This window comes from Syngnathoides biaculeatus, chromosome 22 (genome assembly GCF_019802595.1).
Source record: "Syngnathoides biaculeatus isolate LvHL_M chromosome 22, ASM1980259v1, whole genome shotgun sequence".
Taxonomy (NCBI): domain Eukaryota; kingdom Metazoa; phylum Chordata; class Actinopteri; order Syngnathiformes; family Syngnathidae; genus Syngnathoides; species Syngnathoides biaculeatus.
The window spans coordinates 8,092,995-8,377,453 of record NC_084661.1 but is presented as its reverse complement, the minus strand read 5'-3'; the positions used below and the strand labels follow the sequence as shown (position 1 = coordinate 8,377,453).

General features: G+C 41.5%; 16 protein-coding genes, 1 non-coding gene and 1 pseudogene across 37 annotated transcripts; 13 read left to right on the top strand and 5 right to left on the bottom strand.

Moving 5' to 3' along the window:
* The first annotated feature begins 9,394 nt into the window (after positions 1-9,394).
* Positions 9,395-12,686, top strand: gdf10b (growth differentiation factor 10b). Its single transcript, XM_061810701.1, has 3 exons — positions 9,395-9,641; positions 11,569-12,413; positions 12,495-12,686. The coding sequence occupies exons 1-3, from the start codon at positions 9,395-9,397 to the stop codon at positions 12,684-12,686; spliced, it is 1,284 nt and encodes a 427-aa protein (XP_061666685.1).
* Positions 12,687-15,622: 2,936 nt separating this feature from the next.
* On the top strand, positions 15,623-18,446 carry gdf2 (growth differentiation factor 2). The gene is made up of 2 exons (XM_061810803.1): positions 15,623-15,980; positions 17,548-18,446. Exons 1-2 carry the CDS (start codon positions 15,623-15,625, stop codon positions 18,444-18,446), a joined length of 1,257 nt encoding a protein of 418 aa, XP_061666787.1.
* Positions 18,447-21,030: 2,584 nt separating this feature from the next.
* rbp3 (retinol binding protein 3) lies at positions 21,031-24,062 on the top strand. Its single transcript, XM_061809384.1, has 4 exons — positions 21,031-22,224; positions 22,303-22,493; positions 23,343-23,485; positions 23,737-24,062. The coding sequence occupies exons 1-4, from the start codon at positions 21,031-21,033 to the stop codon at positions 24,060-24,062; spliced, it is 1,854 nt and encodes a 617-aa protein (XP_061665368.1).
* Positions 24,063-25,178: 1,116 nt separating this feature from the next.
* antxr1c (ANTXR cell adhesion molecule 1c) lies at positions 25,179-53,168 on the top strand. Its single transcript, XM_061810273.1, has 18 exons — positions 25,179-25,652; positions 35,945-36,016; positions 36,567-36,638; positions 36,957-37,038; positions 37,212-37,242; positions 37,438-37,511; positions 37,640-37,708; positions 38,525-38,605; positions 38,814-38,874; positions 39,621-39,719; positions 39,796-39,865; positions 42,202-42,280; positions 43,428-43,523; positions 43,698-43,736; positions 44,560-44,658; positions 44,750-44,914; positions 45,754-45,834; positions 50,967-53,168. The coding sequence occupies exons 1-18, from the start codon at positions 25,513-25,515 to the stop codon at positions 51,216-51,218; spliced, it is 1,662 nt and encodes a 553-aa protein (XP_061666257.1). The 5' UTR covers positions 25,179-25,512; the 3' UTR covers positions 51,219-53,168.
* Positions 53,169-61,030: 7,862 nt separating this feature from the next.
* On the bottom strand, positions 61,031-74,858 carry ubtd1b (ubiquitin domain containing 1b). The gene is made up of 5 exons (XM_061811059.1): positions 74,352-74,858; positions 74,043-74,223; positions 64,706-64,933; positions 64,466-64,623; positions 61,031-63,435 (listed from the first exon to the last, which is right to left on the bottom strand). The coding sequence occupies exons 2-5, from the start codon at positions 74,122-74,124 to the stop codon at positions 63,169-63,171; spliced, it is 735 nt and encodes a 244-aa protein (XP_061667043.1). The 5' UTR covers positions 74,125-74,223; positions 74,352-74,858; the 3' UTR covers positions 61,031-63,168.
* On the bottom strand, positions 64,180-64,252 carry trnat-agu (transfer RNA threonine (anticodon AGU)). Its single transcript has one exon. It is a non-coding gene; the product is annotated as a tRNA-Thr (tRNA).
* A 188-nt stretch (positions 74,859-75,046) lies between the features above and the next one.
* Positions 75,047-89,498, top strand: mms19 (MMS19 homolog, cytosolic iron-sulfur assembly component). Of its 2 annotated transcripts, none has more exons than XM_061811047.1 (31): positions 75,047-75,260; positions 75,664-75,712; positions 76,264-76,364; positions 77,386-77,471; positions 77,581-77,655; positions 79,020-79,089; positions 79,182-79,310; positions 79,411-79,472; positions 79,927-80,013; positions 80,090-80,164; positions 80,285-80,362; positions 80,497-80,635; positions 81,428-81,582; positions 81,660-81,738; positions 81,878-82,003; positions 82,076-82,157; positions 82,229-82,326; positions 83,534-83,686; positions 83,966-84,121; positions 84,218-84,317; positions 84,609-84,714; positions 84,841-84,912; positions 85,083-85,209; positions 85,273-85,379; positions 86,264-86,320; positions 86,671-86,857; positions 87,071-87,153; positions 87,264-87,428; positions 87,528-87,587; positions 88,397-88,497; positions 88,843-89,498. In XM_061811047.1, the coding sequence occupies exons 1-31, from the start codon at positions 75,173-75,175 to the stop codon at positions 88,871-88,873; spliced, it is 3,084 nt and encodes a 1,027-aa protein (XP_061667031.1). In that variant the 5' UTR covers positions 75,047-75,172; the 3' UTR covers positions 88,874-89,498. The 2 variants fall into 2 exon arrangements, with proteins under 2 accessions (XP_061667031.1, XP_061667030.1); XM_061811046.1 differs by having other exon boundaries at positions 84,838-84,912.
* A 133-nt stretch (positions 89,499-89,631) lies between these two features.
* zdhhc16b (zinc finger DHHC-type palmitoyltransferase 16b) lies at positions 89,632-97,253 on the bottom strand. 7 transcript variants are annotated; one of them, XM_061811052.1, is made up of 10 exons: positions 96,916-97,253; positions 96,195-96,226; positions 95,559-95,860; positions 94,709-94,903; positions 92,602-92,690; positions 92,221-92,491; positions 91,697-91,782; positions 91,490-91,613; positions 91,355-91,425; positions 89,632-90,919 (listed from the first exon to the last, which is right to left on the bottom strand). In XM_061811052.1, exons 1-10 carry the CDS (start codon positions 96,966-96,968, stop codon positions 90,817-90,819), a joined length of 1,326 nt encoding a protein of 441 aa, XP_061667036.1. In that variant the 5' UTR covers positions 96,969-97,253; the 3' UTR covers positions 89,632-90,816. The 7 variants fall into 7 exon arrangements, with proteins under 7 accessions (XP_061667036.1, XP_061667040.1, XP_061667041.1 ...); XM_061811056.1 differs by having other exon boundaries at positions 95,559-95,856; positions 96,916-97,251; XM_061811057.1 differs by lacking the exon at positions 96,195-96,226 and having other exon boundaries at positions 95,559-95,643.
* A 116-nt stretch (positions 97,254-97,369) lies between these two features.
* Positions 97,370-110,171, top strand: vps35l (VPS35 endosomal protein sorting factor like). Of its 3 annotated transcripts, none has more exons than XM_061811048.1 (30): positions 97,370-97,512; positions 98,738-98,837; positions 99,317-99,487; positions 99,801-99,917; positions 101,163-101,187; positions 101,412-101,497; positions 101,902-102,030; positions 102,133-102,217; positions 102,311-102,367; positions 102,579-102,675; positions 102,754-102,801; positions 102,907-103,000; positions 103,227-103,427; positions 103,698-103,744; positions 103,860-103,971; positions 104,461-104,577; positions 104,676-104,729; positions 104,799-104,879; positions 104,955-105,017; positions 105,676-105,761; positions 105,841-105,921; positions 106,021-106,084; positions 106,756-106,854; positions 107,567-107,644; positions 107,742-107,856; positions 107,937-108,076; positions 108,348-108,513; positions 108,866-108,984; positions 109,087-109,242; positions 109,630-110,171. In XM_061811048.1, the coding sequence occupies exons 1-30, from the start codon at positions 97,496-97,498 to the stop codon at positions 109,726-109,728; spliced, it is 2,904 nt and encodes a 967-aa protein (XP_061667032.1). In that variant the 5' UTR covers positions 97,370-97,495; the 3' UTR covers positions 109,729-110,171. The 3 variants fall into 3 exon arrangements, with proteins under 3 accessions (XP_061667032.1, XP_061667033.1, XP_061667034.1); XM_061811049.1 differs by having other exon boundaries at positions 97,390-97,512; positions 109,093-109,242; XM_061811050.1 differs by lacking the exon at positions 97,370-97,512 and adding an exon at positions 97,520-97,622 and having other exon boundaries at positions 105,676-105,762; positions 105,839-105,921.
* Positions 110,172-112,532: 2,361 nt separating this feature from the next.
* On the bottom strand, positions 112,533-119,848 carry get4 (guided entry of tail-anchored proteins factor 4). The gene is made up of 9 exons (XM_061811058.1): positions 119,569-119,848; positions 117,574-117,652; positions 115,629-115,710; positions 115,409-115,558; positions 115,144-115,282; positions 114,926-115,066; positions 114,767-114,842; positions 113,488-113,560; positions 112,533-113,407 (listed from the first exon to the last, which is right to left on the bottom strand). Exons 1-9 carry the CDS (start codon positions 119,706-119,708, stop codon positions 113,316-113,318), a joined length of 972 nt encoding a protein of 323 aa, XP_061667042.1. The 5' UTR covers positions 119,709-119,848; the 3' UTR covers positions 112,533-113,315.
* A 1,055-nt stretch (positions 119,849-120,903) lies between these two features.
* Positions 120,904-178,935, top strand: mrtfab (myocardin related transcription factor Ab). 5 transcript variants are annotated; one of them, XM_061810369.1, is made up of 22 exons: positions 120,904-121,183; positions 123,829-123,890; positions 126,116-126,281; positions 149,210-149,275; positions 152,140-152,195; positions 152,460-152,535; positions 153,338-153,496; positions 154,687-154,850; positions 154,950-155,075; positions 156,479-156,547; positions 156,623-156,807; positions 157,083-157,254; positions 158,043-158,423; positions 158,497-159,447; positions 160,046-160,246; positions 160,312-160,404; positions 161,642-161,800; positions 161,909-162,001; positions 162,850-162,910; positions 164,639-167,746; positions 168,148-168,285; positions 178,918-178,935. In XM_061810369.1, the coding sequence occupies exons 3-20, from the start codon at positions 126,134-126,136 to the stop codon at positions 165,190-165,192; spliced, it is 3,714 nt and encodes a 1,237-aa protein (XP_061666353.1). In that variant the 5' UTR covers positions 120,904-121,183; positions 123,829-123,890; positions 126,116-126,133; the 3' UTR covers positions 165,193-167,746; positions 168,148-168,285; positions 178,918-178,935. The 5 variants fall into 5 exon arrangements, with proteins under 5 accessions (XP_061666353.1, XP_061666355.1, XP_061666354.1 ...); XM_061810371.1 differs by lacking the exon at positions 178,918-178,935 and having other exon boundaries at positions 161,642-161,782; XM_061810370.1 differs by lacking the exon at positions 178,918-178,935 and having other exon boundaries at positions 161,642-161,782; positions 161,906-162,001.
* LOC133496110 (5S ribosomal RNA) lies at positions 133,002-133,120 on the top strand (annotated as a pseudogene).
* A 448-nt stretch (positions 178,936-179,383) lies between the features above and the next one.
* Positions 179,384-203,806, top strand: shisa8b (shisa family member 8b). Its single transcript, XM_061810373.1, has 5 exons — positions 179,384-179,465; positions 180,158-180,838; positions 189,976-190,100; positions 199,273-199,386; positions 202,002-203,806. The coding sequence occupies exons 2-5, from the start codon at positions 180,198-180,200 to the stop codon at positions 202,517-202,519; spliced, it is 1,398 nt and encodes a 465-aa protein (XP_061666357.1). The 5' UTR covers positions 179,384-179,465; positions 180,158-180,197; the 3' UTR covers positions 202,520-203,806.
* Positions 203,807-206,205: 2,399 nt separating this feature from the next.
* Positions 206,206-213,147, top strand: xrcc6 (X-ray repair complementing defective repair in Chinese hamster cells 6). Of its 4 annotated transcripts, none has more exons than XM_061810897.1 (13): positions 206,206-206,299; positions 206,617-206,698; positions 206,805-206,914; positions 206,995-207,136; positions 207,229-207,480; positions 208,679-208,865; positions 208,958-209,144; positions 210,747-210,915; positions 211,637-211,798; positions 211,887-212,016; positions 212,227-212,327; positions 212,399-212,515; positions 212,628-213,147. In XM_061810897.1, the coding sequence occupies exons 2-13, from the start codon at positions 206,626-206,628 to the stop codon at positions 212,822-212,824; spliced, it is 1,827 nt and encodes a 608-aa protein (XP_061666881.1). In that variant the 5' UTR covers positions 206,206-206,299; positions 206,617-206,625; the 3' UTR covers positions 212,825-213,147. The 4 variants fall into 4 exon arrangements, with proteins under 4 accessions (XP_061666881.1, XP_061666878.1, XP_061666879.1 ...); XM_061810894.1 differs by having other exon boundaries at positions 212,625-213,147; XM_061810895.1 differs by having other exon boundaries at positions 206,223-206,299; positions 206,530-206,698; positions 212,625-213,147.
* A 125-nt stretch (positions 213,148-213,272) lies between these two features.
* LOC133495871 (GTPase IMAP family member 4-like) lies at positions 213,273-218,801 on the top strand. The gene is made up of 8 exons (XM_061810899.1): positions 213,273-213,403; positions 213,534-213,601; positions 213,899-213,976; positions 216,138-216,188; positions 216,293-216,343; positions 216,429-216,479; positions 216,762-216,812; positions 217,718-218,801. The coding sequence occupies exons 2-8, from the start codon at positions 213,556-213,558 to the stop codon at positions 218,452-218,454; spliced, it is 1,065 nt and encodes a 354-aa protein (XP_061666883.1). The 5' UTR covers positions 213,273-213,403; positions 213,534-213,555; the 3' UTR covers positions 218,455-218,801.
* Positions 218,802-223,884: 5,083 nt separating this feature from the next.
* On the top strand, positions 223,885-231,556 carry josd1 (Josephin domain containing 1). 3 transcript variants are annotated; one of them, XM_061810789.1, is made up of 6 exons: positions 223,885-224,038; positions 224,163-224,228; positions 224,503-225,146; positions 225,220-225,348; positions 227,045-227,239; positions 228,113-231,556. In XM_061810789.1, exons 3-6 carry the CDS (start codon positions 224,815-224,817, stop codon positions 228,210-228,212), a joined length of 756 nt encoding a protein of 251 aa, XP_061666773.1. In that variant the 5' UTR covers positions 223,885-224,038; positions 224,163-224,228; positions 224,503-224,814; the 3' UTR covers positions 228,213-231,556. The 3 variants fall into 3 exon arrangements, with proteins under 3 accessions (XP_061666773.1, XP_061666775.1, XP_061666774.1); XM_061810791.1 differs by having other exon boundaries at positions 223,909-224,010; positions 224,089-224,228; XM_061810790.1 differs by lacking the exon at positions 223,885-224,038 and having other exon boundaries at positions 224,045-224,228.
* Positions 231,557-231,952: 396 nt separating this feature from the next.
* cbx7b (chromobox homolog 7b) lies at positions 231,953-242,488 on the top strand. 2 transcript variants are annotated; one of them, XM_061810293.1, is made up of 6 exons: positions 231,953-233,484; positions 235,759-235,802; positions 236,913-236,978; positions 237,186-237,252; positions 237,381-237,768; positions 238,987-242,488. In XM_061810293.1, exons 1-6 carry the CDS (start codon positions 233,416-233,418, stop codon positions 239,181-239,183), a joined length of 831 nt encoding a protein of 276 aa, XP_061666277.1. In that variant the 5' UTR covers positions 231,953-233,415; the 3' UTR covers positions 239,184-242,488. The 2 variants fall into 2 exon arrangements, with proteins under 2 accessions (XP_061666277.1, XP_061666276.1); XM_061810292.1 differs by having other exon boundaries at positions 231,957-233,484; positions 237,381-237,774; positions 238,987-242,486.
* A 253-nt stretch (positions 242,489-242,741) lies between these two features.
* Positions 242,742-279,338, bottom strand: ep300a (E1A binding protein p300 a). 2 transcript variants are annotated; one of them, XM_061810275.1, is made up of 31 exons: positions 278,775-279,338; positions 276,288-276,976; positions 268,070-268,249; positions 267,457-267,787; positions 267,108-267,227; positions 266,700-266,939; positions 266,463-266,568; positions 266,220-266,345; positions 263,845-263,962; positions 263,631-263,772; positions 262,273-262,347; positions 259,994-260,079; positions 259,537-259,686; positions 258,738-259,223; positions 257,818-258,226; positions 257,576-257,694; positions 256,453-256,516; positions 256,142-256,317; positions 254,738-254,826; positions 253,284-253,364; positions 251,528-251,584; positions 251,362-251,439; positions 251,211-251,278; positions 250,976-251,126; positions 250,727-250,873; positions 250,123-250,236; positions 249,824-249,989; positions 248,882-249,049; positions 248,641-248,802; positions 247,889-248,170; positions 242,742-247,652 (listed from the first exon to the last, which is right to left on the bottom strand). In XM_061810275.1, the coding sequence occupies exons 1-31, from the start codon at positions 278,866-278,868 to the stop codon at positions 244,587-244,589; spliced, it is 8,340 nt and encodes a 2,779-aa protein (XP_061666259.1). In that variant the 5' UTR covers positions 278,869-279,338; the 3' UTR covers positions 242,742-244,586. The 2 variants fall into 2 exon arrangements, with proteins under 2 accessions (XP_061666259.1, XP_061666260.1); XM_061810276.1 differs by having other exon boundaries at positions 267,114-267,227.
* Between the last annotated feature and the right edge of the window lie 5,121 nt (positions 279,339-284,459).

Here is a 284,459-nt window from a genome sequence, read left to right as displayed (position 1 = left end):
CAATCCATTCTCTTGGATAAAGAAAAAACTATAAGAAGTCTCTGGAAAACTTGTGGTGTGCAGAAATATGTGCTCGCGACCGGGGGTAAGGGGGAGAGGGGGCGCTGACAGACAAAGTATATCACCGCACGAAAACCACCTCGACAAGGTGATATGACGAGTGATTCAGGAGAGAGGGAGAAAGAATGTATACAAAGGTGAAGTCATAAAAGAATTGGAGGAGCCATTAAGGCAGTGAGTAATTGGAGAAAAGGAACACTGACTGAGGCATGATGGGAAAATAGAATAAAATTTTCTAACCTAACTTGATGGACTGCTGCAACAACAACAAGTGTGGTGAAGGCTGATTTTTATATTCATCTTTTAAAATTATTCAACATCAGTCGGCATCTATTCTTCAACTTCACTGTGGCATGACTATTCTTACTTTATTTAATGTGTGTTTATGCTGTATAAAGAAATAATAAAAAAATAATTGGTATAACACAATTCATACATGGGTAACTGCTCTACAGAGACAAATTAATTATTGAGTCAAGGAAAAACCGTTTGCGTAATGTTTTTCAATAAAATAATTTTTAAAAACAAGGGGGAAGAAAACGGGATGATGATGAATAATCAAAATGAGTACAAAAGAGCATTTAAAAACAAAAGGCAATACACTTTTAAGGTTAAATATGTCATAGTTTAGTAAATGAAAATAGCTTTTTAAAAAATCAGATGCAATTATCTACTCAGACTATGGTTTCCATTATTTAGATATTGTTCTTTGTGTTCTTAAAATATCTTTAAATTGAAATCATTTTACTTTTGACCTTCTGTGGTATGGAAAATCCACACTAAATATAATATAATATAATATAATATAATATAATATAATATAATCATCCATCCATTTTCTTCATCGCTTATCCTCACGAGGGTCGCAGGGAGAGCTGGAGCCTATCCCAGCAGTCAAGGGGCAGGAGGGGGGGTACACCCTGAACTGGTTGCCAGCCAATCGCAGGGCACATTGAGACAAACAGCTGGAGTCACAATCATACCTAGGGGCAATTTAGAGTGTCTAATTAATTTTTCAATTTTGCAATTTTGGGATATTGGAGCAAACCAGAGTGCCCAGAGAAAAGCCACATGCAAACTCCACACAGGCAGGGCCGGGATCGATCTTGGGTCCTCAGAACTGTGAGCCCAATGCTTTACCAGCTGATCCACCTTGTCACCTAATACGATATAATGCAATATTTAGTCATACAATACCACATTTTTTCAGATCTGGGATCCGTACAAGATTTCTCCTGGCACGCTGGGTTTGAAAAGCAAGCATGTTCAGGTTCATTAAAGACTCTAAATTGTCCATAAAGTGTGAATGTGAGTGAAATGTTGTGTTTGCCAACTCACCATAACTGCCCATGATGAGGACAAGCGGTACAGATGACCCGTTGCTGTATGTTGTATCATGTTATGCACTTACTGAAAGGCTTTTTCCTAACTTGCTGCACGAGGTTCATAACATTCCATTTTGGATGCTTGCAAGAGTGAATCAAGTAAGAGTGGAAAATCAACATGAGCATCTGGTCCTGCAAAACATTCCTGCTGGACTCACAATTCGTGCACCCCTCCTCAACAGCTTTTCAAATTTTTTCCAGCGGCTTGATATGTGAATAATTTCAGATTGTTGTCAATTTTTCAAATTGCCGACAAACATGGTCATAGTGGATGATTGTTCTCAGATTGGTGAGGATGAATGGCCGCGAGGGTTCGCTTTGGGAGAAAATTGCCGTCTCCAAAAACACTCAAGGAGAGCGATCGCCATTAACGGATGAAAGCTGCTCACATGGGAGGCTTTCAGACGCATCCGTCACACGGTCGCGGATTGACGGGCACTGCAGAGTGAGTGTGCGTGTGTGTCCGGTTGCGTGTGTGGCGTCTGGGCCCCAGCTTTGAAGAAAAATGAAAAAAAAATTATATGACTTTTGAGGATCCGTCACACTAAATCTGTTGTTGGGTAAGATAGTGAAGTCAGTTTTTCCAACAAAACATCCTCATGCTTCATTATTAATGTTAGTTTGTTTTTGTGTGTTTGTTTGTTTGTTTGTTGACGTCAACTTTGCACAAAACATCAGAACATTTCAGAGCAGAACTAATACTTCATTATCACCGTGGAAACTGCAATAGCACAAACACTCCCTCTGGCTTAATTTTTTTGTTTGGCCATTGGCAAGCATGAATGTTAGTTACATCGATACAACCGGACTGGTGTTGACCTCTAATGCCAACTTTTGGGTTGGCTAACAATTTATTTGGTAGTTGATTTAGCACTGCGGGACAATAAACTAGGCGTTGGCCAATTGTGTGGAACTGAATGTTGATTAATTGCACATTGAGGGAATTCATGCCAAATGGAGAACACTTCTTGTCTTTCACCAGCAGTGAAAAAATTGAGTCGCAGCCACACTAAGACACATTTACTTCAGCCAGTATTCCATCCATCCATTTTCTTAGCCGGTTATCCTCACAAGGGTCGCGGGAGTGGTGGAGCCTATCCCAGCTGTCAACGGGCAGTAGACAGGGTACACCCTGTACTGGTTGCCAGCCAATCGCAGGACACATAGAAACAAACAATAAATCGCACTCACAATCACACCTAGGGGCAATTTGGAGTGTCCAATTAATGTTGCATGTTTTTGGGATGTGGGTGGATCCCGGAGTGCCCGGAGAAAATCCACATAGGCACGGGAAGAACATGCAAGCTCCACACAGGCGGGTCCAGGACTGAACCCGGGACCTCAGAACTGTGAGGCCAACGCTTTCCAGCTGACGCACTGTGCAAGGAGTATTATTCTGCTAAATACTGATATTGAAATATTAGTTCACATGTCCACAGGAACTTTCTCCCATCTAAATAGTATTTTTTTTTATTCCTATCACAAGAAGGAACTATCACAATATTTGTTGGTTTGTTTTTACTTTAATGTTTGTTTGTTTGTTTGCTTGCTTGCTTGTTTAAGAGTATCATTGAAAATGGCTGAAACGCAAAACAAGAACTGGCCGTGACTTTAATTTGGCAACAGTGAACCACAATGTCCATTACTGCCACCTAAAGGATTGGAGTGGAACATTGTCAATCACTATTTACTGTAATTGATTTCATGGATAGGTTTCCGATTACCCATCATGCCTTGCAACAGATGTCATACTGTGTGTCTTGGAGTTCAGAGACTATAGGTGAATGGCAAAGCGTGAATTTTTTTCCATCGTTAATTTTTTCGTTTGGTGTAAAAGTTATGACATCGTTTAAAGCAAATACAAACGGAGTGGAAAAAACACGTTTGATGCTTTAAGCAGAGCCAGATACTTTGAGAAATTGAAGGACATGGGCGGGAAAGATCCATATGAATTTCAAGCAAGCGACTGGAGTGACGATGTAGAAGGCTTCCCTGACGTTACATATCAGATAGCGTTAATTCTCTAATGAATTCTGTGAGCGCATATACCCTTGATGAACTCATGGCTTACAAGTCTCTACAGGCCTACAATGACCTTGTAGTGTAGTGTAGTTGGTTTAAGATGTACGGCAACGGGTGATCGATAATCAGCGTGTAATGGCAGCTCGAGTAAGACATTCTCAGAGGTCTACCGATCCACCACTACGTCCCTGGATCATATCCCAAAAAGATGGCTGCGTTCACTCCGGTCAATGTACTTGTATGGCCGGTCTTGGAGAAATGTGTTCACACGTGGCTGCCCTTCTTTTTGCAGTCGAGGCTTCAGTAAAATTATGGGATAGCAAGACAGTTATAGAAGAGAGGTCTTACTGATTACGGTCCTTTGCAGTTACAAATGTAAGTCGATTTTTTTTTTTTTTATCTTTAAGTCTTTATAATAAAGAATTCTCTGTCATACCTTTGTGTAGAACACAATTTATTCATTCCTTGTTGCCTCAAGTATTTAATTGAAAACGTTACATGTCACGAAATTATCCGAGGAAACTTTATAGTGCCTCTTTTTTAGATCAGGAAGAAATGCTGCTCGGTGGTAGACGCTTAGTTTTACTTCGCTGGTTGACAACGACCTTTGGAATATCAAAATACTACCTCTTTGTTTCAACGCGGTTAGTACAGCGCCAAACTAGTTATGTGTGGCCCATTATTATTGGACGAAAGGGGCTTGCTTGCTTTGTTGACATAGATGCTAACTTGATTCAGACACTCAAACTGGCGGACAAGGGACTCCTGGGACCTGTGGTGACATCATCGGAAAACTATCCATTTTTTTTCAGCCTGTAATATTACTGTAACAATTTAATACATTCAAAAAAGGATGTGCAATTTTCTGTAGTCACTGGTTTCCTGCTCTATTTTTTTTCTGGCTGGATTTCCACTTCATATCGAAGTTATAATTCCATTTTAATGATGTTATCTGATATTATCACTCTTTCCATGTGCAATTCAAAGGGTTTTTTTTTTCTTTGTTACACACATCCAATATGATGTGGTTACACTAATGGACGATGTAGAAAAATCACAAGCGCAGCTGACTGAAATGCTTGTAAATACATCAACAAGTGTCAACACCAGGGAGTAAATTAGAATAATAAATAACACAAGAATATAATAAATGAATCTGAGGTTGCTGAACCACAACTATCCAAATTTGGATGAGGCTTGATTGCAACTTGGCAATATTCAGCTCCACTTTTTTTCTTTTTTCTGTTCATACTACCAAGACGCATATCCCAATTGTGCCACTTCAATCGTGCAAGTGAACAATAAATTCCACCTTGTTCTTGCTAGCTAGGAAGGAAAGAGCCATGGATATTTGGTATTACTTTTCGGCGTTGGGTGAGGTCTGCACCCCTGTGAGCTCTTGCATTGCACCTATTTTCCCTCAGTCTTACTCTCCTTTTTTACAACTGAATTTCATCAACTCTGTTTTTCCCACTAGGCCACTTGGTGCTTGTCTGGCTCTCGTTAGAACGGTTGAGGTTTTGTGTTGCGCGTAAATGTTTGTCAGATATTTGAGGAAAAGCCTCGGCTGCTTAAAGACCAGCAACTTATCCTGATGAGGCAACGGCCCAACGGTCTGGAGCGGGATGATAAAATGGAGCCGGTCCTGGCAATCCTGCAGCGGACAACAAGCTAGCTCACCAGCAACCGCACAAGTAAACCTGAAAACTGCTTTGAACACACCCAGCAGTGGTTACTTTTGAGGTTCTCCAGAAAAGATTCCAAATACTTTCAGCACAAGTGGTCTTTTCGACACTGGAGCCTTGTGTCTTATCTGTTGCCAAACCCTAAACGTACTCTTTTCATTTAATGTGATGCCCTATAAACCCTTAACTTATTACACACTGAACAAAATGAGACATTTTCTTGTCCAGAAAGAATTACATGGGTTATTAATTTGTCTGCAATACCTCATAAATACAATTTTGCATTACAGGCAGACCTGTACAAATCTCCAAAGAGACTTAATTTAATTAAAATGAAAATAAAATTGTTTTTTATCTATATGTGCCCTGCAATTGTCTGGCAATGTATAGATGGATGTTCCATCATGTTTATCAAAGTCCAAGCAACCAATTTCCTGTCGAAGTCATGACTTGACAGACATTTGACACCATACAAGCAGTAAACATTCTTGGTGATTTTTTTCAAACCGTAAACCTTAACTTTTGTCAGTGGAGGTGTGCCACTCTACTCCCGTGCGTGTCAGTAATGACATAACATAACAAATTGCTTGGCACCTCGCTACGACTTGAAGAGGAGAAACTGTGTCTAGCTGCCCATCCGTCCGATTTTTTTTTTCCACGGCTCATCCTAAAATCCTTCAAAAGGCGCCCTTGACCCAACCCCGGCTAGCTGCGCTGTCATCAATCAATATAACCGCGAGTGAGTGACCCATGTGGCGGTGTATGAGCATTTATCACCGATAATGTTAATGTGGAATTGCAGCGATTTGCTGTGGTATTTGTCATGCATGATTTATTTCACTGCGTGCGTGCATGTGCGTGTGTGTGTGTGTGTGTGTGTGTGTGTGTGTGGTGTGTGTGTGTGTGTGTGTGTGTGTGTGTGAGCTTGGAATACATCATTTGAAAGGATGTCGTGGCCCTTCCATATCCTACAGCATGAATGGTGATTCAGCCCCAGCCAACAGTATGAAAACAAATCAAAGGGGAAGAAAAGAAGGAGGAGGTGTCGGGGGGCCGTCAATGAAGGAGCAGGGCTCAGGCCAAAAGAAACACGGTGGGGCGGTGTATCCTCCTCACGGTTTGGGGTCCGATGAACATATTCAGCAAACGAGAGGCAATAATCTTCTATCTCAGCAGCAGAAGGTGGAGAGGTGAGTGATTATTGATGTCGTACAAGCTGAAAATGTGTCAATGAGTCTCAATGTGCAAATAAGGACATCAAGCAGTTCCAATTTCTTACTTGTATTACGGACTCATGTGACCGACGGTTGGGATTCTAAAACCTTCCCAATTCCGTGATCCTTTTTAAATCAGGGTTGGTGTACCTGCAGCCATGATGTCATGATGTTAAAACTACAGTAGATCAAAAACCTTGAAAAAAATTGTAAATGCAACGGAAAACATGAGTGTCGCCAGGAAACTGGTGAACCTCCGTTCTATGCTATGTTCTAATTGGCTTTTTTGCATTTAAGGCTATTGAATACTAAAACAAGAGGTAAATTATTTTTTTAATGCACCCCACAAATGCACATACGCTTGGAGGACTGAAAAGCCCCCTTGATAAAGAGAATGGATTCCCACTTCTGCTTTCGATGAAGCAGCAAAGTAAACGAAGCCTCTCCAATCAAAACAATTTTCCAAGATAGAATCAGCAATTTGTCTTTTCGAATGGCCAGCTGTTTAGCTTGAAGCACAGACGAAGAGGCCGGCCTTTATCCACATGGAGCTTACAGTACAGGCTAATTTTAAGTTTAAAAACACCTAATAATGACTATTTTTCTTCATTCCGAATCTTTCTACACCCTGCACTTTGTTTTGCAGCTATAGTGGGAACCAGACCGATGTGAGCGCAAGTCTGCCAGCGGGCCTCGCTGGTAATGAGGTGACTTTATGATGATTGACAATTTGTGCTCATTTGGTTGAATTTTCAATCCCGCAAATTATGAGACGTCCACAAAAACTCTGCTCTGACATATTCTTTACTTCCCATATAAGTGGAGCCGGCCAACCATAAACTGGGAGACTCTGTGAAGACGAATATACTCGCAGTGGTTTCAATTAGCTCCAATGTGGCAGCTAATCACTGCTGTAAAACCTTCTTTTTTCCGCTTTTTTTTTTCCAGTTTAAAGGCTGTAAGGAGATTCCTTGTGGAGCTGATGTAGTTCCTTAGGAAATGTTACAATACAGTACTTATTAGAAGGAAATATGAAAACATCGGTGGTTTATGTGCTTTGGGATTTGAAGCCAATGTAAGGCAAAGATTAATAAAAGCCCAAAGCCAGTCCTAAATAGAACTCTCCATCCATTTTCCATCAAATTAATCTCTTTGTTAAGGATACTGGTGAGCTGGACCCTCCCACTTAACACACATATAGACAACCATTCATTCCTAAAGACTATTTAGTTCTCAGTTTACGCAAAATCCCTGTTTTGGGGATGCAGAGTTGAAAAAAATCAACACGGGCCCAGAAAGTAAAACGTAAACGCCACAGATTGGCCCAACCCCAGATTCTGCCAATTTGGCAAAATGGTTTCTGCCTGCCTAAGGCTTTTAGTAAACACCTGGACTCTCTATCTTTAAAAACCAAAGACCAAGTCAAAAATCTTGGTGTTCTGATTGATTCCAACCTGACTTTCAACAATCATATCAAATCAATCAGAAGAATTGCCTTCCACCACCTGAAGAACATATCTAGAGTCAAGGCTTATGTCAAGCAGACCAGGAAAAGCTCATCCATGCTTTTATCTCAAGTAGACTTGACTACTGTAATGGTCTTCTGACTGGACTCCCCAAAAAGAGTATTAAACAGCTGCAGCTCATTCAGAATGCTGCAGCTCACGTTCTGACCAAAACAAAGCGGTCAGAGCATATAACTCCAATCCTAAAGTCCTTGCACTGGATTCCAGTCATCTTTAGAATAGATTTTAAAGTTCTGCTACCGGTCTATAAATCATTAAATGATTTAGGTCCTGAATACAAGAGAGAAATTGTTATGGAATACAAACCAAGTAAAGCTCTGAGATCGACTGACTCAGGTCAAATAGTGGAGCGCAGAATCCAAAGCAAACATGGTGAAGCAGTATTTAGCTATTATGCTGCACACAAATGGAATAAGTTGCCAATAGAGTTGAGGTCAGCCCCAAGTGTGAATGTTTTTAAATCCAGGTTGAAAACTCTTCTTTTTCCTCATACTTTTTAGAATATATCCACTTTTTGGTCATATTACTTGCACTGTATGCAATTGTAATTGTCTTTTTTCAAATATTTTGTTTGTCATATTTATTGTTCTTATCCTGTTTTAAATGTTTTATCTCTTTGTTTTCAAATGCCTTTAATAATGTAAAGCACATTGAGTTACCTCGTGCGTGAAATGCGCTATGTAAATACATTTGCTTTTCTTTGCTTTGCTGTGCTAATCGGGCATTCTGGCAAAGTGAAGGACTGTCCTTGAAGATGCACCTGGCGGAGTGACAATTTTGTGGCAGAAAGTCGGTCTAAACTCAGACCACATCTAAATCCTGCTGCACGTTAGACTGCTTGCCTAATGTGGTGGTTTGGTAATCAAAAATACATGCAATATTTCAAAGATATTAAAAGCGATGGCCAATTTTCAATTTTGGAACAGTTGGAGGAAGAAACAGGACCACACAGGAAGAATGATTCAATCTCAGAACCTCAGAACCGTGAGGCAGATGTACTTCCACAGTTCTATTAATAAAAAAAAAAAAAAGTATACATGATCTTGGCCTATGTGGATTTCCTTCACACTCCATTTCTAATGGAATTGCAAATTCTAATTTGGGTGCCTGCAATTTCCTACTTAATCTGCCTTTTTTTTTTTAATGCCCAATGACCACAAACCATCAGAAAATAACGACCCACCCTGGTGGAAAGGCCAGCTGTGTACATGGGCGTGGGCGTGATGTTCTATTTGCGTGGGCGCCCTTAAAGCCCACATCGCCCCACCGTGAGAGCAGAGTCCACTTGGGCTGTGCGCTACCACCTTCTGTCATCCGGCAGAAGTACTGCATGCATCCTTCCCCGCTTCCCTCCCACCGCGAGAGCAGCCGCACGCCGTGGACTGTCCAATGTGGATTATTACCTTTACCTGGATAAAAAAAGTGATTGGGAATAAAAATAATAATAAATATTTCCGCGTTGATTTCATTTTCTGTGGAATATTTCACCACAAGGAGCACCCATGGCCAAGTGGCTCATCAACGCGTTACGTTTGTTGGTGATTCTGAAGCCCGCTTGGAGTAAAACTGCGGCGGAGGATGCCAGTGAGGCGGCACGCCAGAGCACGCCGGAGCGGCGCGTCCTGACGGGTTCGAGCTCCGGCCGGGACGCGGTGACCAGCAGCATGATGAAAGTTTATGAGAACTACAGCAAAGACCCGCGCAGCCACAAGCAGGGAAACACAGTGAGGAGCTTCACCGCTGTCCCTAGTGAGTCGCACGCCTCTAATTGAAATATTGACATTAAGTACATTTTTATTGGTAATCCGTTATTACATAATTGTGAACATCACGTTTAAAGAAAGCTTGCATTGGCCACGGGATCATTGCAGAAAAGTTTCAACTGCATTTAGAGAGTCTGCACTTTCATACTTATATTAAAAATGTCACGGTTTATCATCATAGATAGATAGATAGATAGATAGATAGATAGATAGATAGATAGATAGATAGATAGATAGATAGATAGATAGATAGATAGATAGATAGATAGATAGATAGATAGATAGATAGATAGATAGATAGATAGATAGATAGATAGATAGATAGATAGATAGATAGATAGATAGATAAAAATGTTTAACTTAATAATCAGGAGTGAAAATAGCTAAAATATTAGATAGAAAAGTTAAAAGTATATTCATATATTCTAATAATCTAGATAAATGAAGTAAATCAAATAAATACAAACAAGTATACAGTACTTCATAATTGCGATATTATTTGGGAAACACGGAGCGATTGTGGTTAAAATATCTGCCTCACAGTCCTGAGTCTTGGGTTTGAGTTGCCCTTCTCACTGTGCTTGAACCCACGTCGTCTCTGACCTAAGATCAACTGGGATCCGCTCCAGCTCAACGGGGACCCTAATGAGGATAAGCGTCTTTTGAAAATGGATGAATGCATCTTGGGACCATCTATTAAATACACCTGTGAAAGTATGTGGTCCAGTTCCCAGGGATGTAGCACTGCACTGCATCAAACAGAAAGATTTAAAAAAAAAATGTTTTACTAACATTATTCTAAGAGATGGGGAGATATTGCAACTACAATAATGAACAAATACCTGTCGTTAAATTAACTCCCATTCATGATTATTTTCGTACATGCAGACAGACTTTGTATTATAGAGCTCATTAGACTATATCTTTTGGGCTTGCCAGTCTTGTTAGTTTTTTTAGTTATTGACTTTTCCAGTACCTGTAAAGGTCCAAAGTGTTAGACAAGACACAATTTTCACACCCAGACAAAGCCCATAAGGATTTCCACATGTTATCACAATATCATTGCATGGATCCAGTATTTGGAATTTGGGCTACGGTAGAAGTATTCACTTTAAAAGTACAGTGAGCAGTGATCTAAAAAAAAGATTTTTGTCCTCCATGTGACAGCCACTTCAATTTGCATCATATTTTCCATGATTTAGCTTAACCCCCCCCCCCCCCCCAAACGTACACAGTATTGATGGTAGAGATATATCAAATAGATGACACTATTACTGTCAATCAAACAACACATTGAAAAATTGTGCTGTAAAGAAGGGACGCATAATGACACTTGGCCATTTTGGAGTTTTCTTTACAATTTTGACAAGCTGGGGTGTGCCAACACCAATGCGATGGCGTGATTTTGAGCAACAACATCAGAAAACTCTTCACCAAACTTTGCTGACCCCTCTCAATAGCATCATAATACCCGCCTTGTGTTTCATGCCTCCCAGAGTTGCACTTGGGACATATGAAGAGTTTGTTTTCAAAACGAGACATAGGCATTTTTTTTCAGATTTACGAAACCCGCGCCAAAATTATCCAGCTCCGAATGGATAGTTTTGGCGCGAGTTTCGTAAATCTGAAAAAAATGCCTATGTCTCGTTTTGAAAACAAACTCTTCATATGGTTAGCCTTTTAAAATCATTTTTAACTTACTATCACAATTGCTATTAAAAAATGCTACCAAAGTGAATGATACAGCATTTCATTTGCCTCCCTCAAAAGTTATCAATCGGGTTGAGGTCCGTGGATGCTTGATTCGGGGTGTTTAATGCAGTGTAAAAATTCTGCACGAATGTGATGAGTGACAGAAAACATCGCATTAATTGTCATTTATGTTCATTTTTCTTACATTCCACCTTCCCCAGGAGTGTTGCATGGGAAAGAAATACTGCAGTTCAACTTCTCCTCCATCCAAGACTCAGAGGTCATCCTGTCTGCCTCCTTTAACTTCTTCCTCAAGCGTTCACACCAGCGGTCGTGGCGTTTCCGGAGACCTCGGCACCCATTCGCTGCCGTCCACCCTCAACTTCCTCCTTCCCTGCAGATCCGGTTCCACGCATTATCGCCAAACTCTTTCTCCACAACACTGCTGGGGAACATCACAGTAAGCTCCTTTAAAAAAAGTGCGTGGCAGTCGAGGGATGTTACAACGGTGATCAAGCAAGCCAGAGAAGGCCTCATCATCATGGTGGAGACCGACTGGGTTCTGAGGGCAAATCGGCATCATAGAAGTCTCTCTGCAGACAACATGCCTTTTATAATTCTCTATGCTGATGATCAAGCCATAAACGAGCCCAACAGCGTGGCTGCGACCCTGCAGAGGTACGGACCTTTCCCTACCGGGGAGGATGCGTCCACCTCATCTTCGAGGATCCGGAGAGAGCTCCAGCTCCAGATCCAAACGAACGACATCCCGGAGGTCCAGTTCAACACCCTCAAGAACCACGAACTGTGGCAGAGCACGTATTTTCCGGCCAAATCCAAAAGCAAACCTGGAAGGAAGCAGAACCAGGAGAGCAGGGAGGTGCTGAGCTTTGACGAGAGGACAATGAAGAAAGCCCGCAGGAGACAATGGAGTGAGCCCAGGATTTGCACCAGGCGGTACCTCAGGGTGGACTTTGCTGACATCGGATGGAGTGAATGGGTATTAGCACCCAAGTCATTCGACGCCTACTACTGTGCTGGATCCTGTGGATTCCCCATCCCTAAGGTGAGTGAGGGAAAATGTCCAAATGAATGTCCACTCCCATTTACAGTATTAAGCCCTTACAACCCTGCTGTATTTCTCAAGGTGGTGCGTCCTTCCAATCACGCCACCATCCAGAGCATCGTCCGGGCTGTGGGAATCGTGCCGGGTATTCCGGAACCGTGCTGCGTGCCAGAGAAGATGAACCCACTCAGCGTCCTCTTCTTGGACCCGGACAGGAATATGGTTCTCAAGGTTTATCCGGGAATGTCTGTGGATACTTGCGCCTGCCGGTAGGAGCCGACAAAGACCTTCAGAGAGGTGAAGGTTCAAGGAGCAGGCAGTAGTTGGCAAGGTGGGATTTCATTGGTTCTGGTTGAAAAGAAAGTCTGGCTTTTTCCTTGAATTTTTGGGTGATTTTTTTTTTTTGGGGGGGGGGTGTGATCCCTGGACATCTTTGGTCAATGTATGACATCAAAGACTGAAATAATTTAGACTCAATCCCATGGTAATCCATTATTATCACTTTAATCTAACTAATCTTAAACCCACAAAAAATGTGTACTCTGACAATTAATAGCTTCAAAAATGTTGGCAGGGAATGTTCGAAAGGGATGATGGTAACGTTGTCTATATATTATACATAATGCAGCATTTAATAGTTCTACGTTAGTGAACTGGAGGCGGCACAGTGGCACAGCTGTGGAGCTTTGGCCTGACAGTTCTGAGGACAGGGATTCAAATCCCAGCCCAGTCTGGAGTTTGCATGTTCTCCCCGGGCCTGCATGGGTTTTCTCCGGGCACTCCAGTTTCCTCGCATATCCCCAAAATATGCATTCATTGGAGACTCTAAATTGCCCCTAAGTGTGATTGTTGTCTGTCTCCATGTGCCCTGCGATTGGCTGGCAACCAGATCAGGGTGTCCCCCGCCTCTTGCCCGTTGAAAGCTGCCATTGACTCCAGCACTCCCGTGACCGACGTGAGGATAAGCAGCTCAAAAAATGATGGATAACTAAGCGGAGTGGAGCTTGTTTTTGTGACTCCGGTTCCATTTAGAAATTTGTGTACTGCTGCCACCTGCTGTTTATTTTTGGAACATTGCAGGTTTTGCCACTACAGCACTGTGTTGCGAATACAATGTACAGTTTTTAATATTGTGTACAGTTATTAGAATAAAATGCTCGTGTAACCTATCAAAATGCTTTTATTTTACATTCTTACAGACTGTAATATGAGATTTTAATAATTATACAGTACATGGCAGATGTTTGACAAGTAGTTTACAGCTAATTGACATGTAGCCAATTTGATTAGATTATAATTAATTGTGTATGTTGTTATATATATTTTGTGTGCGGGGGAGGGGAAGATTTATCTTCCAGTAATAAATTCGTGATAATAATGTTTTGTGATTACATTAAAGTAACTCAATTCAGTATTTCTACACACATAAAATGGCTCACCTCTATATTTTTCCTTTTGAGAATTATGGTGCATTAAATTCAGTTATTGCGAACAATAAGATTTTTGGCTGGATTTGATTTAACAGCTCCCAATGAGATTTTAATCCCATCATTTCATTTGCTAGTTTTGCATTTTCTGTCACACTTGACTTCTTTCGGGTCACGCGTGAGGGGTTTAGACATCACCATACAGTCTCGGGGCATTTATAGACAATCAACCATTCTCACTTACATTCGACCATAATTAGCACAATAAAAACATGGAATTTTGCTTGATCCCCAGCATGATTTCTTAACCAAATTCTATCTCCTATTGCCAATCAGAGGAGCAAAGTTCCAGTTCTTTCCGAGCTTGCATCTCCCCGCTGTGTTTGTTTCCCTCTTGCATGCCTCCATTATGTAGCGATTTGGTCATTAACTTCCATCACCTCATGACTCCACAGTGGGAACGTTTAAAAGCATGAATGGACCACACTGGAAGTGATTGGACAAAAACACTGCATGGATCCATGGCTGAAAGACAGGAATTTTAAGATAGGCCAGACTTTGGGCCAATGTCCCCAGACACATTGGCTTGGGTGCAAATCCCCCCAGGACCACCCTTGCCAGAACCTGCTGTCCCATCTTCCATCTTTATGACACACAGTTTGTGATGGAAACCACAAACACAAATTGTGTAAAATGTTCTCATGTCAATCAATCCTAGTGTCACACTTGGACCGATCATAAATAGTTGCAGAACAAGGACTTAGTCATTAAACAGAGGACTTTTGAAACATAACCTCCTCCCCCCCCCCAAAAAAAAAAAAACCCAGCAAAATACTTACGTACATTGACATTACAAAGTTACTTTTGAAATCTCAGCGAGGTCTTATTTTTATGGCATCAGATTTGTCATGGAAATTATTAGCATTTGATCACGTTATCCAATAATGTGTAACTGTTTTTTTATATGTAATTACATGTAATTACACATACCATCCTGTGGAATAGCCCATACACCTTATTAGCAAGAACATCTAAGCTTAGTAGAATAAGTTCATCCACACGACAGTAGTAACTACATGCAAGTATTTTATTGCATTGCATTACTGTGTGGCACGTCAAACTTGTAAGTCTTTGTTTTGTTTTTCGCTTGACAGTAAACATCAACTAGGAGTTTCATTAAAGAGATTGAAGAAATGTTTAATATCTGCCAAAATTTGCTTGTCATGAAATGATTTGCGTTGTCACTGCCACAAAACAGCACTCGCAGCTCAAATCCTTGCTCTCACGTCAAAGCAAAAAATACTACAGTACGCATCTCAACCCTCTCGTAAGATCGGTTAATCGTATCTCAAGGCAGCGCTCTCCTGTGCAGATTCAAAAATTGTGAAAACGGCGACTTGGTTGCTAATTATGGCTAACCAGGGTGCTAAAGAATGCACTTGATGTTTCTTTTAATAGACTTTTCATTGTTATTGTTTCCGCTGGCCTTGACACTCTGGCCTGTGCGTAAGTAACCTCGCCTGTTCCAGGACCTCCCTCATTATCACCGTCAAGTGTTTACAGTGTCTTCATTAGCGGCCAGCCCTCCAGTGATAACGAAGCTTAAAAGAAGCCATCAATGGTGGTGATAAGCATGGGCGCGCTACTATTTTGGTTGACACTAGTCCCCCTGTGTTTACTCTTGGGAGCATGGGAGTGGACATCAGTCTTATGCTCCTTTCACTGGAGATCTCCTTCGTCAAATCTTGCCGCCACAAAAGCTAGCGAGGATTTTGCTTGAAAATGTACAACTCCGGGAGGTTCTTGTTTCAGTTGTGTTTGAGTCTGGTGCTTTCCACGGGTTCCTACACCTGCAAGCCGCTGGGCAATGACATCCATGCCGACGATGACCTCCAGGGCTTTTACTCCCAGCGCTCCACAGAGGAGGATCTTCTGGAAGAGGAAGACATGGACTCCAGGATGGCCGATCTCCTCGGAACCATGAAAGAAGACTTCTTGAGGAAACTCAACCTCTCTGATGTACCTCAGGAGCATGGGAAAATTTGCCCTCCTCAGTTCATGATGGAGCTGTACAACAAGTACGCCTTGGATCGCATGGCCATCCCTCAGTCTGATGTCATACGCAGCTTCGGTGTCCAAGGTAAACTACAAAAGTTTGCAGATAAAATACAAATCAGTGTTCCTGTTGACCAAAGATTGAAGATCATTATAGACCACAAACACCCACTTGGGTTTGTGGTGTAAAGTGAGCAATTTGGGCACTAGAAGTGTAGCGATTGTTGCCACGTGTAATTAGCTTTCACATTTAAGTCGCAAGGCGTGTTCATCTTCCAGCTACTGACGGTATCCTGAATCCCAGATTAATGGGCAGCTTCCAGAGAAGGGCATAGGGCATTAAATTTGAATCAAACAAATAAACAAAAGTTAGAAGATGTGTGGAAAACAGCGGATATAAAAAAAAAAAAAAATCGACAGCAGCCTGTTTAAATGCCAGGTTTTCGTGATGGTGAAAAAAAATAATAATAATGTGACCTATAATGTGCAACAACACATATTTTAAATCACAGGAGAAATAAAAACACACATATGAAATAATGTGGTTGCACAAGTGTGCACACCCCCCAATAAATATATTTCGTGTGTTCAGAACTAACCGATTGAAAATAATGTTACATGGGAATCAGCATATAATTCCCACTAATTAAAGTGCTTCTTATTTACCTCCAAAAACTTGTTTTGGTAGGCGGGGTTTTTTCTTTATTTTTTCTAATTATTATTATTATTCGTCGTCGTCGTAGTCGTAGTATTTCAAGCACTGTGTAACTGTGCTGAAATTAACTAGTATTTCCAATCATTCAAAATTCCCTCAACCTTGTTGAAGGCCCAAGTTCCACCTGAAGAAAACCAGCCCCTGTCCATGATGCTGTTCTGCAGGCATGATGGTCTTTTGTTGATGACCCAAAGGGAACTTTTGGAATATTGGCCAAAAGTTCAATCTTGCTTTCATTGGCTCACAACACATTTTCCTAGATGTGTTTGGGAGATTTTGATGATTATGGTTCCCAATGCTTTTTAGGCCAAAACACCCAGCTGCTGATCTCCAGTCCTGGTCCAGATAAAATGGACAGCTGCAAAAGGAATCCCGCTCATGAAAAAGAAACCCTGAGCTAAAAAAAAAAAAGAAAAAAAATCTAGTAACAGGATTGGTATAATTTGAAATACAGTTTCAATTAATTTCATAGCAACTTATCATCATATTGAAATGTAGGGAATCCTATCCTAAATTATGACTATTTATCATTGAACAATTGTAGTTATTTTGTATTAAATTCAATTATTTTCTATAAATCTCATTATTTTTTATTTAAATGTTATTTTGAATACAAAATGTACAATATTAACTGATATTATGAACATACTGTATTTTGGAGCAGTTAAGAAGAGAAATGATAATATACTCTTTTGATCATTAAAACGTAGCACCTTGCACAATTTGTTGTTTAAAAATGTCCATGAATTTCTTCAAGGATTATAATTGTTTTACTGAACCACTGGGAAGACAATGTACACTTGACATTCTGATTGGGGAACCCCTGGACTGTTAAAAAGATTCAATATCACGTATTGTCATGAGTGCGTAAATGCACACACCGAGCGGCCTCATATTTAGTACGATACTTCTGATTATTTCCATGTGGTTCTTCCAGATATCACACATTCTGTGAAAAACGGCCCCAAGGCGAGACACAGGCTGCTGTTCAACATCAGCATACCCAGTCATGAAAAGGTCATCACAGCTGAATTACACCTCTTCTTCCTCGCGGATGGGAGGTCAAAGGTGCCCTTGCACACTTCCACGACCTCTGTGAACGTCTACGAAGCAGATTACAACGGTTTGAAATCCACGCCGCAACTTGTAGCTTGCAAACAGTTGAGTGGTTCTCAGAGCATGTGGGCGACGTTGGATGTCACCGCATCTGTGCAGAGCCGAGTTGGGTCAGGTCACGGAATAACTGGATTTGATGTTGCGGTGGCCGCGGACGACTGCGGCAATGAAGGCGGCAGTTTGAGCTTGAGCCGTTCCGTGGGAGATAACGCCTCGGCGGCTTTGATCGTCTTCTCGGATGACCTAGGCAGCAGGAGGCAGGAGGCCAGGAAAGAACTCAAAGAGATGATACTCCATGAAAAAGAAACGGGCTTCACCTCGGAGGCCGACTGGAACACCGAGGATCAGCTGACCAACCAGATCCCCGGCGCTCACTATCGTCGGAAGAGGAGAAAAGCCGAGCGGGAATACTGCAGGCGGACGTCTCTGAAGGTCAACTTCAGGGACATTGGCTGGGACAGCTGGATTGTGGCACCTCCGGAATACGACGCCTTCGAATGTCGCGGCTTGTGTTACCACCCGCTGACGGACGAATCCACCCCGTCCAAGCACGCCCTCATCCAGACGCTGATGAACATCCGGAACCCCAAGAAGGCCAACATGGCGTGCTGCGTCCCCATCAAACTGGACCCCATCACCGTCATGTATCAGGAGAACGGACTTCTCACAATTAGATACTTGTATGAGGAGATGAAGGTGGCGGAATGTGGATGCAGGTAGTCAGGAAGAACACAAATACAGCTATTTTATGAATACATGTAAATGTGTACATTTGTAATTTCAATACAACAGTTTCCTACAACAGAATATGTACAGTAGTGAATCAAGCATTTATGACCTGGCTTAACATTGGTTACTGTACATACTCCTGTTTCTCTCACCTTAGGGATGAAATTATACATTTTTAAAAATATTTTATGATTAAAGTGTGATGTAATGCATGAATAAATAATTGTGTAACATAATCATTTAAAAAATTATTTTAACACTCTTTAGTTCTTACACCAAAAATAATCTTTCAGACTGATTTATAATTGAGAGGTTTTATTGTCTAAATTATCATTATTCTGAAGCTGTCCGTGCATTAAATAAATTGTAACATTGCAAAATGATGTATTAAGGTATCTCAATGTTGTCTATTTAAAAAAAAAAACTGATGGCACTATCTATTTCTACTGTTTTCCTCTGTTCTCACAATTTTGCTGTTAATTTCACCTAAAAATGACAATAGATGATCACATTTGAATAATATATTGTATGTGCCGTATAAGCTAGTAGCGTCATTCCCTGGAGACTTAATCAAAGGTACTGCAAATGAGAAACCTCTCCACAGAAAGTGTGAAAAGTGGTCCAAAACGTCAATGAGTGGGAATTAGGCCCAAATCACTCTACTATGTGAACCACTAAACCACTGGATGCAGTAGACTGTACATAGGTAGGCTGGAATACTACAGCTCTGTTATATGTAGGTACACAGTACTCAGTTAACATACAAAATTATGACGATTAACGTTTGTGTCGTTTGTAGGAAAATGGATTATCACTCTCATTTCACAATTGCTTTGACTGATTGGCGCCAAGATCAGAAAAAAATCAGGTACATAAAATGAAAAGTCTAGATAAAGTATACAGTACAGTGTGCTGATGTCAACATATGAACCACTGTAGAGGCCAAACTGAAAGCGTACTGATCAACTCTTGTTCATTAAGTCAGTTCAATCTCTCGGGAGGCTAAAAAGCTAAGTAGATTAACAACTGTGCCCGGCTGGCATTCTGTTCCGACTGAGACGTTAATAAACTTAAAAATATTATCCCAGCTCCAAGAGTAGCCTTGCCAGCCAGCCGTAAATATGTGTGCATACTGATCCCTGAATATTTTAGCGGGCAGGGCTAGTTAGAGCAAATGCGCAAAATTAATGTTTACATTTTGGGCTCCTCTGGTTTGTTTATTTTGTTATATGGTGGGTACGGTATGTACGAGCGTGATCCAATAGAGGCAATGTTAAGTGCTGTTCATGGGGGGCTTAGCACCACAGGAGTGTCACCCCCTGGAAGATATAGTGTCGCCGGGGGACGGATGTGTGAGGTTAGTCGGGGGGGTTCAGATCAAGCCTGGGTATCATCTCAGTCATCGTACACTAATCATTTAGGGGGGCATACAGACATTTTAAAATGGGCATAGCGATGGTACTGGAGCAAGTTAACATTGTTCTCGTTTTCACCCTGAAGGGACGTGTGATAAAAAGCAGTTATGCCACATGTCGACAGACACTCAGCGAGGAAGTGACCCAGACGTGACCCGCACTTAACTGGACCAAACTATGCCACCGCCGTGAGTTTTCGTAATGTGGTTGTATGTAACTATGATCAGGCTTTGGAGCATATTTGGGTGCTTAAAAGTGTGCGTTGGTGGGAATTGTTGTTCATTTACCCGCAGGAACATTGCCATCATCTCTTGGTTACTGTTTTTAAAATAACCTTGGAACAAAAAATGTTTTTGTTTTTTTTTTTTTTTTAGCCTGAACAACTTGGTGAAATAAATATCATTAGTTGGGGGAAAATTGGAGCAACTCAACCCTTGATGAATTGAGAAGTTGAAATTGAAAAATGGAGCAATTAAAATAAATGAATATCAATATGTACTGTACAGTACTTGCATGTGCTTGTCTATAAATGTAAGCATTATATTACTTTGACCAAGTTTGGATGTATGGATCATGTGGATTGCTTGTATTTTTCCATACTAAACAATTTTTGATGTTTAAGGAAGTAAAATGTCTTCTATTGTGTTCTGCTGTACTTTAGACCAGCAGAGGGGGACACAGCACCAAGAAAACCAAGCGTGGCTCCTCATCCAAGTCTTGCTTTTATATGTACAGTATTGGGGTACTGAAGAAATAAAGATTCGGATAACCTTCCATTATTTGTGATAAAGGCCATTGCTCAAATGTTCAGGATCTACTCTGATATTTTGTCCACAGACCTATGAGCTACTATTTTTTATTTTTGTCATTTACCAAGCTCAACTCATGTGGCTCTACGAACTTAGTTTAAATTAATCTAGTTTAAATTTACACGCAGTATGTTTAGAAACGCTTCCCGGTTGCTACACCTACTTGGCGAGGTTGTTATTGCCTTACAAAAGGTATAATACGATTAGCGGTTTATTGGGGGCTAAATCCTCTTATGAGTGTGCTAACAGAAATCGTGGAGCCATAACAGAGGCATTTGACAAAGAACCAGTCGACAGCCACGGGTCCCTTCACCGGCTCCACTCATCTTTGGTCTGGCAAAGCTGGCGAAAATGGCAAAGACGCTAGTCGTTGCAGCGACTCTTCTAGTTTTAGGAAATGTTGCATTCATCCATGGCGCGTTTCCTCCCAGCCTCATCGTTGACATGGTACAGATCGTCTTAGACAATTACTGTTCTCCAGAGAAGCTGGGAGGGCTGAAGGAGGCCATCGCAGCAGCCAGCGGCAATACAGAAATCCTCAACATTCCAGATGGTGAGTCTCTGTCTCGAGTCCTCAGCGCTGGCCTCCAGACCACAATCAGTGACCCACGCTTGAAGATCTCCTACGACCCAAACTTCGTCCCTGTGGTTGCCCCACAGATGCCTGCCCTCCCCCCTGAGCAACTTGTCGCAATGCTCCAGAACGCAATCAAGCTGGACATATTGGAAGGCAACATCGGGTACATGAGGATCGATCACATCCTTGGGGAGGCGACTGCGGACAAGATCGGCTCGATGCTGGTAGACTTAGTCTGGAAAAAAGTCCTGCCTACTTCAAGTCTAATCTTTGATTTGCGCCACACAAGTAGCGGGGACATCACGGGACTCTCCTATATCGTCTCGTACTTCACTTCAGCGGACTCTGTGATTCACATCGACAGTGTTTATGACCGTCCCTCGAACACCACCACAAAGTTGATGTCCTTGCCCACACTGCTGGGAGAGAGATACAGCACAACCAAACCTCTCATCATCCTCACAAGCAAGAACACCAAGGGCGTAGCTGAAGATGTGGCCTACTGTCTCCAGAACCTGAAGAGGGCCACCATTGTTGGGGAGAAAACCGCTGGGGGCTCTGTCAAAATAGGTCAATTTAAAGTTGGCGACACAGATTTCTACATAACGTTGCCCATCGCAAAGTCCATCAACCCCATCACTGGTTCAACCTGGGAGCAAACAGGTGTCACCCCTGATGTTAAAGTCAACGCAGAGGACGCCCTCGTCATGGCCATCAAGATAGTTCAACTCCGCGTCCAAGTTCCTGCCATTATTGAGGGATCAGCAGCCCTGATCGCTGACAACTACGCCTTTGCGGAGACTGGCGTTGATGTCGCAGCAAAGCTGAAAGAACTCCTAAAGAAGGGAGACTACAACATGATTGTCTCGAAGAGCGCCCTTGAAGAGAAACTTTCCGCAGACCTGAAGACCCTGTCTGGAGACAAGAGCCTGAAGACTACCAGTAACACCCCAGTCCCGCCACCTATTGTAAGGCCACAGAGCGCTTACTAATTATTGTGGTCATTGTCTATCATCTCTGAATGTCTGGTTTATCTGTCTCCTCAGAACTATACTCCAGAGATGTACGTTGATCTCATCAAAGTCTCCTTCCACACGGACATTTTCGAGAACAACATCGGCTACCTGCGTTTTGACATGTTCGGCGACTTCGAGGAGGTCAAGGCTATTGCCCAGATTATTGTGGAGCACGTGTGGAGCAAAGTTGTCGACACTGATGCAATGATTGTTGACCTCAGGTAAGCAGTTTTCAAGGAACACCAGGTGTCTGTTAAAAATGTCTGTTTAGTGATAAAAATGGTCAACTAAAATGGCTAGGTGTGAATGTAGGAATGCTCAAAAAGTACACATGGTGTAGGATCATATATTGGTAGTGTAGTGGTTTGCTTTTGTCCAGTTGGTAGGGAATAGATGAGTTACATAATTGCACTGTGGCAGCCAATTCTGTGGGTAGTCCATTTTCATGAGAAATTATTTGCAAAGTCCACTGATTGTGTACTGGTTCGCTCAGCCAACTTCGGAAGGGAAATCTGCCCATTTTTCGTACTTGGTTGCGAGTTCCTTCCTCCAAAACATCTTTTGGTGTTTCTCTTCTTCTTTATAAAGGGACTGGAACTTGGAACCTATTTGGGCCCCACGTAGCTTATTGAGCAGTCAGCTTCAGTAAATATGCACCAAAACATTTGAAATGCTTCTAATGAACATGCTCAACAAGATAATAATGTTGCACATGTGCATCAGCTCAGTTGTTTTGTGTGGCCGCTTGATTCCGCGGAGGAAACAAGTACCCGAATCAAGTGGTTTTGCTACCAAAACTGAGCAGATGTATGAAAACTGCAACGTACAAATACTCTGGAAGTATTTGGTTTATGACTCCAAGTTGAAAATCCGCCATTGAAAGACTGTTGGCCAAGCTTTAATCACCTAGCTTGATGCATGTTTAATGTAGAGAGAGCAATTAAAGCCTTCATCATCACTCGCTTCAAACCACTTTAAATGAAAATTATTATGTGACCAATTTTTTTCAGCTGCCTTTTTCTGAATCCTAGTTTGTTTATTTTTTTTCTGACCTGTAACTGTGTTTGCAGGAACAACGTGGGGGGGCCTACAACTGCAATCGCAGGTTTCTGTTCGTACTTCTTTGACGCCGATCAGCAGATTGTTCTGGACAAACTGACAGACAGACAGTCTGGCACCTCCACGGTACTCCAGACACTGCCTGAACTCACAGGTAATTGGATAACGCATTGGATCATTGCCTTTTGATACTGGTCTGTGATCCAGTACCACTAACCTAAATTCTTGACTAATGTGTAAGGTTTTACCGAGATCCCTGACATAATGTGCTCCGGGGGTCAAACCATCTAACCCAATGACCCAATGATAGTATTTAGTCGTAGTAATAATTTACTTAAGCACAGTAACGAAGCATATGTATGTCATTACTTCCCACTGCTGCTCAATACCTCTTGTCTGATTCAGGTCCGAGGTACGGGTCCAAAAAGAGCCTGATCATCCTGACCAGTGGAGCAACAGCCGGGGCAGCAGAGGAGTTTGTCTTCATCATGAAGAGGCTGGGCCGCGCGATGATCGTGGGGGAGACCACATTGGGCGGATCCCACCCACCCAAGACCTTCCAAGTCGGTGACAGCGACGTCTTCCTCAGCATCCCCACAGTGCACTCTGACACTAAGTTGGCGCCATCCTGGGAAGGAAGCGGGGTTGCACCTCACATACCGGTCGCCGCCGCCGCTGCCCTCGAGACGGCCAAAGGCATTTTCAACAAGCACTTGGCCAGTCAGAAGTGAATCGCTACACAATAAAGGTCCAATTTGTTTTGACAAAATTGTTGGATTGTTCGAAGAGAAATTTTACTTTAGTACGAAAATACAAATTAATTTCACCTCTTCATCTGTTGTGACATAGTTCAACTTTTTAAAGCAGCATTTGGTGCCGGTTTTTATTTCATTGTGGATGTTATATGAAGTAACTGTCAAAAACAATAATTCACTGAGGCTGACGTTGTTCACGGTATTTATTGGATACTTTAAATTGGGAAAGGTTTACCGACTTGTGTCAAAAAAATCATCTTTTCATCTTCATTCTATGTTCATTCTGCTGTTAACTTTGTGTCATAAAAACCTACTTGTGCCAGTGTGACAGTGGCAAGAGCATATTAAAAAAATAAATAAATACAAAATGGAAAAAAAACATGCTTGGTGGTTATCTTCTAAAGTACAAATGCTTCGTTTTTAACCTTCGGATGGCTCGTATTCATAAATCAGATGCAGTGGTCTTTTGATTCATTCAAGGCTAACATCTGTCCATGTCATCAGTCACGCCATAAAAATCTTACAGAATATTTTATTGCACATATTGTACACTTGTACGGAGGATACACAGTAAGAAGTCCACACACCCTACACACTTTCCCACGTGTTTGTATAAAAGTATAAAAGAGTGACCACACTGCTGCAGTTTTTCTTTAGTCTTTCAGTCAGTTTTTTTTTTATTTTACTTCCCTCCCTGAAATATATTTTTTTAATATATTGAGTCATACTGGAAACAGTTTTAAAGTAACTTGCCCCAAATTGCCCCACCGCTTTTAACCTCCCAATAAAACGAGTCCATCGCATGCGTGAAATTTGTGTTTAGTCTTTTGACCGCTTGTACAGTAAATCCTGTACATTGCTTAGACAAATCAACCAGACCCGATTCATGATAATGGAACTTGACATATAAGAATAGAGATGGGGTGGGTGTACAGTGCAAGGGTCACCCCTTTGGAGATCGGAGGTCCTCGGCATCCTCAGCCTAACCCTCTCTGCTCCTTTTCCCAGCTTGAGGTGGGAGGAGCAAAATTGGATGTTGACCCATTTTTCTCTCCTCTCTCTCATTCTCTCTCTCCTCCTCAAAATGAAATATGAAACCCGGTCCATTTGAGTCCAACTTGTCCCACGGGCTCCCAGATCTTCCAGTGCCAACAATGCTCCGTTTCACCTCCTTTTTTGCCCCACTTTCAGCATGTTTTGAATCTCTGACAGGAAACTTTTTTCCACATTTTTTAATCGTTTTCGCAAAGACGCAGAGTCCACTTTTTCTTTGTGTCTTCCTTGCATCCGTTTCATTTTAAAGCTGACTAGTGGGATGTGAGAACACTTTGTGTATCAGTGTGTGTTTTTCCAAAACCGTTCAGGAACTACTTTTTTCCCCCCCTCCTCAAACAAAGAAGAAATTGTACCAAGATTATTGTGGAGCATGTCTCTTGCTCTGGTTTTGTTTGGATTATTTTTTCTCACTTTTTCATCTGCCAGAGCAGAACCGGACCTGCAGGATGAAGAGGAGGAGGAAGAGAGTTCTTGTCAAGGCGCTTTTGACCTCTATTTTGTGCTTGATAAGTAAGTTTTGGTCCTTTTGGCGAATAGGTGACTACAATTGGTGCTTGGTGCTTTTACTGCTAAATGTATGCCAGTAATTGGATTTGTAAAAGCTCAAGATGGCTGTGCAATGAGTTTTAATGTGCATCTCTCCGTTCGCGTGCACGGGGTGATGCAGCAGAGGAGGCGGACTTGTGGTTTGCTGAATCAGCAGAAAGAGGAGCGACTGTTTGGATGATACAGTCATGTTCTCTGTTACCCGATTTAAAATCTAAACACTCACCATTTTGAACAAAGATGTATGGAGAAGGGTCTCTCCTTTTTGACATATTGGCCTATCCATCGTTTTTCCCTTTTTTTCTCGTTTGAAATGAAATTGTTCAGCCATCACTCTGTCATTAGTGCACTCAGTTCTCCCACACTGGAAAAAATGCTGTGGTTTAGCAACATCTAGTCCCTGGACTTCAGCAGTTCTGAGCAGACTGCCAGTGTAGATAATTTAATGGTGAAAAAAATGCATTTTTCCATTTGGGGGATTTCACAACTCATAAAAGGTACTCATAAAGGCATTGTAAATTTTAGTACAGTACGGAAAGAACAATCATTGGGAAGTCCATCACAAAGGCGCTCCCTCACTTTTAAATTTACATGAAAAGAAAATATTGAATGGAAGCTTAAAATATCAATTTAACCATGACTAGACATCACCATTGTAATCCATCTATCTAGTAAGGAATTGGTTAATTATTCATCACTCCTCCTCTCTTTCTAGCAATCTATCATCGAAATATTCCTACATCACTCAATTTCTTCTTCCAGCTACTGTAGCTATCCATCTGTCATCAATCCATCAGTCTATCTAAGCATTGGTTCTTCTATTTATCTTCTCATCCATTGACCTACTCATTGCTCTGTCCAACAATTTAAATAAATATCCATGCAGTTTACTTTGGCTATTAAAAAAAAAAGTCTATAGACTCCAGTTCATATTGGAATATATCACATTCTCCTGCAGGAAGAGTTTGTTTTGATCCAAAGAAAACAACGTTTAACTTTTTGGCCATCATCCCAAAAGGCATCTGTCAATTATTATCTCCCAAAACAAAAAACAGCATACCTAAAGTGAAGCATTTGGTGGCAGCATCAAGCTCAGACGCTGTTTTCCTTCAAATGAGACTATGACATCATACAACAAGGAGATAATTATTAGCAGTTAAAAATAGCAGTCACTTTTAGCACAAAATCTTCAGACATCTGTTTGAAAGCAAACCCAAATGTCAGGAAAAGCCTAATAGTAGAAGCAAACGTCAATTGGGGTTGATCAGAGCCACCTGGGATGGTGGCAGATGTGGACTGACTCTCATTCAGCAGGAATTTGAATGTGCTCAGTTCAGTCTGAACACAGTCGTAGCCCAGTTATAAGAGGGTGTGCAGAATTATACAATCAAATTATTCCAGTTAGTAAATGTTACTTCCCATCTCAAACCACCTGATTGGTCACAGTTATGTCGGAAGAACCTTTGAAATGATTGCTCTTGAGCTCATTTTTACATTGAAAAATAGTATTTGACTAAGGGTGTGTAGACTTTTTATATTCCCTCCAGTGACAGCTTACATCCATCCAACAGTAGTGACGTCTATCTGTCTAGCTAGCAAGCTATCTAGGGTGTGTATCTCTCTCTCTCTCTCTCTCTCTCTCTCTCTGTTCATTCATCCATCTATTTGTCCATGTTTCCACTTATCTGTCAATTTATACACATCCATTCATCCATCATATACCCAGCAACCATCGAAGAGGTGACAGGTATCAATCTATCAACTCTGCGCATCTTTCAGTCCATCAACATATCCATCCTTCCATCTAAGTACCATTTATCACCCATTGATCTGCCAACCAAGTTCAAGTGTCAATCCTTTCTCGCCACAATAACCAATCCATCCATCTACAGAATTATGGAGACATGTCGGCATGAAAGCTTATGCATGAAAAAACTGGTGTTAACTGGAAGAGAAAACATATATAGGACAGTGAACCTTCAAAGATTTGTTTTTGTGACACACTGTCTCAAGGCAACGGGCGAACGGCTTTATCAGGAATATACAATCTTCTAACCACACGGGCTGATGTTTGGCATTCTGCGACCACAAGCATTCGCAGCACAACTCAAATTAAAAGCTAAAACATGGGACTGCTGACCAGATGTGGAGGCCATTGTTGACTCGCTTTGTTGCCTAAAACACAGACATGCTCAGAATAATGCCAATGTAGGCCGCGGCTATTGTTTGCATTCGTGCCAGCTTGAGATAGGCACATACAGACGGCTGGTGGACTTCAAACATGAGCAAGGACTCTCGTAATTTTGCTTAAATTGCGCTCGGCCATATCTGTCTGGCCTGTGCTGGTTTTTCACAAACACAGCAAGAACCCTGGTTAATCCATATGTATCGAGCATGAAGAGCAGTCGTATTTTTCGCAAGTTCCAAACATGCTGTGGAATTTATTCAGACATTCTGCCATTACGGCCGCACAGTGAACTAGTGGTTTCTATGTCTGTGTCGCAGTTTTGCGATTTAGCGTTTGAACCTCGGCTCTGGCCTTTTGAAGTCCAAATACATCAACATGTTTGAACATGAATTTTGCTGTTACAGTCCACTTGCTTAGGGGCCAAGTGGGGGAGTAACCCACTACATTCGGGAGCTTTGGAGAAAAAAAAGTTTACTGTGCGGTGGATCTTGGCACACACTCCAGGACCGCGATGAAATAATATCATCCAATACTTTTGATTGTTCCTGTAGTTGTTTTTATATAAATGTTACCTTCAATGTACGTTTTCGACTTACTTGGCAGTAGTATGAGTTTTGTGGAGGGGTGTACCCTGGATCTAGGATTTAGATAGGAAGGTGTAATGCAATGTAATGCAATGTAATGCAAGATCATGCATATATTTGTATTCTTTTCTCACTGAGTTCATATCCATTTTTGAAACTTTGCCGCCAGTTTGCTAGCTTTTTGTGCAACATCCAAACTGATCATTATGTTGCATTCTGTGTTCAATGATGACATCTTGAAAGAATGGTGGTCGAATATGAGATGTTTAGGGCTGCTCGGATATGGTCTGTCTGTGTCATGTCTTTAATGTGTAGGTGGAGAAGAGGTTGAATGGCGAAATAATGAGTAGAGACTCCTCTGAGGCGCCTCACGACATCAACTCCAAAGGCATTTATTGGCAAATGGGCAATGTGCTCTCACGCCATGGTGGGAAGATGTCACTGCTCTTTTGGACAAATGAGCAGTTAAACACAGAAGAAAGCATGCTTTATTTTGGATGGGTGATGTTTTGGTTTCTGTGTAGAAAATCTGTTTTAAAGAGGGCGACAGCTTTCCTGAATCCTAAAGTGAGCTGCTGAACTAGTAATGAAAATTACTTGCGTATAGAATGTGGAAGCATACAGCAAGCTCTACTGTACATTTATTGGTGAAACCAAACATGTCAATGCGGCTATTTTGGGGCTAAAATAATGACTAATTTTAATACACAATACCAATTAATCGCATGACTTGGGAAAGCATATTTGCATTTGTTTGGAGTTCCAAATTAGTGTCTCACATTGAGCTGGAAGCCTACTTATGTATTGCTCACCCTCTTAGTCAACTGACCAATTAGCAAGCAAGAACATTTGATCCAGAGGAAATGTTGTTCCTTGTGGTGTTTTCCTTTTTTTTTTTTTACAACCTTTTAAAATCCAGACATACAGTGCCCCCACCCCACCAACCCCAAAACAACCCCACCCCGATAAGAGGTATTTGTTATTATTATTTTTGTTTTCTTACTCACTGCACTACACTACTCGACTAGCATAACGCGGCAGCTCGGTGAAGAAGTGCTGCCTTCCTAATTGAAAATGCAATTGATTCTGGTCATTTTTTGTGTGGTTTCGTAGGCTTGTGAAGATTAAGCCATTAATTGCGGTGTCACCTATGTCTTGTTACACTGGTGTAACAAATGCAAGTAACAACATTGCATTTAGTGTAGTTTTGTTTGGACCTAAATGCTAATGTGATCATGCTAAAAAAAAAATACCACTGGACGAAACTCACAATACTTTACAGTTATAATTGAGTATGGGATACATAAACATTGTTTGGGTGTGTTGTCATTCTTGTTGGCATTAGTACTGTAATACAAAATGCCAAGCATCATTGATTATATTGATGAAGAGGTCATGTCTATTTTGGATATTTATTCTCATGTCTATTGGTATTTTTATTCTTAAGATCACATGTCAAAGGGGTTTTTGGAATGAAACGTCTCTCTACCTCCACCTTTTCATCCAAATATTACCTTTGAGTTGCATCTAAATGTGCATTAGCTCAGCGGTGCTGCAGTAAAGAGTCATGGTGCAGCACTAACTGTGAAAGTAGGTTAGTGGTTTTAAACAAACAAGTCTTTGTGCCCAGTCAGATGAATTGGAGCGCCATCTTTGGCTGCAGGCTGGGGTGGTCTGGATAGGCCCAGCTGGAATGGCAGACAGCCGTCTTGGTCGCTGTAGGGATTTTTGAAATTTTATTTTTCCTTCTTCCACACTTTGAAGCGTGAGAATGAAGCCGAAAGCCACAAAGCCTCCAGACCATCAGGACTTTTTTTCCCACATGCTGTCATCCAAGCTCGTCCCCTCTGGTCTGACATCAACTAAACGGAGATTTTGCTCTGCCCGAATCATTAATTTTACCTCACAGAATATTAGACAAAAATATATCACTATTTAGGCTGATAAACTGCATTTGGAAAACTGTGTGTAACAAACACAAATTAATCCATGAAGTCAACTGCCAATGTTTCTCATTAAATATAAAAGGAATTGTGTCCAAATGCTCATGCTCACTCTTGGTGATCATTATTTCAATAAATGGATGCAGGTGTTTGTATAAATATTACTCTCATCCATGATAAAGTTAGCTATTTTTTTACTGCACAAACTATTACAAAGTATATTTTCCATGAACTATTCCCTGTAAATTGTATTAACGACAATAAGCTGCAAGCATTTCCTGGAAATTCCAGACTCCAGCGCAATATCAGGATAAATATTGATTCATACTAGAGTATTTAGAGAGAATGTCACATCCTCTCTTTATACCGCTCCTTTTTCAAGTTTATTAGCTGACAATGTGGAAATACCGCCACAGTCTTCACTATCTTGTTTTTGTTTTCTCTCGTATTTGTGTTTCTCTTGCCTCCCCCAGGTCTGTAAGAGCAACTGACTCATTTTGTTTTGCACATGGAGACGCTGCCGTTTTACCGACTCAGCAGAATAAAGTTAGAAATGGCGGCACATCCTCCCCGTGCGTCACTCGCGCGGTACTTCCGAGATGTTTTGGCTCTTTTGCCAGACGTGTTGAACAAAGGAAGTTAAACACACTCACTCACACAACTTGGCCCTGAAATAGAAGCATTCGGTAAATCATTGCTTCACTTTATCTGGCAGGAAAAGGAGCCAGTAGAGTTTTCACATTACCTCACTCCCATTCTGCGTGTAATCCCACGGACAAAGTCCTTCACATAGCAAACCTTGCTGCCGCATCTTGTGCGAAAACGCTTTATAATATCTTTTCCGACAGACTGTTCTCAGCTGGTGCTATGACTGTCGGTGACCATGAAGTTTAGTTGCTTAGCGACGAAGCCATAATATATACCCACTTGTCCACAAAAGAATAATACGCCGTGACCAAGATGCGGGGGAGGGGGGGAGTCCTGCAAGACATCAAGTCAGCTCCACATATAATCCATATTTGAACATCTTGGAAAAAAAAAATTTAATGTGAGACTGCTCACATAATGAAGAACTAGAGAGGACAGCACACCACACATACAAATATCTTCAGTGACAATCATGAGTACCACGGGAATCCAGAGTCCTGGTAAATACAAAGAAGAACAAAGAGTTGTAGTACAAGAAGAAATAGAAGAAGATAGAGGAACTGTTAGCTTATCTGTTAGCTACATTCTGGCAAATTCTTCTGCTTGTTATTTTTATAGAAGCGATTGTCATTGGAGACACGTAAACACAACCAATTTCTTCTCTTGTGTCTATCAAGCTTCAGATCGATTCCTGATTTGAGGTTGTTCCATTTTAGATCACAATCATGGAGTCTTTGACTAAGACTTCCTCAGTTGTAACCACAAGAAGAATTTGAGGTCATAAATATTGAACAGATTCAACTTAAATTTGAATGTCTTACTGGGGTAAAAAAAAAAATGAAAAAACAAAAAAACACAAGCAAGACCACAGAATAATTGGTCAGGATAATCTTTCGGAAATATCCAATGATCGCACCTTTGTTAAATTCAATACTTATAACTGGCTAGATTATCAGTATGTGTGTAACCGACTTTAGAGTAAGGTTATGTTACCAATGAGATAAACTGCCATTAGGCTAAAATCCCTGTCAATCCCCCAAAAGTCATACTGGTTTAATTAAAAACGTAATTAGAGGCTTGGGCTAGCTCAATGAAGTCTGCAAATGGACCTTTCCGACCTGTCAGTCACTCGTACAATAATGGCCAATCAGTTAGCCGCATTGTATTGACCCCTGGCTTGACACGCCCCTGCCGCCACGTTGTCCCACAAGCAATACTGGCAGTCAGTAGCATACGCTTTGAAAAATTAACGTTATGAACAAAATGGTCCTCAGATGCGCTTGGGGAACGCGCAATTCTGATGAAAGATATCTGGCTAGGTTACAAGGGGCCCAGTTGATTCATTTTCCAAAGCCTAAAACACAGTTGAGGAAGTGTCTACGAGGGATTAAGGCTCGCGCGTACAATTTAGTGTGGACAAAAACAAACACAAGGCTGTATGTTCGAAGGTAGGTGAGGGAGAAATTACTTCTCTGAGTTTGATTTCATGATTATCAGTGCTTTATAAATTGGAGGACAACAACTTTCACTTTGTTAGCGTATAACTGACCTGCTGAATGAAGTGTGTCATGTTTCATGCCGAAGAGTCGAGCTAGGGATACGTAAATGCGTGATGTCATGCAAGAGAAATTTCTATTTACCTATTTGTATTTTGTATTTGTCTTTAAGACATAGCACAGGATCCCATTGCGAGCCAAGTCAAATGAATACAGCCACTCACTTATAAAGACTACAATGATATTACTCGTGATCTTTCCAAGTAAAAAGTACTCACCCAGCTTTACATGTGCAGTACGATTCCACTATTTTATCCTATTGGATTTCAATATGAAGTTTGTGAGGCGTCAAACTATTTTGCATCGATCACCAACGTTTCGCTGTAACTCTGACATTGCGTCCTGCTCCGTCCAAAATATGAATTCCGTGTACATATCCTTGGGTGACATAGTTGAAGACCTCTCTGTAGAACCCTCTTGAACAAGTCTGACACATTTGGCAAAAAAACATACCGCCATGTTACCGGGAATACGCGATAGAGAATCCACTTTAAACCTATTCTCTTCAGTCGCCATTTTGGAAGATTGTGGGAGATGGCAACTGTTAAGAAACAGGTTTTGGGCTCAACTCCAAATGCTGAAAAAGAAATTGATGGGGGGAGAGCACTCCAGATAAAATAATACCCAAACACAGAACGGACCACTTCCTTTTCCTTGCGGTGTTTGAACAGGTGAATGAAACTGCAAGCTAGATCTCGGTCCCATGACGGAAGCCACATCACACATTCGGAGTGATCCAACTAAAACAAGAATTATTGGGAAATAAACCGCATGTTAAATAAATAGATGACACTTTAATATGGCTACTTGCCGCAGAAAATAGGCGTTGTTTAATCCTTCTCGAGAGCAGTAATGGAAGAATCTGCTCAATAATATATGCGGTTCCTTCAGGTCAGAATTGATGTCGCTGGTTGCACATTGGCTTGCGCGCAGAGCATTTAAACATTGTTTATCTTGAAGGTCTTGTCCTCTTTCTTAGCTCTGTCAGCATTACGAGAAAGCCTTGATATGAGGGAGGCGGGGATTCACCAGAACAAGAAAGAAGAAAATGCTGAGGTAGACAACTTGGCCACCATTTTTTTGCACGCAAACCAGACACCCGAGTTCGTGGAGTGCATGTTTTTGTGGAAGACCTCTTGGTGTGAAGAGGAGATATTTGCAGCATGTGTGGTCTGCACGGGGAATTCTAAGACCGAGAGTCATGGAGGGAGAGTCATTGCTGTAGTCGGCCATTGTTCTCCTCATTGGGGATGCGAGCCTACTCCTCTGACTTTCCGCAGCTCATCATCTACTTGGCATGGCAAAATCTTCTCTATATAGCACGCAAATGAGCTGCCAAAAACAATCAATCAAAGACTCCCCAAACACTGACCTCAGCGAATGTACAGTTTTTGATGGTTCTACATCACAGAGGTGAGTGGGTAGCGCTGTTGGCCCACACCACGACTTTCTTTGAGTTTGAATGTTGTCCCGGTGCTTGTGTGGGTTTTCTCTTGGAAATTTCACTTCACAGTCCAAGGAGCTTTGTTGTAAGTGGAAAAATAATAACGTACCCGTAGGTGTGAAATTTTTCCCATTAAATACACACACTCCAGTGATAGTAAGCTACTTGTGTAACCAAAGTGGTCCTGGGTGACACGAGCATGGTTGCTGTTCAGTGCCGATACCCACTCCAACATCCACCAAACATACAACCATATTTATTTATATAGGGTTGTGGGTTAAGTGTCTTGCTCAGGGCCACACCAACAACATGCGCTCAGCGTTACAAGCCCCCAACCCTCTGGTTACAGTGGAGATACTTAACCTCTGGCTCTGTCACTATCAGGAAAGACTTTTTAATTAAAAATATCGAACGTGTGTGACATTGCAGATTTTCAGCCTTAACTGTTTTCCAAAAAGAATGGAGAGTTAAAAATAAAAAGAATCTTAACACGCCCAAGCCGCGCATCATTTTGTTAGGATTATCTTCCAATTCTCAGGCCTTTGATGAAAACGTGGACTTGGACTCAAATTCAGCCCAAATATCAGAATATTTGCACCTATCTTAAATGATGGCTGGAAACACAAATGACCACTGTGAGAAACAGCGTTGCCCTTCCGCTTCTGAACACATGTTGCCGTGTTCTCATCTAATATTGTTACATCAGTCACTCAGCACCTACAAAAACATTCAGTCTCCCTTGAACTTGATTCTGAGTCGGCGTCATATTCCGAACGAGGCTGTAGATTTACCGCAGTGGGTTAGCTCATTTCCCATGTGTCATCTCTCTCAATCTCTCTCCCTCCCTCTCTGTCTCTCAATTTAATTACTAACCTAATGACTGCTCACATTGTGCCGGAAGCCTACTTATGTATTGCTCACCCTCTTAGTAAAATGACCAATTAGCAAGCAAGAACATTTGATCCAGAGGAAATGTTGCTCCTTATGGTGTTTTTTTTTTTTTTTTTTTTTTTTACAACCTTTTAAAATCCAGACATGCAGTGGCCCCCCCACCTCCACCCCCAGGGAGAGACCAGAGCCTCTGGGCACAATTTCAGTCATAATTAGTCAGAACACATGCTCGTGAGTTAAGTTAGTAAGTTTCTGTGTTTTGTTTTTTCTGCAAAAGTTTCCAAATTTGAGTTCCATTCTCTGTTGGATATATTTCATATTATATTGGCCTATACATTTTTTACATTGGGCAAAAGAAAATGACAATCTAGTGTCCTACTTGCCAAAAAGTTATGCACTCCAGGTGGTGCAATTTTTTGCATCCATCCGTTTTTTTTACCGCTTATCCTCACGGGGTTCACGAGGAGTGTTGGAGCCTATCCCAGCTGTCAAAGGGCAGGAGGCAGGGTACACCCTGAACTGATGTTTTTGGGATGTGGGAGGAAACCGGAGTATCCGGAGAAAACCCACGCAGGCATGGGGAGAACATGCAAACTCCACACACGTGGGTCCGGGATTGAACCCGGGACCTCAGAATTGTGAGGCCAATGCTTTACCAGCTGCTCCACCCTGCCGCGTGGTGCAATTTTTTTAACATTAAATTTGAAAAGGATAAACTGGTTAAGTAGTGTGAGTAGTAGTATTTTAGTGTTTAAATGTTGCATTTTTTTTTAGATAACCATACATCCTGGAATTAAGCAAACACATTAGCAATGATGACATTGAAAACTTCACAGTATAATACAAGTACACAATACACTAATGAAGGAACCCTACCTGCGTTGTTGTCTTGTTAGTGTGTAGTCGAAGATATATATTTTTTTTATATACTCCTTGAACACAAAATGAAAAAAAAGGTTTTCAGTCATGCATTTGTTTTTTTTTTTTGTTTGTTTTTTTTAGGTCTGGCAGTGTGCAGAATCACTGGGGTGAAATCTACTACTTTGTCGAAAATTTAGCTGAGAAATTCAAAAGGTAAGCTGAGCTATCAACATAACAAATTACTGCGGTATTTTGAGGCCAGTAGGCATGTTAAGTGTGAACTTCCCAGAGTTTCAAATTCAAGTGGACAGTATGAGGTCGTAAAAACGTATTTTACGATTGTGGACACTGAAAATGTCTTTCCTCCTCTGGGGTGGGTTTCCTGGAGCCCCACAAAGAAGTTCTCCAAAGAGAAGCACGCACACATAGGAGAGCAATAAAATTAAATGTATCACGAGTGCCACTACATCCCGGCATATGTTCAAAAACTTAGCAGGCTAACGTTTCAATCAGTTGAGCACTAAAGTTAGTATTACTGACCATAGGGTCAATGAAAAATGTAATATCAATAATATCAATGTAAAATCATCCTTGCCAGTTTACATCCTTCACTAGAACTGGTTCTGTGATTCAAATTTTGTCCCCAGCTTTGTTTGTTGATGTCCCCCCCCCACCCCGCCCCCACAAAAAAAAAATATTAATCCTTTACTGACCAATGAAAAAATTCAAGTCTTCAGTGATATTTTTTTCTATTTTCTACCAGTCCCATGCTTAGGATGTCCTTCATAACATTCTCCTCAAGAGCATCCACCATCCTGAAACTCACCGAGAAAAGGTACGTGAAAAAATATTTTCATTTAATACGATTAGTTAGAAGTGGCTGAAGAGGCTAAAACTCAAAAACGGATGACGCTGCAACGCAGCGTGCTCTCACGCAATCGGAAGCAATCGTCAGCAAACTTAATTCAAAGCATGGCGCCAAAGTGAAAGCAGATGTTCTCCAGAACTGACACACTGCGGAAAATGACGGCACGCGGCTGTCGAGCTCGTACTGTGTCAAACTGCTTAGTTTCTTATAGACTAGAAAAAAAAAAGAAGACACTAATGCAAAACAAACTTCGTATAAACATATGTTGATGTTATCTTTTTGCAGAGCGGACATTCAAAAGGGGTTAAATGCGCTTAAAAGAGAGACTCCAGGTGGAGACACGTTTATGCACCTTGGACTGCAGAGGGTAGGCAATTAAATCATTGTTCTGTATCAATAGAAAAGATGCTTAAAAAAAGAATGAGAAAAAAATTGACTAATGCAGTATCTCTAGTCTCTAGTCTAACAGATCATCACAATGTTGAACTTCCTTTATCTGATGATCTGGTTGATTCTAATCAACCTGTCTTCTTATTTAAGGCAAATGAGCAGATATACCAGGAGAACTTTGGTAAGGAACTACTGACTTATCATTACAGGATCTAACACAAAAAAAATGTACCAGTACACACAATAAGCAGTCCATAGGCCTGCACACTGATTTTAGGATTATTCAAAGTATAGTATTCATTTTTACACTATTTATTTACGTCAGACAGATTTTTGGGGGTAAAGCACCACTTTTCTTTTTCCTTTTTTTTTGCAGGCAAAGCTAGTGTGATTATAGCACTGACAGACGGAGAACTCCAGGAACAACAACTTGTCTTCGCACAGCAAGAGGTAGCGACCACACCATTAAAGTGCCACAACATTCACACGTCGGACATTTCGGGAAGCCAGGAAACGCCTATTATTTGATTGCATGTTTTTTGGGGCTTAATTTGCATTCCCCCTGGTTTTTACAACAGGCCGAGCGCGCCAGATCTCTTGGAGCCATTGTGTATTGTGTTGGCGTCAAAGACTTCAATGAGACTCAGGTATCTGTTGACAACTGGAAATAAAAATGACTCTAACTACTGTTTTGGTGTCAATGTTTTTTTTTTAATAGTAATGTTATTGTTTTCTATGTATCCCTTAAAGGGACTTGCAATGAGAATGTTACTCATTACAATGAGGAACTTTCTCGTTACAATGAGAATTTTTTTCCCCATGTCCCTTTAGGGGCTCTGTAGGTATTTAATGTCTCTTTGTTTAATTGTTATAGATGGGAATGTGTGTGAAGGTTATTTGTCAATATGTGTCCTACACTTGACTGGCAGTCAGTCCAGCGTGTACTTCGGTATTCGCACAAAGTCAGCTGGGATAGGATCTAGCTCACCCATGACCCTAATAAGGATTAGCAGCAAAGAAAATGGATTGATAGATTTTGTTGTTACAATCCGCTTGCATTGGGGCCAAGTGGGACAGTGACCCGCCACATTATGGAGATTGGAAGACAAAAAGCTTGCTGTGTGGTGGAACTTGCCACTCACTTTGTCATGTCGGTCACCTCCAGAAGCGGGAATCATTTGGATATTTCATTACAGCAGGGTGGTTCTAAGTAAATACATGTTTAATGAATCTTTATAATGTAAGAGTCCTGAAGTAAATGAACTGTAGCTGTATATTTGGAAAATTTACTATTGTGGTTTCACAGCTACTGGAATGTAGTGTTCCGCTGGGGTTCAGGAATCTGGAATTACAAAATTCAACACAGAGTGTCTATTAAGTACTTCCAAAATAAATAATTGTCTTTTTTTCCTTCTTCTTTGTTTTTCCAATTGATGTCTCTCCTTACGGATTTGCACGTATAGCTGGCGACCATCGCAGACACCATCGAACATGTGTTTCCCGTTTTGGGAGGCTTCCACGCCCTCCGGGGTGTTATCGATTCGGTAAATAGTCTTTATTGTAACATGAAAGCAAACAAATGTGCCCTGTAACATTTCCATTGTGCTACTGCAGCCTTACAAATATGAGGCCCTTTGATATGAATTATGTGATCTTGAAGTATTAACTAAATACTGTGTGATCCAAATTGGAACATGGAATGTCAATGATATCCAATGTGAAAATGTTTTTGTTCTTCTTCTTCCAATACAGATAATAAAGAAGTCTTGCATTGAGATCTTGGCAGCTGAGCCCTCTAGTGTGTGTGCTGGAGGTGGGATCAACACACATAGACACGCATAGATAATGCCGTTACTGTATGTGAATGTTGTAACATAGAAGATGAGATTATTTTGGATCATTCCAAGATAAAACAAGAGGTCACTCAGTTTCATGATATTAAAATGCACTGATGGATATGAGATGCTCGGTATGGCATGCTGAGAGAACTGTTGAACTAATTCATTTGTCTACTTAGATAATGCAAGTATATCGGAATGCACTCATAAATAGTATGCATGCTCCGAGGAGATGCTATTATGACTATATTATTATTGACTTATATTTCATATAAGTAGAAGACACAAAGTCACTATTATGACTACGTCTGAACGCTCACATGGAGTACTTGAGCAAAAAGCCAGAGCACTGGGGTCCACTCCTGGACCGAGCCAGGTCCGGAGCAAGTATCAAGAACAGAAAAGCACTAGTCCGGACACTGTGGTTAGCTAAAAAGGGATCCAAAAAGAACCCCCCGACCCAGCCCGTTAGTTTGAAATGCCCGCAAAGCCTGCACAAAACTCAACAACCAGAATAACTGCACTGCCAGTTTGAAACGTTTTTAAATTTTGTTTTCCATTAATTGAATAATCCACTTAACTGTGATTACACTTCTCTCCCAATTTTGGTTATACCACCCTTACACTAAGAACTTCCCTGACATGAACATAGCAGTATTAAAACTTACTTATTGCCTTGGTATACAAGTCTCATGTGTCCAAATTGTTGCCATGTAACCAGAGACTTTCCAAGTCGTGGTGCGGGGCAACGGCTTCCTTCATGCCAGGAACATCAACCAGGTGCTGTGCAGCTTTAAAATCAATGACACTATCACAATCAGTAAGTAGACTGTTAATCATCTGCAATAAACCTAAAATACCCGTTAAAATGAAAATGCGCTTGATTTATCTTGTAGATGTGAAGCCTGCGGGGGTGGAAAACACCTTCTTGCTGTGTCCAGCTCCTGTCATTGATGAAGTTGGGAAGTAAGTGGCTTTATTTCAAAAGGAGACTAATTTGGGATTTTTCTTTTTTCATAGTTCTCAGGTGTCTTAACATATCTGCAGCAGGCATATGTCAAAATACCCCAAGTTTCTCGAGATAGCCATATTTTTATCCCATATTTCTTGCCACGGTGAAATTGACTGATTTTAGGGGCAGATCGGTCTCATGCATTGCATCAACCCTCATCCCTTCACACATAATGTTAAGGAAATGGCAAGCTCGCCTTACGTTAGAATGCTAACCAGGAGGAGCCCAGAGAGTTTAGCCGGCTCCTCTTTCGCCTCGCTTTGCGGTGAGCGTTCGTGGCGGCCAGGCTGCTTGATTCGGCAAAGCCCAGACTGTCCAAAACAAGCGAGCAATACAATGAAAGCATTTTTGTGGCGGAATGACACATTGCCAAACACCAAATACTGTAATTGACAGGTGGGCAAACACTCCAGAGACCCAACTATGTGGATACAATGATTGCCGTTTTCCATAATGCCTACTTTAAACTCTTTCACATTAAAAAAAAAAAAAAAAAATAGGTGCTAAATGTGATCAACGTGCGTCACAATTTTTCTCCCGATTGTGGAAAAAACAGCATCACATGCAATGTATGCACATTTTATATTGTTTGCCTGACCATTTCCAGAGGGGGGCCTGGAAATAAAAATGCACGCAAAACACAAGTTAATCAGTCAGTATTATCATTTATAGACATCTAACAATTGAACCATTGCCAACTTTGATCAGAAGAAAGAAAAAAGGCTCAAATCCGATCTAATTGTTAGCATGTTTGTAAAGGTCTCACATGGCAATATACAGTAGTTGTGTTTGGTAAAGGCATACAGCTACAGTTATTGTCCAAAATCCTAAACCAAATTCATGGATGATGTCAGCGATATTAAAGTGCCAACAGCATTGAGGAGACATTTCACATAAACATCACATCGCATGAAATAAAGTTTTCATGATTGATGCAGTGGCAGAAAGTCATAAAATTAAGTGTGTTCCTGTCTTGAACTCAAAGGAGAAAAAATCCCGCTACAACTCCTCTGTAACTTTCCATGGCTTCATGCATCACCACTTCACCATCACCCTCCCCGTCTTCCTTCTTTTCTGCCTCTTGACTTTTGCTGCCATTGTGGCATCACAGCCCACAGCCTTTATGTCCTTTTTTTCCACATTTGTCGTATGTCCTTAAAAAGCGGCTTGTCATCCCATCAGCTCTTCTGGTCTTGCTAGCCACGTAACGGTTAGTGGGGGTCGGTCAAACTGGAGGCCATGTGTTGTGTTTGTACACGTCTTGCTTCACAGTATGGTGCAAAACCCGCAGCGAGGGCACTTTTGCAACATTTCGGCACACGTGGCCATTAAAAATACTTTTGCATGTTGGAATGTCAGTCACAAAAACCAGAGGCTCGTTTACTTCAGAGAAATCCGTAATCTTGTCTCTTCGTGCAGTGTTTTAGGTCATTTAAATATATCCTGATGGAACTATTTGGAGATGTATTATGTTTCCATAAATATACATTTAAAAGATGTGAGATAGGAGGATCTTATATTACACTTCAATTTTTAAGTGTTTCATAAGTTTCCGTAGTGTATACAAAATGATATCTTTTTGTCATGTATGGTTATCCACCATGAACCAGAAGTGCCATAGAAACATCAAACTACTATTTGTCTTTAGATTGACATACTGCACTTTCATTTCATCACAGACGTTATGTTGCTGATTACAATCAGTACATATGATGTGAATAACCAAACCACATCTGGAAAAATTCAATCTCCCCATATACGGTATATTTTCTATCAAGTATAACAATTTTCATGTTCAGGTATTGTACTTTAATGACAGAGTCAACAATGCGCACGTGTTTTTGTTCATGAACGGCACCCACTAACCACTTCCTTATCTCCCCCCTTTCTCAAAGCCAGACATTTTTTGTGTTTCAAATTGTTAGAGCAGGTTTATCATTCCATCTGGCAGACCTCTTTCACATTCACCTGGTATTGTCAGTACATAACAAGTGGGAACTTGGGGTGGGAGTGGCCAAAAGCATGACTTTCATCCCTATGTTTTTAGGAACTCACCACAAACAGGTCTTGTCTTTTTCTGACTTGACTTTGTTTGTGTTTTGCTGTGAATTGCTGGAGGCTAGGTTGATTTAACAATACATCAACATCATCAGATGTTACAATGACATCATATTGGTAGCAAGTTAGTTGTCACCATTCGATTATGCTTCAAACCACAAAAAAAAAAGTGCTTAAGTTGACCCATGATGTCCCACCCCTAAATTAAGTTGTCATCGTTGTTTTGTCTCAGGGTGATTTATCTTCAAGTGAGCATGAACGACGGTCTGTCTTTCATCAGCAGTAATGTGCACATCACCACCACAGAATGTGTAAGTGGCAGCTTCTTTTTGACATTAATTTGTCTTAAGAGGGGTTTTAAAACCCTTTTATAGCATACAGTTTCCAGTCAGATTTGTGCCCTCTTCAACTGTAGCTACGTGTCCACCAAGTGTTTTGGTCGGCTCCCTGCATTTGTGCATTACTTTAACTAGCCGTCTCAAAATCTTTTCAAAGGTACATAATATGTACCTCTTTTAAATATGAGAATAACATCATTGGCACAGCAACCATAAATCATCTACTTCAGGGGAAAACAATATCGGTGGAACAACAGGTTGTGAAATTTCCAAATTCTGTTGTGCGAAAGCAGTGGAGTCATATTGCATCATCGTGTCATGCATGTGGAAACTAATCAACAATTTTCATGGAACTCGCAAACATACGATTTGACTTCTAGAAAACTGTTAATCGGTCCCTGACAATTTCTGCTTCTCTATGACGGCCTTAAAACTGATTTCTGATAAATAGCCCGTGTCTTTGCCCGCAAGATCCACAGGTTTTAGTCGACCCACATCTGATCCTCATCTGTGCTCTGTAATGGTAACCATAAACGGCCCGTGGACGTGTGGCTCAAAGTTACCGATGGATTTGCTCTGGGATCACCCTGTCTATATTGAGGGGGGAAAAAAAAGAATCACAAGACACTGACAATGGAAGCCTAAAGGCAGCCTTTCCGTAACTGAAACATCTTTAAAATTGTTTGTTGACTCAAGCTGTGATTAGACCTCCTTCACTATTCTCCCCCCATAACTTCACTATTAGTTGAACTGCCCCTTGCGCAATTGTAACTCTTGATTTTGTAGCGCTATGGTGCAAGATTTTTTTTTCCCAGATTCAAGTCAAGCGGCTACGTCTGGATGCCATCTCGGTTCAACATTTCCCATAAACAAAGCACATGCAACACCGTTCTTTAAGGATAGAGTAAAGATAATGCGAAGTTTCTGGCCATTTCCTACCAGGTTCTTGGTTAGTCCCTCACAAAACTCAAATAATTTAATCCCAACTCCTTCTAAAATTGTAGATTAGATCTAACTGCAAGTACTCTGATTTTTTTTTTTTTTTTTTTGCTTTCTTCCGCTGACCCTTTTTTTGCATGTTTTTTTTTTTCACGGAATGCCAAATATTTGTCTCCCGCAGTTTGACGGCACCATTCTTCTCATCACCTTGCTGGTGTTGTTTCTCTTACTGGCCCTGCTGCTCATGTGGTGGTTCTGGCCTCTCTGCTGCACTGTGGTAAGAATATGAAAGAGAAACATTTGTCTAAAACCTACAGGAACATAAGAGCTCTCCAAAACCCTTTGGGAGCTCGAAGGGAGGCAGTGTTGTGATTAATGCGGTTGTGAAAAGCATAACAAATTTTGTTTTTCCCTCTCTTATGAACATGTTATATTTGTGCTGCTCTTCCAGGTGATCAAAGAGCCTCCTCCTCCACCACCTCCTGAGCCAGTAAGTTGGAAAAACACCACTCAATTGCAAACAGCCCCGGGAACAAAACTCAAACACAGTGGGCTCACCCCTTAGAATAGGGAGAAGTCATATATGTATAGTATCTCCCAAAAGTGTATGCACTCACAGGCTACAAAAAAAAACAATGAGACCCAGTATGATTAAGATTAGTAAAATCGCACTAACTAAAAGATATACCAACTCCAAGGCAAACCCAACAACAAAGGTGGGGAGGAAACATGTGCTTTCCTATCTGGTTCTTTATTATCAAGCTTTTATTTCCTGGTACATTGATGATAAAGTAAAATGCATCAAGTAGACAGAAAGTACCCTGTTGATTCTTGCCAAAGTGACTGAAATGGCAATAACTAAAAAATGCATTAGTAGATATTTACTGGCTTCATCCTGCTCCCATGTACAATCATTGTATATCCATCCATTCATTCATTTTCTTAGCCGCTTATCATCACAAGGGTCACGGGGAGTGTTGGAGCCAATCCCAGCTGTCAACAGGCAAGAGGTGCGGTACACCCTGTACTGGTTACCAGCCAATCGCAGGGCTCATGGAGACAAACAGCCACACTCACAATCACACCTAGGGGCAATTTAGACTGTCCAATTTATGTTGCATGTTTTTGGGATGTGGGCTGTGGGATGAAACCGGATCATGAAATGGGTCATACTTGACAACTAAGGTGTACTTAGTGAAGTCTCGGGGGACACATTCCAGTTTGAGTAGCAATCAGCAATCAGGAAAAAGCCTTTTTTTTTTCCTGAAGTCTTAAAATGAGAAGCAAGTAAGGTTACCTTTTGGCTATTGTAGGAGTCAGATGATGAGGATGGTTTGCCAAAGAAGAAGTGGCCCACTGTGGATGCCTCATATTATGGAGGAAGAGGAATTGGAGGGATCAAGAGGATGGAGGTAATATACTGCATATTGTATCTTACTGACTCGTGATAAATAAAGCAGTAAGTCAAACATTAAATGCTGTAAATGCACACGTGTCTTCAAGGTGCGTTGGGGTGGAAAGGGCTCCACCGAGGAGGGGGCAAAGCTGGAGAAGCCGAAAAATGCAGTGGTGAAAATGCCGGAACAGGAATACGAACCCTTTGAGCCGAAACCCAAGAAATCTCCCAAGAAGCCGCCTCAGAACCGAAAGTGGTACACACCCATCCGGGTAAAGAACGCCTTCAGAATCCACAACTGTGCTTTTATTCATACAGTATCATCCATGCCGTATAATTGGATATTCTCATTGGAAGAAAATAGAAAAGGGATACAGTGTAGTCAGAAATAATGTAATAATTTAATTAAAACAAATTAATAACAGCTTACAAATCCATCATGTTCCAAATCTATCATGTTCCAGCGTGTTCACTGCATTTTTTTGTCTTTGCCGGCGAGTTTCAACTTACCAAGTGTGGCTAAAATACCTCGACTGGCCCAATCTCTTCCACTCACATGATTCAAGTTGGGACGTTTCCTAAAACGTGGGGGAAGACATGGGCCTCCTTTGACATATCTGAAGAAATTTACAAATATACAACCACTCCAAACACTGTAGCATTATTAGACCTGGCGTCAGTAGTATTTGTGTTTTTAACATGTGAAAAAAAATCTGTTTCAACACTGGCCATTCATAAGGGATGCCGTGCCTTGTTATCTGTACACATTTCCAGTGGAACTGTACAGTCTACTGTATATATTACTACTACGTGACTTTTGCACTGCTGCAATTTATGGTGAGTTTACACTACTCACAGTCAGCGGTCGGAAAAAGGCCAGTCACCTTGCATGCTGACTGGACTCGCTTTATATAAGAAAAGAACATTTCCCACAACACTTACATATAAATACAGTGTCAAGATGTATCCCGATAGCATAAATCGGAATGTTATTCAGTTCGTTGCAGCAACCAGTTGCAGGGTGGAAGCAAAGGTGCTAAATATTTTAACAGTGCCTTGAACAATTTGATGATGCTTGTTGCTAACTGTTCATCTTTTCTGTCTTATTTAGGGTAAACTGGATGCTATCTGGGCGCTGTTCCGTCGCGGGTATGACCAAGTCTCTTTGATGAGGCCCCAACCTGGAGATCATGTACGTGGCCAATGGAACGATTGTGCTTGATTCTCCCTCCATTTTTTTTTTTTTTTTTTTTTTTTTAGCTCTTAAAGTGACTTAAAGTCGTTGTGTAGTGGGACTAAAACAAATGTGGTGTACGGAGCTTAATTTCCAAAAGTTAGTAAAACTACTCTCCACATGTCAACGCGAAAGTCCCAATGTCAACCCTCAAAAACATTTTCCATGACATTTGAATGACTTACATCACAGTTTGTGTTTAGAAGAAAGGTCCAAATACGGGGAAAAAAATAATTATTTGAACACCCTGCTATATTGCAAGTTTTGCCACTTAGAAATCATGGAGGGGTCTGAAATTTTCATCGTAGGTGCATGTCCACTGTGGGAGGGATAATCTAAAAAGAAAAATCCAGAAATCACAATGTATGATTTTTTTTAAAGATTTATTCGTGTGATACAGCTGCAAATAAGTATTTTGAACATCTGTCTATCAGCTAGAATTTTGATCCTCAAAGACCTGTTAGTTCAACTTTAAAGGTCCACCTCCACTCGATGGATTATCCTGAATCAGATGCACCTGTGGTGAGGTCGTTGGCTGCATAAAGACACCTGTCCACCCCAAACAATCAGTAAGAAAGAAACTTGTAACATGGCCAAGACAAAAGAGCTGTCCAAAGACACCAGAGAGAAAATTGTACAACTCCAGACGGCTGGAAAGGGCTACGGAGAAATTGCCAAGCAGCTCGGTGAAAAAAGGTCCACTTTTGGAGCAATCATTACAAAATGGAAGAAGCTACACATGAGGGTCAATCACAATCTGAGTGGAGCCACATGCAAGATATCACCTTGTGGGGTCTCAATTATCCTTAGAAAGGTGAGGAACAGCCCAGGACTACACAACAGGACTTTGTCAATGACCTAAAAAGAGCTGGGACCACCATTTCAAAGGTGACTATTGGTAATACACTAAGACGTCATGGGTTGATATCATAGATGGCATGGAAGGTTCCCCTGCTTAAACCAACACATGTCAATGCCGTCTTAAGTTTGCCAATGACCATTTGGATGATACAGAGGAGTCATGGGAGAAAGTTTTGTGGTCAGATGAGACCAAAATGGAACTTTTTGGTCATAATTCCACTAACCGTGTTTGGAGGAAGATGAATGATGAGTTCCATCCCAAGAACATTATCCCTACTGTGAAGCATGGGGGTGGTAGCATGATGCTTCAGAGTGTTTTTCTGCACATGAGACAGGACAACTGCACTGTATTAAGGAGAGGATGGCCGCGGCCATGTATTGTGAGATTTTGGGGAACAATCTCTTTCTCTCAATCAGAGCATTGAAGACGGGTCGTGGCTGGGTCTTTCAACATGACAATGATCCGAAGCACACAGCCAGGAACACCAAGGAGTGGCTCCGTAAGAAGCGTATCAAGGTTCTGGCGTGGCCTAGCCAGTCTCCAGACTTAAACCCAATAGAAAATCTTTGGAGTGAGCTGAAACTCCGTGTTTCTCAGCGACAGCCTAGAAATATGTCTGATCTAGAGAAGATCTGTGTGGAGGAGTGGGCCAAAATTCCTCCTGCAGTGTCTAAACCTGGTGAACAATTACAGGAAACGTTTGACCTCTGTAATTGCAAATAAAGGCTACTTTTCACAGGTGTTCAAATACTTATTTGCAGGTGTATCACACATAAACAAAGCATACATTGTGATTTCTGGATTTTTATTTTTAGATTCTCTCTCTCACAGTGGACATACACTTACGATGAAAATTTTAGAGCACTCCATGATTTCTAAGTGGGAGAACTTGCAATATAGCAGGGTGTTCAAATAGTTATTTTCTTCACTGTAATGTTATTTACAGCATTAACGGAACAGCTATTGACTCGGTAAGACAAGCATTCCGTGGCAACATTAGTACCCGCTTGTGCACTCCTAATTATTTGAAGAATGCCAGCTCTCGGACTATTATTTGCAAAGCACGTTCCCCCAACTACCGTTCAGGTAACATCTTCTAATCGATGGATTACTTTTAAAAAATGCTTGTTTCCACTCTCCTTGAAATAGAGCATTCCGGTGCCTGGAAATGAGCTCGCCTGGTCATATTTCTGAGGCTTCACTGCAGACCGCATATGACTTTAGTGGAAAAAAAAAAGGCATGATTTCTTCTTAAAGGCAAAGATTGCATCATGCCCAGCCAATGCCAGTCACCCAGTAAAGACGCAACGATGACGGAAATCAAATCTTTTTTTAAGCCTGCCAGGTTGCAAGATGATGGCGACTTTGAGTCGCTGAGGGTAAAAAGAGCTGTACATGTTCGCCATGCCAAGAAAGCACAGTTAAACGAGGAATTCCTGTTAAAAGAATTATTGGAACAATTTCTGCAAAGGGAGGCATGATTTTAACTGATCCCTGGACCATGGCCTTATGGCTGGGAGGGACAGATTAAGTTTATACCAGAGTAGATAAAAGTAAATGATACCATAAAATAGCACTGAAAAGCCTGTGGGATGAAAAGAAAATAAAAAAGTTAATCATATTTGACTATAAAGTTGAATTATAAAGTCGGAAACACTTTCATGTGAACAATTGTGAACGTTTACACATTTAACTTTGTCAATGTTGAAGAAAGACTTACACAGAACACTTATTACATTTTTCTTCACTCGGGGAAGAGCTTATCTTATTTCTAATACAAAGACCCGGGGCTTTGAAAATAAAACATGTGGTTTCTCTGTGAATAGCTTCTATCGAGATACAAGGATGACACCGCGCCAGCACTTTTACAGGCACTGAAACCAATTTCTGGTGCATAATGTGAAGCAGGTGCTGAAATTAAAGGAGTTGAGGAGCGAGAGACATAAGCCAGCAAGGAGTGAACAAGACGGGCAGAGGAAGGGAGACAGGATGAGTAACTGGTCGTTTTTGAGGCTGCTGACAAATTGGGATTTTTAAACATTAAATAAAATGGGTTTTGGAGGAATGTTTTTCTTTTTTTGCCCCCTTCACACACCAAGGTGTGTGGTCGAAACTGAAATAGACTCTAGCAAGGAACAGATCAGAATCACAGTGTCTGTTGCTCAGTCAGAACTAGTTGCTGAGCACATAAAACAAGGATTTGTGATCAGATATAGAGAACAGGTTTAACATTTATGATAGTTGACCCTGAGTAGATCAGAGAACAAAAATCACTCTTAACACCCCACACACCCCAGAGGATAATGTTTTGGAGACATCTGATAATCAGACCTTTGCTAAGTTCAGTCAGAAGGAGGAGATGCTCAAATGCAGCGTGATTATCAGTGGGGGTGTACCCCACTTTAATGTGTAAAGGAATCAAGCTGGCATTATCGAGAAAAACTCTCAATTAAGTGGAGACCCCTACAAAAACAGGCTATGATGAAAAAAAATCACCTGTGAGCTTCCATTTTTGTAGCAACAGTTCCGCTTGAGTCTGACTATTCCCTGCTACAGAAAATGAGATACACAAAGAACTCTGACCTCTGAAATGAACTCGAAAAGAAACTGTATGCCACTCTCAGGTCAAAAATCTGTCTTGCAACTTTTTCCCTTTTCACTTGAACTTTTCAATAAAAAGTCATACGAATTACAACTCCAGTATAACAGGCCACTTTAGGGGTGAATTAGGTCTAATGTGCTATGCTCAATGTCCGGAACGTGTAACTTAATTGGTATAGCTACACGTTGGACTGGTTAAGTTACATGAAGGTCTTGAGGATGAAGCACACGCACCGCTCTCTCCACTCTTCCCCGCAACAAACTCATTCACCTCTACTCCAAACCACATCAAGTAAGTTGACGTCAGAGCGTTCACGGTGTCGAGCTGCACACACCAAAAGACAACTACACACAGACAACCACGGTCAAACATTACTTTGCCGTGAGGTCCTGTGCACATTTAAGACTCCCCTGAGAGCATTTACCTCTCTAAAGAGTAAATGAGCTAATGCCAATAACACAACTGGCAGCACTGTCTCCATTCATTGACTGACCATATGGCTCACACACACACACTGACACACACATGGACCACATCATCTTATGAATATGGTGAGACTCCAGAGAGAAGGGGTGCAATTTATATTAAATGGTCAAAATAATCACACACAAAAGAAATATAAACTCAAACTACAGTGTGCCACATATCTTCACAATTGCTCATTTCTTTCATTTTAAACAAATAAATGGTGCCTCCAAGTTTGGGTGAAAATGAAAACAGCTGAAGGGAAATCTAAAGTCACCGCGTGGGCGAGAAAGCCAGCTGAAAAAAGTCAACACAGAGCTGGAAGTTCAAGACAGATAGATGACTCGTGACCAGATAAGAAATAAATGCTAAACATAAATGTAACGTATTATTGGGAATAAACATAGACACATCGTAAACAAAAGCCCCAGACCTCAACATGTGGGAACATTGAACCTGTTTAAAAGAATTAAAGAATACAAAACACATGCCTACAAACAATAAAAACAATACAAATTAAACAACCTCTTTAACCTCAGTCAGAGTATGTCATGACTTATGTCAAAAACGAAACTTGCACAGAAAAAAAGGTCTCGTAAGATTTAGTTTGTTGACAACTTGGTTGAAATGTTTGGCATTTTTACGATACCAAAGTATGTTGTTTGCAGGTTTGATATTCGGCATTCATCACGTAAACTTTTGCATGATTGATTTCTCAAACTACAACAGCAGGATGTTTTCGGAACGAGGCCAGCGAATCTGTTAATATACAAAACCTTGACTAATGTCATTAAAACCCTCGATGAGTGATTTCAAGATTTATAGCTCATTGGCCAACATGTCCCCATAAGATGACAAAAATGTAAACAATTGTGTGAATCACATTCGCGTAAAGTTTGCTACCAAAAATAGTGCAGATACATGAGCAACAAAGCACATCAACTAAGATCTCATATTAAAGCCATTTTTGCTAGATTTTCAGGTCTGTACCTCAATTTCCGACACGCCCTCATGTGATCATGAAAATTACAATAAACGTGTTTTTGTTTGAAAATCAATCGCATTTCGGATCAAAGTTCACCAGGAACAAACAGAAAAATGTATTTGCTTATGTCGAGTAGTTTGTGTTTTCTTAAAGAAAGCATCTTTGTTCAACTTCAGGGTCGGTGCATCAACTTCACAAGAGTGAAAGAGGGTTCGCAACCGGCCAGGTCGGCACCACGCACCCCAATCCACACGCCTTCACAGCCGCCACCCAACAACCGCCACATCCCAGAGTCCCCCACCGCCACAGGCCCTCCATCCAGAGCACCGCCCGTGGTCCAGCTACCACCAGGACCCCCGCCGTCCCGAATGCCCCCCGGGCTTCCCTGCCCACCGCCGTCGCGTCCACCGCCCAGCCTGCGACAATAAATGATCCAGATAACATCCCCCACACCTTCCCTTGGCCCCATCAGTCTCATGGACCCACTTTGACTTCACTGACTGACCACTCTGTTGACCAGCTTCATCAGTCTGAAGTCAGTCCTCCAACCTCGGATTCTTCTGCTATTCACCAGCGTGCTCAATTATTGATACTTTTCGTATCTTTGTATGGGAAAGACAGTCAAGAATTTTTCACAAATTACGCTGAATGTTTTGCATACGATTTGATGTTTGCCAAACACTTTATTTAACTTGACGTTCTATCTCATACAAAGTGAACGGGGTGACGCAGAGACGTTGCAGGACAGCAAAATCTTTTGGGACCAAAGTCAACAAAAGCAATAAATACGATTTAGTGGATGTTTTTTCTTTTTTAAATCAACTACTGAGTTTTGCCTTTGCCATCAAGAATAAACGTGAATAGCGTTTAGAATCAGTCCCCCCCCCCAGATCGATTGGGTTGAGTTCCAGAGATGATTAGCAAAATGTTGGTGCTATTTTTTGTCAGCATGTTATATTTGTGTTCGGCGACAATGCTAAACCAGCAATTTATCAATTCAGGAAAAGTCCTTTTAAAACCAATGCATTTTTGTAATATGCGATGACAGGGAACTGTACAGAAGGATTTCTTTTTTTAAAAGGTGTTTTTACATTATATTTTCACATGTTTTTGTTGTTGTTCTCTTTGAGGCTTTGGATTTTGTCCCAATACCATAGGGTTTGATTTACAAGACAGCAATATGTAATTTTTTTTGGCTACTTTTGTTACGTTATTTTATATCTGCGCACATACACTGCTGGAACATAGTATGCCGTTTTTGTAAGCATATATGGAATTGAAAACTCATCACTTCAAGCTGCCATAAATCAGGTTAACGGCTCTCCTCATTTTTTTTTTTTCTGACTCAGTCCTGGATTCTCTACTTTTGTATTATGTTTTGTCTACAGTTTTTTTTTGTTTTGTTTTATCAACGGTCACATTGCAACTGCGGGGCAGTTCACAGAGCATCTTAATTTATTTCCCGACAGAAATAGAGGAGAGCACAGTACTTGAATAATCGACAAGGTGTCCAACCACCGACATGAACAGTCTACAACCAGCTTGCCAGTCCGACGAAGCCCACCAGTTTTTTACTAATCACCTCTGCATGTTCAAACAGATCCTTATCATATTTGAATCAGGTAAAAAGTGCACTCACAGGCCACGACATTTGTCCTTATTTGATTCAACGTATTGGATCTCATTATGATGTTGTACCTAATGGAGTGTCCCGTGAGTGTATTATGGAAATATTTTGGCATCAAGGTATTTAAGAGGGGTTGAAAAAATAAAAGGTGGTATTCCTTTGTAATGCAGTGCCATATGGATTTTTATTTTCTTCATTGTTATTTGTTTTTGTCTTTTTTTATGTACTTCATTTAGTTATGCCATGTAACAGTGGTGCTGAAAAATATGAAATTAGAAATCAATCGTCGCTTTAAATGTCTTGGCTGAAGCACGTTATGCCTTTTTCATTGCTATTTTCCCCACCCAAAATTACAAGTATTTTTGATCAAAATGCCTTATTAAAGAACGTTTATCACTTTACTAATTACCAAAAAAATCCTTCATGGACTATATTAAAAAACTCTTGTCTTGTGTGTAATCATTGTTATCTTGAAGGTGATTTAGAATGCACTTGATGAATTTGTAAATGTAAAAAAAAATAAATAGATACATTTACATTTGTAGCCATCTCCCTTAGTTGATGGGATTCAAACTCTGAGTGCCTGAGGAGAACAATTCCAGTGCTTCCATAACATTCCTTAGAGACCTGTTATGCTAATCAGTGTTTTTTACATGTGCAGTATAAAAAAAGCAGTACTGAAGCAAATATGAAAGCCTTATATGATTTCTTTACTGGTTTGATCTTTTGAATTTGTATCAATAAAGGTTGACTTCCAAGCTTCTATGGGACCATTTCTATTTCAAACAACCACTTTTTGATTCCAGCCCAGCAGGTTTTCGATGAATAACGGTTCTATTGCTAGTAAACCCAAATACTGACCCACACACAAGCGCGTCTACTGTAGTGCTGCTACATACTTCGACCACTTTGCATGTTCTCCCCACACTTACATCGGTTTTGAACAAGGTAAATAGATGTATGGCATGAGTAATGTACTGTGACATAATCAATCAATCATTGATGATAAATTTGTGCTTTTACCTTGGAGTTCCTATGGTGTTCTCCTGCGGCAGGAATAACAAATGTGTTTAATATGGGTTTCAGTTTTATCAATATTCACCACTGGCAGATCCAACTAAATACTTTCTGTGGAGTCGGTGTTTTTCCCCTCCACACGCTGAGGAAAGTGGGTTGAAGGATGTTTAAAGGCATGGACTCGATCCAAAACATGAGGATGGAGAAACTGAAGAGGGATAATTTGCTCTTTGTCTCTAATTTCATTGATGACATGTTTACGGCTGCTTGGTTTTCCTTCTCCTGCTTTTTTTTCCTCATCCTTTCTTTCTTCGTGACCCAGACAAATGAAGAACTTGGGAATGCGCTGATGTTTCATCTCGGTCTCACGTTACCCCCAGACTGAAACTCACTGACCTGACACAAAAACATCATCCAGAGAAGTCGCCGCGATGCATCATTGTTGCCTGGATTTTCCCGGTAACCATGGCGACTGCAGTTAAAGCCAAAACATTTGCTGACTGTTTACCACTTTGGACTGCTGCAAGGGAGAAATCAGCACAATTTCAACGGATATCCCTTTTTAACTTTAACTTATATCCTTGACACCAAGATGGCACCAAAATTAGTTGTCGCTTCAGCTTGGGCACATAAACAGCAAATACTGTATTAGTATTTTTGGGGAGGGGTTTGGCAAACAACAAAGAATACGTTACATAACAAAATCTTCAAATGGGCGAATTTGCGAATGCCAAACTACGAGCTCAGCTTAATTTGATGGGGTTCAACTACAAAAGTAAACATTTTCGTTAAATACAGGATGTCTCCTAGTGTCAGTCATTGGTCCGACAATCTTTCAGAAAGAATCTTCTCAGCTTTGATCTGCAGTGAGCTACGTGGAATCACAGTCGTGTGATGCAAACGTGGCACACACACACACACACACCTCCTCCCTCACCCTGCTTTCCTGCCAAGGCAACCAGACAGGCCCCGAGGGCAACATGTGTGGCAAAGAATCTGCTCCCCACCCCTGCAGTCACCCTTTCCCTCCCCTCACATCTGTAACAGAGCCACCCCCCTCTTCTACCAGTGGTGACGTGTGTGTGATAGCTTCTAACTAGTCCTGACACCAGCTCATGACTTGACACCAAGACCGATGACATCATTATGACGGGGAAGCACATCTGGCACACATTCGAGAGGTTCTGGGTCCGAACCTTGGCTCTCCAGAGTTTTGTGCTGTGGGTTTTGTGGCAAACGGCCAATTCATCATCGTTTGGTGTGAAAGTGAATACGAGTGGTCGTTCTTCTATATATTCTTCGGGTTAACTGGCAACCATTGCACAGAGATAGGCGCCACCTCACTCACAGAGCTTATTAAGGATAAGTGCTGAAAAAAAAGGATGGCTGGAAATGTGTGCAGAGGTCCTTCAAGTGTCTTAATTGGAATAACGTATGCCGCATGCTGTGCTGCCAAACACAACACAATAACTCTCCAGGTTGCTTTTAATTTGAGCCAGACTGTGCACAATAAACAAGACGGAGAAGACCATTACTACCACGAAAAACGCTTACCAGGAAGAGGGATAAACAAATCACACACACGCACCCTAACTTGGACTCATTTTGTAGGAAACTATGGAAATAAAATGTCTTGCTTTCAAGAAAGAGAGGACGCTGGCATAGAAAGATGGACAAAACAATACATGATTGGGGGAGTGAAATTGTATACTTTCCTCTGGGGAAACCTGTTAAAAAAAAAAACTCACAGCATGCTCAAGTGTCGGGGCACTGTGGTTGTGAGTCACTGATGTAGACAAAGTTCGAGATGATAGCACCAAAACTGATCATGTGTACTATAGGAATCAAATTGGTATAGATTTTCTTTCCCCTTCCCTAACAAAACTCATTTGAGTGATTTGTGCACAAGCAGCAGGACTTCAGGAAGCGATTTCTGTCTTTCCATTTTAGCGGTTGTGCTAAGACGTCACTGCGCTGCTTTCCCTCCCCAAAAAAATGTGATGAATGTGAATTCCCCGTCTGTCCGCAGTGAGCGTCTGATGCCGCGAGAAGCCAAACCATCCTGAACTGCGTGACATGAGCGTGCGAGAGGCTGTGACACAAATTGTCATTTTCCTCTGCCGTGCCCTGTCGTGTGGTTTGGGCACAGCCTTATGTAGGCCACTTTTATGAAGATGCATGTGTTTTTCAATCAAGAATGTGCACTAAGTGGCTCTCTTCTGTCACAAACAGATGATTTAAATGGAGTGTTGTGAAGATAATATAAGCAGCTAATGCTGTCTGGCTGACTGATTTAAAAAAAAAAAAAAAAAAAAAAATCAACCACAATATTAAATTAAGAGCAATACTGAGTTTAGTTTACAGGTTTAACAAGCTTGCAGAGAAACTCCCACAAAGTACGGACAAAAGGAAAAATTATTAAAGAACAAATACATTCAAGTTTTGTCACTATTTACTGGTGTATTCTTCAACTGGGGTCTCATTTTGATTGAGAGATGACTGACTTTCTGTCAAAATAAATACCTTACTCCACTTTCACTGATGAGAACTGTATTAAAAATTATGTAGTTTCCATTGATGCTGTCAAAGAGGAAATGATTGAACAATATGTTTTAAGTATGGTATAGTAGTAATAGGGATTTATAACTGCACTGCGTCATACTGTGATGTGGTGATTATACTGATGTAATTGTATTTTTTTTATCACATTTGTGACATCGACATCAATGAAAAAAATTATTACTACTTTCAAAATAAATCAGTTACAGTATGCACAGCTCTGGAATAAAAAAATAACTTCAATAAATTTTTCCAACTTTAATCCCATTGTGTAATATTTATTTTTCCTTATAGCGTGAGTACAGCACTCTTTTGTATGAGGGTAAATTTAGTTTTAAATGGTTTCTTATCATCTCATCATCATACTTGGCACCTGGCGTTGGACCATCCAAAAGCAAAGACATACATCCATCCATTTTCTTTGCTGTTTATCCTCATGAGGGTCGTGTGGAGGGCTAGAGCCAATCCCAGCTGTCTACGGGGAGGAGGCGGGGTACACCCTGAACTGGTTGCCAGCCAATCGCAGGGCACATTGAGACAAACAGCCGCATTCACTATCACATCTGGGGGCAATTTAGAGTGTCCAATTAATGTTGCATGTTTTTTTGGGATGTGGAAGGAAACCGCAGTGCCTGGAGAAAACCCACGCAGGCACGGGGAGAACATGCAAATTCCACACAAGTGGGGCCAGGATCGAACCCGGGTCCTCAGAACTGTAAGGCCAACGCTTTACTAGCTTTTCCACCATGCCGCCAAACCAAAGACATCTAATGTTCAAGTCAACATTTTAACATTTGTACACAAACACACATCTACTCTATGGCAATGTAGCCAATCAGGAAGCTCAGTGGCACCCCTGTTCTAATCAGTAGCTGGCCTCGGAGCTTTTCCTGTTGCAGAATTCAGTTTAAGAGAATCTTCTGGAGGCCTCGCGGGCATTAGGGAATCATATGAGCTTTGTCTAAAACTCACTTTCCCATAGTTGAGGGGGAAAAGCAAAACAGTGGGGCTTCAAGGTTAAAGAAACGAGGAGGAAGAGGACCCGAAAATTGTAGGCTCGAATTAAATAGTCCCTTGAGACTCTTTCGCTGTGGTTTTCTGGAAAGCAGCTCAATTCATATAACTGGCCTTTAAAAAAACCCGAGCTCTATGCAGACATTCAAAATAAATAGCAAAATAGTAGCACAGAATTATAAAGAAGTGTAAAAAAGTCGTAAAATTACAATAAAAAAGTTGCAGTGTTTCAAGACGAAACTCAATGTTATGACAACAAAGTCATACTTTTGAATCTGGGGGGAGGGGGACCTAAGTCTATCCATTTTCTAAGCCACTTATCCTTACAAGGTTTGCGGGAGTGCTGGAGCCAATCGCCCCTGTCATCGGGTAGGAGGCGGGGTACATCCTGAATTGGATGCCAGCCAATCGCAGGCCACATGGAGGCAGACAACAGTCGCACTCACAATCACACCTAGGGGCAATTTAGAGTCTCCAATTAATGAAAGTTTTTGGGATGTGGGAGGAAACCAGAGTGTCTGGAGAAAAATCACATAGGCATGTGAACAACATGCAAACTCCACACAGGCGGGGCTAGGATTTGAACCCCGGTCCACAGAACTGAACACCTAACATTATCAACTGACCAAATCTGTAACAAAATTTAAAAAAATATAAATGTTTCTGCACAACTTTTTTGCTCTTAATTTACAATAAATCAATTATCAAATTATTTGATAAACGAAAATATTTACCAGAAGAAAAAACAATTATCGCAATTTCCGGCCTAAAGCCCAAGACTTTTTTTAAACGCTTTCAAACCTGTGGTTTATGCGGCTAATTTGTGCATTTTTTCTAACGGCCGCAAGGGAAAAAAATCGAGCGGAAAAGGTAAGAGTGAGAGCGAATATATGTGCCGAGGAAGTGACTTTTACCTGTCCGGCCCTGTTAGCGCTGCGCTAGCGTGTTACTTCCATGTTTAAGTGATTTTTACCAGTATGTTTTTTTAGCTTTTCAGCATTAGCATTAGCACGGCGACGTTAGCGTGGCGGTGTTAGCATTGAACTCTCTGTGTCCCGTCTTTGTAAATATCTTCTGTTTCAATGTCAGTTTCAATGTGAGCACTTGCGGCTTTTACACGGCTGCGGCCTATGTGTGTACCAAATGGTATTTCCTTGACAAATGTACTGCGTGAAGCTTATGACCAGGTGCGCTCTGTAGGCCGGGAATTACAGTACAATGTTTTTCATAAATGCTCAGTGGGGCAGATTAAAGAGACAGAGTGGGGCATACTGTGCCCACCCTTATGGTCATGAAATTGAAAGAACGTTATGTGATGTCCTGCCTTCTCTGCCCTTGTTCTAACTTCCATTGGCTGTGGTCCTAGTGGGCCCCGTGACGTATCCTGTCAGGCTACAGCAGGTGACCGGGTCCACGGTGAGGGTTACAGTAAAAGCTCTGCAGGTGACTCAGAGACACACACACACACACACACACACACACACACACACACACACACACACACACACAGACTAGCATTAGTTGAGTGTTATGTAAGTGGGTAAGAGTGCGGTCAGGGTAGCAGACGGAGGATTAAGTCGCCATAACTAGGCGTAGACATTACAAACGGTGCAGCTTTTGAGAGGATTTGACTGCTCTGTATTCTCGTTAGTCTTCTGCTATTATTGGTAGGACTCTTTGCATAACAAATCTGATGTATTAATAAACACAGTGAGCACACATTGTTTAATAAAGGTCCATGGTGTCTTATGGAGGAGTTCCATTATTCATTCATTAACTAACATCAGGTTAGAGATGGGAAGTAAATGGGAAAACATGGATAGTTCTCTTTTGGATTGCAAGCCAGTATGAGAGGTTAAAAAAAAAAAAAAAAAAATTAAAAAAAAAACCATTTGCCACTATTCACGTGTCTTGTTTACCTTTGGAAAACTGTTGATTGTGATGGAAAAGAGAAGCAATTAAAGCTTCAGGACATTCTTATGTAAGAGAAAGTGAAAAGGCATGCTAATTTTTTAGTGAAAAATTCACGTTAAAATGAATGAAGTAGTAATTCTGTCGACTGGCCACTCCATGGTAGGGGAGGGCTTCATGCCAGAACGTGTACACCCCAACCTACTGACGGCACAACACTAGTTTTTAGTCCGGCCCAAGAAAAAAAAAACATGCGGAAAGTTTAAAAAAAAAAAAAAAAAAAAAAAAAGTCTTTAGCTATATGTCAACAATTCAGTAATATAGTTTCACATTTTCAGCACTTAGATTCACATGTTTAAGTTACTCTATTTAAAAACACACAAAACCTCACAATAAGTTTACTTGAACTTTAAATAACCCATCAATGTAACCACAGAAGATTTAACTGTAGTTTGATGGTGAAGCAGTATGGGTATACAGTATTTATTAATTTTGGTGAACTGGACTGGACTTCTGTAAAGTAATGTCATTTCAACAGAGGTTTTGTCTGTGCCATCCATATGGACAAAGAGATTTAGCAAAAATAAACCAAACCCTTCCATTCCCTGTGAATAGCATGACTTTCTCCAAACCTCATAAATAGCATTAGCTATGGCAGGATAGGGTCACGCTCAAGGCTGTCGCTGTGGAAGGAGTGTAGAATGGGCTGAGACTTGCAGTGACCACAAACGAAGTTTCCAGTGAAATTCCACTGTCAATAGGGGCTTTTTCCCCGGGTTTGCATGTACCACAATCCTCCACAGACCCTCTACTGACCGACTCGGTTTGCCGAGAAGCAGAGGAAGTTAGTAGTGCACTGCTTCAAAAGGAGACGACAGTACAATCTGGCCTCAGTTCTTCGGCAGGAGGGCATTTGAGAATTATTGTACAAGTGAGCAGCGTCATCTTGTGGCAAAATTGAACACTCGCAATTTGTTGAGTCTTGCATTTCCGGGGCAAGGGGCTCCTCACTTTACGACATTTCGGGTTTAAGAACGGCGCACAGTGAACAAAGTAAGGGAAGGCTACCTCTGTAACAGATTTACTGTTTTTCATTTTTTTATATTTATGGGATGGTTTTTTTTTTTTTTAATTCATTTACGGAGCCCCTAAAGGGACATTAAAAAAAAAAAATAGTTTCTCATCGTAATGAGAAAGTTTCTCACTGTCATTGTAATGAGTAACTGGGTCATGAGTCACAATGAGTAACTTACTCATTAGTAAGTTACTCATTGTAACTCATGAGTAAGTTACTAATTGTAAAGACAAAACATCACAATAAGTTACTCATTGTAAGTTACGCATTACAATGCATAAGTTACTCATTACAATGACAAAGTTACTCATTACAAGGAGAATTTTTTTTTCCAATGTCATTTTAGGGGCTCCGCATTCATTGCTCATGTTTGGTTATTTGTGGATTTTTCCTTCACCATTAGAATATTTTACTTTAACTTAAATGCTTATGATGGAATTATATTTCAAACATGACAATATGTAAAACAGTTTGTCTTAATATTTCCAAATTCTATCTTTATACCATGTTGTACAGATAGATGGATACTTTATTAATTCTGAGGGAATTAAATCTCAGTAATTAAAGTAATTCATTTTTTTTAAATAACTATACTTTACAGATGATGTATTTGTGTTGACTTTTTTCCAAATCAAAATGTCAAAATAAGTTTGGAAATGAAAAGGTAATTAAAATCCAGAATTTAATGAAGGGCAGAGAAAGGGCTGTACTTATAAAAAAAAAAAAAAAAAACATCTCAATGGTCAACTCTAATGGCAATGTCACTATATTATGGTGATATGGACGAAGTGAGCGGTGTTTATACATTGAATTAGAAACTTTCTTGAAATATTCTGACATATTCTGTCATTATAATCCCAATCCTTGAGTATTCATTTCAACATTTTCATAAATAAATCACAAATTTGCCTCAGGATTACGAAAACAAATTTGACGGACATCCACCCTGATTTACTTCAATGATACCCTGACTTGTGACTAAAAACAGAACTAAACAACATGATTAAGTGGGAGGAAAGGATGACAGAGGCTTTCTGTAATAATTAAAATATTTAATATTGTAAAAAAAAAAAAGAGCTCCCAGGTGAGAGTTCTGATCTTGGTATGCAAGGTGTCAAAGGTGAACAAACAGTTGACACAGGTGGATGCTGATTCACACATAGAAGTGTTGTTTGTGCCTGCGCCTGTTCTGATGTAGAACTCTCGTACACACACAGCTGGTGCTCTGTCAAGTCCACGGTCACCGAGGCATATGTCTATGGTTTATTGCACATAGAGAAAATATGTATTTAAGTGTGCATAACACAAATAAGAAACCTACCCACGGCAAAAAGCACAGGCTAAAAAGTTGCAAAGCTGAATACGAAAGGAAGTGAAGTCTTGCTACAGTGAGGTGTGGTTAAAATTCATTTCCATGATTGTACTATTTAAAAAAAATAACATGTAAGTGGTGGATTTATAAATGAGGCATTGCAATCCAACAACAGCAACCAGCGGCTCATTGTGTAAAAGGCAAGTCATGAGACAAAAGATGAGTCACTGCATTGCACTGACTGATTTAAGTTCAAGTGTAGTTGTACTTTTGCTACAGGGCTTTTTTTTTCCAGCTTGAAAAAAATTACCTGATGGCTATTTAATAGCTATAAAGTTTTTCACTGCATTTATTTTCTTGGCTCCGGCAAACAGGAAGGTTTGCCACGGAGACAAAACAAACTCGAAATGTGCAGTGGTACAGTATGTAAGGAACCATACTGTTAGCAGTAAAGGGAAAGCACTGTGCAATCAAAAAATTTTTTTTTCCTAGAGTTGCTACTCTTGTGTAGTCCTGGTCTTTTGAACAGCTCTTTTGCCAGTTGAGGACGAGTTGAGAGTCCCATAGAAAACGAGAGGACCGTTGGCCCACTCTAGGGATGAGCATAAAGAGACTGAGTGGAGCTGAGTAGTTGCGTGTTGAAGCCACATAGTAAAAATGGAGTACATAACAAAATGGCAGCTGTGGTTGGTTGACAGACATCTACTACAAACTCTCCTAGAATCCCTATTTACTGAGACTAGCTGGCAACCAGACTAGGTCAAGTCAACAGGGCTTAGGCGCTTCCTCACCCGTGAGCCCATTTGGGTTTGGGTAGTAAAGAATAAGGATGGAGTCCCAATTTAAGACTTTAATAAAAATATTTTTAAAGGTCATATATAAGACCTCTCCACTAAATATAAACATTTTGAGTGTGCAATATGGGTTCAATATTATATCCTAACACTACAGGATTTACAATATTTTTGGATTAATTAAACTAATTACAAAAGAATCTTATCCAATCCCGTTTGGAAAAAAAAAAGATGATTTATGTTCCCTGTTGGTTACAGGGACTACGTCAAAAGCCAATCCCTAGTTATCCCATCCCTTCAGTCCAAAGATTCCCACTAATAAAAAAAAAAAAAGAAAAAAAGGCGGTGTCCTTGTCAAGGACAAGCAATAAAAACTGTTTGAACTGGGTCACAAGGACAACTGGTTATGAGACTGATATTCTTTGGGTGGGGAGAAAAACATTTCAAAGAAAAGAAAGGCCTTGGTAGCATCAATAGCAGACGTATCCTAGTTGGATAGGAATTCTTAATTTCCTGAAGAAGCTACTGCGGTTCCTGAAAATCTGAAATCATGTGAGGGTGATAATATTCCTGCACACGCACACACACACACACACACACCACACACACACACACACACACACACATCCATGCACACATAAAAAAAAAAAAGAAAAGACAGTTTAGCTTGGATTGAGCTCAGTTTTTAACAGGGCTAGCCTAGCGATTAATTTATCCATGTGGACATGAGCCCTTTTTGTTTTGTCTTGTCGAAGGCACACAAACCCCTACGAGTTTCTTAAAATGTGCAAAACGCTCCATTAACATAATTTCCACTATATAAGAGAATATTAGATTACCATCCTGCTTTCGGTCTTCCCCAGAGAAAGAAGCAGGATCGCAGTGTCTTTAAAAAGTTCAGTGATGCCCACGCAAACACCTCCTCACCTTCTCCCCATTGGGACCGGGCAAGCATTTGTTGAAATAAAATGGCAAAGGCAGAGAGGCTTTGCATACGTAGTGGTGCCTTCATCCATTTTGAAGAATAAAATGCTCTATTCTGCTTTAGGTCCTTTGGCTTTAACCTCAGCTATTCGGATACAGGGGTGGTGGTGATTGTGGTTGTGGGTGACACCTTGGGGAGAGCCTGAGGGTTGATAATAACTTGAATGACAAAGTCCTTCTGGATCTTGGTGTCCTGCAGTCGCGTCTTATCTGTGAGGAGTTTTCCCGAGAAGAACCAGCGCTGATGAGCGGCCTCAATGTCTTCCTGGGCGTGCAGCTGCTTCTTCAGCTGACCAATAGTGTCCATCATGCTGGCACTTAGGCGTAGGTCCTTTCCTGTGGACAGGCGCACCTGTGGCAGACGGAGATTTTTAAGAATTATACTAGGACAAAGGTACTGTAATTTATTGTGTATAATGCACACGCACTCCCAAAGTTGACCTCAAAATTCTGGAAAACACTTCTATCCATGTCTAACACGTTTTTCCAATGCATTATTTTGTTTCTACCCATACGCAAAACAAAATATTAAATGTATTTTGTTTGTTTTTTTTGTGTGTTTTTAGGTTAGAATTGGCAGCACAGTGGTCAAACAGGTTAGTGTTGGCCTCAGTTCTGAGGATCCAGGTTTAAATCCCCACCCAGCCTGTGTGGAATTTGCATGTTAAGCCTGTGGACGTGTGGCTTTTCTCCAGGAATTCCAGTTTCCCCCTGCATCCCTAAAAACATGCATTAATTGGAGACTCTGAATTGGCCATCAGTGTGATTGTGACTTGTTTGTCTCTATGTGCCCTGCGATTGGCTAGCAACCAGTTCAGGGTGTAGCCCGCCTCCGTTGATAGCTGGGATATGCTCCAGGACTCCCATGACCTTCAAGGATAAGCAGCTCAGAAAATGGATGGATGGATAGTTCAGAATTATCCAGAAGTTAAGCACTTCATTCAAACACCTAATTTTTCTTTTAATTTGTGTGTTTCCTTCGGCTTGTCCCTTTCGGGGTCCCCACAGCGTGTCATCTCAGATGAACGCATATATATGTTTGGCGCAATTTTTACGCCGGATGCCCTTCCTGACGCAACCCTTCTCAGGGAGTGGGAGGCCCCAGTGGGAAACGAACCCACAACCCCTGGTTTACTAAACCAGTGCTCTAACCACTGAGCTACGGGGCCTTTTAATTTAATTGCTCTTATTTTGAAATTCACAGAACTACTTATGTATCAGCTGTCATGCTGAATGAATGCTATAGTCTCGCACAATAAGAATAGAAAATGCTTTGGGGTGTGGCACTTTTGGGGCAGGCGACTACATGCAGAACTTGCTGGATGTAATAAAAGAATGGAAGAATTAAATGCAAGTCTCATTATGACATTTGGTTTATGTACCTTCATCTGAAATTCCTTCTTTGGCGCCACAGGAGGTTGGGGGCTGTCGCTGTGGTCGTCGTCGCTGCGCTCTGAAATTAGATTGACAGGTGGAGCGAGGCAGTAGACGGGCAGCTGGTAGCGATTCCCCAGTTCGTCGTAACACTCTGTCAGTGTACCTGGAAAGTTGTTAACAGAGTTTGCAAAACGGGATCGACTGGTTCTTTTCCAAGAATTTTGCATTCTGTGCTCTGCACTCACCGTGCGGTAGGGTGATGCTAGCTCCGTCTACGATGGCTTGGGCCAGCTCGTGGTCATTACACTCCAGAGCCACTGCTGCAGCTTTCAGGGCATCCCAGATCTCCTTCCGGCCATCAAATGCGGGCGCCGTGTCCCAAAACTCGTCACGCTTGCTCCGCAGCTGGCCCTCAGTCATCGGATAGTCGCTCTTCCACTTGGGTCGATCTTTCTTCAGTGGTTCATTACGACCTGTCAACAACAGAATGACCAAAACAAAAATTACTCAAGTCCTGGGAACTGAAGGCCTTCCATCCATCCACTTTCTGTACCAATTTTTTGATGGTCGTACTGGATCTTATCTCAGCTCTTTTGGGGAAAGAGCTGGGGTACATCCTGAATTGATCGCCAACCAATTTACAGGGCACTCACATTCACACCTATGGGTAATTTACAGTATACAATCAAACCTACCACGCATGTTTTTGGGATGTGGGAGGAAACGGGAGGGACCAAAGAAAACCCACCAGACGTCCCACTGTATTAGATATCGGTAAGGACAAGCAAGTCAATTTACAAACAGTGAACAACGTCCTAAATCAGTATTCGCCGACACGGTGCCCGCAGGCGCACGGTTCCCCACGAGGACCAATTAAGGATTCCACGAGGCATGCTCTAAAAATAGCACAGGTCACAAATTGTTATTATTTTTGCATTAAATTTGTAATCTGACTTGCCTACAAAATGAAAATTTTAAAATGTTGTATAATCTATAAAATATTTTATGTATTATGAACTCTGACTCTGAAGTTTACCACAAACATGTCATGTAGCCCTTCATACGATTGGCGCTCACGAAGTAGCCATCAGCCTCAAAAAGGTTGGTGACCCCGGTCCTAAATCAAGTGATGTAAGTGTTCACTACCTCACATGATGTCTCTAAATCCACAGTGGTGTTTATTTTGTCAACTCTGACAAAAATAACAGTCAGCAGAAGAAAAGAACATCCAGCAAAACTCAAACAAGGATAACATTGGTTTGCAATATGCATGAAGCACGTGTAACTTATCTATGGAACTTTACTTGTGTTTCCCCCTTATTAAATATTAACATAAAGCACTTACCTAATAAGGGCAAAGACTGCTGGACACATGAACATTTTTAGTACAACAGTTTGGCTTCCCTTATTTAAAATAAATGTGTAGCATCCACATTAACCTGTATCATCAAATTCAGGGCAGCCAAAATCACCCATAAAGTTTCTTTTCTTTTCTAGGTTCCTAGTCACTGATATGGGGAACAATAGAAGATGAAGGGTGGAAAAAAAAAAGGCAACTCCAAGAGTTCATTTATCATGCAGGTGGCGCAGGAAGGAGGACATGGTGTTTTATTTAGATATACATACACACACAAAATTGCAATTAAACATATGACAATTAAAAACAAAAAGTTTCTTACAGAACGACAAGTTAAATACAATGCCAGTGTCCTTAACTAATGTATTGTACTTGATAGAAAAAAAGAAAAAAAAATCCAATGTCATTCAGCAATTCTTTGGCATATTACTGGTTGTACTACTAGTACCACACTTTGTGAGTCACTGCTCTTGTCGAATACCTACATTTCTACAAGTGTGCCAAAATTTCAGGGAAAAATATGCCAACAAGCCACCATTGTCTAGCTTGTGAGAACTCACAAATGAGAATTCCGTTCAGTGAACATCTAAAGCACAATCTCCCTGTCAGACTGTCAAACTAAAGGCCAGAGGGCCAGAGCTGGCCTGCCTTGCCTTTTATATGGCCTACTAAAACACATTGTGTGTGCCTACTTCATGTGCACTATACCAGTAAATTGAAGGTACTGTGGTGGAAGTAGTACAGTGACACAAGTGATACACACATCTCTGTCGTGCTGCTCAGCACAATACTGTACATCTATGCCTACAATAGTACGTTGAATTAAAAAAAAAGACCTAAAACGTGAGTTGGATTAACATCTTTTTCAATTTTGCCACACGGTGAAGACATTATCTAATTTCTACATTATGAGCAATTAAAATATTACATCTTCTGAGAGCAATTGTTTGACCGTTGAACCAATTATTTCAATGTGTATTATTTCCCATGAACTGGTTTCAAAACAAATTTGCATCCCCTTGAATGAATGTCTCGCGGTATAGAATGTGAATATATTGGATGTGTGCATATATGAAGAAAGATATGGACTACTCGTCTTTATCTTATCATTGTCACACTTCAGGCTTCTGTGACGACAGATTAAAATTAAAAAAAAAAAAAAAAAAAAAAGCTAAGTCTACAGCCCTGAACACACTTGCTACTAAAGACAGTTTTTCTTCTCCCTTTTAACAGACTTACAATAAGGTGCTGATGTGGGATGTGGTACTAATGTCAACCTACAGATTTACTGCCTTCCAGAGTAGTATCAGAAGTGTAACAGCAGAGGAACGCCAATCATTGGTAAGAGGAGTCTCAAGTTTAACACCTGAAACTCACTGCCTAAACCCTCTTGCATTTGAAAGCATTTGTCATTGTCGCGCTGATGTCGCCATGCATCTCATCACGCAGAGTCACCATGACTGTGTCATCGTACACCTCAGACATGGCAATGTCGCGGCTCCTGACTTCTGTGTGAAAGACACGGGCAAATAAAGCACAGCTCTACTTTGAAGTCTCTACTGTGGCAACTTAACAGAAAGCTGTTTTGATTTTTCACAAGCAGACGCCAACTGCTATGATTCATCCATTTTCTATAGCCAATTGTTTACATTAGGGTTGCGTTTGAGCCAGTGGCTTGCAGCTGACTTTATGTAAGGTCCTGGGTACACCCTGGACTTGTCGCCAGGCAAACACAAGGCAGTAATCACCATGATAAAGGTCTTATTTAAAAAAAAAAACGGGGTCCAATGATACGTCCTTTCCTGACTAGACTGCACACATCATTAGAAAGCTCAGATAAAAGCTCGCAATTGGACAGAGGAAGCTGGTTTGAAACTATGACAATGGAATGAAAAAACTAAAAATTGTTAAAAAACTAATAAAAAAAACAAACAGAGCCATGTGAGTGAAATCATTGGATATCCCAGTAGGTCAACATAGAGGGAAGCGACATGTTTAGACTTGTTCTTTCCGAAGGGGAGAGGGGGCCAAAGGGCTGGGGGGATAGAAACGGTTGCTCCAAGGCAGGCTTGGCTTGAGGTCACAGCATCAGAAAAACAACCAACCATTCACGTGATGACAACATTGTGATGTCAAGGAGAAACAATTTTCTCTAGACAAAGCTTGGAGATTTTACTTTCCAAAACAGACGAGCAAGAGTGCATATGACAGCTTCTTGGTGTTCCTCACTAATATCACGGACTTGTGGATCAATATACAGCCGTTCTCACAAGTGGCAGAATTTGTGATTTCTTGTCTTATTTTTCAAATACCAATAGGAATGATAACACAAACTTTTCTTTCACTCATGGTTAGTGCTTAGGTGAAGCCATTTATTATCAAGCAATCGTGTTTACTCTAAATCATAATGACAGAAACTGCACAAATGACCCTGATCAAAAGGTTTACACACCCTTGAGATTTTGGCCTGATAACAAGGACACAAGTTGACACAAATGGGTCTGAATGATTACTAGCGGTAACCATCTACACCTCGGATCTGTATGTCTGTTGTTCAGTGAGTTTCTGGCCTCCTGACAGACACTACCACTGATATCTCTGGATTCTGAGTCACGGGGAATACAAAAGAATTGTTAAAAGACCTTCAGAAAAAGGTAATTCAACTGTATAAAATAGGAAAGGCATATGAGATACGAGGAACTGAAAATGCTAATCAGTCCTGTTTAAACTAATTAAGAAAAGGAAAATGTGTTGAAATCAAACCATAATCAGGTCAACCAAAAAAATCTTTGACAACGGTCAGGAAAATTGTTCGAGATGCAAACTCCAGCTGAAATACGGAACTCTGAAAAAAATTGATGTTTCAAGATACACAATAGGCACAGGCAATTACAGAAAATTGGGCTGTATGGTCAAGCTGCCAGAAGAAAGCAATTAATTCGCCAACGACACATACAGATAGAAAAAAAAAAAGAATCACGCTTACAATATGTCAAACAGCTCAGAAACAAGCCTCAAAACTTCGAGAACAAAGCACTTTGGAATGATGAGACCAAAGTTGAACTTTCTGGCCAACCAATCTTCTTCTTTTCCTTTCAGCTTGTCCCGTTAGGGTTCACCGCAGCGTGTCATCTTTTTTTCCTCAATCCAAGGCTATCCATTAACCTTTTCTTTGGTCTTCCTCTCGCCCTTTTGCCCGGCAGCTCCATCCTCAGCACCCTTCTACCAATATACTCACTCTTGTCTCTGAATATGTCCAAACCATAGAAGTCTGCTCTCTCTAACGTTTTCTCCAAAATAACCAACTTTGGCTGTCCCTCTAATGAGCTCATTTCAAATCCTAACCAACCTGCTCACTCTGAGCGAGAACCTCAACATCTTCATTTCTGCCTCCTCCAGTTCTGCTTCCAGTTGTCTCTTCATGCCGTCTCTAATCCATTCATCATGGCCGGCCTCACCACTGTTTTATAAATTTTAGCCTTCATCCTAGCAGAGACTCTTCCGTCACATAACACACCTGACACATTGAGCCACCAGTTCCAACATGTTTGGGCCCATTTCTTCAATTCTTTACCATACTCACAATTGCTCTCCACCTTCACTTCTCCCTGTAACCTCAATCTTCCCCCTCAATCCCTCCTCTTCATCCACATATATTCTGTTTTACGTCGGCTAATCTTCATTCCTCTCCTTTTCAGTGCATGCCTCCATTTTTTTTTTTCAAATTGTTCCTCCACCTGCTCCCTGCTTTCACTGCAGATCACAATGTCGTCTGCAAACATCATGGTCCACCGGGATTCTAGTCTAACCTCCTCTGTCGGGCTATCCATCACTAATGCAAACAGGAAAGGGTACAGGGCTGCTCCCTGATGCATTCCCACCTCCACGTTAAAGCCACACTGACACAAAAAGCATTCTTTTAGTATGTTTTTAATTTTATAAAAGGCATAAATGTGTCAATAAGCCCACGGATGGCTTTGGCGGCGCCGTGTCCGCCGCGGACGGCTTTGGCCGGGGTGGCTCAAATATACTTTCGGGGAGTCTGTTGTTAGTTAGAAGTGACCCGCATATCATCTAAATATCGCTTAAAACAGCAGGGTAATATTGCCCCGGTCACTTCACTCGATTGTGGGGATTTGCTCTTCTTCGAAAAGAGCTTCCGTGTCACATAGCAAGTGCCACTACGTGTTTTTAATGGCAAATGTCCCAGTGTAACATCTGCTAATGATGTTCCCGGCAATATGTCTACCATTTGGATGTCAAATGAAACCTCCGCAACTTTTTGCATGGATGACACGCTCTCCGCTCATATTTATTTTTTCGTATAGACATTGAAGTGAATAATGTTAGACGTATTTTTCATTACAATATCTATTTTACAATGTATATAGGGATGTCAGTTGGGCTTTAAACTCTTCTGTCAAACCTACAGGACACCTCACCACTGTTCTGCTCCCGTGATACTTGTCATGTATTATTCTAACATACTTCCATGTCACTCCAGACATCCACATGCAGTGCCACAGTTCCTCTCTGGGTACTCTCATACGCTTTCTAAAAACCCACAAAGACAACATTTAACTTCTTCTGACGTTCTTTGCACTTTTCCCGTCACCATCCTCAAGGCAAGAAATGCATAGATGATACTCTTTCTAGGTATTAAACCAAACTGTTGTTCACAAATACAAACTTCTGTCCTGAGTCTAGCCTCCACTCTACTGTTTCCCATAATGTCATTCTGTAACTCATCAACTTTATTCCTCCCTAGTTCCCACAGCTCTGCACATCACCATTATTTCTTAAAAATGGGCACCAGGAGAGTGTTCCTCCATTCCTCAGGATTCTTCTCACTTCCTAGAATTCTGTTGAACAAGAGGGTTAAAAACTGCAGACCCACCTTTCCTAGATACTTCAATACCTCCACATAAAGCTAATCAGGACCAACTGTGTTTCATTTTTGATGTTCTTTAATGCTGTTCTAAATTCCCCGTCACTCATCATTGCCACTTCTTGGTCCACCACACTTTACCCCTCTACTCTTCCTTCTCTATCATTTTCCTCATTCATTAACTCAAAGTATTCTTTCCTTTTTGGCCACAAATAAAAATGTTAAAAAAAACAATACATTTGGAGAGGTCTATTACGAAAGCTACACCATTCCTACTGTGAAACACTGACCTAACCATCTGCCAACATCCCAAGGGCTCACTGTGCTCACTTGCTGTGGTGTCCTTGAGCAAGACACTAATATTCCATACTACTACCTGGGCACTTCAGCTGCCCCCTGATTCATTGTATTCCAGTGTGTGTATTCACTGTGATGGGTAAAATGCAGAGAACTAATTTCATGTGCATGTATGAATGCATATTCATGACAATAAAGGTGATTATTCTACTTCTGCCATTGATGTTCAATGGGGCTCTGCACGGTATTAAAAACGGGTGTATTTAAACTTTTGATCAAGGTCATTTGTGTTGTTTCTGTCATCGTCCATCCAATTTCTGTACCGCTTACCCTCACTAACGCCGCGGGAGTGCTGAAGGGTATCTTAGCTATCTCTAGACGCAAGGCGAGGTACACACTGAACTGGCCGCCAGACAATCACAGGGCACCAAGAAACAAGCAACAATTCGCACTCATATTCACACCTACAGGCAATTGAGGGTCTTCAATCAATCTACCTCACAGTTTTTGGATGTGGAAGGAAACCAATGTACCCTGAGAAAACCCAAACAGGTATGCGGTAAACATGCAAACGCTGAGTAAATACATTAAATAATAAATGTCTCCATCTAATAATTAACTATAAGTGAAAGATGGTCTTCATCAAAGCATTAACCATGAGTGAAAGCTGAGTTTTTCTTATCATTCATATTCCCTGAAAAATGGCAACGAAAACTGCCTATTGGATCTTCTATTATAACAGTGATGTGCAAAACAATTTTCTGATTCCTGTTTGCTGCGACACATATTGTGATATTGGCAATGTTTTTTATCATTAGATTAAGTCCAGTGTGTGTCAATGTCATACGTTATGTACAGTAGTACATTTTAGTCCGAGGGAGGAACCAAAATTCTAATTTGAGTCTTCAGATGAAAAAGTTTGAGAACACCTACTCAAGAACGTGAGCTTTGCTTTTATAAATTTTAAAAATAACGATTACTCTAAGAAGTTCAGCCAAAATGTGATCACGGGGAATGTATTTGTGTTGGTTGAAAGGCAAAACTCCACAACAACATTCAATGTTAAAAGTCTACAAAGCCTCTATCCGCCAAATAATCAAAAGGAATTTTTATGCGTCATAGTGAGCCAAATTTCTTTGGCATTGTTGTCTGGGCCAGAAACCGTGCAACCATTTAGATTGCCTGCCTGTTTGTGTGCTGCTGCAGTTTAGTCTGCTTGTTAATATAATATTTTCTCTTATTGAGTACTGCTCCAGGCATTGAAATTCCACATGGGAAAGAAGATCAAAACATGGCAGTATGCCAGTGTTTATTTTCTGAAGAACGCTAAATTCCAAGAGAGTAAGACATAATAAACCTCCTCAAAAATAGTCAAAGATTCTTGTTGAGATCAGCAAAAAGTACCATTTTTACTGTTGACATTAGGCTCACAAAACCACTTTTAAAAATCAATCTAAAAAATAAAGTAATATACACAATTTTATTTAAACATTGTCACTTTAAAAAAGAAGATTGTATACCATGTAAAAACAAACCATCATGTTAGGTTTTTTTTCCTGGTCAAACAAGCAGTGAATTTTTCATAACGATACAAAAAAAACTGAAAAAAAAAATAACTGGTATCTGGTGAAGCAGTTGCTTATGATTGGTCGGGACGCAAAAATGGATGACAGACCCATTTTGGGTGGATCAAGGACACCTAGTAAAAACAAAAAACTACATGTACAGTGGTAACTTCACTTACAAGTTTAACTTGATCTGTGACTAAACTCGCAACTCAATTTACTCATAAGAAGAAGACAACACAAAACATTTAGTTGACATTACAAACGGAAAGGAGGAGCACGAGATCTGGTAGGGTGTGGTTAGGGAGGACTGAGTATAGTTGGGGTAGAGTAGGTTGAACAAGGTGGGGTTTAAGGGTGGATTTGAAGATGGAGAAGGTAAGGGCAGCGCTGATGTTCAAAGGGCGTTACTTCCACAGTATACAGGCGGGGAGGGAGAAGAACCGGTCGGCAGTTTGTTGATGACTGTAATGGTGGTGCCATAGAAAATGTTAATGCAGAGGCGAACAAATAGCACTGATATTGAAGTAATTACAAACCTTGAAACAACATATTTAACACAAGTTGTACCAATACATGCAAAGAGAGCCTACACCAATTGTAATAGGTATATATTCTAAACCTGTTTTTAAAACAATTTACTGCTTATTTACTTTAGTTAAATTCAACTGTCTTCTTTTTGGATTTCAACAACAAATCGGTGCAGTGTCTCTATGTATTTTACTGCACACTATTGACCAAGGTAAGCGGACCAGCACAATGTCCAATGAAACATTGTGTTGTAAAAACTGTTCAATTTTTAATCTATCAACTTATATTGCTATGTTTTTAATACTGTAGGCTGCTATTACTCTTCTTAAAAAAAAGGAGAAAAAATGGTTTTGTTGTTTTACTGGGGTACTGGAACAGATTAATTGCATATTCATTTCAATGGGGAAAGAGGATTTAAGATTTTAGTGTTTTGAGTTGAGAACGTTGTCACAGAACAAATTAAACTTGTAGGTCAGGGTGCATATGACGTCATATTTTACAGTAAAACAGAGAAGTGTACTAAGCTCCCACACGGATGGTACTGTATTAGGTAAGGGACAGAAAGTAAACTTGACAAGAGCCCAAGCCACTGGTTTGCTCTATATTCTAACAGTGCAGCTCAGCTCCTTGGCAGACGTCATGCTAATTATATGCCATTAGTAGGATATAAAACTCATTTGCAAGAGTCTGTTAGAAAATATTCATGCACGTTTTCAGAGGCTACTTTCCAGGAGATTTTTCATCTCAAGTTCTTGTTTTATACACACGCGTCTTCGTTACTTATTTATTTATTGCAACAATTCGAAACGCAGATCCCAGGTAAAGAACAGTTGTGAACCACTGAACGACCCACTAACGTCATGCAAACCAAGAATCAACTTCAAGTACAAAAAATGGTGAACATTACATTTTTTTCATTAGTACTCCTGAAGCGGTGGTCTTACCTCCTCGGCCACCGTTCCTGGACGAGCCTCTGCTCTGTGTGTCATCCCACCGTTCCCAGTATCTTCCCACACATCCTCCCATGGTTGGTGGGGACGCACGCTGCTTCCAAGCGTTCTAACTCAAAATTGGCCCCATGGCCAACTGTAGCCCAGCAGGGAAGATCGGCTGCGGGTTTGGGTGCTGCAAACCAAGTGATCAGTTTCAAATGGTTGCGTTAAAGGGATTTAAAAAAAAAAAAACGAAAAAAAAAAAAAACGTCACAACTCGTGGGCCACAATTTTAAAGGTCCAAAGACTTTGATATTTCACCTAGCGACTCAGTTTTCTTTCATAACAAGGACATCTTAAAGCGGTTGCTTGTTCCTTAGCGTGCCTCGTTGTGGTGTTGACAAATCGTCCGAAGACTTTTCTCGCCCCTTGCTAATCACGTTAGCCAGTTAGCTTCCGCGTCAGAGAAAGGCAAACTTCTAACACGAGTGGTATTTCCCCTAATAATATTTTTTCCCGTGTCGACAGTGTCGCTAGTACTGCTGTTCACACTGCTCTTTTCTAATGCGATAACCCCAGACGAGTTCCGTTGTTAAATCCCCATTTAAATCCTGAAACGTCGCTCTTCACCCAGCAAAATGTTACTGACGGAGGAGCTTCACGCCACTGAAGTTTTTTTTTTTTTTTTTTTTTGCGCTTGCGCATTCGCGTACGAGTTGATAGATTCAGGTAACTCGGGATAGAAGGCAACTATGAAGAATTAGCAGTATACTGAGAGCTAAAGTGAATGGAAAAATGAACTATTTTCTGATCAGCTATTTGAAACTCATAAATATAATTAAATTATTGTCATATAATTGAAATACATTTTCAAGCCCAGTAGTTTAATGATAATATAATAAATTCGTTTTTTAGATGAAGGCGTCTCAACAAAAATAATGAACATTTTCATTTTCAGCGTTGAGGAGGACCAAAATTCGTGTTCACTCAACGAATTCGACTAATACGTCAAACATGGGTGGCTGTCCATTCTATATTTCTTCTGTACGTCCTCTTTTTTTTTTTTTTACGTAAAATCAATATTTTGGCGTTGCGCCTCAACTTTTTGCGCATGCGCACTCCCAGTGTCGTGAACGGGCACGATGGCTGAAGAAAGTACCGTGCTGGTGTCACTGGTGGAGGAATTTGTCGCGGGATTGCAGGACAGTAAAGCCAAAGACGCTGCCGCAGGTGGATAAAATGTGTCAACTCTTACTCTCTGTTGAATACGTCCTGCTGCCGTTTCAATAAGTGCGTGCAAAGCAAGCAGGCTGGTGAACTAGCTAACTTAGCGCCTCAACATCCTGTTTGGTGTTTGAGCCGCATGACACATTTTCTCATCAACTGACTTCTGTTCCTGTTATACATATGTGTAATATTTATGTATTTAACCCTACCGTATTGAGCGTACTTTCATAGAACGTGGTCGTTACGTAGCGTGGCTAATGTTTACAGCATGTTGCTAGCTAGCATCTTGTCATCGAACGCTGCACTTTTGACCTGCATGCTTCATTGTGTGTACGTGTAATCATCGGCGATAATTTTTGATTATATATGTGCCGTAATGTACCCCTTTGTGTATGTGTGTGTTCAGGTCTAAAAAATGGAGAGTTTACTGTTCTGCAGCTAGTCGAAGCATTGGGGTGAGTTGTCAATACTTTCAGTAACATGCCAGGAGAACAATAGTATGACTACGATGGTATGTTATCCTTATTATTCTCTATTTTGAAGCAGCACAGTCAGTTAATGGTTAGCTTCCGGCTTACAGTTCAAATGTTTGAGTTGCCCCTTCTCCCCGTACTTGTGTGGGTTTTCTTTCTTTGTCCCAAATTCCCAAAACACGCACGTTGGTTTCATTGAAGACTAAATTTTCCATGTAGGTAGGGGTGTGGGTAAAATGTTTTGTCAATATGTGTTCTACCTGGCCATGGATGGGTTTCCAATTACGTCACCACAGTCAATAGACCAATCGGATAAATTAACCATAGAAAAAAAACTTCACGCTTCACCTATGACCTGTGTTCTCTGACCTCTATGACACACAAGATGGCATAATTGGAAACCTATCCATTGGATGACCACCTGTCCAAGTTTGTACCCCACCACTCACTCTAATTCTGCTTGGATAGTATACTGTATTTTTTATGGCCTTAAAAAAAACCTGGTTTCCTATATTCATTGCTATTTTCCTTAGAGTGAGTCTGACTAGTACTCAGCCTCAAACTCGAGCAAGAGGAGTCAAGCTGCTGTCCGAGGTGTTGCAAGAGTGCTATGGAGACCTCACCGAGAAAGAAGGTATTACTCTTCATTCCATGAGAATAGTTCAATTTGCTGAACAGGGGGTCCTCGCTTCTCACGGGTGCCGTTATCTGTACTGGCACTTGTTGTTGGAGTTTTTTATATGGTGATCAATGAAATAGTTTGCGCAGTGCCGTAAGAACGTGATGACACGGCAAAAGAAGACACATTCGGGTACTGCTATAGTTACCGTTTTTCATTGGATGATTTTTTTTCCATTAATCATCAGAAATGTTTGCTGGTGTCCACCCTGTCATTACGTGGTGACTGCGCCTCTAATCAAGAAGCCCACTTATTCTGTCAGTGACATCACGACTAGCATTTTATCTTTCATCAATGGCGGCTGAAACACTGAGTAGTTGCAGAATAAATATTTGCATTTACATTTCTTAAATTGCATCATATGATGTTTGGTTTGGTGTTGCTGCCAGAATGATACATTAATATATTTCATACCTCTCAGAAGTAGATTTTGTCACTTTGTATGGTCTACATTTATTGAGGACTGACAATAAAATTGTTCCACAACATAACATTAAACATGGCACAGTAATCTTGCTAAATAAATTTTCTTTCTATTTAACGTCCACCATGTACTCATTAAATGCTTACACAACCCAAAAAATGCAAACACATACTTTGGTGTTTGCATGTACATTGTCTGCTTGCAGTTAATTCATAAAAAAAAGTTTGGGAGCTTGACAAAAATGCATTTCTAACAGCATAACATCTACCTAATAAAGTCAATATGCAGTTCATTGGAAAACCAAAACTTTTTTCTGTCAATTGGGGAACTCTTGAAGGCACTTGATGGTGATATTACCGTAATTCTGTTGGTATTAAAATCATCTTTGACTTACTCTCCAAATGTGACCCAAATACATATACAATAACATACAGTACTGTATATCATTGCAGGATGCTTTGTGGGATACATTGTCCATATACACAAATTGTTGGAGACTGTTTTGTTCCATTTTTGTGTAAGCTAACCGTATCGGTATCTGTACCTTCTCAGTTGAAGTGCTCATAGCGTTCTATGAGAACCGTCTGAAAGACCATTACATCACCACACCTCCCGTCTTACAGGGACTCAGAACATTGGTGGGTATTGGGCAAGAACTACAAACTACTGCGTTATTTAGAAATGTCTGCTTAATATTTATGGTAACATTGAAGTATATAATTAACAGGTTGACTGTCTTTTTTCCAGACACAATGCCAAACGTTACCTCCTGGCTCAGCCGTTTCCATATTGAAGTCTTTGTTTCAGGATGTTCATGTTCAGGTGATTTATTTACTTTCAGACTGCAGTATTTTATCTAGCTGATCGAGTTTTCTGTTTTTTTTGTTTTTGTTGTTGTTGTTGTTGGAGGCAATCTGAACCAACTTTGAGACACACAGGGCTTGATTTACTCAAAGTTCCTTGATTGCCCACGCAAACAAATGAGCAAGGTGATCTAATAACCAGGTGCACCCAATCAAATGCGCAAAATTGATATTGTAGTTTGTTCTGCACTTTCTGCAATGCCAGTGTAGCATAGGCAAAATAAAAAGGGGCAGAGAGAACTTTTCCACTTGTGTAAACAGTTATGAAATCCCAGAAACAAATATTAGTGCAACATGGCATCTATTCATCTGTGGTATTTTGGAGCTTCTGAATGATGTAAGGGCTGTCTTGGAACCAGCCAACAAAAGGAGGCATGCCAGCCATATCACCTACGGTAAATCTCCTTTCAACGCTGTATTTTATTGCATATGAGTCATTTGATTTCAACGCATTGTGACAACTGTCAGGTGGTGGCCTTTCCCAGAGCATTAATCTTTGCCAAGTTTTAAATAATGTTACATCGGATACACCTAATTGCTACACACTTGTAGCTAGCAAAATAAAAGTGCATCTGAATTTATCAGACTAGTGTCGAAAGCTTTATATCGTTAAGTACTTCAAAAAGTGAAACTCATAGAGATGCACTACACAACCCAGAATGAAATATTACATAATTTTTTTAAATGTATGTGTTTATTGTATACGTTTGATTGTAGCTCACAACAAACAAAAATCTCAAATTCACCATCTCTAGAAAGTAGAATATTAGATAAAGAATTCAGAAACAGGCGGCACGGTGGAACAACTGGTAAAGCGTTCGTCTCACAGTTCTGAGGACATGGGTTCGATTCGGGCCCTGCTTGTGTGGAGTTTGCATGTTCTCCTCGTGCCTGCGTGGGTTTTCTCCGGGCACTCCGGTTTCCTCCCACATCCCCAAAACATGCAACATTAATTGGACACTCTAACTTGCCCCTAGGAGTGATTGTGAGTGTGGCTGTTGTTTGTCTCCATGTGCCCTGCGATTGGCTGGCAACCAGTTCAAGGTGTACCACGCCTCCTGCCTGTTGACGTCTGGGATAGCCACCAGCACTCCCGGGACCCTTGTGAGGATGAGGCACTAAGAAAATGGATTAAGAAACAATGAAAAATGATTTTTAGAATGGAATTTAGGCGGGAATTTGCACTCTGAAACATATGTTCCCAAGTGGTTAATGAATCTTCTTTATATAATATATGAAGACTGAAATAAATTGATTTTTCTACTATATTCTAATTTATTGAGAAGTAGTTGATAGCTTTTTACTCTGTGTATTTTTCACTAGTCACTGCTGTTGGCTGACAGAGCGTGTGTTTATAAGATGCTCATCAACATCATGGACACCAGAGAGGCTGGTAATATTAATAGTAAACAATAATAATGTTTGATAGTCAAGAGTTGTGTTCAGTGTGGTGAATGTGTTTAAGTCCCTCATTTTTATCGACAGAACTGAAGGGATTGGGAGCAGACTTCGTATTTGGTTTTGTCCAGTCGATGGACGGTGAGCGGGACCCTCGCAACCTCCTCTTAGCCTTCCAAATTGCCAGGAAGATTATCTACAGAGGTTACAATCTAGGTGAGACCAGTGTCGAACTTTTTTCTTTCTCGCAGACATTTCGACAAAAAGGTCTTCATCTGTTCAGCATCAAGCTAATTTCCTCCGTATGTTTTTGCAGGTAAATTTACAGAAGAGCTTTTTGAGGTGACGTCCTGCTATTTCCCCATTGACTTCACCCCAGTAAGTTCCTGTTTATTCAGCTGCTTTGGTGGGCAGTCGATGAAAGCAGACATAATTAGTGCTATTATCTAATAATAACAACACAGACAGCTCTCTGAGACCAGTTGAGTGAGTTCACACCTTTTTGTCTCAGTTGTGAGACAGTTCCACTTTTGGACTTTGTGTATAAAATTATAATTGTCATAACAATTATCTTCTATTTTTAAACTTCTTGAATATTCAAATTATTTTTTAAATAATTGTATTTGGGTTAACTTTTGACCTGCCCTGTTTAATTGAAGGGACATGTCTTTTAGCATGAATGCAGTACCAATGTTATATCATCAGTCTATGAAAAATCCATTTGGATCAAGAAAGCTAAAATAAAACGCTGAATGATGAATAATACATACATTTCCGTATCTTGCCCACCTCTTCCCGTCAACTTACCTCGATACCCACTACCACCTGTCAGCCCCCCAATGACCCTCATGGTATCACCAGAGAAGAATTGATCCAAGAACTGAGGTGTGTCCTCACAGGGACTCCTAAATTTGCTGAGGTATGTCTGCATTGTCTTCACATCCACGCTTTACTACATGGACGCCTGAGTAATTTTTATAATGTTATTTTTCCAGTTTCTGTTGCCCCTCATCATCGAGAAGCTCGACTCAGACGTTCAGAGTGCAAAGCTTGACTCTCTTCAGACACTGGTTAGAAATTGATCCCAAGAATATAACCAAAGTATTAGAATTAGTATTAGAGCTACTCAGAAGACTATTTTGACGACAGGGTTGTACTTTATTGTTCATCATATGTTGTCATGCTTTTAGGCTGCATGTGTGGCACTGTATGAACACAAGGACTTGGCAGAATTTCTTGAGGGATTGTGGGCGTCACTCCGCAGAGAGGTTTGTTATTGTATAGTGTACTGTATTGTGTTATTGTACAATTATGCTTCCCGTCTCATTGTGGTGGCTGTAAGTTATTTTTTGTTTCCGATCTCTTCTCCAAATATTTCTGTCGGGTTTTTTTTTCACTGGAGGTGTTCCAAACGTCAAGTGAAAAGATCGAGTTGGCGGGCCTCGCTGCTCTCACTGCCATCACTTCCTGCCTTTCTCGAAAGATTCTCAACTCAGATTGCGATGACGCCCTCAGCGCCTTCCTGGACATGGTTCTCAAAGGTGACTTGTTATCAATTATGCAATAATAATTTTTTGGCCTAGAACAACTTTTTATTTTTATTAATCTTTATTTTTTGTTTTGTTTTGTTGTTTTTCTATGAAATTATATAATTCAGAGCTCTTCGCTACAAAGAGAAAGCAGTTTGTTTACAAAACCACAGTCCATGCTGCCAAGTTAGTAACTTAGTTGCAATCTTAAGTAACCTTTTGGTGACTATTTTTAGAAAATGAAAATGGTGAGTTTAATTCCTTCTAAGGCAAAAGAAACATGGTTGGAATAGTTTTCCAAAAATTACCGGACACGGTGGCCATATATGTTTGATTTATCTACAGTTTAGAAGCTTTGCACCTAAGGGTGTGCTCACAAGCCACAAATATTTTGAAGAGGCTGTCTTGGCTTGCCTGAAAAGGAAAAAACGTGAGTGTGCTAGAATGGGTGTGTTGTTACTCTTGGCGAACAACCATTTGTTGATAGCGCTGTTTCAAAGCTTTTTTTTTTTTTTTAATATCAGGATAAATAAAGAAAATTCCATAAGATAGGGAAAATGCAAAACAGTTTTGAATAGTGTCATCTTCATTTTTTAAACTTAAAGAATTGATTACAAATCAGAAAAAGATTGTTGTGAGATTTTTTTTTTTTCAGCTTTTGTTTTAAGGTCCATCCATCCATCCATCCATTTTCCAAGCCACTTATCCTTAAAATCGAGGGAGTACTGGATAATTACAGTTTAAAGTTGGGAAACACAAGCTACAAACATTTGTTATTTTTATGAGAGTTTGACATTGTTCCAGATTGCAAACATCACTTGAGCGAGCCTGACCTGAAGTTAGTGTGGCCCAGCGCTAAACTACTCCAGGCTGCCTGCAGAGCCTCCTACAGGGCGAGTCACATAGTAACAGCAGCTGTTATGCCGGCGCTCATTGAACAGTACAATAGCAGAAACCAGGTGGGTGCTCCAATACAATGGTACTATTAGGTCTGTGTTTATTTACATCACCTCACCTTTTTGTTTTCTTTGACCAGTGTTCTCAGAGACGTACATTATTGGAGGTGATGCAGAGGTTTGTTCTGTCTGTAAAAGGCAGTGAGTCAGCAGAAAACGGTGAATGACAGTTTTCATTGGGGCATAAATTCTCATTTAAAATAATTTAATTGTATAATATATAACCATCAGGTTAAATAAGTATTAAACAGAGGTTTACAATACTATAACGTCTCCCTATATGTGTGTCATACTTTAGAGGAGCAAGTACTTTCAGGCATCTGTCCATCGTTGTGCTACGTCACCTTCGCAGCTCTGTCAGAGACTAACAGCAGCCTGCAGATCACAGCCACATCTGTGCTTAGCTCACTAGCAAAACAAACAGGTGAGCTTTAGTCAACTCTTGAATGGACATGTTTGATATGCATTCTCAAGTGAAACTTTGTGTTGATTTTAGGTTTGCTGTCAAGCTCTCAAATTGAGCTAGCTGTCGATCACTTGGCCCGACTGGTGCTGTCAGATGAAGGCGATGATGTCAGGTCAGCTTCCTTTTTTTTTTTTTTTAAACCTTTCAACTTACAAATGACGTGTTTTTTTTTCCCTCCACCAGTCTTGCTGTGGTGGGATGTGCTGGAGGCTTGGCAGAATTGCACCCAACTGTTTTCATCACTAATATGATCCCAAGAATAAAGAGAGTAATATTTTCTGGTAAGACATCAAGTCGTCTGGCTTTCATTATAAGACATTTCCAGACTGTGCCCATCTCTCACTGTGTCGCAAAGATTCTCATTCATCCTCTAATCACTTTCTATCGAAATGTAGTCATGTATTATGTGCTTAGTGCTTCCGCAATGTCAAATGAAGAAAATAGGACGTGCATGGAAGTATGTTGAAATAATACATCACGACTGATAAACAAGCTTGGTTTGTCGAGGAAGAGCTAAGTCTAGCCTGGGTCGTTAAGGAGTGTGCTGTATGTGCATGTACACGAACAAATAGAGTGCATTTTTTTCCTAAATCTAATCGTCTGTCAGCATTTGTTTTCTAAGGGTAATGTAGTATGAGTTTGAAATGACATTGTTTTGGGGATGGTAGTGTGTGGTATAGTTACAAGTTTTAAACTACAGAGTCCTCGGGTTAAACCGGTCTCGACCTAAGATGTTTCGACTTTACAACTCACGTCCCCCATCCGCCATTTTGTCTGGCTCATGCTTGTCCGTGTTTGTGCACTGGGAGTGTCTTCGAATTTTTTGCCCTCCTTTTTAGACATTATCGCCCCAAAGACGAAAGCTCTGTCTTTTAGCAGTGCTTCTGCAGCCAAAGGAAAATCCATTACCATGGAAACGAAGCTCAAGATCATAAAAATATTGGAGAAAGGAGAGACACAAACACCACCAAGGCTTCAGTCGGTCGACCATGGTGACAATTATTAAAGACAAAGCCCGTATTTTAGCGCATGTGAGGGGTTCCATTCCTATGTCGGATACAATGATCACAAAACAAGGTTCTTTGATACTTGTCGAGATGGAGAGGATTGAGGACCGGGTTCCTTCGCAATAGCTAAGCACAGCCTCCCCTTCTTCTCCATCCACCTCAGCAGTAATGCTAAGTACATCATCTTGTTTATTTCAATGTATTTGTTTTTTATACAAAGTATTTTGATATAAATTCTGACTTTAATGGTGGAATCCGAAATTCGAGTTAAGTCGCTACTGTAGGAATGGATCTCAGTTGTAGATCGAGGACTCCCTGTATTGACATTGGAAATTAAACCATTTTTAGGGGGCGTGTCAAGTACTTGCATCAGGGTTCGGTAGTATTTTGAAAAAGTGATCATTGTGACTAACAAGATGCACTCAGACACTACATATTTGTACTGCATTATTCATGGCTTTTTTATATATCCTCTGCTCAGAGTCTATGGAACAAGATGGAGATTCCACACAAGACACACAACCTGGAGTGCGTCAGCGCTGTTTGTCTATGCTAGCAGCGGTGTCCACCAAGCCCAGTGTTGCACAGGAGAGCACACCTGTACTCTTGGAAGTCCTCGGAGCAGCACATTCTGGTATACCATCATCCATATTCTTAATACATGGATCTGAAGTTGTAGAGTTCAGAACATGGGCCAATTTTCTGGAACAAATAAATGCACAAACTACATCTGTGTGGAATTTTACACAGGCAACTAAATATCGTGTGATAAAGATGCCAAGATATATTTAGCCCCCCCTTTTCTGATCCTCTCTGATTCATGTCCACAAAGCTAATCTATCTTCCAATCACTGCTTTTGTTTATGCTTTGGAACCAACTAGGAATGTTAAGAGCTAAATTGTCTTGTTACAGGCAAAGTCGGTTTCTCATTAGAGGACGCCGTGTTGGCGTGCCGCAGCCTAAAGAGGATAGCTGAGCTTGTTGAAGACACCGAAGACTCTGGACGATGCTTCCACGACATCATTATCCCACAGCTGCTGTCACTAGCACTGCAAGCAGCGCTTCAGGGTGTGCAAGCCCAAAATTATCTTCTTCACAGCGAGCTGATGCATATGAAATGTTGATTCTTTCCACTGTGTCACTGAAATTGTGCTTCCGTTTTAGTTGAAAATTCATCCACTCACCCCAGTCCTCTGGCGGCGGAGGTGTTTCTGTCCACTATGGTTGCTGTCATCAGTACAGCCTGCTCCAGGCTGCAGTCTGAGTTAGTTCAAACACTTGTTTCAAAATTACACTCACTGCACTAGGCATACATGAAATGCAATTTAAAATGGACACTGTATATTGTCAGAATGATCATGATAATTGATCAATTATAGTGACCACAATGGCCATCATTATTGATATTGTTGTGATGTTGATAAAAAGAAATATTAACACAAAATACATGCATTGGAATGACATAGATCTGTTGTAAATGTTTATTTCCTTTCATAGGGTTGCTCACAAAGTTTGCATGGTTCCCTGTTGTGGTGTCTTACCTTGTTATTTTTAGATTGGCAGGTCAGACGGCTGAAAGATTTGTGTCACTCTTCCTGGACGGGGATGTTTCCTTTTTGCCTGGCAACTCTTTTCCTTCACACATCAAGCTGCTTGCAAATGTATGCACATGACTTTGCGTTATAATAGTGGGAAATATCTGAATGTCTGTTGTAGAATGCCCTCTACAGTCATTGTTCAGCTTTGTAACAGCGCCTTGTGTCATTGTTTGTTCTTCCTTTAAGCAGCATGGGGGTTCGTGGAAGCAGTCTCAGATGGTTTGTCTACTGATGGGATGTGTTTGTTCGCTACCTCGCACTGTGAGTGTCATCGATTCCTTCCTATGATTATTTTAACTTGCAAAAAGAATGGATGTCTTTGTTACAAATGACAGGTGTACCTGTGTTAATGCAACTGGTTCTCAAACTTCTAATCAGTGAGGGTTTTCTTGTTTTTAACATTTGTTTCATAAACTTTTCTTTGTTTTTAGGTGATGGTACCACAAATTGAGCGCCTGCTTTTGGAGCTGGAAGAGATGAGTTGTACCTGCAGCCACCCGATGTCATACACCTCCGCTGCTAAGTGCTTTGCTGGCCTGGTCAACAAGATGCCTCAGGGTTAGTTTAGTTAGTTTTTGTTGGTGAACCTATGCTTCAGTTTAAAAATCATCTCCCCTTTAGGTGACTTTCTTGACAATGTACTTCAAAAAACAATGACCAGGATCTTGAGTGAGTTGGACTTAGCAGCTTCAAGTGTCCGCATGCAGGCGTACACGCTCATGATATGGGTAAGCCACTTCACACTTATCTTACATGTACTGTACAGTAGTACCTTGACTTACTAGTGCCCCGACCTACAAATTGTGAGCTGTTGCTTAGCCAATTTATCTGTTTATTTATGTATGTATTTATTTTGATTTGTGTTGTAAGCCAAAATTGTAATTACGGGGAAGCTTCAGATTTCCAGACGCTCAAGTCAAGTGACATGAAAAAACTTGCAAGGAGCGTGGTGAAAGACAAAGACGGTGAACTAGCTGTGTGGTAGATGGCCAATCAGAGCTGGCGTCAATGCTCCACATCACTCACGCCCTTTAAAGGGACACATCAACACTGGTTCTGGGTTAATTACACTTTATAAAACCAGTTTATTTCTTTACAGTCTATTCTGTTTTTTTTCCTTAGTTTTTTTTTTAATTTTACAGTACAGGGCTATTTTCCTTTATTAAAAACTACATTCATTTTTGATGGAGGCTAGAACAAATGAATAACCTTTCAATTCATTACAATGGAGAACATTGATTTGATTAGACTTGTTTTAATATTGATTCATCTCTTTTTTTTTTCCCAATGAATTGGATTTTACAATTTCAATTTTTACATTTCAAACTAAATAGCAATGGGAAAAAATGTTGATGTTTTCAAAAGAGCACAGTTTGAAGTTAAACGAGGTTTCCAAATAATTAATCAATTATAAAAATTGCTGTCAATTAATTTGGTAACCAAGTAGTTGTTGCATAATCGTTCCACCTCTAGTTTTGATGTACAAGTAAATTGAATTGTGTTCGATCAAGGAATTAATTAAACTCGTAAGTCACCTTCCCACTTGTAGTTTATGTTTAGATTTTTTGGAATTGACAGCTGTACATATTACTGGAGTAGCTTGTGTCTCCAGGTTGCCAAGGCTCTGCTTCTCCGCTACCACCCAACATGTACAACACTGACTGACAAGGTAAAGATGATTTTCGGAGCGTACACATTTTCAGGTCTTGTAAAACTCATCGTATTCAATTGTGCATCTCTATGGCTGGATTTACACTGCTTGGTTCAAGTGATGCAATACGGATATTCATCATGACATCGCCTTTACAAAATGTTTAATTTGTGCAACTGTTTTGATGTGTACCATTAGTGTAAACACAGCCATATCGGATAAGTATCACATGACTTAGTGAATTTCGTTTCTGAATTAGTAAATTAATGAATCGATCAAATCTATGAATAGACATAGAAGAAGTGTTACATCAAATATGAGCACTTGGATCTGCAAATCTAGTCAATGTATTTGTCATATTACTTGAGATGTTCTCACTGCTGGACGATGCCGATCTGGGTCCCACGGCGGCCGACGGCTTCTCACTGCTGATGAGCGACTCGACGGATGTCCTAAGCCGCGATTGCCATGCGGACGTGCGCATCATGTACCGCCAACGCTTCTTCAGCGAGAACTCGGCCAAGTTGGTGCAATGTTTCAATGCGGCTCCTCAAGGTGAACCTATCATAGTTTTATTACTAAAGGATGAATGGATTTTATTGATTATACTGAATTAGATTATCTGCAGTTGACTAGCAACCAGTGCAGGGCGTATCTCTTGCCCAACGTCCACAGGGATAGGGCGACATACTGTCATCAACCTAACGTGCTGCCCTTAAATATTATTTTTATTGCTTAATTTTTATGACTTGTTTGTCTCCCCTCCAGAGAAGAAACCTAACTATCTGAAGGCCCTGTCCAACATAGTCAACAAACTACCCAAACAGGTTCAAGTTACGGAACTACCTGCGGTAAGTCTAGAAAATACCCTCATTTTACGTACTTTGGCTTTTTTTACATTAGGGATTCAATTTGTTTATTTCTTTTTTAATTATTTTTTTATTTACACCCATGCATTCAGCTGCTGTCACTGCTGCTGGAGGCCCTGACTTATCCAGACCAAGGCGTCCAGCTGTCCACCCTCTCCTGTCTGGAACCCGTTATCGCTGACCCACCCCCGGTGCTCATCCAACAGCTAGAGGCTCTGGTTGGCAGACTCCTGCCCCTCATGTCCTCTCCCACGATGGTGAGTCAACACCTCTTTCCTGGGAGCATCAAGCTAATCTCAAATGTATAGCAAAAACAACCACAAGAGCGAGCTTAGTAAATGTGTGGCATCTTCCAGAACGTGAAGATCGCATCACTGCGGTGCATCTATGCCCTTTCCCGCTTCCCTGAACATGAGGTACGTTCGACTTAGAATTAACTATGATTGCTAGAGTAAGAATTTGCACTGCTGTCTGTGTTATTCATATGATCCACACAAGCAAACTAAGGACAAGTGTACAGTACCGGACTACTTTCCAGGGATAGAAGCCAAAGACAACTTCTGCAAAATGGTTTATAATTACCTATAGATGCCACAAGATAGTGGTAAATCAATAGTTTTATCTAAATTAATCTCCTCAACTCAGGACTGATCTGGGCAGAAATGTAGCAAATAGGTGAGTTTTTCTAAAAAAAATCCACATATAAGTGAATCGTGAATAGTCACGGAACACTGATCTAATGTCAGGAATGGAATTGAGCACTCCTCTACAGGTGCATCTCACAATATTCAAATATATATAATTTCAGTTGTTCCATTTTAAATTCATATGCATTCACTACACACAGTGAAATATTTTATTCTGTTTTAATGACTTTCTTACAGCTAACAAAAACCCCAAATCACAAGAAATTAGGTAGAACTTGGCCTTCTAAAGTTTTTTTTTTTTTTCCTTTGTGTTCAATGAAACTGAATAATTAGTTTCACTTATTGAATAGAACTAGTAAAAGGATGTTATGACAATATTGTCATATATTGAGATGCACCTCTATGTGTACAATATTGTTTTTCGCCAGTGAACTTTGTTTTCTATCATGGAGCCAATGCCAATGGCTCTTCGTGCTCCACTTCTGAACTTCTCACTTCTCTTTTAGTCTGAAACTACCAGGCACAGATCTGTCCAAACATGTCATGGCGAAAAGCTAACCATCAGTTGTAACCTGTAGGTGTTGCCATTTCGGGCCCGAGTGCTGCGTGCCTTGGCCACACCTCTGGACGACAAGAAGAGGCTGGTGAGGAGGGAGGCGGTTCAGGCACGAGGAGAGTGGTGAGATTCCACTTCATTTTGTCCATTTATAGTCTTAGTCACTTGCAAGCTTTAGTAATGTTCAAATTTGGAATGTTTCGATCGGGCTCCATGGGAATATACAGTGGCAAAATATTTATCCATCCATTTTCTTAGCCGCTTATCCTTGCGAAGGTCACGGGAATGCTGGAGTCAGTCCCAGCTGTCTATATTAATCCAATTAATTATCATTAATTCCTGTGGAATGTTTCTAAGTTGTCCTATTGAAAAAATTACCCAACCCATCCTAAACATTGTGAAGTGGCTACCAGTTACTGTTTTGTTTGTGCAGTTGCCCCAATAACAGTTTGTCCCGTTTCCATTCAGGTTCCTCTTGGGAAGTCCTGGAGGAAGGTGATTTTTATTTTTTACTTTATTTATTTTTTGTTAGAAATCACGACCCAACACGTTCCAAGAATTTTTACTGTGGGTCTTTTTGCCTTCCTATTGAAGTACAGTTCATTGTTACTTCTCCTGTCTTCATAAGCGCACAAATAAGACATTTGGGTCATCATCATCATGGTTTAACATTTGTATTTGTAACTCTTTTGTTCAATGTGTTCTCTGAGGAATGTTATATACAGTTGTCTCCATCAAGTGAGCAGGGCCTTAAAGTATTATTTAATATTTTTATCTTTACGATATGTAGTCTATACCAGAGAGGACAGCATTTGAAGTGGATTGTATCTGTAGTTAATAGTAATGTTGGACACATTATTAAATATGAGCTACACAAAGTATATACTCATGGCCCAAAAGCCAAGTGAACAATACTTACTTCCATTTTTATAGCCTTAGTGTCCATTATTGCTGTGACATTTTTGTATTTTTACAGTTCAATGTGAGTTCTGTATCAAATGTTGTACACAAGTTTAGAAAACAATATATCGTAGCCATGTTTGGTTGACTTTGAGCCTCATTAATGCCAAGGAAATTAATATAAAATGCTTTACAAAATGATTAAATGATTATTTGACAATGTATGGAAAGCATTTTTTTTATGAGAAAATCAATATCCAATACAGTAGTAGCAAGAGTTTTGAGTTATTAAAATTACAGCAATTCAAATATGAGCACAGCTCTTTTTCACTGGGCATTGCTCAGTTGCGTCTTGTTTCTCTGATAACTACATATTGTACAATAAACCAAAAATGTCCACGTATACAACATTAATTCACAGACTGAATACGTAACTGGTTGAACAAGCAAACAAGGCATGGGGCAACGTGCTGTTTTCTTTCTCTTTATCCCGTTATTTGGCATCAGAACTCTTCCAATTAATGAGGATATTTGCATCACAATACACAAACATTTTTTCCACACAATCAACGTATGTATTCAACTCACAAAAAGTTGTCCTGTTTTCTCCACTATAAAGTGCCACGTGCAAATGTTCACAGGAGGTTAACAGTGACATTTCATTATGAAAAAAACTTTGTTTCACACACTGGCCACATTATTGGGGACACTTGCAAACTACAGTATGGTCCAATACATGTCAAAAAAAATTTGAAAAATTCTGATAACATTTATCCATTTTCTGAGTCACTTATCCTCACTGGAGACTATCCCAGCTATCAGAAAGCGGGGCACACCCTGAACTGGTTGCCAGCCAATCGCAGAGCACCTAGAGACAGACAATGGTCGCACTCACACCTCGGGGCAATTTAGTCTTCAATTAATCCATGTTTTTGGGCTGTGGGAGGAAACCCACACAAACCCATACAGTGGGTATAAATTGCCCTTAGGTCTGAATGTGAGTGCAAATGGTTTATATGTGTCCTGCGATTGGCTGGCGACTAGTTCAGGGTGTACCGCGCCACTCGCCCCAAGAAAGCTTGCATGGGAAAATGAATGAATGTAGCCTTCGTGTGGCATTAAAATGGATGTTTGAAGTTATACATCTCTTGTATTGGATCTCTGCAGGTGTAATATTGTGTCCATTGAGTGTTGCTTGCTATTTTCACAATTCATGAGCGAACTACAATGTAAGTGATGTTTTTTTTTCTTTAAATCAGTAATGCAAAAATAATCACTGTGGTGTCTGAGTTAACGTTTGACGGATATGTAGGATCACTTTGGAAGGCTGCCTTTAGGCACAAAGGTGGTTTAAAAAAAGACATGCTGCTCATTATGTGTCCATCTAGACGTTGAGTTGCATCTGCAGGCTGGGAACAGCACACATCTTCAACCATTTCCAAGGAGCAGGAGAATGGTGCTAACACTGACCAGCAACACCTTTTGATAAATCCTTTCCGTCGACCTTGACAGCGAGATGATAGCACTTGAGGTGTGGATGGGTCAGATAGCCATGGGGTCTTTCCTGGTAAACGTGCAGTCCCAAATGATGCCGTCACCTTTGGGAAGGTGACTCGAGGGCAGGAGAACACGGGTCAGCCAGTGTCTGGGAAAACAATGTACAATCATTTAATACCGCTTTGACAAAGGCACATTTTGTATTGAATCTCATTTCATAGTAACCATGTTGTGTCATGTAATTTGATCAATTGCAATATAGTAACCTTTTTAAGGGGGAGGGTCAATTATGCTAATTATTCACTGCTTGCGGTAGCGGTCAGTCCCTGTAGAATAGCGGTAACTATAATTTTTTAAAAGATGACAATTTTTCTAACTGCAACGTGGAAAATGTTCCTTGTCAGTCTGAAAACACTGCAAAAATGTGGCATTTTAAAGGATTAGAATATCAGATTTAAAATATACGTCTTCAAGGACAGTAGGGCTTTTTAAGGAGCCGTAGAAAAATATACAGTCATGTCTATCAAATCAAATCTCACCAAAGCATAGAAAACTCTTGAGAAAAAAATGGAATGGAACCCACCTATGTATCTCCACACCAAACACCCGCTTCCAATTGTCCATTTTCCCATGATGATACGGATTTTTGAACGCCTGAAAGCCAAACATACACTTGTATATGCAAGAACTGCTGACACCAGCCATCGCATTTCTGTACCTTGCCCTGCTCCTTTAGTCTTTTCCTCTCTTTCCGGTTAATGTGGCGCTCCACGCTGGTCTCCCCGCGGACGATGAGCACGGCGTGCCACAGGGTCAGCCCTCCCAGGGCGATTGCCACAGAGCTGCAGCGGAGTATGGGCTCACTCATGGACCATCATGACATCGCTGTTCACTTTGCAGACATGAAAGTGTAGAGTGGGCTCACCTGGTCAGCACCCAAAGAAAGATGATGCTCTTGTGAGCTGTTGTCTCTGTGGACGTGTATGGCAGGGGAGGGGTCTGGTAATAACTCTGTAAGGACATGGAAATATTCAGTTATTCCTTTTCAATCTTAGGGTTAATGTGTCCGTTTATACTATGTATATATTCCAATGCATTTTTCTGGTCAATTTACTCGTTAAAATGGAGAAAAATGCTTCATTGAATGTATTCATGGTTGTGTTTAAAGGGCCACTATCTCCTAGTAATAACGGTATTATCATTTGCTTTTGCTTTTTAATTGAAGCGGTATAAAAAAAATTGTTAAAATTGGATTTTTAAGGAAAAAAACTGGTATTGGTATTTGTTTTATGTTAAGGCTATATCGTCTAGCCCTGGTAAAATGTTAGAACAATTCTATTTGTAATAATCATGTACCAGACAGAATTCCAATTTTACCTGAAATAAAGGACAACAGCAATCATCTTTTTTTTTTTCCTGCATTAAAACAAATAGACAATCCCACCTCACCTCGACAGCGTTGTAGGCCTCGAGGAACATGTCTCTGCTACTGACGCTGCAGTAGATGCAGCCCAGAGTCATATAGATGCAGAAGGAGAAGAAGTAGCGGTGGTTGAAATGGCCCACGCAGTTGTTGAGCCAAGCTGCACGCGTGTTCAGTTCTACACAAGATGCAGTTGTGTGTGTGTGTGTCAATGTTAAATATGTAGAGACCAAGATGCTTTTACATGCGATGCTTGTTACAAGGATACGACAGTGATGGTCCATCTTCAAGACACAGCTAAAATGCAAGCAAAGGTAACATTACTGAAGAGTTTGGAAACCTGGTTCCGATCAGAACGGACCAATGACCAAGCAAGATGGGGCGGAATAATAGTCACTCAAGCTTACGTGTTGCAGATGCTGCAGTGGTGCGTCCTTGCTGGTTTCGGATTGATACATTTCTTACAAATGGACACGGAGGGAATATGGATATTGTCCTAAAAGAAATAAATAAAAATGAATGTGAAGAGATGTGCTGTAAATGCAATGACTAATGCTTCCCATTATAGGCCAAGGTACTACACAATATCTGGCAAGTCAAAATGGATGCCACAGGCCTCACCAGATGACAGTCACGTGATGATGATAATGAATGTTTTGCTATCTACTGCAATAATTTCAAGAGGAAACATTTTGTAAGGGCAAAACGATGAGACTAGCGGTTAGCATATCTGCTTCACAGATCTAAGGTTCTGGTTGAGAATCTGCTTTCCCCCATATTCCATCATCATCATCAAATTTGTTTCATTGAAGACTGAATTGTCCGTGTACTACTGCGCTCTTTGTCCTCACTGGCAAGACAATGGACTTTTCTGACCTGTCAATCACTTGTACAATAATAGCCAATCAGATAGCCGCATTGTCTTAACCCATGGCTTGACACGCCCCTCTCGGCGTATTGTCCCACAAGCAATGCTGGTTGTCAGTAGCGTGGGGTTGGAAAAGTTAATGTTACGAAGAAATTGATCCTCAGATGCGCTTGGGGAACGTGCAATTCTGATGAAAGATATCTTGCTAGGTTACAAGGGGTCCAGTTGATTCACTTTCCAAAGCCTTAAACACAGTTGACGAAGTGTCTACAATGGATTAAGGCTCGCGGAAGACCCCACGTACAACTAAATGTGGACAACATCAACAAACGCAAGGCTGTATGTTCGAAGGTGAGGGAGGACTAACTTGACTGAATTATTATCAGTGCTTTATACATTGCAGGAGAACATATTTCAGTTTGTTAGTGTCTCACTGACCTGCTGAATGAAGTGTGTCTTGTTTTATGCCAAAGAGTCAGGTTCGTGAAATGTAAATGCGCCATGTCATCCAAGAGAAATGTCTATGTCTATTTGTATCACATCGGATGTTAAACGCATTCATGGGTAGGGTGACAATTTTTTGCCTTATTGAGATAAAAGTCTCCTAACATGCCACAATCAATGAAACACTTTTTCGTTTATGGTTAAGTTATATGATAACTTGAGGCAGTCATGTTGGGTCAGGAAGGAAAGGGAAATAACTCCGTGCTAACTTTGACCAATGAGATATCCTCTCCTGATACCAAATTATGTCTTCAGATTAAAACACTTAAATATTTTGATATACTGAAGGATATAATGTGTGAAAATCATGATGTCCCAAAAATGGGACGATGCCCACGAATGGGTTAACCCATGCATCGATCGCCAACGTTTCACTGTAATTCTGACATTGCGTCCTGCTCCGTCCAAAATCTTAATTCCGTGTACATATCCTTGTGTGAAATAGTTGAGACCTCTCTATAAAACTCTCTTGGACAAGTCTGACGCATTTGGCAAAAAACATACCCCAATATTATCTGGAATACGCGATAGAGAAAATGTGTTCAATCGCCATTTTGAAAGCTTGTGGGACATGGCTAAGGGGGCGAAGCTTAAAGTCGCTATCGGAAAGGTCCATTCAGGGCACTAGTAGAAAGACTAGGGCCCACCAGTGACTTTTTTTTCTATTGTTGACGTCTGTGTGTTACTAGTACTATTGCCAACAAATACCATGTTAACTTGTGGAATTTTATGGCTCTATTAGTACTAGTAGCACATAGTTGACAACCAGTGTGCAATTTTGCCTCATCAGTAATGTACCATAGCTGTTCTACTACTAGTGGTCAGAAATGGCATAGTTTGATACAGTAAAGGAAAAATCTCACTTATAAAACATTAGTTGCTTCGCTAGTACACTCAGCAGGCTGTTATTGTGCGAAATTGTCTTACAAGTGAGGACAAAAGAGCATACTAGTACAGTTACAACTCAGCGCACTAGTAGGATATCAAATTAATGCTTAATGGCTTGATATACGCCCAAATTCAGATGAGATAGCCTCCGCAACAAGTCTCCGATAAGGTGTCAATAAATTAATAAGTCTATTAGCTTTTTTTATTATTATTATTTTGTGTGTTTTGTTAAAGAAAAAAGATTAGCTGGGTACCTTGGGCGGGTGTCCAGGGGAGGTGGTGGTGGCCTTGTAGTAATGGAAGACCACCATGACGAGGAGCCAGTGGCCGCAGCATAGGTGCCAGACGATCCAGGGCGTAGCGTAGTTGCTGACAATTGTGGGTAGGACGTAGAGATAGACGATGACCACAACCGAGGTGGTTAGGAGGATGACCAGAGTGACAAACGCCTGAGAGAGACAAAAAAATAAAATGAAAAAAATAACTGTGTTCAAGGGGTATATTGAATTTGCAAACCAGAAGGATGGGCCAAGAATCTAAAAAGGAAAAATAGTTAAAAATATTTTAAAATATCATTAATCCATTGTGAAATATACATTTAATGTCTATTATTTGTAACTATTTTACAATTAGTTACACAATTTAGACCATTCATAGCCAGGGTGGCAATTTTTTTTGCCTTATTGAGATATAAGTCTCCTAACAGGCCACAATCAAGGAAATAACACTTCTTTTTCATTTATGTTTAAGTTATATGATAACTATACAAATTTATAATCTCGTCCCAAAAATGGGACGCTGCCCACGAGTGGGTACTTGGGTTTTCTTAGATCACCCCAAAAACCAGAATCTGATTAAAACACTTAAATATTTTGATATACTGAAGGATATAATGCATGAAAATCATGATGTCCACGAATGGGTTAAGACAAATGCATATGTAGTTTGCTGTTTTTTTGCAGTAGTTACAAAAAATTTAAAAAAGCAATTATTTAAAGACCCTTGTGAGGATAAGTAGTTGGGAGAACACACATGTACTTACCTTGTTTTTGGAATAGAGGAGGAAAAATGATAGATGAATACGTTTCATAATCCAGTACTCACCACTCCAAACCAGCGAGTCACATTGTCCACGGTCCAGTACACGGGTTCGAAAGCGCAGTCGAGTAGCGTGTCCGAGTTGGTGAGGCTGTTGAAGTAAAGAGACCTGAGCAGCAGTGTGCTGTAGCTCCACAACTCCCGAAGCCCGCCGCTGGGCTGCGGCTGGCCTCCCCTGCCTCGACCGCCTGTCTTGAGACGGCACGGTCGGCACCAGTGCAGCGTTAGTCGCATGGCCCGGGAGAGGTGCCACCTCCAGCTGTTACCCACATGCATAACACCGCCGCCCCCTACTCCACACACCCTGCCTTTCAGACACACGCAAACACATAAGCACACACACCAACAGTTAGAAACACAGGCGATGTAAAAAAGGAGCTCCTCGGAGTGAAGATGGACGACAAGAGACGTTCCCATGGTGGGTGCAGAAGGACAAATAAGGATCTTGGGAAGCACACTACCACAACCTGCCTGACACCTGCCAGTCAAAGAGAATGAGGACTTTCACCCAAACAAATCAACTGAATAATTCACAGGCGCAAAACTACTGTGCAGATGGAAAGTGGTAACCCAATCACAAGGAAACACAAAAGCAGTGAAGGTCGTGAGGAGCAGGGGGAAAAAAGTGGGGGGGGGGGGCACCTGATCCTGAGCACATCGAATAAGGAGCAGGGCTGTGGGGATTGATTGCAAAGATAAGATCAATCATTCGAGGCATGGGAAAGTGGCATGCTCCTTGCAGACCTACGCTTTTATTAAAACAATCACTAATGAAGCTTTATTACAGTGGATGTTATTACTTTACACAAGTATGGAAGTCTATGTTAGTTCAGAGATTTCAATTAAGCTCATAAGCATCTTTTTAGACTATGGGAGGGACAACTCCATAAAAATTCATGCAAGTGTAGAGAACGCCATGCCATCTTCCTCTAAATGTACTTAATTCCTGCTTCCAATCCGATGTTTGTTTTATTACCGGTTACTCCAGTCATGTACAATCAATACAACCACAATACTTCATCTTCCTTTACATCAATACCTAGTACATGACGCTAACTGAAATGGCTTTATTTCAAACATTTTCGTTCTCCCTGTGATGATCGTGTACATGCATCACAACAGCTTTCATATTTGCTCATCTTGACCTCAATTTACATCGAACTAAACATCAAAACTGCTGTTATTTTCTGACTGAATTCACAAATCAGTCCACTGGTCGTCGTGATGATGAAATCGTTTTTCTTTAGTAAGCGTCAAAGTGTTAGCCAAATGCTAACTCAAACTGCCTATAAACAACCCCCTCTGAATTAACTGAGCTCGTTTATATATCAATTAGACACAGCTTAATATTGACATAGGTTACCTGGTCAGGGGAACTGTGTGGACATTTGTACAAGGTGACAGCCTTACGGTCATGTCATATTTGGAGAAGCTCCGAATGTCATTCTTCACATCAGTACCAAGGAGCGCTGGTGCTTCCAAGATCGTCTATTTTACAATTGTGGCACTCAATTCGGGATGATGCCTTCTTCTATTCCAACTGCAAGATAGCCAATTGAATCACATTACGATTTGAAAATCTCATTTTACTGTAAAATAAACTGTATCTGTAGTTTCTGGTCTATTCATTTCTTCTGCCTTTGGTTTTGGTCATCGTAGCGTACGGGTAACACATCTTTGTCTTTGGCAGTGGTTCATGAGCGCCGTGTATTGTGGGAAGTGAAGTCAAATCACGTTGTAAAACCAGTCCAAGCTTGTTGCGAATACAGTACATACAGAGCCGTAAAGTACAATATTACAACATATAAAAATATAATATAAAATATAAAGTAGTTCAAAGTGACAAGCGTCAACAAGTGAGCAACATATTTCAAGTTTGTTCAGAAAACACGACAGGGGCCATAACGAGGAAGTACGTAGTGTCGTCATGTGATCAATAAAAAATGGCCGCGGTGATGTGGTAAGATCTTTCTTATTGACCTAAAACTATAAAAAACGTTTAGTTGCTACTCTCTTGCTCTAGAATTTGCTGACCCGTCAAATAACGTATCTATCGTGTCCCGAAAGAATGTAATTGCATGGACGTTTTGCATTTTTAAAAATATGACGTCCGGATTTTTCAGCACAAGCAATATATTGATGTGGTGTTATTCGGATAAAATACACTTTAACCTCAACTGTGGGATATATGGATTTCTTGTATTAGACGCAATCACAGTACGAATAACAACTCAGATTTGGGCTATTCAAAAATAAATTAAGAGTTCGGACGCGTCCAGTTAATTTTGACGAGAATACGGAAAAACGGAAAAAGTTCAATAGCATTTAATAACTGATCACTTCAGATCATTTGGACACAGACACCAAATCTCCTTAGCATAATTAGCAACACTCTTGGCTCAGCATTGTTTGATAGCTTTCCAGAGTTTAAATCAAGTTTCTGCTTCAAATGCAGCTCACGTTATTGTTGCAGTTTGGAGCTCAATGTCGACTCGGGGATTACCAATTTTACAAATAGAGACTCTGTCAGTAATCACAGCACATCTGAAAAATGTCACTGACAAACTTGTTCAATGTACATGGCAGCATGGTAGACTAGAGTACTTCTGGTTTGGGCGCTGAATCACATTAAAGCTTTCCAATGCCTATTGTGCAGGTTATCCTCCTGCTCCCATGTTTCGTTGTTTTGTTTTTGGTTTTTTTTTTTTGGGGGGGGGTATGGACTTCACCTTCCTTCTGGATTTTAAAAACATGCACATTAGTTTCATTTGAGACTCTAACTTGCCCATTGGCGTAATTGTGAGAAGTCCTCCTGTGGAGTCTCCTCATCTCTTACAACCTTGTCCAGCCATCCATTTTCCAAGCTGTTTATGCTCACAAGGCTCGCAGGAGTGCTGAAGCCTATCCCAACTATTCCACATGTGGTGTGGCGATGTAGTGATGTCATGCAATGAGGCAATGCTGTCCTTTGCGTGCTATCTGTAGCCACTTTTTGTAATGCACCAGAATGGTTTATGGTATTTGTCATGCGTGCATGCAATGCCTGAGCTGCCCTCCCCACAAGTGAACAAAAACAAGCCTTATTACATCGCATGGATCGATTGTTCGATTATATCAGTACAGCGTACATGTACGTCCGTATTCATGGTTAATATGTCTAACGTGCTTTCATTTCTTTCATCCAGGCGTTCCCGGATGCGCAACTATGACGCTGAGTTGCAGAGGGCCCGTCTGGAGGTTGTTCCAATAGAATTTTCGGAATACCATCCCCTCAAAACTATTTTGGTAAGACACCTGCTTCTCATGTGTCTAATGAGTTGGGGTGAGAGTGGAATAGAGTAGTGGCCTTCAACCTTTTTTCCACCACGGACGGCTTCATGCAAGTCTATATTTTTCACGGACCAGTAACGGCTGGCACTAATAGCCAAGGGGCAGTGGGGTGGCGGTGCCGGGTTTCCGCAATGCACGGTAATTGTCAGCGGGTCGTTGGGGAGCAATAGAACGTCCCAATCGGAGCTAATCATTGATGGGTTGGGGTAGGGAATGCCCCATTTGCTTCTTTCCCATAAAAATAATAATAACCTTTAGTGGCTCGGTGACGCAGCTAGAGATGGATAATGATAATTAATATTATTAAAAAGGATCCAGCATTTCTCTAGTAATAACTCAACTGGGATTGGCTCTCCGCGATTTTGAATATTTTCACTCCCAACAGTAATTGTGTTGTTTTTGTCCACACACCCACCACATCACCTCCCTTACAGGTGACAGACAGCAAACCTCTCCGTGGAACTCGTAAGGGCAGCACCTCTTCCTCTTCGTCGTCCTCTTCCTCAGCGGCGCCAGACCCCCTCAGCTCCATGTTGGACGGAACTGATCCGCTGTCCATGTTCGCAGCCGAGACGCCATATACGACGCACATTGCCTTTGCCGGGGTCAGTTGCACTTTTACTCTACCGACCACTGAATATTTTTATGTCATACAGTGGAGAGGTTATTTGCACGTTAGTGGATCAAATCGATCATGATTGAAATTGCAATTATTGGAGGAAAAAAAGGTACAGAATATACATGTACAGTATACAGTAGTGCATATGGGATGATTTACAATATATACAGACTTGATTTGAGTTGGCTTATGAATGCATATGCCAATATATGAAATACAAGAATACAACAAATCATATCCGATCAGACATAAACATGACACACTAAAAACATCTTTTCAAGCTGGATTTCTGCTTCCAGGATGCAAGGAAGAAGGGGGAGAAGGAGAACGAGCCAGTGGGAGCAGACTTTGAGCCCTGGTCGATGAAGAGAGGGGAGATCCTGGCGAGGTTCACCACTACGGAAAAACTCTCAATTGTAAGCTCAGGGAAACTTAGGGGAATACTTTTTGTGTCAAAAATCTTTCACCAGTGATATGATATTGTTACAGTCATGCCTTTGAACAAAGAACTAGTATACCTGTGAAACACAGATTAAACTATACGATAAACTGTATTGTGGCGGCACAATGAATCATATTTGAATCGTGATCACGATTTTGGCTGCTACGATTAAATGGGCCTGATCATTGGTGATTTTTTTTTTTTTTTTTACCTTTAGGCCTTGCTGCATATGAAAAGTGCTTCATTTTCAGCATTGCCTACAACCACCAGGAGGAAAATTTATGGTTAAGGGTTCATTAAAACTTGAAATAGTATTGATATCCAATCTAGTAATATGTTTATGATGCTTTTATTTTCAAGTTGTCCCTCTTTGGCAGAGAGGGTACATGTCACTGTGACACTATTAACAATCGTTGTAGCAGCTGTCTTGGCTTCAACCTTTCATATGGCCTGACCTCAGTTAAAAAAAAGGGTTACTAGAGAGGGGAAATCACAATTGTTGAGGTCTTTGCAGTTTGTGCCCGTGCACAACTGACCAATTGTCAAGAAGAACAACAAAGACTTACCATGCTTGAGCATTCACTATTGTAATCGGGATTTTGAAATGAAATGTTGGTCCTTTGAGCCTAGTGTATGTAGCAATTCGTGATGGCACTTTGTAATAGCATAATTATTCAGTAGCCCCTTGTAAATTTAAATTTTGGGGGGTTACTTTTTTATTATTATTATCAATCACTTATTATGTCATGATTCATTTTGCACTGAAAACTGTTACCTCTATTTTGTTGAAAAATAGTGCAGTAAAAATATTTCTCTAATATGAAGAATAATTATGATTATAATATTAATCAAAATAATGGATTTTTTTTCCATAATTATGCAGCCCTATGATGAATTTTGTGTGAGTAACCTGTGGCACTTATCTCTACTACATTTTATTGTGAGACAAAGTCCACTGCACCTAACCATATGGCAGGCCAGATCTGGCCACCGGGCCTTGAGTTTGACACCTGTGCACTACAATATTTCATGTGACCACAGATTTAGGTGCACCCACATTACCACATTCATCCATTTTCTGAGCCGCTTATCCTCACAAGGGTCGCGGGAATACTGGAGCTCATCATGTGGATATTATTTTGAATATGTGCATGTCACTGTTTTGTCTTGCACATTGTTTCATATTATGATTGCAGTAATGTTTTTTGTTTTTTTTTAGAATTTATGCATGGGCTCTGACAAAGGTAAGTCGTGAGTTTGTTTTATATTAACTGACCCCTTCCCTGACTATAAAAATAAGTATGTAGAAAGTCTTATTACATGTGAAAATTCATTTTATTTAACAGTACATAAAACATGGTTTCTTGACTATTTTTCTGAAGTTGTATTGTTCCCAATTAAAAAAAAAAAATATGGCTCGAGCTATATTTTGCATTGGTTATCAATTTATAACAAATATTTTTCCTAGATTTCCCAAATTCCCAGAATCCTGGATCCTCTGCTGTCTCTGAAAAAGTCCGCAATCGTCTGGAGGAACTGGATGATCTGGAAGAGGTACTTTTTTTCTATGATAAAAATCATTCATCATCATTAAAACCCTAATCCTAATTTCATGTAGTTATAGTTTTAAGGATATTCCATCGACCTTTCTAGTAATAATAATCTATTCCATGTACCTCATCCATTGCGTATCAGAAGTAAAAGTGGGATTTGTAGGTGATTTAATAACTCCAAGAGATAATACTCCAATGATCAAGAATTATTGTTTCCAGACATTTTCAAATATAGATAAAGATTTATGTGCTTGTTTAATCTCACAGTTGATGGGTGCGCAGGGACACCAGAATCCCAATGTTTGAATAGATGAAATTAAAACAAAATTTTCCATAATATTGCCCCTTCAGTACCTCTTAAAATGATGAAAATGTGTGTGTGCGCATGCATGTGTCTGGATGTAGGGTTCCCAGAGGGAGCTGCTCAATCTTTCCCAGCAGGAATATGCCAATCGCATCGAGGAGCTGAACCAGTCCCTGAAAGAGGCCTGGGCCTCTGACCAGAAGGTCAAAGCCTTAAAGATCGTTATCCAGGTGAATCCTTGTTATATGTGTCAATGGTAGTTATTCAGTATAAACGTAAAAAAGAAGGGACCTGAAAATGACTTGGGTTCTTCCTCTTGATCTGCGTTCCAGTGCTCCAAGCTTCTCTCTGACACGTCTGTGATCCAGTTTTACCCCAGCAAGTTCGTTCTCATCACTGACATACTTGACACTTTTGGTACATAGTGAATATTTGCAGCCTTTCTATTCATTTAGCTTCACTTTGCGCTACTTTGCTGACCCTCCTGTTTATATCTTTATTTCTTCAAAGGCCGGCTCGTTTACGACAGAATTTGGAGCATGTGTTCAGACCCAAAACCTTTACCGGGTATGGATTTTACTTGTGAATTATATGTGATATCTACAGTATGTAGTTGAGTTCAGAATAGTGGCATAGAGTTGTGGACATGTTGATGTATCACAAGCTGATCGATACCATCCAACTCAGCAGTATACAAGTTTAGTTAGCTGTTTTTTTGTTGTTGTTGTTGTTTTTTTTTTGACTTCTCCATCCCATTTCTGTTTTGTTTTTATTTCAGACTCATTCACAGTTGATGATGTCAATGACACGGCGAAGGAGACGTGCCTCAACTGGTTCTTCAAAATTGCCTCCATTAGGGAACTGTTACCCAGATTGTATCCTCCAGACTGCGATTACTGTGATACATATAAATTCATTTAAGGGTTTGCCTCCTTAGCTAAATCTGTGAGCAGATACGTCGAAGCCTCCATCCTGAAGTGCAATCGCTTCCTGAACAAATCGTGAGTAATCTTTGGATGCTGCAAGATCATTTGCTGAGCTGTGACAATTTGATTCAGTATCTCTTAAAGAAATGCAATATATTCTAACTACTTATTTCTCTACAGTGGCGTTGAGGAAACTCTCCCGCGGCTGACCGCAATGATCAGAGGAATTGGAGATCCTTTGGTGGCAGCTTACACCCGAGCTTACCTGTGCAGGGTATTTCATAGCTTTTCTTACTGTTTGCAGGCATTTACATAGATGCAATCAACATTATATACAAGGCTTCTATTACTTTCTATACGTCTAACTACACTGTTAATTCATGAAAGTGCTATGCAAGGACTAAACTTCTTTCTGACACAGACATACACTATGCATTTGTATTTCCTCACCAACAAATATCAAGCTCTCGTTGTTTTTTGGTTTTGTCTTTCCCGCGTAGGTTGGCATGGAGGTCGCACCCAGTTTGAAAGACAGCCTAAAGCGCAACTTCTTTGACCTGCTCGGAACCTTCCGGCAGATCAGTGAGGAGAGTGTTCGCAACCAGCTGATTGTGCAAAGGGTGGAGATGCCAGAGTACCTGACACTCTATTCGCCCGCCATCAACTGGATCTTGCAGTGTAGTGCTTACAGAGCTCCAGAGGTGCAGACTGAGACTTAGCTGGAGAAGCCAATACAAGAGCTGCATTGAAAGAATGGCTTTCCATAGATAACGGTTATTAATTGTATGTTTTAATTTACAGTGACTTAAAACTGCAATGCCTTGTTTTTACAAGGAGTTTGTTGTCTGTTAATATTATTTGTCAGGACATTTGATTCATTTGTCTAGTCATTTGATGTATGAAGTGTTACCTACAGTAAGTGTGGATGTTTTTTTTAGTTTTGTTAAAACTGTGTGTGTCTCCATTTTCAGACTCTCCTTACAGAGATGATGGAGAGATGCAAGAAGCTGGGTAACAAGTGAGTATTCAATTAAAGGTGCAGCAAAGGACATTTTGCATTGGTTTATGAAGCATTTTAGTTTGTAGATCTTTGTCAAGGTTAGTAAAAACGTTTTGACTTTAATTTCCCTTAGTGCCCTCCTGCTGAATTCTGTGATGAGGGCATTCAGTCCCGAGTTTGTCGCCACCAGAGCTACGGACTTCATCGGTATGATAAAAGACTGCGACGAGGCTGGGTTCCCCAAGGTGAGCAGACAAAGGTCATTTCATTGGGTTTTATTTTTTGCTTTTAAGGTGGATTTTTTTCCTCCAAACTTCTTTCAGGAATATATTCTTTATTCCCTGCATAAAACTATTACTCCAGTTTCTTGAGTCTGTAATGTGTGGTGGCCAGGCATGCACGCCAGAAAGAGCATGTGAATGTGCATTAAAGCATGAATTCATGTAGATCAAAGTAATTACTGCAGAAGGCAATATTTTTTATTATAGTACACGTTAAAAAACTTGGCCGTGGTTGTTGTGTGGCTTGAAAGGTGAAAGACATTCCCATTCATTTGGATGGGGAAAGTTGAGTGTGAGTTAGGAGCGTGACTTGTAAGTCAAGGCACCACTACATACAGAACACCTGGATAATGGAAGTTGTAGTTGACGGGAAATAAAGTACTATTAATGTCATAATGGTTCCATGATTAAACCAAACATCTTTACACATGTTACTGGTCATCTCCTCTCTAGCACTTGTTATTTGGATCACTGGGTCGCTGTCTGGCCTGCGCTGACCCTCCAGAATTGGAGAGGCTGACGATCCTCAATGAAGCTTGGAAGGTTATCACCAAAGTCCGCAGTCCTCGGGTAAAAGGAGCCTGATGTTACATTCACACAGAACCTGTGAGGATAAGCACCAAATATTATTTTTACTAAATTCTTCCCTTTTTTTTCCTGGCACACAGAATTACATCAACTGTGCTGAAATCTGGGTCGAGTTCACCTGCCGACATTTCACAGTAAGTGAATGGTTTCATTTTAATAAAAGGGGATTTACATTCAACATTTCTAATTGTTTCTCCACGAAGAAACGCGAGGTGAACACCGTTCTGGGAGACATCATCAAGCACATGACCCCTGACCGGGCCTTTGAGGATGCCTATGCTCAGGTTTGGACTCTTTAATGGTTCACCCTCCCCTTGTCCCGTGCTCGTTACTCATTCCCTCTTTGATTCGCTGCTTAGCTGCAGTCTGTGATCAGGAAGATCCTTGCCCACTTCCACGACTTCACCGTCCTCTTCTCAATGGTGAGTAACCATCAGCACTCAGCAAGGAAGAAGGTATTCATTTAAGAAAATTTTAATTTGTGTGGTGTACATTGGAGTACATTTACTGCAGCATACTGTCACAAATATTTTTGTTGATTTATCTAGCAGCTAGCGTCACAATGGGGCAACTCTTCGTTTTCCTCACTCATAGTTCTGAGGACCAGGGATCAAATCTCAGCCCCGCCTGTGTGGAGTTTGCATGTTCTCCGCATGCCTCTGTGGGTTTTCTCCATGCACTGGAGTTTCCTCCTACATCCCAAAAACATGGATGAATTGAAGACTCTAAATTGACCCGAGGTGTGATTGTGAGTGAGACTGTTTCTTTGTCTACGTGTGCCCTGCGATTGGCTGGCAACCAGTACAGGGTGTACCCCGCCTCCTGCCCAATGATAGCTGGGATAGGCTCCAGCAGTCCTGCGACCCTTGTGAGGATAAGCCACCCATAAAATGTATGGCTATTTAGCTGCATATAAGCGCCAAAATGTTCCTCTATAACATTACATTAAAATTCAACCACAATAGAGGTTGTCCGGGAGGTTTAGACTGGTGCTGACATACATTTCAAAGGTATGAACATATGAGTTTAGAATCTTCTCATCATGCCACAGTGTCATTATCTTGAATATTTGTCCCCCAGGAGCGTTTCCTCCCATTTCTGGATATGTTCCAGAAGGACAGTGTGAGAGTAGAGGTGTGCAGGTCCATTATGGACGTCTTCATCAAGTAAGCCCCTTGACTTTGTTATGGCAGTAAGTAAATATCTAAGTAGGTTTCATTCATTTCCTCTCTGTTTAACTCGGAGACACCAGCTCGAGCCAACCAGAGACCCTGTCATCCTCAACGCCATGATGCACATTTGCAAGACCATGCATGACTCTGTCAAGTGAGGCACAATATGACTTGCTGTTTAATATATTTATGTGGTGATTTAGATATGTATCTTGGGAATTAGCTACTAAACATTCCGCGGTGTGTTTTGCAGCGCTCTCACGCTTGATGATGAAAAAAGATCTTTGTCTGTACTGATCATTGGCTTTATGCGTGTGGTAAGGCATTCTTTGTTTTCAAGTAGTCATGCTTTTGATATTTTTGAAAATGTGGATTTCGTTATCACATGTTAATTATTTGTGCGCAACCTCATGTTTGCAGTTCTTTCAGCTCGACATTTTACAATTGGTAGGTTTTTTTTTCCACGAATGTTTCCATTAAATTTTGGGGTGAGAAGTGATCGCGTTGATCATTCCTAATGGACGACAACAGAAATCCCATCTGCATTCCAAGTTGCTGGTATACAGGGTCAGATCAGAAATCAAATCAAGTTTCATCCAGAGTTGATACAGATTTCACATTTTAAAAACATTAAAATGCTCAAGTGTGTCAAATATGATCAGATCAGGTTGTAATCAGCGTTGAGCACTGACTAAAATGTCCTGTTCAACAATGGGGGAAAATGTATGGATGCATGTAAAATAATTGCACAGAGATGATGGATGAAGCTCAACTTCCCATCGACTTCAAGTTGATATTGAGAAATGGCTTGGGTGGTTCCCGTCAAGTACTTCATTCGAGTTTGCATGAAATTCTTCAAGCTATAATCACTTAATCCTACACAATTGACTGACCTTATTATTACCACTCTGTAATTTCACATCTGCTCACATTAAAGCCTCTGTTGGAGCTTTGGTTGTGTTTCCAACTGTTTGTCCTGGTATGGTAGGTTTCATTCGGCAGAGACTTCGAGCAGCAGTTGAGTTTCTGTGTGGAGGCCAGAGCCACCTTTTGTAACCTGGAGCCAGTACTGGTGCAGCTCATTCATGTAAGTATGACTATATTGACGAGATTGCATTTTTTTTTTCTGAATTTTAAAATGGTGCCTATGTGTAATGTAGCCAAATACGCCGGAATTGCAGAACAGCTCTCTCGCAGGCACATTTATCGAAATTGGCAGATTACAAGATTTATCTGGTTGTTTAATTTTACACTTGATGGATTGACAAGTAATATTAAATCAGCAGGTATAACTAGCCAATCAGCATTTTTGGGGTTGCCTCATAGTTTTGATGACCCTCTGTTCAAATCCAACCTCACCTGTGTGGCGTTTGCATTTTATCCCCAGACCTGCATGGGATTCCTCTGGTTACTCCAATTTCTTCCCACAGCCCTAAAACATGCGTAGTAAGTTAACTAAAAACTGTAAATTTTCCATAGTTGTCAATGCGGGAATACAAAAGTTATCTGTGCTCTGTGATTGGCTCGCAACTAGTTGAGTGTGCACCCAGCTGCTCACCCAAACTCAGCTGGAAAAAGCGCCAGCATCCCTGCGACACTAGTGAGAAGAAGCATTACATGGATGAAATTTGATCAAAATTTGCATTGTGAAGTTTTTGGTTTTTTTATTGAATCTGAATATTGTTTTCACTTTGTGAATTGACATTTCTAGGAAACAAATTTGAGATGCACCTGGATGTGCCCTTTAATGTAGTAGAGCACACACACACATGCTCATTCACTGGTGTTGTCATATTCAGACAGTGAATCAGCTCGCGATGGAGACCAGGAGGGTGATGAGAGGCAATCACTCTCGCAAAACGGCCGCATTTGTCCGAGTGAGTCTAATAGACAGCACATATTTTCCACACACACAAGACCAGTGGTACCTCATTCATGTCAATTCATGGATCGTTTTCTCTCCTTGTCCTGCAGGCATGTGCTGCCTACAGTTTTATTACCATCCCATCACTTAGCAGCATCTTTAGCCGTCTCCACCTCTATCTTCTGTCTGGTCAGGTTGCGTTGGCCAACCAGTGTCTATCCCAGGGTGAGCAGCTTCCTACAACCTACAAACTCACGGAATTTTGTTACATATCTCTGACTTTCCGCATCATTCTTTTCCTGCAGCGGATGCCTTTTTAAAGGCAGCGGTCAGCATTCTTCCGGAGGTTCCGCGCTCGATCAGCGTGGAAGGGAAACTTCGCTCTTCAGAGAGTTTCCTGCTCGACTTCATCAACAACTTCCTCTCTACCCTACTGGTTGTTCCGGTAAGTACACCTTTGAAAGAGACGTTATGCATCTCCCCCACCACACCCCGAATTTAAAACAAATTACAGGTTAACGCCGTTAGCGAACGCTAACCTATGTATCCAACAAATAGGAATGCATCTCTGCTTAAGTATTCGCTTCGGCACTCTACAGTGTAATATCTTCCCAATAAAATTTGCGTCATCATTAATTTAATGGTGATGGTGTTAAGCTCAAAAGTTCTTATTGACACGAATCGAGTTCTGTATTATTAATATGTATGTCTGGCAGGATCACCCGGAGCATGGCGTGCTCTACTTAGTCCGTGGTGTGCTCAACATGGTGCAGGATTACACCTGGGAGGACAACAGTGATGCCAAAGTGCGCGTCTACATCTGTGCCCTGCCCCTGCTGGCCGCCATGAGCCAGGAATCATACCTGTACACCATTCCAAAAAGTAAACAAGTACACAACATGTAACCTACTGGCTATGACTTCATTTTGAGTGAGTAAAAGTAATGCTTTCATGATCGGGTTTTGAGTAGGATTTTTGCTGACAACTAGTGCGCTGGAGTTGAACAATTTGAATCATCAATCTATTTTCTGGAGCAGTTGTTGTCTTCATTAGGGTTGGTGAGCTACATGAGACAAATAATACAATAGATGACAAACTCCTTACTGTTTTTATTTTACAGTTTTACATGAGTTGGTAGTAGGGAGGAATTAAGCACTATCTTGGATTATTGTTTGGCCTTGGGGTAGGTTTGTGCCGGAACTAAATGAAATAAAATTTTCCTGCAACATTTCAGTGGACTCCAATGAGACCCTTTACGGTGGGGACCCAAAGTTCCTGTCAGAAATTAACAAGCTGTGTGAGACCTTGATCGGGCAGATCCTGGACAACCTGAAGGTTCTCGGTCGAGAAGAGGTGGGGCCAAAGGAAAACTCTCTTCTTCAATGTTGACATCAAAGGATGCGTTGTTGTTGCTGTTTAGATTAGCAGTGGGCTGAAACTTCTTGTGTTTTTGAGTTGCAGCCAACCACACGCCGTCAAGGGACTCTGGCATTCTCTCTCTTCTGTGTTTTGCTCACCCACGGAGACCTGAGGAACAACAAGCTGAGCCAGCTGGCTGTTAACCTGTGGAACCTCAGCCACAAAAATGGATACTGTGAGACGCGAGTTTCTGTGAGTTGAGCGGACAGACACTGTTACACCTGTTCTTTGACAGTTTTCTTAAGGATTCTTTTTAAGTTTTAATTTAAAAATGCATACATATTTGGACTACACTTTGATCACTCCCACCCCGCAGGAAAATCTTTCAGAGACATCTAATAATCATGTCTTTGCTTACTTTGATTTAGAAATATATGTATATATTTCTTTTGGAATCAAAATAGTTGACACTCAAGAGTGCCTGTATTAGTTATTGGTAGTCATAGTAACTTGCCTCAATTGCTCGGATACTATTAATCAATTGTAAATTCCATGTAATATATAGAATTTTTAATAAGGATTGCTTGATTATTATGCCCATACAATTTTATCACATTAACAATTCTGTCTGCTATCTAGGTTCGGACACTGGAATACATAAAGCATCAGGCTCAGCAGGCTGACATGTCTCACCTGTCGGAAATGGTCCAGAGGCTCGCATTGCAGTCCCGCGCCTGAACCCCAACATCAAGAAAAAAAGCCCACTACACAATGGAAAGCACTACAAAATGGCTTAATACAATGTAAGATATGAGGTTAGTTTGATATAAAATGATCATGATACTTGTAAAATACAAGTTGTGGTTCCATTCATCCATTTTCTGTAGTGCTTGTCCTTATTTGGGTCAGGCTGGAGCCTGTCCCAATTTGCAGGATTGTGAGATACATCCTGGACTAGTTCTCAGCCAAAACCAGGGTCATGGCAATTTTTAGGATGAAAGTGTTGAACTTCTCTGTATTGTCATGCAGTACTGTTCACATAATGTATATATTTATAATTTTGTATTTTATTTATAGACTGCTGATCATGTATGAGCTAATCTTCTTTATTAATATTGAATTTGCCTTCTAATATTAGTCCTTATTTTCATATGATACAATAAAGAAAATGGACAACAAAATGAGTTTCACATCACTCTCAATCCTCTCAACGGTAGTTTATTGACTTAGTGTATCACGGAAAGGCAAATGCCACCCTTTTGTTTTAAAACAAAAAATAAAATCAACAGCAGTGACTCTTGATGTCAGGTTTGCAGAAAAACTCACGTTTACATGTTTCAAACTCAAGAAAACCATAAAGACAATTGTCTTTATGAAAAGATGGTGGCTGTGTAACAAGTTACCAACTCATTATCTCTTTGTAAATTTCGTCATTTTAGTTGTTTTGACTATTTCGACTCTGCTGTACAGTGACCACTGCAGGAAAAGATGGTGCACTGCTTTTTCCTCGCACCTCAAACAATACTGTTAAATAGCAAGCCATTACTGTTTCAGGATAAGCGGTACAGAAAATGGGTGGTTGGATGTTAGCCTAAGCTGAAATTTTGAATTTTAAGTTGCAGTGCCATATGAGTGCATAGGTGCCCACTGAAAATAATATTTATGTGGAAATTATAAATGTTAGTCAATGATTTTAAGGGCTGTTTGGAACCAGTGTTTTACAAGTCAAAACCGCTCAACTTGAAGGCTAATAAAGATCCATCCATCCATTTTCTACAGGGTGACCTGAAGCCCAACTAAGCTGACTTAAAACATTCACAAAATGCATTCATACATATGGACAATTTCGAGTTTCCATATTTTCTATTTTCCATACCACTTTCTTACCAGTGCCGCAGAGGTGCTTGACCTTATCCCAGCTATCTTTGGGCAAGAGGCGGGTGCATCCAAGCCAGCCAATCACATATTCACATCTATAGGTAATTTAGAGTTTTCAATTAACCTGCCATGCATAGGAGGAAACCGGAGTACCCACAGAAAACCCACACAAGCATGGGAAGAACACGCAAACTCAGCACAAGCGAGCCCAAATTTGAAGCCGGATCCTCAGAACTGTGAGGTAGGTGTTATGACCAATCTTCCACCCTGGTGACCGCTGGCGTACCCAAAGTTGAGATTCAAACCCAGAACTGTGAGACAGACGCTAACCACCAGTGTACTCTCCTGCCCAGCTAATGAAAATTATGACTGAAATTATGCTGAACTTGTGACCATCACCAAGAGGAAGAGTGGTGTGAAAAAGTGTTTGCTCCCTGAATTTTTTGGTCATACTTAAATTTAAATATTAGTCAAAGACACAAGTAAACACAACATGCAAGTTTTTTTTCGTTTGTTTGTTTTTTGGCAAGGGAGAAAAAAATCCAAACCTACATGCCACTGTGTAAAAATTTGATTGTCCGCTAAACCTGGTTGGGCCACCCTGTGCAGCAACAACTGCAATCAAGCGTTTGCATTAACTTACAATCAATCTTTTATAGCAACATGGTGAAATTATGGCCTGCTCATCTTTCCATAATTGTTGTAACACAGCCACATTGGAGGATTGAGGCACATTTTTATGCTAAAGCATGTTAAAAGGAGTCAGGTCAGGACTTTGACGAGGCCATTGCACTGTATACATTTTTCTTCAGGCATTCAAAAGTGGATTTGCTTGTGTTTTGGATCATTGTCCTGCAGCAGAACCTACATTTGTTTCAATTTAAGGTCAGAAACAGATGGCCAGACATTCTCCTTCAGGATTATTTTGGTAGACAGCAGAATTCATGGTTCAATTTATCGCAGCAAGTCTTCCAGGACCTGAAGCAACTAAACAGCTGTGGAATACCACACAACCACAACCACATTTTACTGTTATGTTTTTATGAAATGCAGCTTTACTTTTTACACCAGATGTTAATGGTCACACACACCTGACAGAAAGTTCAACTTGTTTCTTATGAAACCACAAACTAGTTTCCCTTTAAAATGTCTTCTGGCAAGATTGAGACAAGCCTTAATGTTCTTTTTGCTCAGCAATGTTTTTTTTATCTTGGAATTCTGCCATGCAGGCCATTTTTGCCCAGTCTCTTTCTGACCTTTACTGAAGTGAGGCCTGCAGGTCTTTGAATGTTGTAGTTTGGTCTTTTGAGACCTCTTGAATCAGTCGTCGCTGCGCTCACATGGTAATTTTGACCAGACAGCCAATCTTGGGAAGTCTCACCGCTTATGTTTTCATCATTTGTAGAAAATGGTTCTCACTGTAGTTTGCTTGAGTCTCAAAGGTTTAGAAATGGCTTTATAACCTTTTCCACACTAATGGACCTCAATTACATTCTCATTTGTTCCAGAATTATTCTAATCCAGGCATGATGTCTTGCTGTTGAGTATCTTTTGGTCTATTTCAATTTGTCGGGCAGGTCCTATTTAAGTGATTTCTTTAATTAAGAACAAGGTTTGTCAGTGTCAGGCTTGGATGTGGATTGAAAAATTGAACTCAAGTATGGTAAACCAGAGTTATGTTTTAATGGGGGAAAGGGGTGTTGTTGTTGTGTTGTCTTTGACTAATATTTAAATGTGTTGGATGATGGGATACCTGTAAGTGAAATATTTAAAAAATAAAATAAAACTGAATTATTTGACCAATAGTGAAGGGGAAAAAAACTTTTTTTTCTGAATCTCATTTCACCCAACTTCCCTTCTTTTTTATTTCCCTACAAACACCCAAGCAAAGTGCAGTGTTTCATTGCCACGTTTGCCACCCAACTTAAGTCCACATGGAGATGGAAGACAGGAGCCCAGCAACAATGGATTATTGGAGGTGCAAGATGTTTAAAGTTACTAAACTTCCTCTGATGGACAAAATGTCAGATGAAAAACTGCCTCAACTACAACAGGCAAATTTAAATTATTACTAAGACATTTCAATTAAGGGTGAAGTGAAAAATGTCAAACAAATGCTGACAACAGGAATACATTGGCACCGCATGGTGACTAGAAGAAAACAACACTGTAAAGGAGGGAACTTCGTGTCTACAATGCTGTAATGAGTGTCAAAACCAAGACTCAAAACAGAGTCAAAAACAAAAGTTATGATTAAATAAAATATTTGGATGCAGTCCAATGTGATCTAGGACTGGATGAGGGAAATTATTTGAGAAGGAGGAAGTTTGACAACTGCCGCCTAACCTCACCGACCAATAGTGGCGGTGGTGTGGTCTTCCCCATTGCGTGTTTGTATACTTGTATGAGAGTGTGTTCTTTTGCTCTTCGCCTCCTAAGCCAGCAGCTCAATCTAGCTCAATGGGGCTGCTATCCTCCTGGACCTCCTCGACGCCGTCGTCCTCCTCGCCTGCTCCCATCAGACTGTTCAGCAAATTTCCTGCCAAGACGCCAAACCGCCAATTCCGTGAGGACATTTTGCGAAAACAAAGGTCAGTCACAGGGTCTTAGCTGACTCACCTAGCAGGCCACCGTATGAAGGAGATTGTTTGGGGGGAATACCGAAGAAAAGCTGTCCTATTCTGTCGAGGTACTGCAGATGCCCAGAGAAAAGAAAATTTTTTTTTAACAATGTTGCAAAACTAGACGTAAGTGGGGTGTTGTGCGTTTCATTCGTAACAACTTCCCCGAATTTGAGCATTATCCCTCCCTTACAATCAAAATCAGCAAGGTTTGATTACCCCTCCACCGCCCACCTGCCCTGCTTATAAATCGGCCATAAATATTAAGCCTGTTCAATATTCCCAACCCCATGGCAAACTTTTGTGTGCACATACCTTAGCTTCAGTTACAGTCCCCACCAAAAGAATTTTTACAGCAAGATAAATTCCTTTGTTTTTAAGGTAGCTTAAAAGCTTCCGTGTTCCATAGCAAGTTGCAACTACGTGTTTTCAATGACAAATGTCCCGATGTAACATCTGCTGATGACGCTGGAGGCAATATGGCGACCACCTGGATGTCAAATGAGACTTCCGCAACTTTGCGCATGGATGACCCGCTCTACGCTCATATTTATTTTTTCGTATAGACATTGAAGTGAATAATGTTATATGTATTTTTCATTACAATATCTATAGGCATGACCGTGTAGCTTTAAATTAAACAACTTGGGACAGAGCTCCTTTTCTTTGAAGCCACCCACTTTTCAAGTGAGCAAAGTTTTTAGTAACGGATCACATGACTGTGTTGATTCATTCATTAACATTTCGTTCAAAAGAAAAAAATCTTTTCAGTGAATGTAATGAACTGAATCAGTTTATGAAATGATTCATTCTTTGAACTGCTGCAGCGCTCTACAGTCTTGAGGTGTCAATTTGCAAAGTACAGTTGTTGCTGATGAGAAGATCCAGTCATTTTTCAAAATAAAACACATTTAAACTCAAATGACTTCACTTATAGAGCAAAAACAAAGGAATTCCTTGGTATTTGCATACTTTTGGAGGGAACTATTCATCTCACAAGTCTGTTGAGAGAGAATCAGACTTCTGGTTTGGCGGAGGAGACATGCAATTTTCATGTGTTTGGTGTGCTGTGTTGATCATCTTGAGTACGCCTCACACAATAGCAGCAATAAGAAAAACTTGCTTTCTATTTTTTCTTCGTCACGTGTTAAATCAGTTGACTACGACTATGCATGTAGCCTGCTAAATACCTTGGGTGTGTTATTGCTGATGGCTCAAATGTCCCCCTAAGGTAAGGCAAGGGATTAAATAAACACAAAGGGTCTAGAAGCACTCACCTCATTGTACATGGGGTCCCTCTTCAGGGAAGGTTGATATTGCTCACATAACACTGTGAAAACTGTTAATTTACCCCTGAAAAGACAGAAACACGATGAGATGTAACTTTTCAATACAGCTGTTATAAGACAGAAGGTTGTTTTCGTGTCTTTTCTCACCCATCCACTGCCAGCAGCAGAAACCAGATAAAGTTAAGGAGGGGTTGAACAAATGGAGGACCCCTCTCGATGGACGGGTGTTTCTCTGTGTACGTGCTGAACACCACAGAAGCGCTGTTTTTGTTCTTTAGACAGAGGAACCTGTCAGAGCAGAAGGTCGGTAAACAATGTCTGCTTGAATATTTTTGTTCTTTTCTATAGTGTCGAAGTGCACTTACTGCAGGACTGCCTGTGCCACAAACATGTCGACCTCGCTGCGGAAACCTCGAGAGGACGAATACTCCACCAGCATCTGTGCACAGCCCTCCCCGTCGGACGAATGCAGGAAGTGATAACGAGATTCACTGTAGTTTTGCTCTAGAGAGTATATATATATATATATATATATGTATGTGTATGATTTCAGATGCCATTCTTGGACTGCTTTGATTTTGTTTCATACAATCGGGAATTGAACTTTTTACTCAATTACATCTGAAGTACCTTTCCACAAGGTGACAGCCAGCAGCTGGTGTAGCTTTGGGTTCCCCAACTTTCCAGAGCCTCCCGTGGACCATTTCAAGGCTCTAGACACAAAAGCTACTCTTTCCGGAGAGTTCGGATCCATGTGACTGAACAGCTTGGCGAGGCTTTCTGCTCGACAAACGCGCAAGCATCAAGACGACTGAACATATGATAGAATGTCTCAATTTGAAGCACTCACCTAATATATCCTCTTCCACTTTGGTGTCTGACTTCTCCAGCACCTCGAGCACCAGCATGGACAGATCTGCGGCACTGTTTTGCTGCAGAGTGAAGCACAGAGGACTGAAATTACCACATTTCCTCATATAGTGGCCAGGGCCCTCTTACTCAACTGCAGAAATTACAAATCATTTAGCACCTATGGGCATTTATGTACTTGAACTGCGGAAATTGCCAGGCATCTATTCAGGGTAAGCTGTGTATGAGCAAGGAAGTCTGTATCAGTCCAAATACATTTTTAAAACAATCCGATTTGAGGCTGTGACTGTTTATTAGACTGCAAAGACTGACAGACACTAAAACATTTATTGTGGGGGCGGTCTGTATTACTACAATTTTTTAAAAAAAACGTATTTCTAAACTGCAGACAGCAACTAGCGTATGTCAGCGGTAATACGTTTATTACAGTAGAATTGAAGCCTGCATTTGTACAAATTTGTTTTTAAAGAACGTATTAGGGCTGTCACTATCAAATATTTCTAGAATTATTCCATGAAAAATCTGAACCAAAAATTTTTCATTAAAGTTTTTTGCAAAATCATTTTTTCCAATTACTGTTTACGAACAGATCATTTTTTTCTTCATTTGGTACTGTCTGATTTATAAACAACCATTTGTTTACATACTCGTGAACTTTTTAGAGACTGAGAGCTACTTCTTGGGTACTGATTAATACCAAGTGCTACTACTTTGATATACACGTCCGAGGCGTTTTCATGTTCAACCACACGATAATTTCAGGTTATTCATACTACGGCTGCAAATAATGATTATTTCTGTGATGGATTTAACTGACTCATATCTTTTCCTTAAATTGATTAAGGTTCAGCTACTGGTTTCTTCCATAATGTCAGAAAAAAGGGTAAAATGTTTGGTGTTGATTGATCAATTAATTTTGACAGTTTTAGAACATATTTCCTTTATTTACGCAATCGTAGAGAGTACCAGGCAAGTTTTGAGATGTGGTATTGAGACATTTTTCACAAATCCTTTTTGGTAATTCAAACCAAATGAATCACACAAATATTATAACCGTAAATCCCATCTTCTGTTCAAGCTCTGATAAGGAAATGTTGCAAGATCACTGTGTGTGTATGTACTGTACACAAATATATATCTTCTATACAGCTTCCATCACTTGATTTCTTGATACTTGTTTTCTGAACTTTAAGTTTATCTTTTGCTACCTTTCCCTTCTCCTCACTTCAGCAAAGCATGTTCTCTTTTTAGCCCATGACTCAGTGATACCGCGATATTTCCTTATCAGAGCTTCAACATAAAATGTGACATTTATCTGCTTGATGACCAGATGCCCGATGACATCAGCACCAAAACTCGGTGTGACGTGAAATGGACCACTCTTCCTTCCGTATATATTATCTCCAAAGGCAAAAAAATTCTGGGTTGACAAATGCCATGCCTGATCTGGAGGCTGTGTGTTTTATGGTAAAGATGTCACATGGCGGTCAGTCATAGTAAAGGTCATTTCCAGGGCTAGATATAGTCATAACCCATAATTCATCGTTTCATAATTGGGTTTTGTGGAATTGTTGTCTTAATCATGTCTAGAATACACTCATTTTGTACAGAAATAGACCAAATGGTGATCATTTTGGCATATTGTCCCGTGCAAAGCTTACTAAATGCTACTCAGCAAAATCCTTATTCGATGATGCACTCAGTGAACTAATTACATCACTATTTCAGTAACTGGGGCAATTAGTTCTGTCACAATAATTACTATATTGACTTATGATTCAATACATAAAATTGCCAATAGTTTTTGCGGACTCAATGAATTGTTATTGTTCTCATGAGTTGGCAGCTATCACAGTGAGCTGAGGGAGTCGGACCGTTCTGTCGTTAGCTGCTAGCCTCTCTGGGAGGATTTCAAAAGCAATTACCTGGTTATAGCTGAAGAAGAGTAGGGCGCCGTTGTACATCAGCTCCCTGGCTTCACTGTGTTTTGCCTGTGACATGTACCTGTGGATAGGCAGCAGAGTCACCATTACAGATATGTAGGAAATGAACAGTTTGCATCAGAAGCTCAAGATCAGCCCATGCAAGTGTTTCATTTGTAGCCCTTAAAGTGCCACTGTCATGAAATGCATGATTTTTAGTATGTTATTAATGAAAAAAGGCAGCCGGAATGGACGCATCCATTTTTTCACCACACAACATGATTTTGATGAATATGGCTTTTGTCACTGCCGCCATGAAAATCCTCTTGAGGGATTTCTTTATGAGAAGAAGCAGGAAGTGACGTACAGGGCAGTAGCGTTAGCCAAAATGCCAGCTCGTTGTATTGCTGGATATTGCTTGAACACTTGGGAGGATGGATTAATTCTTCATACTTTTCAAAAAGACCCAGTTCGTCGTGACAAATCGATTGGACCAGTGCAAAAGACAAGAGGTAGGTGTGTATACAGTTACTGAAAAAAATAATAGTTTGAGGGTGGGGGGGGGACCACATAATCCATCTCTCATAACGTAACACAAGATCCGCGGTAGTATGACAGGGGTGTGAAATGTGTCGATGAGCGTGTCGGACAGCTTCCGCGTCGGCCTCGCAAACGAAGGCTTCCGCGTCGGCCCCGATGCGGAGGTGGTTTGGCCACGTGTGGGAGGAGAAAGGAGCTTCGCCCCCAGCAAGTAATAGTTGTGGCTAGGGGGGGACGTAATCCTCTCAGAATGTAACAAAAGATCCGCGCACCTAAGTCATGGGTGCTAAATGTATCAATGTACCCGTCGGCGCCAAGCACGGCTTCGGATGAGGCGCCGCCAAAGCCGTGCCTTGTCCGCGTGGGCGGCGTTGTTTTAATCACCGTCGTGCAGAGGTGGATCGCATCGGACCAGGAGGCAGTTTGGCCGTGATCTGGATATCATCTAAATATGGCTCGAAACAGAGTAATATTGCCCCGGTCACTTCACTCGGTTGTAAGATGTTCTCTTCTTCGAAAAGAGCTTCCGTGTCAAAAGGTAGGTAGGTGGAACAGCGTGAAAGTAGGTGGAACAGCGTGTTTTCAATGGCGAATGTCCCAGTGTGACATCACGGACCGAAGATGCAGTCAATATGGCGACCACTTGGATATCGAATGAAACTTCTGCAACTTTGCGCATGGATGACGCGCTCTCCGCTCATATTTATTTTTCCGTATAGACATTGAAGTGAATAATGTTATATGTATTTTTCATTAATTACAATATCTATAGGGATGACACTTGGGCTTTAAGAATGGTTGACAATCATGCAATTTGTCAATAACAATGGGGGAACATTATACTCTTACTCTTAGGTACTCTTTTTCTCTAATATTAATATCTGAGTGGATTTCGTGAAATCAAACAGAATAAAACAGTTCGTTTCAATTAGGAGAACTGATCATTAATTGGGAAGGTGGGTGAGGTTTTAAACACACACACATTATCTAATATATACACACACGCTGGCCCACCCGCATAGTTTAAATGCAACGAGGCACGAGAACATGTCAAGGTAACCCAGTCCAAACGGCTATCTGGCTAGCTAAAAGCAAATCTGTGAGCAAGCGAAAACTGCTGAAACGCTATTAAGCTAATAGTCTTTTCAAACTCGTGACACCTCATCGTATAATGACAAGGCTGTCTTGCGGACTAAGCGCAATCTGGAGCTTTTGTTTGTTCGTAAACGTGTAGCAACACTGCTAGCAAGTAGAAGTCCATTTTAAGACCGACGTTAACTGGCACTTCTGTTGTCCAAACAAACAGCCGGACCGACACGGGCGGGCGGGGCCGTGGTAAAATCCACCCAATCGCATTTGAGTATGAAAGAAGCACGTTTGGCAACCAGAGAGATCTGGAACACGGCAGGCCTCGAGGAGACCCCAACTGCAAACATGGACGTTCAAGTCAAATCTTACCTAAAAAATAACGTCCTATACATCTGGTGTGCTTCATAGTAATCCCCCTTTTCCACGCTGGCTCGCAGTTTGCCTTCGACCCTCTGTACGCCTCCGCGGTTTCGGCCACTGGAGCACCTCAGAGTCGCCTGCTCCGACATCGTCGTAGCTCCGCAGCGGCGCTGGCTGACTGAGCGCTGAGCGGCCCCAATGTTGACAGCAGAAACCGGAAGAAGGGAAACGAAACTTGACGCTCTCCTCTTGCCGTAGGGACCGGCAAATTAGATGCGATAACATTTGACACACAAGTAATTGATGGCCAAACATGTGCACACATACCTGTAATGTTAAGCTTCTTAAAATGTTATAAATTTCATACAGGTTTTTTCCTGGGCTAAGTACAGTATTTTGGGCGAAACTCACGCACTGCTCTACTTACTCCAGTGTGTATGCTATGTAGTTAATGAGAGTGAAGTTAAATAATAATAATAATAATACATAGTTCTGTTATGCGCAGCAAACATGGCAAGTTATTTGATTGAAGATGTTATTTTGATCATGTGTCTGCAGTGTAGACTCGAGTCATGAATTTGATGACTTGAAGACTCAAATCGTTATAGGACTTGCAACTCAACTTGGACTTCAACAGTAGGGCCTCATGACTTCACTTGGACTAGAACCCATTGACTTGAAAACGATTGTTACTTTGACCAAAGGCTTAAGAAAAAACAAAAGTCATGGCTTCTCTTTTTGCCGCTCTATTTGTATGAAAAGTGACAACGTAATGTTGTAGATCTTACTGGTTATTTATCATGTTAAGGTGGATCAAGCTTTTATTGCTAAAATAAGTTCCGATTATCTTTGGAGAGTTCACGGCCTTGGGGACGCTCATGTAAAGACCAAGAGGTCCTTGTTTCGCACACTACGTACAGTACCTTTCATTACACTTCAAAGTGTAGGCTATTTTGTGCAGAGCAATCACACAAAATTCAGATTTAGAAAAGCATTTACATTAGACATTGCAGTGTAACACAACAGATTACAGGAAAAAAAAGTAGAGGAAATGAAATTTTTTGCAAGGTACTATATGTTGCAACGTAAAATAAAATCATGAGATAAAAATTCATTCATTCATTCAAAGATCATTTTGTTTGGTTTTGCAGGAATTGTACATTTGCCATATTTCACATATATTTGCTATGAATGTAGATGGCAAAGATTGAATTTCATCGCACAGGGGAACCATCCAAATAGTCATCAATACCTCAAGGCACCGCTGTGCACTCGTGTGCACTTGTAGTACATTTATCTCCCACTAGATAGAAGCAAATACCCTAGTTACGAATGTCTACTGTCATCCACATGCGTTCAACTCCCATAATTTACAGTTTAAGTTAAAAAAAAATCAACAGAACGAATAGTACATAGTCTGAAATGCGCGTTGAATACGATATGATGTCATTAGCTCTCTGGAGAGTGGCTCCAGTTTGACGGGAGAGACGTTATGGAGCATCTCATCACGTAGAGGAGGCTTTTCCGGTTCAAGTTTCCTTTGTCATCAGGAAGTGGCAAAGGCTGGGCTGTTTGTCTGAGCGGTATCTTCACAGACAAAACACACAACTGGCGATCATGATAAGTAAGAATAATGGCATTTTTGATACAGCGCGGCTACAGCGATAGCTAGTAGGTCATCTAAAAAAGAACACGACGTGGTAATGTGAGCAGCTAGCTGGCAAGGAATTAGCGCCAACGTGTTGTGGCGCTGCATGCTAATACTAGTCCTTTGCTAATTTGGGTTGGATTAGTGAAGGTATCATGGACGTCTAACCGGTTTCCTTATCAGACGGGGATTTTACCATGTGCGTGTATGTTGCACTTTTGTTACATCGAAGTTGTTCTGATATTTGTTTGTGGTGTCGTCTGGTTTTACTTCATGGGTTAGCCGGGGTTAACTCCCACCAGGGCGCGCTAACAATAGCATTGCCAGTTTGTCTGTTTTGGTCAGTGACAGCTGTATGTTTGCTTCGCCCCGTGGCAAGTGTGGACAGGCCTCCTGCAACATGGACTCTTTTGAGTGCTATTGTTGTCAAAACTTTCTTTCCCACCGCTTCGGGAACTTTGTACCACAACCTACAGTGGTTGATTGTGGTCACTTATAAGAAGGTCTTCATAAAGAGTCCACTAAGTGTCATTACACAAGTAATTGTTAATCGTATTTGTTCTATGTGCGGTAATCAGTGGTTGTTAAAGTTCTTAATCACACTGAATCAGTTAACTGTATTTCAGAGATAGTGGACCACCGCTATTTGACTGAGCCCAACTTCCAATAACGAATTTTCACAAATACAGTAATTGACGCTCCCTTAAAAGTGATTGCCCATATTATGCACTTTACTGTAAACTATCAGCTATTAGAAAACTATACCTTGTGTTTACTTTCAAAGTCGGCTTGTAGCAAACTTGAGCTTTAGTGCAATTACAATTTCAATTTGTCTATGTCTTTATGATCCTGGTGTCCTCATAATAGGTGTTGGTGACTTCAATCTTGCCCCACCCTCTCATCTACAAACAGCTTCAAACATCATGAATGGACTGTAACCGAGAATTAAACTTTGCACCTCTGTATGCAAATTGCTAATGTAAAGGGTGTTCTTGTATATCTAAATAAGCAAATAATATTTTAGATCTGTTTTAATTCGTATTTTATTTTTTTTATGTTTCATGTACAGCAATTTCAGTGGAGATGAGTTAAGAAAAAAACTTTACTGTAAACAATTTACAGCTAAGCACGCACACACAAAATCCACAGTACATGTATTCACACCAACAATTATGGTGATGAGTTCTTGTTACACCGCAGTCCGGTGAAACCCAACGAACATTTGGCTCTACAGCAAAGTGCTTGAGTAACATTGATTGTAACCACATTCCGTGGGCGGCCTGTGCTGGTGTGAAAGTCCGCTGCTTTGTTGGCTGCTTGCTCTACAATGGTTAGCACTTTGGTGTATACTGAGCTGAAACCGAGGTATCCAGTGACAACACAAACCGGCATTTTTAGATGGGTTTAATGACGTTCTGCTGAGCTGTTATCGCAGATCCTATTTATTTTGATATACTTTAGTCTTTTTTTGATTAGAGGCGCAAACCCAGCTTGGAGCAGAGTGAGCAACAACAACAATCCTCTCCGCTTAAGCAGCATTTTTTTTTCATTATGTTTTTACTGCTGTCAATTAAAGAGACACTAAAACACAATAAATATCATACATACAGTAAAGAGTATGTTGCTATGAAAATAAAAAATATATATACTTTAAAACTTTTTTTGCCTTGTTACAGAAAATTGTAAATATGGATTTTTTAAATAGAAATAACAGAGGATAAGTTCCTAAAAAAAAAAAAAAAAATCTGTGAACTAATGACTTTTCAAATGCCAAACTGCAAATATGCATTTACCCGGTTAATGAAATATGTGTTGTTAAATAGCATCCAAAAAATGTCTACTTCTCCCAAAAAGGCACGTGTATTGTGGTCTATTGAAACAAAATTGGGTTGGTGGGCTCACCAAAACTATATGAATAAATGAAGTGCACTTATGTAGCACCTCACCCATGCTGTCGCAGTGCCCAAAGTGCTTTATGAACCCTCATCAGCGGGTGACTGGTGTCTTCCCCAAGGACAATTTTACATGTGTGGTTTTGATATCGGGATTTGAACCATTTACCCCTCAGTCACTACATGGCCTGCTCTACCTACTGAGCCACAGCTACCTAAATTTTTATGTATGTAAGACATCAAACATCATGCCCATCAAGTGGCATGGCAGGAACGAGGCAGCGACAATGCTAGCTAGAGGTAAGAGTGGTTGACCAAATTACACACATACCCCCCCCCCAAAAAAGCAAGCAAATAAATGTCAATATGTGCTGCTAATCTCTAAATTGCCCCTAGGTGTGATTATGAGTGTGTCTGTTTGTCTCGATGTGCCCTGCGATTGGCTGGCAACTAGTTCAGGGTGTACCCCGCCGCCTGCCTGTTGACAGCTGGGATAGGCTCCAGGACTCCCCGCGACCCTCGTGAGGATAAGCGGCAAACAAAATGGATAGATGGATGTATGCGCTACTAATTTTGTTATAATGTCCACAGATTAGGGTATTCATTTCAGTTTGTAATATATTTTTTTACATTATAAAGAGATTGTATGGACACTCAGTAAATTGGATCAGAATAAGACAACCAAAATAACATAAGTAATGCTTCTCTCTCTTTCATATTCTTCAATAGGCATATTTGAAGGGCTGAGCTGTTGGAATGGGAGCACGCCCCTTTAAGATAAAGTGAATCTGGTAAGTCTGATTCCTGTTCGTGACTCATCATGCCAGAACCACACTCCTTATCTTGAAGCCCAAAATCAAAAATATGTTGCTACCCTTGTCTTTACTTTTGTCTGCTTGTTGTCAACATTCTGATGTCTGGGATGTTTGGGTGTGGGCACGTGTGACTGTAATACAAATTTCTGAGACGCTTGTGTTGCTGTGCAGAGAAAATGGGAGGATGAGGTGCAAGAATCCTGTTTTGAGCCAATCAATTCAAGTGAATTGATTTGTCTTTCTTTAACTGAAAGGGAGGGTACACCCTGGACCGGTCACCAGCCAATCGAGAAAACCGAAAACCAAAATCGACCAAACACATTCACATCTATGGGAAATTTAGAATCATCGATTCTTGAGGACTGGTGTTCAAATCCCTGACCCCGTATTTGGAGTTTGTATGTTCTCCTCGTACCTGCGCGGGTTTTCTCCGGGCATTTCAGTTTCCTCCCACATCCCAAACACATCCAATAATTTGGGACTCTAAATTGCCCTTATGATTGCCTGGCAAGCAGTTCACGGTGTACCACGCCTCCTGCCCGATGAGAGCTGGGTTAGGCTCCAGCTCTCCCGTGACCCTTGTGCGGATAATTGGCTAAGAAAATGAATGGATGAATCCACGTGCGTGCTATCCGAAATATGGGAGGAAGGCAGGGTGACCTGAGAACATGAACATGTAAATGGAGGTGGAGGTGGGGGGGGGGGGGCAAGCTTACTGCCAATGTAGCTTGAGCAGACTTGTGCCGTAACTGTGTTACCATTCAAATATGTTTGCGCTGGCATTTGATTGTCAGACAGCAGAGCTGGATATTTGTTTTCAGGCACACTGTGCCGGAATCCCCACGAGGACCCCAATGCAAGCGAACACATATTTGCATAGAGAGGGATATACACACAATACACGCGTAGCGGGTCTCCATTTTATGACCACAAATTGGACGTGTGCCATCCAGTCTCTCAGCCTCTGTCTGTTTTTGTTTTTCAAAATGGAAGATGTGATTAAGAGGATTCACGTCGTAGGCAATCATGTCAAGGGTAACAAGTTTTCATGGCAGATTTACAACGCAATGTGATGTTCAGTTTTTGACGTGAGCCAAATGCTGCTCATTGCCGCTGCGCCATTGACATTTTCAGCGACAACTCATCAGCGCATTCTGTCACGCGTATCTTTGTGAGGGAACAGGTCATTGGGCATCTGTCCTATCACCGCTTCACTTTCAACCTAGAAATCTGTTCCCTGTCAGTGTAGGATGAAACCTAAGCTGAGAACATTTCAATGTAACAGCTCAGAGACTATTATAATTGTAAACATAATGCAGCCAGCAAGCCAAAGGTCTGATTCAAAGAAGTAAAAACTTTCAGTGTTCTTTCAGTTATAGTACTTTTTGAGTCAAATACCAAAAACTAACAAAAGTAGAAAGACAGAAGGGATCCTGAAGCATTTCATCATGTATTGCGATGTGTTTTACTTTTTATGTGATCGGTAATTTTTGAATTGGAATTGTCAGTAATTGTTGGTTTACTAAAAAATAAAAAATACATCAAATGCCTTTTTTCACAATTTAGAAGACTTCTCAGGTGTCTTACTACCATTTTTTTATGTGTAGTCTTTGTCAAACTATTCTAAGGATCAAGAATTATAGCACCCTTTACAGCCCGTAATTACTGTCTTGATGAATTGAGATCGTTTTCAGAGGCTGCCGGCCCTTTCTCATTTAAGTTAGTCAGTCCTCCCACCACTCCAATATGATTCTGGGCCGATGGTATATGCGAGTCTGGCTTTTGTTACCATGGCAACTGGGTGCAGAGCCTGAGCTTTGCCACACTACAGAGCGTATGTGACACATGGCGACATCACTGAACAAAAAGTACCTTTTCGCCTCATGGACAGAGAAACGATCAGAACTAGGCAGATAGTAAAAGATAATATTTGCAGTTAAAAGTAAAATTTTTAAAACATCCCTTTAAAAATAGTTGAACTGATCAACAAATAAGCTTATTTTTACATGTCTTATCAGCCAGTTATGCAGGTCCAGAGAACATTGAAGAATTCAAATGTATGGTACATTTTTAAACATGCATTATACAGAGTGATCATATTTATAATGCAGCTATTGCTCGAATATACCACGAATAACATGGAAACATGGTGTAATCTGATCGTAAAGGTGATTTTTTTTTTTTTTTTTTTTTTTTTGCAGGTCTCAGCCACCCTTGCAATGCTGCAGCTGCAAGCCGACAGTATGGAAGTTGCGGGGGCGGGCGTCTCGAGCCATAGCCCCCAGAGCGAGGCAGTGACCAGCGAGCTCCAGGAGCTATCCTTGCAGCCTGCTCCAAACGAGCTGCGGCTGCAGGAACGCAAGAATGGTGAGCTATCCATGAGTTTTTCCAACTGCAAAAGCAATACCATATACCAACAAAGCAGAACAATATATGATGTTTTCAAATTCCATTCCCAGGTTTTGCATTTCCTGTGGCTTTTTGTTTTGTTTTCCTATGACATCTACAACGAATGATTCATTTTAGTTTTAGTTTTTTTTTCCACAGATTTACTTCTCCTTACACTTGTGTGAGAGTTAAGAATGATAACATGTTACATAAAGCATTTGCTGGAGCATTACTAAATAGTTTAATGACCGCTTAAGCCTGGATTTCCTAAGGGAAGTATTGTTTTGAAATTCAAACAGCTAGGAAGTCAACTAGGGTCATAGGGCATGCTGTGTATTGTTTGAATTCCATGGTTCTATGTTATTATGCCTACAGGGACTTAGAATCTCTGATTTTTATGTTTACTTGAGACATTGGCCCCGTAGCTCAGTGGTTAGAGCACTGGTTTGGTAAACCAGGGGTTGTGGGTTTGTATCCCACTGGGGGCCTCCACTCCCTGAGAAGGTTTGCGTCAGGAACGGCATCCGGCGTAAAAATTGTGCCAAACATATATATGCGTTCATCTGAGATAACATTCTGTGGCGACCCCGAAAGGGACCAGCCGAAAGAAACACACACTTGAGACATTGCTATTGATAATGTTATTTTCTACTCTTTGCTTCAAATGTGTTGTTACAGAGAACATTTTTAGCAGTATCATGTTTAGGTAGATGTATCATGTTTAGGTAGAATAGAAAGTTGGGGGAAATAATGATGCTGGAACCAAAAGGTAAATCCCAGTGTGTTTGTACAGGGTTAGTCAGTTTACGTCAGCATAGCGATTGTTTAAAGATGAGGAATAAGCTTTGTGAGTGCAAGAGTGAGGTAATTAAGATGAAGGGAGTGAAGACACCGGCGTACCTAATTGGGTTGTTTCTCTGAACCTCTCGTTAAAGTGGATTTGTGTCCAACAGAGTTTTTTGCTGAGAATTTAACTCAGCAAAGTGAGACATCAAAGACATATTTAAGTTTAAAGTCTTTCTTTTGGACAGATAGCTCTCAAAAGTGCCATAATAGCTCTAACAGACTCCCATTGCCTCCATTTGTCTGTCTTGGACCCACAGAGAACCCGGCGAACTATGTTCTTTCACGTAGCGGCACAGGATCCCAATCAGAGAATAAGATGCTCTGTATAAAAACCCAACAATGTTGTGGTAGTAGTCCCAAGACTAAACTGTGAGAGGCAGCATGTTTCAAAAAGGCATCCAGACTGCTGGATCGTACCAAGAAGAAGAAGCAATACTTGTAGAAGGAGAAGCCAAGCCAAATATTTAACTCATCTGGTAACAATGTTGGAGTTGCAAATTTTTGGCTTTAATTTTGTTTCGTATCACAATCAGATACTCTGTGATTTATTCAAATTCTGTATTGAGCACACAAGTGTGTCATCACAAATATGGAATATTTCACATTTTGGATTGTTAGCCCCATGTGGTTTCCAACCAGATCAGATAGTAAAAATTACCCATAACTGCTTCATACACCACATCTTAATGGCTCAGTATAATCTTTCGGAGATGTCCCATATTAAGCGATTTGATGACTTAAAAGAAAGAAAATTGCTCAAATTAGCCCAGATTATCAGTGTGTGTGTGTGTGTGTGTGTGTGTGGGTGTGTGTGTGTGTGGGTGTGTGTGTGTGGTGTGTGTGTGTGTGTGTATACACTTATTTTTGCACACAAAAGCTGTTTCCTGCTCTGTACTACTCGGGGACTGTCCACAATGAAAGAATATGGCTGTCTTCACTTACCCCCATTGTGTGGCTTTGCTGTTCAAACACAGAACAGCAACGTAGGGAAAAAGGTCTATTTTAGGTTAAGAATGAAATGTTTCATTGACATTATCAGTGTTTCTTAAGGGTATTTACAGTTTGAAAGAACATCTCTGTTTTTTGTTTATTAATCCTGTAATCAAAAAGCAAATAAAATAATCAACTTCCAGTGATGGTCCGTTACCATCGTGGTAAGGTACATCCCACTTCGGCTTTCTCTAATGTACTGCCACCTATTGGTTTGGATGTCTTTGATGAATCAAGTCTTCTTGTCTGACTGTTGACGATACAGTATCTAAGTTAAAACATTTCATGTATGATAGCAGTTCTATGTCCCCAACAAAATCGTTTTAACCTTTAGTTTGCATCAAGTTGATCAGCATCATTTTCATGTTAATGCATGGCTCAAAATGCACTCTGGCTGGTGCAGAAAATGTCTCAATTGTCTTTCTACATACGTCCAGATTTGACTTCACAGACCTGCACTTATGAGTCTGTCCTTGCTCCCAGCAGAGTGGAGACACAGTTGTTTGAAGTTGTCAATTTGTCTTTGAAATGATGGCGCAAGGCTAGATTAGGAAATGATTTACCACATTTTAGAAGTTCCAACAGTGGCAAATCCACCACAATAACTCAAGTCGACAGGAATTTGGTAAACTTTTGATCTGTGAATGCAGAAGATTGGTACATTTAATAAACATTTTACCACAATGTTTATATCAAAGGAATGTCCTGGGGCCACGCTCACATTACCACACAGATAGCCTCTGGGTACCACTCCCAATGTTGAACTGCCTCTGTTCTTGTTGGGCTATTTATTACTTAGTTCTAGCAGCACGGAGCAGACTTGTTTCAGCAAGCAGTCCTGCAAATAATCACGCCTGAAGTTGCTTTAAGGCAGCATGTGTGTATGCATACTGTAGTGTGTTGGCTGGGAGGCAAATCAGAATGCCTCCATAAAGCTTATCAAATCTTTGTATCGCACACCAAGTTATGGAATTGAATTCAGGGCACAAGGTTCCTTCCTTAGTAATAAATAGGCTGGAGGATGCATTGTGTGTCTTTAGACATAGGTGACATGTTTTCCAGGAAGGGGATCATGCACATTGCTAGTTCATACATGTGCTTTTGTATGTGATTCATGTATGTGATCTGTGATTCGATAAGAACAAGGGGTGATGCACATTTCCCCCTTCCTGTAAACTAACATTGTTTGCTCTGGTACCTAAGTGTTTGTAATAATTACCAAGTTTGACAAGCTTTTAAGTGTGTAGGACTGTGTGCTTGCTCCACTGCAACGGTATAAGAAGGACATGCAGGAAGACAACAGGGGCGGGGTGTCTGAAATGTCACTATTGCATAACTGCAGAGGAACAGAAGGAAAGAGGGGGGAATGAAAAGCAAGAAAGTGTGTAAGTCAATGGGATGCAGCTTGTTTTTTTTTTCCCCTAATGTGACTTCCAAATATTGCATTTCTCTTTCTTAGTAAATGGCAATGCAAAGTTAGAATTATGAAAGGCAAAACATTTAAGATTTTGATGGATGGAAACCGATAGGTGGATCCTGACATCTACTCTAACACACGCCCTCTCTGCTGGGGCATGCGCTCACTTGTAGACATTCGACAGAAAGGGAATGTGAGGTACAACCTGTGGAGTTACTGGCTGCTGTGTTTTGTGTGACTTTTCTACAACTCTCTACTTCTGTAGCTGTGCATATTTTTTATTCTTGGTTTCTTTTTACTGCACACATTTTTTATATTGCCTGTGCTGGGAGTATGGAGCACTAATCTCTCCCGGAGGGTGACTCTTCCTTTCGGCATGGTCCAGAGGGATATGACCATCCTGTCAGGTAATGTCAATGACAGGTATTCATCTTGTAAATGCTGGAAAAGTCACTCATCAGAACCTGAATCAGATTGCTTAGTACGATGTGTTAAGGGTTCTTGAATGCATAAATAAATGTTACAGTAATGACTTTGTGCCTTTTGGTCAATAACCAATTAATTGTTTTTTTTATTCTTTATATCTGTGGTTACAAAGTATTATACATTCAGCCAAGTACAGTATGTGAGAACTGAAATGACGCTCTCAGAACAGATTGTTCCAGTTTACAATACAGCCTAGCTGTAATTTTGTATTTTAATTTCCTTTTCCCATGATGCACAAATGTCCTAAAGTGGATCCTTAATAGCATTGTGGTCTGGCATTTACTTGAGCTACAACCAGTGCAGAGGCTCTCGGTTCTGTCTGCACTGGCAAGACGCAGGGAGGACGTGATGTTGAAATTCCATCAGTGTTTGCTCTCTAGCCCAGATCATCCTGGCATATAAACAAAGACTGATACAGATCACATCCCTTCTTCCTGCCCTTCGTATAAGTATAACTACAATAGATACAGTAGACCTAACATACATGGCGAGGTTATGTAATTGGGGTTGGGTTGTGGCCGATAGAAAGCCCAAGTGGTTTTCGTTCTTGGTTAGAAAAAAAAATGCTAACAGCAACATGCTGATGTCTGAAGGGCATTAGATTTTTCTGAAAGATTTGTAGCTTGGACGAAACTAGTCCAGCACAGCAGCATTTTAGGGAAACATTGTTATGTAACAGATGGGACGCTGCCAATAGCGAAGGGCCACACTGCATTTCGTCAGACTTGAGAGGGAAGAATAGGTTTGGAAAAAATTTCCATATCTTGACAAAAGATGAGTTTGCATGACAAGAAATGTTACATGACTTGTGGTAATAGAGACCAGTCTTTACCAATGACTGAAAGAAATGAATAAAAGAATTTGGTGATGGTTTAAGTACAAACACGGCAAAATCTTCCAGCTGCTGTTTCCTTACTTCACTGCCAAGGTGGGATAATAATCTGCAGAGTGGAACCGCTGAAGTTATGCCCCTGAGGTCATACAATTTGGAAATGTACCAAAATATTTGCACACAAGTTTGAACAGCAACTGTCCAAGACCTTAGTGTACTTCAAATGTCTCCAGTTCAAGTATTAGCATTGTGCTTTTTGTTGTTGTTTTTTGCATTTTATTTTTGTCAAATATCACCATGTGTAAAGTGTTTTATTTGTTTTACTTTACAGTGTTTAAATGTACTATATGTGTGAAAACACTCATCGGACAGTTAAAAATGTCAAAAGTGAGATGTTTGATGTTAGGTCCATCTGCAAGATAGAAGACGTTTGCATGATGTCAAGTTAAGATTATGCTTTTTTTAAAAATTACCATTTCTTTTTTTTTAAAACTTTAAACATCAATAGCAATCAACTTATGTTTACTTTCCTCCAGCAGCAACACATTTGGTATCTTCTGACGTCCCATTATGACACTAAAACTGCTTTCACACTGGTGATTTAAGATGGCTGTTTCAAGAGGCTGTTTACACACCTGAACTTCACTGTCTTCTCTTTGTTAAAAGCAATTGTGACTATTGTGCTGATGTCTCCATACACCCAATTATCAGAATGCACAAAGCCACAATCGTTCTAGCAATGCGAACTCTGGACATGTCTCTCCCGCGTCTGTAAGTTCTGTCTGGAGGGGATAAATAAATCCTGGCTACTGTTAATGCTTCTGATGCACCAATTTGTCATGAAGTCAATCTGAAAGTGACTTGAATGAATTTGAACAAGTGCATTAAGAAGGACAGTATGTAGCAAGATCTGTGGTGTTGTATGTTAAATCCCACCCACAACATACACAGATTTGCACCCTGACTCTCAGCTGCTTAAAAGCTAATGTCATTTTGTGTACAACGACATGCACCTACAAGCTTTAGAAGCCTCCCTGTCCTGACAGTGCACTATTTCAGCAAGCACTTACACACATTCAGTACACATACTTCATGACATTTTGTTTTGAGCTGCCAAAGAATTTGTGTTAGATAATGAGAATTGAGGGACCAGCCCAGATTAGATCTTTTGCTTGCAGCTTTAGAAAATCACTGTATTAGCGGCGCACTGTAGATCTGCTCCTAGCAACAGGAGCAATGGCGAACGCACACCCACATAGGCAAGCCCACTCATACGGCTGAGAAATAATGCACTCACACACTTTTAATATACGCCTAAGGGATTGCACGTTCACAAAATACAAAATCATGCCCACATTAAAAACAGACAGCCAAAAAATATGTAGAAATATTAACAATTGCTGTTCGAGTCTTTGACCAAAAAAAAAAAAAATTGAAACAATTGACTTGCATAACAAAAGTTATTGTTATCAATAACACACCAACTGGATAATTTGTGCAATAACTGGTCGTCCGGACAAGTATTTAAAAAGATGTGTTTTTGCCCTCTTCAAAATGTTGGGCCACACCGCACTGGTCCTTCAACTTCTGATTGGCGCTATAGATATTTTTGGGTCGGCTCCTCAGCACATCACTTAACACACTTTTCTTCTTCGTTGTTTAATGATGGTTGACTAAAGCAGCTTTTGGTGCATTTCTGCAATTTATTGGCATTTTAAAACAAGCTTCATTGACAAAGGTAGCAATACATTGTATTCAATCATTTGGAAGCCCAAGGGAAACCTAGTCATGGGACCCTCCATATCCAGGTACTGCAAAGATATAGTCTGTAAAATATTTCTTTGAGGATTATTTTATAAGTGTATCACCGCTTTCACTTTAATTGATATGGTCAGCTTTGTGATGAAACGATGACTTCGTGTCACACACAATGCCACATAGTTTTCTTCACAACCTACCAACGAGTTTTACTAATTGCTACCCTCTTTCTGAAGCAAGTTTACACATGAGCAGTAAGAAGCTGGACTAGACCATTGGATGAAAAGGGAGAGCCCAGCTCTCGAAATGCTCATGATAGGTTAAGCCTTTAATTGTGTTTTTAAGTATGTGAATTCAGACTAAAACAAATGCTTACAGCCATGCTACCCTGAGAATGCCCGATCTCGTTGGATCTCAGAAGCTCAGCGGGTTTGGCCCTGGTTAGTATTTGGATGGGAGACTGCCTGGGAATACCAGGTGCTGTAAGCTTCTTTCCCCAGCTAAATTCAGAGGGGTTGCGTCAAGAAGGACATCCAGCATGAAAGTGTGCCAAACAAATATGCGTTCATCTAAGATGACATGCAATGGCAACGCCTAACAGGACAAGCCGATAGGAAAAGAAGAATAATACAGACTAACACAATTGCTTTGAATTGACGAATACTTTATTAATCTATTTCTATATGACGTTTGATGGATCCTTGTAAACAAGGGGCCCTAGGCATTTGCCTGTCTTGACTCACGGTAAGTCAATAAGATATTCCTTATGAAGGGTTATTCTGCAGTACACCCAGTCTTCACACAAGTGTGTGTGTGTGTGTGTGTGTGTGTGTGTGTGTGCGCGCGCGCGCGCGCGCGCGTGCGTGTAGACACCCTTTACTTTGTGTCTTGTCTTCAGCTCAAATCATACTGGTGTTTCTAAGTAAAAGAACCATTATGCTGTGACTCACCTGCAAACTGCAAGCTTGGTGCATATAGAATAAGCACGTTGAGTAGGTCACTTGACTGCACTCCTGTTACCCATTTTGAGGAGAATCCTGTCAAAGACGACACAAAGCAAAAAACAATGCAGGCTAAACCTTGAAATACATTCATTATTTGGTTGTCAACACAAGTATGCTGAAACCTCTATAGTCAAACGCTTCAGAGGTCATTATAACGGAAAGTATTGGATTAAAATATGGCCCTTGGTTCACATAAAGCTACACAGTTTGAACCACCACCAGCCCATTGGCCTTTTCACACTAAACTTGACAAGGCATCTAACACCCTCAACTTTTCCATTCATTCTGTGTGCTGAGCAGGTGTCAGCTCATTTTGACGCTGAGCGTCACGTTAGCTAGTACAATGTTCTATTCTGGAAGAGGGACATGGTGACGTCAAAACTCTCCAATAGGAAAGGCCGGCGGGGTGATTTCTGATTACTAGTTTGGCAGACTTGTGCTGTAAATGGCAAGGAGAAAATGGAGGGTGCGCTTCAGTACTACATGCGGTTCCTCTTTTTCCTGAAATTTGGGATGCCTGACAAAATGCATACCGTGACATTGTGGAATGCCAGGGCTTTGTTTTGTGAAAAATACAGCGACATCTTACCGAGGTGTGGTCTAGGGCTTCAGCGGGAAAAACCTTTGTTTACTTCCTGGTTGGATGCTATGTCAGCACTTCCAAATATGGGATGGCCACACCCCCGCTGCTGTCAACATTGTGCTTTGATCAGAATCAGAAACATCTTTTTTGGCCAAGTATGTCAAAAACACACTGTAGTTGAAGCCGCTCTAGCGGCGGGACCTTTCAGTCTGAAGTAGTGGTGTGAAAAGGCTTCAGGACCCAAAATCTTGATCTCAGCTCGGAAAACATCGAAAGATAAAATTGTCTTTTGCTTTGTCTTTATCTTAATAGTATGTATGGACCACCACTTTTGGTAATGTCAGGCGGTGCCAGGCAAGAAGATTATGGTGAGAATTACATGTTAATTATTACAGCTAGTTATTTAGAGTAAGAAAAACAAATTCCAAACAAAGAGAAGGTCAGTTAGTGTCCTATTAGGACTAGTTTGACTGTAGAAGAACTTTACATCTCACCTTTAACACACAAAACATAGGTGTGCTCGTATTAAAGGTCTGTGTCTAATTATGATATGGTCATTGGGTTCAGTGATGCAGGTCAGTGAATAGTTTTTATTAGATGTTAAGGACAGGAATAGATGACTGGAGGACGACAAAAAGCAACACGTAGAAAAATAAGACGAAGAACGCACAGAGTGTCAACAAGACTGTCAGGCCAGACCAAAAATCTTCTATCAGTCAAAACAGATGCAACACTCTTTTGAACTGTGTATGATGATCATCTGTACTTTTTAGTTCTTGCAGGAGGGCCAAATGGCTGTAGCCACCTTTCTCTGACCTCAGTCTGTTTTAGTGCGACCGTGCTGGAAACCAGTGGAGAAGGAGGAAAAATCACGAGCAAAGTTTCCTTTACAAGTAGGGCATGAGGTTAGGGGGTTTGGTACAATGATAATTACTTTCAGATGATGGAATTATGTAACAGCTTGTGACAAAGCCATCACTGCTAAAACACGTCACTTCTCATCCTTCTCTCTTGCTGCGTTCAATCTCTTGCAGACCCTCTTTCTTTCAGAATTTCCCCTGTGCTCACAACAGCTTAATCTTCTTTATTCCTTTCTGGTGTACGGTGAAGGTTCGCGTTATTACATAGTAGCAGCTGCCAACTGGCCTACGCCTCAGGATTTCTTTTAGAGGCTTTTATAGACCTTACAGTGTCCTTCAACAGTGTACAATTAGACCTCAGTTGGACTGCTTTTATGGATAAGATGTGACAAAGTGGCGGGTGCAACTGCAACCTGTTTATCAAAGAAGCCGTAAACCTTCCAAAATCCAACAAAAATTACCAGCACTCACGTAGCCTCAATTGCTCAGTGTTCTTTCAGTTTTTGTATTGCGAACATATGCGTTGACATTTGTGTCCTTCATCAACCATGGATGATATTAGTGTAAAGTACAGTGGTCATAGTTTATTTGGATCATGTTCACGTTTGGTGCATTCATCTACCATTCAAGCATTCAAACATATGTTGTTTTTCCTCACGGTCCAAGTGTGGTTAAATTAATATTCCCATTTGTTGGATCATCAACACTTTTAGTTGTGCTGTCTTGAGTAGTAATGTCATGATAGTTGATATAATTGTGATTGTCTATGCTTTTCTTATTTACCTTGATTACTCTGAGACACATCTACCTCTAATAAGATGTTTTTAAATAACATATCAATTTCTGCTTTTCTATGAAAATAAATCAAGCTTTTACTATTTCAATGAGTTTATAAATCAGAACAGCATTGGAATTTAATTATTTTGGGGCATATTAAGAGTGGCTTGTAATACGATTGGACCTTACCACTAACCCTACTCAGGTTCATTTTCGTCATACTTAATTTGTCACCATAACTACAAAATCTTGTATTTTTACACCATTGGGTTTACAGAAATCGTGATCTTGGTAATGCTTCACTATGACTGGATGTTACAAGCCATGAGTGACTTTGTGCACCACATTTATTGAGAGCATCATAAATCCTTCTTTGTAATAATTGAATGAAAAGCGAAAGAAACGTGATCTCGTTGGATGAAAATGTGTTTCTAATCATAGTAAAGTGACAATCCTAATAAATCTTTAATTGAAAAACTCATTGTTCTTGAACAATGGTAGTAATGAGGGAAAAGGAAATTACAGAACTGCAATTAGCTGGCAGCCAGTCTGCTGGGATGGGCTCAAGCTCGCCCATAACCCTCATGGGGAAAAGTCGGATGGAAAATGGATGGCTGTATGGGATTACCGCATTCATCTGATATCTTCAGATTCACTTGGTTTCATTTGCAAATGCACAACGATTATACTAAGTAGCTTTGGCAATACTTTTACATCTTCTAGTACAAACATGATTGCTGCACTGAGTAATTAATTGCAGCCTTTTTATTGTTTATTTTCGTTTATTCTTATCTTATTCAACATTAAGGCAAGTATACAGTATCTGTTACTTGTATTCACGGCTAGGCATGCACATTCCCTTTTATAAAACATCCTGTTTCCAAAATATCCACTTTTCCTTCAAGTAGTACAATTTGCTGTCTTCTTGTTAACCCTTGTGCTCTATTATTTTTCTTCTTAGTTCAGACACATTAGGAGGTCAACAATAAGAAATCCCATATTTGAAGTGTTGGGTCACAGCCAAATGCAAACACTGCTGTTAGATTCCACAGCAGACCCCGAGGGATGGGGGGAACTAGGAAATAAAGGAGAAAAACACCTTTTGTTTTGCCTGCTGGAATGTTAATAGCTGGTTCAACTGAGGGTAGAATGACACTTGGGCTGCCTATTGTTTTGATACTTTTAATGGGTTTGTTGTTGTTGTTGTTAGGCATCCCATTTTTTATCACTAAGTCAGGAGTTTATTTGTCAGTGTACCTTTTCACAAGGAACTAAAAAAATGACTGTGGTAGACTGCAACCTCTTGAAGTTGAACAACCATTATTCAACCTTTTTATAATTTTGAAAAAAATGTTTATAGAAAATGAGAGAAGTTGAATTAATTTGTTGCTACCCTAAACTGTCACAATCATAAAACACTACAGACAACAGTTTAAGAATTTCGCTTGAATTCTGTACTGTACACAACATTTGAGTTTGTTATATATATATTAGTGAGACAGTATTGTCTTTCAGTGTCAATATCTGCATAAAAATTGACCCATATTATATCATTTAGTCATATAATGTATAATTATTTGAGTGTAAGATTCGATTTGTAGGTAATGAAGATTTTCTCCCTCTCATGACAACTCTCATCGGCCCACTTTGGATTATGTCCCAGATTTCTGGTCATTTAAGGCCTCCACAAAACTCCTCAGATTTGTCACCGACCCAAAAATGCACATAAACAAGCACTGTGATGTATCATTAGAAGCTAGTTGCAGTTGCGGCCAGGAAAATAATTCTTATAAATATATTTCTTCTCATCTTCACTGATAGCCATTGCATGTATAATCTATCCTCTACTGGCCAAGTTAAAACATGATCCTCTGCTATTTATGGACAGACATTCTCAGTTAGACTGACACATTTCTGACACTACCCCCCTTAAAGTCTGTGTACAGTTGGGTTGAACCAGGCTTGCTTGGTCTTGTTTGTTAGTGATTACTGGATGAGTTGAGTTTACTACTTTGCGTAAGCTTTCCTATATCGTGGTTGTGAAAAAAGAAAGGAATTTAAAATGCACAGGAAGTGGTGGACAAAAGAGGACTATTCAGAATAGTTTATGGTTCTTGATACCTAGTCTTATCAACCTTTGACCGTTTGCCAAGGAATTATAATACAATGAGTCACTTATCCCACTAATGTCAGGTTGTAGTAGTAAAGCAAAGGAAGGAAAAGCAAATTTATTTGTAGAGCACACTTCATACACAAGGTAACTCAATGGCTTTACATGATTAGAAGTATTCAAATGCATAAAAACATTTGAAAAAGTAAAATTAAAACTGCTTTTAGTGGGAGAAATATCACTGAAAAGCAGAAGTACACTAAAAAGCATGAGAAAAAAGTTTTTAATCTGGATTTGAAAACACTCACACTTGGGGTTTACCTCACCTCTCTTGACAATTTAGTCCATTTTTCTTCAGCATTATGGCTAAAAGCTGCTTCACCAAGTTTGCTTTGGGCTCTCAAGAATTTCCTGAGTTCATTAAAAATAACTTTCTCAAAAATCTTGGCTATGAAAGGGAGATTTGAGATGGGTACATAGCTATCTTAGCATGGATGCATCCTGTGCTGTTTTTTAGAAAAGGCTTTTCACAGCAGCTACTTTAAAAGGTTTAGGAAACTCGCCAGACAGAAGTGTGCACTGACTTCACAACAGAAAAAAAAAAAGTCAGATGGTATTGAGTCAAGACAGCTCGTTGATGGTTTCAGCCACTGAACCATTTTCATTACTGTTTTTCAGGCCAACTGTATCAAATTCTGTTAATGGTAATGGAGTTTTCCCCAAGTGGCTTCAGATGTATACTTTTAGTATTTTGATGATTTGTGCTATTTAACCTGTTCATTTATAGATCCACAGGAAGTCTGTTAAACAGTGTCTTATTTCTACTTGCCCAAAACTGTTTCTTTCACTTCCAAAAATGTAATTCAGTGAAGAGTAAATAAAGAGAAACACTTTTCATGGAATGTTCTCAAAAGTCTGAACTATGATAGCGCTTGCCACAGCTAACTGTAAACGCTGTGAGTAATTGTCTTCAAACTAAATATGTGTAAACCTCGCCTAAATTTGTTACTATGGCCTTAGGTACACATCTTTACTGGTTTGCCTGATGACAGCAGGCCTATCATCTCTTGAGATCTTTTTTTATATTTCAGTGTTTAAATTCAAGGTGAGTATTTAGTCCTGTATTTTAAACCAATTTAAAGATACACGAGTAATATTTTCAACCACTGTGAAACAATGTAACTTGCCACAAAGCTATTGCTGCATTTCTAACTGCACACAGAATGTTACTACTCATAGGTCCACCACTCTGCAAGGCCATGCAGCTTAACAGGTCAGGTTATAAATAAATAAATGATTGTTACTACTCTGATTTTTGCTACTCTGACTTGATTTGGGCCGGTTGGGTTACCCCTTCCAAATTGTGCCATGAGAAATTGGCAAAATGCACTGGAACCATAAATTAGAAGGAGATAAACAACAAATAAGAAGGAGAATGACAACTGCTGATTATTCTTTAGTCAAATAGAGTCATGATTACCTTCTCTTTGAGTTTTCACAATAATCGCATTAACATTTGAAGCTATCTGGCCAGAAAGAAAAAAAACAAATACACATGCTAACATTAGCTTATCCTGTCCTCTCCAGCTATTGACCAGTGTAGGGCTTTGTTATATTCCAGTCTCCACTTTGCAGTCGCCATTTATTTTTTTGCTGCCATCACCCTTCTCTCAAATAAAATGTCTCCTTACCGTGGCCAACAGACTAATGCAGAGATCTTTAATTATATCAATTTACTTTGTAAGTAGCGATTTAAATACAGAAAAAGACAATCTTGAGCAAAGGCAGGTTGGCGTCCTGAAACGTAAATTTACTGGTGCTTTTGGAAAGCTATGTTATGTAAGTGCATGGCACATATTGCTTTTAACCTGGACTTGGCTGTTGGTATTCAGCTTGCAAACTCGTGTACAGTAGTTAGAAATCAACCATCCCAAACTGAGGTAAGTGGAGCTAAGTACAAATGTGGCAATGGAGTATGTACATTGTAGTTGAAAATGACTTTAATAGTTCACAGATTTTCATCATTTCTAGATAAGTTACAAGAACAAAATAGTGACAAATCTGTCCCAGTAAAGAAAGACCAGCAGTGCTTCACATGAACTATATGATACTGTCTCAGCAGAGTTTGCAATATGGGCAACCAGATGCGAGAAATTGTATGTGGTAGACAAAGAAGAGGAGGAAACCGGATCCAGCGTCAGAAGAAAAAGAGGAATGCACAGAGCCTACAACTGAGTGTAGGGACTTTGAATGTTGGGACTATGACAGGAAAAGCACAGGAGTTGGTTGACATGATGATTAGGAGAAAGGTTGATATTCTGTGCATCCAAGAGAGCAGGTGGAAAGGTAGTAAGGCTAGAAGTTTGGGAGCAGCGTTTAAATTATTCTACCACGGAGTAGATGGGAAGAGAAATGGAGTAGGGGTTATTTTAAAGGAAGAGCTGGCTAAGAATGTCTTGGAGGTGAAAAGAGTATCAGATCGAGTGATGAGACTAAAATTTGAAATTGAGGGTGTTATGTATAATGTGGTTCGCGGGTATGCACCACAGGTAGGATGTGACCTAGAGTTGAAAGAGAAATTCTGGAAGGAACTAGATGAAGTAGTTCTGAGCATCCCAGACAGCGAGAGAGTTGTGATTGGTGCAGATTGTAATGGACATATTGGTAAAGGAAATAGGGGCGATGAAGAAGTGATGGGAAAGTACGGCATCCAGGAAAGGAACTTTGAAGGGCAGATGGTGGTGGACTTTGCAAAAAGGATGTAGATGGCTGTAGTGAACACTTATTTCCAGAAGAGGGAGGAACATATAGTGACCTACAAGAGCGGAGGTAGAACCACGCAGGTAGATTATATTTTGTGCAGACGATGTAATCTGAAGGAGGTTACTGACTGTAAAGTAGTGGTAGGGGAGAGTGTAGCTCGACAGCATAGGATGGTAGTATGTAGGATGATTCTGGTGGTGGGTAGGAAGATTAAGAAGACAAAGGTAGAGCAGAGAACCATGTGGTGGAAGCTGAGAAAGGAAGAATGTTGTGCGGCCTTCCGGAAAGAGGTGAGACAGGCTCTCGATGGACAACCGAAGCTCCCGGAAGACTGGACGACGACAGCCAAGGTGATCAGAGAGACAGGCAGGAGAGTACTTGGTGTGTCATCTGGTAGGAAAGGGGAGAAGGAGACTTGGTGGTGGAACCCCAAAATACAGGCAGTCATACAAGGAAAGAGATTAGCGAAGAAGAAGTGGGATACTCAGAGGACTGAGGAGAGGCGAAAGGAGTACATCGAGATGCGACGTAGGCCAAAGGTAGAGGTGGCAAAGGCTAAACAAGAGGCATATGAAGACATGTACACCAGGTTGGACACGAAAGAAGGAGAAAAGGATCTCTACAGGTTGGCCAGACAGAGGGATAGAGATGGGAAGGATGTGCAGCAGGTCAGGGTGATTAAGAATAGAGATGGAAATGTGTTGACTGGTGCCGGTAGTGTGCTCAATAGATGGAAAGAATACTTTGAGAAGTTGATGAATGAAGAAAATGAGAGAGAAGGAAGAGTTGAAGAGGCAAGAGTGAAGGACCAGGAAGTGGAAATGATTACTAAGGGGGAAGTCAGAAAGGCACTACAAAGGATGAAAAATGGAAAGGCAGTTGGTCCTGATGACATACCGGTAGAGGTATGGAAGCAATTTGGAGAGATGGCTGTGGAGTTTTTGACCAACTTATTCAACAGAATACTAGCGCGCGAAAAGATGCCTGAAGAATGGAGGAAAAGTGTTCTAGTTCCCATTTTTAAGAACAAAGGGGATGTTCAGAGCTGTGGGAACTATAGAGGAATAAAGTTGATGAGCCACACAATTAAGTTATGGGAAAAAGTAGTGGAGGCTAGACTCAGGACAGAAGTATCTGCGAGCAACAGTATGGTTTCATGCCTAGAAAGAGTACCACAGATGCATTATTTGCCTTGAGGATGCTCGTGGAAAAGTACAGAGAAGGTCAGAAGGAGCTACATTGTGTCTTTGTGGATCTAGAGAAAGCCTATGACAGAGTACCAAGAGAGGAACTGTGGTACTGCATGCGTAAGTCTGGTGTGGCAGAGAAGTATGTTAAAATAGTACAGGACATGTATGATGGCAGCAGAACAATGGTGAGGTGTGCCTTAGGTGTGACAGAGGAATTTAAGGTGGAGGTGGGACTGCATCAGGGATCAGCTTTGAGCCCCTTCCTGTTTGCAGTGGTAATGGATAGGCTGACAGATGAGGTTAGACTGGAATCCCCTTGGACCATGATGTTCGCAGATGATATTGTCATATGCAGTGAAAGCAGGGAGCATGCAGAGGAACAATTGGAAAGATGGAGACATGCACTGGAAAGGAGAGGAATGAAGATTAGCCGAAGTAAAACAGAATATATGTGCGTGAATGAGAAAATTAGAGGGGGAAGAGTGAGGCTACAGGGAGAAGAGATAGCGAGGGTGGACGACTTCAAATACTTGGGGTCAACAATACAGAGCAATGGAGAGTGTGGTCAGGAAGTGAAGAAATGGGTTCAAGCAGGTTGGAACAGCTGGCGAAAGGTGTCTGGTGTGTTATGTGACAGAAGAGTGTCTGCTAGGATGAAGGGCAAAGTTTACAAAACAGTGGTGAGGCCGGCCATGATGTACGGATTAGAGACGGTGGCACTGAAGAAACAACAGGAAGCTGAACTGGAGGTGGCAGAAATGAAGATGTTGAGGTTCTCGCTCGGAGTGACCAGGTTGGATAGGATTAGAAATGAGCTCATTAGAGGGACAGCCAAAGCTGGATGTTTTGGAGACAAGATTCGAGAGAGCAGACTTCGATGGTTTGGACATGTTCAGAGGCGAGAGAGTGAGTATATTGGTAGAAAGATGCTGAGGATGGAGCTCCCAGGCAAAAGAGCGAGAGGAAGACCAAAGAAAAGGTTTATGGATGTGGTGAGGGAAGACATGAGGGCAGTTGGGGTTAGAGAGGAAGATGCAGGAGATAGGCTAAGATGGCAAAAGATGACACGCTGTGGCGACCCCTAACGGGACAAGCCGAAAGGAAAAGAAGAAGTACCTTTTTTGCAGTGTTGAGTCAAGCAGATAAAGGCATGGGCGGTTATGTGGCCACAGAGTCTTAAAGCTCTTCATTGGTTAAGTTTTTGATGGGAATGCTCCTCACAACACAGACTTTATTGAATCAGTATTTCATGTGACGTCACAATTTCTTGTGACGCAATCGGTGAGTACGCTGTTGTTTATATTCCTCCACCCACACAGGTACTTCCTAATCCCGATGTGTGTTGTCATCCCTTTGCGTGGGTGCCTTCCAGACTGCTGCGAATTACTCAGACTGTGAGCAACTGGACTTCAATCACTGATTCCTTGTTGCAAGTTATTCTAGTCCCTGGCCACTGTTTGTTCTGGATAAAGGCCTGTTATCTCGGGAACAGAGGATGTTATGAGTAACCTGTATGATATAGTGTTCTAGTGTACGGGTCGGTTATGTTTGCATGTGTTTGATAGTAATATTTGATTAATGTACAGACTTCACTCTGTGCTGCATATAGAGAATATGACGTAGAAGTTGTGTTGTCTTGACTCATAAAACGTTTGTTTATTCTAAGAATATAGGGCTTTAAGTTTGTGTGGTTCTGTAAGTAACCTTACCCCGTGAGTGCACAGGTGATCCCACGCTGAATATAGCACCCCATACTGCCAGCTGGTCATGCTATTTAAAACAGAGTTGGAGGCTATGTGCGGGGAAATTTACCGTCAGCATGCAGGACAACCCATGGGCTGTTTATCCGTGGAACTTGAATGGAAGTCTCTTTTTCATCAAGCTCAGGAAGCATATGCTCTACATTAAAAAAAATCATTCCTCTTGAGCTTTGGCACTATAACGTCCCAGTTCCCAAAAATGAATTACTTACTAGTAGTAATAAATTGTCTTATCAGTCACACCTTCCAACCAAGGTCTTTTATATAAGCTATGTTTGACGTAATTTCTTGGTTGTCAGTTGGACAAAGGGTTTTGAGATTGAGACTCTCTGCTTAATAGCTTAACGGACTCAATGATGGTGCTTGATTCTCTTGTGCAAGCAGTGTGTTGGTTGGTAAGTAGCAGCCTGCCTCTGCTTGCAGCACTGAATGAATGGCAACAGCTGAGTGGGAGAAGTTTATCAGCAACACTCCTTGCCTTTGTGTGTGACTGTTTGTGTGTGTGCATGTGCGTGTTACTGCATGCATGTGTACATGCTCGCTTGAGATACAGGAGGAGCTGCAATCACGGCAGTCTCACTGGGAACTGCTCGGCTCACTGGTATCCTCTGTTCTCCTGCCACTGGCCTCTGTTCAGCTTCCTCCCGCGGCTTACTTGTTTTTCCTGCCAATGAATTACCCTGTGGATTTTTTTTCCACATCCTCCGGTGGGGAGATTCACAGAGCAACGCTGTCGTGACTCGCCAGACAACACTGCAGAAAAGAGAGTGGGAAAGAAGGCGTGAGGCTTTGAGGCAGACCAATCGATTATACTGATACAGAAGCGACGCATTGAAAGAGGAGCGGCAGTGTTCCTCCTTTCCAGTTTTAGAGCTCTTCCCTGGATTGCTCTGGACCTCTATAGAACATTTGTCTGATATTCTCCCTTGGAAAAAGACTGCTAATTTCAGGGACAATTGGTCTGGTTTGTCAAGTCAAAGAAGAGGAGGGTGGCCTTTAAGTTCAATGTTTGCCACTACCACAAACTAACTGATCTCCATTCTGTCTGATTATGCTGGACACCAACCATTGTCTGTCCTTTGAACACTCCCCATTGAGGTCTCCTCCAATGGGCAATGACATGGAGAAGGCAGGCATGAGGATGATTCATGATAGACAAGTGTATCACAACCTGAAAGAAGGTGGGCAATCCATTGCTGCATGCAGTCAGTAGAAGTACCGGACATCTGATATGATTTGTGTGTCGACAGTCTTAACATTAGTACTGTATTTGCTTGATTATAGTTAACAGGACTTATCTCGGGATAGGGAATGATTGGAACAGGAATTTTGTATCATATCCTGACAAATAGCTTCAACAGACATGACCTGTTATCTTGATATATATGGCTATAGGTATAAACTGCTCAAGTTACACATCCTTTATTGAACTTGCTTTTTCTAATAAGCAGATTTAGCTCACGTCACTATAAATGCATTGTGTGTGTCTTTAGCCTCAATTTCAATAAGTAATCCTCAAAGTTCATCACAATATGTGGCGTGGTATACCTCGCGTTGGCTTCATCCTGCTCTGGGTGTGTAAAATGGCATTTTTGGTTTGTAACACAGAACTGACTTTTCTGTCAACCAATCAATGGTCAGCAGTTTGTCTATACCAGACAATCATATACTACCCTTCTGTGGCACACGGCTGCATCGGTTCTAAAATGGCGTTTGATCAAATTTTGGGGGGACCCTTGCATCTTTTGTCAGGTAAATTTAAAAATAATCTAATTGAACCAAACTCTACAAATTTCTGGATGTAGGACTTTAAAAGCTAAAATAATAGTCTTATATTACTGTATAGTCATCCATTGATGTTCCCATGCTGTATGTCTAAACATGTCCCATGTCTTTAATTTCTTGGCTGCTACATCACTGAATTGCTTGGTGGCTCACTGGCTTACTTTCCTAAATGAATTCCGTGTTCTGAAGAATCCGTAAGAACTTGAATGTCTTGCTTGCTTAGAACAATGCCAATGTAGCGATGTTTGCACAACTTTTTTGCCCGGTACAAAGTGATATTCACAACCATTATAAATACAATATTTTAACACTAATATTAACTTAAACCTCCATGAGACATTTGACTCTTTGTGCCATTGTGCTTGTACCCATTTCCACCTCAGAAACACCCATTGAACACAGCTTTCAAGTAATGAACCTTTATTGATCTAGAACACCGGGTTCCCCTTGACACTTTCATCTTGGCAAGACATCTCAGATAACTCTGTGCTTTCAACTTTGTGGCAACAGTTTAGGGAAGGGAGTTTTCACTTCCATCATGACTGTCTCCTACAGCTCAAAGTAAAGTTAAGAAAAATATTGTTGAATTTTGTGTTTTGTTGTGTTGGTTGACTAACCAAATCTCAACCATAACGATAACCATGCTGGATTAATGGACACAACTTTCCCTAGACACACTCTAAAAACTTGTGAAATGTCTTCCCTAACAAGTAAAAGTTGTAGCTGCAGGGATTAGACTCCATAGTTTCACTCTGTTTTTAAGATATCCTCATTATTTTTGACCATTCCGTGTAGGGATTACACAGCGTTGTTTTGTGTTCATTTGATAACTTCTACTCATGTTTATGGTTAGGTCATGTGTGGTCTGAGGGATAGTTCTTAAATCATCTTCATGACTACACAAGCAGTCAGATCTTCCCAACTAGCCACCAAGATCTTGGCTAGGTTAGGTGAGTGTCCTGCTCCTCTTTGTCAGTGGATGCACCCGAAGAGAGATTAAAGCACTTTTGAACAATATAGTGCACCACTTGTTCAGTTTTTAAGTGAACCACTCCATACAGGACAAAATATCACTCTTGTTCATATAAAATTGTAGTTTCCTCCTGCTTCATATAAAAGATGTATTTTGACCCTGCCTTCCTTTCTGATAAATGTATCCATTTGGTGGTGTGCTAGTGTCCCAGTAAAGTCTTAAATGAATCATAATGGCCCTTCAACCTGGTTTGATCCTGGAGGGTGTAATCCTGTATTCCCATGGAGATTTCCTGGGTTAGCAAATACTGTATTAATACCACCACTGACTCTGTGTACATACCCAGCAGGTCAAAGTGAGAAATGATGTTAAAGGTCAAGACCAGAGAACTTTTACTTAAATCCACTGTGAAGACTGGTGCACTGAATTGCTGTTTATGAAGTTAAGACAAATCTTAAAGTCCTGGTCTACAAGAGTGGATCAGTGAGTACTCGTTCAGTCAAGTTATTAAATCGAGTGTTTCGTGTGTGTGGGAAAGGGGATAAGGCTGCAGTGAGATGCCAGGATGGAGTAGAAGAAAAGTGTAAGGTTTTCTTTCCCAGAATAAATGTCCTCTCAGGAAGGTGCCAAGCAGAACAGCACCCTCCCCTTAACTCAGTTCACCATGGCACACTCGGATAGCACGTGAGTTTCTTAAGTGTGTTTACGTCTTAGGGACAATAAATCTCTGAACTGCTGAACAATTGCAGACATACAGTATAACTGAATGCGCGTGGCTGTGTTTAGGTTTCGGTGTTTACATTTGTGAATGTGAACTGACATGTTATTACTTCGAAGGGGAATCTCATGTGCTTCTCTGATCCCTAAAGAGGCAGTGGGCGCACATTTGTAAATTAAACAGACAAGATGAGCTCAACAGTGACGCTTTGGAGTTGAGGAAGAACATTTACTTGTACAGGCTTACGGTAATTCTTGGTCCTTGGAGTGTCGCCAGCCAGACGCTTGTCATAACAGAACAGTGAGCAAATCAGAGTCACTACAGCGAGGACTGTGAGCAGGCCTTACCAGTACAAATAATGGCATTTTCTAAGTGTGAAGTAACAGGTGGCACTTGTCCTCAAACTAGCAGGCATAACCACTGATAAAGACATGCTTGCAAGCCTTTTTGTATATATGCGTATATATAATTAACGGTATATATTTATGCTCAACATCACACACATGTACCCTTTTAGGAGGGACAGCTGGTGTGTGTGTTTATATATATATATATATATATCGCAGCAACCAAGCAATCATGATGAAATTATTGATTTGCAATAATGTTCAAATCCTGTGACCTGAAAAGAAAACGAGAGTAAGTGAAGGACTGTGTTACATCTGTTTTTGAGAAGACAACCATTTCTTTCCAGGAAGCAGAGAGGTTGTATAATGTAATGCAATGTTAGCTGTTGGACTATTACATACAACTTTTGGCACAGTTTTTTTTTCCCCTTTCATTTTTTTATTCTTTGTGTGATCTTCAAATAGCCTTAATATATATTATTCCTTAATTAACACACATTGTGTTGCAAAGAAAATAATGCGACAGCAATTATTGAATATTGATATTGAATAATTCAACAGGTTTGCATGACCCTGTTGAATCAGAATCAGCTTCATTGGCCAAGTATGTAACGACACGAGGAATTTGTCTTCGGTAGTTGATGCAGCCCTACTGGCAGAAGTGGAGATTTTTACTGTGCAATTTTCTACAGCTTTCCTTTTCTTTAATGCTAATGTTTTAATTAACCAATCTCATTCAGCGATTAATATCTGTCGAGGACCGTCTACATTTCTGTCAATGCAGTGGAACCTCTGATTTCAAACACATTTCTATATGGCATTAAGCACTGCAGAGTAAAACTTAAAAACTAAAATTTTCATGACATGCACACAGATTTCTTCACATTCTTCTTACATTCATTTAGTTCATCTTTTAACGTATATATCAATTTAGCTGTGGTACTGAGTGTTCTGTTCCTGTACTGTTTATCATGTTTAAAATTGTCATCATCTTGGTTTTTTTTTTTTTTTTTTTTTTTTTTTTTCCAAAGTTCCACTGTATTTGTAATGTTGATTATGTAAAGTTTTCTCAATTCGACTGCATAATTATGCAAAGTTTTTCTAGGCAGCGATGTCAAACACTGTCTATCATTGAGCCTGTTGTACTCTGTCTTGTTCTCTAAAAGTTTTTCTTAGTCTCTTATGTAACAAGTGCTTCCTGTTTTAAAAAACATGGCACAATCGACCTCATGCTTAACCTCTTGCAGTGTAATTTCGTCCAACATATTTCTCCTTTGTTCTTCTGCTGATTTATCTTGCTTTATTGTACCTTTAACCATAGTATGGTTAAATATTCACTCATCTTTCCATACCCACAAATCCCCCCAAAAAATTAAATGGTCTACAAGAAAGAGGAAGTGTGTTGTACACTACTCATGCACTCCTTATACCCGCCCCTTTTGTCGCATTGGAAAAAAAACTCGCAAAGGGGTCAAGTGGGAGGAAGAAGTGACTGCTTGAAAATGTGACTTCTTTATGTCACTCCAAATGCATCTGGATTCCTGTGTTTTGTTCATGTAAAACTGCATAATGGATTCATGACAAGCAGGACAATAAGAAACAACGAGCAGCTGCATCTTTATTTTTTTCCCTCCCCGACTTCACTATCTAACCGGACTGACTCCGATTTCCTCTTCTCTCCTTCTTCACCTCCTCTGTCTCCATGCAGTCCTCCAGCTCAAACTCCAACAGAGACGCACACGAGAGGAGCTGGTCAGTCAAGGGATCATGCCACGTAAGTGCCACATGTGTGCAAATGCTCATTGTAAGCTGCTCATCACCTAATGCTGTTGACTAAACTGTCAAAGAAGGCCTGATGGAAAACCTTTCAAAAAGTGCCGCTTGGATCCTCAATGACCATCAGAACCATCTTTATTTTTCCAAGTATGTCAAAAATACACAAGGAATATGTCTCCGGTAGTTGGAGCTGCTCTCTTATGACAGCAGTCAGTTGACAGAATACTTTAAGACATAAAGAGAGACGTAAAGACATTGTGAGAACAGTCACTGTGCAATAAAACGTTACTAGAAATCTAGCAATGACAGTACATTTTTTTATTTTTTGTACAATTGCACGCAGTGACACATCTGAGTATGCACATGGACTGCAGGATGCAGTTGGTAAAACAGCAATCCACTTCAATTGCTCTCCTCAGTGTACCTAATATATGTCAGCTCTTAATTATAAACAGGAAAATTATAGAAACAAAAATTATATTCTTAGTTATACGTTGAATTCATGAACTAGTCTGTTTTCTTACATTAGAAGCGCTTCCTCTTCTTCTGCATCCAACTTCCTGTTTCAGATATGTCAGTAATGGTTGAGTACAATTTTTAAAAGAGAAACATGTAGCTGCACAGGATGTATGATCGTGTAACTCTCAAACTTGTGATAGTAGAATTTAGACGCTGTAAATTTTCACAGAAGGAAAACTAAGATGCATAGAAGTTGAGCCAACTTGAACAATTCACTGCAGTGGCTTTTAGTCTGTCTCAGAATTCATTAGTAGGGTTAGTAAATCTATCTGCAGCCATTTAATGTGACAAGGCCCGCTGCCAATCCCATTAAATTGTCCAGGTGGAATACAGCATAGAATGTGCAAATAAATGGAGACCTATAGTGTCTTTGTGATATATGTTCGCTTAAGCTAAGATTCTACAAACAGTCCCTATTTTGACTGCATCCTCATGTAGAGCAATGCTCTATTTAATCATTGCACTGTAAGGATCATGTGAAGTGCACAGAAACAAAACATGTTTCATGCCATGGCATTGAGAGTTCACTGTGAGACAAGAGCCTATTAGATCCTATCGGTAGGATCCAGCTCAGTTGTCAGCTCAGCCACGGTCTGAAATCATGGTTTTCCATGTAGGATGTGTGAGTAAGAAACTTTCAGCCTTCAGTACCTCATTAATGACTGTCTCTGTGGTCTTGACCGAGGCCCTTGCTCCCCCTGCTATGATGTTAATAATTTGATTTTTAAAAAAACAAAATAAATAAAAATGTGTAATAGGTGGGCAATGATATGTAGACCGCTTTAGGGTAAATATTAATTCCTTCATAGCCTTGACCTTGTGGATGACACAAGACTATTATAAGATAAAAATAAAATAGCCAAGGTCAGTAGCACCAGTTCTCTTTGGTGGTTAGTGCCACATAGCCAGCCAGCATTCTTTCACATGTAAATACTGCACCAGATATCTTCAACATCAGACATTTATCTGCTTCATTTGGCCTAATTTGTTAATTGCTAAAGCGGACATTCTCTTGTGAAGGCTTTTAATCAGAATCATATATCTTTAAGTATTTTAAAACATATAAATACTTTGTCTCTGGTAGTTGGAGTCTCCCTGGTACTAAAACAAAAAAGACACTGTGGTAAAATGTACTTTTGGGCCCCAAACACAAATATAGAGATTCTTCAAGCAACATAAAGTGTCCAGTAGTGTGGTAATACTGATCAACAACAATTGTGCAAATGATGCACAGTTATAGAGCTACAAGGATGAATAAAGTTATCATGGCAAAGACATTTACCAATGAAATTATGAGTAAATGGTACAAGAACTTAATAGCAAAAGCAAGATGACCATCCAAACGTCAGTCAAACATTCACTGTTGTATTTCAAATCCATTGTGGTCTGGAACTAACTCCCCACTTAAATGAGTTATTTACCCGGTGACTGTGACAGAATAAGCGACATACAGTTAATGTCGTGATGTTGACGCTTCGGTTACATCACAGTTTGTATGTAGGCCCTCTTTGAATGTCAGGAGTTGTGGCACGAGGAATGTCTCCCACCCTCCCACACTGGGTGTCATCTCGTGGTTACAATGTCGACACCATACGTGTCCCAGGCATGGATTTCACCAGCCCTTGACCAATCAGATGATACCTCTCTTTCAACACTCCCAACTGCCGCTGTCTTTTCAATATCCTTCCCCAAATATACATCTTTATTTTTTAGCATCACAATTTTGATATAATTCTCAGTTTATTTAAACAGTTTAACTTAACTGGCTCTCTATTTTTCAGAATTCCTTCTCTCATTTTGTAATGCACTTATACATACTTCCGTCCCAAAAGCCCATAACAGATAATCCATCAATCTGTCAGTCCTTGCTTCCCATTAAAAATACACTACAGATATCTTTTTTTTGCCGTTTGTATTTACTTACCGCCATTTCACTTTCATCTTGGCTGGAAAATGGATAAATGCGGTACTAGTACTACACCTGCAGAGGAGTTATGTTTAGTCATAGCAATCAGCTTTGATGTTTATGATTGTAGTCATAGTTTGTGATTGCTTGCCACGCTTCAAACATGGATGGAAAGACACTGACTGTTTCCTTGCCCAAAAGCCGAGGTGGCCCACGTCAGTGAAGGCTGTGCTTATGCTCCTGCACACGCCAGATGCAGCCTCGTCATCATCAGCAGCATGTGGTTGAGAATAACAATTCTGACCTTCCTCTTCTCTAACCACTTCAGCCATTAACATCTTGGTCACATTTTCCATTCACTCAAAGGGACAGTGCAGTGTTTTAGAGTTTTGTTGTATTTTTTTTATGTTTTCATTCATTCATTCATTACCCTTCAGCGCTGAAGAGCCCGGCAGCCTTTCATGAACAGCGGCGAAGTCTGGAGCGTGCAAGGGTGAGTTAATTCCCTGAAAAGAAGTATTAAATAAATAAATGCATAACAAAATTACATGCTACAAGGAATTTAAGTTTTTAAAAGCTCTGTTGCTCTTCGATGCCTGTACTTTGGATAAATCCCTACTTTGTGCAAAGAAGGTGCCATTGTTGCCTGCCTGCCCCCCAAAAAGAAATTAAATTACAGATCTGCCACTGAACTAATCTCATCATCGCATGATCTGTGCTGGTTGTGGTGGTTATTCTTGTGTGTTTCTTCGGGCAGACTGAAGACTATCTCAAGAGAAAGATCCGGAGTCGTCCGGAGCGCTCTGAGCTGGTCAGGATGCACATTCTCGAGGGTGAGGGTCCATCATTTTATTTTAACATAAACATTATACGCGTTTTTTTCAGTTGCATGCAAAATAAAAGTTCAGGCTTTCCTGCAAAGTATTCTATGAAAAGTGACTCATGACTAAACACATAACTAAACACCTCTACTTTGACAGACCTCAAAGTTCAGGTGAGGTACATGTACCGATTTTCAACATTTAAACATATTTGAAACCCAGCACATGGTGAGGAAAAAATGGACAAGTGTACAGTATGCTTACTGCTACAACGCAGCACATGAGATCCATAAGAATATCCTTTGCAGTGGCAAATCTAAACTGTGAGAGGCAGCATAACAGCATCTGGTCTGCTTTAGAAAATACAAAGAAAAACATTGTTGTAGAAGAAGAAATAGAAGAATATAGGGTTAGTTGTGGCTTGTCTTGTAACACGATAGTTGCAAACTCTTATCTTTTATTACTGTGGTGAATGACTTTGAAGATATCTTACTCAATTCCTCTATTTCTGCGTGGTAACAGTGCAAGCCTCAGGTCATTTAGTTTCCCGTCATGGAAAGATTTGTGTTCGTAAATATTAAACAGGTTTAACGTTTTCAAGGAGCAATCATAGTACACGCACACCAGAGGGTAATCAATCAGAATAATCTTTCACAAACATCGAATAATATGGCTATTGTTGACTTTGATTGTCACTGTGTGTACCCTGCATAAGTCAGATAAGGAAGCATTTCATTGAAAGTTCCCTCCAACCTCCAAGGAACTTTTTATCCTGTGCTCACTCCTAGCTTACCCATTTATTTCTGTTCTACAGAGACATCAGCAGAGCCCTCCCTGCAGGCCAAACAGCTGCAACTGAAGAGAGCGCGACTGGCCGACGACCTTAACGACAAAATCTCGCACAGGCCAGGTCCCATTGAACTGGTGCACAAGAACATCCTGTCGGTTTGCCCTGATCAGAACTCACCACCAGGTAACTGTACACAAATGTTTTTTTAAATTGACACCAGGCAAACATATTTACATTTGAATAATCACACAGTTGCTTCTGTGACAAACTTGACAACACAATGAGTTCAAATGTTTGGACATATTTTCTCTTGCTGTTGAATCAGAATGTGTCAATAAAACTGAAGGAATTTTTCACCAGTAGTCAAGGTCAAAAAACATGAAACGAGGGTCAAGTAACGGCAAGGCATAATGTGGAACTTGGAAAACAAGGCTATGAGTTTGAGGCACAAGACCGCTGAAACACGGCAACTCACTCACTCACACACACACGACAAACTGGCCAACTTAGACACAACACACAAGGTTGAAATACATGACAATTATCATCAATGAGGCGCAGGTGAGGAGCCGCTGTCAGGAGGAGTCACTTGCAAGGCATTAGCATGTCCACGCCCCTGGCAAGAGTCTTCAATCCAACCTACCATGAATGTTTTTGAAATGTGGGAGGAAACCAAAGTACCTGGAGAAAACCCATGACAGGTTTGCAGGAGAAGGTGCAAACTCCTGTTCCGAGTTCGGATTTGAACCCAGATCCTTAGAGCTGCATAACGGATGTGCTAATCCATTGTCCACCATTCCACCACATTGCCTCTGCCAAAACAAAATTATGTGCATGTGTGCAGTAAACCACAAAATTACTTAAATGATTTGTGACAGGGTAGGGCTAGTTCAGGGAAGAAACAACTAAAAATATGACCTAATGTCAGTGTCCAAAAGTTGAATAGCAGCAAATACACTAATTACTGAATGAATACTGAATTAATAGAGTAATATCTGCTCACCTTCAGTTGTGTGTAGCTGTTGTGCTTTAGCTGTTCTTCCACTACTGTTCAAATTCCTACATTTGCACTCCTCTCCTTTGGACTACTGTGACTTAAACAGTTCCTTATATAGTTGTACATACTTCATTCATGCCAAAGGTGACACAGCACAAGAGAAATCTCACAGAAGCTATGTGGAAATATGTCCTCGTTTTTCAACATGGTATGTATCATAGTGAATACATTCATGTATAACTTCTGTATTTTTTAAGTCATTATCTGGAAGCGATTTTGAGTGTCTCACTTGGTTAGAATTACTGTTAAACTGCTCATGTTAATGACTGGCTCAATTGTGTTGATAACACCGGTGGATTTATTTGGCTTGTTACAGAGTCCCCAAAGGGAGCTGGAGGAGAGAGCTCGTCTTTGGATGAGGACAGCAGTGACGCTCTTTCACCCGACCAGCTTGCCATTCACGACTCACCTGTGAATGCTGTCCCGCAGTCGTCGCCCTCAGACGTGCTCACCCAGAATGGAGACATGTCCCCCACACAGGTACTACAGCATAATAAAAACTAATACTGGGGGAAAATTCTAATGTAAACAAAAAGACTGTATATAATTTTAAAAGTGAAATATTGTGTTTTTGTTCAGTTTGTCTCACAGCCCACTCCACAGCCTCTTCCCACTCCCCGGATGAACGGATCAGATTCACCCCTACCCCTGAAAGTGGCAAACGGGACCATAGCAACCTCCCGCACATCCTTTGGGCAGCTCAAGGTGAATATAAAACTTAAATGTCGGTCTCTTGAGCGCAAAGAGGGCGGCACACGGGAGTAACTGGTTAGAGCATTGGCCTCACAGTTCTGAGGACTGGATTTTCAATCCCGGCACCAGCTGTGTGGAGTTTGCATGTTCTCCCCATGCCTGCGTGGGTTTTCGCCAGGCATTCCAGTTTCCTCCCACATCCCAAAAACAAGCATTAATTGGAGACTCCAAATTGACCTTAGGTGTGGTTTTGAGTGCGACTGTTGTCTGTCTCTATGTGCCCTGCGATTGGCTGGCAACCAGTTCTGGGTGTAGCCCGGCTCCTGCCCGAAGATAGCTCGGATAGGCTCCGGCCCTCCCACGACCCTTGTGAGGATAAGGAGGTCAGAAAATGGATGGATGGATGGATGGATGGATGGATGGATGGATGGATGGATGGATGGATGGATGGATGGATGATCCCAAAGAATGCAAACTGTAGCAACTAACTGAATAAAAAAAATCTGAGCCATACATATTCCACATATAAATATGAGAGGAAACACAGACTGCCAGCATTATACAAAGAAATCAACAAGTGGAAACAACACAAATAACACAGAAGCAAAAATACTGCTAGTGCCCAGACTGAATATCCTGCTCACTGAATCCACTTAAGTCTTTATCTCCAGCATTGGAGTTGAAAGGAAGCAGCTATCGCTCGGCAATGGGCCCTTAAAAAAAAAAAAAAAAATTCCCACCCCCACAAATTCTGATTTAATTTGTTTTTCCCCTCTGCTTGTGGAAAAAGCAAAAGGCAATAATATCTTTCAAAGTTTTGAGGGATTTGTTGTATTTCTCCTGATACCAAACAAGCTTTGAAAGCAAGTACCCAACCTCCTACCCACTCACGACATTAACTTGCATAACTTTCACAGAAATATAAATATTTTTCTTTCCCAAACATGCATGTGAACACAAGCCTTAAAAAAAAATTACAATTTTAGATGTTCAACAATTTAAGTTCATAAAAGGAAATGGCATGGCTCAGCTGGTCATTGTCTTATTAAAAATTGATGCATGTAGATTTGCACAGGTGTGCTAACGTAATTTTGACAACCAAAAAAAACTGAGCTTGAAAGCAGCTTGATCTTGAGTCGAAGGTTTTTAATGTTGCCAAATTACTGCTTTTGCAAGGTATAAGTGGCCATCATGTCTTCATCTCTTTACCATGGAGCACTAACAAAAAAAATAAAATCATGTGCAGTAATCATGATTTTGGTGAGTCAAGAAGAAACTCAGGCTAGAGAGGTCCTGGAATTGGGAAAATCAACAAATGAGCTTTGTTTACACTACAGAGCTAAAAAGTTGTGGTTTACACTCAGTACTTTATCCGATGTAACGATCTCTTCTCATTCTCACAATTTCTCTTACAGTCTCACAGTAAGATGAGTTCTGACCGTCCTCCACTGAGATCCAAGAAAGCAAAGGACCACAAACCCAAGGTCGGCAAGTTCTTGTAACACAGCCAAATAGTGTTCATTTGTTTTCTACTCACAATCATTATCTATGGCATGCAGGTGAAGAAGTTGAAGTACCACCAGTACATCCCTCCGGACCAGAAGGCGGACAAGGAGCGTCCACCTTTGATGGATTCTTCCTATGCCAAACTCCTCCAGCAACAGCAGCTCTTCTTGCAGCTGCAGATTCTCAACCAGCAACAACAGCACTACAACTACCACACAATCCTGCCCGCACCTCCCAAGTGAGTGTCAAGCCACACTGAGATATTCTGTCCTCCATCAACCTTAATCATCTGGTGTTTTGTTACTCTTGAAGTCTAGCGTAACAAAAGCTAAAATCTGTCAGTTTAGCCTCATGCTACGCGTGGTGACTGTAGTTGTCGATGTTCAGTGTCACTATGCGAGTAATATTTATGACAAAGACAATTATTTTTCACAAGGCTGCTATGATAACAGGGTGTAACGATATTTAGAACTGGGTGTCAACTACATCTACTTATTTTGTGTTCGCATTCAGGCCAGCACCAGAGCAGCCCCTCCCAACGAACCCCAGCCCTTCCCCCACTCGCAATGTTCCCACGACCACCAACATCAATGCAACTCCGACGAGTGGGAATGCACGTCCAAGCCAAACTTCAGTGGGAGGGGCCAAACCGACCACATTGCCTGCCAATCTGGATGAGTTCAAGGTAAATAACCAAGAATATGAAAGTAAAATGTATCAAGAGCAGATGATTGCAGTTAAGTATCAACGAACTATTAAAATCAGAATCAGCTTTCATGGCCAAGTGTGTAAAAACACACAAGGAATTCTTCTCCAAATAAGAACAAACATACTTCTGTTGTAAGTGAAATATTCTTAAGTATCAGTTTTATTTATGCTGTTTCTTAGATTTTGACTCAATTTAGCTACATGACAGCATCAACAATGTTAATACTACTTTGTATGATTCAGAGCCATTTGACACCACTGCACACTGAAACCATCCATTCATCCATTTTCTTAGCCGCTGATCCTCACGTGGGTCACGGGGAGTGCTGGAGCCTATCCCAGCTGTCAACAGGCAGGAGCCGGGCTACACCCAGAACTGGTCGCCAGCCAATCACAGGGCACATCGAGACAAACAGTCGCAGTCACAATCAGACCTAGGGGCAATTTAGAGTGTCCAATTAATGTAGCATGTTTTTGTGATGTGGGAGAAAACCGCGGTGCTCGGAGAAAACCCAAGCAGGCACATGGAGAACATGCAAACTCCACAGAGGCAGGGATTGAACCCGAGACCTCAGAACTGTGAGGGCAACGCTTTAGCAGCCGAGCCACAGTGCCACCCCACTGAAACCAGAATGAGAAAAAATCTTGAATGAATGTCTATGGAAGTGTCAATCAAAACTTAATCTTTAATTTGTTTGTAAAAGCTGTGTTTTGTAGCATTTCTTTCACTTTACGTAATGTCCTTGTATCACTCTCTTGTTCCAGGTCGCCGAGTTAAAACAAGAACTTAAATTGCGAGGTTTGACTGTCTCTGGCACCAAGAATGATCTCATCGAGAGGCTCCGCAACTACCAAGAGCAAAACGGCAGCCTTGTGGCAGTCTCGAAAAATGGCGCTTTGCAACCCATCCAGCAGAGTGCAGCCTCTGCAGCTAACACCACTCCAACTGCCGGCACGGACCCACAACAGGCTGAGGGAGGGTTTAAGGTAGCACTATCCCCACTGGCTCAGGCTTTTCCCGGTCGAGTTATCCGTTTTGGAAGCACCAGCTCTAGCCCGCCCATGTCTCCTTCGCCATCTGAACGCTCGTTAGCAGGGCTGAGTCCAGATGAGACCAGCTGTAACGGAGACATGTTTGGAGAGATGGTGAGCACCCTATTCCAAAAAAATATATTTGTTCTGCAGGCTTTTCTCAACACCTCTTGTTTTTTTTTTTCAGGTGAGTTCTCCCCTGACTCAACTCACCCTCCATCCCTCTCCTCGGCACCCATCCAACACCTCCCCTCTTTCACAAACGCTCAACCAACCCAAAGAAGAAGGCCTTAGCTCCTGCAGTCTCCACAGGTCATCACCTGTCTCAGTTAAGCCCCTGGAGCCTTTCTCTGTGCTAAGCATGGACTCCTCCTCCATTGACAAAGACCAGATGCTGCAGGAGAAGGACAAACAGATTGAAAAGTTGACCCGTATGCTGAGGCAGAAGCAGAGGCTGGTGGAGACTCTTAGGTCCCAGCTGGAGTTGGGAAAGATGGCAGGAGGCGTGGCATCAGAGCGGGAAGGAAGTGACAAGAGAACTGCATCTCCAGATGTTAAATCTGAGCCACTCGTTAAAGCCTCGGCCATTGAGTCCCCCGTGCTTCCCAATGGCCTGGTGAAGGTAAAGCAGGAGAATGAGGAAGGTATGACGGGAGTCATGGAGGAGGCCCAAAGCAAAAGAGTGCTCCAGCCCATGCAGTGCTCTCAGGAGACTCTGATCAGACTGCAACAGATTAATCGGCTGCAAGTCCAACAACCAGGGCAACCGAAGCAGTCGCAGAAGGTTTCAGAGCCGAAGTCAAGCCCTCAAAAGCAACACGGGCATAAAAAGGAATCCCAGATTCTCCTCCAGCAGCAGCAGCAACTCCAGCAGCTCATCATTCACCAGACGCAGCAGAAGCAGCTCATGGCCCAGCAGAAGTTGGCCCAGCAGAACCAGCTGCAACAGGCTCAAGGGAAGAAGAACCAAACGCAGCACAAGAACCCAATTCCGCTGAAGCGCGTTCAGGTGCAGATCCACAACCAGACTGTGGCCACTCAGAAGCCTGAAGCCAACCAAAGCCACCAGAGGAAGCAGCTGAAGGCTCTGCAAAGGCAGCAGCACAGACAGCAGATGGCCACTGTCGGCACACAGCAGGTGGGCATAGCGAGCCCACTTCATCACAAATCATGTTCATCACTCACATTATTAGATAAACAAAGGTTCTAAGGGACATGTACTCACACATACAACATTAGGTACACCTACAAAGACAACCGAGATTCATAAAAAGAGCAGTATCAAAGATTATATTTGTTTTTAATAGGTACAGATTATGCAGTAGAATTCATAAGACAGTGGTACATTGACTTATGAGTGCCCCAATTTACAAGTTTTTTGAGTTACGAGCCAGAATTGACATCACATACTCGGGCACGACCCTAAAAGGTGCTCATCCAACATTTCTTTGACTTTCAACTTGTTCCAATGTACCATAATTACACTTCTTAAACCCATTTAATAATGACATTTTATTACGCATGAATTAAATACACTGCTATTTTTTTCAAAGATCAATTTTCTCACATGATTTCAGTTTATATCATCTCATATGATCACAAATTTTAGTAAACAACCCAGAAAAAATACACAAATGCATCTAGTATCAGTTATATATAAATGTAAAAATCCAATTTACTTTGCTAATAACTCTCATGCTGTTGTTGTTCTTTAACCCCCCACCCCCTCTCCATAGGTGCCACCAGTCTTGATCAACCAACAGAACAGCACTCAGATTCACACTCAGGCTATTTCATTAGACCTCCTTAAGGCTGGCGGCACACTGGTCACTGACACCAATGGCAACCACTACTTGATCGCCCTCACCAGTAACACAGCGGAGGGTCAGAACCGAACACCCTCGGTGGCCAAAAGCAATGAACGTGTCACGCTGCAGGTATAGACCGGAACTAAAGGTGTACTCGTGAGTGTGAGTGTCCTTCATACTTTTTGTTCGTGCAGAGACTGCAGTCGTCCCCGAGCAAGCTGCCCAGCACTGACGGCCAATCACAAGAACAGAAAGACGGGCAGACTCCAAACCAGCCAATTAAAAAGGTATGACTACAGTCATCCATCTTTTTAGCCATGAACCACGTATCCATTTCTGTCTTCTTTCCAGTTCTAATTATTTCTGTCAACCATTTATCCATTCATGTCATGATCCATCTGTCGATCATCTATCAATTTCTGTCTGCCATCTAATATTATTGTCCATTTATCTGTCATCTATCATTTGTCTCTTGGTTTAGCTAACCTCAATCATTGATGAATTTGTCATCATCTGTCCATTTATTCATTCATCAATCCATCCATTTCCCCATATACAGTTGTGTTCATAAGTTTACATCACTTTTTGGGGGGAGGGGGGTGTCAAGGTAAATTTTTAGACAAGATTATTTGATGTTTAAAATACCCAGGATGTCCTTTTTCAAGCTATTCTGGTTGGTTGTTTGGCTATTTAGACTATGTAAATAAGTTTTGCTCTGATTGGATTGCTGATATCTTTAATTTAATTAAAATACAAATAATGATTGGTTCTTGTCAACCAGCAACAATCTTATGGCTGCAACTGTTCATAGCAACGTTATACAATGAGCTCGCACTACGATTCCGTATCGGCTGCCCATATACACTGTATTGTACTTAATGTTTATTAACCCATGAAGATAGAGCGAGATAAAGTAGCAATTGAGGAAGTAATGAGTTCCTACTGAGGACGTGGGAAGAAATCGAGAGCGGTGTACTGCATACATATCAGCTGCCACTCAGTTTTCATTCACTCTGTACACTACGAGAGATGCTCAAAACCCGCACACATCTTGATGGCATTGACTGTAAGCTTTGTTTGTTTGCTTCGTTTGCAAACAGTTTGTTGTTCAAACCGCTGAGATGTCTAACTTAAACCATGTCACAGACTTATTCTGAGCTATGTTACAGTATGTATAAAGCATTGGAAAACATTTGGATTTTGATGGAAGGGGACATTTAATAATTGTTACCCTGAAGTGTTTTAGTTTAATTTAGGTATCATTACAAAATTAAATATTTTATTCAGTTTTTATTTAAAGTATGGTACACATCTTACAAACGTTGATATTTTAGGTAAACTTATGGTCACAACTGTATCTGGTTGATCTAGCCATCTGCCAGTCATCTAACTATTTAATTATTTGTCAGGAATCGTCATTAGTTTTGCACATAATTACGAGCTCATATAGGAAAAGTATGGTAGGTCCTGATTGACTGAAATAGATTCAGCTGATAGACGCTTGCCATTGATTTCCTTCCCCAGGGACAGAAAGTGGAGCTTCACGTGGACACCAATGGCATCCCCCCGGCTAGCTCGTGTGTCACCGCACCCCCTAACCTGCAGCCCTTCTTCGACGACATGTCGGACAGCAAAAGCCAAAGCAACCTGAGCTCTTCCTTCAAGGTGCCGTCAACGCGACCGGTGCTCATCACATTTGTCTCCATTTTCATCTCTGCCCCTTGTTCTTCCCCACATTCATTGACATTTTCCTCTCCTTTCTCCTTTCCTCCCATCACTCCATCCCAGCAGAGAGAGCGGGTGTGTCCGCCCTATGACCGGCACACTCTGTTTACTCCTCCCTCCCCCAAACCCAGCACCTCTCTTCCTTCAAAGCGCTGTAAAGTATGTCCGCCATCCTATCTACCAAATGCCTTTCTCCTGACAGCCTTTTTAATTTCACCTCCTCACTTTGTGACAGAATCGCTTTATTTACATTTTGTTGATGTTTGTGTTATAGAACAGTGGTACCCAAACTCCGATCAAGTCCACAAAATATTTGTTACTGGACCCCATTAGAAAGAATGACCAACTTAAATCATTTCCGTTTTTATTGCCTTTTTGTGCATTAAATGTGTTGTTTTGAAAAATAGCTGGCTTTTCATTGCCGCTACAGCTGCGTGACTCAACTTGACATAAAGACTGCACAAAACGCCGCAGCACTTCTGTTTCTCCTCCCAGCCGACTCACTTCTGGCGACGCCCGCGCACAAAGAACGAATCATTTCATAAACTGATTCAGTTCATTCCGTTCAATAAAGAGATTTGTTCTTTTGACCAAAACGTTCATGAGCAAAACACTAGATTAACTTGGAAAATAACAATAATTAGTAAAAAAAATTATTTCAAGAGCTTTTTTTTTTTTTCAAAAGGAAAAGGCCACCTGAGTAGGCAGAAGACCCTGCAACCTCAAAGAAAATGAGAGGTGCTTTTATCCTATGTGTTTTGGTGAGGTTTATTTTTTATGCATTTATGTAATATGGTGAGTTATATTTTTCATGCATTTAGCATTCGTTTTTGAGCCTGTGGTGTTAATTTGCCACACCTTGACAACCAGTCTATTTAAAAAATATGCCTTCTATAAACTGGTCCGTGGTGCAAAAAAATGTTGGGAACCACTGTTGTATAGGACATTTATAATTTTTGATACATTTGTATGTGCTTCCCAAATAATATAGTCTCTTCTGTTTGCAGGGGAATGGCGTCAATTGTCAGCAGATGGACGACCTCTTTGACATCCTTCTCAAGAGTGGAGGTACTGACGTGTTTCAAACACACACCCGCTCAACTGTGTCTCAGCATAGTTGTAGTTCGCTACGATACAGTATGGTTCAGCTTGTATTGTAGGCACAGTGTGTGTGTGTTTGTGTGTTTTATTTCGAGGGGGTTTCCTGCCAAGTTTCCTTGTTTATCTTGGGGGTTACGTTTCAAAACTCCGCCCACTGTAGATGAAACCTGCAAAGTAGTGGCAGATTATTTATACATAGTTAATGTAAATGTTTGTTGTGCAATAAGTGATACTGTAGAGAGCATTGTCGTACTGTATTTGTCCACTTAAGATTACTATCTACACGTGCATAAGGACACGAAATTTGGGTGATTGAGAAATGTAAGCATTGGTCCAAGTGGGTCCGGCAGATCCTGCTGCTTCTTTGGATTTGTTCTTGTCTGTATTGTCTGTGCACCACCTGTACGTCGGGTTAACGTTGGTATTTGTGAATTTATCATATTACATTAGCCTGACTGTGGCTTGTGTGTTAAACAGCGGCATTCCAGTCATGTTATTTTTATCCTCAAAGTATTTTGTGACTTATCCAAATGTACGAGTATCAGTAAGGTTTGGGGTTTTTTTTGTAAAACAATATGAGCCCATTTGTCCTAACATGAGTCATTGCTGCCACATTAAACTCAAATAGCAAGTAAAGTTATATGCACCAGAGATTGACAGGTGAGTAACTGCAGTTCACTGACCAAAACAAAACAATAATTGCGACATGCTGAATGCACATTGATTGAATGTTAATTTGTGATAAAAGTCCTCCGGATTTTGCCAGAATTCCGGATTTTCAATTTTCATGAAAATTCTTCCGGAAAATTGAGGAAAAATTGCCTAAAATTAATCCAGATATTAGTTGACAATATTGAACGAACACACGTTTATTGAGTTCATTGTTTTGCTTTCACGAGGGTAGCCATGTTGAGGCACTAACACTAGTAACAGTAACGCCCCTCCCCTCACATTCTCATGACCTCGCCATATCTCGGAGATTTAGAAATTTCGGCGAGAACGGAAGCCACAAAGGAAGTCATTATACTATTGGTATTACTAGATCTATATCTAAGATAGTGAGCAAACTGGTCGAGTGTATTTGAGACTTAAACGCTAATAGTAATTACTACAGATCAACTTCTTTAACATGTTTTTCTGTACGGTGTAGAAATTCTAGGCTATATTTTCCTGTATATTCTATATCTATACTATAGCATGTATATCGTGGGGAAAAGGGCAATTTTAGATGTCTTTTTACTGAATAGTTCACTTAATTCATTTGTCTTGAGATAAGATAGCATATTTTAATGATAAATGTGATTTTGTGCAATCCAGTGATAGGAGGATGGGGGGCAAAAAAATCTGGGCTTGGCCCTTGGGGAACTTCTGCCCAATTTTTTTGGGTCAGGACTTAAAAATTTTACTTACTTTTACTGTCAGAATTTTGTTCACAGATATCGCCAGAATGCACCACAACCATCCATTTTTTCAAAAATTTTACAGGGGCATGCCCCCGGACCCACCGAGCAGGAATTCACACCTTCAGTGGTCGTAATTGTATTTTCAGGAATTTTCAGGAAAGTCCACTTTCATCTCTAGTTAATATAGTGAGGGATTTCTGTTCAGGATAGGGCAGTGTGAGATTGTGTCATATGTCACTCAATTTTTTGCAAAGTTTTCAAAAATTCCCTTCTTTTTTTTGTTCTCCAACAGAAATCCCTGGTTTTAAGGCCAACCCGGACCCATCACTCGCCCCTCTGCACTCTGATCCACCCTCTCCCACTACCCCGTCATCCCCTCTCCACCTCTCCCCTCCCACCCCCACTTCTCCTCTCATCTCCCCTCCAGCCCCCCCAGGAGAGCCCGGCACAGGCGGTGGTCGCCTGGAGGACTTCCTGGAGAGCTCCACGCTGCTCGGCGTCGAGCCTGGCGGTGGCCTGACTCTCATGGACGACCTCCATAGCCAAATGCTGAGCGGTTCTGGCATCTTGGACCACCCGTCCTCCCCAATGGACACATCTGACCTGGGCTTTTCCACCCACTCGCCGGAGCTGGGGTTGCTCGACGTGGCTCTGGACAGTATGGACTGGCTGGACATCTCCATGGTGGGGAACTCCAGCGGCAGGAGCGGCACGGGGGTAGGAGGAGGAGGAGGGGACGGGGGGACGAGCCTGACCCCCCTGGCGCCGCACACACCACCGAGCGTCTTCTCTGCTGACTTCCTGGACAGCACAGACCTGCAGCTGCACTTGGAATCGTGTCTGTAGCCTCAGACGACGGCGCGCTGCGCTCAGGCTCCACCTTGATACCTTCTCTATGCTGTCTCTTATCACTGCTGGGCTATCTGGCACACGCATATGGAAAACCGTTTGACAATTTATTCAATATCCTTGACATCCATCTGAAGGTCATTGTACTAGTCTCCACTTTGTCCTCAGTTGTAAAACAATTCAGTGCACTAATAACAATTTTTCCCACTACTAGTACCACTTTTGACCATTGAGTATGGGCATTGATTAATCCATACTTGTTAAGTACACTGTTGCAATGGTAATACCACTAGCACCAAATAGATGGCATGTGTCATTTACTAGTAGCTTCCTGGAATTTACTAATATCACCAAAATGCCCACGAGCAGTTTTTCCTCTCTAATAACGTGTCGTTATCCCACTGGCCAGTTGCCAAATTTGTTCTAATAGCGAAGCTATTTCATACAGTTGTGGGGAAGAGGCTGCAAGCAAGATAGAAGCATTCTACTAGTGCGGCCGAGTCGTTGCATTGTGCAGAAATGTCTTACAAGTAGTGGGGGAAAAAAATGTTTCAAGTTAGTTGTTCCGTTAGTGTGCTCAATTGTCTTACTGGTGAGGACAAAGAGTGTACGAGTACAGTGAGCAAGGATCTTGAATAAATGTTCAACCGGCGTTGCATACGAGCACACATACACACGCAGCCCTTTCTATTACTGGCTTTAATATGCACTATGAGTTGGACTTCAAGCAAGTTATTGTATTTCACTGAAGATCCATCAGCATTTCCCGCTGTAGGTGACGCAGTCATTTCAAAGAAACGGTTACCCATCAGACGTACGATCAGATGGACGTGTGTGAAGTGCGTGTGTGTCAGTGCCTCCTAAACTTTGCACTTGTCAGATTGGTTGAAGGGGGGGGGGGCGCTCAGGTCAGCAGACGAATGTCGGGCGAAGCCCCCTTTTGTTACGTGACTGGTCAGCTAAGGTTGGCGGGGGGGGGGGGGGCATCAGTGGCCCCCCCTACATCACCAGAGCAACCTGAAGCCCACCCACGCCAGTCAAAGCAAAACACGCACAACCGTCACTGGTTGTCAGTTGCTGTTGAAATGAACCTTATCAGTGGCGACAGGTTTAATTGAAGCCTCGTTAAGAGGTTGCGTATTATTGGTAACATTATGGTAGACCACTATGTATTGCTGTATATGGGGTGTATATTATCAATTGTTCATATGGCTATTTTTTTTTCTTATCTGGTCCTTTAGTTGAGCTTGCCAGCTGGGGGTAATGGGGTGATGGCGGGGCCTCCAAACACTTGGACCTTGTCTTTTTTTTTCTAAGAATAAAGAAAAAAAGCTATGAAAAGTCTTGTCTAAATTATTAATTTAGCTTAACAAGCTGACTATTGCAGGGCAGAGGTGGTTTTTAAAGTAAGATGAACAATGGTACTGTGCATTAAGCATTTGATTAAATAGCATTCATATTATTAATTATAGTTAGTCATAATTTAGGGCAGCACAGTGGGGAAACTTGTAAGAGCGTTTGCATCACGGTTTGGAGGACCGGAGTTCAAATCCCACCCCCACCTGTGTGGAGTTTGCATGTTCTCCGTGTAGCTGTGTGGGTTTTCTCCGGGCACTCCGTTTTCCTCCCACATCCCAGAAATGTTCATTAATTGAAGACTAAATTGCCTGTAGGTGTGATTGTGAATGCGTCTAGTTGTTCGACACTATGTGCCCTGCGACTGGCTGGCAACCAGTCCAGGGTGTACCCTGCCTCCGGCCCGTTGAGAGATGGAATAGGCTGCAGCACCACTGGGGCCCTCCACTCCCTCAGAAGGGTTGCTGGGGGCCTCCACTCCCTCAGAAGGGTTGCGTCAGGAAGGGCATCCGGCGTAAAAATTGTGCCAAACATATATGTGCGTTCATCTGGGATGACACGCTGTGGCGACCCCGAAAGGGACAAGCCGAAAGAAACTTCCTTACTCCTGTAACCTTTGTGTGGATAAGGGGCTAAGAAAAAGAATGGATGGATGAGTTGTAATTTACAGATTCCCAAAACTACTGTATTTCACATTTGACCCCATCTACAGATGACCCAGTGTACTCCTCAACCCCTTGTTAAAATGTAAAAATAGACCTTTGGTGCTTAAGTTTGCCCATCCCTGCCTACGTGTGGTCCTCACCTTACGAATGAGTTTCTACGTAAATTGGAACGTGCCGTCATCTTATCAGAACAAAGTCTTCACGCAGAGGCGAATAATAATCACAGAAGATGGCGAAACCTGATAATCGCCACAAGGGGGCGCCGTGAAACAAATTGCTAATTTAAATGAAAATCTATAACGAAACAACACTCATACTCAGACCAGCATCTTTATATGAAGTAATCGTGTACAGTAAGAATTAATGTCCTAGCTTGAAATCTTTTGTATTCAGTTTGTATTTTTGTACTTGTATTTTATATTCACATGTTACTGGAGGACGAGAGTGACTTGAACGCCAGGTGCACTCATTTTTTTAAGTTTTTCTAACGATGCTTGACGGGGCTCGAAGTCTGAAAAGTACTGGAAACGGTCAGTAAAACCTTATCATCAAAACCCCTCGACACACCATTGGTAGTTCTTTCCTTTTTTTTTCTATTTGCCACGCAGATGAATTTATTTTGAACATTGAAAAACCGGTATTAGCGCAATGGCTAACTTGAACATCATAAAAAACATTTGATGCAACTATGTAAATGGTTCTTCTGAGCTCTCTTTAAACCATTCATAGACCCACAACATTAATACATACAGTAAAAGAGATTTCACGTTTCTTGTATTATATTTCAAAAGTTTTCCAAAGCATGCAAATTTGTGTCTATTGAAGCATGAATAGCAGATTTTTCTCCCCCCACATACTACACATGCACAGTATTGAATATCACTCTACGAGGTTTGTCATTTATTTTTTCTTTTGAAATCTTTAATTCTAGCTAATGTGGCATCAACAAATTACAGTGTCACAACTTCAGCAGCATCTCTTCCGCCTCAGAAGAGCTCGGGGACGGAAGCAACAAAAACAAAAGGCTCCATTGGACCCTGGTGACTGGCGGTCTTTTCGAAGTTTTCAGGTATGCAAAGAACAGATTTTTATTTCCTAAACAAAAGCTCTTCAACATTAATGCAATTTTACACTTTTACCATCAAAAATATAACCAACAACAGATCTGTTGCCCTTCCTGTATTAGAAGAAATTCCTCACACTCCAGAGTTTTAATCATGTCTCCATTTGTCAAATTATCAATTGTCAAATTATGATTTTGTACTTAGAATTTCCATCCATCCAATTTCTTAGCCGCTTATCCTCACGAGGCTCGTAGGAGTGCTGGAGCCTATGCCAACTGTCAGTGGACAGGAGGTGATGTACACCGTGAACTGGTTGCCAGCCAATCGCGAGACACATGGAGACAAACAGTTGCACTCCCAATCACACCTAGGGGCAATTTAGAGTCTCCAATTAATGTTGCACGTTTTTGGGATGTGGGAGGAAACCGGGGTGTCCAGAGGCAACCCACACAGGCAGGGGGAGAACATGCAAACAACACACAGGCGGGTCCAGGATTGAACCCGGGTCATCAGAACTGTGAGGCCAACGCTTTCCAGCTGTTCCACCATGACGCCTTGTTCGTCATATAACTATGAAACCATAATACGATCAGTGCAATTTGATTTCCTTTGTAAATTAATGTAAAAGTGATGGAAGGAGTCACCTCATAAAATCTCGCTTAGCGTGGTGCCACATAAGGAAAAATGAGAATATAAAAATATGACCCTATGAGGGTAAATACTTTTTCAAAGTCCAGGACGTTACATATTTACTGCAAAGATGCTATAGCTGTGTATCATATTATTTTTCTTTACATGGGAAATTGGATGAGCCGTCAGGATATTTTGGGGGGGGGGGGGGCTTCCTGCTGCAACTGCGGAGCCTTTGATAACACGGATGTGAAGGCTGACATTTGCACAGCTAAGAGAGGCTGCAGAGTGGGTGGCAAAGGGGGGGGGTTGAACCGAGACAAAACAGCAGTGACAGCTTTGTTCTTACACCTGTTTGGCGTTTGGTGAGTAAAAGCACAAACAAGTGCTGCAGAGGAGACGACACCAAATGGAAAAACTGCTGCGCGAGGCAGTGAACTGCATTTTCCCAACATCAAGCGCATGGTGCCCATCCCAGCTCAAACCTTGGACCTTTTTGCTGAATTTGGAGGGCATGGGGGTGGAGGGATCCTTTCATATTAAAAAAGAAAAAACTTTCTGTTCTGGGAAAAAGCAATGTGGCAAGGAAATATGTTGAAGTGAGTTGAGGATTGTCATTTACAGGTACAGTAGTGCCTCGGTTCTCGACCACAATCCGTTCCAGAAGGCCGGTCGAGAAGTGAAATGTTCGAAAACCGAAGCGCGTTTTCCCATTACAATTAAAGGAAAATGAAATAATGCGTTCCAAGCCTAAAAAATAGTTTTTGTTAGCTTTTCCTGATAATAAACTCCATAGTAGAAATACGTGTATAGTTTAAATACTTTCTATAATTAAGTCATTTAAGAAATATATTTATTTTTTGCTTAAAATGTATGCTTTAGTTGTAGAGTATGCTAGGCTGGGAGTGCATTGCCATATCTGTAGCGACTCGGCCCCCAGCCTTGTAAACCTTTTTTTATTAACAAAAGTGTAGAATAACTTTAAACAAGCAAAAATGAGGGCAAAAAAACTGTATTAGTGCTTTTGTCATCATCATGTAGGTAACTACCCATCCATTTTCTTAGCTGCTTATCCTCACAAGGGTCACGGGAGTGCTGGAGCCTATCCCAGCTGTCAATGGGCAGGAGGCGAAGTACACACTGAACTGGTTGCCAGCCAATCGCAGGGCACATGGACACCCCGGGGCAATTTAGAGTGTCCAAATTAATGTTGCATGTTTTTGGGCTGTGGGAGGAAACCGGAGTGCCCGGAGAAATCCCACACAGGCACGGGGACAACATGCAAACTCCACTCATTCAGAGTCAGGATTTGAACCCTAGACCTCAGAACTGTGAGGGCAATGCTTTACAGCTGAGGCACGGTCCCACCTAGGTAAATATGTATATTTTTAAAGGGAATATATTTAGTCAAAGATTTTCATTGTTCGCTTACAATATATGAATCAATTTATTTTTCTTTAAGCACGTTTTGTTATTGTGGTTTGGGTTTGTGTGACTGTAGAACCGCTCGGCACTGTGCTTAAAGTTCTTTCTAATACGTATTACAGTCATTTAAAGATATCGTGTTAGCTTTTCATATACACAGTAATCATATTTGGGAACAAAGGGCACCTTTTAATTGTTTGAACGTGTTTGCAAGCATCTTTTACGTTGCTGGTCGTCAGTCTTTGTCTATATGTGCCCTGCAATTGCCCAGTGACCAGTCCCGGGTGTACCGTCACCATCTCACCCGCAGCCTCGATGATTAGCAGGATAGAAAATAGATCGATTGAGGTCTAAACTTATCCGATGGTGACCTCTTGTTTTACATTCCGTACAGTGTTGGGCAAGCTACTTGGAAAATATAAGCTACACTGCAAGTTATTCTCCATTATGCTACGTACTTGTGGCAAGTTAAATCTAGACTAAATTAACAAAAGTAGCAAAGCTACTTCAAATATCTTTTTAGATTTTTTTGTACCGCCGCTCAGGCCCAAAATCAATTCTGGATATTTGGACATCAGCAGGAGGGACAGTGATGAAGCGTGATTTAAATTTCGGAAAGGTCGCATTTCGGGTTAATCAGGGTCCATGCAATCGTTTGACTGCAGAAAGATGAAGCATGAATGCCAAGCTTAGCTACTCTGTGGGGTTTTTTTCTAGCCCATTGACTCCTCACACACACACGATCGTCTCGGCGTCTTTGAGGGCTGGTGAGTCCGGTGATTGATCCGAACTCAGAGGAGCGATGATGCTTCCCGCATGGCGTGACATATTCTCAGCTTCGCCTCAAACTTTGTGTGTGTTTGTGTGATTGTAGTGCGCATCACTGAGTGCAAATGTCCAAGGATCATTCAGATAATCAACATGTTTACATTTCTCAGTTCAAGCTAAAACCCACTCACACACTCAATGCAAAGGGGGCGCTGAGCTATTACGTAGATTGCTGCAATAGTTACAGGACTTCATAAAATACCATGGCAGCTCATCAAAGGAAAAAATTAAAATTCATTTTTCTAACTTTCTTTTCCTTTTTAAATCACAAACACGTTTGCATTGTCCGGGCTGCGTGCAGAAAAAAAAAAAAAAAAAAAACATCGTAAAAACAGACAGAACACGTCTCAACGGCTATCTAGCATGAGAAAGGTTGACGCCTTGAACTTTAACGGCGCCGGAAAAAAAAAACACAGCTAGATGAAAATCAATTGGCCGACTTGGACAATGGATTTCACGTCTCATATTGTAAAAGTTCAATCTCGCTTGCTTCTGCGGTGAAACTTCACTTGATCGCTGCAGTCACACAAAGCGGAAAAAAAGAATAAATGAAAAGAAACAATATCATTGAAGCGCCACTGACACCAAAATATACATTTTAAAATCAGTATTGTTATCAAAACTAGATAATATGATTCACTTTGATGATAATACGAGTTGAAAAAAGTGAGCTTGGAGCGTTTTATTAAAGCGCAAAGTTGCGAAAGTATGACGTGAAATCGCAGTGGCGGCCATATTCTCTGTGATGTCATTTACAGATGTCAGACTGGTGCAGTCGCCATAGAAAACACGCTGTGCCACTTGCTATGGCAGATGAACAAGAGAGATTTTCAGATTTTTCTGACACTGAAGTTCTTTTTGAGGAAGAGAACATCTCAGAAGCGAGGGAGGTGACTGGGGCAACATTACCCTATTGTTTCGAGCCATATTTAGATGATATGTGGATCACTTCTAACTAACAAAAGACTCCCCGACAGTTGCGGAAGATGAGGAACCTGATCAAATATTCAAAATGACTGGCCAATAATCGTTCGATTCCCTCACTCTTTTTAAAAGTCTTTATATGGAGCATACTCAGGAGGACCCATGCCGGGCGAAGTAAGTAGGTCAGGGGTGCCCAGACACCGGTGACCAGTGAGTGTGTGTATGTGTGGGGGGCTCCTTTCTGCCGACCCACATCCGCGCCAGCTAACACCGGTTCGCGCGCACATTTAGCACCCCTGACTTACGTACTTTTATTCCGTTATTATGGTGCGGATCTTTTGTTACGCTCTGGGAGAAGGATTACGTCGTCGGACGTGAACAGAGCTTTTTATTAATATCGCTGCTTTCGGACAAGTACACGGACACCACAATGCCTTCCTGGAACATTCGCTGGAAATAACATTTGTTCGACTTTGGTGACTATACGTCGTTTGGCTAGTTAGCTTGTGTTACACACTACTAAACTGTCTTACTGTTTTTGTACTTCTATTTTGTTATTGTTTTGTGTTGTATTGTTTGTGATTAAATTGTCTTACACGCAATACAAGTGCTTTGTTATATGTTGCCCGTTAGACCAAGCAGATTTATTAATTATTAAATTATCACGTAACGTGCTATAAACTGTGAGACAAATTAGTCCCCCTAACTATTATTTTTTTTAATAACTCTATACACACCTACTTGTTATTTAGAACACACAAAGCTCTCGTCCTTTGCGCCTGTGCAATCCATTTTTCACAACAAACCGGGTCTTTTTGAAACGTGTGAAGAGTGAATCCATCCTCCGTAGTGTTCGGGCAAAATCCAGCAATACAACGAGCCGGCATTTTGGCTAACGCAGAAGAAACAGCTAATTTCTGACTGGTACAATAGGTATAAACACTTGTGGGCAATGTGGGCATCTGGAAAAAATGTCATTTCCTGCTGCTTCTCCAAAATGAATGCCTCGAGAGGATTTTCATGGTGGGAGATGAAAAAAATCCATATACGGCAACATGAATGGATGAGTCCATTCCAGCTGATTTTTTTTTTTTTTTTGGTTAACATCATTCTAAGTTTTATGTTTTAGGTGTCAGTGGCACTTTAAAGAAATCGAATAATTGTTTTCCACATTAATTGAGCCACTCTTTGATGTAACAATCTGACAAACCCTTGAACCGAAGACCCTAAATATGGTTTCCTGCCTTTTCCGCCACTTCGGAAACGTTCCAGCACATAATTGAGGGCGTGGCACTTGAGAGGTGACGGGTTCCAGAAACAGAACAGGTCGGCACAAAGGCGCCGGGGAATGAGATTCATTACGATCATGCACAGAGAAAAAGATCCTGGCGGCGGCGATGCGCCCGAGCTAAGCGGGCTCAAAGGAGCTCATTGTGGAAATGACTTGTAGCAGGCCCCAAATCGAGCTCCATATTTGCATCTCCTTTCATTTCGGAGAAGGTCACTCCGAAGAGGTGGAAAACGCACACACAAACACATTATTTTCATGACAGCGGTGCACTCTTTGCTTTGTGCGTGTGTATAATACAAATCAACAACAACAACAAAAACATTCATCTCCTGTTGCTCCTCTCATGAAGTCACATTTGAGATTGACTGACAATCTCAAATAAACATTCATTCAGCTGTCTGTTATTTGTTATATAAATAGTTTGCTTCATTGTTGTCGATCATAAATGCATCATATGCAAAGATTAAAAAGTCTACACACTCCCGTTCAAATGCCTAGAGGCCAAGATAAATCATTTCAAAACTTTTTCCCATCATTAATATGGCCTATCCATTGTAGAACTCAATTGGAATGTTTTGTATATATTTTTGAAATGGCAAGTAAAAATTAAGAGCTAAGATGCTGTGGTTGCACAAGTGTGCACACCCTCTTCCAGAGATGTGGCTGCTCACAATTAATCAGTAACATTATTAAATGGAAGTCAGCACACACCTGCCACCATTTTAAGTGCTTCTGATTTACCCCAAATAAAGTTCAGCCCTTTTAGTGGGCTTTTGGTGATTGTGTTGTTGTAATCCGACTAACAGTTAACGCATTGTTTTTTTTTTTTTTTTTAACAATCAGGTGAGCTCCAAATGCACAATGATGGCTGAGTGATTTTTGCATATGAATGAGATATGTCAGTTAAATATTGCATCAATGGAAACTTCATTTTTGTTTTTTCTTTGCATGTCTGAGTGGAGCACACACAATTGAATCCAAATCTCATGCGGGAATTTTATTTATTGGCAGTAATCATTTCCGGTTCCCTGGCAAATGAGCCCTTCATGTTCAAATGTGATTCAATGAACAAATGAGAGCATGCACACAAACATTAGAAACGCAGCTAAAGCATTACCTACCGAACAACGTTAATTGGATTTCATTAAAAAAAGAAAGAACTTACTATGAGCAAAAGGTTATCATGAAAATGAGCTCAATTGCAGCATGTTTTATTTATTCCAGCGATTGTTCAAAAATACTGTGATGCCTTGAGATTTGTGACTGTTGTCTGTCTCCGTGTGCCCTGCGATAGATACTTTTCACTGTCATCACGCCGACCACGTGTTTGTTTGTTTTGGACGGCAAGATCGTGTCTACATATCATGGCTAGGTAAATAGGATAAATGTTAAATAGATAAATAAATAGATTTTTCTAGATAAATGTTTACTGTAATGTTTTGGCCACGGTTATCGTTTTGATCTTTTATCTTGAAAGTCCTTTGACAAACGAACACTTTAACCAGAAGTGATTGAGGGACTTGTGCTGGCGTGAGGAATAAAAAAAAGAAGAAAGAAGCCACATGTGAAACTGAGAGCATTGTGTCAACGTCAGCGGGGCGCGATGAGACACGGCGATAAAGAAGTGAGCTATAGAGGTTGGCGGGGGGAAAAAGCCAAATAAATTTCACGTTAAACAGTACAGTTGGACTCCCGTCTACGTTATTCAATAACACATAAACAAAATATCATAACATAGTGTCAGAGTGACGGAAGCCTAACTACGGACTCACGGGAAAGAAAAATAAACTTAACGAAGATGACGAGGAGGCATTCGGTGTTCCAACTCACCCAATTTACCAGATGCGTGGCGGAGATCCAAGCAACACGCCGAACTCATGTTCACAGGACCGCTTAAAAACAGAGCTGAAGAGGAAAAGTGCAGTTTCCTCCTGCTGTGGATCGGCGAAAAAGGACGGGATGTCGGCAATACGTGGACACTGGCCGGAGACGAACATAAGTTGATAAAAACGTATTACGAAAGTAAACCCCATATTTGCTGGACAGAAATTTCATGAGAAGGCGCAAGGTAACTGGGAGTCATTTGAGCACTTTGTGACAGAACTCAAGCTGTTGCTTAAAGACCATAACTACACAAACAGCGATGAGATCATCAGAGACCGAGTGTGCACGAAAAGTTACTCAGCCAGGGGCCGACACTCACGCTAAAAAAAAACGATCGGCATAGCCCGCTCCCACGAATTAGCAAAAGTGCAGGTAAAGGCAATGGACAATCACGAGCTTCACGTTTAGCCACCGCTAACAGAAAATTAGTTGAATGCCCAGCAAAAGGTAGACAGTGCCTGAAGTGTCAGACGCCTTTTTCTGTCTGTTCTTTCAACCATAAACCACAAAACAAAATACCATGATGGAAAGGCCGTAAAATGCTTATAAGAAAGCCAATATTCACAAAAAGATCACTAAAACACGCGAGTTGTATTGTAGTTTTGCCGTCCGATGGGGGTGGTAAACAAAAGTCATGTGACTCATGACGTCACGTGAAAAGTATCTATCGACTGGCAACCACTTCAGGGTGTACCCATATCGACAAACTTACACAAATGTTCATAGACATGAAAATTGGAATTGTGTCTCTTTAACGATGCATTCGCAATCCAAACTCAAACAAAGGAAATATAAATCCATAAAACCAAATGATAGATGACACATGCATCAGCACAAGTTAAGCAAGAGTCAGATCGTTAGATATTTCCCACTTGGACTAAACGACCCATGTGAGCATCTTCCTCTTTGGTCTCCAGCCAAACATTTCTCCTTTACTCTTCCTCCCCCAATTTCTTTTCTTTCTTTTTCTTTCTTCCCAGTCAACCTCCTCCCCCCTGTCCTACATTTACGCCCGTCTTTTCACTCTCTCCATTACACTCCCGCTCTCGATTATGCTCGCGCACGCACACTCGCCGCGTATAACGAAACGCAGAGGGTGCACGGAGTTTGTTTGGAGATGACGACACATAAAGGATGGGGGATTTTTTTGGGAGGGAGGCGATTTGTGGAAAGCCGAGCTAAAAGGCCCTTGTCAATCTGGCTTAGAACTCCACTGGAAACGTCCACGTTGGTGGGTTTTCAGGGAAAAACTGAGAGAAAACGCTCACAACTTGGCTGTAGGGTGACATTTGCTGAAGTGAGAGAGTTTTGCGTGAGCATTGGCAAATGTGTGGCCAAGCTGCGGCCTGACTCGGACGACCCACAAAGATTCAGGACTCAAAACAAACGCACACACCTGCAGCAAGGATGGATATCTGAGAATGAGGAGCTCAGGGAGGCCGAGGAACGATGCCAGCATACGGCAGAGGAAAGAGTGTGTGTATGCGTGTGTGTGTGTGTGTGTGTGTGTGTGTGTGTGTGTGTGTGTGTGTATGTGTGTGTGTGTGTGTGTGTGTGTGTGTGACTGCGCATGCATGCATGAAAAGCAAGAGCAGACGCGGACGGCAGTACCGATAAGGAGATGATGAACAGGAGTGACCACAGCAGATGTTTGCTGTCCTCTGCGTGTCGCCCACTAACACACACACACACACATTTCCAGAAATTGCCTGTGAAAGCTGTAATACCAAGGAAATAAAAAAAAGGGGGGGAAATGGACAACAATACTTCACAACATACATTTTGATCAGGTGTTGAGGGAGTGTGTGTAATTCATGGTTTAAATCTCCTTAATCTCTGCTCGTCTGCTCTTTCTTCAGTTTTCACATTCCCGAGACAAGCATGGAAGGTTCATTGAAGACTAAATTGTCCGTAGGCGTGAATGCTAATTGGTGTAAATGTGCCCTGCCATTGGTTAGTGACCATTCGCATTTGAAGCCAGCCTCTCGCCCAAGGTGGCCAGGGAGTTGAAAGAAATGAAAATACTTGTAGTGGCAAAAAATACAAAACAATAAAAGGTCCAAAATGTTGCGATTCAGCTGCTCGATTCATCTTCAAATTTATTATGTAGCCTTTTTCGTAGGTTGGACTACTTCACTGTGTGCATATTCAAGTCAAAAAGTTAACTGATATATCAAAAGTAGGTGGCACGATGGCGCAGCTGTAACGCATTGGCCTCACAGTTCTGAGGTCTCAGGTTCAATCCTGGATCCCCCTGTGTGGAGTTTGCATGTTCTTTTTGTCCATGCGTGGGTTTCCTCTGGGCACTCCAGTTTCCTCCCACATCCCAAAAACAGGCAGCATTAATTGGACACTCGAAATTGCCCCTAGTTGTGATTGTGAGTGTGGCTGTTTGTCTCCTGCGATTGGCTAGCAACCAGTTAAAGGTCTAATCAAAAGGAAATATATTTTATTTGTCCATTGTACAAATGTAGCTAAAATTTGCTTTGAAAAAATATTGAAAAAACTCAACACAACAGAAATTCAATAAATTAGCGCCATAGTGCACATTTTCTTTGTGATGCGAATGCCTCCGATGTCTGTTTCAAACCGAGGCTCTGTTGAAGCTGCTTCCGTGTGACGTAACGCCAAGACAACCCCAGAACAGAAATGGCTTCCTACATAGACAATCATACACGCTGCAAGTGGGCTCTCGAGGAGATAGACAGCAGTGATAAAGAAGTTTTTATGGAATGCTCTTTGGAAGAGATAGGAACTGAAGAGGAGAAATTTTCTTATTCTTCCCGTGTTTGAAAAACATTCCATGCAGTTGTGGTTGCAATTCAACCATATAAGTATGTTCGAACCGGAGTTGACAAATGCCACACAACAACAGGATTCGACGAGACCTGACGAAGTTGACGTGGAACTTCGCACCTGATACGCCGACTCGTAGGTGTCTCAAGAAATCTACGTAGACCTTGTTGACGAAACAATCTAATTCAAACACGTTTAAACGTCTGATGCTGCTTGCACACAACAGTGAGTTGTTTGTTGTTGTTGTTGTTGTTGTTGTACAAGCAACTAAGTCGGCATAAAACAAAAATCGAAACCTTTGGTATAGTTCTGCATTTAAAGATCACATATTTATATTTACATACATTTAGCCCATATTTTAAATAATGCACCTAACACTTAAGAGCACACACCGCTGTAGTCAAATTTCAGGAAGACCTCAGCGTCAACAGTACACTAACTTTATACAGTGCCCAAATTTTGTCACCTCATAAATACCACATGGATACGGATATTGATTGAACACATACATACTTACATGCTACCGAAGTACTCTGTCTCAACCAAACTCAACCTTTGTCTTAGGTCAGTTGAAAAAACAAGAGGACGCTTGTGAGGGTAAGCGGCTAAGAAAATGAACGGATCAAAAGTAAAATCATGACCAGTCAACGTAAATCACCGTTGTTGAAACCGTAGGAGCTGGTGATTTTGAATAATGTGCAGCTTTAGGTCAGAACTTTATGGTAATAATTACATATTTTTCTTTTGGGCGCAATGTGAAAGTGTTTTTTTGAATTATTTCTGAGAACTAAATGCTTACGATACAGCATCCCCAAATAATTTCATCTCAATATTTCTTTCCACCCTCCCCATCTCCAAGTCCTCAAGTCTCTCTCTCTCTCTCTCTCTCTCTCTCTCTCTCTCTCTCTCTCTCTCTCTCTCTCTCTCTCTCTTTCTCTCTCTCTCTTTCTCTCTCTCTCTCTCTCTCTCTCTTTCTCTCTCTCTCTTTCTCTCTCTCTGGCACCAATGAGAGGTAAACAGAGGAGGAGAGCTGCTTTGGTTCCTGAACTGTTGCAGCACTCAGTGGAGCACCCCCCCACCACCAGCCTGCCCGCCCCCCACCAAACACACGTACGCTCACACTCGCGCACTCATGCATTGCACTGGTCGCCTTTTAACCGTGCAGGACAGTTGAGAGGAGAAGAAGAAAGGTGAAGAGTTTAGTTTTTTTTGGGGGGGGGGTGAAAAAAGAAGAGGAGCCTGTGGTTCTCCTGGCCAACGATGGAGAACACATGAAAAGATTTCAAAGGATGAGCTGAAGGGGCGCGGGGGCAAGATGCTGCTGAGCAAAGTTTGCATGCCTTTCTAGTGGGATTTTTTCATCTTTGGACTTTTCGGAAAAGACCTCAGAAGACACTGAAGGAGAAGGTGAGAGCAGTGATTCGATTTCTCCTTCATGGTGGCACTTGAAATTCGGTCAAAATTATAGGCAGTGGCAGTAATATTACTTGAAAGGTGGGGGGGGGGGGTGTCTGTAATTGGTTTGTTTTGGCTGCATCCAAGAAAATAGTCAACTGACTTTTTTAAAATGATGACAATGCCCCTCATTTTGCTTCTAATTGCGAGATCCTTTTTTTTTTTAAATAGTTCTACGAGGCACTCGAGTCCTAATTAGTCGTTGTTGCTACTTTTCAATACGCGGTTCCTGGTCTGCTTGTGGTCTTTACATGTATGAGTTTTTTTTTTGTGTGTGTGTGTGACTCATCCACACTCAACCTTTGTTTTAAGTCAGTTGAAAAAACAAGAGGACACTTTATTTAATGTCCCCCCACCTCACCCCCCACAACACACAAACAAATATGGAATACTTAAGAACAAGTCTCATGACCTTATCTCGTTATATTGCGGGCAATGTTTGACCTTATTTGTAAGACGTGTAAATGAGCATCTGTCAGAATATTAAGGAAGGGCGGCCAACCAAGAAGGTTGCATCTTGTTGTTATTTTGATTGGCTTCATTTGCATTCGACAGCCTGAAGTGCAATTTTTGTGTTGTGAATTTTTTTGAACGGCATCCGTTTTGACTTGGACTAAAATTTAACTTGCGTAATTGTCTTCCAGGTGAAAGCGGCCCATCGGACAGCGGGCCCCAGTCGGCACCATGGCGCCAGTCCTTCCGCCCTCCCGCCATCTTTTCTTCCTCTTTTACCTCTCTTCCCTAATTATCCAGCCCGCTGTCACTCAAGATCCGTCCGTCACCACGGTGACGGTTACTGAAGACAGCCGCTTCGTGGTGCCTTCCACACTGGTCAACAATACAACTCCCACCTATGTGGAGACCACCCAAAACCCGCTTCAAGACACGGGCTTGTCCACGCCCTCCAGCGGAGGCGATGTGGACGACGAGGACGGGCCCCCTGTTGGCGGGACCCGTTGCCAGGGTTACTACGACGTGATGGGCCAGTGGGACCCGCCCTTCAACTGCAACGCCGGTGTCTTTTTGTACTGCTGCGGTACCTGCTTCTACCGCTTCTGCTGCCAGTTCCGGCAGCAGCGGCTGGACCAACGCATCTGCTCCAACTACGACACGCCCATCTGGGCCAACACCGGCAAGCCCGTGGCCGCCGTCACGGAGGGCCAGGAGGACCAGGAGCGTGACCGCACGCACCTCATCGTCTACATCATCTGCGGCGTGGTGGCCATCATGGTGCTAGTGGGCATTTTCACCAAACTGGGCCTGGAAAAAAGCCGCGGGGGAGGCCCGGCATCCACTGCCGCTGCGCCCGCTGACCTCAACTCCAGGTAGGAGGAAGTTTCTAATGTCTTTGTTTTGATTTCCCCATTTTTGCTTTGTATTTCACCCCTCGCGTAACAGTTGCTTTGCTTGTAAACACAACTTATATCTGAAATAAAACAAACATTTTGAAGAACACTAATTGAGTTAGCTCTCTTTGACGCAATAGATGTTTAAGTTTCCCTTGAGGGTGATTTTGTTTGTGCAACATTTCCCATTGCAGTTAGATGCCGTTCCAAAAGAAACAAAGGCGCCGGGATTAAGATGGTAAAATATGGAGTTTGCGCCATCCGCTGTTCTAGCAAGACTTTCTCCAAGATTTGAGAGTATTAAGGCCTTTTTGACTTTGAAACTCGAGAGGTCAGAAATCATTGAAGGACTCATCCAGCAATGCCTTCTCAAAATCCAGAAGCAGTCAATAAAACAAATAAGACTGTGGAGTGTGACTGATTGGTTATTTATTAATGCACGCATTAAAATACATGAAAGTCAGAGCAGTCAAGTCCTCAGGTCCCACGCTCCTCAGGAAATGATGGGTACAACCCCTTTTGCTTTCATCATGGCTAACCAACCTCCACGGCCCGTCGTTCTTTTCAAACATTTACGCACAGTTCCCTTCTTCACTCGCTCGGTCACAAATCACGCTGCGTGCGTTCTTCAGAAGTCCTCGAAGCATTTTCCTCATCAAACCAATGTCTCGCCCTCAACTATTCTGCTTCTTCTGCCCCTCACCTGCCCACCACCCCCTTTTCTTCTGAACAAACTTCAGATGTGATCAAGGCCGAGCTACCTGCTGTCCACCCACTATCATCTTTTTCATTTAACCTTTCGAGCTCCGCCCCGACTCCTAACATCCCCATCTTCCATCATCACCCCCTTAATTCTCATCATAAAGACCATTTTAGTACAGCTGCTTCTCGTTAATATTTCTATTGCTCAAATCAGTGGCCTCTCATTTCCACGGATTACCCCCTCCCGTTGAGATTAAACCAGTTTCTCCGAGATTACAGTTTCTGTGTCTCCGGACTCATTTAGTTAATAAGTATGCTGACAGAAATCCCAGCTTCATGCATCCCGCACGTCATACATTCTGTGAGCTCTTCAAGTGGTGCAAAGTGTAAATGCAGGATGTACATCAAGCCACCACCCACTTTTGCCAAAAACACAAAAGTGTGACACTGCCGTGCTTTGAAGGCGACTGTCGCGTTCAGACGTTTTACACTGAAATCTGCCGCACGGCTAAGATGATTAACGCTCTTAAATCCCCGCCGTTTTCCTCAATCAGCTTTAGAACCAAAAAATCCAAAGTGATACTACGCTAAGATTAAACACGCATACCATTGAGAATGTTGCTTCTCAAAATTGGCTTGAGTGTGTTCTTATTCTTATCAGTAAATGTCGTCATTGTTCATCCAATGAAAAATAAACACTTTTTTACTCTCTGTATAGATGCACACACACACTGTGATTTATAGAATTAACAACAAAAATGATGGTGATGGCATTTAGGTTGCATGAGCGCGGTTCACATCACCAAAACAGCCACGAGGCGAGATACACGCGCTTTTTAAAGTCCAAAGTGTGAGGATTCAGCAGAGGTCACATGGTGCGAGCGTGCGGGTCTGAACGTGTGTGCCCGCGTGCAAACGTGCGCTCGTATGCCCGCCTGGCGAGTCCCAATGAGATGATCGATCTTCAGTATTTTTATTTACGTGTTGGTTGTTGTTGTTTTTTTGACATCCATGAAACTGCAGTATATGTTTGACTGGCTTGCACGTGTGCATGTGCACTGGTCTTATTAGCCACCATGTTATGTAATGAAGGACAAAGTCACTTAAAGGGTCCCACTGCTGACCCAATTTAAGTCAGATCGATAAAAAGTACTCAATGCAGTACATATGGACGTGTGCGACAAATAGGATCGTCTTTACACTCGTTAGATTAAAGCTTTTTGTCATTACTTTGGAAATTTAAGGGACAACTGTATGTTAAGGTATTTACTCTAATGGCAGTCACTCACAATGCGATATTAGAACAGCGCACAGTACTGCAAATTCACAATGGTGGATACATTGGAAGAAAGCCTACTACAATTCATAGTAATGTCTTTGCAGGTGAAGCCAAACATTAATTACTGTACTGTCACTTTCTCTCATAATGTTACCATTTTCATGAGAAGCTGATCTCCAGTCTACATTTATTTAAAAAGTAAGCAAAAACAGGTTTTGTTGCAATAGGCTTGCTGTTCAATGAATTTCATAATTGCATATTCTACTACACCATGTAAAGTTACAGTGTATAAATATGCACAATCACAAAATCTAGAAAGTACTTTCGAGTAATAATGTCCATATTAAGACAGACATACAAATACAATTTAAAAAACATAAACTTTTATTCAACAATCACATGGAAAACGTATGTTTGACAACAGTTGATGACATCATTAAGTCAGTCTGCCTTTAGAAGGTTTGAGAGAAATAATTATCCCAGTTTACTTTTCTGTAAATATATGTATATTGTATAATGTTCAAATCAAAAACAAAACGTGGAACTTTTGTATCGGAAGAAAATAAAAGTCCCTTTGATCCTATGAAAGCAACCAATTAGTTTTGAGAGAGCAAATCCAGTCCCGATTCAAGCGCTGTGGCATCGAGCGCAGCCGCCAGCGAGCGCGTGTATTGACAGAATCGCTGTCCGGGATCAGCTCAGTTGCGGTTGCTCGCAAAGTGGACGCTTGTCGGGATCTCAAATTCATGTTTTTGCGGTGGTGGGGGATGGCAAAAAGTTGGCACACTTCTGGTCAAATGCCAGGTTTTGTGATGTCAGTGGCATGCACTGAGATCACATTTCATCAACGCCATAACGCCTTATAGACGCTCACATCCTCCGGGAGGGATTGAGGGTTCAGTGTCTTGCCCAAGGACTCCTCGGCAGTCAGAGCTGGGATTCGAACCACCTGACTCCCATTGAACATGGGTTTGAATGTGATTGGTTACGCCTGCATCACCAGTTATGCTATAAGAAATTCTGCAGACTCGCAACCACAATATCCATCAATCTATTTTCTTTTGCCGCTTATCCTCACGAGGGTCGCGGGGACTGCTGGAGCCTATCCCAGCTGTCAACGGGCAGAAGCCGGGGTACACTCTGAACTCGTTGCCAGCCAATCGCAGGGCATATAGAGACAAACAGCCCTACTCACAATCACACCTCGGGGCAATTTAGTGTCCAATTAATGGTTGCATGTTTTTGGGATGTGGGAGGAAACCGGAGTGCCCGGAGAAAACCCTCGCAGGCACAGGGACAACAACCGTGCCGCCATCTCATTTTATATCAATAAAAACATAGAACAAACAAACAACCAGAGAGTTTATATTGATTTTTTTTTTTAATGGATCCAAGAATGGTGCAGTTAGTAGATGAGCTTTGTCTCCTCTCCTGCTGCTGCCGCTATTTTATTTTCCAATGACTTCCACTAGTTTGAAGAAAGACGCACTCCAGGCAACTCACTGAGGTTTAAACGTCTGTCATGTGAAAAAAAATATATTTAAAAAAAAGAACAAGAAAAACAAATGAAGACATAGATGAGATGAAGAGTTTTCGGGAAGTTTCTGTTCCTCTCTCGCCCTTCCCTCCGAGGGTGGCGCTGTCACTGTCGATCACCTCTCACCTGTCACCCCATTCCGAGTTTATGTCGGCCTTTGCACGCATTTACACTCGTCGGCAAATGTGTTAAAGCGCCCGTAAATGTCGCACGTGAAAGTGCAATTGTATCCCCTTTCCAATCTGATCACATCTACGTTGACAGCTTTCAATTTCCTCCCTCAGGTGACTTTTTTTTTCTTCTTCTCTCCGACTTCTGCGTCTGCTGCTTGCTTGTCTTCAGTCTCGCCGAGCTCCGCCGGGCCCCCAAAAACACTTCAATGTGGGTCAGCACTTTTTTGTTTTAGCTCTCTGCTTTTGTAGATTTCAAGGCGACGCAGGAATGCGTCACATCTAAACGATTGGAAGCTTTTTCAATCTTGAGGACTAGCATTTTAATGTTTTATTTTTCAAGTTCATAAAAGACGTAGGGGGAGGGTTTCAAGTTCATATGAGTCCCACGCAGAAAGACTTCCTGGTGTGTGCCACTTGGAAAATGTAAAATCACCACACGTGCGTCATCATCAATCCCATTTGTTTCACAGTATTACTCCATTTTACTTCTATAAGCCCAACAGCATTGTGACCAAGCCAATCTTGTTGGTTCGATCTGACTTGGGACCAAAAGGTGCAGACATTTGACCAGTTTTAGTTCAAAACGTGTCTCCCTGATTGCCTGAGGAAAATAGAAGTGAGGAAAGTCGTTGTTTAAAATTTCTGCAAATGGTGACAGATGCGTCATTTTAACGTGAGTTTCAACTTGATTGGTTCTGAACACAGCCACATTCCAGTCAGAAGAGGGTGTGCAGATTTGTGCACCCGTGTTGTTTCAGTTGTTTATTTTTAGTTCCACGCTCCCAAAAAAGAATAAAAATGGAATTTTCCTGGCTATAGGTTAGAGTAGTTTGTAGAAAAAGATTTTACATGTTTTTTCTTGGCACACAATGGCTCAGCTGGTAAACTACTGGCCTCACAGTTCTGAGGTCTGGGGTTCAATCCTGGAACCGTCTTTGTGGAGTTTGCATATTCTCCCTGTGCCTGCGTGGGTTTCCTCCGGGCACTCCGGTTTCCTCCCACATCCCCAAAAACATGCAACATTAATCGGACACTCTAAATTGCCCCTAGGTGTGATTGTGAGTGCGATTGTTGTCTGTCTACATGTGCCTTGCGATTGACTGGCGACCAGTTCAGGGTGTGCCCCGCCTCCTGCCCGTTGACATGCAGCTGGGATAGGCTCCAGAACTCCCCGCAACCCTTGTGAGGATAAGTGGCTAGGAAAATGGATGGATGGATGGATGATTTTTCTTGTCAGGGGTGTGGCGACTTTTTATATCTACCATATTGACGTACAGTTTCAAGTTGACTAATCTATGGCTAAAATGATTCTTATTTTCGTCTTTATTGTATCGGTGAGTGCGATAAATCTCTTTGATGAAGAAACTGAGTCGACTACAGAAGCGAACGGAAAATGACGGCTGCGAGACGGAGAAACTTGCCAAGGTCACTTTGTGTTTTCACTGAAGCATTATCTCAAAAGTGTTGTGTTTCCAGATAAACCACACGCTGTCAAGTAAAATTTGGCCAAGACATGCGACCTAAGTCGATTATTGCACTGACGGGGGCAACGGAGGACCATCACTGATCTGTCAGTGTGAGTTTAAAGTCATAGAGATGAAATAAAGTGTGGTGGCCAAACTGCAAGGGCATGTGCGTGATGGAAGTGGTTAAGAAATTTATTTGACCACCGCCCGATACAAAGTTGGTGCCGCAGCTGTCCTAAAGTAACACTAATGTTAACTGCCAACATTATCAAGCAAAATATAAACATTTTTGATAGTTCCGCTCCATTATCGTCACTCAATCAAATCAATTAAAGCAATCAAATGATGGTGAATGTTAAACCGCATCATGACATGATGTCTAATAAGCTTGTCAAGCACCAGATATGTGCACCACAGCAGTCAGTAATAATATTGGCTTTTATTAATCAGCGTGTCTGTGTTGTGATGTGGCCGACGTCGTTGTTATTGATCGTCACGGGGCATTAACGAAGTCTCACCTCCCTGCGGCTGCAACGCGATCCGAGGGTGTGGACGCGCTTGAGCACCCACAGCTGTCAGCCGTCTTGTTACATAACATTTCAAGGTTACGCGTGGAGTGTTTAAAGTGAAGAAAGTAAGTATTTGAACACCCTGCTATATTGCAAGTTCTCCCACTTAGAAATCATGGAGGGCTGTGAAATTTTCATCGTAGGTGCAGGTCTACTGTGAGAGATAATCCAAAAAGAAAAATCCAGAAATCTCAATGTATGATTGTTTTGTGTGATACAGCTGCAAATAAGTATTTGAACACCTAAGAAATCCCGTGTTAATATGTAGTACAGTAGCCTTTGTTTGCAATTACAGAGGTCAAAACGTCACCTGATTTTCACACAATGCAGGAGGGATTTGGCCCACTCCTCCACACAGATTTTCTCTAGATCAGACAGGTTTCTGGGCTCTCACTGAGAAACATGGAGTTTCAGCTCCCTCCAAAGATTTTCTATTGGGTTTAGGTCTGGAGACTGGCTAGGCCACGCCAGAACCTTGATATGCTTCTCATGGAGCCACCCCTTGGTTTTCCTGGCTGTGTGCTTCGAGTCATTGTCATGTTGAAAGACCCAGCCACGACCCGTCTTCAATGCTCTGACTGAGGGAAAGAGGTTGCTCCCCAAAATCTCACAATATATGGCCGCGGTCATCCTCGCCTTTATACAGTGCAGTCGTCCTGTCTCATGTGCAGAAAAACACCCCCAAAGGATGATGCTCCCACCCCCATTTTTCACAGTAGGGATGGTGTTCTTGGGATGGAACTCATCATTCGTCTTCCTCCAAAGACGGTTAGTGGAATTATGACCAAAAAGTTCAATTTTGGTCTCATCTGACCACAAAACTTTCTCCCATGACTCCTCTGTATCATCCAAATGGTCATTGGCAAACTTAAGACGGGCCTTAACATGTGCTGGTTTAAGCAGGGGAACCTTCCGTGCCATGCATGATTTCAAACCATGACGTCTTAGTGTATTACCAACTGTCACCTTGGAAACGGTGGTCCCAGCTCTTTTCAGATCATTGACCAAGTCCTGTCGTGTAGTCCTGGTCTGATTCCTCACCTTTCTAAGAATCATTGAGACCCCACGAGGTGATATCTTACATGGGGCTCCACTCTGATTGAGATTGACCGTCATATTTACCGTCTTCCACTTTCTAATGATTGCTCCAACAGTGGACCTTTTTTCACCAAGCTGCTTGGCAATTTCTCCGTAGCCCTTTCCAGCCGTGTGGAGTTCTACAATTTTGTCTCTGGTGTCTTTGGACAGCTCCTTGGTCTTGGCCATGTTAGTTTGAGTCTTACTGATTGTATGGGGTGGACAGGTGTCTTTATGCAGCTAACAACCTCACACAGGTTTTTGAAGGTCAGAAATCTAGCTGATAGACAGGTGTTCAAATACTTATTTGCAGCTGCTGTATCACACAAATAAACCATTGAAAAAATCATACATTGTGATTTGTGGATTTTTCTTTTTAGATTATCTCTCTCGCTCACAGTGGACATGCACTTACGATGCAGACCCCTCCATGATTTCCTAGTGGGAGAACTTGCAATATAGCAGGGTGTTCAAATACTTATTTTCTTCACTGTATAAGTGAGCGGTTCATATTTTCTGTGGTTTCCTAAAGCGGCATTTCATGCTATTTCTAATTGATTGATTGCATTTGGGGATTATTTGTGCAATACTAACATGGACAGGCAGTTGGCTGCTCTCATCATTTTAAAGTTTTTGTACTTCTCACCCTAGCGCTGCCATTTTCCCTCTTTCAAAGGCATCCCCAAGAAAGTAGCATGATGCCGCGCCAATGCTCCATAAACACTGCATCGCTCGGGGACAGGTGCGCTTTTTGTTGAAGATTAAAAGTCCAAATCAGCAAGTTTTTTGAGCGTCGAGCCAAGAGAGGCGCGTGTGGTAGCCCGAGGCGCCGCATGGCAATGAGTCTGAGTCAGAAACTGGAGGAGACGAAGACCAACGGCGTGCTTTAAAGAGAAGGAGGAAGGAGGGAAATAGACGGATTTTGGAACAATTTGAGTTTGAGGAGGGGATGATGGGGGAGAGCAGAATGAGAAAGGATTCTGGGGGATAAGTGCTTTTGTCGCGCCAAGGCAAATATTTAAAATGGGACTAGCCTGCGTCAAAATTGAATCAAGTCTTTGACTCGCACAAAAGGATTCGCAGTAAGATGATTAAGATCGCAACTGATTGGAATGAATGAATGTAATTTGCTGGCGTGAACGAGAGCGGCTCACGCTCAACGTTCAAGTGGGGCATCCAATCCACGATTCTCTCCACCTTGAGTGATGTACTGCATCATAGTCATTTTGTATTTGGCTGATCAGGCAATTTTATAGTCCCCGCTGCTGTCCCGTTTCCGCATCTGGGACGCCGCAGACCACCGGGCCGCGCTTTTCTACATTGGTGTTAACTAGCTGCCGCTTGCTGTTACTGACAGCTCAGCTGTAATCTAGGTTTGTGTCTATATATGTGTGTGCAAGCGCTACTACATGAGCTTCATTAGAAGAACACAAGCGCTACTGTTTGAATTATTGATCAAGGGGAGTGAATGGCGTCATTGCTAAAATCAGAAAACAGTGTTAATGTGTGTAGTACCGTGTGTGTGTGTGTAAAAAAAAAAAAAAAAAAACCTCCAGATCCGAAAAGGACCATATTGCATGAAAACTTGCCCATATGTTGTACAGCAAAATAAGCCGCCAGTCAAGTGCGACTGGATTTCAGCCTTGAGCGTGGCAAAACACGAATGTTGGAAGTGTGCCTCTTGTGTGTGCCTTTTTTTGGGAGAAAAATATGAAAGCATTTCCATTCATACATTTTGTTAGCCGCTTATCCTCACAAGGGTCACAGGGAGTGTTAGAGCCTATCCCAGCTGTCACCGGTGGGAGGCAGAGTACACCCTGAACTGGTTGCCAGCCTATCGCAGGGCACATAGAGATAAACAGCCACACTCACACCTAGGGGCAATTTAGAGTGTCCAATTAATGTTGCATATTTTGTGGATGTGGGAGGAAACCGTAGTGCCTGGAGAAAACCCATGAATTCACAGGGAGAACATGCAAATAGCATTTTCCCTCCTCTCAAGTGCTCGTTTTTTTGTTTTTTTTTTACAGTTTTAAAATTCAAGATCATCAAACAAGTATAATTGTCAGACAAATATAACCCAAGTAAACATGAAATGCCATTTTGAAATTATGAATTTATTTATCAAAGAGGAAAACCTATTGAAAGCTACTTGGTGAAAATCCAATTGCCACCAAAATCGAATAACTAACCTGAAAGCAAGCAAAATCAAGAACCTAAGTTTAGTCATTATTGTCATTAGTCACGAATGAGTACAGCATTGTACTTCGGTACCTTATTGATGAAAAACCCAACTGTTTTCTTGCCACCCAGGACACTGACTGACCTGCTGAAGCGACAGGGGGGAGAAGTGAACTCACTGGAGAACGCCGTGACCAGTTCGCCCAGCGGAGGCAGGGCCAACGGCGTCTCGTCCAGGATGCAGCGCAGCAGGAGCGGTGAGCTAAAGGGGGGGGGGCAGCGGGAAAAAAAAAACACAGGTTGACTGGCACGTACTGCAATTGAGTTGAGAGCAAAAACAACGTCCAAGATGGTTACCGGTTGCGGTAATGTCACCCAAATGGCTCCAGAATATTCCTTGCGCCATGTTGGGGAGTAATAAATAATAAAGTGACACTTGCATTTCATGGAGCAACATAGTACATTGAAGGGCCAAAATATAAGTACACTAATCGAACACCTGTTGGGAATTTCAACAACATTACAAACACTTGTGAGTATGATTAATTGAAGTTATATATCATATTACTATAAACATGTACTCTATGTATTCTTTCTCTTATTCACCTGCAAACTCAACCTGTATATATTTGCTACCCTCCTCCGATATTTAATTTATTTTTTCATTTGTTTACATTATAGGATGTGTCAATCAATTTATTCCTCAGCGCATGAAAAAGCCCCACGATATTTTTTCTCCCTCTCAGCTATACGACACATGTGCTGCATAAATTGCAGCACACCAACACGGGCTGGAAAGCGGGGGAGTCAAAATCTGTCGCTCTTGTTCGTCCCGGGGGCTTTTTATACTTTACCTCGCAGCTACGCACGTCAGCCATTTTACATTTAAATCAAGGTCACGTTTACTTTGGATCGACTGGAAACTGCTTGTTTTTCTAAGTGGAATAACAAGTGTTTACCTGAATAATCTGCGCTTTTTCAAGTAGTTGCTGATGTTTATTACTATTATTTTGAGACGTGACTGATGATACCAAGGATGAGGAATTCTTGTTTCCCCATACACAGGTTTTTGTGAAAAATGTGAGTGAAACGTACAGTAATCTACATTCCATGATGTTGGTTGATATCAAACCTGATCTAATTTTAATATATTGTTTTTCATGCCATTATTTTACATATCATGTATTGTGACTTCATTTGTTGCCATTTCTGGTTGTGAAATTCATAATTTCAAATCAAATCAAATTAAACTATTTGGCATTTGAATATGACTTGGCAGATACGTAATGGGGAGGAAACAGTTTGTGTAGTTTATAGATATGACTATACTTTATTGATTTTTATTGATTGGCATCATGTCACACATGAACTTAAAACAGACAGCCTAAAGGCAAAATTCAAAAGTGATTACTGATCATTTTGGATTTTAAGGGGTGATGTAGTGGCCGGCTAGTGAGTGGAAAGTAGTAGTAATGAAAGCACATGCACATGCAACGTGGCAGGATGACAACACACCCTTTCTTATTACTATGTAAATGTAAGCAGACGAGACCCCTTTGGGCTCCACGTGCTATTTTCTGCACCGACAACATGCATACGAGCCATGTGAAGGAGGTGCTACAGTATTTAGCCCCTTGCCAATATGGTATTCGACCGTAGATTAAAACATGTGCCGCGTTGTTTTTATCTATGCTGCCCATGTTTATTTTTATTCACTGGGGTTAGGACGCCATGTGAGCATGCACGAGAGTTTTTGTATGTGAAGGTGGGGGGTGGGAGGGCTTCACATGAGTGCCCCCCAGCTTCAAATACTTAGTAAGGAGATTTTCACAAATTTCTAATGATATGAATGGGACACGTTAATCCCCAGTGCTTTACTGATTACTGCATACGCTTGAAATACTTATCTTATAGTCTCCGAGTTGCTGGTATATAAAGTACAGGTTTTAAACAAAGGTCATAAATATTGATGAAGTCAGGTGGTTTTACATTTCTCTGGTGTCAATGAGCACCAAGCATCAAGTGTAGTTGTGTTTCCTTTTTTGAAATAGGTTGTGTAAATAACATTTGACAGTACATTATATTTTTAGATTGGGTATACAGTAATTGGTATTTAATACTCACCAGCCACAACATTCGGCGCACCGCACACAGCTGAGCGCGACTCACTTTGGACCATTGGGAAAAAAGTCGGACTTTTAGTGATTGGCCCTTGTGCATTTAAAACAATAATAATAATAATAAAGCCGTGATAGTCTTCACAGCACATCACATACTCTATACTTGACAGTCCTTTATTAATTTTTATTGTACCACAAGCAGCATGGCAGGATTGTCAAAGAAGAAGAAGATGGGCCGCCGAAGAGAGGAAAAGTGATAAAAGGAAAGAATTTTGATATTTGAGAGGCTGTTGGCAATGATTTATTTACTCTCTACTGTACTTTACTGTACTTGCGTATTTTTACTACCGACACTTTCCACACTTCTCTTTCGTGCACAGCTACATATGATGTAAATATATCGAGTATTACTGTAGAACCAATTATACTATACATATTGTATCTACGTTACAGGTACAGCTTAGCGGTGGCTGGCTGTAAATCTTCGTACCTGGAAATGTGTTTTTTTGTTGTCAAAGGTTGCGTGCATATGGAATTATTGCTTGAGTTATTAACTATTATTGTAAAACCCAATATCCAATCAACTCTTAACAAGCTTTAATACAAGAACTCAATCGCAGTTTCTGCCGCACAAATTTTGCTTGAGAGACATACAGTGCAGTATTTGTTTACCAATAGGTTTACGACAGTGGTTATCATAGGGGGAGTCGTGAAAAACTGTACAAACGAGTTATTAATCTGTATTAATGTAGAGGAGGAGAGCTGTACTGAATCAACCTGAGAGGTGTTTGCAGTACAACACAGTGTATGTTTGTACATTCTAATTTCATTTCAGCTAGGAGTGGTCATTATGTACACTTTTTTTTTAGATATTTAGCAGTGATATGCATGAATATAAAACTTTTAAGTGACTGTAAATTCCAAATAAGGTGCATAGCTTTCATTAGTTTTTGTTGGAAGTGAAGTGGACTTCAGTATATTCATGCGACATCGTCAGCTGTACAAGAGTTTGCACTCTCGGCCCTCTTTGGGATGCAACTCTCTGAAATTTGCAGGATTTTTAAGCAGTTTTGGCTCCTTTTAATTGGATTGTAATTCATTTCCACATTTTTTTTTTAAGTTAGGTCGAACCCGAGGTGAGCCAAAATGGAACATTGGATAGATTGCATGTGCTCCAAACAGCTGAGCAGTATTGGTTTTTCCAAAGTAGAATAGACAACAGGGGGTCTTTTGGGGGGTGGGGGCTGAATGCTGATTACACACACATATGCAGGGTAATTGAGCATGTTTAAATTGATGAGGGCCAAGTGGTAAAAGGTCTACTGACATCCCCCTAAAAAAAAATGTCAGAAACCTTTCAAGCCAAGTAAAGTTTTGAACATTTCTGTGAGCTATTAGCAGATTAGCGACGTTCAGTTCAGGATGGGAAACAGAAATATGGTCCAATATTCTCCAGCAAACATGACTCATTGCAGAAAAAAAAAAGCTGGAAGCAAGTGAGGGGGGGAAGCTGACCTATTTAACGAACACGACTGCAGAAGCAACGTGACAGAAGAACAGCACATCATCAATACACACTTTTCACCTTTATTTGAACTTCGAACCCTCAGCAGTGAAGAGCAGTCGCTCATCCGAAGGCGTGTCCGCACTCTCAACTCTCACGTGAAAAGGCTCGAACGGGGAAAACGATTTCTTGTTAATTAATGATGCCAATGCGAATCTGCGCTCTTGTGCTCCTGTGACAAGTGTTTTTGCCTAACTCACAACATCCCACGCCGCCATTACAGTAACATAAAGACTTTGGCGTTGCAGCAAGGACGGAGAAACTCCGCGTGCATCTTTGCGCCTGTTTCTCATTTGTACCACTGCAGTGTCGCAAAATACACACAGACACATTTATATTTCATCCAGACAAAAAGACCTCTCCGCTTTTTTTTGCTTCCCCCGTGGCACTTAATACTCTTTTATGTCTCATTACACACCCACGCACATGCACACTTTGTTAAGAAACGTGCTGGCCTTCGCCGATCTTTCACGGTCATGAGCACTCACAATGGTGCACCAGTAGAAAAAAAGTGGAAAATGCAGGCTGGTTGTGTGCTCGTGTGAAGAATTCAAACGGCCCCAGCGTATGCGGGTCCACCATCGCCACTTTCTGCTGAGTTCCTCAAGAGCTACAAAGTCAAACTATCCTCTTGTTGTATTTTATTGTATTTTTTTGTATTTGAAAGACACCGTTCGAGCATGGCAGCAGTCAATTTCCAATTGAGGGATTATAATGGGCGGCACGGCGGCGCAGCTGTAAAGGGTTGGCCTCCCAGTTTTGAGGTCAAGGGTTCGATCCCGACCCCACCTGTGTGGAGTTTGCATGTTCTCCCTGTGCCTACGTGGCTTTTCTCTGGGTGGGCACTCCGATTTCCTCCCACATCCCAAAAACATGCAACATTAATTGGACACTCTAAATTTCCCCTAGGTTTGATTGTGAGTGCGGCTGTTTGTCTCCATGTGCCCCTGCGATTGACTGGCGACCAGTTCAATGGTATACCCCGCTTCCTGCCCGTAGACAGCTGGGATAGACTCCAGCACTCCCTGCAACACTTGTCAGGATAAGCGGATAAGAAAATGGATGGATGGATGAATAATGTTTTAAGGCAACAAAGATACTGTTATGCTGTTATAACGATCAGATAGTGAACATATATGTCCTATTATTTTTCCAATTTTTACAATGTGAACGTGACAGCCACGGAAAAGGTCATTAAAACGACACACATTTTTTTAGAGTCAACACAGTAACTCAAATTGCAACAGCGATTACATTTGCGTTCTGAGTCGAGGCCCGTGTTCCTTGCGCACCTTAATTTCCCGCTGCTCGCAATTGTCTCCGGCAGATGAGTTCTTACATAACTCATTAATAATAAGTCTTCCTGCCCGGTCTTGTTCGGTGTTTAAAAAGCTCCCAGCGCCAGACTTGTTTTAATCGAGAAATTAATATGTGCCACCGTCAAAGGCCTACTTTTTTCCTTTTCAGAAATCTTGCAACCTTGGGACTTTCACTTTTGTAACACGTACTCACAACGTCACTGATGAATGTACAGGAGGAGAAAACATCCATCCATTTTCTTAGCCACTTATCCTCACAAGTGTCGTGGGGAGAGCTGGAGCCTATCCCAGCTGTCAATGGGCAGGAGGTGGGGTCCACCCTGAACTGGTTCCCAGCCAATCGCAGGGAACATTGAGACAAAGAGCCGCACTCACAATCAAACCTAGGGGCAATTTAGAGTGTCCAATTAATCCTGCATGTTTTTGGGATGTGGGAGGAAACCGCAGTCCCCAGAGAAAACCCACCCAGGTATGGGGAGAACATGCAAACTCAAAACCTCAGCACTGTGAGGCCAACGCTTTACCAGCTGCTCCACCGTGCCGCTGAGGACAAAACAGACAACGACTTTTTTTTCTCTCTCATAATCCACATATCACAAATTGAGGAGCGCGCGTGTGTGTGTGTGCGCGCATACATGTGCCTGCTGATGAAGCTAAAGATGCGAGGCAAACGGTTAGAGAGGTGTTACACCTCTCTGACTTCCACATTAATCTCATTTCAGCAGAACATCCTGCCTTCCTCCTCCTCTCTCCTTCTATCTTTCTCCGTTTTCATCATCTTAACCGCAAGTGACGCTCACTCTCTCTTTCCAGTGTGTGACAAGAGATTAGCATTCCGCAGTTGCCTGTATTGCATTTGAGCGACAGTCATTGAAGTGATGAGATGATTTGTCTTTGATGCGGTGCCCGAGTACAAATAGACTTGACTTGTGCGTGGGAAAACCAGCCCGTTTGGCCACACAAATACACAATACTTATTCAATTAAATGAAACGGCTGTGACTCAGACAGGCACTGACACGCACATTTTAAGGGTTAAAGACATTGCCGTAATTCTGAACACCACTTATTTGGTCGCTCTCTCTCCAAAGCGAATTTAACGGGCTGCTGTGTGGTGCGTGTGTGCCGCGTACATCCCCGAGGCTGACATCAAGTGCGTCGGCCGCATCGGTGGACTTCATTAATGCTAATAACCACCGCTTAACTCTCCAAGCTAGTTTTTTTTTCCATTCTTCGTTAGCCTCAGTTCATTTGGCGTGGGAATGATAGCCTGTCAGAGTTGGGGCTGTAACTTTTTTTTTTTTTTCAAGTTAAAAAAAACTGCTTTGATGTTTGTTGCAGTAAGTGAACCACCCAAGCATAATCAAGCATACAGTACATCTTACAACAAATCAAAATGCTGACAGTTTCAATGTCAACGTGGAAAACAAGGCAGAACACAAGCGGGTGGGCGGGGTGGTGAAAAATTGGCAGAACCGGCGAGCTGAGAGGTGGCGACAACAATGAACTGTTTTGAAAGAAGACAAGGAGGCGTAGAAAAAGAACTGGTGGAAAAAAAAACAGCAGGCAGGTGACAGGTGGATTAGTAAGTGGGTGGGGGGGCTACAAATGTGAACAAAACACTGTAGAAAGATACACAGATGATGTGGGAAAGGCTTCTTCAGCTTGCTCCATGAAATGCACAGCAGAACCCACAGTCTACTTCACTGTTCATGTCAGATTTTAAAGCCCGGGTGTCATCGCTATAAACATTCTAAAATAGATATTGTAATGAAAGTACATATAACAGTATTCACTTCAATGTCTATACGGAAAAAAAAAGTGAGCGGAGAGCACGTCATCCATGCACAAAGTTGCGCAATTGAGTGTCCCTCGACATCCAAGTGGTCGCCATATTAGTCGCGTCCTCTGTCCTTGACGTCATGGTCACTTCCACCGTTGAAAACGCGCAGTGCCTGCTACTATGGAACAACAGAGATATTTGCATTTTTCCGACGACGCTTCTGACACCGAAGCTGTTTTCGAAAAGGACAACACCACACAACCGAGTGAAGTTACCGGGGCGATATTACACTATTGTTTCGAGCCCTCAGGGCAATATTACACTATTGTTTCGAGCCATATTCAGATGATATGCGATCACGGCAAAACTGCATCCCCGTCCGATCCACTTCCGCGGCGGAGATGAGCCATCGCGGCTCATCGCAGCCGGCCGGTGTGGCTTATGACGGAGCCGAGCGGTGCTTTAGTCACAGTCGAGCCGGGGCGATTTATGCGCGCACCCGACTGAGTAACGCACTCTCGGCTAGGTTCTTCAGAGCCGCCCCCGTCGCAAAGCCCGACGCGCAGCCTTCGCAGAAGCTGTGACCGCTGAAAGCAGCGCCTCAGCCGGTGTGGCTGTTTTCGTGTCCTTGGTGGCATATAAGGAGGAGGTGGAGCCGAGCTATGTTGCTTTGAGGGGTATGTTCAAAGTCGCCGCAGTACTCAGTGAACACCATCGAGAGATTGTTGGCTGGGTGACGCGCACATCGACACATTTCATACCGAATCTTTTGTTACATTATGAGAGAGACCGATTACGTGGTCCGCCCCAAACTATTATTTTTTTTTAGTAGCTGTATGCGCACATCAACACATTTCATACGCGGATCTTTTACTACGTTATGAGAGAGACCGATTACGTGGTCCGCCCCAAACTACTTTTTTTTTTTTTTTTTTTGGAGCTGTATACACACCGACCTGTTATTTGGAACCCAAGAAGCTCTCATCCCCTGCACCCGTGCAATCCATTTTTCACAACGAACAGGGTCTCTTTCAAAATTCTGATGGGTAATTCCATTCTCAAGAGTGTTCAAGCAATGTCCAGCAATGCAATGACCGGTATTTTGGCTAACACGAAGGAACAATGACCTACCTTCCCGGAGGTAAAACTAAGGGAAACAAAAGAGTCAGCCAGTGGGCGCCTCTGTCCTGTACGTCACTTCCTGCTTCTCGAAAACAATTCTCTCGAGAGTATTTTCATGGCGGGAGTTACAAAAAGCTGTATACGTCAAAATCGTGTTTTGTGGTGAAAAAACACACGGGACCATATTGGCTGTGGGTTTTTCATTAATAATATACCAAAAATCATCCGTTTGACGACACTTGACCTTTAAAGAGGACGTATAAAATCGTATTGTATATATTGTTTGATGTTGTGTACAAATGGACCTTTCCGACTGGCGATCTTAAGCTACAGATGCCATGTCCCACAAGCTTCCAAAATGGCGATTAAACAGAACAGGTTTGAAGTCCATTCTCTACCCGTATTCCAGATAATATTGGGGTATGTTTTTTGCCAAATGAATCAGACTTGTCCAAGAGATTTACCGCAAGGATATGTACACGGAATTAAAATTTTGGATGGAGCAGGACGCAGAGTTACAGCGAAACGTTAGCTATCGATGCAAAAAAGTTTGACGCCTCACAAACTTCATATTGAAATCCAACAGGGTAAAATAGTGGAGTCGTACTGCACATGTAAAGCAGGGTGAGTACTTTTTACTTGGAAAGATCATGAGTAATACCATTGTAGTCTTTATAAGTGAGTGGGTGTATTCATTTGACTTGGCTCGTAATGGAACCCAGTGCTCTGTCCTAAAAGTCTGATGTGATACAAATAGGCAAACAGACATTTCTCTTGCATGACATCGCGCATTTACGTATCCCTAACTCTTTGGCATAAAACATTACACACTTCATTCAGCAGCCATTGATACACTAACAAAATGAAAGTTGTTCTCCTGCAATGTATAAAGCACTGATAATAATTCAATCATGCTGAGAGAAGATATCTCTCTCTCACTTACCTTTGAACATACAGCCTTGTGTTTGTTGGTATTTTTCACATTGAGTTGTATGTGAGGTATCCCGCGAGCTTTAATCCATCGTAGACACTTCGTCGACTGTGTTTTAGGCTTTAGAAAATGAATCAACCGGGCCTCTTGTAACCTAGCCGGATATCTTTCATCAGAATTGCACGTTCCCCAAGCGCATCCGAGGAACATTTTCTTCGTAACATTAACTTTTCCGAGCGCACGCTACTGACAACCAGCATTGCTTGTGGGACAATATGGCGGCAGGGGCGTGTCAAGCCAGGGGTTAAGACAATGTAGCTATCTGATTGGCTATTATTGTACGAGTGATTGACGGGTCGGAAAGGTCCATTGTTGTGTGTCTTGTGTGCCTGTCCACCCATCAACAGTTCAAATAAATAAGTTTATTTGAGTTGTCAGCCCAACTGTTGATAAAACATTGGAGCTAATTAGCATAATAACCACACCTACACCAAGTTTCGAAGCCAATGACTTTTTTATTTTTAGCTACAGTTGGAAAAACTGCACTCTCCACTGACTGTGTTTTTCCCCTGTTTTTCTGTGTCCCACTAGAGCAGTACCATCTAAATAACTCCGCCCGTGGCCCCTCAGGACCAGGGCTTCCTCACTCTCACAGCAACCACAGCACAGTAGGACTCAACAAGTACACCTCTCTCAAAGCCGTGGGTAAGTCGTAAATGCACGCCGTTCCGCAGTTTGACACTGACTGCAACTGGCGCGGTAACCTTTTGCGTAGAGCAAGGCAGCCAGCTAACGAGGGTATCATTGCCCGGTGGCGCCCGTAGATCTGATCTTAAAGAGGAGGCCACACTCCATCTTTCTGTTTCCTGTGACTGCTTGATGAGTCGTCTGTAAATGCTATTGAGTCATAGAGATACGGTATGAGTTTAGGGGTACTTCATTCGTGATGCTGGCACAATCCAGAGCAATGTGTCAAACGCAAGGCCCCTGGGGCCAGATTCACCCCACCACATGAGTTAATGTGCCCCGCGAAGGCAAATCATGTATGTCAACTTGCATGATTCTTGGTTTCACACTCATAACGGCCTTCTGAGGGTAACCGTAATTACGTGGCCTGCGAAAATGAGCTTGACGCCACTCATCTAGAGGACCCTAACACAAGAGCTGTATCAAACGCAGTGCCTTAACAAATAATTTTTAGTAATTAAGAGCAGCTATACAATATTGTCTGTGATAGATTTTACAACAAAATTTTCATCCACACCCTCTTGTAAAAATCCTTTTCGATTAGACTACCATGCCTCAGCATGTACAAGTGAAGTAACAAAAAAGGGTTAATAAGCTTGAGGCTTTTTTGTCAGGTGTTTTTACAGAAAATTGCCTGTCGGTTAAAGGTCACTTTTGCAAAAACCCTGTTGTTGTCCTCCAGCGGGTCTCACAGGACACAAAACTCCCTCCATCCTCGGGCACGCCATTAGAACCAAACAAACCTTAGCCAAAGGAAAAACTCTGCTTGACAAGACAGATTTTATTAACCTTTATTATCCACCGTACAAGCTACCCTCTGCACAAACGCCCTTTTCCAGCCGCGTTTTGCCCGTCACCTTCGTTTCTGTGGATCTTGCACAATTTCCAATTAGTGTAATTTTCCTCCGACATCGCTGTTAACTTTGTACTTGGTTGTACATATTATTTCTTTTTATCAAGTGGTGCTGCTACTGAGCTCACTTAAATCTAGATGTAACATCATTCAAATTGGCATGAAAAGTACATTTATTTATTATTTTTATTTATTTTAGGTAGCAGGTGAACGCATCAAGACTAGGGCAAGGTTGTTTTCATCCAAAATTATCCGCTTTGATTCTTTGAAACACAGAAATTGAGACATGGGTTTTATTTATCTACAGGAAACGGGAATATTTTGCAAATACATACAGTCAATTCCAAATAGCCATACTCAATCAAATCTATCAAATTTGGTTTAAAGAAATATTTGTCCTATGGGAGAAAGGATGAAAACTTGCACAAAGGTTGCAGCGATAACCTTAGTGTTTACTTTATTTAGATGCTTCTATTTGACATTCATGCCATCCCGCGACATACATAAACATGCGCACACACACAAACACATGTGCAGGACTCTGGGCGAGAGTATTTATAAACCATCATTGCCACATTACAACACCCTGGCACACGTACCTTTCGTGTCCGTCACGTCCCTTTGTCACATTTTCTAGATTCTGTCCTTTGGGATTTGCGTAAAGAAGAATTAAGCTAATGCGTATCATCATCGGTTACTTGTTTTCACTTTTTTTGTTCAAATTACTATATGGTGGCATTGCTTACAAAATGTGGCAGGTGGTAAAAATGGACACGGCATGAATTGTTTCTGATGGTACATTTTGTTTACACATTATTGGCTCATTTGGATGTGACTGAGAACTGTGTCAGATGGTGAAAAATAACTTTGAATTACAAAAATATGAAAATGGACAAAAGTTGCACGAGCTCATGCCCTCACTCCTGAGATTATTTGGGAGAATTCAGTCATCATAAAATAAATCGACCAAACAACTGTATTTATGCATATGTATGACTTAGGTAAATGTATATGTATTTACTTATTGATGGAAATCATCCCAGTATTTTTATTCGGCCCCGCCTGGCTGATTAATTGGCTCGCTGATTTGACCAGTCGATATTCACATTTGTTTGTTGTTGTAATGTTAAACAAATACTAATGGACAAAGTATTGTATAAGGTGGCACGGTGGGTCAGCTGGTAAAGGGTTGGTCTCACAGTTCTGAGGTCCCGGGTTCGATCCCGGCCCCGCCTATGTGGAGTTTGCATGTTCTCCCTGTGCTTGCGTGGGTTTCATCCGGCCACTCCAGGTTCTTCCCATATTCCAAAAACATGCAACATTAATTGGACACTCTAAATTGCCCCGAGGTGTGATTGTGAGTGTGACTGTTATCTGTCTCGATGTGGCCTGCGATTGTCTGACAACCAGTTCAGGGAGTACCCCGCCCGCCTCCTGCCCCTTGACAGCTGGGATAGGCTCCAGCACTCCCCACGAACCCCGTGAGGATAAGCGGCAAAGAAAATGGATGGAGGGAAAGTATTGTATGTATTATGACATTCTGATAATAAAGCAGACGGTGAGTAGTTCCTGTGGAATTATACAAATTGAAGGTCACCGGAACCAAAGTAAAGTGGGTTCAGTGAAGTAAAGAAATTACCCTGAGAAGTCAGTTCAGATGGCTACCAGAACAACACCATTACAAGGTCCTCAACTTTCTTGCCTTCTTTCTCATTTGCAGCGGAGAGTGCATCTCACAGTTATTACAAGAGCTTCCCACTCATGGACTTTGCTCACTATCAGGCGCCCGCCTTTCAGCCAGCGCCAGCGCAGCCCAAAGAGAAGTCCTACATCCACCAGCACCTTCCATCTCCATCCAACCTCCATGCTCCCCTCTCCATCTCCATCCCCTCCAGTCATCTGGAACACTCCCACCTCCCAAAGACCACCACGCACCCGTTGCTCTCCAGCTCGGCCTTTAAAGCTTGGGAGCCGGTCGGTCGCCACGTCCAAAGGCAGAGCTCCGCCCCGGGGTCCGGGCCCACGCACGCCTCCCACTGGAGACACGGGTACTCCACCCGTCGGCAACAGAGCATCGAGAACATGCCAGATCTTTTTAGCCAGCCCTGTGGAGGGATGTACGCGGGAGGTGTTGGGGGCCACGGGATGCATTTTCACATGCAGCCGACCTATTACCAACAGGCAAATACCAGGAAAAAGAACTACGCCACACACAGTTCGACAGAGGTGACAGTCTGAGTGATGTGGTCTGCCGCAGTTTAGCATTCTGAAAGCTGGTGCCAGGGAGAACACCAGACGGACTTTGAGATTGGTGAGCCCAAGAGTTACAAAAAGGGGAGGAATAAAATGAAGGGAGTCAACAAAATACAGCAGATGGTACACAGAGAACAGTAACTTTACATACCAACAAGTATATTGTACTAAATGTGTAGAGTAGCTGGAAAGAACTGTAGCAAGGTTATTTGAAAACAACTCAGGTTCCTTCCGATCACCATCGCCCATCCTCTGACTGACTAAAACAACTTCAGATTCAGCACCATAACACGCTTTCCTTTTTCCACGCAGAGGGATTGCATCATAGATTAGCACAGAGACAGAACGAGGATAGGGATTTGTTTTATTTGTGATAAGTTTTTTTTTTCCTGGGAATTGACCAAAAAAATAAAAACAAGACATTTGTTTCTTAAGTGATGGATTACATAAACTTTTCACACCTTTCCTCAAACCCTAAGCCTTTCCACATTCTGGAAATAGGCCAGTATCCTTTATCCTCTTTATACAATAAACATTGCATAGCACACTTTTGCAGATGCTTCGCTGAGCCTATTATCCTTGGGGGAAAAAAAATGATACTTTGCATCTCATTGTCTACCTCTATGCACAGCTGGCTTCCCTGTGTAACTTTTGCTCGGCTCTCGAACTTTCCCACCGTAGCTCCACTGTGTAGCGTTTAGCTTTTGGTACCATCAGGCCAAGCATACAGGGACAGCAGCCCCCGGGGCGACATTAACTCAACGGTGAGGACAATGCCACCATCACGTCAACTCCCATCAGGCGTCATCGAAATCCACGGAGGGGGAGAGAGGAGGGAAGGGGAGCTCGTAAAAGCCGGAGGCTCGGACCCTTTGGAAAAGAGGAGAAAGAGGGAGGAGAGAAGAAAAAATAGAAAACACACTATGTTTCCCTTGCTTAAGGGGAGGAAAGGCAAACGAGTCACTGTGAATCTGAGTTTCTCACTACTGAACTGTCTGGGTCATAACGTGGAGTGTGCGGACCTGCGAGGACACTCGTGTTATTTTTTGGCCTTTGGGCACTATTGCAGTGAAACAAGTGTGGGCATTTTCAAGCCGGGAGCTTCAAACAACACCACCGGAGCCTGGATAGCAAAAGACGCCACGCGGTTCTACGCGCTGATGTGGACAAGTTAATCTTATTTGTTGGTGAAGCTCAGGAACCGCACAAAGACGTGTTTAAAAGTGTTGTCATGATACGGGATTGTGCAAACAAAGTGAGGCTTGAGTGAGATTCACAGCAGAATAAAACAAATCTGAAAACTGAAATTATAATCAAACCTCTGACCAATCACCTTACTTTTGCAGCGAAACATCCTGCCTATATTAACACACACCAAAAAAAAAAAAATCTGCATCCAAAGCTGAATCAGACTTGCAAAAAATGATGACGATACTGTGATGTATCTGACAAGCAAAAAGATGGAAGATTTTGTGGTGCCATACGGAGCTCATTGGCAGTCAAATATTCCTGGGAGGTATCACAGGATTTGTGTTTACAAAAAAACATATTGACAGTACAATGGGTCAAGCAAGACATGTAAGTGAGATCAGTGCAAGTATTTTGACACTTCCTCTAGTAAATCCTGACTTCCTATATTATGTAAATGTGCCAAGTTTCCACATACACGAAAAACAAAACAAAAAAAACAATGGACAACCATGGTTCACCTGTTTGTTGTTTTTCATTTAAGTTGCTCATGTAAGGATCTTCTGGTTTTGATTATACAGTTTTATCAAATGAGAAGTATGTTACACATCTACAATCATGCATTTTGTCCATCCAATGACTGCTTTCATATGTATTGTTGTCTTTTAAAATTTGGGGGGTTTGTGTCATGTTTTGTGAAAATCTCCGCTTTGTAAAACTCAAATGTGAAGCTCCGTACCTTTTGTACACGATTAGTTGGAAAAGGGCTTTCCGTAGTATTTACTGTATTCCTTAGGATTTATTATAGTTGATGTCAGAGTCAAACAGAATTTATTATTTTGTATAGTATGCGCTTTACTTCATGTGCAAATGAGGTGGTTTAAGTAGGCCTTTGGTACTGTATGTTACATTATTCCAATGTAGTTTATGTTGCAGTGGTACAATTTCAATATGGCACTAGAAAAACAACCACAGGATCGCCATACAATTGAAGTTATTATTTTTTTGTGTTAGTTTTTTTTAGTATTACAACCTGAAGAAGTGACAAGCGGGCAATGTATTCAACGAAGAAGTGTGCATTATGTAAAGCCCCCTGCAGTTTAAGTGTGTAATTTGTAGCATCTCAAACTGTACTGTAACTTAAATACGAGCTACAGCAAGTATGGAAATATGACATAGGTAACAACTTGATAAGAACAATTACAACCAACTAAATCCACTATGGAGCAAAACCAAGTACTACTGTAATATGTTTTCGACAAAAATAAAGCAGCAGTAACATTACTGTCCTTTGCAGAAACTGTACAGTAACCAATTCAACTTTTTAAGAGATTAATTAAAGATGGAAAAACTACTCTGAAGTTTATGTACATTGATCAAAGATGTGCTTGGCCTTTCTGAAAAGGTCAACTAGCGGTTCACTTCGTCGGGAGTTCACAGTAATAGCACAAATACTACAGTGTTGATGGTATTGGTTTATTGACCCCGCCAACTTTTGATTGCTGTTGTTCGTTAACAGAATCACGCACAGCACAAAACATTTTACGGAATTTTGCAGTGGTAAAAGTTCCAAGTCAGACATCATTGTATCAACATAAATGTGCAAATGCAAGAACTGAGTACACTTTCAGTGGTATCGACCACTTACATTGGGGTCAATGATGAGGCAGATGCAACAGATGGGGTGTAGGAGCCTTGCTTTTTTACTTTTCTATTAAACACGACAAATCCTGGGTCTTCAGATGGCATACATTTTGATAGTTGGATGAACCCAGAATACCTTGAAAAAGAGCACACAAGTAAAGGCAGAAGATCCAAGCATCACAAGGAAGTTTGCCAGGAATGAACCCATGACCTTGAGAGGCGGCTATTCAATTATAAGTGTACAGTGCCACTTTGTGGCTTTTTGCCGTATTACAGAAATTAAAAAAAAATCATGGACCACGCAATCTTGGAGACGTTAAATTTACACAACTTTTTACGGGATTTATGTTCATTTTACAACTTCTTATTTGTTTTTTAGGACATTACTGTTGCTTTGGTTTCATCGGTATTACGTACTATCAATCCGTACTACGTTGTGCACTTACAGGCCAAAGTACATTAGCAGCACTGATGAGGCGAACTTTTTAATAGCTGGTGTCCGCAAATGTACAAGTTTGGTATGCTATTTTGTAACTTTAATATAAAAAGAACTACAGCAACAAAAGTACAATTACTGCACTGGGATGAGCAAAATAATGGAAAATAAAACGTGTTTCTCAATTGTTAATCGTGTGAATATAAATTTAAGATAATAAAAGGATGAATAGGTATCGCCGTCTTTCCCTGCAGCATTCAAAGAAATTAATAAAATATTACACTTGTAAAAAAAATCAAAACATTAAAACCCCAGCCCTGAGAAATGACTTCTTGAAACACCCCCAGTGGGAAGATAACTCCGCCTATTAGAATGTGATTGGTCAATTTCTCATCTCGACACATCTGACCAATCGTTGACCAGGAGCGCGCTCCACGCACAACTGCTGTCGTCGAAAAGTGTTGGATTTCTTGCCTGAACTCTCTCTAAATCATCCAGTAAGTAATTTTGCTGCCTCACATAGTTACATACATGAAGATACGGGCCGATTATCCGTTTAAACCTAATATTTCTTTGTGCGGTGGTAGAATAATTGAATGCATCGCTGCCATATCTAAATCCAAATAAGGGAACATTGGCTAAACCAAGCTAAACTAAGCTAAGATAGCATCCTTCGTAGCGGAGGAATTGACGTGATTCTGTCATATGAACCTTAACACTCCGTTAGTTCTTAGGTGGATTGTGTGACCACTATATTGAAGATTTTAGAGCAAGCCACAATAACAAAACATTGGAAGTGACTCTTTTGTGCCAGACGTCAACAATGGCACAGTGGAACGCCTACTTCCGCAATGAGGATGACGATGGCGCACAGGAGGAGGGAGAGCAACCAGAAGGTGCTAGGAATGCATCTTTTGCACTCTAAAATTGAATTCTGCTCTTTTACAATGTTTTTCACTCTTACAAACTGAGAAAAAAAATGCCATTCTTTTTCTTTCTTAGATTACAAAACCACTGGGAGAGACTGTTTAATTTTCTTGGTGGATGCGTCAAAGGAAATGTTCATCAAAGGAGAGGATGGAGAGCTGTCAAATTTTGACATGAGCATGCAAGTAAGTAACTCATTTACAGTCTGGTCTTATACTGCACATACAGTATGCCTCAGCTCAAAAGTGTTTTGTCTTTTTTACAGGTGGTACGCAACGTGTACACCAGGAAGATCATAAGCAGTCCCGGAGACCTTGTAGCATTGGTTTTCTATGGCACCAAGCAGAGCAAAGACCCTACCAAGTCTTTCAAGCATGTCTATGTGTACCACAGCCTGAGTGAACTTGGTGAGACATTGCTCTACCATGTAAACAGTTCAAGGATGTACTGATTCTTATCTATTGCTTATCTCTCGATACATCCATCGTTGTTTTCACAGGTGCAAAGCGAGTGCAACAAGTCGACGCACTACGTGGAGAAAAGGGTGCGCTGTTGGCAGCAGAGACCATGGGCAGTGACGAAACGTCATTGTGCGACGCACTGTGGTGTTGTGCCAATCTGTACCGGGACTGCAAGCTACGCCTAGGGCACAAAACCCTCCTCATCTTTACCTGCAGGGATCAACCCCACGGGGGAGACAGTACTAAAGATCGACAGGCTCGCACACAAGCCAGTGACCTCAGAGAGACTGGTACGTCACAAGAAGCGAATGGCTGTTTTGAAAATCTCCCTGACTCAGAGATTAATTTAAATGACATGGTATACTTCATCAATAATTTAATATGACATTGGTCCACCCTCTGCAGTTATAACAGCCTAAATTGAGAAGGTTTTCCACAAAGTTTAGGAGTGTGTCTAGGGAATTTAGGACATTTTTTCCAGAAGCGCATATGTGAGGTTAAACACTGATAAACTGTTCTATGTGGTTGACGTCAGGATTGTGCTGGTCAATCAATGTAATCCACATCAAACTGATCTGTGTATTTTTGAACTGTGATTTTGGCACTAATGCACAGTTATGTCAGAACAGAAAAGAAGCAACCATCTCTAAACTGTTTTAAATGTTCAAAAAAAATTAGCCCCTGACCTCCAGATAAACTCTAGCCACATACCAATAGATTTTGGACTATGTAAACAGCTTGAGGATTACCCCTTCCCGTTCCCACATGTCTGTGCACCAGTGCACAAAGCAAGGTCCATCATGATATGGATGAGAGAATTGGTTATGGATGAACTTGACTGGCTTGCACAGAGTTCTGGCCTCAACCCAGCAGAACACCTTTCAGTTGATTTCTAGTGGACAGTGAATCCAGGCCATGTTCTCCAACATCAGTGTGTAAACTCACAAATATGATCCTGGTAAAGTAGACAAAAATTCCCATCAACGTAAAATTAATGGGAAGTCTTTCTCTTAAATGAAAATGAAATTTCCTTTGAAAAACTATTTGATGCCAGAATGAGCGTGTTCTGAGTTACGTTAATCAAACAGAAATTAACTAAGTTCAGTTCAGTATTGGCACAAAATATGACCGAGACAACATCAACAGTTTAAATCTTTTCTTTTTGGGTTTGCAACATCAATTGTTTATATTTAGAAATGAAGGCTGCAGACAAGTCCAGCAATAATTGGTACAACATTATGAATTATAGGCGGGTGGTGCGAGTACACTTACTGTATTGTCTCTGAACCTTACATGGTCTCCATGGGAACCTTCATAACTCCTTTGGCAGTTGACAGAATTTGAATAAAAACCGTGGAAAACTTGTGGCAAGTCACTGCGGATCACGTAAAATGACATGGAAAGCCTTGCTCTTGCCTACGGGTCTTGAGTTTGAAACCTGTAAGTAATCTGGGTATAAGTTTGTCCTTTTTTTTTTTTTTTCCCCAGGTGTTGTCATAGAACTAATGCACCTGAAGAAAGCAGGTGGCTTCGACGTCTCCCTCTTCTTCCGTGATGTCGTAACACCACCAGAGGATGAGAGTGACCTGGGCCTGCAGATTGAGCCTTGTGAAAAACTGGAAGATCTCCAGAAGAGAGTGCGGGCCAAGGAGCTGAGAAAGAGAACGATTGCCCGGTAGCTTTTCAGTCGCATCTCCACGTTTTGTTTTCCATATTTGTTTTTCTTTGACAGATCTCCCCTTTATTCTTCTCAATCCTTTTCTTCAGGCTCAATCTGTGTCTCGGTGAGGGCGTAAGTGTCGCCGTCGGAATGTACTCCATCGCAGTGACAGCTCGGAAACCAAACGCCATCAGGCTGTACAGGGAAAGCAACGAGCCGGTCCGGAGCAAAACTCGCACCTTCCATACTCAAACAGGAAGCCTGCTGTTGCCCAGTGAGATAAAGAAAGCCCAGGTAGCAACATAGCAGTGTTGGAAAAGTTCATTTTCAATGCCGACTAGTTTGAAGTTCATTTGACAGAGCTGCCAAATATTACGGAACGTCAGTACAGTATTTTGTTCGGGAAATCACTGAACATTGACGTGGGTCTGAAACGGAAATTAATTATTACGTCACTGCGCATGTCACTTCACAATGTAGCCAGTTCAAAAATAAATTATTACTAATGAATATTTGCAATACAAGATAACCTTTATTTGGCCTTCAATGGGAAAAGTTGTGTCATTTCAACAGTAATTGTTATATAAATTACTGTACTATATAAATAGCATGCAAGATATACAAGAACATTGCACAGAACAGAAACCAAAACTAAAGTTAATCCATAAATTCTGCAATTCAATCTGTCAAGAGTTATTTGTTTGTTGACAGAATAATGAGCTGAGTTTTAATTTTGACGTTTAGAGATCTGGTTAATCGGCTGTTTTAGACTGCTTTTTGGGGGGTGGGTGGGGTGTCAGTTTTTATAGATAGCAGCTCTGTGTTCGCTTTTGTAACTAGTTCAGTTCATACAGTAATTTTAATTTTTAAACAAAGTTTACCATTCCAACACTGAACTAGCTCATACGTTTTGTTTTTTTTTTCCTCAATGTGCTACTCACGGGCTTTTGCCCATTTCATTTTCCCATTGTTGCCACTCATTTTCTTTGTACCGTAATTCCCGGCCTACAGAGAACCCCTGGTTACACACCTCACCGAGTACATTTGTTAAGGAAATACCATTTGGTACATAAATACGCCGCAGCTGTGTAAAACCCGCAAGTGCCCACATTGAAACCCACATTCAAACACAAGATATTTACAAAGAAGGACGGTACACAGAAAGAGTTTAGCGCTAACGCTGACAAGGCCGGTTAAAATAAAACTTACCGGTAAATATCACTGAGACACGTCAGTAACACAGCAGCAACACGCTAACACAGCGCTAACAGGGCCGGTGAAAGTCCCTTCCTCGGCACATATATTCCACCGGTCTCATTCTTGCCTTTTCCGCTCGAGTGCCTGCCCCTTGCGGTCATTAGAAAAAAAATGCAGATTTGTCGCATCACCGCATAAACCACAGGGTTGAAAGCGTGTGAAAAAAGTCGCGGCTTGTAGGCCGAAAATTACGATCAGTTTCTACAATGATGTACTGTGGTACCAAAAAAAAAAACCACAGTAGCGCACGTTCACCCCCATTTACGCAGTGTGCCTGAACACACAAAGCATTCTCTCGACACTGAAATCGTTTGCCAAATACAGCGTTTATCCGCCGACACAATTATGAAGGCTCGTATTTTGCGTGTTAAGACGGGTTTGTCCTGGATGTTCCTCACAAAACCTGCCACTCTTCAATGAAAATAAACTTTCTCTTGGAAACTTTTTTTTTAACACCAGAATGAGCACATTCACAACTCCGTTCATCAGGCACAAATGAATCAAGTTCAGTTCGACATTCACACAAAATATGAATTGTTTAATGAACTTTCCTTCCTTGAACTCGACACAGATTAATGAAATAAGATACTTTTTCAGGCTTGAGGGTTTTCAGGAGGAATGCCCTGCTCTCTGTTGCAGGTGTATGGTAATAAGCAAATAGTGATGGAGAGAGAAGAGGTGGACGCCATCAAGAAGTTTGACGATCCCGGTTTGTTTTTAATCGGATTCAAAGCGATGGAAAATCTCAAAGTGCACCACCATATTCGTCCCGCTGTCTTCCTCTATCCTGAGGAGGGCGAAGTCAAAGGTAATGCCCGATGTTAATGTTAATCATGAGCTGCCCTATGCAGATGTTCTACTTTATCAGAATGTCATGGAATTAGTCTGTAATGAATGAATCAATTGGAAGATGCTTTTAATAGATCATTTTGTTTTAGTCACATTGGCAGCTTTTTTTTCTTCAAATTTTTAGTGTTTATTTGTATTCTAGCATGCTGGCAGACATCAGTTTATTTACATTTTGTTATGTTATGCAAATACAGTCATTTCTGGCCTACAAGCCGCGACTTTTTTCACACGCTTTCAAACCTGCGGTTTATGCGGTAATGCGGCTAATTTGTGCATTTTTTCTAACGCCCGCAAGGGGGCACTCGAGCGGAAAAGGTAAGAATGAGACCAGTGGAGTATATGTGCCGAGTAGGTGACTTTTACCGGCCCTGTTAGTGCTGTGCTACCGTTAGCGCTGTGCTAATGTGTTGTTGATGTGTTATTGGCGTGTCTCATTGATATACACCGGTAAGTTTTATTTTAACCGGCACTGTTAGCGCTAGCTAGCTAGCGTTAAACTATTTCTGTATACCGTCTTTTTTGTAAATATCTTGAGTTTTGATGTGGGCATTTGCGGCTTTAACACAGCTGCGGCATATGTATGTACCAAATGGTATTTCCTTTACAAATGTACTTGGTGGGGCGAGTATTCAGGTGCACTCTGTAGGCCGGGAATTACGGTAATCTTTTTTTCTTGCCAGGAAGCTCCTGTCTGTTCTCAGCACTCTTGACAAAGTGCATCGAGAGGAACGTCTTTGCTCTGTGTCGCTGCATTTCCCGAAGAAATTATCCGCCTCGATTTGTCGCCTTGGTGCCTCAGAAAGAGGAGCTGGACGAGAGGAAGGTCCAGACGACGCCACCAGGTACTACAATGCCAGTGCAAAGGAAGATAAACAGCCCAGGAAGGAAGGGTAATACTTAAGTTTATCTCTCATCTTCCATCTTCATCAGGTTTCAATGTCATCTTCCTCCCGTTTGCTGATGATTTGCGGAATCTGGATCCCCCACAGACTCTGTGTGCTTCCCAAACGCAGGTGGACAAGATGAGGGAGATTGTACATAAGCTCCGCTTCAAGTACAGGTAGGGACAGCTTCTGTCCAAAAAGGTCATTTCTAAGGAGATTTGTTATAATAGAAGATACAACATAAACGTACACCTTCTTGATACGTGATTGCATATAGGAGCCGTTTGTGAGCAATTTATCGTTGTTGAAGCAGAATTTATGGTGCCACTTTTACAGTGGATTGTACAGTTGTTTTTCACCCACCCATTCTCTATAACATCATGCAGGAGCGAGGCATTTGAGAATCCTGTCCTGCAGCAACACTACAGGAACTTGGAGGCCTTGGCTTTGGATATGATGGCTCCAGACGACACAGAAGACCTCATCAGTAAGACAAAAGCCACACTAAATTCATTATTTGTCAAGCTGTGACCTCATTTTTACTGCTGTCTGTTTCAGTGCCAAAAGTGGACCAGATTGACCGCCGTCTGGGGCCTCTGGTCCAGGACTTTAAAGATCTTGTCTATCCTGCAGACTATAACCCGGACACCAAACCTGGAGCCAAACGTAAAGCGGGTGAGTCGTTGTGAAACTATTTGCAGTGATTGTTACTGAACTGTGCTGGTGGGCAGTGCCATCTTTGCTATCTTCTTTTAATTTCATTGTTGACTCTCATGACTTAAAGCAGATGCTGGCAGTACAGCAGAGAAGAAGCCCAAAGTGGAGGTTTCGGAAGATGAAGTGAGAGCCCACATACTCAAAGGAACTCTGGGAAAGATGACTGTGCCAGTGCTCAAGGAGGCCTGCAAGCAGTTTGGCATTCGGACCACTGGCACCAAGAAGCAAGAGCTGATGGATGCTCTGATTAACCAACTGGCCACATGAGGCTCGAGATCGTGACCAACTGTGCTCATTTTTCTTGGAGAAAGTTATGCCTGATAGTCGTGGCTGTGAATATCCTTTTGGAGACGCGTGACCAATCATTTTAAATGACTGGAAAGGCTTTGCAGTCTCTCTAAAACATGCTTATTTTTTTGCTCGGGGTACATTTGTCCACACACTGGATGCTGGAATGCCATTGCTGATATATCTGTAATCTGTCTCTTTATACCACGGTATCGCAGCCTCACTTTTAAAAAATTGCCATGTGATGTAAACTATGGTACTTCATGACAACTGTTTGCAGAAATAAAACTTTGTATAACTCATCTTGACTTTTTTTTTATTTTTTAACTGCAGCTCAGTACATCGTAGTAACATTTCCAGTTCTACTTGTCCCACCAAGAAGGTGTGTCAAACGAAAGAAAGACTGCGGCATGTGTGGCATACCACTGCAGTGTTTGGTTGCGGAGCACATTAGCATAAGCTGTGTGTTCTTGTTGGGGGCAGGCAAAGAAGACATCACAGTCAAAGTCAGTGATCAAAGTTTGACTTGCTAAAAGCACCAGGTCAATCTTTCTTGAGGTAAAACGGATTTTGTAAACAACCTGTCTGCACGTTTCAGCTTTCAGCGGCGTATTAGCCAATCGTTGAGAATGAATGTTTAACCCAAAGCTGGGCGTGCTTTTATCGACTCGTGTTTTGTTGTGCTCAGGGGTCGTCGGTTTGCTTAAGAAATGGATTGCAAGTGTGAAACCAGCAACACTGAAGATGCAGTTACAGGTATGACACGAATTTATCCTCATTGTTTACTACAATATACAGTATTTATGCATTGTAAATATACTCCATAAACACACACTGAGGGCAGAAATATTTTTGGGATGCCTGCTCTGCAGGAAGTGAAAATAGAAGGAAATGTGACTTTAGCCACCCTCCTTGTAATAACTTCCTCTTGTCTGGGGAAGATGTTTGATATGATGATATTTTAGAATGTGCTTGTAGGTTTGCGTATCCATTCATCCGGAAGAACATTTTCAGGTCAATTCATGCTCATGTCTTCCTTATGTTTCTTTTTAGGCTGGTGGCTGAGCGGCAGCAATGCCCAGTTGGGAGCTTTCACCGTGGTGGGGTATCTTCTCTACAGATTCTCACAGAGTCAGTCACACGTTGACATACCGGTTAGCTTCAGTTTGAAAAAAATACCCTGTTAGATAAACCATAACTGCTCTCGTGTTATCATCCCCGCACAGACTGAAGGCAGGAAAATCACTAAACTCAAGTTGGGATACTGAATAGATTTGCATTGATTTGTCCTACTATTTAAATTTGTCCTCCTCCAGAGAGTAGTGTGTGGGGCTTGCATGTATTACTCAGTAACTCACAAAAGTGAGAGCACCCCTCATATGACTGTCATTGTTTCCATGGGATAATACAGAAAACAATAACACGTTGCTACAATGTTAAGCACTCAGTGTACGGCTTGCATAACTGTAAATTTATTGCCCCCTTTTAACACATAAACCACTGGCAACAGAAGTGAAAAAGTCATCAACTCCATTAACAAGACTAAAGTGTTAATCGAGGAGCTTAGCGTCAGTAAAAGTGGGGATAATGTGACTAGAAAAGGTAAAAGTGTACCACATGTACAGCGTAGAAAATAAGTATTTGAACACCCTGCTATATTGCCAGTTCTCCCACTTAGAAATCATGGAGGGGGTCTGAAATTTTCATCGTAGGTGCATGTCCACTATGAGAGAGAGAGAGATAATCTAAAAAGAAAAATCCAGCGATCACAATGTTTGATTTTTTTTTTAACGATTTATTTGTGTGATACAGCTGCAAATAAGTATTTAAACACCTGTCTATCAGCTAGAATCCTGACCCTCAAAGACCTGCTAGTGCGCCTTTAAAAGTCCACCTGCACTCCCGTGTCCGCAATCAGATGCACCCGTGTGAGGTCATGAGCTGCATAAAGACACCTGGGTACCCCATACAATCAGTAAGACATCGACAAGAAAAAAGAGCTGTCAAAGACACCAGAGACAAAAAAAAAAAACATAAGGGCTATGGAAATTGCCAAGCAGCTTGGTGAAAAAAGGTCCACAGTTGGAGCAATCATTAGAAAATGGAAGAAGCTAAAGATGATGGTCAATCTCAATCGGAGTGGAGCCCCATGCAAGATATCCCCTCGTGGCGTCTGAATGATCCTTAGAAAGTTGAGGAATCAGCCCAGGACTACACGACAGGACTTGGTCAATGACCTGAAAAAAGCTGGGTCCGCCATTTCCAAGGTGACTGTTGGTAATAAACTAAGACGTCATTGTTTGAAATCATGCACGGCACGGAAGGTTCCCCTGCTTAAACCACCACGTGTCAAGGCCCGTCTCAAGTTTGCCAATGACCATTTGGATGATACAGAGGAGTCATGGGAGAGGTCAGAAAAAGACCAAAATTTAACTTTTTGGTCATAATTCTACTAACCGTGTTTGGAGGAAGACGATTGATGAGTTCCATCCCAAGAACATTATCCCTACTGTGAAGCTTGGCGGTTGTAGCATCATGCTTTGGAGGTGTTTTTCTACACATGGGACAGGACGACTGCACTGTATTAAGGAGAGGATGACCGCGGCCATGTATTGTGAGATTTTGGGGAACAACCTCTTTCCCTCAGGCAGACCATTGAAGATGGGTCGTGGCTGGGTCTTTCAGCATGACAGTGACCCGAAGCACACAGCCAGGAAAACAAAGGAGTGGCTCCGTAAGAAGCAGATCAAGGTTCTGGCGTGGCCTCGCCAGTCTCCAGACCTAAACCCAATAGAAAATCTTTGGAGGGAGCTGAAACTCAGAGTTTCTCAGCGACAGCCCAGAAACCCGTCTGGTCTAGAGAAGATCTGTGTGGAGGAGTGGGCCAAAATCCCTCCTGCAGTGTGTGCAAACCTAGTGAACAACTACAGGAAACCTTTGACCTCTGTAATTGCAAACAAAGACTACTGTACCAAATATTAAAATTGGTTTTCTCAGGTGTTCAAATACTTTTTTTCAGCTGTATGACACAAATAAATCATTAAAAAAATCATACATTGTGATCGCTGGATTTTTCTTTTTAGATTATCGCTCTCTCTCTCTCACAGTGGACATGCACCTACGATGAAGATTTCAGACCCCTCCGTGATTTCTAAGTGGGAGAACTTGCAATATGGCAGGGTGTTCAAATACTTATTTGCTTCACTGTAGATGCAAACTTGCTTACTTTCAAAGCATTTTAGCGAGTTGAGGCAATGTTTTTAAGTGAAGCTGTCCCGTCCGTCATCTGCAGCCCTTCCTGCACTGATCCGATGGCCGATTCGTCTCTTCTGCTCTCTAACTGGTAAGTTCATTGACGCTTACTCTGTTATGCTGTACCTTTATTACCACATCCACAACTGTACATACTGTGTGTATAATAAGAAATATGCAAATTGTGTTGCTCAGGTCTGTCAGCTCTTTGGGGGTGGGTGAGCCGCATCGTGGGGACCCTCCGAGGTACAGCATGCCGCAATTTTCCCTTAAATTCATATTGTGCCAAATGACAAAAACATACACAACTTGTCCTCTATGTTTTCTCTAGTGATCCAGAGCCTGTGTAAATGGCTGTCTCGAATTTGGAAGTTTATCAAAGGTCAGCACACTTCTCACTTTCTAGACTTAGTAGTCTCGAATTATTTAAATTATGTGTGTACTGTCCGTACAAACTCAGTAACAAATTACTGTAGTTACTATATTATTCTTTTAGTAATTAAGCATATTGTTGATAAAAGTGTGTGGGGGGGAATAAACCTTTACATATGATCAAGAAATCAGTTAAGGTTAAAGTTTTTGGCTAACTATACCAACGACAAGTAATACTCGACATAATGTTATTTTTATCATTAATTAATTTATGATCAATCTCCCCCATCAGGACTTTCCTCCAAATTACAGTGGTTGCTTCCTATCATCAGAGCCATCACTGGTCAGTTCTTGGACTTTCTAATCTTTCTGCATTGTCTACGTTCATGCTTTCAAATACAACACGCTACAACACAGGTGTCAAACTCAAGGCCTGAGGGCCAGATGGGGCCTGCCACATGATTTTGTGTGGCCCGCGGAGGCAAATCATCTGTGTCAACTTCCATGATTCCTGTGAAAATCTGGGGCAAAATTTAAAATTGTCAAATAAATGAGAATGTTGAGCTAATTAATATAAGCCTTTTCGTGGTGCCAAACATGAATAAACTTTCTTTCGGCTTGTGCCATTAGGGGTTGCCACAGCGTGTCATCTCAGATGAACGCTCATATTTGTTTGGCACAGTTGTTACGCCGGATGCCCTTCCATGAATAATGGCTGAAAAACTCATTACCCTTGATTTCTGATTCCCAAACTAGTTCATAAATTTCGAGTGCAAATATGATGTGGCGATTAAAAACTTTTTATGGATTCATAGTCCTAACGGCCCTCTGAGGGAAACCGTAACTACAATGTGGCCCGTGACAAAAATTAGTTTGACACCCCTGCTCTCCAATAACTCAGTATTTTTGCCACAATTTCAAACAAGTAGTGATTTTACAGTAAATCTTGGCAACATTCTTCAGGCCACACCCCTTTAAGGCGCACATACAACATGATACACTTTATAAAATTACTTTATTACATTCACTTGTGTTTTATCGCGTTTTTATACAATACAGTGCTGTTTGTCATTATTAAAAACTGCTAGGGGAAAAAAAGCATTCATGATTTTTGAATTTATTTTAAAAACTAAAAGTAAGTTGCATTACAAGAGTGGTCATGTAAAGAATTAAACTCAAGGTCGTCTTCTTTTTTTTTTTGGTGATCCAACCTAAATGCAAACCTACATTTGTTGTCACCTCTCCAAGGATCAAGTGAAGGGACTTTGGAGAATGACATCAGACTGAACCTCTCCAGTCCCTTAAAAGTGAACCTCAGACTAATCCTCGTGGGCCCTGCCGGGGGAGGACGCACATCAGTGGCAAACACTTTGTTGGGCTTCAGTGCAGAACAACCAGAAGAACCTCTCACAGAGAGCACCAGAAGAAGGGCAATAGCGGATGGTAGAGAACTTACTGTAGTCGACACCCCGGATCTACTGGGTGCATCGCTTGGGAAGACAGCCAGAGCCAAAGAAGCCCTGAGGAGCGTCCAGCTTGTGGGCCCCGGTCCTCACGCCGTCCTGCTGGTGATGCAGGCGCCACGCTCCAGCAAGGGAACAACACACCAGGAGACTGTGCACGTCATCCAAACTGTACTGGACCTGTTTGGAGATGGCATCCGGGGTCACATTATCCCAGTGCTCACGCACGCCGACCTTCTGGGTCGACGGCACACTTTTGAGCGGCTGCTGGATACGGACGCCGGCGGTGTGAAAAGACTGACGTCTCTGTGCGGTCAGAGGCCTGAGTTGCTGGACACCAGGCCGGATCGCTCCCCAGAGGAGCAGAGCGTGACGCGCAGGCTGCTGGTGGGCCGGGTCCTAGAACTGAAGGGGCTCAGGGGACATTTCGTCCACGAGCTGCAGAGGAGGGATGACGACATTAGAGAAGAGCTTCTTAATGTCATGACCGTTGCACTTGGCAGAAAACTGAAATGTATGTAGATGATGACACTGTGGATATCAAATCATAAGGGAAAAAAAACAACAAAACAAAAAAACGGAGCTTCGTTAACTGTCACTGCCACTTACCTCTGTAGGTGTTTATAGATAGGTGTATCATATACATACAAGTACTGTACATATTTATATGCATTCATATGCAGCAGGGTCAGGCAAATGTTTGCGCTTAGGGACCACTTTTGATTTTTAAAATAGACAAATTGGCCAGGCCATTCGTAGATGGGGTTTAAAAAAAAGTTGTTTACAATTCGATATCTAAATTGCTGCGGACCATAAATTATACAAATATTTACTTTTTTATATATTTTTTGTTTTGTTTTCATTTTATTTCCTGGTAAAATAATTATTTTTTGATCAAATCTCATTCACGTTTTTCACATTTATTTTTTAAATACTGTAAATTTATTTTAATGAATGATTAAATTCAAAATGTTAAACTGTTTTATTATACTATTGTTAAAATTTTGTTTTACAATTAAATATTTAAAGGAATAAAATTGATCAATTAAAGTAACAATTAATATAGAACTTGTGTTCATAGGGCGGAACAGTGGAGCAGTTGGTAAAGCATTGGCCTCACTGTTCTGAGGACCCGGGTTCGATCCCGGTCCCGCCTGTGTGGAGTTTCCATGTTCTCCCCGTGCCTCCGTGGGTTTTCTCAGGGCACTCCGGTTTCCCCCCACTTCCAAAAAACATGCAACAATAATTGAACACTCTAAATCGCCGCTAGGTGTAATTGACCCCTCCGTACAGGGCACTTAACCATGCCTCCTGAAGTGACGTCACGCCACGTGCGCTGACGTAAGACAAGCAGTAAAAATGGCAAATACAATACAATACATTCTGAACTGAGACAGACTCCATGCTTCTGATTTCATTCAAATCAACGATATATTATAGATTCTAAATACAATACATTCTTAACTGAGAGAGACGCCATGCTTCTGATTTCATTCAATCATTCACACGTAGCAATGTTATGCTAGTGGAGAACGTCTCGTTCATTTATACGAGACGTGTATTAAAAATCAAATTTAGGGCATATCTTCGTGCAAACACAGTCTGGTTAACTTTCGGCCGCGAGCCAGCAAGAAATCAATACGTTTGTGCAGTCCGATCATCGCTAAATATCGCTCAACAAAGAATAAGTGTGTCAATCGTTCACACGTAGCGGTGTTATGCTAGCGGAGAAGGTCTCATTAATTTATACGAGACGTGTATTAAAAATCAAATTTAGGGCATATCTTCGTGCAAACACAGTCTGGTTAACTTTCGGCCGCGAGCCAGCAAGAAATCAATACGTTTGTGCAGTCCGATCATCGCTAAATATCGCTCAACAAAGAATAAGTGTGTCAATCGTTCACACGTAGCAATGTTATGCTAGCGCAGAACGTCTCATTCATTTATACAAGACGTGTACTAAAAATCAAATTCATGGCATATCTTCGTGCAAACACAGTCTGGTTAAGCTTCGGCCGCGAGCCAGCAAGAAATCAATACGTTTGTGCAGTCTGATCATCGCTAAATATCGCTCAACAAAGAATAAGTGTGTCAATCGTTCACACGTAGCAATGTTATGCTAGCGAAGAACTTTAAATTCATTTATACGAGACATGTATTGAAAGTCAAATATAGGGCATACCTTCGTGCAAACATATGTGTTCCGGTTGATATTAGATGGATTTAGTTGATGATGCGGTCTTTCACAAAGTTTGATCCATCGAAGGCATTTTTCGTACTGGGTCTTCGGTTTTGGAAAGGGTACGAATCGAACTCCATCAACTAGCCTTTCAGGATACCTGTCGTCACTATTACAAAGTCCGTGACTACACCTCTTAACCATATTTTTTGTTAAATAACCCAAATACGCGATAAAACGCTAACTAAACCTATACTGGACCATGCAATGTTGTCTGAGAAAATGACGGGAGCAAAAACGGGCTTTGGTTTATGCAGATCTCTGGCCTCTGATTGGTCAGTGACGCGGATTGCGCAATATCCACGGAGGGGTCAATTGTGAGTGCGGCTGTTGTCTGTCTCCATGTCACCTGCGATTGGCTGGCAACCAGTTCAGGGTGTACCCCGCCTCCTGCCTGTTGGCAGCTGGAATAGGCTGCAGCGCTCCCCGCGACCCTTGTAAGGATAAGCGGCAAGGAAAATGGATGGATGGACTTGTGTTCGTGTAAATATTTGGCGGGCGGGCCAGAATAAACACCAATGGACGGTAGGTAGCCCATGGGCCACACTTTGCCCACCCCTGCTGACAAACATGCACATGCATAAAAATAGTAAACAATAAATGAAATTATTACCTACAAAAGGCTTTCCATACAAGAAGTAATGAATAGAATACATGTGAAAATTCTTAATTTTGTACAATGATTGCAGTATTGCATGATTTTAAAAAATATATATAAATTCAAGATAGGTAGTGGGTATTTATGAATGTGTATCATTTTAAGATCTCATTGTGGATCTGATAATCAGCTGGGATGGATGGATAAGTGACAACATTTTACACAAAACGATCATCTTAAGTCAAAACGTGTTTTAAAAGCACACAACTATCTCTTTTCATCGGAGAGCTTCAGCTGTTCTTGTTATAGGTAAAAAAAAAAAAAAACTATAAGACTGAAAATAAAGTGCAAGCAATGCCAGGATATGAAGCAAGCATCTTTTCGATGTGCAAAATAAAATGGCCTGCAATCACCTACTCCCACAAAATACACATTTTTGTTCAGCGCCCCTTGCACGATTTTGTCTTGAGCTGAACAAGAAAGATGCGTCACATTGGAGATTACATTCCGACAATTTCACACCACATTGCTATGATGATTAGCTAAGCTGAGGCCTTGCTGTGCGGTGGCAAATAAGTGGGATTGGGGGGGTGGCGTGGCGGGCTTTTCCGTTGGTATTGCTTTACACAGAAAGACAGCTGAAATGCCACGTTAAGGTTATGTAGTACTTCTGGGAAGTCTCTTGTAATGGTCATTTTAAATACCGGCCTGAACTGGAAAAATCCATCCAAAAACGTCACAAACTGAAGCGGAATGGGCTTGATGCTTGACTCGGCTGTCACGCAATTATTTTCAACAGAATGCTTGACTTTAAGGTTCACTGTCATGTAATGCATGATATTTAGTATGTTATTAATGGGGGGAAAAGACCCATCCGTTTTTTTCACCATACAACCATGATTTTGACGTATATGGTTTTGTATGTCCCGCCATGAAAATCTTCTCGATGGATTTGTTTTGGAGAAGAAACAGGAAGTGACGTAATCAGCAGGAGCGCACTCAGGTGGCTTCGTGTGTTCATACCAGTTTTACCTGCGGGAGGATAGCCAAAATGCCGGCTTGTTGTAATGCTGGATATTGCTCGAACACTCGGGAGGATGGATCCACGCTTCATACTTTTCCAAAAGACCAGGTTCGTCGTGAATAATGGATTGCACGGGTGCAAAGGACGAGAGCTTCGTGGGTTCCAAAATGACAGGTCGGTGCCTATAGAGCTATTTAAAAAAATAATAGTTGAGTGAGTATGGTATGCTGAGTACGCTACATATTGTCGGGGAGTCTGTTGTTAGTTAGAAGTGATTGCATACCACCAAAATATGGTTTGAAATGATAGGGAAATATCGCCCAGTTCATTTCACTCGACTGCGACATGTTTTCTTCTTCGAGCTTCTGTGTCAGATGGGGAGGAAAAATCTGCTTTACACGGAAAGACAGCTGAAATGCCACGTTAAGGTTATGTAGTACTTCTGGGAAGTCTTTTGTGATGGTCATTTTAAATACCGGCCTGAACTGGAAAAATCCATCCAAAAACGTCACAAACTGAAGCGGAATGAATGCTTGACTCGGCTGTCACGCAATTATTTTCAACAGAATGCTTGACTTTAAAGGTTCACTGTCATGTAATGCATGATATTTAGTATGTTATTAATGGGGGGAAAAGACCCATCCGTTTTTTTCACCATACAACCATGATTTTGACGTATATGGATTTTTGTATGTCCCGCCATGAAAATCTTCTCGATGGATTTGTTTTGGAGAAGAAACAGGAAGTGACGTTATCAGCAGGAGCGCACTCAGGTGGCTTCGTGTGTTCATACCAGTTTTACCTGCGGGAGGATAGCCAAAATGCCGGCTTGTTGTAATGCTGGATATTGCTCGAACACTCGGGAGGATGGATCCACGCTTCATACTTTTCCAAAAGACCAGGTTCGTCGTGAATAATGGATTGCACGGGTGCAAAGGACGAGAGCTTCGTGGGTTCCAAAATGACAGGTCGGTGCCTATAGAGCTATTTAAAAAAATAATAGTTGGGTGAGTATGGTATGCTGAGTACGCTACATATTGTCGGGGAGTCTGTTGTTAGTTAGAAGTGATTGCATATCACCAAAATATGGTTTGAAATGATAGGGAAATATCGCCCAGTTCATTTCACTCGACTGCGACATGTTTTCTTCTTCGAGCTTCTGTGTCAGATGGAGAGGAAAAATCTGAAAATCTCAGTTATTCTCCTTTATATGTATTTTTCAATATCTATATTTGATTGCTTATAAGCATGACACTTGAGCTTTGGGCATTTGATCAAGTTTTTCAGAAAACGAGGAGCATGGGTTTTTTTTCACTCAGCGTACAACTCCATCAGTACACGTTGAAGCTGATGATCATCTTAAATGTGAGCTGCTATGGAACATTTCCTTTGCTAATATATTTCATGTTCGCCAGCACTATGTCTGAAGATGAGATTGACGTAGCAACACATACAGGCTGAAATTGTAATTTGAAAAATACTGGAAGCGGTGCATTATTAGCCCAATTTCAAGCAACCATTAATTGAATCATGGCACTCTTAAAATTTGAGTCTAAGGCTGTCTTGTACAAGGGTACGGTACACGTCACATCCGCACATGTAGGTCATATGACTTGCGAAAATGGCGGCGCCCCTGAAAATTCGTAATTGTCGATAAAAAAATTCTCAAAACACTATTAAATGAGAGAGGATTTAACATCACATTGTCAAAATAGGGTACATATTACATGACCTATTGGATACACCGTTCATGCAAAGCACTGGATTTCCCCTTTATTAACTTCTCGTACGGAATACCAACATGGTACCATTAGCATTCCTCATTTTTTGCTGCTATTAATCTGAGGTCACTGTCTATGTTGTTATGTAAGCAACAGATTTTCCCCTAAAGTTCAATATAAATATTCCAAATATTTGAACGGAGGTTGTAAACTTTAGTTAATAAATTATTTTATCCCATGGAATGACTCCCAATTTGATTCGAAACAATGAGGTGGAAAGGTGCGGTTCGAGCCCGCCCGCTCGCCCCTTTTTCTTTCCTGCCTCGGCCGAGTGACGCACGCAGCCACGGCAACATGGAGCCCGGGCCAAGTCGGTGCGCATGCGCCCCCCCTCCCCAGACCCAGCCAGCCGCCACTTGGGGAAAAGTCACGGGAGACAAAGGAGCCAACGACTGCCGTCAGGAAAAAGGGACACAGCCCTCAAAGCCACCCACGGGTAGGGAGGGGGGGACAGAAGTGCTTGGGTAAGTTGTCGCCGCCCAATAAACAAGTTATTGAATGTGTTTTTTAAAAGAGAGAGAGAGAGAGAAAGAGGAGCCACTCAAGGCTTGTTTGCTCAAGACAACGTTGTCGCGTATCGTCGCGCAGGCACGAGACGAGACAATCTGGCACCGCTGCGGTTTCGCTCCAATCTGGACGCGTGTGTTTCTGTCGGTGAGTATATTTGCGGCTTTTAGCGTCAGGAAAGGCGAACGTGTGCGTGTGTGTATGTGTGTGTGTGTGTGTGTGTGTGTGTGTGTGTGCGCTTGCGCGTTCCTTGCGAGGCTGTTGTGTTGCTGCTAGCTAACTGAGCTGCCAGCTTCCTCCAAAGCTGCTCAGGATGTTTATGTTGTCATGCTGGGCTGCGCTGACCGAAATCTGATTGTTCGCTTTTCGTAACGAACTGCCCTCGGTTTCTGACTCCGACCCTTGTTTGTCGTTTCTTTAGTTTCTGACATCGACTGTGGAAGTTTGCCAGCCTGCTGATGGAACAAAAAGCCAAAAAACTCTAAGATGGAAGACGGTCAACGCCAAATCGCATAGAGGATGGAGACAGTTGTCACTGTGGCGGACCGCTTCTGTTTTTTCCAGTTTTACCATCCAAGACAGACTGTGTATCCAAATTAAGGCTCGACCCCCCCCCCTTCAATCAACCCAAAACACAAAAGGTCCTCTTGTCCAAGCGGCTGAGTGGTCACCATGGCGATGGTTGTCATGATGCAGACGTAGCCACCTGAAGGCGTGCGGCGAACGACGCGGGATGGGCAGCGCTCCGTATCCGGGTGGCGAGTGGAAGGGGAAGAGCAAGGGGGGCCTTCAGGAGCTGGGTTGCATGCCCTGGAAGGTCAGCAAGCAGAAATGCCCCGGCGGGGTCGCCAGAGCGCCGGAGCGCAAGTGCGGGGAAGCGCACCAGGATATTCCCACCTTCTCCTGCACGCTCACCACGCCGCAGCTTCCTCGAGCCTCAGCCACACGTGCGACCATTTACCACGAGAAGCAGCGGCGGGAGCTGTGCGCCCTGCACGCGCTCAATAACGTCTTTCAGGACGGCTCAGCCTTCAGCAGGGACGCCTTGCAGGAGATCTACCAGAGGTGTGACCAAAGTGTACCTCGGTACGCGTGAATGCGCCTAACGGGTTCCTAGCTCTCTCTTTCTCTCTCAAAGGCTTTCCCCCAGCACTCTGGTGACGCCTCACAAGAAGGGCATGCTGGGAAACGGGAACTACGACGTGAACGTCATCATGGCCGCCCTGCAGACGCGGGGCTTTGAGGCAGTTTGGTGGGATAAAAGGAGGTGTGTAAAGTCAACTTGAAGGAAACCTTTGCCGGCTTTAGCTTACACGGGCTTAGTACCGAGAACCGAGTACACCTCCCACCCACTTTTTTTTTTCCCAGCATTTCCCAACCTTTATCGACCCCAGGCATGTTTTACTTTGGACATTTGGAAACCTCTGCTTTGAATTTTGAAAAAAAATGTCAAATATTTTTACCAATATCCTGAAAAGTTACAGTAACTCAATCATAGTCAATTGATGCTTGTGCATTGTCCCAATTAGAAATAATGCCCGGTTTTTAAATAAAAGGGTAGAAATGCAAAAATGTTTTCAGATCCATCCATTAAGTTACTGTATTTTCCGCACTATAAGGCGCACCTAAAAGCCTTTAATTTTCTCAAAAGCCGACGGTGTGCTTTGTAATCCGGTGCGCCTTATACGGTAATTTCCAGCCTATAAAACGCGACTTTTTTCACACACTTTCAACCCTGCGGTTTATGCGGTGATGCGGCTAATTTGTGCATTCTTTCTAACGGCCGCAAGGGGACACTCGAGCGGAAAAGGTAAGAGTGAGACCGGTGGAATATATGTGCAGAGGAAGTGACTTTTACCGGTCCGGCCCTGTTAGCACAGCGCTAGCGTATTACTCCCTTGTTTTCGTGATTTTTATCGGTATGTTTTTTGTTTTTTTTAACCGGCAATGTTAGCGCGACACTAGCGTTAGTGCTAAACTCTTTCTGTGTACAGTCTTTGTAAATATCTCGTGTTTCAATGTGGGCACTTGCGGCTTTTGCACAGCTGCGGCATATGTATGTACCAAATTCCATTTCCTTTACAAATATACTGGGTGAGGCTTATAACCATGTGCACTCTGTGGGCCAGGAATTACGGTACAAGGCTCAGTATTGAGCCTTTAGTGCAGCTTCATATGATGGATGCATAACGTAACCCCAGCCTCTACTGTTGCTTCTATTCTATGCGCCTTACATTTGGAAAAAAAAAGTTTTAAAATAGGCCATTCATTGAGGGTGCACCTTATAGTGCGGAAAATACGGTGATATTAAAAGTGTTCTTTAAAACGGGGGGGTGGGGGGGGGACTCAAATTACTCCTCTTAAATAGAAATGGAATGCAGGTCGAATGAATCACTGCGAACTGTTTTACTGTCCGCAAAACAGCATAGTTAGCAAATATATTGTGTATATTTACGTCTTTTCCATGTCTTGTGTTCCCATTTACAGGAATTTCAAAGGCAAAATCCTGTTTGGCCTCATGTTCCTCCCGCTGAAGAGTTTCAAATATATTCAGTCCTCAGTTATTTTTTTTTCTTTTTATCAGTTTTGTTGTTATCAGGACTTTAGCCTCAGACATGCTTCTCTCAGCAAAAGGTTATCAGAAAAGAAGTATTGTTTGTTTGTTTTCCCGAGGCTGATGTGACATGAATTCACGTTGTTGGGGTACTGAGAATTACAATCTCTGTAAAGGCAAACTTTTATTAGTTCTGATTATGCATACTTCATGTTTCGGCCCCACTGATTCTGTCCTAATGTGTGTGAAGTGAGCCACTTCTTTTAAAACGTACGTTTTCCGCGTAGGTGTGAAGAGCCCGTTAGGTTGCCGCTTTTAACGGCTCGTTTTTCGCAAAACCGAAAGTCGGAAGGTTAGATGAAAAACGCTCAGTCCAAAAGGTACAAACGTGGTCTTTGTTGTGCTGCAGGGACGTCGGCAGCATCGAGCTGGCCAACGTGACCGGCTTCATTCTCAATGTTCCGTCCAATTTGCGCTGGGGGCCTCTGCAGCTGCCGCTCAAACGCCAGCACTGGATCGGGGTCCGGGAGGTGGCGGGCGTCTACTACAACCTGGACTCCAAACTGCGTGGCCCTCAACCCATCGGGAGTCCAGATGAGCTCAGGTGAAACTCTCGGGTTCGAGAGGAGGATTTTCCATGCATTTTTCTTTGACGCTTATCTTGACAAGTGTTGCGGGGAGTGCTGGAGGCTATCCCAGCTGTCAACGGGCAGGAGGCGGGGTACACCCTGAACTGGTCGCTAGCCGATTATCGCAGGGCACATAGAGGCAAAAAGCCACACTCACAATCACACCTAGGAGCAATTTAGAGCGTCCAATTAATGATGCATGTTTTTGGGTTGTGTGAGGAAACCGGAGGAAACCTACGCAGGCACGTGGAGGACATGCAAACTCCACAAAGGTGGGGCTGGGATCGAACCCGGGACCTCAGAACTGTGAGGCCAATGCTTTACCGGCTGTACCACCGTGCCGCCGTGAAGATTCTATTTTGCTTTTTTTTTTTTTTTTTTTTTTTAATAGAATAATCCTAATTGTATTCTGAGTAGTGTTTTTTTTTCCCATAACAGTATTATTTTAATTGCAATGTGACAAGATCTGTCAAAATGCTGAGTCTGGGCATGCCCCCCACCCCCACCCACTCATAGTAAGAATTTAGAAAATCGGATGATGGGTTCCATAGAAATTCTGCTTTTTGTGTTTGTTAGAGGAGAGAGTTCTTTTTGTTTTTTTTTTTTGGGGGGGGGGTACACTTTTGTACGATATCGCCTATAAGAAATCTTCCTTACTTCTCAGCCCAGCTTTGTGATGCCCTTTGAACGCCAACTGGAAACAAAAAGCTTCTTGTGGTGCTTGTCAAGGTTCCCCCACCCTTGAAAGAAGTTTTTTTGCGGTTTGCAGTTTTTCCTCAGGTGGACCGCGAGTTGTTTTTCTTGACTGAGGCTCTTCTGTTTTCTTGTAATTCCTGACCACAAACCAGGAAGTTCCTCCGCCAGCAGCTGCGAGGGAAGAACTGTGAACTTCTGTTGGTGGTGTCGGAGGAAGTGGAGGCGCGACAAACGTGGCGGTCCGACAGCTGAGAACGCCCCGGGCAGCCAATCGCAGCCGGGCTTTTCCCCTGCCGTTGAGATTTATTCACTGGTGGATTTATTTTATTTTCTTTTCCCTCCTTTGGCGTTTACACGATCAATTGCTGAACTCTAGCGAACGGATTCCAAAGCGGTGACGAAAGCAAACACTTTCCAGGGAGGACCAGTGAATGACAGCTCTTGACTTCAAAGAAGACACTGTTCAGTTTCTGCTTTTTCTTTTTCTTGTTTTCTACAACTTGACTTATTTTTCACTCAGTTGCGATCTGCTGGTTTATATATATAATTTTTTTTCCTTTTTTTACGGTTCACATCCTCAAAGTCCCGGAGTACTCTTGAAATGTTGTCTCGCCCTTTGCCGAGGGGAGCATTTCTTCGCCGTTCCTTCAGTTTCACCAAAGCGTGCTCTCGTTCACCCCCGACAATGTCTGACTCTTCGTTTGCCATTGCTTTGCCGCAACACTTTTTGTACTGCATACGACGAGAGTGCGTCTCGCAGACTGTACACTTTGTGCAGACGCAGGACTACTGAGGTGGCAACAAAATGCAAGACCCACCAGATACTAGCGAGTATTTTGGGTAGTGCATCCTATTGTATTTTTGATGCTACAGCAGTACTACAGTATCATGAGAACATCACTATGGAAAGCTGCTTGAGCAAATGTTGGATATCCTTAATCTCCAGGTTAAAGGTCAGTCTACTAGAATGCCGTGTCCTCACTAGCATGACAATTCAGCACACTAGTACAACGACTATCTTAGTAGTAGTAATGTTTTTTTTTTTCCACTGCTGTATGACTTTTCTGCAAACATTAGCAACTACATGTTACTAACGAAGCACAACTGTGAACTAGTTAACATCTGTGTGCTACTAGTAATATTAGTGAAGTTGCTAGACATTAACTAGTAGATTTTTTTGTCACTTGTAGTACTAATAGTACACAGCTGTCAAATAGTGCACAATTTTGCCCCACTAATACAATGACTATCTTAGTAGTAGTAGTCGTGTTTTTTCCCACTGCTGTATGACCTCCGACAAACATTTGAGGTAACTTTGACAAGACTAGCAGTACAACTGCATGTTACTAACTAAGCACAACTGTGAACTCGTTGACATTTGTGTGCTACTAGTTATACTAGTGAAGTGCTAGACATTAACTAGTAGATTTTTTTGTCCCTTGTAGAACTAATAGTACACAGCTGTCAAGTAGTGCACACTTTTGCCCCACGAGTAACATGTAGTTTCGATACTAGTATGCCATTGTTTCTCTGCTAGCGTGTACTAGTACTCTGAACTTCTGTTGGATATCAAGGACAAAAAAAATTATTGAAATGGTTTTCTGGAAAGCCATTTGCATCTATTTGATACCCTTGATAAGAAGGTTGCTCGTCAACGATACGTATCTACTATATAGTATTTTAAATAAGTTGACGGTTTAATTGCATAATAGTAGCCCAAATGTGACACTAATACGTTCTACTAATGTGAATAATTGGTTTACTGGTGAGGACAGCGTACGGTATTACAGTAGTACATGTGCAGTACCTTAAGCTAGATATCAAGGATATTGAGTAAATGCTGTAGCGCCTTCCTGTATATCACAGTATTTCACAAATTCCAAAAACTGCAGAACCATGTTTGCACACTTCCATTTCATGCAAAAAAAAAAAAAAACTATCCAGTGTAGAGTTTTTGTATCACCTTTTTTTCCCCCCGTATGTTTTTTTTTTTTTTTTTGCAGTTGCGACGTATGCAGTACCACAGTGGAAAGCCACATTTGGCGCTCGTAGCTTTAGTTCACCGTTCAAAGTGGCAGGGACTTAAATTCAGGAAGTCGGTCTCTGAGCAGCTGGCGAGGCAGCAGCCGGTGCATTGATAAATTCATATTTACGCGGGTGCATCCCCCCCTACGTTAACACTTTTAGCGGCTGTACTTGTTGGACGACAGCACAGTTTTGTGTATCTGCTTGCATTTGCTTTTGTTTTCTCACCAATCCACCGTTGTCATCCGAATGTCACGTGTTCCTTGTTTTAAAGCGGCACAGATAAAATTGTAATTAATTCAAACTACGCCAAAATGCAGAGGGGGGGGACTTCTCTTTTGATTTATGAATGCACTGTCTCGTATTTAAACAGAGCATTGTATTCATTTAATTGCCATACAGCGACGCAGCAAAGGACCGCGTCGGTCCGAATGAAGCTCCTCAATTCACCTCGGCAGTTCCATGGCGCCAAAACACCAACCGATGCGCCAAAGCATTGTTTTTTATTCCTTTGGCCTAAGCATGTAAACAGTGGATGGGTTTAAAAATAAAAATGCAGGAGGGGGTGAATTTATGAAAGATTAACTGACTCAAAAATTGAGGATGATTGTTTAGTGTTTTTTGTATACAATCTACCATTTCTTACCAAACCTCATATGTTTTTTTTACTCAACTGTGAAGTTTTACAACACTTCTCAGACAGTTAATTGATCTCTTTTTCTCAAAATATTTTCAACAATTTTAATGGGGGCAGAACAATTATATCCATTTGTAAAAAATAAAAAAATAGGAAATGGACTATATTTGGACATGTTTCCGCCTGACAGCGGAAAATAGGAAATTGACCATACTTGGACGTGTTTCCGCCTGACAGCGATGGCATGCTGTTTGAGAATTTTTGTTGTTGTTGTCCTACTTCAGAACTAAGGCTTATTTTGTGTTACACAGTCAAAAGTGTCAGGACAAGCAAATAAAGATGATTATTTATGAATAACTGTTGAAGATGGAAGTCATCTGATGACTTTGTCGTTCCATGATGAAACAGAATTGCTGATGCGTCAGCACGCTTGCCAACTTGTAGCTGCTCTCGAAGCTCCTCAGAGAATGTTTGTTTTCATTTGCTCGAACAATGCGGAGGGGGTGACCGTTTAAAAAAAAAAAAAAAGTGCCATGTGGATGTTTTGTGAAATGAGCCTTATGAGAGATTTGTCGTCGTAGCTCTGAGATGATTGAGCTGAAATGTATTGCCTTCGGGACAATATTGGCCTTAACTTGTTTACAGGCAGTTCCACGCGTGTATTCCAAAGCGCCGTCAAAGTTGTCTTCGCTCTCGCTGCCAAGGATTTTTTTGTCATATACAATGCTTATCATTTGTAAACGGTGATTGTTTACCTGTCCTGATCCAATGCCATGTCATATGTTTCTTTCTTTGCCACAGCAATCAATATCACAGCGTCCAGTTTTAACAAAAAAAAACTACATCACTTTTTTTTTTCCTGTGTAAATTTCAAATGCTTATAATTGCACTTTATGTCAAAGCTGCAGTGCGAGTGTATTAAATGGGCCATTGCTCCGAAATAATTATTTGTGGTCGTTTTATTAGCAGATACAGTCGTGGGGGGGGGGGGGGGGGTCACAGGTCAAAAGGAACATTTGCAAGCCAAAGTTAGAGCACAGCTGTTTTTTTTTTTTAATAACCATTGGCTGGTAGTTTGCCGGCTGAGGATATTAGAAAATACATATCTCTGTTTCCAAATGTAGGCTTTAAAAGTAAACAGTCATCAGAATACTCAGAAGTACTGATACTGTCCCAGAAACATTTACTTAACTACAGTAAGTAGTTGTACTTTTATTGTTTCCTACTACTGACTGAAGTCCATCCATTTCCTTCGCCACTTCTCCTCACGAGGGTCGTGGGCGTGCTGGAGCCTATCCCAGCTGTCAACGGGCGGGAGGGGGCGGGTTACACCCTGAACTGGTTGCCAGCCAATCACAGGGCACATAGAGACAGACAACAGTCATTCTCACAATCACACCTACGGGCAATTTCGAGTGTCCAATTAATGTTGCATGTTTTCGGAATCTGGGAGGAAACCCACCCAGGCATGGGGAGAACATACAAACCCCACACAGGCGGGTCCGGGACTGAACCCGGACCTCAGAACTGTGAGGCCAACGTTTTCCAGCTGAACCACCATCCCGCCTACTGGCTAAAGTAAACTTGTTTTTAAATTATAATTTGGGTGTAAAATATGTAAAGTTGTTCCTTTTAAGAATGAAATAAATTGAAGCTTACAAAAATGGGTTTTGGGGCACTATCAACGTTTTGATAAATGAATACTTTCACTTCCCCGACTGATCATGTGATTGATCCCCGATGAGAAAATTGCTGCTTTGTCATTACTGTGTAACTCACATACACTTGAAAGTAATTAATACTTAGGAGTACCTGGCCTAGATAAAAACATTTAAACACATGCACTGGGGTGTTTTTAATATTTGTGTGGCACAATACAGAAACTCACTTAAACTTTTTGAGAGCGGAAGTAGGGAAAAAAATGAAGATCATGTTTTTGCACAAGTTTGCACACCCTCTTAGAAATGCGATGTAGCTGTGTTTTATAATTAAGCGGTCGCATTCAAACTCATGCCAAAGTGTTTTTGAAGCTTTGTTGTTTCAGTAGGCTTTTTGGACAGTTTTTGCTTTCTAGAAGTTTGTACGAACGCTGACTGGTATTTGAACCTGTTGATAATTCCCTCCACCTTGACTCTGGCCCAGTTCCACCTGAAGAAAAACAGCACCTGTAAGTATGATGTTATGTTTGTTTTGTTTTTTTTTTTTTTTGTGTCGTGGCCAAAATCCCCCTAACGTACAAAAATAGCGGATTGCCAACATTTGGGTATACAGCAATATTCATTACTAATATCGACAACCGATCCATTGAAATAAGGCCAGCATAGGTTCGATATGACGCCAGCTATCGGTACTCTCCTATCCCTGATGTATCATCACCTGCCTGAAGGAATCTCGGGAGAGAAGAAGGCTGAGGGAGTCAACCCGAACAGAAAATCTGACGTCAACTGGACCGAATGAAGCGTCTCGGAGTCCACGTTCACACTGCGACCACACGGGGGCGCGCTCTCTCCCGTGCAAGTGGCGTCGCGCGCCCCCGCGCCCGACGGGGTCGCGCCTCTGCGCCGTGCTGAGTGCAGATGTGTCGCAGATTCTTTTCCAACGGGAAAACGTCCCCCCCACGAGCCCACCGCGGGCAAGTTGCTGCCGCCACTAAGACGTCGCGGCCGCCCGAGCGCGACGCTGCGTGAGCGGCTGTCGTTAGCTCCGTTGGAGGTGGAAAAAGACGCCACTTAAAAAAAAAAAAAAAAAAAAAAAATCCACCCCCCCGGCAGGTCCGAGGCGCTCGCGCACTTGATGGAGCTGTCAGCGATCGGCGAGCAAGTGTTCGCCGTGGAATCCATCCTGAAGAAAAGAGTTCGCAAGGTAAGGCAGCTCTCGCCCCCACCTCGCACCTTGTCGTGGAACAAATGTTCGAAAAGCCCCCCCCCCCCTTCATAAGCAAGCCGCTTATCTAATTGAGGGGAAAGAGGATGGCGCTGCTGTTGTTGTTTTGGTTGATGCGCAGGCACGCTTCACGTGTCCACTTTGTCGAGGACCACGAACAGCTGGCCGAGCTTTTTCGAGGGGGCCTCCGTGTTGTTTTCTTGCCAATTATCTCCGGATCCAAATGAAGACGCACGTAGCGGCAACATTGAAAACAACGCCCCTTATACGGCCCCCCTCTTTCATTTGTTTTACTGCCGAGTGACTTTATCTAGCTCTCGTTACGACTTGCCTCATAACCTTCGAAAGTTTGCACAGACCGTCCAATCCGTTCTGAAATCGGACCCACAGATTTATTTATACTGGGTTAGTTTTTTCCTAAAGTTAATTACTTAAAAATGTTATCACTTTTTATGACTATTTTTTCGTTGTTTAATCTAATTAATTGATTAAAATTGTTTTTCAAATAATACAAAATATATGGTAATATATACTTGTAATGTACAGTAAAACTAAGTAATAAACAATACAGTATTACAAACACATTTAACATGCTTGTTTGGGTGATTAAATAATAAAATGGAGGTAGGATGAAAAATAACTGCATCAACATTTAATGTTTTTTTTCAATTTTGAAATGAATTAGGAATTTATTTAATTTAAACAATAATGTAAGAATAGTACAATAGATCATTTTACTTATACATGAAACATTCTTTTCAGTCTATTAAGTAATGAGTTAATTTATTCATACTAGATAATAAAAAAGTAAAAAGTTAGCATTGTTCTTAAATTAATTTTATTGAAATCAAAGTAAGAAATAAACTATTCAGCATATACATTAAATGTTGTATTTATTTTATGAAATATTTTTCTATCTTTTTCAAACAATTGTACTAATAAACTACTTTAAATGTTTTATTGTTTCAGTTAAATCTTTAGGTAATGTATGCTTTAATAATAATTAAATGATTAAAAAGTTTTTATACTTATATGTATTTTAAAAATATATTTAAAAAATGATTTATTGAATTACTAATTTAGTCCTTTTTGGGCAAATTCTAAAATTACAATTGTAAAATAAAGACTTGCACATTCTTTTAACATTTCCATCAGTTGCATTCCATAAATTCATTGCTTCATTAATTGTAAAATGCATTGTTTATTGTTGATAAATGCTTCATTTATTGTAAAAAAAATGGATCACTTAATGAACAATTTTACACATATTTTTAGCATTTCTATTTAAAATTTTTAAAAAAGTAGTAAATTATACTTTTTTATTTACTACCCTGTGATGTTATTTATTGCCAATAACAAAAACAAAAATAGTCATTTTAAAGGTATTTACAGTATTTATTTATTTATTGTGAATATACAATTACTTTGAACTAAAAATGTACATAATTGAAATGTTTTACATGTATTTTTTTGTTTATTCATTCATTTAATTATTATAACATGTTATTGTGTTAAAATAAACAATGTTACATCAACATTTTATGGGGGGGTCATCTACAAATGACGTTTGAACCCCATATTTCTGTTTTAAAAATTAAATGTAGCCCCTGAGCACACTCTCTAATAGCATCTGTAATACTACTATTACAGTAATAATATTAGTAATGTAATACTTGTTGACTTGGAGACAAAGTCATGCTCGCTTATGTTGTACCTTGTGCTTATGTTTTCAAAGTAAATATATGTGTTATTCTCTTTTACATTTGGTCCGTTCTGAGCAAATGATTAAATGCTAACAACAGTACATCTACAGCAGCTTCATGCTGACCTTCAATTAAAATTTCAGTCACATTGAATGCGATTTTCACTGCAATAGTAACACTGCTTAGTTCACTCGGGGCAATTATCATTCAACTGGTGTACAGGGAGACTCATTTATGCTTTTAGGCGAACTCACTGTTTTATTCAGTCGTAAAAAGAGCAAAATATGAGTTCATTACATATGTCATGACCCGTGAGGAGCACCGGATGCTTCACCAACTTAATATATTTTCACTTTCATAAATTTTCTCTGCTACCCCCCCAAGTGCCCAGCAAGAAAATTCCGTAAACATTGTGTAAGTAGATTATTGCGTTCTTATTTTCATCACACAACCTGGAGAAGCCAAGAAGTCGCCAGATCTAACATGAAATGTCTTTGGCTGTAGGAGAAGTCGTACAGCAGTAATACGATCAAATCTCGTATCTCCGCAGGGCAACGTGGAGTACCTCTTGAAATGGAAAGGATGGCCTCCAAAGTGAGTGGCAACCTTTGGGAACCAGACAATACACATGCATAGCAACATATGTAAATAAAGCACGTGGAAATAAGTTGGCGCATTGGCCAGTGAGCCGCTAGGAAAGCGTATCAAAGCTAGCTAACTGAGTGTAGCTTACCAGCTCACATAGAGACTCAACACGCAGATGACATCACGGCGACTCCATACGCTCATTGGCAAACGCCCACGTCGCTCACCAGTTCAGGCCCCGCCTTTTAAAACCATAAACATGCAAAGTCATAGCTGCTACAACATGGAACGTGATAATGGCGTCCCCAGTGGACAGAAATAATACACATGCACATTTTATGTTTAGAAATGCAAATTTTATTTTTATTGGTTTCCTCGGTTAAATGATGGAATAGTTTGTAGAATACTGATACTGAAATGCTAAAAAGTATTCTCTAGCTAATGGTAGAAGAATTGATGCATTATTCGCTGAAAAATTTCCATTTGTGGTTTTTTTTACACCACCTTGTGTTATCTTGGTGCCAACGAGCTACATTAAAGTGAGTCGGGAAACTTCATTTAGTCAAAAGTAGTGCATTGATCCCATCATGTAGTATCGACAGGTAATTACAACACTTGTTTTATATCGTTCAATAAAGGCCACAGATATCGGGCTAACACTGCATGTGACGGGATTGTAATAAAATATCCAAAAAGTGTACTGATGGAGGAAGGAATGATTTAATACACAGGTGTCAAACTTAAGGCCCGAGTCCCAGATCTGGCCGGCTGCATGATTTTATGTGGCCCGCGAAGGCAAATTATGACTATGAACTTCTGTGATTTTTGTGAGAATCTCTACCAAAATATCAATTTGTCATATCATAAATGATAATGCTGAGATATTGCAAGCATTATTGTGAACCCAAGCATCAGCAATACTTTAAAAACACATTTACCTCGCTCATAAATTTCATGTGTAAATATGATGGGGTGAAAGATTTTCATGGTTTCACAGTCATAATGGCCCTTCGAGGGAAACCGTGACTACAATGTGGCCTGTGACAAAAATGATTTTGACACCCCTGATTTAATAGAAATAAAAAATTGAACTTTTTTTTTTTTTGTGGGGGGGAATAGGTACAGCACATGGGAACCTGAGGAACACATCCTGGACCAGCGTTTAGTCCAAGCCTATGAAGAGAAGTATGACTTTATGGAAACTTATTATTGATACATCCCTCCGTGAATTAAGTGTGAATGAGAGTACGAATTTGTCGCCTTTCACCTCTGGCCCAGAGCCAGTCGGGATTGGGTCCAGCTCACCCGGGAAACCTGAACGAGGACGAGTGCTTTTGAAAATGCATGGCCGCATCCAGCAGTTCACGCTTGTGCTTGTCTTTCTTTCCTTAGAGAGCAGAGAGACCGAAGTCTGGGTCACAGGAGGAAACGATCCAAAGCCAAAAGACTCCTGTTGCAGGTGAAATGTAGAGTTTCATTCATAATTCAACTTTTTTTTTTTTTATTTGAAAAAACGTTGTGGCCCATATCAAATGATAGACTCTACGTATTGATGCGCTGATATTTGCCTTCTTTGTCTGGATTCAGAACACGGTCTATACTATGGACCTTCGTAGCGCTCACAAGACCACGGACGCGCCCCCGCGCCGTCTACGTCTCTCCCTGACCCGCTCACTACTCCCGGATGAAGAAGAGGGAGAGGACGAGGAAGATGAGGAGGAAGACGAGGAGGAAGACGAGGAGGAGGATGATGATGATGAGGAAGAGGACCGGTCATACATTGCCTGGAGGAGAGCGTCCCGGTACAACGAGATGAGGCCAAAGAGGAGATGCCTGAACCCGAGGCTGACGAGTCCTGCACAGGACGATTGGAAAAGCCTCGGAGAGGAAGAGGAGGAGGAGGAAGATGAAGTGGAAGAGGGCATTGTAGAAGAAGAGGCGGAGGAGGAGGAGCCCGAGGATGCTACAGATGAGAGTGCGGGTACTCATATTTTCTTTTTATTTTATCTTTTGAATCAAAGTTTGAATCCATTTTTTCCCCCGAAATAATTACTTAAAGGGGAAATAAAGTGCTTTGCATGAACAGTGTATCCAATAGGTCATGTCATATGTACTGTATTTTGACAACGTGATGATAAATCCTCTCTCATTTAATAGTGTTTTGAGAATATTTTTATCGACAATTACGAATTTCCAGGAGCGTTGACAGGGTTTTCGTGAGTCACGTGACATACGTGTGCAGATGAGACGTGTTACGAGCCGCAACAAAGGTTCGATTACATTGGGCCACCATTTATGCCCAGTGCTGATTTCTCGTATTTATCCTCATCTGATGAAGAAATAGCAGTATCGGTTAATCGGGAAGACGGAGGAGGGCCGCGTAACTAGTTAGCATGCCTGAGTCTTGTTCGTTATTGGAATTAACCAGGACGTGGCGCGGCGGCGGCTACGGGACGGCATGCTGCACAATTGAGCTCTCCACCGGCAGTCCGAGTCCGCGCTGGATGGAGGACATGCGCGTGGGTTTCAACCGAGAGGTGTCAGAAAAGTTACCACAGGGATAACTGGCTTGTGGTGGCCAAGCGTTTATAGCGACGTCACTTTTTGATCCTTCGATGTTGGCACTTCTTCCACAATGCGGAGGAAAAATATCCAGTATAGCTGTGCATGGCTGTGTATGGAAGTATTCCTCCATCTTCCCGATCAACCGATAGTGCTATTTCTTCATCAGATCAGGATAAGTACGAGAAATTGGCGCTGGGCATAAACGGGGTCCCATGTAATCGAGCGCACGTAGGTCATGTGTCTCGCGAAAATGGCAGCGCCCCTGAAAATTCCTAATTGTCGATAAAAATATTCCCAAAACACTATTAAATGAGAGAGGATTTAACATCACATTGTCAAAATAGAGTATATATTACATGACCTATGATACATTGTTAATGCAAACCAGTGGGTTTCCCCCTTTAAAGGGGAACTAAATTCCTTTTGTTTTCAAAATGTGTTTTATGCGCCAACACTATTCTCAACGTGGTATTCCGAATAATATAGCGTGAGTGGAAAATGAATTAAACAGATGAATTCATCCATTTTCAATCAGTTCAAGGGGGCCGCCACATTTGACAATGTCGCCCTCTGCCCCTCTGCCAGAGTATTTACGTGTTCTGCCTGTCACTATATGTTTCTGGTGCAGGTCAGAAGAGGGCCGCCACGTGGAGCCCCGCTATTGGACATTTGACGGGGGCGGAGATGACCGACCCCGTGTGGCGGCCCGCGGTCGGCCCGGCAGAGGTGACGGTCACCGACGTCACCATCAACGCTCTCACCGTGACGTTCCGAGAGGCGCGTGTGGCACACGGCTTCTTTCGAGTGTGGGGGCTGGAGGTATGAGTGGGGGCGGCCAGATTTTGGGAATTCATCCTCAACACTTGCTCCCTGCTTGGACAAGAGCTGAAATATGGTTTGCTCAGACTGACGTTGCCTTCTGTTGAAAAGACACGTACTTCTCTATGCAGGCAATGTGAGAGAGAAAAAATGAACCACGTCACATGTTTGCACTTTTTAATGATCCTACCTAATCACCGATTCCCCGCGAAACTCTTTGTCAGCGTGATTACACGCAAAGCCAACGTTATTTATAGACGGTATCGAGCAGGGGTCGGGAACCTATGGCTCGTGAGCCACAGCTGGCTCTTTTGGTGGTTGCGTATGGCTCGCACAGCCCTCACAATACATACTGGATAGGAAGTTCTGGTTCATCGCGTTACTGCTTGGCCCAAACAAAAAACAAAAAAAAAGTTTGACTCCTTTTTTTTTAACATTTTGGGACCACACATAATTTTCTCTAACAACGACCTGATCCAAGACCTCCAATGACCCCCGCCCCCCACTCTTAAAGGGGTACACTCATAATTACAAATGTTATAGTCCTTACATAGCCGATCACTGTGGTTTATAATGACATAGTGCTTATGCGCTGCCCACCACCGGAATTTTTTTTTACATAAAGACATCCCTCTGTCGGCAAGCATTGTTGGCGGGGAGGGGGACAAATGACAAAAATTCAACCTGCCGACCAGCTGGTTGTGAAACCTTTTAACGCACTTCCCGTCACAAACCACACACTGCGGCCTGTATTGCATCGCTGTACTGACAATGTTTGGTCATACCTATGCATATGAAAAGTCTTTCTCACATTTGAAAAAAAAAAACCATTAAGACCAACCTATGTTCATGAATAACGGAAGAAAGTCTCACAACCTTCATGAAATTTGGTTTAATGACGTATGAAACAGATGACATTAGTGGTAAAAAGTACTTCTCTCATCATTGGTTAGCAAAAGTATAATTCCATCCATCCATTTTCTTTGGCGCTTATCCTCACGAGGGTTGCGGGAGCGCTGGAGCCAATCCCAGCTGCCAACGGGCAGGAGGGAGGGTACACCCTGAACTGGTTGCCAGCCAATCGCAGAGCACATGGAGACAAACACCCGCCCTCACAATCACACTTTACTTTATCACACAATTTAGAGTGTTCAATTAATGTTGCATGTTTTTGGGATGTGGGTGTAAACCGGAGTGCCCGGAGGAAACCCACGCAGGCACGGGGAGAACATGCAAACTGTGAGGCCAACGCTTTACCAGCTGATTCACCGTGCCGCCCCAGTATAATTATTTAAATGAATTTAGAGACTTATTGTACTCTTAAAGTGTTGATCTTACATAAAATGCACAAATACACTTGTATTTAGTTTGAAAAAATATTGGACGGCTCTTTTGGAATGACATTTTAAAATATTTGCTGTATATCGCTCTCTCAGCCTAAATGGTTCCCGACCCCTGGTGTAGAGACTAAAGTCATCGTGTAGATGATGCTCATAGTGGTCATAAAGTGAACTCTAAAGTTCTCAGACCATTTGGAAGAAGGGAAGTGAGTGAGTGGATGAGACATTCTTTTGAAATACATTTTATATTAAACACTAATCCCCAAACTCTACGAATACTGGATGAAATGTGAAGATGATCATAAAATGCACTACAGCCGATTTAAAGCACCATTTTATACGCAACAAAAATTAACTTTTCCGGTACGACTCACCAATACATGATTACATTATACACGGTTTATCAAGTATATTTCAATAGTACTTGAATATATTTTCCTTTGTACCTGTGACAAGTTGATATTTGTGGAAGTGTAAGTCCCCGACTGTACTTTGTTCACTCTTGCTCGGCCGTGTCGCTTCCTACGCAGCGGGCCACAGGTTCATCCTGAAATCCCACCCGAAAGCCGAGTATTGCAAAACTTTTGTGAGTATGTGTCTCGAACTGCAAGGAGAAGAACCAAATGTTAGAAATGTTGCACTAAAATAATAATAATTATTAAAAAATCTAATGTATAACCGTAAAGGATTCCGTAAATGTTCCCTTTCAGGTTGTTGTACGAATGGACTTACTGATGCATTTAAACATGAGCAACTTTAACATCCATCTGCTTTTTTTTTTTTTTTTGAGCCGCTTATCCTCACGAGGGTCGCGGAAGTGCTGGAGCCTACCCCAGCTATCACCGCGCAGGAGGCGGGCTCCACCCTGCACTGGTTGCCAGCCAATCGCAGGGCAGCTATAAACAGATAACCTTTCGCACTCACATCTGCACCTACGGGCAATTTAGTCTTCAATTATCCGAGCATGCGTGTTTTGGGGATGTGGGAGAAAACACAAACGCCACACAGGTATGGCTGGGATTTGAACCCTGAACCTCAGAGCTGTGAAGCAGATGCTTAACCAGTCGGCCACCGTGGTACCTGACATTGACATATTGAAAGCTAAAATAGGACATGATAGTATATTTTTAGTCCATATTTTGAGTTAAAAAAAATAAACTTTTAACAATTAATTGTATATGAAGTTTTTCAGCCAATTATTTCAAAGTTTATATTGAACAAGTCATGTGTGCTTGTATACATATTGTAGAGATGCTGTTTTGTATATACGATACCGGTATGTCCAACTGCTGTAAAGTGGCTGTCGTGTACTGGATCTTAGTTAACAAGTAGACTCTTGTCACTCCTCAAATTGTGGCTTGTCCCCCAAGAAAATATGTAATACCCTACCTTTCATGTAGCCATCACACATTAATCATCTCTATGTATTATTTTTTTTTTAAAGTCTTGATCAGCAGCGCAGGTACAAGCAGGCCTTGTGCTGGCAACAAGCGAGATTTGTAAGTGCTGCATTGCGCTATGTCAAAGTTATCATTTGTTACAAGAAGAAAAAAAATTACAAAATCCTGCATTGTGATGTACGGAAATATGAAAGTCATTTGTGTGCCTAATCAAGTGAGGATGCTTGACAGGTGGGCATGGAAGTGCCTCATCGCAGTTCTTTTTTTTTTTTGTATGACTGCTGCTGATGAAAGAATCGATTTATGAGAAATTATCTTAATGAAGGTGAAGCATGTTTGTAGTCTTTTTATCACATTAAACTGAATGTATATTTATTCTTTTGTGGTGATATCCTGTGCGGTGGCAGAACACGGGTTTCCTTAACAATATCACTTGACCCGATGGGTCCCCAATCATTCTCGTCCGGCCCACTTTGCACTTAGGTGATGCTAACCTGCACAAAACTACAGCAGTATAAATTGACGGTGTTTAACATTTGTCATGATTATGAAATAAACGTGGCTCATTGTTGTTTTCTCGTGATTGATTCCACACAGCTGCATTGGTGCCTCGAGTTAACGGACCAGACATGAGATTTTTCAAGGCACCACCGTAAGAGTTAACGATTACATCTAGAAAATCCCGGAAATCATGCAGAGAATTTGACAAAAGTATAGCAAAGAGTACAAACGTACTTTATTGTACAATTAATTTATTGGCAAAAAAAAAAAAAAAAGTCAGACCACCAAAATAACTTAAAAAAAAAAAAAACATGAAAATGGAGCAACAGTTTTTGCTTTCTCTCAGCAAGCACCAAAGGTTTTTAACAAGAGGAAAAAAAAAAAAGTGGTCAAAGATTTTATTTCAATACTTAACAAATATTTAAATAGTCTTAAGTCCATTCTTTTTTTTTTTCATTTGTTTTTTTGGAGCAGAAATGATATAAACAAAACATTTTTTTTGATCAGTTGCTATGGGTTTGTACAGTGACTTATGTTTACATCTATATTCCTGTACATGAAACATTTCTTCAAAGAGGATGGTATAATATACTCCCAGGGCAAAAATGGATGACTGTCTGCAGTGTCGTTTTGCATCACCATATATTTCATACAAAACAAAAACAATTTTATCTAATAATTCTTGTAGCTTCAAGTTTTATTTCCCAAAAATAAAATTAAATAATATATCTATATATAAAAGACAGGGTTTTTTTTCCTCCTTGGGTTTTTTTTCTCTCTCCATATTTTTCTTATAAAATAAGTCTCAAGATATATTGCCACCTGGTTCCCCTCCCCATACATACCCAGCAACCTTTGAATGAAAAATAGTGATCATGACTGTTGTGTCTTTGTAAAAAGCTAAATAACCACTTTTCAAATCCTTTAGGTCACAACTACAAATCAACCCCCCCCCCACTCCTCCTCAGCACTTTTCACATCCAAAACATGGGAACGTTCATGTGTCCGCCCGTCTGCTTCCTTCCAAACAATACACAGCGAAAAAGGCGCATCGGTGCGTGTGGCCTTCAAACACCTTATACAGAACCCCGAAGGAAAAACGATTCTCAATACTGTACAGCGGCTCGGGAGTGCTTGTGTGTTCATTTGACACACACACCACAAATATCCAATCTAAAAAGGGAAAGGTTTGAATCTTTTAAACTATATACACAAATTGGCGTTTTTTTTTTCCTCCACATCTTTCATATTTATTACAAAATACATTATCTAAACCCACAATTTATCAGTTTTGTACAGCACTGACAATGAATTCAAACATCGTGTCTGAGAGCAAGTTGTGAGGATGAACGGAGCTGGAGCCGGACAGAAATTTTGCAAATAAAAATTTTTGAAAAAAAAAAAAAAAAATTCTCTTCTCACAGCTCAGAAGCAAGGATGGGCAATATATGTACACAAATTTAAACTAACCACAAGCCGAAGGCTAACCCTATATTGGCCTCGCCGGCTCTTTGGAGGATGGGGAAGGGCGTCAAATGTATTATAGCGCAACTATTATACCACTCTCCCCAGTGTCCTTATGCGAGTTATGGGATAATGTAAAAAAAATAAAAAACTGAAGGGAAAAAGGTGAAAAACAAAAATGTGTTGAGGCTTGTTTCACAATCCGCTGACAGAAAAACAAAAAGTAGAAATTCAGAAACAAAATATATTTCTCATCTCTGCAAAATAGATACAATCATGACTGGGTACTTGAGGAGGAAAAACAAACAATTTTTAGAAAAGGGGGAGGGGAGGGGGGGTACAGCTTGTCAATTCTTTCGCCACATTTAAAATCTGAAAAATATTCATAAAAAGGCAAAAAAATACTCAGTCCCCAAAAATATTGTCATAGACTTCGGAAGAAATATCTTCAACCTGAAACGTTGCCCTTCCACCACTTTGTACACAGTTGGCAAAAATAGATATATATTAACAGCAATAACTTACCAGTTTTTAATTTATTCATTTTTTGACTTCTAGGACTTTCTGCTGCCTATCTCCCATAGGAAGTTTCAGTTCATTTTTATACACAAAGATATTTAAATAAAAATATTAAACTTGTAAAATCCTTAGGTTAGAGACTCCCCTCGTCTCTGATGGCAGTTTGTCACGAAGACACACATGTGCTACATGAGGTCCAAACTATTGTGGTTAATGTTCGCTGCCAGCTCATGATTATTGTTGTTATTATTGTTGTTGTTATTTGGGGCCAACATGTCCGACTGTCCCGCTTGGCCCGCGTGCATGGCTGCCATGCCACTTAGCTGTGAAATGATGGAGTTCTGGTCTGAGCCGAACTGTCCGTGATCTCCGGGCCCACCTGACTGCTGCTGCTGCTGTTGTGGTGGTGGTTGGGGTGGCGCCATACTGGGTTGATGTTGGCCTATGTGGGCTGGGTGGGGCGAGCCTGTTTGAGTTTGCGGGGAAATGCGGTGGGGGGATGGCTGCGGCTGGGACGACGCCGACGAGGGTTGCATGCGAGGGGACGGGCTCGAGTGAGGAGGCTGGGATTGCGGCCGCGGCGACGGCTGCGGTGACCTCACCTGATTGCTCAGCGGACCCCCCGGACCCAGGCCTCCTTGACCTTGGAGGTGAGGGTGCGGGGACTGGGCCATCTGCTGCTGGGGACTCATGGGACTGCTGTGCTGGGCCGGTGACCCCCCGCTCAGGTGCTGCTGCTGAAGAAGCCTCTGGTGGATGTTCTGGTGAATCATTGCCTGGGAGGTTTGGGGCAGTGGCCCACCACCTTGTTGCTGCTGCTGCTGCCCAGGTAGGGTTTGTCCTGGCTGGAGCGGTGCACCCCCTGGCGCGCCGCCGCCCGGCCCTCCGTCTTGCCCTTGAGGCCCCCCCATGGAATTTTGTTGCTGTTGTTGATGCATTTGCATCTGATGCAGCCTTTGTTGGAGAGCGGCAGCCACTTGAGAAGTGTTGCCTGGGTAGCTTTGCTGCCCCGGACCACCCTGTGGCCCTCCTTGCTGCTGCTGGCCTGGACCCCTCACGCCTCCCCCGGGCTGGGGTTGCGAAGAGGGCATTCCTGGCTGTCCCTGGCCAGGCTGCATGAAGCCCTGCTGTCCTTGTTGGAACTGACCGTGGTTTGCCATCTGCTGCTGCTGTTGTTGTTGCTGCTGCTGTTGTCTTCGCAACAACAGTTCTCTGAAATGAGGAGTCATGTTGGACATGCTGTTTTGTTGGCCTGCTTGCATTCCTCCCTGCTGTTGCTGCAGGACGGCCATTTGCTGTTGCTGTAGGTTGCTGGGCAACATTGGCCGCTGTTGCTGTTGGAGTTGCTGAAGCTGAGCCATGCTGGGCACGTTCCCCCCTGTCCCACCCCCTTGAGCCATGTTCATTCCCGGTTGGCCCGCTTGGTTCACATTCATCTGCTGGCCATCCATGGAGGACAACTGATTGGGACCGGGACCAACTCCTACACCAGGTACTCCACCTGCACCCCCTTGAAATCTCACACCTCCGGGGCCTTGCGGAGGCCCCCCTTGTACTCCAGGACCACCTTGCCCACCCTGATACCTGGCCGCTCTTTGCCTGATGAAGGCCGCCATGAGCGTGGGGTTGGAGCGAAGGATGTTCAGGACTTGCTGCTGTTGGAGGGGTGAACTCGGGGAGCGCAGCGTTCTCAGGAGATCCTGTAGCGCCCCTTGGGGGAGGTTTCCCGGCCCTGCGGCGCCGGCTATTTGGCTAGCCCCTGCTGGCCCTCCCGACATCACCTGCATTATCCCGCGGTTTCCTGCCTGAGCTTGTTGCTGGTTGAGTTGCTGCTGGGCGACCGCTGACTGCTGCTGTGCCGTCATGTGACCCATCATGGTGGACCTCTGTTGCGGGTTCATCCCCGGTGCCCCGGGCCCCCACTGCTGGTTGGCCTGTTGAAGTTGCCCACCGCTTCCGGGCTGGATGTGTTGTTGGACTTGAGCAGGCAACTGAGACTGGGGGCCACCTTGCTGCATCCCAGCGAGTATCCCCTGTTGCTGAGGGTCTAACATAGTCCTGCCAATGATTCCTTGAGCCTGGGGGGGAATCCCCTGAGGTCCCATGTGAGGCATGGCCATCTGGGCTGGGTTGTTCTGGTGGTGGGGATGTTGCGGCATCATACCCCCCTGTCCTAAACCTCGGATCTGAGCCTGGGCCTGAGCCATCTGCCTCTGGGTCTCTGCAAGACGTTGGATTTTTAGGGCAGTCTCAACAGCAGCCAAAGGGGGTCCTTGCTGTTGGCCTTGTATGGGCATGGACCCTTGAACCTGGTTGGGCTGCTGTTGCTGCTGAGGTGGGGTCGTCGGGCCAAGTCCAGGTTTGCCCAGTGACTGGTGGAGAGGAGAGGCGCCCGGCGGTCTGGGATTGTATGGCGGCAAAGCACCAGCGTGCTGTTGCTGTAGTTGCTGGACATTGGAGGCCTGTTGTTGCTGGAGTTGAGGAACCATCTGCTGCTGGGGGGAGTTCATCACCCCTCCTCCGCCCATTGACTGAAACGGATGGTGTAGATGGTGTTGTGGTGGTATGGCACCACTTTGCTGCTGAACTTGCTGTTGCTGCGCAGTAGGAATGCCCATAGCACCCACACCAACTCCCTGCTGCTGAGGAAGCGCAAGCATATTTCCCTGGGTGGGTGTCTGCGGCGTAGGCGGCTGCGTGCCGACAGACGTGGGCGTACCAGGACCGGTCGCTCCATTGTTGGCTCCCGGAGAGGGCAGGCCGTTGCCTCCCGGAGCGCCTCCTGGAGCTGGTTTCCCAACCCTCTGCATGCTGGCCATTCTCCTCCTCAACATCTGGGCCTGCTGAAGCCGGTGCTGCAGTTGCTGTTGGCAGAGCTTGTGCTTGATGTTGAGGCAGAACGGCACCGGGCACTTGTTCTCCTGACAGTGCTTGGCGTGGTAGCAACACAGCGCAATAAGCTGCTTACAGATGGGGCAGCCACCATTGGTTTTTCTCTTGCAGCCTTTCGTGTGTTGGACGACACGTTTCATCTTCTGGCAGGACGGCAGAGAGCAGTTGGCGTTTCTGCACTGGCAGGCGTGGACCAACGACTGGATGCAGCGCTGGATGCTGAGACGACGCGAGTCTCCCGGGCTCTGGGTGGTGGCGCCGGTCTGATTACTGCTCTCGTCGTCCAAACCGAGGCCTAACTTCTCCATCTTGTGCTCGTGGCCCTTAGTGTTGTAGCACGTGATACAAAGGTCGTAGTCCTGGAAGAGATAACATGATCAGCAAGAAATATTTTCATCATTGTAAGAAATACAATTCAATACAATTATTAAACCGAACTGGATGCAGAGATACACAAACTATTTAGAAAGTAGAAGCATACACCATTAAATGGATGGAATGATGGATAATTGTAAGGAGGGAACTTTTGTAAACGCAGCATAAATTTAAGTATTTTGCAATGCCACAAAAAACAAAGTCTGTTCCTATAGCTCACCTCGCACACGGTACAGTGGAAACGAGTCTCCACGTGGTGTTTGCACAGATTACATGTGTAGACAAAGCGGTCTTGGCTTTGGTTATGCAACTCGACCAACATGCACATGGAGCTCCACATAGAGCGCCTCAACGAGCTGAACTCCAAGTGTTTGTCCCGGGCCAACGTCAGGAAAGCGTCACGGCCGTCCATAAGGTCGCAGGCCATCAGGGGATCGGGGTCGACAATAGGGGGCAGTGCATTGGCCATTGGGCCTGCGATTAGCCGGATCACAAAGAACACCTGCAAGGAAATGGACAGAAATGCAAATATTACAACCATTAGGAACTTAGTCTGATATCATAAGCAATGATTTAACCAGGAATAGTATGGCTGAGTGACATGGCTTTAAAAATAAAAAACAAAAAAAAAAAAACAAAACGATTTTTCTCCACAAAGTTTGTTGATTTTATTTTTCAGACTGACACCCCCCCCCCCCCCAAACAGCTTGGTTTACGTTTGGTAAAAGAAATCAGTCTCTTTGTATTGAGTTTTTTTTCCTTCCTATGGAATCAACTTCCATAGAAATAATATGGATTAAAAAAAATGTTAGCGGGCAAAATGCAGGTATGTGTTAATGTAAGTACATCAGTGGGAACCCACCACACACAAAAAAAAAAAAAAAATCTTCCACAAATAGAATAGACATTGATAAAACACGTTACTCATTCATCCCTATCGCAAGAAGTCGTGAAAAATGTATGTTCTCATACCTCTTTATGTTTTTCCATAGTGGCATAGAGTTTCTGTGAAAGATCATTGGAAACATTGGGCATCCCTGGCTTCTTCTTATTGGCTCGGCTCAGGCTGCTCTTGTTCTTGCTTGTCTTCTTATTGTTCTTCTTCTTGGCATTTTTACTGTCACCTTTACCGTCCTGGACGCAAAACGTAGGGGGATAAATGTTAGTGTCAGGTAACACAACCTCACGTGTTTACAACATTCAAGTCACTTACATCAATACTCTCATTAGAGGTGCTGTTCTCTTCCCTCTTCCGCTCTTCCTCCTCCTGCTCCAGCTCTTTAATACTCTCTTCCAACACATTGGGCCAAAAGTCCCCTTCAAAATAAGGCAACTCGTTGGCACTGGTCAAACGATCCTCTGTCGCCTGCTTGAAGATGTCCTGTCGGAGAGGAATCAAAGATACATGCAATATGTCATTAGTGGCAGCGACGAGGTTCATCATTGCCATCCTGAAAATACAAACACACTTATACTGACGATGGGTACAAACATACCAACACGAAATTTTACCCCACTTCCAATCAAAGTCAGAATTTTTTTTCTCCGAAAGGTTATTTGACGTGATTATCCTCTGGGATTTGGAGAGTTAATCTTGATTTTTCCTCTCCTATCTAACAGGAAAAGTCAGGACTGACATTCTTAATGAAAAACTGGTTTATAAGTGTCTAACTTCTCCCAAGTCCTTTAAAACAAACTCCCATTATTTCCAAGATATAGTGAAAGACCCCAGCTGTAATTGATGAAAATCCACAAGTAATTGACCCAAAAATGTTTACCATTGCCTCTGGATGGATGCCCAAAATGGCAGAAAATTACTATTTTGTCTAGGCGATCCTCCTTTACTTACTTCAACAATGGTTCTTGACATCACGATGGTACCAAAGCACAATTTTTGCCTGAAAAAAACTACTCACTTAAGCATTGTTCCTTGACACAAAGATGCCACAAGAACGTACCATTTTAAAAGTTTGATTGGTTTGACCTTAGCACAAAAAAAGCGTATCGGTGACTTTTCAGCAAGTAAGTTCAGAAAGGTTTTTCATAAGAAAATCAAACAAACAAACAACAATAAATTCAACAAATCCGAATCACGAATCGTGGGAGTTTGCTCATCCCTACTTTACCAAGCAAAAGACAGACTAAATTGTGTCACCTTGTAGTCATGCACTATTCGCTCAGCCACAGCTTTGTCCAACATCTTCTTGTACCACTCCTGGAGGCGTTTTGGTTTTGGAATTTTCTGATCAGCTGGGTGACAGTGAAAGATGTAGTCATCCCCTTCACTGGGCGGACAGGCCCAGATATGCCCAGTTGTGTAGCTGAGGAGTTGCCCAAAAAAAAAAAAAAAAAAAAAAAAAATTAGCATACAAAGTGACACTGGCAGACAAGAGAAAGACATGTTCCAAATTCATAGCTATGCGAGTTCTACAAAATCAAAAAAATAATACTGACCCCAATTTCTTGGCATACTCCAAGTAGCCTATGAGAATTTCATGGTAAACAGCTGTTCGCAGACATCGTGGCCGGAAAAAATGCACACTGTCCAGGTAGGAGATGTAAACTCGTCTGAAAGGATCATAAAAGAGTCCACAATCTTATACAGTTTAATTTAATTTTGGCCAACAGTAGCTCATTCACTTGGAAACAGTAGGGTTTTTTTTCCCCAACCCCGGAGACCTTAATCAAGATGTCCTGTTTAATGTCCATGATGTCCATCTTGTCTAAAATTTAAAAAGCATTTCAATATTTAATAGCTTTGCTGCTGTCCCCCCCCTTTTTTTTTTAAATCAAGAAGGAAAATATGATGTATATAATTTTCTTGAACATCCTCCCGAGTTTTGTCATTTATGATTACACTGCACTACTGATGATTTTGTTTTTTTCCAAAGGTATAGTTTCGGTATCAGTATCGAGGTACTAGTCAGAACTCTGGCATCGTGACAACACTACAGAAACGTGTACATTTCCCACTGAAAGATTAAATTAAGATTAAAATTCATATATTTAAAAAATAACATTTACATTAAAAAATAAAACAAGTCTGAAATATGTGTACCTTTGATTAGGTTGAGGGCAGTCTGAGCCGTATTCTTGAACATGCATTCCAAAGAAGCAGACATCTGCCCCATCAATATCTTCAAATGCAAAAAGGGCTTTTGTCCTGTATGGGAAAGACTCTGACATCTCCCCGCTATCGACAAATCTGTAAAGACAAATAATGAAAACCCTACTATTTAAAACCGTAGTCATAGACGTAGATGACATCAAATGACCTTAATGTGTTCCCATCCTTTGGATGACCTACCTGGACTTCATGCCGGGTTTAACTTCCACAACTTTGTCCGAGACGTGCACCATGCGGATGAAGACCTCGCCAGCCTCCGGGTGGCTCTGTCGTTTCAGGAAATCGTTCACCCTGGTCTCCAGGAAACAGCCTAACTTTGTCTGAGGCAACCCTGAGAGGAAAGGGAACCAGGTAAATCTTTTTTTTTTTTTTTATTCCATTAAAATATATAAAAATTGATTGGGAAGCTACTTACTTTTAGCAGAATACTTGTTCTCCCTTCTTGTCTTATTAGACTTCTTTAGGCAGCCATCACATACAAAACTGAGGTATAACAAAAACAAACTAGGTCGAGCCAACTTCGTAATTTTCCTTGTGATGACAAATAAAAAAATATTTCCTCTTACCCCAATGGCCAGATTGTGTCATTGTGTAAGACACAAATTTGGTGCATCTTGCGTCCACAGTCCAAACATTCAACAAGCCTTTAATTAAGAGAGTAAGGCACACATCACATGCAATTTGGTGATACCAGGGTGATAAATTTTGTTGGCTCAAAGCTGCGCAACTTACAGTTCAGGGTCCAGTGTGTCATTCTTCTTCTTCTCAAACTGCTCTTTGTTAATGGATCTGAAATAAATTTAAGACAGTAAGAGGACATTGTGGCAAAACTAAATTCTAGATGCTCGCAACCACCTAGCAGGCCCCACCCTGCACTGTTGGGATCCGACTAAAAACTCCGGCAAAGGCAGAAGTGGGCAGCTATGTGTGTATGTGCATGACGACTGGTCCAACAACAGCGTGGTTATTGAGAGACACTGTTCACCTGACATTAAAGTACATGTCCATTAAATGCCAGCCCTTTTACATCCCAAGGGAGCTAACTGTAGCCATCATCTTGGCTGTTTACATTTCAACGGATACTAATGCTGCAGCTGCGCTCTTTCTATTGCTGAATAAACAGTAGCGGCCCCACCCTGAAGGAGTTCACTTTATAGCCGATGACTCTAATAGGACCAAATCGGAAGACTGTACTCCTGAAGTTACACCAGTATGTTAAATGTCCAACAAGAGGTGAAAACACTTTTAGACAATGTGTACGTACATCAACATTAAGCATGGCTATTGAACCACGCCCTTCCCCCACATTGGTGAGTCAGGCCACATCTCCTTGCTGCTTATTCCTTTATACATTCCCCCCTTAGACGCAGATCCAAGCCCACCACAAAGACTGTAATAACCTGGCCAGAGTCTGCACTCAGTAAACTTCAAAACAGCTTCCAACACACAGATTGGGACCTACTTGAACACCAAGACCTGGTCAGATACACAGGGGCTGTACTGGACTCTATCATGTTCTGTATTCTGTATGTAACTGTGTGTGTGAAGAAAAGCATTTGGGTTTTTCCAAACCCTGGATGAACATACCAAGTTGAAGCCAGAAGTTTACATGAAAAAAAAATTAAAAATACATTTCTTTTTTATTATTGAAAAAAATTAAATAATTTAGGTGATCCTGAAGCAGGAGAGGTTCAGTCTGATTTTACTTCAGACAATGAGACAAACAAACAAACAAATGTGTTTTTGCACAGTGGATGAAAATTTCTGGCTTCATAAATACACAGACACACACTCAAACAATGGGTGTCAATTTGCTATTTGTACCTACGCCATGTGAAGAATAGGGGTGCACTGTAGTGAATACGTCTTCCCCAAATTAAAAAAAAAAAAATGTATGAGGAGCGGCTGTTTGGGATAATCAAGGGTGAGCATCTGGAAGCGAGTTGTAGCCTTCAGCAGCAGCTCCATGAAGTATTTTTGTGTTTGACTGCTTGTCCTCTTCAATAAACGGATTGGGACTAAAATTGCACATGCAGCTATCGCTATCCATGTCCATGTGAGGACATCATAGTACCTTTTTTCCCCCCAACTTCATGCAAGAGGCAGAGTATCTAAAGCTTGCTCTTACCTCAGATTTTGACTCATCATGTAAAGCCCCCTCAAAAAATAAATACATGCATTAAAAAAAAAAAAAAAAATCGTCCAAGGAGTTGTTAACTCAAAAAAAGAAAAAAAGAAGTTGGGGCACAGGCAAGACTGCTCTATTTGTTTTTTGTAAGATCTACAGAACAGTGAGATTAAATACGCTTTAATGGCCGACTCATACAGACAAGGTTGTGTAGAAGAATTACAAAAAAAAATTGACTTGTTAGTTTGAAGGTCACTTGTGGTACCTAGATGAGAATACAATGAGAATGTCCTGACTTTTGAGTATTTGGCTCTATTATAATGTATTAAGCTCTCATTGGTTAATAGATAAAATACTTACGTCTGTGGCTGAGTGGGGTCATCACCCAGGGACACAGACTCTCCCTGGATCTCATTGAAACACTTCTCACAGAAGTGGTACCTGTAAGAAAGAAGCCCAAATTTGGGTGAACACAATTTTCACCCACGGCACAATGACACAGCGGATGGAAAGGTAGTAGTCCCAAGTGTAACACAGGCAAGACAGCAAGCAAAAGCAGTTGCACAGGATAGCAGGAAGTCAGCAGCGCAAAACCAAGGAAATGTTTGGTAGTTGGTGGGGGAGGGATCAGTGATCGGGAGGATGAGTGGGGAGCTTCATGGTTGTGCGGGATGAAAAACGAGCCAATAGAAGTATTACAACTATTGGAAGGGAGGGGAAACGCGTCACAGGAACGTAAAAAGACAAATGTGGAGGACAACAGAAGAAGAGAGCGCCAAGGCAAAGCACAGATTAGTAGTTTTGACATAAAATAGGAGGAGCATAAAACAATCAACACAGCATAGAATACAAGCGTGGGTACTCTGAACTGTTGTTTGGAGACTAGGCACAAACAACAATCCGGATACATCCCTCCACCCGAAGGCGGAGAGGGAGGCTACCCTCTCATCCACCAGAGTGAACCCCAAAGTACAGGTGCCAAGCCAGTGGGCAATAAGCATACCCACACCGTCTCGCCACCTCTTACCCTGGGCAACTCTAGAATGGAACAGAGTCCAACCTCTCTCAATAGGACTGGAACCAGAGCCCAAGTGGTGTGTGGAGGAGAGTTCCGACTATATCTAGTTGGAACTTCTCGACTTCACACAGCAGCTCGGGCTTCTTCCCTCCCAGAGAGGTGACATTCCACGCCCCTAAATCCAGTTTCTGTAGCAGAGGATCGGATCACCAAGGTCCTCGCCTCTGGCCACCGCACAGCTCACATTGCACCAACCCCTATGGCCTCTCTCACAGGTGGTGAGCACATGGGAAGGGGGACCAACATTACCCTTTCGGGCTGGGCCCGGCCGTGCCCCATGGGTGCAGGCCAGGCTAACCAGACGCTCGCCTTTGAGGCTGACATCAGTGCCTGACTGCAGAGGGAGGCCCCGCTGATAAGTATCCAGGTGAGGGAAACCTAAATCCATTGTTTTTAAATATTATAGGGGGTTATGTAGCTGTGGTTTGTCTGGTCCCTTACCTTGGACAGGTTTGTCCAGGGTGACCCTGCTAGGGGCATGAAGCCCCCAGACAACCCGACTCTACCATAATAAGGTGACAGTTCAAGGAGGGGCACTTTTTAAATTTAATGACTAGAATGAATTAACATTTCTACAATATTCAAATTTGTTAAGGTGCATCTGTATAAAGGGTAAGGGATGACCAACATATAAAATGCCAATGTATTAGGTAGAACATGAAAAAAAGACAGCTTTGTTTTATTCTTTTATAAATCTTGTTCTCCATTCACCGTAATAAAATCCCCTCCTCCGTACCTGTTCTGGTAGCTGAAGTAAGCAGCGTCTCGGGGAATAGTGCACAGCTGCTTTCCGTAGCAGCACAGTGTCTGAGGGGAGAACTCCAGCTGATGGGCAGAAGCAGAGAAACAGGATGATGACAATATTACTTAAAATAAATAAATCACTGCATCTAACAAAAACTTGCTCAATTTGCAAAATGTGGTTATCTCCAGTGCCAGCTGTAACTGACAATAACTTCATCTTGATTAATAGATAATTAGAAATTGGGATTAGGAATGATAGATTTTGTAAGGCCAGTTTTCTAAGAAATTGACATGCCTAGAAAACAAGCACCATTCAGATGTGTTTTTGTCAGACAAAAATAAATATAGAAAAGTCTAATGAGAAATGTGATATGGCACAGCATCCCCAAGCCCAATTTTACCTCCGAACCCACAGCTTCCATTTTCAGGAATGCGTAAAAGGCTTACTTGAAGTGACGTCCGGTTTCAATTACTTTTCTGCAATTCTGATCTCTTTAGACTTGAGTAACAACAATAAGATACAACTTTGGACGACTTCCAGATTTATATATTGTTAGAAAACGGACCGCCATTGTTTTTTCATCACAGTGCATTTTGAGCAGTGACATGAAATGGGGACGTGCCCATAGCTTTTAGCAATACCCACAGTAGCAGTGATTAATGCCGTTCAACCATTTCCGTTTGAGCTAGCGTGTGATAAGGAAAATAAGGAGGGAGAGGAAGAAGCAAGAAATCAGGATGAAGAAAACAGGTGTGAAGAAATTCAAGTTTAGTCATTTTTGGTGGAGTATTTGTAGTTATTGCTTGTCAATGCCGACTGAAGTGTATCTGCTGTAAAGAACCAAACATATTTGTTGACAATTAAACTAAAAATGCTGAGCCACTTAAGGAATGTATTAGAGCATGGGTCACCAATGCGGTGCCCACAGGCGAATGGTAGCCCGCAAGGACCATATAAGGCGCCCGTGAGGTATATTCTAAAAATACCATAGGCCACAAATTGTTACCATTATTTGTGCTTTAAATTCTGAATCTGACTTGCTTACGTGAATTAAAATTTTAAAATGCCTGTAATGTCATTTACTACAATAAATTAAAACGATGTATGTATGTAATGAACTGAGTCTGAAATTTCCCGCAAACAGGTCACCTAGCCCTTCATACGATCGGTGCTCACGAAGGAGCCCTCAGCCTCAAAAAGATTGCTGAGCCCTGAATTAGAGACGAGACTAAAACAATGCGACCAGATATCAGTTTGTAAAGGTGAAATATTCAACTGAAGGTAACAGACTAGACTATCGATACAACACTCAAGTGTTGAAAGCAAATCACACTTAACCATGATAAAGTAAAAATTGTTTTTCCATTTCTTTCTTTCTTTGTTGCAGAGTCTCACCTTTCTTCCACAACAGTAGCCAAGTCTCTGCATGACAGGGTCAATTTCCTGTTCGAAGACCTCTGCCAGTTTGGAGCAGCACTTGTACACTCGAGATGTTTTGCGGTTGTACAGCCAGGCATTGTTGAACATCAACCAGATGTCATCCACATACTGCCAGGGATCCTGATATTGACCTATAACCAGAAAACATGGGGTCATGGAGATGTCCAACAATAAAAGAATCGTAAGAGCTTCAGTAATCGTGTATAGGTTAAGTTCCACCTACAAGAAGTTTACCAAGATTAGAAAAAATTGTAACTAATACTGACCCGTGTCTAGCTTCCGCTTGATAGTGGACAAATCCATGGGGTTTTTCACAATGTCAAAGTAGTCCTGTGAAGCAATCATTAAAATGTATTAGATACTATCCAGCTGAATGAAATGCTAAGATTTAGGAGAAAAGGTAAGTGTCAAAAGTGAACTAAAGGAGGGGTGATCACAAAGATGCACCAAAAAATTACCAAGTTCGGAATATCCAGTAAACCGCAACCAAAATTTGAATAATGAGTAAATTTCGATACGGCGCCACGGTGAGGGGGGGGATGAGTAACAGTCGACTATGCACAAAGCCATTGATGAAACAGGAGAAACGATCAAACACAAAAATAGAAAAAGAAAACCCTTACCAGGACTTATGCCCAGGCACTAACACTGAACTAGCTGCGTGGTAAATAGGCGATTACATATGACTGTCAATGTCACCAATTTATTATTTTTATTAATTTTTACCTTCTCTTTCATTGTTTTTATAGCTGTATTTCACAATACAATGTACTATTTTTCATCATTGGAAACAAAAGAGCATTTTTTTGGAGGGTGGTACATCTCAAACTAGTGTCGGCTGTATTTACTTTGATTCAAAAAGTGAAACTGATAAAGATGCACTACAAACAGATATTGGAAGATTTTAAAAAATATATAATGCATAGTTTTTGGGTGATTATTACTTGGAGCAAAAAAAAAAAAAAAAAAAAAAAAAAAAAAAAATCACCCTCTCTAGAAACCAGAATATTACGTAGCACACAATCATGAAACAATGAAAATTTGTTTTAATGCAGGAATTTGCCCTCTGAAAAGTATTTCCACAAGTGTTTTTTAAATCAATATAATGTATTGAGGAGTGAAAAAAATACCATTTCTTCCATATTCACAGGTTTTTAGATGTACCTGTTGGAGTAAATGGAGCGGCAAGTTTGGACACAAAGTTGTTAGGTACGACTATGTTGATAATTTGTATTTAGGTGTGGATTTTATATATATATTTCTTGAGTTGGTGTAGTTTATGCAACCGGTGAGCTCAGTAGACTACCATTATAACAGAGAAAAGCAAAAGAAACAACATTCATTGCACAGACCAGAGAAACAAACGACAATGTAAGTACCCATACATACAGGTATGCACAGCAACTGTGGATCAACAGGCATCCTGAAGGGCATAGACTCCGGTTCTTGCCTGTAGAGGGACTCCAGTGTTGGCATAAGGGCCTGGCGAAGTTCTTCTGGCTTGAAAACTGAGAAGACAGCCCAGATATACATTTAGACATTTTTGTTGGAATATTTTTTAAAAGACCCCAAAAATATTATCCTAGTTGGAGTGATAATATATATTTTTAGTGAGTCAAAGTTTTCCCTACTTTTCTTCTTTGCTGGAGCTTGTGATACAGCTGCATCCGATGATTGTTGTTCTTCTTTCAACTCCTTTTTCACCTCTGGTTTCTTGTCTTCAGTTTTTATAACTGAAGTTGACGGGATAGTCAACGTATCCATTGGAACTACCTTGCCTCCTTCTGAAGAAAACTCCTCCTTTTTAACCTCAATTTCTACAGGATTTTCCTCCGTTTTGATGGTGCCGAGCTTCCCCCCTTTGGAGCCGCTGCCGGTGTCGCTCTCCTCTGCGTCATCCTGCAGCTTGACGTCTGATTTAAGGTCATGGATGGCAGCGGTGGTATCCGTCTGTAGTTGATGAGAGGAAGTATCCATGCTGTTGACTGAGGCTGGAGTTAAGGCCTGACTGTCCGCTTGGAATGACCCCTTTTGGGACAACTGCAGACCAAAAAAAAATAATAACCTCAGGATAAATGGAAAAAAACAAGCATGCTCTAATCTTCAATTGATACAAAAAAAAAAAAAAAAAAAATCAACACCCAAACTGAGGGCTGTTTCTCATTTACAAAGTACCAATGCTCAAAGAGACATTTTGAGACTACAAAGTTGCCTTTGTTGTTCCACAACTTTAAAAAAGAAAGTAAATATTAGAATCCTGCTGAGGACAAGTGGAAACACTTATTTAAATGTGTTGGATGGAGGCAAACCATTAATACTACATGAAATCAAGATTGATTTTTGAAAAAAAAAAACATGTTAGAGCTTTTGTCTATCATTGAATTGAAAACCGGGATTCCTGGACTGGAAGCTGGAGCATGGGAGATCACAAAAGAATCCTAACTAGCCACCTACAACTGAACAGTAAATCCAGCCTAAGAAACTCCATTAAACTATTTCAAGGTTTGGTGGCTAAAGTGCAAGTGGTTGTAAACTGCTTGACAACACTGACCGGAGTGCGTGGCAGCTGAGCACCATGTGGTGTTGAGTTGGAGGCAAGTCCAGGGTGAGATGGCGTAGTGGAGCCAGCCCCAATGTGAGGCTGTTGGAGGGGCTTGTTGGAGCCAGGACACTGGCCCAGCTGGTTCTGCTGGGGTGCTTGGGGTGGTCCCAACTGTGGTGCGCTAGGGGTGTGTGGTTGAGGGGTTTGAGAGCCAGCAAGTCTGGGGGGTGTCTGGTGAGGTGTAGGTGAGCGACTGTGAGCTGGGGAGGGTGAGCTGCCACGCATGCCTCCCAAATGGTGGATCGAGTTGGGTTGCTGGTTTGCATTTGGGGTCATCGAAGAAGCAGGCGCTCCAACATTAGAGTTGGGGCCTACGCCACTGACACTCTGAGGACCGATAGGTCCCACTGTGGAGACGCCGCTCGAACCACTTGCAGAACCTGGTTGTGCTAAAGGACTAGCAACTGGGAGAGAAGGAGGAGTCCCCATCTGCGTCTGAGAATATAAGAAAGATTGTTTACGACAAGAAAACAGATGAGGAGGACCCATTTAAAATCAGTCTAATTTATGGCTGGCATTAATTAAATATATGCAATTCTTAACTCTGATATTTAAAAATTATGTTTAAATACCAGGGGTGAGCGTTTTAATGTTTTTGTTTCCCTCCAAATAAATCTCACTTCCAATTTTAAATCCATTTTTTGTCTTGTAGAAAAGTCAAAAGTGATTCTTTGAATCTTTCAAAACCCATGGCATAATAGGTCAACTAGCTACACTATTAAGAAAAAATAAATAGAAACGCTCTTACTTGTGTCATGCCTCCTTGGGGTCCAGGCTGGTTCATTCCAGAAGTTGTTCCTACCCCAGGTCCTGAGCCAGGAAACTGTCCCTGGGGCAGATACTGGTTTTGTAACTGGTTGACATTAGGCTGACCCATCCTAGGTCCAACGATTCCTATCTAGAGGCAGAGGCACAGGCACATATACAGAACTCGTTACGGATTGTTCATCTGGTGGCACGGAAAGTGAAGAGACCCAGATTGTTTGAGCCATTGGGTTATTGATCATGCTGCTTTTAAGGACACAAAATGTGAATTTTTATGTTTCAATTTATCAGATGACTAAATCACAATTATCTGCCACTGGAATACTTGGGGGTTGGTCCTAGTCAAAAGAGTCAATAGAAAGAAAGATCCGGTTGATCACAAATTAAACCATACATAGAGCAAGCTAATGCATTATGGGTAAATTTCCCTGTGGACTGACCTGATTCCCAGATGTTCCCAAGGGGAGAGGAGGAGTAGACCTCTGTCCTATGGACTGCATCCCCATCTGATTGAATTGATTCATCCCTGAAAAAAAATAAAACGCAAAGTGTCATGACAACATGTACCCCTTTAATCGTTGAGACAATATACATCTGTAATATATTTATCCTGACTACGGGGTGAAAAATATATTGTCCAATCACTATTTTAGTAACTCCCCAGTCTTTGTGGGGTAGTTAAAAACTGAAAACATTTACTGTTTTGTGTTGATATTTTTAAGATATTATGTGTCCAGTCCACCATCCAACCTGAACCTTCATGGTAATCAGTCCCCCAAAAAATACCAAAATTTGAACATAAGAATGACATTAAATTAATACAGCTATCCAACACCACTTTCTTGTTTTTCTTTGGTGTGCTTTGTATGATAAAATCAAACTGTTGATCCCCTTCTTGAAATCTTATACGACATCACCTATACATCAAGTGACTCCTATCTGTGATCCCCCTCTTACTTTCTTATCCCCTATGATCTTGCACTCATTGGGAATCCAGTTATTTTTGAGGCAGTTGAGGAGGTTGACTGTTGTGAAAAACCTGCCAAAGAACAGGTAGGTTCTTTGGGAAATGCACTTGGCCAAATGAAACTATCTTGTCCTCCAATACCCTCTACACCTGTAACTCTGAAGATAGTCTACCGAGCCATGGTGGACCACCACCCCCATTCATAAAGCCAAAACAAACACTTTCTGTCCAGTTGGGTATAGTTTACCTGCTGCATATTTGCGCGCTAGGAAGTGACCAGTAAATGGAACCATTTGTTCATCAATGATACATTTCTTGTTCTAGACAGATTAAAAATCCTTGCCTTACTTCGGTCATTCTCCACAAGAGATCACTTATTTTTTTCTAAAACATGAAGGTCGTTGACTATCTTAATGGAGTTTCTTATCTTGATTCTGTCACAATTGTAACTCTGGTGTTTGAGGCCCAATCCATTTGACCTTTTGGCACACCTAGACACCCCATGTAAAATAAATGTCCCACAAGAGTGTTTTCAGGTCTTCAGAAGTACAATTTACTGTTGCTCCAGAAACAAAATAGAGGAAATGCATACAAATGTCAACTATGGAGGAACCTTTTAATCACTTAAATGCTATGCTAAAATGCTGTTAAGTTTTATTTGATCCTTATTTATCCAGGTTGGGGCTGTGAGGGGGGTGGGGTGTGAAATAAATAAATGAGTTGCCTCAGGCAAATCGACCGGAAATATTGGTCAATGCCTTGGGGAAGTGTATTAATAAAAGCATAATAACATATTTGCGGCAGCCGGAACCATTTGGCAAATTTGTTGCAGACAGGCGCACTGTTGGCCCGGTGGAAAAGCAGTGCTAAACACCTGCTTTTAAGAGTACCCGAGTACTCGGAATATCTCGATTTTGGAAAATCAATTCTAAAAAGACCTGATAGTCACAGCCCCAATCTAGCTAAGGCCACTGAGAACAGATTCAACTTGGCTGCAGACATTTGAGTAAAACAAGGCAAACTAAAAGCAAATAAGAACAGCAAATTTTCTCACGAGATTTACACTGTACCAAAAACATAAACCCACAGAAAACACAAAATAATAATGACAAATCCTCTTCTTCAAATAAAATACACCACATTAACTTCTCCCCTTAACTGCAAACAGGTAAATGAGATGAGTCTCCATTTTACCAGGATGAGGGTACTAGGATCATAAATGTCGAGATAATATATTATTCAATGGAGATCAACAACTTGACTTTCAATTAAAAAATAGATTAGAAAAATAGTAATTGGCGTGTTTAAAGACTTTTGACCGTTCAAAGGCACAGTCAGGATGAAAGCAACAGAGTCTACATGTGTCACACATTTATGGTAACTCCCACAACAGAGTTGGGAAGAATGTTGTGAAGAATATTTAACAGGGATCTGACACATTTGAGATTTCAGAATTTCATACTTTTTCGATATCCTGTTTTCCAGACTTCTCGGTTAAAAAAAAAAAAAACATTTTCCTCAATAAGAGGTTCCAAGCTTCACCCCTTCATGTTTGGCATCATTGAAGATCTCTAAATGTCTGCCTTGATGGCAAAAAGAACTCAGTAGTGTACAGTGCGAGGGACATATTCAAGTTTATAAATTATCAAATTTAATCGGATTTCTTGTTGCTTTGCTGCAATACTATCTTGATAATGTCTTCCAAACAAAGTTGTCTGTTATATTCTCGAGTGGTCCCCAATAATTCTATACCTGGGCTTTGCATCCTGTTGACCATCTGATTGGGTCCAGTGGGTCGTACCATAGATGGGTCAGGGAGTGGACCATCTGGAAAAATAATGGATATGGGGTAAAAATCACCTTATAAAGGGTTTATTAATGACTATTCCCAGTCAGATTTTTTTCCGTTAAAAAATAAGTGAGAAATAAAATCTGAGATTCTAGGATGATACTAGGGCTGTGTGATATGACCTAAAATTTATACCATGGTATAACAGTGTATGATAAAGATATAAGTTTCAGCATAAATATTTTAATGTAAGCATTTATGCATGGGGTTGTTTTTGTTAATGTAATAGCTGTAGTGTCGTGTTGCCCTCTGTCATAGGCTTTACAAAAGACGGTAAGAATGATCTGAAGAGCTTTTGCATACCAAAGAAACATGAATCATGATCATTGAACACTGTAAATTGCAGCAATTAAGCGGAACCTACTGACAACGATTGTATTTACTTAAACACTTATTGAGACAAATAGATTTTATTTTGTCTTGCAAAATATAATATCATATTCTTACTTATTTATTAGATCAATACTATATTTGTCTAAGTCCTGATGTCACAATCAACTCTAGTGGTAATTTAAAGTCTCTAATTAATGCATGTTTTTGGGATATGGAAGGAAACCAGAGTGCCAGGAGAAAACCCACGCAGGTACGGGGAATACATGCAAACTCCACACAGGCAGGGCCAAATTGAACCCCGGACCTCAGAACTGTGAGGCCAATGCTCTACAGCTGTGCCTCCATGCAGCGCAAGCAAATTGCAATTAGATTTAATTGCTGCAGAATTGTTTATGCATGTCGAAACATTTTATAACATAACCTTACATAACTTCAGCCTGGATTTTGCAGGGTGGACGAGAGTTGGGGATAGACATGTGCAGGGGTTTGGGTACCATTTGTGATTAATTGTGGAAGGATCAGACAAAACCTGGGTGCAAAGATTGTACAAAAGCTTTGCTGCACATCTTTACTTGGCATTATCTGACAATGAACTTATGTACTGTGATAAATCGCCACAACAATTTGGTGATGATGTGTCTGTCATGTTCATTACTTCTTGTCCTCCTTTGGTGCCAATAATACTTTCAAAAGTGTTGTTACCCAACAGGGAGGTGGGGATTAGTAAGTACACCATTACAAACTCTTCCCCCCCATGCACATATTCGCCTGTCCACAAATGTGCCCGTGTCCCTCCAGTGCAAAACGGTTGCACCCCTCTCCCCACAGAGGACATTTCCTCATTCCCAACTTTCTCGCCAGTACACTCCCTTTCAAGGTACACAGTAGGATAATTATCTCAGATATTCATGTACGTATGCACACTCACTTGGAGGCAGTCCGGCGGGAGACTGACCCATGCCCGCAGGCCCAAGACCCAGACCCTGCTTTTGGAGACGGGTCCTCCTCTTCTCCTCCAGCTCTTTCTGGATTTTATAGATCTTCTCAGCTAACAAGTGATAGTACTCAGCCTACCCAAAAACAAAGTCATACAATATTAAATTGGAAGTGAATACTTACAACTGACACCCGTGGGAACTTACCCTGTTGTTTGCTGACTCGTACATGTCTCCTTCAACTTTTCTGGCATAAGCCACTAAATTCTCCATCCGGCGGTCTTTTAAAGCAGCAGGATCTGGAGTTGGAAAGATCGCTTGGACACTGTGGGTGATGAAAAAAAATGGATGTGGATTAACCAACGATCAGATCATTTGTTAGTATTTTTTATCCAATGAGAATAAATACAACAGAATGTTATTAAAGACATTACGTAAATGACAAAAAAAGAATAAGAAATTTCAGTCTCCTGAAGGAATCAGTCCGAGGAGAATCATGGCATATTTTTCGGTCCCCCTCGGTTACCACTGCTCCATTGTATCAATATAATCAACAATTTCCCCAAATTATTTAAATGTAAATGAAATATGGTGGGCTGGTGGACAATACCTGATCAATAAGAACTTAATAAATAAATGAATTTCTGCGATCCATTATGCCTCCTCCAATGGTACCAGCTAGTGGCTATCAAAGCCGAAGTGCTTCAGTATGACAACCAGTTTGCGCCCGCTAAGACGGGGCAAAAATCACAAAGAGCCCATGACAAAGTAGAAATAATGGTGCTCGTTTCATCTTCAATGCCCTTACTGATGGAAGTAGGTTTTTGCTCAAAATCTCATGGTACATGACCCTCTTTATTCTTTCTTTTGTGGTCCTGATCCTTTGGCAGAAAAACAGCCCTTAATCATGATGTTCTACCACCATTTTTCACAGTAGGAATAGTGTTCTTTGGATGCAATTTAGCATTCTTTCTCATCCAAACGTGACAAGTTGAGTCTTTAACCAAAAAGCCCTGAGTTTCATGTGACCATATGAGATTCTCCCAGTCCTCTTCGGGATCATTCAATTGCACCCTAGCAAACTTAAGCAATGCCAGGGGAAAAAAATGGCCTCAGCTGGGAGACACATCTGGCATGAAAGGATTTGAGTCATTGTCAGCGTACTGTGTTACTGATGGTTGCCTTTGTTACTTTGGTCCCAACTCTTTGCGGGTCATTCATGTGGTCCTTGCGTGTGGTTCTGGTATTTTTGCTCACTGTTCCTGTGATTATTTTGAACCCACGGGCTGAGATCTTGCGTGGAGCCCCAGATAGAGGGAGATTATCAGTGATGTTATATGTCTTCCATTTTCTAATAATTGCTGCCACTGTTGATTTCGTCACAACAAACTGCTGACCGATTGCAGATTCAATCTTCCCAAGTTGGTGTAGGTCTTCAATTTTGTTTCTGGTGTCCTTTGACAGCTATTTGGTCTTGGCTATGGTGAAGTTTGGAGTACAATGTTTTATGTTGTGGACAAGGGTCTTTTATACTGATCAGTTCAAACCAGTCCCATCATTACATGCAACGAGCAGAGGACAGAAGGTACTTTTAAAGAAGCTACAGGAATTTTAGAGGCAGAAATGTTATTGGTTTGCAGGGGATGAAATATTGATTTTACTGACATTCAATAATTTATTGAAAAAAAAAATCTGAATGCAGTTTTCAGGATTTTTTTTCCCTCTCGTTCCCCCCCCCCCCCCTCACAGGTACGGTATGCCTATGATGGAAATTACAGCTCTCTCTTATCAAAAGTGAGAGAAGTTGGACAATTGGTACCTGACTACTTTTTTTCCCCCACACTGTTTCGTAAAAACTCAGACAAAATAATTAATTCAAAACAATGTAAACTTAGTACTGTAGGCTAATATGAACATAGAACTCCTTTATTCGGAATTTTAAGAGTTTTCCACTGTAAACATTTACACATTAGACTGACAACATCTATTTAATTGCAGAAAAATGAATAACAAAAAGCAATAGAATATTTTACGACAATTTCAAATAAAAAATTGAAATTCGACCTGGCAACTTAACCAATGAAGGCATGTCAAAACAACACCAAAATCATCCTGAATTTTGACAAAAGGTATTAAATTGTGGAAGAAACTAATACTGGAACGTTTATGAAACAGCACCCAGTTTTCAAATCTAAAATTAATTTAATCTATGCTGATCCCCATTATTGCTGCTGTATGATTTTCATATAAATACATTTAATTTTAGTTTGTTCCATATTTTTATGTATTCAATAGCTATGTAATTGTTACAATAATTCACATCATCTTCTATCATGGGATGTATAAAATGTTTTGCATTTTGCCATTTGTAAATCCCTTTTTTGACTGGTTGAAATAAAAATTTCTACTCTGGTTTCTGTGTACACTATGATCTATGACCTGTCATATTAAGAATATTGAGAGGTCCTATGTTGTGTGTTTTAGATTTGAATAGCTTTACTGCAGTGACTGTGCATTTAGAAATAATTTTAGGTTGCGATAAAAAGGAAAAATAAACTCAAAAACAAGCTGTCAATACTTACAGCTTGTGTACTAAATGGTTTCGCAGGTCCTGCGTGATGTCCTCATGCCAGCTTTTTCTCATTCCTGTGGCAGAGGGAGGGCCTGCTGTGGGTATGGAGCCGACCCCACTGGCATCATTCATAAGACTGAAAAAATAAAGGGAAGGCATCTTTCAATTATCAATCTGGAGAACAGAGTTTTGCCTCAAAGCAATTAGGAGGTCTTCAAACAGGATATGACGAATGTGGACTCTTCATTCTTACCCCTGACTATTCACATTGAGGTGCATCATAGTGTCCTGGAGTAAGTTAGATTGTTGAGTCTGAGAAGGAGCACCCACACCTCCATTAACTCCCATAGGATTTGCTCCTAGAGATAAAAAGAAAACAGAGTACATATATTTGCATCACTTGTGAAGCCACTCAGGACAAAAAAATCAATTTGTGTACCTTTCTCTGTAAATATTAGTTAAAAAGGACTTGAGCCAAAAGCCGACTTACCCATTGGGTTCATAGGCCTCATACCAGCTTGGCCTTGGAGGGCCTGGTTGGCCATGTTGGGCTGAGAAGGCTGACCCTGGATCTGGTTTCCCTGGTACGTGAGACCCAGTGCTGCGTAGGCTCTTTCTATTGAACTGGGATCAATCTGGCTCGGTGGATTGAGATTTGGAGCACTTGGTTGGCTACCAGGGACTGACCCAAGGGAACTGCCAAGACCTGCAGCAGCTCCACCGAGGAGAGCTGTGAGGAGACCACACATAAAATTAGACAATATTTGTGTTCAACTAACTTGTGAGGATAAGCGGATCGGAAAATGGATGAGTGTGCGCGGGCACACATATATTCCCCATTACTAACAATGAGGAGAGAATATGTTGAAAATAAAATACGTTTTGGTCAGATACAGACACTCACACTGCGGGTTCCTCTTGTCCCCAGCATTCTTCAGTGGCAGGCAGACTGGACAGTCATGTCGAGTACAGTTCTTCCAGTGGGAAATGATTTGCCTTGATGATGCACAGTGAGCGACTGAGGAAGAAACGGGCTTAAATTAGGGTTTGTTCTAGTGAGTAAGGTGTTGCCGTTACTAATGTTCTCAGCAAAGCAAACCAAAGTAAGGAACATATCACAGCTATAAATGGCGGATGTCAAGGGCGGAGTCAAGTACAACACAGAGTGGTAACAGATTAATAATTGATAACTGTGAAGGTAATTCCTGTTGGATTAATTTGTTATGTATCAAAATAACATAACAGACCCTGACAATTCTTGCCAGCCTGGCAATGAGTCATGTGATTGAGGACGTTCTTCATGGTGCGGCAATGGGGCAGGTTGCACTGTCGAACCTCCCCATTGGCCTGCTCCCGTCGCTGACATTTGTGCGCATGAAGCAGGAGAACGAGTTGCTGCTGGATCAATTTGCGCTTCTCGGGATCAGCGGTGGGCGGTGCTCCAGCTGCGGCAGAGGATGCTGAAATCTGGGTGCCAGGACCCACCAGACCTCCCTGAGCACTAGGAACCATGCCAGGTGCCCCTCCCACAGGTGCACTAGAGGGCCCGCTGACACTTGACTGGGACTGCTGTGATCCCTGGAAAAGAGAAGTATAAGGTGGCATGGTGGAGACAGGATAAGTACATTAAGTGTTAAGAGGGACTGAGGATGAATTTCGATAAAATTTAAATATGAAAGGAGGAATCAGAGAATGAGAAAACACACTGCAAGATATGACAAAAGGAATGGTCACTGTTTAGTCACATTGAATGAAGTTGATTGGGGTGAGAGGCCAGATTGCTAAATAGTTAAAAGTCATTGTCAAAGTCAAATTGTATTGCTATATTACTGAAAGCAATTTATTTCCAGTATATCTTACCATGGGGGGAATTGTTTGCATGGGTTGACTTTTCTTGTCCACATTAAATTGAGCCAGGCTGTTGGCCATGGGACCTTTGTTCTGATGTGGAGGGCCTATCCCTGCACCGCCAAGGCCTTGATTCCCCTGCCCTGCATATGGACCTCCAAAGGGGACCCCCTGGTTGCCCATCATTGCCATCTAGAGACATATAGGAAAACATAATTGAGCACATACAATGACAGAAAGGAATCACAGCCCCATGCAACCCTTGTGCACTGTCAAAAAGTGACCATGACATAGTAGTATTGGCCAAGTCAACCCAGTACAATTTTATATACATGATACAACTACAAATGCAATATATGAACAACATTCACTGTCATTGACAGCTATCGAAGTCAATATACATTTTAACTGGGACACGGGTCACCAGGGCTCCCCTCTGGACCCAAGTCTGGAGGTGGGACTCGAAGGTGAGCGGCGAGTGCCCGGCCCGCACTCAAGGGCTCTTACCAGAGCCAGAAAAGGTCATTTAGGACCCCCTTCCCATGGAATCACTACCTGTGCCAGAGGGGTCAGGAACAGTGTGAGCTGGGCGGTGGCCGAAGGCAGGGACCTTGGCAATCATCCTCCAGCTATAGAAGCTGGCTCTAGGAACACGGAATTTCAGCTTTATAGCAAGGAAGGAGCCCGAGCTGGAGTGTGAGGTCACCAAGTTAAGAATAGATATAGTCAGCCTTTCATCCACCCACGGCTTGGGATCTGTTAACAGTCCTCTTGAGAGGGTTTGGTCTCTCTTCCATTCTGGAGTTGCCAAGGTTAGAGGCGCCAAGTGGGTGTGGCTATACTTGCTGTCTCCCACCTCTGCGCCTGTACGTTGGGTAGTACAGTTTCTGACTGTTGTTTGTCCCTCTGCACCAAACAGCAGTTTAGAGAACCCACTCTTTTTGGAGTCTTTGGAGGGCATGCTGGAGAGTGCTCCTGCTGGGGACTCCATCTTTCTGTTGGGGAACTTCAAAGCTCACATAGAAAATGACTGAGACCATGTTCAAGCACAAGGGTCTCTACATGGCATTTGGCATGAGGACACCATAGGTAAGTTTGATAATTGACTTTGTGGTTGTGTCTTGGGACTTGTAGCCGCATGCCTTGGACACTCGGGCAAAGAGAGGGGCAGAGCTGTCAATTGATCAGTACCTTGTGTTGTGTTTGCACCGAAGGTGGGGAAGATGCCGGTCAGACCTATCAGGCTCAAACATATTGTGAGAGTCTGCTGGAAACCTCTGGCAGAATCCCCTGTCAAGAAGGGTTTCAACTCTCACCTTGGAAAGAACTTTGCTCATGTTCAGGGGAACGGGCCACATTGCATCCGTGAGGCGGCCGACTGGAGCTGAGGCCATAAGGTGGTTGGTGCTTGTTATGGCAGTAATCTGACAATGCCAGCAAGCTGAAGAGACCTATCGGGCCTTTCTGGTCTGTGGGACTCCAGAGCCAGGTAATGAGTACTGCCTGACCTCGTGGAATGTAGCCTTGGTCGTCGCTGAAGCAAAATCTCAGGTGTGGGAGGAGTTCGGTCAGGGCATGAGAAAAGACTTCCGGACAGCTTTGACAAAATTCTGGTCCATCTTTCGCCGTCTCAGGAGAGAGAAGCAGTGTACCATCAACACTGTGTATAGAGGGGTTGCTGTGCTGCTGACCTCAACTCGGGACATTGCATGTCGATGGGGAGAATACTTCAAAGACCTTATCAAGTACACAGACGTGCCTCCCCATGAGGACGCAGGATTTGGGGTCTCTGAGCCAGGCTATCCTATCTCAAGGGCTGAGGTGCCCGGGGTTGTTTAAGCGCTCCTCCCTGGCAAGACCCCAGGGGTGGATACGCTTCAGGAGTGGGAGAATATGTCTCTCAGCTGGCCTCGGAACACCTTGGGCTCCCCCCGTAAGACCTGAATGAAGATTCTGGGGAGAGGGAAGTCTGGGTGTCCGTCCTAGGGTCCTGGCCCCCACAGCCTCCTCAGCTAAAAATGCATAAATGGATGGGCTTGTAGTGAATTGGTTAAATACAATGTGTCTCATCGGGTATCATTCAAACAATGGGCTACAAGTAAGTTTTGCACAAATGGAAATGTTAACCGAATTCAGTATTACAACTTGAGGGGGAAAAAATTACCTGTGTTCACACTAAAAACAAATTAGTTGAAAAATGAATAAAAATGTACCCATGAGTTTGTTTTGTGATTTATATGAAAGCAATGATTGTTTGCTTTCGATCACAACACTTTTGTCACTCTTGACAAACAGACAGATATGGAGTAATATCAAATTCATTTCTCATGGGTCTCCTCTGAAGATGTGAAACTCATTTGTTTTGGCCCACAGACAGTTTGGCAGTCAGACATCGCCAGAGCCCACTTGGAATTAAATGACGGGTCTTTTGTGGTCAACAGCAATTGGTGAGGATTTTCTCACTAGACCGACGGCATAGATCTATTTATCAGCATCCCGCCCCATGACTTTGTCCGAGATCCATCTTTCACCAGCTTCAGAACCTCCTCTTGCAATTTACATTTTATGACTCTTCCATAAGCGTCCAACTTGGAAACTGATCTTGATCATAATATTTGATTCTAAACAGTTCCAAAACAAGATTATGGATACACATGAACACTCAATACTATACTTCTGCTTTTTGTTTCCAGCAAGGATTACTCAGGTACAATTTTTTTCAAGCACAATGTAGATGCTTATGGCTTCAGAACTGGGTTTTTTGGGTTTGGGATATACAACTAAGTTGTCTTCAGTAGCACATGAAAAAAAAAAACGTTAGCGACAAGCTAAACTCATGTTTCAAAATCAAAGCAGTATGAAATGTGAAATCTGAAATGTATGTACATCTACAGTATACAGTAATGAAAATGAATGTTAAGTATAAACTTGTGCATCATGATTTCATGTTTTAATGCGGATGGCATTCAGATACTGCTTCCATGCGTGTCTTTGACACCAGAAGGGAATATAACATATACAGTACATAAATACACAAAGAAGACTACTGCTCAGTGAGCTGCAGTCTTTTTAGTCATTTTTTCACACCGTATAACAAACATACAGTCCCTTAAGGTCAATTCCTTGTATATTGAAGACATTTTGGTTTCAGATCAAAAGATTAGTACGAGATAAAAGTTCTGAATTCCAGCTTTTATTTCACATAATTTACATCTGGATGTGTTAAAACAACTCGGGAGAGATCATCTTTTTTTTTAACCTACCCGCTTTTTCAAGTGATATTTACCTGAAGTGAAGAACACCTAATATTTGGTGGCATATCTGCCTCAAGTCTGCAACGCATTGACTTCATGAGACTATCACATTCTTCATTCGATATGCTTTTCTCGGCCTTTACTGCAGCCTCTTTCAGTTTTTGTTTGTTTCTGTGAGTTTCTTCCTTCAGTCTCCTATTCAGAAGCTAATATGCATGCTCCATTGGGTTAAGGTCCAGTGACTGACTGGGCCAGTCTCAGACCTTCCAGTTTTCCTCCCAATGAAATCCTTTGTTGTGTTGGCAGGGTGTTTTGTGTCATTGTCTTGTTGCATGATGAAGCTTCTCCTTATTAGTTTATATGTATTTTTTGTTTTTGTAAATTGCCAGACATAATGTTTCTATAGACTTCAAAATACATTTTGCTGCTACCATCCTGAGTTACATGATCAATAAAGACTCGGTGAGCCTGTTTCAGAAACGGCCATGCAAGCCCAAGCCATGGCATTAGCTCAACCATGCTTCACAGATGAGCTTGTACGTTTTAGATAATAATCAGATCCTTTCTCCATACTTTCCATCCATCTTTCCATCACTTTGGTAGCGGTTAATCTTGGTCTCATAATGCTTTGTTCCAAAAAATTTTGTGGCTCATCTCTGTACTTTTTGCAAAACTCAATCTGGCTTTCTGATTCATTTTGCTGATGAGTGGTTTGCATCTTTTAGTATGGATTGTATATTTCTGTCTTCTTTGAACAGTGGATTGTGATACCTTCACCCTTTCCCTGGGTTTAGCAGCAATGTCAATCAATGACTGTTGTCTTTGGTTGTCTCTTCACAGAGCCGACAATATTTTTGCCTTCAACTGCTGTTGATAAGCTTGGTCGACCCATTCAATATCTATTGCTGAGTAAACCAGGGTTTTTTTTTTCTTTTTTAGTACATTCCAAATTTTTGCAATGGCTTTGCCCAGTGTTTGTGCAATACCACTGATCGATTTCTCTCCTCTCAACTTCAAAATGGTTTGCTTCTCACCCATTGACAGGTCTCTGATATAAATGTTTGCTTGACAGCAAATGCAGTTTTCATAGGTGAAATCCAAAGCCAAAATCAAGCACGATTAAATATTTAAGCAATCAATCTAAAAGGCAACACCTGATCAACTACAAACAAAGAGGCAATGTGCTCCAATACTTTTGCTCACTTTAAAAGTGGATGGGTTCAAACAAAAGATGCTTTGTCCTGAATTGTTTAACACATCTCGATGTAAATACCCTGAAATAGATGGATTTTCAGACCTTTTGTCTCACATTCATCTTATGTGAAGCCCAAATGTCTTCAGTATACAACAAAATACAGGACTTGACCTTGCTGTTCCAATACTTTGGGAGGGGACTTATATGCATGTGAGTATTACACGGATTTATGTTACATGCACTTCCACAAAAGAATGGTACCTCAAAGCTAACACAATGAGTGAAAATAAGGAGCGAACAAAAATTTGCAATGAACTGATGGCACGTATCTTAAAATTATTAATATTGGTACACAAAGGTGGTACAGTGAAGAAAATAAGTATTTGAATACCCTGCTATCTTACAAGTTCTCCCACTTAGAAATCATGGAGGGGTCTGAAATTTTCACATGTCCACTGTGAGAGATAATCTAAAAAGAAAAATCCAGAAATCACAATGAATCATTTTTTAACAATTTACTTGTCCGATAGAGACACAAATAAGTATTTCAACACCTGTCTATCATCTAGAATTCTGACACTCAAAGACCTATTAGTCCACCTTTAAAATTCCACCTCCACTCAATGTATTATCCTGAATCAGACGCACCTGTGAGAGGTCGTTAGCAACATAAAGACACCTGTCCACCCCATACAATCAGTAAGACTCAAACTTGTGACATGACCAAGACCAAAGAGCTGTCCAAAGACACCGGAGACAAAATTGTACAACTCCATACGGTTGGAAAGGGCTATGGGGAAATTTCCAAGCAGCTTGGTGAACAAAGGTCCACTGTTGGAGCAATCATTAGAAAATGGAAGAAGCTAAACATGACAGTCAGTCAATCTCAATTAGACTGCGGCCCCATGCAAGATATCACCTCGTGGGGTCTCAATGATCCTTAGAAATGTGAGGAATCAGCCCAGGTCTACACGACAGGACTTGGTCAATGACCTGAAAAGAGGTTGGACCACCGTTTCCAAGGTGACTATTGGTAATACACTAAGACGTCATGGTTTGAAATCATGAATGGCACGGAAGGTTCACCTGCTTAAACCAGCACGTCAAGGCCCGTCTTAAGTTTGCCAATGACCATTTGTATGATACAAAGGAGTCATGGGAAAAGGTTTTGTGGTCAGATAAAACCAAAATGGAATTTTTGGGTCATAATTCCACTAACCGTGTTTGGAGGAAGACGAATGATGAGTTCCATCCCAAGAACACCATCCCTACTGCGAAGCATGGGAGTGGTAGCATCTTGCTTTCTGGGTGTCTTTCTGCACATCAACAGGACAACTGCACTGTATTAAGGAGAGGATGACCGCGGCCATGTATTGTGAGATTTTGGGGAACAACCTCTTTCCCTCAGTCAGAGCATTGAAGATGGGTCAGTGGGTGGGTCTTTCAACATGACAACGACCCGAAGCACACAGCCAGGAAAACCAAGTAGTGGCTCCGTAAGAAGCATGTCAAAGTTTTGGCGTGGCCTAGCCACTCTCCAAACCTAAACCCAATAGAAAATCTTTGGAGGGAGCTGAAACTCCGTGTTTGTCAGCAACAGCTCAGAAACCTGTCTGATCTAGAGAAGAGCTGTGTGGAGGAGTGGGCCAAAATCCCTTCTGCAATGTCTGCAAACCTGGTGAACACCTACAGGAAACGTTTGACCTCTGTAATTGCAAACAAAGGCTAATGTACCAAATATTAACACAGGTGTTCAAATACTTATTTGCAGCTATATCACACAAATAAATGTTAAAAAAATAAATAAATCATACATTGTGATGTCTGGATTTTTCTTTTTAGATTATCTCTCACAGTGGACATGCACCTACGATGAAAATTTCAGACCACTATGAATTCTAAGTGGGACAACTTGCAATATAGCAGGGTGTTCAAATACTTATTTTCTTCACTGTACAGGCACATACAAACACACATTATATCAATACTCTCTATACAATGTAGTGAAATTCCTTTGAAATACTTTTTTTTTCTTTCTTTTTTTTCTTTTTTACACATTTTCCCCAGTTAAATGAAGATTTAAAAAAAAACGTAACTAAATATAACCCAAATGAACTTAAAATGTTCTTTAAAATGGCTATTTCATTTGTTAAGGAAGATAATTTCCTGGCCCTGTGTAAAAAAAAAAAAAAAAAAAAAAAAAAAAGAAATGGCCACTAAACCTAACTCGTTGGTCCATCCTTGGCTTGACAGTAAAAACTGAAAAACGTATAATTGGCAGTCATTTACATCTCTGGAGATTTTTTGGCCAACCCTTCCTTACAGAACTGCTTGAATTCAACAAATATGGAAGGTCTTTGAGCATGAACAACCTTTTCATGGGATTCAAGTCTGGACTTTGACTACACCACCCCAAAACCATTTTATTTTTTAACCCATTCAGATATTAATGGTGTATTTTGGATTGTTATCCTGCTGCAGAACCAATGTGCACTTCTGCATGAGGTCACAAACTGATGGGAGAACATTTTCCTTCAGGATTTTCTGCTAAAGCGTAGAAGTCATGGTTACAAGTAAACACACCAAATTGTCCAGGTCCTGCAGAAGAAAAGCAGTCCAAGATACTACGATCATGAAGTTTTAACTGCCGCTACTGTTTTTTTTTCCTGAGATGCTTTGCTCCATTTACGTCAGATGTAACTAGACACACACATTCCAAATAGCTAAAATGTCATATTGTCAGTCCATACAATATTCTCCAAAAAGTCTTGAGAATCATTCAGATGTTTTTTTAATGCAAAAACGAGGCGATCCTCTATGTTCTTTTTGGTCAGCAGTGACCCTTGGACCTCTTCCAAGGATGCCATTTTTGGCTAGTTTCTTCATTATTGTTACATCATGAACACTGACCTGAACTGAGGCAAGGGAGACCTGCAATTCTTTACAAGCTGTCCTGAGTTCCTATGTGGCCTCCTGGATGAGTCTTTGCTGTTCTCTTGGGGTAAACTTTGTAGGTCGACAACTCTTGAGAAGGTTCACCACTGTTCCATGTTTTCTCCATTTCAGGATAATGGCTCTCCCTAAAGTTTTCTGGAATTCTAAAGCTTTAGAAACGGCTTTTGTAACCGTTTCCAAACTGGTACATTACACGTCAGTTACTTTATTTCTCGGCTGTGATGAAATTTCTTTGGATAATATTTTGTTATAATTTTCTTTTGTCTGACTTGATTTTTGCTGGGACAGACTCTATTTAATTGATTTCTTGATTTAAGAGGTCTGGAGGTAATTGTGTTTGGGTGCCATTAGTAAAAATTAGCCATGAACTTTTTCCGCACATGGTCAGGTAACTTTTTTTCTTTAATGTAATCTTTAAAAAAAAAAAAAAATTACATTCACTTGGGTCATATTTGTCTGATGATCTTAAAGCAGGGAAACTACGAAAATTATAAGATTTTGACAAGGGGGTCAATACTTTATCAACAGGACTGTTTTGTGGGTGGGTCTGGTATAAATCCCTTGTGATTGATAAACACGGGCTCACTTGTCAAAATGATAACTAACCGTACACATACATTTACAGGTAAGGGAAACCTCGAACCCGCCACCATTTATTCAACACAGCCAGTATTCCACAGCGTCAGTTAATTGTCAAACATAAGCAGATAAAATTGACACTGCTAAGAGGATATACAAAGTGCATTATCCATGGTTGTACAGCATATAGCAGTAATGACTCAAGCGCTTGACTTTTCAAACTCTTGCAATTAGAAATTTTCCTCACCTTGTTCAGTGCACCAGGTTGTTGGCTTCTGATGCTTGCCTGGCCTGCACCTGCCTGTTGCTGTAACGTGTCAGCCAGCAGATTGCTGTTGCTGCCCATCCCTGGATTTCCGAAGCCCATCCTTGGAGAACCATTCATCACCTGGTTCCCCATCATACCTTGTTGTGACTGTCCGTTATTTCCTTTCTGCTGCGCAGCAATCATCGCCCTGTTCATGCCACCCACCATTCCAGCGACAGCATTCTGCTGCATCATGTTTGCCTGCTGCTGGGAGGAAAGATGTTGTTGTCCTTGTCCCATTATCTGCTGAGGTACCTGGCCAGGGCATGCCTTCATGTTGGCCATGTGTTGTCCAATGGCGGAAGGGCCTCCCGGGCTCCCCATGGCCCCTTGGTGTCCCTGTGGGGCGGACGTGGGTGCCCCTGAACGCAACAGCTCCGACAGCTGTTTATGCTTGGCCACCGCATCTTGCGCTCCGCCAATGCCCCCACCGCCTCCTCCTGGACCAAGGCCAAATCCCATCCCTCCACCGGGCCCTCCACTGGCTCCTCCTGGACAGAGACTGCCAGGGCCTCCCCCCAAGGTGGTATGCAACTGGTTGAGATCACCCCCATTGACAAGGCTGGGTTCATTAGTGCTGATGAGCTCATCTGGAAGGTCATGCTCCAAGTCAAACAGCGAGCCAAAATCTGAAAGGGATCACAAAGTCGGAATAAGTGAAGATATCATATCAAGGAAAACACATACATGTCACAGCAAATTTTAAGCGGGAAAATCCTTTGTTTTGTGTGTGCAAGTCAACACGCAATGGCATTTTCTGGACGCTAAGCACAACACTACACGGGAGGGCTAGGTTGCATGCACAAACACAACCAAAAAAACCTTCAAGCATATACTATGACTTATAAATGTGATGGAAAATATCATCCCTAGTAGAAGCGTGAACTCAAAATGGTATAAACTTTGTCTTTACCAAACAAGGTACAGGCAAATATTAAAAATGACTAACATGGTTTATATTGGAAATTCTGACTGAAAAGGGTTTAGCGAGTACCTTAAAATACTGGTATGCATCTCATTAATAATTGATACAAAGAGGATGCTTTCTAATTTTCTGAAAAACAGATTATCCACATTACTTTGTCTGCTAAGATTTGACAGATGCTGATCAGAGGTATTGTGTCGATATGCATGTATAGGCACTGCAAATGTATTATTGTTTATTTTGTACATTCAACATTCCTAACTCCAAGACTGTAACATCTATTTTATTGAAGTTTGCATTGTATAATTGTAGTATAGCTTCAATACTTGGGATTTTCTCTCTCTTTTTTAAATTTTCATTCTTGAAACACAAACCTGGAGTTGCACCCCAATTTGGTTGTATCTGCCTGTGCAATGACAAAAGACTTACCATTGCATATTATGATATATAGTACCAGTTATTGACAAGTCACCTTCCTTAGCATGCATTTCAGTTACAGGACTCTAACTTTGAAGACATTTTGATGGTGCTCATACCATATAAAAGCAACTTCACACAATCCACCCCACACCCCCAAAAAGTGCATGAAATGTTTAAAAACAGTCTTAACATAAGAAAGTGAGTCATTTTGCTGCAGACTGATTATGTGTCTTAATCTGAATGCAATGTAGCAGTACAATACAAGATATGAGTTGAGTTGTGTGTAATGGCTGACCGATTTATAAAAGGTTGACAACAGCTGTTACACCTAAGAAAATAAAGTCAAACAAAAACAAAGAGGTCGAGATTGGACTGACTTCGATGCACGGCGGAATGTCTACGTGCCAACTTGAGGTTTGATGCTTTGGACATGGCGCGGTCCACAATGCACGATACATAGTTTGGCGATCGGGCAAGTCTTCCAGCTGCTGCCGTACACCATCCAGAAAAATACCTCCAGCTATGACAATTAAAGCTTAAGCACCAGACAAAAAGAGCCTGTGTTTAGCACCCCAACAGGCCCAGATCATCGACAACCTATGCTTTTGTAGAAATCTTTAACGGTTGCTAACAACCTGGGGAACTCGGGTTTGTGATGAAGTGGGGGGAACAGATTTGTTTTAAATGCTAGCAAAATTCCGACTTAAGACAAGGCCGGGCTATATTGGCTTGTTGTCAGTACTAAAGCGCCCGAGCGTGACCACTGGAGCTTTTATTTAACTTGTAATAAAGCTCAGCTATAAAGATAATTAGACACGGGGCAGGCAAACCTTCAGTTAGATATCCTAGCAGAAGGCTAACGGGGCTAGCTCCGGCTGGAAGCATGCGAGCTAGCTGGGCTGGGAGGGCTCCTCCGCACGTCCGACACACTCGCTGTTAGCACGGCTAACGCTAGCCAGCTACGACAAAAACACAACAGTAATCCCGCGCCCTCGCCCGCTCCCAGGCGCACGGAAACAGGCAAGAAATGCCCAAATTGAGGAATAAAACAGTCACGTCTGAAATATTCCAGCCATACGTACCGTTTCCATCGCTGGCAGAGGCGGAAAGTGCCGGAGAGGAGAGTTTAGGCCTCTTGGCTGAAGGCGGGCCAGAGTCCAGAACGTTCTCGGCCATATTTTTTTCGAAATAAAAATATATAAAGTATCCACAATTGCAGACGATTTCGCGCCGTCAGAAGGTCATCCCTTTCCGTGTCCAATATTGCGACTTTTCCCCCTCCTTTGGGGGGATTAAGAGGGGGAAAGTCCCGTGTAGAAATTACTCCTCTTTCCCTGGGTTCGCCTCTCGATTTCAGCCTCGGCGTATAATCAACCCCCCTCCTCCCTCCCTCGTTGGATTTTTTGTTCTTTATAAATTTCTGCCAGCGGAGGAGGGGGTCGGTGAAAGTAAAGAGGGGGAAACGCACGCAGCGGCTCCCCCTTAAACTTGGACAGCCTCTTCGGATGTAAATAAACTATCCCCGGGTCTCTCTTCCATGGCTGCATCCGTCATTTCAGCCTCCTTTCCAGCGGAGTCTGACCGGAGATAATGTCGGGTAGAGACGGCTCGTTTGCCTGCCAAGTGATGGTGGTGCCGCTGGTGGGAGCGGGTGAGGATGAGGTGATGTCGATTGAAAAATAAATACGCTCGTATAAATTCAGTGGTGTAAAACAATCATTTTGTCCGTGTAATTAGACGTTGTTAGTAAAAAAAAAAAATATTCCCAACCTACTCTTACATAGATTTTTGTTTCGAATAGTTGATGGCATTTCAAAGGATGGGAAAAAAATAGCAAATAGATTGGTTTTTATTAAACCAAAGTGGATCGGCTGTACACGAAATACAATTTTGTACATGCAGAGCGCTCAAAAAACTGCTTTCTTGTTTGTTTTGTGTGCGTGTGTTTTTCACAAGTATTTGTACCTGATTTACCATATTTGGTTCTAGTATAATCACTGTGATCGATCCCTTGCATTTAGATTTTACTGTACAGTAAATGTAAAAGTCTACACACCCCTGTTCAAATCCCAGTTTTTTATAATGCAAAGTAATGAGACCAAGATAAATTAAAAAAAAAAAAAAAAAAAAATTTCCACCATTTATGTGACCCCCAACCTGTACAACCCAATTGATTTTTCAAGGGAGGAAATACAAATTTGGGCGGCACAGTGGATCAACTGGTAAAGCGTAGGCCTCAAAGTTCTGAGGACCCGGATCGATCGCGGCCACGCCGGTGTGTTCTCCCCCCCTGCCTGCGTGGGTTTTGTCCGGGCACTCTGGTTTCCTCCCACATCCCAAAAATATGCAACATTAATTGGACACTAAATTGCCTATCGGTGCTATTGTGAGTGCGGCTGTTTGTCTGTATGTGCCCTGGCAACCAGTTCAGGCTGTACCCCACCTCCTGCCCATTAGCAGCTGGGATAGGCTCCAGCACTCCCCGCAACCCTCATGAGGATAAGCGGCAGAAGAAAATGGATGGATGGAAATACAAATTTTAAAAACTTAAATTATGTGGTTGTACAAGTGTGCACATCCTCTGGCATTAAAGTTTGTTTATTGTAATTGTATGTAATTATTGGCAACAAAGTGCATGATTGGTTTACAAAGTTCATTCTTGGTTTCATCGGACCAAAACACTACGTCCAACATGTGGAAGATGATGGATCACTAGTTAATACATTCACTTCAGAGTTCAGAGGTCGTGGGTTTGTAGCCAAGCTCCAGACTGCATAGTCCCTCCGGGCTTGAGTGCATTTTCTCTGGGTACCGTGGTTTCCTCCTGCTTTCCAAAAAGTTGCAAGGTGTGTTGGAGACTAAATTATCTTTAGTTGCGAATGGTTGTTTCCACGTTTGTATGTATGTGTCTTCCCATTTGATTGGTTACCAATCCAGGGTGTACCCAATCTTCGCCAGAATGTGCTCCAACACATTCATGGCCCTAATGAGGATAACCAGTAGAGAAAATTGATGTATAGGAGATTTTGTGATCACCCAATGAAACCAAGGTTGGACTTTTTGATTTGTCAGGCAACTTTTTGAACTCAAGTATCCCATTATTGTTTTTCAACAGACCTCCTGATCTCATTTTCATAGGTTTAGCATATCTATCAGTACCATGTATGCAAATTAGTCACTTGATATTCTGAACATTCCAGAAATTTTTTAAAGTTAAGTCTTGTGAAATGTGAAAATTTGTGAAATGTGGGGGAAAAAAAAGAAAACTAAAGTTGTGCATTTCTTTTCAGTTGACATCTAGATTATTCCACTGTAAGGCAACCTGCTCTTTATCGTATCTGATTCATGTTTGTATAAATCAATTGATTTTCAATAAACAAGAGTTCAAAAAATAATATTAGGCGGCGCAGTGGGCAACTGGTTAGAGCGTCTGCCTCACAGTTCTGAGGACTAGAGTTCAAATCCCGGCCCTGCCTGCGTGAAGTTTGCATGTTCTCCCGGTGCCTGTGTGGGTTTTCCCTGGGCTCTCTGGTTTCCTGCCACATCCCCAAAACATGTATTAACTGGAGACTCTAAATCGTCCTCATGTTCTGTCTGCTAAAATTAAATGCTCAGAGAACACAATATATATATAATAAAAAAATATATAAATATATATTTATATATAAGTATATAAGTCACGTCTATATATATATAAAACAAGACTGTACACCAGCCTTCTAGTAGGGTCTGATATAATTATTTTATGGCTGCAACAATTTCAAGTTCTCCCCCAAACCACAGAGGCAACCACAGGAGTCTTTATTCTTTTTCCCATAATCATCAAGCAAAAGTGGATCCATACAACCATCTTCAATTTATGAACCCCCAAATAAATATATTTTTTTTATTATATGAACAGCTACAATATATTAACTAAAATATTGCTTTACATTTCTCCAAGCCTTAGCTTGCCTTTTGATGAGTCCCCCAATTGAGAAAAATATTTTGCAAACATGAAGTGTTGATTAGTTGTCGACAGAGTCCAAATGTTGAAAATTAAATGAATGCATGAATCTTAAAATTTGGCATTCACCTATCAATATCGGTGACTGGGGGTACAATGTGACACAAATTCTGCCAACCAACAAGTAGAGATGCAAATGGCCGGCGAGTTTAACTTATTTTTTTTGTGTACAATGGTTCAAAGAGACTATTTGGTAGCTCCTGACAATAAGGATAATTTGATGGATTGTTTACAAATTGGTTATAAAGTGATTGTTAACTAACAATTTCAAGTAGTGAAATAAGAATAAGATACTGTTTGTCAAATAGTAATATACTGAGAAATGGTTGGATCCATTTGATAAATTTTAATTACTTAAAGCATTTTAAAGAACTTTAATCAACAAAATAATTACATTTCCCATCAAATTTAAAGTAGTATTAATTATTTGAGGCCTGTGTGGTTTGGAAATTTGTTCATGGAAAAGAAATACAGTACTACAGTAATCCTGGTATGTGGTATCTCTTAGTCACAGGTCTCAGACTCCAGGCCCCTTGGGCCAGCCCCAACCTGCGATACATAATTTTATGTGGGCTGTGAAATCATGGAAATTATGTGCATCTAAGTTATTTCATCTGCTTGCCATTTTTCCGTTAAATTTTGATTCAAAACTAGTGATCCATCAATTTTCTCTCCAAAATCATCTCAAACTACACAGTTTTACTGTTGATTCTGGGATTCCAATTGAAACCCAGATACTCTATCTATCTATCTAATATCTATCTATCTATCTATCTATCTATCTATCTATCTATCTATCTATCTATCTATCTATCTATCTATCTATCTATCTATCTCTATCTATCTATCTATCTATCTATCTATCTATCATCTATCTATCTATCTATCTATCTATCTATCTATCTATCTATCTATCTATCTATCTATCTATCTATCTATCTTCTATCTATCTATCTATCTATCTATCTATCTCATCAGCTTTTCTTGATATATGGCTTTCGCTTTGTGTGGTAGAGTTTTAATTTGCATTTGTAGATGTAGTGATTAGCTGTGCTGATGACAGTGATTTTCTGAAGTGTTCCTGACCCCACATGGGATTATCTTTTACACAGTGATCCCGGTTTTTAAATGGAGTGCTGCTTGAGGGATAGAAGTTTATGTATTATCAATGTTGGTTTTTGTGTATAGATTTCTCTGAATCTTTTGATGATCTAATAGATTGTAGATGACGAAATCACTAAAGTCCTTTATTGTACATTGTTAAACGCTGCTATTACTGTAAATTTTTGGATTATTTTCTCACACAGTTGTTCATAAAGTGGGGAACCTCACTCAATCCTTGCTTGTCAACTAATGGGCCTTTTGGGGATACTTCATGACACTTAACCTGTTTCCAATTAACCTGTTGACTAGTGGAATGTTCTAAACGTGTTTTTTCATGATTCCTCAAATTTCCCAGTCTTTTGTTGCCCTTGTTTCTGCTTTTTTTGGAACATGTTGTGGGTATCAAGTTCAAAATGAGATATATATTATATATATATATTTGCAAAACAACAAAACATCCGAGTTCATCATTTTGAACATTAAATATTTTGTCGTTGTAGAGTACTCAATAGAATATAGGTTGAAAAGGATTTGAAAATAATTTTTACAATGTCCCAACTTCAATGTAATTGATTTGTACAATTTATTTCTCAGGAGGATATTTTTTAAATCACGTTTTTGGCAGTTTCTTCACCTCGAACAGCATTTCCACTGATGTGCACTACTTACTATAACAATGTGGCTGCAAACACAGACTAGCTAGTACAGTATTAGACATTTAAACTCATACAAAACCAACACATCCACATAAAAATGTAACACGTAGTGGGCATTGATTTACTCATCTGCAACTGCTGAGCTGAAGACTTCTTCGTTTCCTTCCGGCTTGTCCCGTTAGGGGTCGCCACAGCATGTCATCTTTTTCCATGTAAGCCTATCTTGTGTATCTTCCTCTCTACCACCCACTATCCTCATGTCCTCCCTCACAACATCCATCAACCTTTTCTGTGGTCTTACTCTTGGTCGTTTGCCTGGCAGCTCCATGATCAGCACCCTTCTACCAGTATACTCACTCTCTTGCCTCTGAACATGTCCAAACCATCGTACTCTGCTCTCTCTAACCTTGTATACAAAACATCTAACTTTGGCTGTCCCTCTAATGAGCTCGTTTCTAATCCTATCCAACCTGCTCACTCCGAGCGAGAACCTCAACATCTTCATTTCTGCTACCTCCAGTTCTGCTTCCTGTTTTTTCTTCAGTGCCACCGTCTCTAATCCGTACATCAAGGCTGGCTTCACCACTGTTTTATAAACTTGGTCCTTCATCCTAGTGGAGACTCTTCTGTCACATTGAACACCAGACACCTTCCGCCAACTGTTCCACCCTGCTTGGACCCGTTCACTTCCTTACCACACTCTTCATTGCGCTGGATTGCTGACCCCAAGTATTTGAAGTCATCCACCCTCGCTATCTCTTCTACCTGGAGCTTCACTCTTCCTCCTCCGCCCCTCTCATTCATGCACTTACATTCTGTTTTACTTCGGCTAATCTTCATTCCTCTTCTTTCCAGTGCGTGCCTCTATCTTTCTAATTGTTCCTTCACCTGGTCCCTGCTTTCAGTGCAGATCACGATATCATCTGCGAACATCATAGTCCAAGGGGATTCCATTCTAACCTCATCTGTCAGCCTATCCATTACTACCACAAACAGGAAGG

What these genes read in the sequence shown, in the direction of transcription:
- gdf10b (XM_061810701.1), top strand. Translation starts at nt 9,395, where the DNA reads ATGGCCAAGTGGCTCATCAACGCGTTACGTTTGTTGGTGATTCTGAAG. An exon ending in GAGCTTCACCGCTGTCCCTA is followed by an intron (nt 9,642 to 11,568) that starts GTGAGTCGCACG and finishes CACCTTCCCCAG; the next exon opens with GAGTGTTGCATGGGAAAGAA. An exon ending in GTGGATTCCCCATCCCTAAG is followed by an intron (nt 12,414 to 12,494) that starts GTGAGTGAGGGA and finishes GTATTTCTCAAG; the next exon opens with GTGGTGCGTCCTTCCAATCA.
- gdf2 (XM_061810803.1), top strand. Translation starts at nt 15,623, where the DNA reads ATGTACAACTCCGGGAGGTTCTTGTTTCAGTTGTGTTTGAGTCTGGTG. An exon ending in ACGCAGCTTCGGTGTCCAAG is followed by an intron (nt 15,981 to 17,547) that starts GTAAACTACAAA and finishes TGGTTCTTCCAG; the next exon opens with ATATCACACATTCTGTGAAA.
- rbp3 (XM_061809384.1), top strand. Translation starts at nt 21,031, where the DNA reads ATGGCAAAGACGCTAGTCGTTGCAGCGACTCTTCTAGTTTTAGGAAAT. An exon ending in GCAATGATTGTTGACCTCAG is followed by an intron (nt 22,494 to 23,342) that starts GTAAGCAGTTTT and finishes CTGTGTTTGCAG; the next exon opens with GAACAACGTGGGGGGGCCTA. An exon ending in GACACTGCCTGAACTCACAG is followed by an intron (nt 23,486 to 23,736) that starts GTAATTGGATAA and finishes TGTCTGATTCAG; the next exon opens with GTCCGAGGTACGGGTCCAAA.
- antxr1c (XM_061810273.1), top strand. Translation starts at nt 25,513, where the DNA reads ATGTCTCTTGCTCTGGTTTTGTTTGGATTATTTTTTCTCACTTTTTCA. An exon ending in CAATGACACTATCACAATCA is followed by an intron (nt 39,720 to 39,795) that starts GTAAGTAGACTG and finishes TTTATCTTGTAG; the next exon opens with ATGTGAAGCCTGCGGGGGTG. An exon ending in GTCATTGATGAAGTTGGGAA is followed by an intron (nt 39,866 to 42,201) that starts GTAAGTGGCTTT and finishes GTTTTGTCTCAG; the next exon opens with GGTGATTTATCTTCAAGTGA.
- ubtd1b (XM_061811059.1), bottom strand. Translation starts at nt 74,124, where the DNA reads ATGGGAGGATGTGTGGGAAGATACTGGGAACGGTGGGATGACACACAG. An exon ending in CAGGAACGGTGGCCGAGGAG is followed by an intron (nt 64,934 to 74,042) that starts GTAAGACCACCG and finishes TGTTGTTGACAG; the next exon opens with GTCGTAATGAACCACTGAAG. An exon ending in TAGCATCACCCTACCGCACG is followed by an intron (nt 64,624 to 64,705) that starts GTGAGTGCAGAG and finishes ACAACTTTCCAG; the next exon opens with GTACACTGACAGAGTGTTAC.
- mms19 (XM_061811046.1), top strand. Translation starts at nt 75,173, where the DNA reads ATGGCTGAAGAAAGTACCGTGCTGGTGTCACTGGTGGAGGAATTTGTC. An exon ending in AGTACAATAGCAGAAACCAG is followed by an intron (nt 81,583 to 81,659) that starts GTGGGTGCTCCA and finishes TTCTTTGACCAG; the next exon opens with TGTTCTCAGAGACGTACATT. An exon ending in CCCGCTTCCCTGAACATGAG is followed by an intron (nt 87,588 to 88,396) that starts GTACGTTCGACT and finishes TGTAACCTGTAG; the next exon opens with GTGTTGCCATTTCGGGCCCG.
- zdhhc16b (XM_061811051.1), bottom strand. Translation starts at nt 95,969, where the DNA reads ATGGGAACGTCTCTTGTCGTCCATCTTCACTCCGAGGAGCTCCTTTTT. An exon ending in CACTGCAGCATCTGCAACAC is followed by an intron (nt 92,492 to 92,601) that starts GTAAGCTTGAGT and finishes CTTGCATTTTAG; the next exon opens with CTGTGTCTTGAAGATGGACC. An exon ending in AGGCCTACAACGCTGTCGAG is followed by an intron (nt 91,783 to 92,220) that starts GTGAGGTGGGAT and finishes ATGTCCTTACAG; the next exon opens with AGTTATTACCAGACCCCTCC.
- vps35l (XM_061811048.1), top strand. An exon ending in AGGGAACTGTTACCCAGATT is followed by an intron (nt 102,676 to 102,753) that starts GTATCCTCCAGA and finishes ATCTGTGAGCAG; the next exon opens with ATACGTCGAAGCCTCCATCC. An exon ending in CTACCCTACTGGTTGTTCCG is followed by an intron (nt 108,077 to 108,347) that starts GTAAGTACACCT and finishes TATGTCTGGCAG; the next exon opens with GATCACCCGGAGCATGGCGT.
- get4 (XM_061811058.1), bottom strand. Translation starts at nt 119,708, where the DNA reads ATGTCGGAGCAGGCGACTCTGAGGTGCTCCAGTGGCCGAAACCGCGGA. An exon ending in GTGGCACAGGCAGTCCTGCA is followed by an intron (nt 115,067 to 115,143) that starts GTAAGTGCACTT and finishes CTGCTCTGACAG; the next exon opens with GTTCCTCTGTCTAAAGAACA. An exon ending in CTGCTGCTGGCAGTGGATGG is followed by an intron (nt 114,843 to 114,925) that starts GTGAGAAAAGAC and finishes CTGTCTTTTCAG; the next exon opens with GGGTAAATTAACAGTTTTCA.
- mrtfab (XM_061810368.1), top strand. Translation starts at nt 126,134, where the DNA reads ATGCTGCAGCTGCAAGCCGACAGTATGGAAGTTGCGGGGGCGGGCGTC. An exon ending in ATCCTGCCCGCACCTCCCAA is followed by an intron (nt 156,808 to 157,082) that starts GTGAGTGTCAAG and finishes GTTCGCATTCAG; the next exon opens with GCCAGCACCAGAGCAGCCCC. An exon ending in TTCCTTCAAAGCGCTGTAAA is followed by an intron (nt 162,002 to 162,849) that starts GTATGTCCGCCA and finishes TTCTGTTTGCAG; the next exon opens with GGGAATGGCGTCAATTGTCA.
- shisa8b (XM_061810373.1), top strand. Translation starts at nt 180,198, where the DNA reads ATGGCGCCAGTCCTTCCGCCCTCCCGCCATCTTTTCTTCCTCTTTTAC. An exon ending in CCCGCTGACCTCAACTCCAG is followed by an intron (nt 180,839 to 189,975) that starts GTAGGAGGAAGT and finishes CTTGCCACCCAG; the next exon opens with GACACTGACTGACCTGCTGA. An exon ending in CACCTCTCTCAAAGCCGTGG is followed by an intron (nt 199,387 to 202,001) that starts GTAAGTCGTAAA and finishes TCTCATTTGCAG; the next exon opens with CGGAGAGTGCATCTCACAGT.
- xrcc6 (XM_061810894.1), top strand. Translation starts at nt 206,626, where the DNA reads ATGGCACAGTGGAACGCCTACTTCCGCAATGAGGATGACGATGGCGCA. An exon ending in CCACAGCCTGAGTGAACTTG is followed by an intron (nt 207,137 to 207,228) that starts GTGAGACATTGC and finishes TTGTTTTCACAG; the next exon opens with GTGCAAAGCGAGTGCAACAA. An exon ending in CGACACAGAAGACCTCATCA is followed by an intron (nt 212,328 to 212,398) that starts GTAAGACAAAAG and finishes TGTCTGTTTCAG; the next exon opens with TGCCAAAAGTGGACCAGATT.
- LOC133495871 (XM_061810899.1), top strand. Translation starts at nt 213,556, where the DNA reads ATGGATTGCAAGTGTGAAACCAGCAACACTGAAGATGCAGTTACAG. An exon ending in CACTGAAGATGCAGTTACAG is followed by an intron (nt 213,602 to 213,898) that starts GTATGACACGAA and finishes GTTTCTTTTTAG; the next exon opens with GCTGGTGGCTGAGCGGCAGC. An exon ending in AATTTGGAAGTTTATCAAAG is followed by an intron (nt 216,480 to 216,761) that starts GTCAGCACACTT and finishes CTCCCCCATCAG; the next exon opens with GACTTTCCTCCAAATTACAG.
- josd1 (XM_061810789.1), top strand. Translation starts at nt 224,815, where the DNA reads ATGGGCAGCGCTCCGTATCCGGGTGGCGAGTGGAAGGGGAAGAGCAAG. An exon ending in TTGCAGGAGATCTACCAGAG is followed by an intron (nt 225,147 to 225,219) that starts GTGTGACCAAAG and finishes TCTCTCTCAAAG; the next exon opens with GCTTTCCCCCAGCACTCTGG. An exon ending in GGGAGTCCAGATGAGCTCAG is followed by an intron (nt 227,240 to 228,112) that starts GTGAAACTCTCG and finishes ACCACAAACCAG; the next exon opens with GAAGTTCCTCCGCCAGCAGC.
- cbx7b (XM_061810292.1), top strand. Translation starts at nt 233,416, where the DNA reads ATGGAGCTGTCAGCGATCGGCGAGCAAGTGTTCGCCGTGGAATCCATC. An exon ending in TGAAGAAAAGAGTTCGCAAG is followed by an intron (nt 233,485 to 235,758) that starts GTAAGGCAGCTC and finishes GTATCTCCGCAG; the next exon opens with GGCAACGTGGAGTACCTCTT. An exon ending in TGCTACAGATGAGAGTGCGG is followed by an intron (nt 237,775 to 238,986) that starts GTACTCATATTT and finishes TTTCTGGTGCAG; the next exon opens with GTCAGAAGAGGGCCGCCACG.
- ep300a (XM_061810275.1), bottom strand. Translation starts at nt 278,868, where the DNA reads ATGGCCGAGAACGTTCTGGACTCTGGCCCGCCTTCAGCCAAGAGGCCT. An exon ending in CTCTGCCAGCGATGGAAACG is followed by an intron (nt 276,977 to 278,774) that starts GTACGTATGGCT and finishes GATCCCTTTCAG; the next exon opens with ATTTTGGCTCGCTGTTTGAC. An exon ending in AGCTCCAGCAAAGAAGAAAA is followed by an intron (nt 257,695 to 257,817) that starts GTAGGGAAAACT and finishes CTGTCTTCTCAG; the next exon opens with TTTTCAAGCCAGAAGAACTT.